Source organism: Schistocerca nitens, chromosome 5 (genome assembly GCF_023898315.1).
Source record: "Schistocerca nitens isolate TAMUIC-IGC-003100 chromosome 5, iqSchNite1.1, whole genome shotgun sequence".
Lineage (NCBI taxonomy): Eukaryota > Metazoa > Arthropoda > Insecta > Orthoptera > Acrididae > Schistocerca > Schistocerca nitens.
In genome coordinates this window covers 34,452,168-34,740,525 of record NC_064618.1, presented here as the reverse complement: position 1 = coordinate 34,740,525, position 288,358 = coordinate 34,452,168, and positions in this window count along the sequence as shown.

The following is a 288,358-nucleotide window of genomic DNA, read 5'->3' as shown; positions in this document are numbered from 1 at the left end:
CTTTGAGCGGCTCCTGGGAGACCAGTATTAGATTCCGATGCACCAGTACAGGTTTACTGTATCCCTTGGACCTTCACATTGACGGTGAAACACAGAAATCGCATCGGAATTGAATATAAGAGGCACAATGCCGACTTAAGTACACGAAGAGTGAATCTTCTAAGAGTTTGTGCTGTGAGCGGTTCCTGGGAGACCAGTATTAGATTCCGATGCACCAGTGCAGGTTTACTGTATCCCTTGGACCTTCACATTGACGATGAAACACAGAAATCGCATCGGAATTGAATATAAAAGGCACAATGCGGACATAAGTACAAGAAGAGTGAATCTTCTTAGAGTTTGTGCTTTGAGCGGCTTCTGGGAGACCAGTATTAGTTTCCGATGCACCAGTGCAGGTTTACTGTATCCCTTGGACCTTCACATTGACGATGAAACACAGAAATCGCATTGGAATTGAATATAAGAGGCACAATGCCGACTTAAGTACAAGAAGAGTGAATCTTCTAAGAGTTTCTGCTTTGAGCGGCTCCTGGGAGACCAGGATTGGATTCCGATGCACCGGTGCAGGTTTACTGTATCCCTTGGACCTTTACATTGACGATGAGACACAGAAATCTCATCGGAATTGAATATAAAAGACACAATGCCGATATAAGTACAAGAAGAAAGAATCTTCTAAGAGTTTGTGCTTTGAGCGGCTCCTGGGAGACCAGTATTAGATTCCGATGCACCAGTGCACGTTTACTGTATCCCTTGGACCTTCACATTGACGATGAAACACAGATATCGCATCGGAATTGAATATAAAAGGCACAATGCCGACTTAAGTAGAAGAAGAGTAAATCTTCTAAGAGTTTGTGCTTAGAGCGGCTCCTGGGAGACCAGTATTAGATTCCGATGCACCAGTGCACGTTTACTGTATCCCTTGGACCTTCACATTGACGATGAAACATAGAAATCGCATCGGATTAGAATATGAAAGGCACAATGCCGACTTAAGTACAAGAAGAGTGAATCTTCTAAGAGTTTATAGTTTGAGCGGCTCCTGGGAGACCAGTATTAGATTCCGATGCACCAGTGCAGGTTTACTGTATCCCTTGGACCTTCACATTGACGGTGAAACACAGAATTCGCATCTGAATTGAATATAAGAGGCACAATGCCGACTTAAGTACAAGAAGAGTGAATCTTCTAAGAGTTTGTGCTTTGAGCGGCTCCTGGGAGACCAGTATTAGATTCCGATGCACCAGTGCAGGTTTACTGTATCCCTTGGACCTTCACATTGACGATGAAGCACAGAAATCGCTTTGGAATTAAATATAAATGGCACAATGCCGACTTAAGTAGAAGAAGAGTGAATCTTCTAAGAGTTTGTGCTTTGAGCGGCTCCTGGGAGACCAGTATTGGATTCCGATGCACCAGTGCAGGTTTACTGTATCCCTTGGACCTTCACATTGACGATGAGACACAGAAATCGCATTGGAATTAAATATAAATGGCACAATGCCGACTTAAGTAGAAGAAGAGTGAATCTTCTAAGAGTTTGTGCTTTGCGCGGCTCCTGGGAGACCAGTATTGGATTCCGATGCACCAGTGCAGGTTTACTGTATCCCTTGGACCTTCACATTGACGATGAAACACAGAAATCGCATCGGAATTGAATATAAATGGCACAATGCCGACTTAAGTACAAGAAGAGTGAATCTTCTAACAGTTTGTGGATTGAGCGGTTCCTGGGAGACCAGTATTAGATTCCGATGCACCAGTGCAGGTTTACTGTATCCCTTGGACCTTCACATTGACGATGAAACACAGAAATCGCATCGGAGTTGAATATAAATGGCACAATGCCGACTTAAGTACAAGAAGAGTGAATCTTCTAAGAGTTTGTGCTGTGAGCGGTTCCTGGGAGACCAGTATTAGATTCCGATGCACCAGAGCCGGTTTACTGTATCCCTTGGACCTTCACATTGACGATGAAACACAGAAATCGCATCGGAATTGAATATAAATGGCACAATGCCGACTTAAGTACAAGAAGAGTGAATCTTCTAAGAGTTTGTGGATTGAGCGGTTCCTGGGAGACCAGTATTAGATTCCGATGCACCAGTGCAGGTTTACTGTATCCCTTGGACCTTCACATTGACGATGAAACACAGAAATCGCATCGGAATTGAATATAAATGGCACAATGCCGACTTAAGTACAAGAAGAGTGAATCTTCTAAGTGTCTGTGGATTGAGCGGTTCCTGGGAGACCAGTATTAGATTCCGATGCACCAGCGCAGGTTTACTGTATCCCTTGGACCTTCACATTGACGATGAAACACAGAAATCGCATCGGAATTGAATATAAATGGCACAATCCCGACTTAAGTACAAGAAGAGTGAATCTTCTAAGAGTTTGTGGATTGAGCGGTTCCTGGGAGACCAGTATTAGATTCCGATGCACCAGTGCAGGTTTACTGTATCCCTTGGACCTTCACATTGACGATAAAACACAGAAATCGCATCGGAATTGAATATAAAAGGCACAATGCCGACTTAAGTACAAGAAGAGTGAATCTTCTAAGAGTTTGTGCTTTGAGCGGCTCCTGGGAGACCAGTATTGGATTCCGATGCACGAGTGCAGGTGTACTGTTTCCCTTGGACCTTGACATTGACGATGAAACACAGAAATCGCATTGGAATTGAATATAAATGGCACAATGCCGACTTAAGTACAAGAAGAGTGAATATTCTAAGAGTTTGTGGATTGAGCGGTTCCTGGGAGACCAGTATTAGATTCCGATGCACCAGTGCAGGTTTACTGTATCCCTTGGACCTTCACATTGACGATGAAACACAGAAATCGCATTGGAAATGAATATAAATGGCACAATGCCGACTTAAGTACAAGAAGAGTGAATCTTCTAAGAGTTTGTGCTGTGAGCGGTTCCTGGGGGACCAGTATTAGATTCCGATGCACCAGAGCCGGTTTACTGTATCCCTGGGACCTTCACATTGACGATGAAACACAGAAATCGCATCGGAATTGAATATAAATGGCACAATGCCGACTTAAGTACAAGAAGAGTGAATCTTCTAAGAGTTTGTGGATTGAGCTGTTCCTGGGAGACCAGTATTAGATTCCGATGCACCAGTGCAGGTTTACTGTATCCCTTGGACCTTCACATTGACGATGAAACACAGAAATCGCATTGGAATTGAATATAAATGGCACAATGCCGACTTAAGTACAAGAAGAGTGAATCTTCTAAGAGTTTGTGCTGTGAGCGGTTCCTGGGAGACCAGTATTAGATTCCGATGCACCAGTGCAGGTTTACAATATCCCTTGGACCTTCACATTGACGGTGAAACACAGAAATCGCATCGGAATTGAATATAAATGGCACAATGCCGACTTAAGTACAAGAAGAGTGAATCTTCTAAGAGTTTGTGCTGTGAGCGGTTACTGGGAGACCAGTATTAGATTCCGATGCACCAGAGCCGGTTTACTGTATCCCTTGGACCTTCACATTGACGATGAAACACAGAAATCGCATTGGAATTGAATATAAATGGCACAATGCCGACTTAAGTAGAAGAAGAGTGAATCTTCTAAGAGTTTGTGCTTTGAGCGGCTCCTGGGAGACCAGTATTGGATTCCGATGCACGAGTGCAGGTGTACTGTTTCCCTTGGACCTTGACATTGACGATGAATCACAGAAATCGCATCGGAATTGAATATAAGAGGCACAATGCCGACTTAAGTAGAAGAAGAGTGAATCTTCTAAGAGTTTGTGCTTTGAGCGGCTCCTGGGAGACCAGTATTAGATTCCGATGCACCAGTGCAGGTTTACTGTATCCCTAGGACCATCACATTGACGGTGAAACACAGAAATCGCATCGGAATTGAATATAAGAGGCACAATGCCGACTTAAGTAGAAGAAGTGTGAATCTTCTAAGAGTTTGTGCTTTGAGCGGCTCCTGGGAGACCAGTATTAGATTCCGATGCACCAGTGCAGGTTTACTGTATCCCTTGGACCTTCATATTGACGGTGAAACACAGAAATCGCATCGGAATTGAATATAAGAGGCACAATGCCGACTTAAGTACAAGAAGAGTGAATCTTCTAAGAGTTTGTGCTGTGAGCGGTTCCTGAGAGACCAGTATTAGATTCCGATGCACCAGTGCAGGTTTACTGTATCCCTTGGACCTTCACATTGACGATGAAACACAGAAATCGCATCGGAATTGAATATAAAAAGCACAATACCAACTTAAGTACAAGAAGAGTGAATCTTCTAAGAGTTTGTGCTTTGAGCGGCTCCTGGGAGACCAGTATTGGATTCCGATGCACCAGTGCAGGTTTACTGTATCCCTTGGACCATCACATTGACGGTGAAACACAGAAATCGCATCGGAATTGAATATAAGAGGCACAATGCCGACTTAAGTAGAAGAAGTGTGAATCTTCTAAGAGTTTGTGCTTTGAGCGGCTCCTGGGAGACCAGTATTAGATTCCGATGCACCAGTACAGGTTTACTGTATCCCTTGGACCTTCACATTGACGGTGAAACACAGAAATCGCATCGGAATTGAATATAAGAGGCACAATGCCGACTTAAGTACAAGAAGAGTGAATCTTCTAAGAGTTTGTGCTGTGAGCGGTTCCTGGGAGACCAGTATTAGATTCCGATGCACCAGTGCAGGTTTACTGTATCCCTTGGACCTTCACATTGACGATGAAACACAGAAATCCCATCGGAATTGAATATAAAAGGCACAATGCGGACATAAGTACAAGAAGAGTGAATCTTCTTAGAGTTTGTGCTTTGAGCGGCTTTGGGAGACCAGTATTAGTTTCCGATGCACCAGTGCAGGTTTACTGTATCCCTTGGACCTTCACATTGACGATGAAACACAGAAATCGCATTGGAATTGAATATAAGAGGCACAATGCCGACTTAAGTACAAGAAGAGTGAATCTTCTAAGAGTTTCTGCTTTGAGCGGCTCCTGGGAGACCAGGATTGGATTCCGATGCACCGGTGCAGGTTTACTGTATCCCTTGGACCTTTACATTGACGATGAGACACAGAAATCTCATCGGAATTGAATATAAAAGACACAATGCCGATATAAGTACAAGAAGAAAGAATCTTCTAAGAGTTTGTGCTTTGAGCGGCTCCTGGGAGACCAGTATTAGATTCCGATGCACCAGTGCACGTTTACTGTATCCCTTGGACCTTCACATTGACGATGAAACACAGATATCGCATCGGAATTGAATATAAAAGGCACAATGCCGACTTAAGTAGAAGAAGAGTAAATCTTCTAAGAGTTTGTGCTTAGAGCGGCTCCTGGGAGACCAGTATTAGATTCCGATGCACCAGTGCACGTTTACTGTATTCCTTGGACCTTCACATTGACGGTGAAACACAGAATTCGCATCTGAATTGAATATAAGAGGCACAATGCCGACTTAAGTACAAGAAGAGTGAATCTTCTAAGAGTTTGTGCTTTGAGCGGCTCCTGGGAGACCAGTATTAGATTCCGATGCACCAGTGCAGGTTTACTGTATCCCTTGGACCTTCACATTGACGATGAAGCACAGAAATCGCTTTGGAATTAAATATAAATGGCACAATGCCGACTTAAGTAGAAGAAGAGTGAATCTTCTAAGAGTTTGTGCTTTGAGCGGCTCCTGGGAGACCAGTATTGGATTCCGATGCACCAGTGCAGGTTTACTGTATCCCTTGGACCTTCACATTGACGATGAGACACAGAAATCGCATTGGAATTAAATATAAATGGCACAATGCCGACTTAAGTAGAAGAAGAGTGAATCTTCTAAGAGTTTGTGCTTTGCGCGGCTCCTGGGAGACCAGTATTGGATTCCGATGCACCAGTGCAGGTTTACTGTATCCCTTGGACCTTCACATTGACGATGAAACATAGAATTCGCATCGGATTATAATATGAAAGGCACAATGCCGACTTAAGTACAAGAAGAGTGAATCTTCTAAGAGTTTCTGCTTTGAGCGGCTCCTGGGAGTCCAGTATTGGATTCCGATGCACCAGTGCGGGTTTACTGTATCCCTTGGACCTTCACATTGACGATGAAACACAGAAATCGCATCGGAATTGAATATAAAAGGCACAATGCTGACTTAAGTACAAGAAGAGTGAATCTTCTACGAGTTTGTGCTTTGAGCGGCTCCTGGGAGACCAGTATTGGATTCCGATGCACGAGTGCAGGTGTACTGTTTCTCTTGGACCTTGACATTGACGATGAAACTCAGAAATCGCATCGGAATTGAATATAAAGGGCACAATGCTGATTTAAGTACAAGAAGAGTGAATCTTCCAAGAGTTTTTGGTTTGAGCCGCTCCTGGGAGTCCAGTATTAGTTTCCGATGCACCAGTGCAGGTTTACTGTATCCTTTGAACCTTCACATTAACGATGAAACACAGAAATCGCTTTGGAATTGAATATAAAAGGCACAATGCCGACTTAAGTACAAGAAGAGTGAATCTTCTAAGAGTTTCTGCTTTGAGCGGCTCCTGGGAGACCAGTATTAGATTCCGATGCACCAGTACAGGTTTACTGTATCCCTTGGACCTTCACATTGACGGTGAAACACAGAAATCGCATCGGAATTGAATATAAGAGGCACAATGCCGACTTAAGTACAAGAAGAGTGAATCTTCTAAGAGTTTGTGCTGTGAGCGGTTCCTGGGAGACCAGTATTAGATTCCGATGCACCAGTGCAGGTTTACTGTATCCCTTGGACCTTCACATTGACGATGAAACACAGAAATCGCATCGGAGTTGAATATAAATGGCACAATGCCGACTTAAGTACAAGAAGAGTGAATCTTCTAAGAGTTTGTGCTGTGAGCGGTTCCTGGGAGACCAGTATTAGATTCCGATGCACCAGAGCCGGTTTACTGTATCCCTTGGACCTTCACATTGACGATGAAACACAGAAATCGCATCGGAATTGAATATAAATGGCACAATGCCGACTTAAGTACAAGAAGAGTGAATCTTCTAAGAGTTTGTGGATTGAGCGGTTCCTGGGAGACCAGTATTAGATTCCGATGCACCAGTGCAGGTTTACTGTATCCCTTGGACCTTCACATTGACGATGAAACACAGAAATCGCATCGGAATTGAATATAAATGGCACAATGCCGACTTAAGTACAAGAAGAGTGAATCTTCTAAGTGTCTGTGGATTGAGCGGTTCCTGGGAGACCAGTATTAGATTCCGATGCACCAGCGCAGGTTTACTGTATCCCTTGGACCTTCACATTGACGATGAAACACAGAAATCGCATCGGAATTGAATATAAATGGCACAATCCCGACTTAAGTACAAGAAGAGTGAATCTTCTAAGAGTTTGTGGATTGAGCGGTTCCTGGGAGACCAGTATTAGATTCCGATGCACCAGTGCAGGTTTACTGTATCCCTTGGACCTTCACATTGACGATAAAACACAGAAATCGCATCGGAATTGAATATAAAAGGCACAATGCCGACTTAAGTACAAGAAGAGTGAATCTTCTAAGAGTTTGTGCTTTGAGCGGCTCCTGGGAGACCAGTATTGGATTCCGATGCACGAGTGCAGGTGTACTGTTTCCCTTGGACCTTGACATTGACGATGAAACACAGAAATCGCATTGGAATTGAATATAAATGGCACAATGCCGACTTAAGTACAAGAAGAGTGAATATTCTAAGAGTTTGTGGATTGAGCGGTTCCTGGGAGACCAGTATTAGATTCCGATGCACCAGTGCAGGTTTACTGTATCCCTTGGACCTTCACATTGACGATGAAACACAGAAATCGCATTGGAAATGAATATAAATGGCACAATGCCGACTTAAGTACAAGAAGAGTGAATCTTCTAAGAGTTTGTGCTGTGAGCGGTTCCTGGGGGACCAGTATTAGATTCCGATGCACCAGAGCCGGTTTACTGTATCCCTGGGACCTTCACATTGACGATGAAACACAGAAATCGCATCGGAATTGAATATAAATGGCACAATGCCGACTTAAGTACAAGAAGAGTGAATCTTCTAAGAGTTTGTGGATTGAGCTGTTCCTGGGAGACCAGTATTAGATTCCGATGCACCAGTGCAGGTTTACTGTATCCCTTGGACCTTCACATTGACGATGAAACACAGAAATCGCATTGGAATTGAATATAAATGGCACAATGCCGACTTAAGTACAAGAAGAGTGAATCTTCTAAGAGTTTGTGCTGTGAGCGGTTCCTGGGAGACCAGTATTAGATTCCGATGCACCAGTGCAGGTTTACAATATCCCTTGGACCTTCACATTGACGGTGAAACACAGAAATCGCATCGGAATTGAATATAAATGGCACAATGCCGACTTAAGTACAAGAAGAGTGAATCTTCTAAGAGTTTGTGCTGTGAGCGGTTACTGGGAGACCAGTATTAGATTCCGATGCACCAGAGCCGGTTTACTGTATCCCTTGGACCTTCACATTGACGATGAAACACAGAAATCGCATTGGAATTGAATATAAATGGCACAATGCCGACTTAAGTAGAAGAAGAGTGAATCTTCTAAGAGTTTGTGCTTTGAGCGGCTCCTGGGAGACCAGTATTGGATTCCGATGCACGAGTGCAGGTGTACTGTTTCCCTTGGACCTTGACATTGACGATGAATCACAGAAATCGCATCGGAATTGAATATAAGAGGCACAATGCCGACTTAAGTAGAAGAAGAGTGAATCTTCTAAGAGTTTGTGCTTTGAGCGGCTCCTGGGAGACCAGTATTAGATTCCGATGCACCAGTGCAGGTTTACTGTATCCCTAGGACCATCACATTGACGGTGAAACACAGAAATCGCATCGGAATTGAATATAAGAGGCACAATGCCGACTTAAGTAGAAGAAGTGTGAATCTTCTAAGAGTTTGTGCTTTGAGCGGCTCCTGGGAGACCAGTATTAGATTCCGATGCACCAGTGCAGGTTTACTGTATCCCTTGGACCTTCATATTGACGGTGAAACACAGAAATCGCATCGGAATTGAATATAAGAGGCACAATGCCGACTTAAGTACAAGAAGAGTGAATCTTCTAAGAGTTTGTGCTGTGAGCGGTTCCTGAGAGACCAGTATTAGATTCCGATGCACCAGTGCAGGTTTACTGTATCCCTTGGACCTTCACATTGACGATGAAACACAGAAATCGCATCGGAATTGAATATAAAAAGCACAATACCAACTTAAGTACAAGAAGAGTGAATCTTCTAAGAGTTTGTGCTTTGAGCGGCTCCTGGGAGACCAGTATTGGATTCCGATGCACCAGTGCAGGTTTACTGTATCCCTTGGACCATCACATTGACGGTGAAACACAGAAATCGCATCGGAATTGAATATAAGAGGCACAATGCCGACTTAAGTAGAAGAAGTGTGAATCTTCTAAGAGTTTGTGCTTTGAGCGGCTCCTGGGAGACCAGTATTAGATTCCGATGCACCAGTACAGGTTTACTGTATCCCTTGGACCTTCACATTGACGGTGAAACACAGAAATCGCATCGGAATTGAATATAAGAGGCACAATGCCGACTTAAGTACAAGAAGAGTGAATCTTCTAAGAGTTTGTGCTGTGAGCGGTTCCTGGGAGACCAGTATTAGATTCCGATGCACCAGTGCAGGTTTACTGTATCCCTTGGACCTTCACATTGACGATGAAACACAGAAATCCCATCGGAATTGAATATAAAAGGCACAATGCGGACATAAGTACAAGAAGAGTGAATCTTCTTAGAGTTTGTGCTTTGAGCGGCTTTGGGAGACCAGTATTAGTTTCCGATGCACCAGTGCAGGTTTACTGTATCCCTTGGACCTTCACATTGACGATGAAACACAGAAATCGCATTGGAATTGAATATAAGAGGCACAATGCCGACTTAAGTACAAGAAGAGTGAATCTTCTAAGAGTTTCTGCTTTGAGCGGCTCCTGGGAGACCAGGATTGGATTCCGATGCACCGGTGCAGGTTTACTGTATCCCTTGGACCTTTACATTGACGATGAGACACAGAAATCTCATCGGAATTGAATATAAAAGACACAATGCCGATATAAGTACAAGAAGAAAGAATCTTCTAAGAGTTTGTGCTTTGAGCGGCTCCTGGGAGACCAGTATTAGATTCCGATGCACCAGTGCACGTTTACTGTATCCCTTGGACCTTCACATTGACGATGAAACACAGATATCGCATCGGAATTGAATATAAAAGGCACAATGCCGACTTAAGTAGAAGAAGAGTAAATCTTCTAAGAGTTTGTGCTTAGAGCGGCTCCTGGGAGACCAGTATTAGATTCCGATGCACCAGTGCACGTTTACTGTATTCCTTGGACCTTCACATTGACGGTGAAACACAGAATTCGCATCTGAATTGAATATAAGAGGCACAATGCCGACTTAAGTACAAGAAGAGTGAATCTTCTAAGAGTTTGTGCTTTGAGCGGCTCCTGGGAGACCAGTATTAGATTCCGATGCACCAGTGCAGGTTTACTGTATCCCTTGGACCTTCACATTGACGATGAAGCACAGAAATCGCTTTGGAATTAAATATAAATGGCACAATGCCGACTTAAGTAGAAGAAGAGTGAATCTTCTAAGAGTTTGTGCTTTGAGCGGCTCCTGGGAGACCAGTATTGGATTCCGATGCACCAGTGCAGGTTTACTGTATCCCTTGGACCTTCACATTGACGATGAGACACAGAAATCGCATTGGAATTAAATATAAATGGCACAATGCCGACTTAAGTAGAAGAAGAGTGAATCTTCTAAGAGTTTGTGCTTTGCGCGGCTCCTGGGAGACCAGTATTGGATTCCGATGCACCAGTGCAGGTTTACTGTATCCCTTGGACCTTCACATTGACGATGAAACATAGAATTCGCATCGGATTATAATATGAAAGGCACAATGCCGACTTAAGTACAAGAAGAGTGAATCTTCTAAGAGTTTCTGCTTTGAGCGGCTCCTGGGAGTCCAGTATTGGATTCCGATGCACCAGTGCGGGTTTACTGTATCCCTTGGACCTTCACATTGACGATGAAACACAGAAATCGCATCGGAATTGAATATAAAAGGCACAATGCTGACTTAAGTACAAGAAGAGTGAATCTTCTACGAGTTTGTGCTTTGAGCGGCTCCTGGGAGACCAGTATTGGATTCCGATGCACGAGTGCAGGTGTACTGTTTCTCTTGGACCTTGACATTGACGATGAAACTCAGAAATCGCATCGGAATTGAATATAAAGGGCACAATGCTGATTTAAGTACAAGAAGAGTGAATCTTCCAAGAGTTAATTATTTGAGCCGCTCCTGGGAGTCCAGTATTAGTTTCCGATGCACCAGTGCAGGTTTACTGTATCCTTTGAACCTTCACATTAACGATGAAACACAGAAATCGCTTTGGAATTGAATATAAAAGGCACAATGCCGACTTAAGTACAAGAAGAGTGAATCTTCTAAGAGTTTCTGCTTTGAGCGGCTCCTGGGAGTCCAGTATTGGATTCCGATGCACCAGTGCGGGTTTACTGTATCCCTTGGACCTTCACATTGACGATGAAACACAGAAATCGCATCGGAATTGAATATAAAAGGCACAATGCTGACTTAAGTACAAGAAGAGTGAATCTTCTACGAGTTTGTGCTTTGAGCGGCTCCTGGGAGACCAGTATTGGATTCCGATGCACGAGTGCAGGTGTACTGTTTCTCTTGGACCTTGACATTGACGATGAAACTCAGAAATCGCATCGGAATTGAATATAAAGGGCACAATGCTGATTTAAGTACAAGAAGAGTGAATCTTCCAAGAGTTTTTGGTTTGAGCCGCTCCTGGGAGTCCACTATTAGTTTCCGATGCACCAGTGCAGGTTTACTGTATCCTTTGAACCTTCACATTGACGATGAAACACAGAAATCGCTTTCGAATTGAATATAAAAGGCACAATGCCGACTTAAGTACAAGAAGAGTGAATCTTCTAAGAGTTTCTGCTTTGAGCGGCTCCTGGGAGTCCAGTATTGGATTCCGATGCACCAGTGCGGGTTTACTGTATCCCTTGGACCTTCACATTGACGATGAAACACAGAAATCGCATCGGAATTGAATATAAAAGGCACAATGCTGACTTAAGTACAAGAAGAGTGAATCTTCTACGAGTTTGTGCTTTGAGCGGCTCCTGGGAGACCAGTATTGGATTCTGATGCACGAGTGCAGGTGTACTGTTTCTCTTGGACCTTGACATTGACGATGAAACTCAGAAATCGCATCGGAATTGAATATAAAGGGCACAATGCCGATTTAAGTACAAGAAGAGTGAATCTTCCAAGAGTTTTTGGTTTGAGCCGCTCCTGGGAGTCCAGTATTAGTTTCCGATGCACCACTGCACATTTACTGTATCCCTAGCCTTCACATTGACGATGAAACATAGAAATCGCATCGGATTAGAATATAAAAGGCACAATGCCGACTTAAGTACAAGAAGAGTGAATCTTCTAAGAGTTTATATTTTGAGCGGCTCCTGGGAGACCAGTATTAGATTCCGATGCACCAGTGCAGGTTTACTGTATCCCTTGGACCTTCACATTGACGGTGAAACACAGAATTCGCATCTGAATTGAATATAAGAGGCACAATGCCGACTTAAGTACAAGAAGAGTGAATCTTCTAAGAGTTTGTGCTGTGAGCGGCTCCTGGGAGACGAGTATTAGATTCCGATGCACCAGTGCAGGTTTACTGTATCCCTTGGACCTTCACATTGACGATGAAACACAGAAATCGAATTGGAATTAAATATAAATGGCACAATGCCGACTTAAGTAGAAGAAGAGTGAATCTTCTAAGAGTTTGTGCTTCGAGCGGCTCCTGGGAGACCAGTATTGGATTCAGATGCACCAGTGCAGGTTTACTGTATCCATTGGCCATTCACATTGTGGATGAAAGACAGAAATCGCATCGGAATGGAATATAAAAAGCACAATACCAACTTAAGTACAAGAAGGGTGAATCTTCTAATAGTTTGTGCTTCGAGCGGCTCCTGGGAGACCAGTATTGGATTCCGGTGCACCATTGCAGGTTTACTGTATCCTTTGAACCTTCACATTGACGATGAAACACAGAAATCGCATCGGAATTGAAGATAAAAGGCACAATGCCGACTTAAGTACAAGAAGAGTGAATCTTCTAAGAGTTTGTGCTTTGAGCGGCTCCTGGGAGACCAGTATTGGATTCAGATGCACCAGTGCAGGTTTACTGTATCCCTTGGCCCTTCACATTGACGATGAAACATAGAAATCGCATTGGAATTGAATATAAATGGCACAATGCCGACCTAAGTAGAAGAAGAGTGAATCTTCTAAGAGTTTGTGCTTTGAGCGGCTCCTGGGAGACCAGTATTAGATTCCGATGCACCAGTGCAGGTTTACTGTATCCCTTGGACCTTCACATTGACGGTGAAACACAGAAATCGCATCGGAATTGAATATAAGAGGCACAATGCCGACTTAAGTACAAGAAGAGTGAATCTTCTAAGAGTTTGTGCTTTGAGCGGCTCCTGGGAGACCAGTATTAGATTCCGATGCACCAGTGCAGGTTTACTGTATCCCTTGGACCTTCACATTGACGGTGAAACACAGAAATCGCATCGGAATTGAATATAAGAGGCACAATGCCGACTTAAGTACAAGAAGAGTGAATCTTCTATGACTTTGTGCTGTGAGCGGTTCCTGGGAGACCAGTATTAGATTCCGATGCACCAGTGCAGGTTTACTGTATCCCTTGGACCTTCACATTGACGATGAAACACAGAAATCGCATCGGAATTGAATATAAAAAGCACAATACCAACTTAAGCACAAGAAGAGTGAATCTTCTAAGAGTTTGTATTTCGAGCGGCTCCTGGGAGACCAGTATTGGATTCCGGTGCACCATTGCAGGTTTACTGTATCCCTTGGACCTTCACATTGACGATGAAACACAGAAATCGCATCGGAATTGAATATAGAATGCACAATGCCGACTTAAGTACAAGAAGAGTGAATCTTCTAAGAGTTTGTGGATTGAGCGGTTCCTGGGAGACCAGTATTAGATTCCGATGCACCAGTGCAGGTTTACTGTATCCCTTGGACCTTCACATTGACGATGAAACACAGAAATCGCATTGGAATTGAATATAAAAGGCACAATGCCGAGTTAAGTAGAAGAAGAGTGAATCTTCTAAGAGTTTGTGGATTGAGCGGTTCCTGGGAGACCAGTATTAGATTCCGATGCACCAGAGCCGGTTTACTGTATCCCTTGGACCTTCACATTGACGATGAAACACAGAAATCGCATCGGAATTGAATATAAATGGCACAATGCCGACTTAAGTACAAGAAGAGTGAATCTTCTAAGAGTTTGTGGATTGAGCGGTTCCTGGGAGACCAGTATTAGATTCCGATGCACCAGTGCAGGTTTACTGTATCCCTCGGACCTTCACATTGACGATGAAACACAGAAATCGCATCGGAATTGAATATAAATGGCACAATGCCGACTTAAGTACAAGAAGAGTGTATCTTCTAAGAGTTTGTGGATTGAGCGGTTCCTGGGAGACCAGTATTAGATTCCGATGCACCAGTGCAGGTTTACTGTATCCCTTGGACCTTCACATTGACGATGAAACACAGAAATCGCATCGGAATTGAATATAAAAGGCACAATGCCGACTTAAGTACAAGAAGAGTGAATCTTCTAAGAGTTTGTGCTTTGAGCGGCTCCTGGGAGACCAGTATTGGATTCCGATGCACGAGTGCAGGTGTACTGTTTCCCTTGGACCTTGACATTGACGATGAAACACAGAAATCGCATCGGAATTGAATATAAGAGGCACAATGCCGACTTAAGTAGAAGAAGAGTGAATCTTCTAAGAGTTTGTGCTTTGAGCGGCTCCTGGGAGACCAGTATTAGATTCCGATGCACCAGTGCAGGTTTACTGTATCCCTAGGACCATCACATTGACGGTGAAACACAGAAATCGCTTTGGAATTGAATATAAAAGGCACAATGCCGACTTAAGTAGAAGAAGTGTGAATCTTCTAAGAGTTTGTGCTTTGAGCGGCTCCTGGGAGACCAGTATTAGATTCCGATGCACCAGTGCAGGTTTACTGTATCCCTTGGACCTTCACATTGACGGTGAAACACAGAAATCGCATCGGAATTGAATATAAGAGGCACAATGCCGACTTAAGTACAAGAAGAGTGAATCTTCTAAGAGTTTGTGTTGTGAGCGGTTCCTGAGAGACCAGTATTAGATTCCGATGCACCAGTGCAGGTTTACTGTATCCCTTGGACCTTCACATTGACGATGAAACACAGAAATCGCATCGGAATTGAATATAATAAGCACAATACCAACTTAAGTACAAGAAGAGTGAATCTTCTAAGAGTTTGTGCTTTGAGCGGCTCCTGGGAGACCAGTATTGGATTCCGATGCACCAGTGCAGGTTTACTGTATCCCTTGGACCATCACATTGACGGTGAAACACAGAAATCGCATCGGAATGGAATATAAGAGGCACAATGCCGACTTAAGTAGAAGAAGTGTGAATCTTCTAAGAGTTTGTGCTTTGAGCGGCTCCTGGGAGACCAGTATTAGATTCCGATGCACCAGTACAGGTTTACTGTATCCCTTGGACCTTCACATTGACGGTGAAACACAGAAATCGCATCGGAATTGAATATAAGAGGCACAATGCCGACTTAAGTACAAGAAGAGTGAATCTTCTAAGAGTTTGTGCTGTGAGCGGTTCCTGGGAGACCAGTATTAGATTCCGATGCACCAGTGCAGGTTTACTGTATCCCTTGGACCTTCACATTGACGATGAAACACAGAAATCGCATCGGAATTGAATATAAAAAGCACAATACCAACTTAAGTAGAAGAAGAGTGAATCTTCTAAGAGTTTGTGCTGTGAGCGGTTCCTGGGAGACCAGTATTAGATTCCGATGCACCAGTGCAGGTTTACTGTATCCCTTGGACCTTCACATTGACGATGAAACACAGAAATCGCATCGGAATTGAATATAAAAAGCACAATACCAACTTAAGTACAAGAAGAGTGAATCTTCTAAGAGTTTGTGCTTTGAGCGGCTCCTGGGAGACCAGCATTAGATTCCGATCCACCAGTGCACTTTTACTGTATCCCATTGGACCTTCACATTGACGATGAAACACAGAAATCGCATCGGAATTGAATATAAAAGGCACAATGCGGACATAAGTACAAGAAGAGTGAATCTTCTTAGAGTTTGTGCTTTGAGCGGCTTCTGGGAGACCAGTATTAGATTCCGATGCACCAGTGCAGGTTTACTGTATCCCTTGGACCTTCACATTGACGATGAAACACAGAAATCGCATTGGAATTGAATATAAGAGGCACAATGCCGACTTAAGTACAAGAAGAGTGAATCTTCTAAGAGTTTCTGCTTTGAGCGGCTCCTGGGAGACCAGGATTGGATTCCGATGCACCGGTGCAGGTTTACTGTATCCCTTGGACCTTTACATTGACGATGAGACACAGAAATCTCATCGGAATTGAATATAAAAAACACAATGCCGATATAAGTACAAGAAGAAAGAATCTTCTAAGAGTTTGTGCTTTGAGCGGCTCCTGGGAGACCAGTATTAGATTCCGATGCACCAGTGCACGTTTGCTGTATCCCTTGGACCTTCACATTGACGATGAAACACAGATATCGCATCGGAATTGAATATAAAAGGCACAATGCCGACTTAAGTAGAAGAAGAGTAAATCTTCTAAGAGTTTGTGCTTAGAGCGGCTCCTGGGAGACCAGTATTAGATTCCGATGCACCAGTGCACGTTTACTGTATCCCTTGGACCTTCACATTGACGATGAAACATAGAAATCGCATCGGATTAGAATATAAAAGGCACAATGCCGACTTAAGTACAAGAAGAGTGAATCTTCTAAGAGTTTATAGTTTGAGCGGCTCCTGGGAGACCAGTATTAGATTCCGATGCACCAGTGCAGGTTTACTGTATCCCTTGGACATTCACATTGACGGTGAAACACAGAATTCGCATCTGAATTGAATATAAGAGGCACAATGCCGACTTAAGTACAAGAAGAGTGAATCTTCTAAGAGTTTGTGCTTTGAGCGGCTCCTGGGAGACCAGTATTAGATTCCGATGCACCAGTGCAGGTTTACTGTATCCCTTGGACCTTCACATTGACGATGAAGCACAGAAATCGCATTGGAATTAAATATAAATGGCACAATGCCGACTTAAGTAGAAGAAGAGTGAATCTTCTAAGAGTTTGTGCTTTGAGCGGCTCCTGGGAGACCAGTATTGGATTCCGATGCACCAGTGCAGGTTTACTGTATCCCTTGGACCTTCACATTGACGATGAGACACAGAAATCGCATTGGAATTAAATATAAATGGCACAATGCCGACTGAAGTAGAAGAAGAGTGAATCTTCTAAGAGTTTGTGCTTTGAGCGGCTCCTGGGAAACCAGTATTGGATTCCGATGCACCAGTGCAGGTTTACTGTATCCCTTGGACCTTCACATTGACGATGAAACATAGAATTCGCATCGGATTAGAATATGAAAGGCACAATGCCGACTTAAGTACAAGAAGAGTGAATCTTCTAAGAGTTTCTGCTTTGAGCGGCTCCTGGGAGTCCAGTATTGGATTCCGATGCACCAGTGCGGGTTTACTGTATCCCTTCGAACTTCACATTGACGATGAAACACAGAAATCGCATCGGAATTGAATATAAAAGGCACAATGCTGACTTAAGTACAAGAAGAGTGAATCTTGTACGAGTTTGTGCTTTGAGCGGCTCCTGGGAGACCAGTATTGGATTCCGATGCACGAGTGCAGGTGTACTGTTTCTCTTGGACCTTGACATTGACGATGAAACACAGAAATCGCATCGGAATTGAAGGGCACAATGCTGATTTAAGTACAAGAAGAGTGAATCTTCCAAGAGTTTTTGGTTTGAGCCGCTCCTGGGAGTCCAGTATTAGTTTCCGATGCACCAGCGCAGGTTTACTGTATCCCTTGGACCTTCACATTGACAATGAAAGACAGAAATCGCTTTGGAATTGAATATAAAAGGCACAATGCCGACTTAAGTACAATATGAGTGAATCTTCTTAGAGTTTGTGGTTTGAGCGGCTCTTGGGAGACCAGGATTGGATTCCGATGCACCGGTGCAGGTTTACTGTATCCCTTGGACCTTTACATTGACGATGAAACACAGAAATCGCATCGGAATTGAATATAAAAGACACAATGCCGATATAAGTACAAGAAGAAAGAATCTTCTAAGAGTTTGTGCTTTGAGCGGCTCCTGGGAGACCAGTATTAGATTCCGATGCACCAGTGCAGGTTTACTGTATCCCTTGGACCTTCACATTGACGGTGAAACACAGAAATCGCATCGGAATTGAATATAAGAGGCACAATGCCGACTTAAGTACAAGAAGAGTGAATCTTCTAAGAGTTTGTGCTTTGAGCGGCTCCTGGGAGACCAGTATTAGATTCCGATGCACCAGTGCAGGTTTACTGTATCCCTTGGACCTTCACATTGACGGTGAAACACAGAAATCGCATCGGAATTGAATATAAGAGGCACAATGCCGACTTAAGTACAAGAACTGTGAATCTTCTATGACTTTGTGCTGTGAGCGGTTCCTGGGAGACCAGTATTAGATTCCGATGCACCAGTGCAGGTTTACTGTATCCCTTGGACCTTCACATTGACGATTAAACACAGAAATCGCATCGGAATTGAATATAAAAAGCACAATACCAACTTAAGCACAAGAAGAGTGAATCTTCTAAGAGTTTGTATTTCGAGCGGCTCCTGGGAGACCAGTATTGGATTCCGGTGCACCATTGCAGGTTTACTGTATCCCTTGGACCTTCACATTGACGATGAAACACAGAAATCGCATCGGAATTGAATATAGAATGCACAATGCCGACTTAAGTACAAGAAGAGTGAATCTTCTAAGAGTTTGTGGATTGAGCGGTTCCTGGGAGACCAGTATTAGATTCCGATGCACCAGTGCAGGTTTACTGTATCCCTTGGACCTTCACATTGACGATGAAACACAGAAATCGCATTGGAATTGAATATAAAAGGCACAATGCCGACTTAAGTAGAAGAAGAGTGAATCTTCTAAGAGTTTGTGGATTGAGCGGTTCCTGGGAGACCAGTATTAGATTCCGATGCACCAGAGCCGGTTTACTGTATCCCTTGGACCTTCACATTGACGATGAAACACAGAAATCGCATCGGAATTGAATATAAATGGCACAATGCCGACTTAAGTACAAGAAGAGTGAATCTTCTAAGAGTTTGTGGATTGAGCGGTTCCTGGGAGACCAGTATTAGATTCCGATGCACCAGTGCAGGTTTACTGTATCCCTTGGACCTTCACATTGACGATGAAACACAGAAATCGCATCGGAATTGAATATAAATGGCACAATGCCGACTTAAGTACAAGAAGAGTGTATCTTCTAAGAGTTTGTGGATTGAGCGGTTCCTGGGAGACCAGTATTAGATTCCGATGCACCAGTGCAGGTTTACTGTATCCCTTGGACCTTCACATTGACGATGAAACACAGAAATCGCATCGGAATTGAATATAAAAGGCACAATGCCGACTTAAGTACAAGAAGAGTGAATCTTCTAAGAGTTTGTGCTGTGAGCGGTTCCTGGGAGACCAGTATTAGATTCCGATGCACCAGAGCCGGTTTACTGTATCCCTTGAACCTTCACATTGACGATGAAACACAGAAATCGCATCGGAATTGAATATAAATGGCACAATGCCGACTTAAGTACTAGAAGAGTGAATCTTCTAAGAGTTTGTGGATTGAGCGGTTCCTGGGAGACCAGTATTAGATTCCGATGCACCAGTGCAGGTTTACTGTATCCCTTGGACCTTCACATTGACGATGAAACTCAGAAATCGCATCGGAATTGAATATAAATGGCACAATGCCGACTTAAGTACAAGAAGAGTGATTGTTCTAAGAGTTTGTGGATTGAGCGGTTCCTGGGAGACCAGTATTAGATTCCGATGCACCAGTGCAGGTTTACTGTATCCCTTGGACCTTCACATTGACGATGAAACACAGAAATCGCATCGGAATTGAATATAAATGGCACAATGCCGACTTAAGTACAAGAAGAGTGAATCTTCTAAGAGTTTGTGGATTGAGCGGTTCCTGGGAGACCAGTATTAGATTCCGATGCACCAGAGCCGGTTTATTGTATCCCTTGGACCTTCACATTGACGATGAAACACAGAAATCGCATCGGAATTGAATATAAATGGCACAATGCCGACTTAAGTACAAGAAGAGTGAATCTTCTAAGAGTTTGTGGATTGAGCGGTTCCTGGGAGACCAGTATTAGATTCCGATGCACCAGTGCACATTTACTGTATCCCTTGGACCTTCACATTGGCGATGAAACACAGAAATCGCATCGGAATTGAATATAAATGGCACAATGCCGACTTAAGTACAAGAAGAGTGAATCTTCTAAGAGTTTGTGCTGTGAGCGGTTCCTGGGAGACCAGTATTAGATTCCGATGCACCAGAGCCGGTTTACTGTATCCCTTGGACCTTCACATTGACGATGAAACACAGAAATCGCATCGGAATTGAATATAAATGGCACAATGCCGACTTAAGTACAAGAAGAGTGAATCTTCTAAGAGTTTGTGGATTGAGCGGTTCCTGGGAGACCAGTATTAGATTCCGATGCACCAGTGCAGGTTTACTGTATCCCTTGGACCTTCACATTGTCGATGAAACACAGAAATCGCATCGGAATTGAATATAAATGGCACAATGCCGACTTAAGTACAAGTAGAGTGAATCTTCTAAGAGTCTGTGGATTGAGCGGTTCCTGGGAGACCAGTATTAGATTCCGATGCACCAGTGCAGGTTTACTGTATCCCTTGGACCTTCACATTGACGATGAAACACAGAAATCGCATCGGAATTGAATATAAATGGCACAATGCCGACTTAAGTACAAGAAGAGTGAATCATCTAAGAGTTTGTGGATTGAGCGGTTCCTGGGAGACCAGTATTAGATTCCCATGCACCAGTGCAGGTTTACTGAATCCCTTGGACCTTCACATTGACTATGAAACACAGAAATCGCATCGGAATTGAATATAAAAGGCACAATGCCGACTTAAGTACAAGAAGAGTGAATCTTCTAAGAGTTTGTGCTTTGAGCGGCTCCTGGGAGACCAGTATTGGATTCCGATGCACGAGTGCAGGTGTACTGTTTCCCTTGGACCTTCACATTGACGATGAAACACAGAAATCGCATTGGAATTGAATATAAATGGCACAATGCCGACTTAAGTACAAGAAGAGTGAATCTTCTAAGAGTTTGTGGATTGAGCGGTTCCTGGGAGACCAGTATTAGATTCCGATGCACCAGTGCAGGTTTACTGTATCCCTTGGACCTTCACATTGACGATGAATCACAGAAATCGCATTGGAATTGAATATAAATGGCACAATGCCGACTTAAGTACAAGAAGAGTGAATCTTCTAAGAGTTTGTGCTGTGAGCGGTTCCTGGGGGACCAGTATTAGATTCCGATGCACCAGAGCCGGTTTACTGTATCCCTTGGACCTTCACATTGACGATGAAACACAGAAATCGCATCGGAATTGAATATAAATGGCACAATGCCGACTTAAGTACAAGAAGAGTGAATCTTCTAAGAGTTTGTGGATTGAGCTGTTCCTGGGAGACCAGTATTAGATTCCGATGCACCAGTGCAGGTTTACTGTATCCCTTGGACCTTCACATTGACGATGAAACACAGAAATCGCATTGGAATTGAATATAAATGGCACAATGCCGACTTAAGTACAAGAAGAGTGAATCTTCTAAGAGTTTGTGCTGTGAGCGGTTCCTGGGAGACCAGTATTAGATTCCGATGCACCAGTGCAGATTTACAATATTCCTTGGACCTTCACATTGACGGTGAAACACAGAAATCGCATCGGAATTGAATATAAATGGCACAATGCCGACTTAAGTACAAGAAGAGTGAATCTTCTAAGAGTTTGTGCTGTGAGCGTTTCCTGGGAGACCAGTATTAGATTCCGATGCACCAGAGCCGGTTTACTGTATCCCTTGGATCTTCACATTGACGATGAAACACAGAAATCGAATTGGAATTGAATATAAATGGCACAATGCCGACTTAAGTAGAACAAGAGTGAATCTTCTAAGAGTTTGTGCTTTGAGCGGCTCCTGGGAGACCAGTATTGGATTCCGATGCACGAGTGCAGGTGTACTGTTTCCCTTGGACCTTGACATTGACGATGAAACACAGAAATCGCATCGGAATTGAATATAAGAGGCACAATGCCGACTTAAGTAGAAGAAGAGTGAATCTTCTAAGAGTTTGTGCTTTGAGCGGCTCCTGGGAGACCAGTATTAGATTCCGATGCACCAGTGCAGGTTTACTGTATCCCTAGGACCATCACATTGACGGTGAAACACAGAAATCGCATCGGAATTGAATATAAGAGGCACAATGCCGACTTAAGTAGAAGAAGTGTGAATCTTCTAAGAGTTTGTGCTTTGAGCGGCTCCTGGGAGACCAGTATTAGATTCCGATGCACCAGTGCAGGTTTACTGTATCCCTTGGACCTTCACATTGACGGTGAAACACAGAAATCGCATCGGAATTGAATATAAGAGGCACAATGCCGACTTAAGTACAAGAAGAGTGAATCTTCTAAGAGTTTGTGGTTTGAGCGGTTCCTGGGAGACCAGTATTAGATTCCGATGCACCAGTGCAGGTTTACTGTATCCCTTGGACCTTCACATTGACGATGAAACACAGAAATCGCATCGGAATTGAATATAAAAAGCACAATACCAACTTAAGTACAAGAAGAGTGAATCTTCTAAGAGTTTGTGCTTTGAGCGGCTCCTGGGAGACCAGTATTGGATTCCGATGCACGAGTGCAGGTGTACTGTTTCCCTTGGACCTTGACATTGACGATGAAACACAGAAATCGCATCGGAATTGAATATAAATGGCACAATGCCGACTTAAGTACAAGAAGAGTGAATGTTCTAAGAGTTTGTGGATTGAGCGGTTCCTGGGAGACCAGTATTAGATTCCGATGCACCAGTGCAGGTTTACTGTATCCCTTGGACCTTCACATTGACGATGAAACACAGAAATCGCATCGGATTTGAATATAAATGGCACAATGCCGACTTAAGTACAAGAAGAGTGAATCTTCTAAGAGTTTGTGCTGTGAGCGGTTCCTGGGAGACCAGTATTAGATTCCGATGCACCAGAGCCGGTTTACTGTATCCCTTGGACCTTCACATTGACGATGAAACACAGAAATCGCATCGGAATTGAATATAAATGGCACAATGCCGACTTAAGTACAAGAAGAGTGAATCTTCTAAGAGTTTGTGGATTGAGCGGTTCCTGGGAGACCAGTATTAGATTCCGATGCACCAGTGCACATTTACTGTATCCCTTGGACCTTCACATTGACGATGAAACACAGAAATCGCATCGGAATTGAATATAAATGGCACAATGCCGACTTAAGTACAAGAAGAGTGAATCTTCTAAGAGTTTGTGCTGTGAGCGGTTCCTGGGAGACCAGTATTAGATTCCGATGCACCAGAGCCGGTTTACTGTATCCCTTGGACCTTCACATTGACGATGAAACACAGAAATCGCATCGGAATTGAATATAAATGGCACAATGCCGACTTAAGTACAAGAAGAGTGAATCTACTAAGAGTTTGTGGATTGAGCGGTTCCTGGGAGACCAGTATTAGATTCCGATGCACCAGTGCAGGTTTACTGTATCCCTTGGACCTTCACATTGTCGATGAAACACAGAAATCGCATCGGAATTGAATATAAATGGCACAATGCCGACTTAAGTACAAGAAGAGTGAATCTTCTAAGAGTCTGTGGATTGAGCGGTTCCTGGGAGACCAGTATTAGATTCCGATGCACCAGTGCAGGTTTACTGTATCCCTTGGACCTTCACATTGACGATGAAACACAGAAATCGCATCGGAATTGAATATAAATGGCACAATGCCGACTTAAGTACAAGAAGAGTGAATCTTCTAAGAGTTTGTGGATTGAGCGGTTCCTGGGATACCAGTATTAGATTCCGATGCACCAGTGCAGGTTTACTGTATCCCTTGGACCTTCACATTGACTATGAAACACAGAAATCGCATCGGAATTGAATATAAAAGGCACAATGCCGACTTAAGTACAAGAAGAGTGAATCTTCTAAGAGTTTGTGCTTTGAGCGGCTCCTGGGAGACCAGTATTGGATTCCGATGCACGAGTGCAGGTGTACTGTTTCCCTTGGACCTTGACATTGACGATGAAACAAGAAATCGCATTGGAATTGAATATAAATGGCACAATGCCGACTTAAGTGCAAGAAGAGTGAATCTTCTAAGAGTTTGTGGATTGAGCGGTTCCTGGGAGACCAGTATTAGATTCCGATGCACCAGTGCAGGTTTACTGTATCCCTTGGACCTTCATATTGACGATGAAACACAGAAATCGCATTGGAATTGAATATAAATGGCACAATGCCGACTTAAGTACAAGAAGAGTGAATCTTCTAAGAGTTTGTGCTGTGAGCGGTTCCTGGGGGACCAGTATTAGATTCCGATGCACCAGAGCCAGTTTACTGTATCCCTTGGACCTTCACATTGACGATGAAACACAGAAATCGCATCGGAATTGAATATAAATGGCACAATGCCGACTTAAGTACAAGAAGAGTGAATCTTCTAAGAGTTTGTGGATTGAGCTGTTCCTGGGAGACCAGTATTAGATTCCGATGCACCAGTGCAGGTTTACTGTATCCCTTGGACCTTCACATTGACGATGAAACACAGAAATCGCATTGGAATTGAATATAAATGGCACAATGCCGACTTAAGTACGAGAAGAGTGAATCTTCTAAGAGTTTGTGCTGTGAGCGGTTCCTGGGAGACCAGTATTAGATTCCGATGCACCAGTGCAGATTTACAATATTCCTTGGACCTTCACATTGACGGTGAAACACAGAAATCGCATCGGAATTGAATATAAATGGCACAATGCCGACTTAAGTACAAGAAGAGTGAATCTTCTAAGAGTTTGTGCTGTGAGCGGTTCCTGGGAGACCAGTATTAGATTCCGATGCACCAGAGCCGGTTTACTGTATCCCTTGGACCTTCACATTGACGATGAAACACAGAAATCGAATTGGAATTGAATATAAATGGCACAATGCCGACTTAAGTAGAAGAAGAGTGAATCTTCTAAGAGTTTGTGCTTTGAGCGGCTCCTGGGAGACCAGTATTGGATTCCGATGCACGAGTGCAGGTGTACTGTTTCCCTTGGACCTTGACATTGACGATGAAACACAGAAATCGCATCGGAATTGAATATAAGAGGCACAATGCCGACTTAAGTAGAAGAAGAGTGAATCTTCTAAGAGTTTGTGCTTTGAGCGGCTCCTGGGAGACCAGTATTAGATTCCGATGCACCAGTGCAGGTTTACTGTATCCCTAGGACCATCACATTGACGGTGAAACACAGAAATCGCATCGGAATTGAATATAAGAGGCACAATGCCGACTTAAGTAGAAGAAGTGTGAATCTTCTAAGAGTTTGTGCTTTGAGCGGCTCCTGGGAGACCAGTATTAGATTCCGATGCACCAGTGCAGGTTTACTGTATCCCTTGGACCTTCACATTGACGGTGAAACACAGAAATCGCATCGGAATTGAATATAAGAGGCACAATGCCGACTTAAGTACAAGAAGAGTGAATCTTCTAAGAGTTTGTGGTTTGAGCGGTTCCTGGGAGACCAGTATTAGATTCCGATGCACCAGTGCAGGTTTACTGTATCCCTTGGACCTTCACATTGACGATGAAACACAGAAATCGCATCGGAATTGAATATAAAAAGCACAATACCAACTTAAGTACAAGGAGAGTGAATCTTCTAAGAGTTTGTGCTTTGAGCGGCTCCTGGGAGACCAGTATTGGATTCCGATGCACGAGTGCAGGTGTACTGTTTCCCTTGGACCTTGACATTGACGATGAAACACAGAAATCGCATCGGAATTGAATATAAGAGGCACAATGCCGACTTAAGTAGAAGAAGAGTGAATCTTCTAAGAGTTTGTGCTTTGAGCGGCTCCTGGGAGACCAGTATTAGATTCCGATGCACCAGTGCAGGTTTACTGTATCCCTTGGACCATCACATTGACGGTGAAACACAGAAATCGCATCGGAATTGAATATAAGAGGCACAATGCCGACTTAAGTAGAAGAAGTGTGAATCTTCTAAGAGTTTGTGCTTTGAGCGGCTCCTGGGAGACCAGTATTAGATTCCGATGCACCAGTACAGGTTTACTGTATCCCTTGGACCTTCACATTGACGATGAAACACAGAAATCGCATCGGAATTGAATATAAATGGCACAATGCCGACTTAAGTACAAGAAGAGTGAATCTTCTAAGAGTTTGTGCTGTGAGCGGTTCCTGGGAGACCAGTATTAGATTCCGATGCACCAGAGCCGGTTTACTGTATCCCTTGGCCCTTCACATTGACGATGAAACACAGAAATCGCATCGGAATTGAATATAAATGGCACAATGCCGACTTAAGTACAAGAAGAGTGAATCTTCTAAGAGTTTGTGGATTGAGCGGTTCCTGGGAGACCAGTATTAGATTCCGATGCACCAGTGCAGGTTTACTGTATCCCTTGGACCTTCACATTGTCGATGAAACACAGAAATCGCATCGGAATTGAATATAAATGGCACAATGCCGACTTAAGTACAAGAAGAGTGAATCTTCTAAGAGTCTGTGGATTGAGCGGTTCCTGGGAGACCAGTATTAGATTCCGATGCACCAGTGCAGGTTTACTGTATCCCTTGGACCTTCACATTGACGATGAAACACAGAAATCGCATCGGAATTGAATATAAATGGCACAATGCCGACTTAAGTACAAGAAGAGTGAATCTTCTAAGAGTTTGTGGATTGAGCGGTTCCTGGGATACCAGTATTAGATTCCGATGCACCAGTGCAGGTTTACTGTATCCCTTGGACCTTCACATTGACTATGAAACACAGAAATCGCATCGGAATTGAATATAAAAGGCACAATGCCGACTTAAGTACAAGAAGAGTGAATCTTCTAAGAGTTTGTGCTTTGAGCGGCTCCTGGGAGACCAGTATTGGATTCCGATGCACGAGTGCAGGTGTACTGTTTCCCTTGGACCTTGACATTGACGATGAAACACAGAAATCGCATTGGAATTGAATATAAATGGCACAATGCCGACTTAAGTGCAAGAAGAGTGAATCTTCTAAGAGTTTGTGGATTGAGCGGTTCCTGGGAGACCAGTATTAGATTCCGATGCACCAGTGCAGGTTTACTGTATCCCTTGGACCTTCACATTGACGATGAAACACAGAAATCGCATTGGAATTGAATATAAATGGCACAATGCCGACTTAAGTACAAGAAGAGTGAATCTTCTAAGAGTTTGTGCTGTGAGCGGTTCCTGGGGGACCAGTATTAGATTCCGATGCACCAGAGCCAGTTTACTGTATCCCTTGGACCTTCACATTGACGATGAAACACAGAAATCGCATCGGAATTGAATATAAATGGCACAATGCCGACTTAAGTACAAGAAGAGTGAATCTTCTAAGAGTTTGTGGATTGAGCTGTTCCTGGGAGACCAGTATTAGATTCCGATGCACCAGTGCAGGTTTACTGTATCCCTTGGACCTTCACATTGACGATGAAACACAGAAATCGCATTGGAATTGAATATAAATGGCACAATGCCGACTTAAGTACGAGAAGAGTGAATCTTCTAAGAGTTTGTGCTGTGAGCGGTTCCTGGGAGACCAGTATTAGATTCCGATGCACCAGTGCAGATTTACAATATTCCTTGGACCTTCACATTGACGGTGAAACACAGAAATCGCATCGGAATTGAATATAAATGGCACAATGCCGACTTAAGTACAAGAAGAGTGAATCTTCTAAGAGTTTGTGCTGTGAGCGGTTCCTGGGAGACCAGTATTAGATTCCGATGCACCAGAGCCGGTTTACTGTATCCCTTGGACCTTCACATTGACGATGAAACACAGAAATCGAATTGGAATTGAATATAAATGGCACAATGCCGACTTAAGTAGAAGAAGAGTGAATCTTCTAAGAGTTTGTGCTTTGAGCGGCTCCTGGGAGACCAGTATTGGATTCCGATGCACGAGTGCAGGTGTACTGTTTCCCTTGGACCTTGACATTGACGATGAAACACAGAAATCGCATCGGAATTGAATATAAGAGGCACAATGCCGACTTAAGTAGAAGAAGAGTGAATCTTCTAAGAGTTTGTGCTTTGAGCGGCTCCTGGGAGACCAGTATTAGATTCCGATGCACCAGTGCAGGTTTACTGTATCCCTAGGACCATCACATTGACGGTGAAACACAGAAATCGCATCGGAATTGAATATAAGAGGCACAATGCCGACTTAAGTAGAAGAAGTGTGAATCTTCTAAGAGTTTGTGCTTTGAGCGGCTCCTGGGAGACCAGTATTAGATTCCGATGCACCAGTGCAGGTTTACTGTATCCCTTGGACCTTCACATTGACGGTGAAACACAGAAATCGCATCGGAATTGAATATAAGAGGCACAATGCCGACTTAAGTACAAGAAGAGTGAATCTTCTAAGAGTTTGTGGTTTGAGCGGTTCCTGGGAGACCAGTATTAGATTCCGATGCACCAGTGCAGGTTTACTGTATCCCTTGGACCTTCACATTGACGATGAAACACAGAAATCGCATCGGAATTGAATATAAAAAGCACAATACCAACTTAAGTACAAGGAGAGTGAATCTTCTAAGAGTTTGTGCTTTGAGCGGCTCCTGGGAGACCAGTATTGGATTCCGATGCACGAGTGCAGGTGTACTGTTTCCCTTGGACCTTGACATTGACGATGAAACACAGAAATCGCATCGGAATTGAATATAAGAGGCACAATGCCGACTTAAGTAGAAGAAGAGTGAATCTTCTAAGAGTTTGTGCTTTGAGCGGCTCCTGGGAGACCAGTATTAGATTCCGATGCACCAGTGCAGGTTTACTGTATCCCTTGGACCATCACATTGACGGTGAAACACAGAAATCGCATCGGAATTGAATATAAGAGGCACAATGCCGACTTAAGTAGAAGAAGTGTGAATCTTCTAAGAGTTTGTGCTTTGAGCGGCTCCTGGGAGACCAGTATTAGATTCCGATGCACCAGTACAGGTTTACTGTATCCCTTGGACCTTCACATTGACGGTGAAACACAGAAATCGCATCGGAATTGAATATAAGAGGCACAATGCCGACTTAAGTACAAGAAGAGTGAATCTTCTAAGAGTTTGTGCTGTGAGCGGTACCTGGGAGACCAGTATTAGATTCCGATGCACCAGTGCAGGTTTACTGTATCCCTTGGACCTTTACATTGACGATGAAACACAGAAATCTCAACGGAATTGATAATAAAAGACACAATGCCGATATAAGTACAAGAAGAAAGAATCTTCTAAGAGTTTGTGCTTTGAGCGGCTCCTGGGAGACCAGTATTAGATTCCGATGCACCAGTGCACGTTTACTGTATCCCTTGGACCTTCACATTGACGATGAAACACAGATATCGCATCGGAATTGAATATAAAAGGCACAATGCCGACTTAAGTAGAAGAAGAGTAAATCTTCTAAGAGTTTGTGCTTAGAGCGGCTCCTGGGAGACCAGTATTAGATTCCGATGCACCAGTGCACGTTTACTGTATCCCTTGGACTTTCACATTGACGATGAAACATAGAAATCGCATCGGATTAGAATATAAAAGGCACAATGCCGACTTAAGTACAAGAAGAGTGAATCTTCTAAGAGTTTATAGTTTGAGCGGCTCCTGGGAGACCAGTATTAGATTCCGATGCACCAGTGCAGGTTTACTGTATCCCTTGGACCTTCACATTGACGATGAAACACAGATATCGCATCGAAATTGAATATAAAAGGCACAATGCCGACTTAAGTACAAGAAGAGTGAATCTTCTAAGAGTTTCTGCTTTGAGCGGCTCCTGGAAGACCAGTATTAGATTCCGATGCACCAGTGCTGGTTTACTGTATCCCTTGGACCTTCACATTGACGATGAAACATAGAATTCGCATCGGATTAGAATGTGAAAGGCACAAAGCCGACTTAAGTACAAGAAGAGTGAATCTTCTAAGAGTTTCTGCTTTGAGCGGCTCCTGGGAGTCCAGTATTGGATTCCGATGCACCAGTGCGGGTTTACAGTATCCCTTGGACCTTCACATTGACGATGAAACACAGATATCGCATCGGAATTGAATATAAAAGGCACAATGCCGACTTAAGTACAAGAAGAGTGAATCTGCTACGAGTTTGTGCTTTGAGCGGCTCCTGGGAGACCAGTATTGGATTCCGAAGCACCAGTGCAGGTTTACTGTATCCCTTGGACCTTCACATTGACGATGAAACATAGAATTCGCATCGGATTAGAATGTGAAAGGCACAAAGCCGACTTAAGTACAAGAAGAGTGAATCTTCTACGAGTTTGTGCTTTGAGCGGCTCCTGGGAGACCAGTATTGGATTCCGATGCACGAGTGCAGGTGTACTGTTTCTCTTGGACCTTGACATTGACGATGAAACACAGAAATCGCATCGGAATTGAATATAAAGGGCACAATGCTGATTTAAGTACAAGAAGAGTGAATCTTCCAAGAGTTTTTGGTTTGAGCCGCTCCTGGGAGTCCAGTATTAGATTCCGATGCACCAGTGCAGGTTTACTGTATCCCTTGGACCTTCACATTGACAATGAAACACAGAAATCGCATTGGAATTGAATATAAAAGGCACAATGCCGACTTAAGTACAATATGAGTGAATCTTCTAAGAGTTTGTGGTTTGAGCGGCTCCTGGGAGACCAGGATTGGATTCCGATGCACCGGTGCAGGTTTACTGTATCCCTTGGACCTTTACATTGACGATGAGACACAGAAATCGCATCGGAATTGAATATAAAAGACACAATGCCGATATAAGTACAAGAAGAAAGAATCTTCTAAGAGTTTGTGCTTTGAGCGGCTCCTGGGAGACCAGTATTAGATTCCGATGCACCAGTGCACATTTACTGTATCCCTAGACCTTCACATTGACGATGAAACATAGAAATCGCATCGGATTAGAATATAAAAGGCACAATGCCGACTTAAGTACAAGAAGAGTGAATCTTCTAAGAGTTTATATTTTGAGCGGCTCCTGGGAGACCAGTATTAGATTCCGATGCACCAGTGCAGGTTTACTGTATCCCTTGTACCTTCACATTGACGGTGAAACACAGAATTCGCATCTGAATTGAATATAAGAGGCACAATGCCGACTTAAGTACAAGAAGAGTGAATCTTCTAAGAGTTTGTGCTGTGAGCGGCTCCTGGGAGACGAGTATTAGATTCCGATGCACCAGTGCAGGTTTACTGTATCCCTTGGACCTTCATATTGACGATGAAACACAGAAATCGAATTGGAATTAAATATAAATGGCACAATGCCGACTTAAGTAGAAGAAGAGTGAATCTTCTAAGAATTTGTGCTTTGAGCGGCTCCTGGGAGACCAGTATTGGATTCAGATGCACCAGTGCAGGTTTACTGTATCCCTTGGCCATTCACATTGTGGATGAAAGAATGAAATCGCATCGGAATGGAATATAAAAAGCACAATACCAACTTAAGTACAAGAAGGGTGAATCTTCTAATAGTTTGTGCTTCGAGCGGCTCCTGGGAGACCAGTATTGGATTCCGGTGCACCATTGCAGGTTTACTGTATCCTTTGAACCTTCACATTGACGATGAAACACAGAAATCGCATCGGAATTGAATATAAAAGGCACAATGCCGACTTAAGTACAAGAAGAGTGAATCTTCTAAGAGATTGTGCTTTGAGCGGCTCCTGGGAGACCAGTATTGGATTCAGATGCACCAGTGCAGGTTTACTGTATCCCTTGGCCCTTCACATTGACGATGAAACACAGAAATCGCATTGGAATTGAATATAAATGGCACAATGCCGACTTAAGTAGAAGAAGAGTGAATCTTCTAAGAGTTTGTGCTTTGAGCGGCTCCTGGGAGACCAGTATTAGATTCCGATGCACCAGTGCACGTTTACTGTATCCCTTGGACCTTCACATTGACGATGAAACATAGAAATCGCATCGGATTAGAATATAAAAGGCACAATGCCGACTTAAGTACAAGAAGAGTGAATCTTCTAGGAGTTTATAGTTTGAGCGGCTCCTGGGAGACCAGTATTAGATTCCGATGCACCAGTGCAGGTTTACTGTATCCCTTGGACCTTCACATTGACGGTGAAACACAGAATTCGCATCTGAATTGAATATAAGAGGCACAATGCCGACTTAAGTACAAGAAGAGTGAATCTTCTAAGAGTTTGTGCTTTGAGCGGCTCCTGGGAGACCAGTATTAAATTCCGATGCACCAGTGCAGGTTTACTGTATCCCTTGGACCTTCACATTGACGATGAAGCACAGAAATCGCATTGGAATTAAATATAAATGGCACAATGCCGACTTAAGTAGAAGAAGAGTGAATCTTCTAAGAGTTTGTGCGTTGAGCGGCTAATGGGAGACCAGTATTGGATTCCGATGCACCAGTGCAGGTTTACTGTATCCCTTGGACCTTCACATTGACGATGAGACACAGAAATCGCATTGGAATTAAATATAAATGGCACAATGCCGACTTAAGTAGAAGAAGAGTGAATCTTCTAAGAGTTTGTGCTTTGAGCGGCTCCTGGGAGACCAGTATTGGATTCCGATGCACCAGTGCAGGTTTACTGTATCCATTGGACCTTCACATTGACGATGAAACATAGAATTCGCATCGGATTAGAATATGAAAGGCACAATGCCGACTTAAGTACAAGAAGAGTGAATCTTCTAGGAGTTTATAGTTTGAGCGGCTCCTGGGAGACCAGTATTAGATTCCGATGCACCAGTGCAGGTTTACTGTATCCCTTGGACCTTCACATTGACGGTGAAACAGAGAATTCGCATCTGAATTGAATATAAGAGGCACAATGCCGACTTAAGTACAAGAAGAGTGAATCTTCTAAGAGTTTGTGCTTTGAGCGGCTCCTGGGAGACCAGTATTAGATTCCGATGCACCAGTGCAGGTTTACTGTATCCCTTGGACCTTCACATTGACGATGAAGCACAGAAATCGCATTGGAATTAAATATAAATGGCACAATGCCGACTTAAGTAGAAGAAGAGTGAATCTTCTAAGAGTTTGTGCGTTGAGCGGCTCCTGGGAGACCAGAATTAGATTCCGATGCACCAGTGCAGGTTTACTGTATCCCTTGGACCTTTACATTGACGGTGAAACACAGAAATCGCATCGGAATTGAATATAAAAAGCACAATACCAACTTAAGTACAAGAAGAGTGAATCTTCTAAGAGTTTGTAATTCGAGCGGCTCCTGGGAGACCAGTATTGGATTCCGGTGCACCATTGCAGGTTTACTGTATCCCTTGGACCTTCACATTGACGATGAAACGCAGAAATCGCATTGGAATTGAATATAAATGGCACAATGCCGACTTAAGTAGAAGAAGAGTGAATCTTCTAAGAGTTTGTGCTTTGAGCGGCTCCTGGGAGACCAGTGTTAGATTCCGATGCACCAGTGCAGGTTTACTGTATCCCTTGGACCTTCACATTGACGGTGAAACACAGAAATCGCATCGGAATTGAATATAAGAGGCACAATGCCGACTTAAGTACAAGAAGAGTGAATCTTCTAAGAGTTTGTGGTTTGAGCGGCTCCTGGGAGACCAGAATTAGATTCCGATGCACCAGTGCAGGTTTACTGTATCCCTTGGACCTTTACATTGACGGTGAAACACAGAAATCGCATCGGAATTGAATATAAAAAGCACAATACCAACTTAAGTACAAGAAGAGTGAATCTTCTAAGAGTTTGTAATTCGAGCGGCTCCTGGGAGACCAGTATTGGATTCCGGTGCACCATTGCAGGTTTACTATATCCCTTGGACCTTCACATTGACGATGAAACGCAGAAATCGCATCGGAATTGAATATAAAAGGCACAATGCCGACTTAAGTACAAGAAGAGTGAATCTTCTAAGAGTTTGTGGATTGAGCGGTTCCTGGGAGACCAGTATTAGATTCCGATGCACCAGTGCAGGTTTACTGTATCCCTTGGAACTTCACATTGACGATGAAACGCAGAAATCGCATCGGAATTGAATATAAAAGGCACAATGCCGACTTAAGTACAAGAAGAGTGAATCTTCTAAGAGTTTGTGGATTGAGCGGTTCCTGGGAGACCAGTATTAGATTCCGATGCACCAGTGCAGGTTTACTGTATCCCTTGGACCTTCACATTGACGATGAAACACAGAAATCGCATCGGAATTGAATATAAGAGGCACAATGCCGACATAAGTAGAAGAAGAGTGAATCTTCTAAGAGTTTGTGCTTTGGGCGGTTCCTGGGAGACCAGTATTAGATTCCGATGCACCAGTGCAGGTTTACTGTATCCCTTGGACCTTCACATTGACGATGAAACAGAGAAATCGCATCGGAATTGAATATAAAAAGCACAATACCAACTTAAGTACAAGAAGAGTGAATCTTCTAAGAGTTTGTATTTCGAGCGGCTCCTGGGAGACCAGCATTGGATTCCGGTGCACCATTGCAGGTTTACTGTATCCCTTGGACCTTCACATTGACGATGAAACGCAGAAATCGCATCGGAATTGAATATAAAAGGCACAATGCCGACTTAAGTACAAGAAGTGTAAATCTTCTAAGAGTTTGTGGATTGAGCGGTTCCTGGGAGACCAGTATTAGATTCCAATGCACCAGTGCAGGTTTACTGTATCCCTTGGACCTTCACATTGACGATGAAACACAGAAATCGCATTGGAATTGAATATAAAGGCACAATGCCGACTTAAGTAGAAGGAGAGTGAATCTTCTAAGAGTCTGTGCTTTGAGCGGCTCCTGGGAGACCAGTATTAGATTCCGATGCACCAGTGCAGGTTTACTGTATCCCTTGGACCATCACATTGACGGTGAAACACAGAAATCGCATCGGAATTGAATATAAGAGGCACAATGCCGACTTAAGTACAAGAAGAGTGAATCTTCTAAGAGTTTGTGGTTTGAGCGGCTCCTGGGAGACCAGAATTAGATTCCGATGCACCAGTGCAGGTTTACTTTATCCCTTGGACCTTCACATTGACGGTGAAACACAGAAATCGCATTGGAATTGAATATAAAAAGCACAATACCAACTTAAGTACAAGAAGAGTGAATCTTCTAAGAGTTTGTGCTTTGAGCGGCTCCTGGGAGACCAGTATTAGATTCCGATGCACCAGTGCAGGTTTACTGTATACCTTGGACCTTCACATTGACGGTGAAACACAGAAATCGCATTGGAATTGAATATAAATGGCACAATGCCGACTTAAGTAGAAGGAGAGTGAATCTTCTAAGAGTCTGTGCTTTGAGCGGCTCCTGGGAGACCAGAATTAGATTCCGATGCACCAGTGCAGGTTTACTGTATCCCTTGGACCTTCACATTGACGGTGAAACACAGAAATCGCATCGGAATTGAATATAAAAAGCACAATACCAACTTAAGTACAAGAAGAGTGAATCTTCTAAGAGTTTGTATTTCGAGCGGCTCCTGGGAGACCAGTATTGGATTCCGGTGCACCATTGGAGATTTACTGTATCCCTTGGACCTTCACATTGACGATGAAACGCAGAAATCGCATCGGAATTGAATATAAAAGGCACAATGCCGACTTAAGTACAAGAAGAGTGAATCTTCTAAGAGTTTGTGGATTGAGCGGTTCCTGGGAGACCAGTATTAGATTCCGATGCACCAGTGCAGGTTTACTGTATCCCTTGGACCTGCACATTGACGATGAAACACAGAAATCGCATCGGAATTGAATATAAGAGGCACAATGCCGACTTAAGTACAAGAAGAGTGAATCTTCTAAGAGTTTGTGGATTGAGCGGTTCCTGGGAGACCAGTATTAGATTCCGATGCACCAGAGCAGGTTTACTGTATCCCTTGGACCTTCACATTGACGATGAAACACAGAAATCGCATCGGAATTGAATATAAAAAGCACAATACCAACTTAAGTACAAGAAGAGTGAATCTTCTAAGATTTGTATTTCGAGCGGCTCCTGGGAGACCAGTATTGGATTCCGGTGCACCATTGCAGGTTTACTGTATCCCTTGGACCTTCAAATTGACGATGAAACGCAGAAATCGCATCGGAATTGAATATAAAAGGCACAATGCCGACTTAAGTACAAGAAGAGTGAATCTTCTAAGAGTTTGTGGATTGAGCGGTTCCTGGGAGACCAGTATTAGATTCCGATGCACCAGTGCAGGTTTACTGTATCCCTTGGACCTTCACATTGACGGTGAAACACAGAAATCGCATCGGAATTGAATATAAGAGGCACAATGCCGACTTAAGTACAAGAAGAGTGAATCTTCTAAGAGTTTGTGCTTTGAGCGGTTCCTGGGAGACCAGTATTAGATTCCGATGCACCAGAGCAGGTTTACTGTATCCCTTGGACCTTCACATTGACGATGAAACACAGAAATCGCATCGGAATTGAATATAAGAGGCACAATGCCGACTTAAGTACAAGAAGAGTGAATCTTCTAAGAGTTTGTGCTGTGAGCGGTTCCTGGGAGACCAGTATTAGATTCCGATGCACCAGAGCAGGTTTACTGTATCCCTTGGACCTTCACATTGACGATGAAACACAGAAATCGCATCGGAATTGAATATAAAAAGCACAATACCAACTTAAGTACAAGAAGAGTGAATCTTCTAAGAGTTTGTGCGTTGAGCGGCTAATGGGAGACCAGTATTGGATTCCGATGCACCAGTGCAGGTTTACTGTATCCCTTGGACCTTCACATTGACGATGAGACACAGAAATCGCATTGGAATTAAATATAAATGGCACAATGCCGACTTAAGTAGAAGAAGAGTGAATCTTCTAAGAGTTTGTGCTTTGAGCGGCTCCTGGGAGACCAGTATTGGATTCCGATGCACCAGTGCAGGTTTACTGTATCCATTGGACCTTCACATTGACGATGAAACATAGAATTCGCATCGGATTAGAATATGAAAGGCACAATGCCGACTTAAGTACAAGAAGAGTGAATCTTCTAGGAGTTTATAGTTTGAGCGGCTCCTGGGAGACCAGTATTAGATTCCGATGCACCAGTGCAGGTTTACTGTATCCCTTGGACCTTCACATTGACGGTGAAACACAGAATTCGCATCTGAATTGAATATAAGAGGCACAATGCCGACTTAAGTACAAGAAGAGTGAATCTTCTAAGAGTTTGTGCTTTGAGCGGCTCCTGGGAGACCAGTATTAGATTCCGATGCACCAGTGCAGGTTTACTGTATCCCTTGGACCTTCACATTGACGATGAAGCACAGAAATCGCATTGGAATTAAATATAAATGGCACAATGCCGACTTAAGTAGAAGAAGAGTGAATCTTCTAAGAGTTTGTGCGTTGAGCGGCTCCTGGGAGACCAGAATTAGATTCCGATGCACCAGTGCAGGTTTACTGTATCCCTTGGACCTTTACATTGACGGTGAAACACAGAAATCGCATCGGAATTGAATATAAAAAGCACAATACCAACTTAAGTACAAGAAGAGTGAATCTTCTAAGAGTTTGTAATTCGAGCGGCTCCTGGGAGACCAGTATTGGATTCCGGTGCACCATTGCAGGTTTACTGTATCCCTTGGACCTTCACATTGACGATGAAACGCAGAAATCGCATTGGAATTGAATATAAATGGCACAATGCCGACTTAAGTAGAAGAAGAGTGAATCTTCTAAGAGTTTGTGCTTTGAGCGGCTCCTGGGAGACCAGTGTTAGATTCCGATGCACCAGTGCAGGTTTACTGTATCCCTTGGACCTTCACATTGACGGTGAAACACAGAAATCGCATCGGAATTGAATATAAGAGGCACAATGCCGACTTAAGTACAAGAAGAGTGAATCTTCTAAGAGTTTGTGGTTTGAGCGGCTCCTGGGAGACCAGAATTAGATTCCGATGCACCAGTGCAGGTTTACTGTATCCCTTGGACCTTTACATTAACGGTGAAACACAGAAATCGCATCGGAATTGAATATAAAAAGCACAATACCAACTTAAGTACAAGAAGAGTGAATCTTCTAAGAGTTTGTAATTCGAGCGGCTCCTGGGAGACCAGTATTGGATTCCGGTGCACCATTGCAGGTTTACTGTATCCCTTGGACCTTCACATTGACGATGAAACGCAGAAATCGCATCGGAATTGAATATAAAAGGCACAATGCCGACTTAAGTACAAGAAGAGTGAATCTTCTAAGAGTTTGTGGATTGAGCGGTTCCTGGGAGACCAGTATTAGATTCCGATGCACCAGTGCAGGTTTACTGTATCCCTTGGAACTTCACATTGACGATGAAACGCAGAAATCGCATCGGAATTGAATATAAAAGGCACAATGCCGACTTAAGTACAAGAAGAGTGAATCTTCTAAGAGTTTGTGGATTGAGCGGTTCCTGGGAGACCAGTATTAGATTCCGATGCACCAGTGCAGGTTTACTGTATCCCTTGGACCTTCACATTGACGATGAAACACAGAAATCGCATCGGAATTGAATATAAGAGGCACAATGCCGACATAAGTAGAAGAAGAGTGAATCTTCTAAGAGTTTGTGCTTTGGGCGGTTCCTGGGAGACCATTATTAGATTCCGATGCACCAGTGCAGGTTTACTGTATCCCTTGGACCTTCACATTGACGATGAAACAGAGAAATCGCATCGGAATTGAATATAAAAAGCACAATACCAACTTAAGTACAAGAAGAGTGAATCTTCTAAGAGTTTGTATTTCGAGCGGCTCCTGGGAGACCAGCATTGGATTCCGGTGCACCATTGCAGGTTTACTGTATCCCTTGGACCTTCACATTGACGATGAAACGCAGAAATCGCATCGGAATTGAATATAAAAGGCACAATGCCGACTTAAGTACAAGAAGTGTGAATCTTCTAAGAGTTTGTGGATTGAGCGGTTCCTGGGAGACCAGTATTAGATTCCAATGCACCAGTGCAGGTTTACTGTATCCCTTGGACCTTCACATTGACGATGAAACACAGAAATCGCATTGGAATTGAATATAAATGGCACAATGCCGACTTAAGTAGAAGGAGAGTGAATCTTCTAAGAGTCTGTGCTTTGAGCGGCTCCTGGGAGACCAGTATTAGATTCCGATGCACCAGTGCAGGTTTACTGTATCCCTTGGACCTTCACATTGACGGTGAAACACAGAATTCGCATCTGAATTGAATATAAGAGGCACAATGCCGACTTAAGTACAAGAAGAGTGAATCTTCTAAGAGTTTGTGCTTTGAGCGGCTCCTGGGAGACCAGTATTAGATTCCGATGCACCAGTGCAGGTTTACTGTATCCCTTGGACCTTCACATTGACGATGAAGCACAGAAATCGCATTGGAATTAAATATAAATGGCACAATGCCGACTTAAGTAGAAGAAGAGTGAATCTTCTAAGAGTTTGTGCGTTGAGCGGCTCCTGGGAGACCAGAATTAGATTCCGATGCACCAGTGCAGGTTTACTGTATCCCTTGGACCTTTACATTGACGGTGAAACACAGAAATCGCTTCGGAATTGAATATAAAAAGCACAATACCAACTTAAGTACAAGAAGAGTGAATCTTCTAAGAGTTTGTAATTCGAGCGGCTCCTGGGAGACCAGTATTGGATTCCGGTGCACCATTGCAGGTTTACTGTATCCCTTGGACCTTCACATTGACGATGAAACGCAGAAATCGCATTGGAATTGAATATAAATGGCACAATGCCGACTTAAGTAGAAGAAGAGTGAATCTTCTAAGAGTTTGTGCTTTGAGCGGCTCCTGGGATACCAGTGTTAGATTCCGATGCACCAGTGCAGGTTTACTGTATCCCTTGGACCTTCACATTGACGGTGAAACACAGAAATCGCATCGGAATTGAATATAAGAGGCACAATGCCGACTTAAGTACAAGAAGAGTGAATCTTCTAATAGTTTGTGCTTTGAGCGGCTCCTGGGAGACCAGAATTAGATTCCGATGCACCAGTGCAGGTTTACTGTATCCCTTGGACCTTTACATTGACGGTGAAACACAGAAATCGCATCGGAATTGAATATAAAAAGCACAATACCAACTTAAGTACAAGAAGAGTGAATCTTCTAAGAGTTTGTAATTCGAGCGGCTCCTGGGAGACCAGTATTGGATTCCGGTGCACCATTGCAGGTTTACTGTATCCCTTGGACCTTCACATTGACGATGAAACGCAGAAATCGCATCGGAATTGAATATAAAAGGCACAATGCCGACTTAAGTACAAGATGAGTGAATCTTCTAAGAGTTTGTGGATTGAGCGGTTCCTGGGAGACCAGTATTAGATTCCGATGCACCAGTGCAGGTTTACTGTATCCCTTGGAACTTCACATTGACGATGAAACGCAGAAATCGCATCGGAATTGAATATAAAAGGCACAATGCCGACTTAAGTACAAGAAGAGTGAATCTTCTAAGAGTTTGTGGATTGAGCGGTTCCTGGGAGACCAGTATTAGATTCCGATGCACCAGTGCAGGTTTACTGTATCCCTTGGACCTTCACATTGACGATGAAACACAGAAATCGCATCGGAATTGAATATAAGAGGCACAATGCCGACATAAGTAGAAGAAGAGTGAATCTTCTAAGAGTTTGTGCTTTGGGCGGTTCCTGGGAGACCAGTATTAGATTCCGATGCACCAGTGCAGGTTTACTGTATCCCTTGGACCTTCACATTGACGATGAAACAGAGAAATCGCATCGGAATTGAATATAAAAAGCACAATACCAACTTAAGTACAAGAAGAGTGAATCTTCTAAGAGTTTGTATTTCGAGCGGCTCCTGGGAGACCAGCATTGGATTCCGGTGCACCATTGCAGGTTTACTGTATCCCTTGGACCTTCACATTGACGATGAAACGCAGAAATCGCATCGGAATTGAATATAAAAGGCACAATGCCGACTTAAGTACAAGAAGTGTGAATCTTCTAAGAGTTTGTGGATTGAGCGGTTCCTGGGAGACCAGTATTAGATTCCAATGCACCAGTGCAGGTTTACTGTATCCCTTGGACCTTCACATTGACGATGAAACACAGAAATCGCATTGGAATTGAATATAAATGGCACAATGCCGACTTAAGTAGAAGGAGAGTGAATCTTCTAAGAGTCTGTGCTTTGAGCGGCTCCTGGGAGACCAGTATTAGATTCCGATGCACCAGTGCAGGTTTACTGTATCCCTTGGACCATCACATTGACGGTGAAACACAGAAATCGCATCGGAATTGAATATAAGAGGCACAATGCCGACTTAAGTACAAGAAGAGTGAATCTTCTAAGAGTTTGTGGTTTGAGCGGCTCCTGGGAGACCAGAATTAGATTCCGATGCACCAGTGCAGGTTTACTTTATCCCTTGGACCTTCACATTGACGGTGAAACACAGAAATCGCATCGGAATTGAATATAAAAAGCACAATACCAACTTAAGTACAAGAAGAGTGAATCTTCTAAGAGTTTGTGCTTTGAGCGGCTCCTGGGAGACCAGTATTAGATTCCGATGCACCAGTGCAGGTTTACTGTATACCTTGGACCTTCACATTGACGGTGAAACACAGAAATCGCATCGGAATTGAATATAAGAGGCACAATGCCGACTTAAGTACAAGAAGAGTGAATCTTCTAAGAGTTTGTGGTTTGAGCGGCTCCTGGGAGACCAGAATTAGATTCCGATGCACCAGTGCAGGTTTACTGTATCCCTTGGACCTTCACATTGACGGTGAAACACAGAAATCGCATCGGAATTGAATATAAAAAGCACAATACCAACTTAAGTACAAGAAGAGTGAATCTTCTAAGAGTTTGTATTTCGAGCGGCTCCTGGGAGACCAGTATTGGATTCCGGTGCACCATTGGAGATTTACTGTATCCCTTGGACCTTCACATTGACGATGAAACGCAGAAATCGCATCGGAATTGAATATAAAAGGCACAATGCCGACTTAAGTACAAGAAGAGTGAATCTTCTAAGAGTTTGTGGATTGAGCGGTTCCTGGGAGACCAGTATTAGATTCCGATGCACCAGTGCAGGTTTACTGTATCCCTTGGACCTGCACATTGACGATGAAACACAGAAATCGCATCGGAATTGAATATAAGAGGCACAATGCCGACTTAAGTACAAGAAGAGTGAATCTTCTAAGAGTTTGTGGATTGAGCGGTTCCTGGGAGACCAGTATTAGATTCCGATGCACCAGAGCAGGTTTACTGTATCCCTTGGACCTTCACATTGACGATGAAACACAGAAATCGCATCGGAATTGAATATAAAAAGCACAATACCAACTTAAGTACAAGAAGAGTGAATCTTCTAAGATTTGTATTTCGAGCGGCTCCTGGGAGACCAGTATTGGATTCCGGTGCACCATTGCAGGTTTACTGTATCCCTTGGACCTTCACATTGACGATGAAACGCAGAAATCGCATCGGAATTGAATATAAAAGGCACAATGCCGACTTAAGTACAAGAAGAGTGAATCTTCTAAGAGTTTGTGGATTGAGCGGTTCCTGGGAGACCAGTATTAGATTCCGATGCACCAGTGCAGGTTTACTGTATCCCTTGGACCTTCACATTGACGGTGAAACACAGAAATCGCATCGGAATTGAATATAAGAGGCACAATGCCGACTTAAGTACAAGAAGAGTGAATCTTCTAAGAGTTTGTGCTTTGAGCGGTTCCTGGGAGACCAGTATTAGATTCCGATGCACCAGAGCAGGTTTACTGTATCCCTTGGACCTTCACATTGACGATGAAACACAGAAATCGCATCGGAATTGAATATAAGAGGCACAATGCCGACTTAAGTACAAGAAGAGTGAATCTTCTAAGAGTTTGTGCTGTGAGCGGTTCCTGGGAGACCAGTATTAGATTCCGATGCACCAGAGCAGGTTTACTGTATCCCTTGGACCTTCACATTGACGATGAAACACAGAAATCGCATCGGAATTGAATATAAAAAGCACAATACCAACTTAAGTACAAGAAGAGTGAATCTTCTAAGAGTTTGTATTTCGAGCGGCTCCTGGGAGACCAGTATTGGATTCCGGTGCACCATTGCAGGTTTACTGTATCCCTTCGACCTTCACATTGACGATGAAACGCAGAAATCGCATCGGAATTGAATATAAAAGGCACAATGCCGACTTAAGTACAAGAAGAGTGAATCTTCTAAGAGTTTGTGGATTGAGCGGTTCCTGGGAGACCAGTATTAGATTCCGATGCACCAGTGCAGGTTTACTGTATCCCTTGGACCGTCACATTGACGATGAAACACAGAAATCGCATCGGAATTGAATATAAGAGGCACAATGCCGAATTAAGTAGAAGAAGAGTGAATCTTCTAAGGGTTTGTGCTTTGAGCGGTTCCTGGGAGACCAGTATTAGATTCCGATGCACCAGTGCAGGTTTACTGTATCCCTTGGACCTTCACATTGACGATGAAACACAGAAATCGCATCGGAATTGAATATAAAAAGCACAATACCAACTTAAGTACAAGAAGAGTGAATCTTCAAAGAGTTTGTGCTTCGAGCGGCTCCTGGGAGACCAGTATTGGATTCCGGTGCACCATTGCAGGTTTACTGTATCCCTTGGACCTTCACATTGACGATGAAACGCAGAAATCGCATCGGAATTGAAAATAAAAGGCACAATGCCGACTTAAGTACAAGAAGAGTGAATCTTCTAAGAGTTTGTGGATTGAGCGGTTCCTGGGAGACCAGTATTAGATTCCGATGCACCAGTGCAGGTTTACTGTATCCCTTGGACCTTCACATTGACGATGAAACACAGAAATCGCATTGGAATTGAGTATAAATGGCACAATGCCGACTTAAGTAGAAGAAGAGTGAATCTTCTAAGAGTTTGTGCTTTGAGCGGCTCCTGGGAGACCAGTATTAGATTCCGATGCACCAGTGCAGGTTTACTGTATCCCTTGGACCTTCACATTGACTGTGAAACACAGAAATCGCATCGGAATTGAATATAAGAGGCACAATGCCGACTTAAGTACAAGAAGAGTGAATGTTCTAAGAGTTTGTGCTGTGAGCGGTTCCTGGGAGACCAGTATTAGATTCCGATGCACCAGAGCAGGTTTACTGTATCCCTTGGACCTTCACATTGACGATGAAACACAGAAATCGCATTGGAATTGAATATAAATGGCACAATGCCGACTTAAGTAGAAGAAGAGTGAATCTTCTAAGAGTTTGTGCTTTGAGCGGCTCCTGGGAGACCAGTATTGGATTCCGATGCACGAGTGCAGGTGTACTGTTTCCCTTGGACCTTGACATTGACGATGAAACACAGAAATCGCATCGGAATTGAATATAAGAGGCACAATGCCGACTTAAGTAGAAGAAGAGTGAATCTTCTAAGAGTTTGTGCTTTGAGCGGCTCCTGGGAGACCAGTATTAGATTCCGATGCACCAGTGCAGGTTTACTGTATCCCTTGGACCTTCACATTGACGGTGAAACACAGAAATCGCATCGGAATTGAATATAAGAGGCACAATGCCGACTTAAGTAGAAGAAGAGTGAATCTTCTAAGAGTTTGTGCTTTGAGCGGCTCCTCGGAGACCAGTATTAGATTCCGATGCACCAGAGCAGGTTTACTGTATCCCTTGGACCTTCACATTGACGATGAAACACAGAAATCGCATTGGAATTGAATATAAGAGGCACAATGCCAACTTAAGTACAAGAAGAGTGAATCTTCTAAGAGTTTGTGCTTTGTGCCGTTCCTGGGAGACCAGTATTAGATTCCGATGCACCAGAGCAGGTTTACTGTATCCCTTGGACCTTCACATTGACGATGAAACACAGAAATCGCATCGGAATTGAATATAAGAGGCACAATGCCGACTTAAGTACAAGAAGAGTGAATCTTCTAAGAGTTTGTGCTGTGAGCGGTTCCTGGGAGACCAGTATTAGATTCCGATGCACCAGAGCAGGTTTACTGTATCCCTTGGACCTTCACATTGACGATGAAACACAGAAATCGCATCGGAATTGAATATAAAAAGCACAATACCAACTTAAGTACAAGAAGAGTGAATCTTCTAAGAGTTTGTATTTCGAGCGGCTCCTGGGAGACCAGTATTGGATTCCGGTGCACCATTGCAGGTTTACTGTATCCCTTGGACCTTCACATTGACGATGAAACACAGAAATCGCATTGGAATTGAGTATAAATGGCACAATGCCGACTTAAGTAGAAGAAGAGTGAATCTTCTAAGAGTTTGTGCTTTGAGCGGCTCCTGGGAGACCAGTATTAGATTCCGATGCACCAGTGCAGGTTTACTGTATCCCTTGGACCTTCACATTGACTGTGAAACACAGAAATCGCATCGGAATTGAATATAAGAGGCACAATGCCGACTTAAGTACAAGAAGAGTGAATGTTCTAAGAGTTTGTGCTGTGAGCGGTTCCTGGGAGACCAGTATTAGATTCCGATGCACCAGAGCAGGTTTACTGTATCCCTTGGACCTTCACATTGACGATGAAACACAGAAATCGCATTGGAATTGAATATAAATGGCACAATGCCGACTTAAGTAGAAGAAGAGTGAATCTTCTAAGAGTTTGTGCTTTGAGCGGCTCCTGGGAGACCAGTATTGGATTCCGATGCACGAGTGCAGGTGTACTGTTTCCCTTGGACCTTGACATTGACGATGAAACACAGAAATCGCATCGGAATTGAATATAAGAGGCACAATGCCGACTTAAGTAGAAGAAGAGTGAATCTTCTAAGAGTTTGTGCTTTGAGCGGCTCCTCGGAGACCAGTATTAGATTCCGATGCACCAGAGCAGGTTTACTGTATCCCTTGGACCTTCACATTGACGATGAAACACAGAAATCGCATTGGAATTGAATATAAATGGCACAATGCCGACTTAAGTAGAAGAAGAGTGAATCTTCTAAGAGTTTGTGCTTTGAGCGGCTCCTCGGAGACCAGTATTGGATTCCGATGCACGAGTGCAGGTGTACTGTTTCCCTTGGACCTTGACATTGACGATGAAACACAGAAATCGCATCGGAATTGAATATAAGAGGCACAATGCCGACTTAAGTACAAGAAGAGTGAATCTTCTAAGAGTTTGTGCTTTGAGCGGCTCCTCGGAGACCAGTATTAGATTCCGATGCACCAGAGCAGGTTTACTGTATCCCTTGGACCTTCACACTGACGATGAAACACAGAAATCGCATCGGAATTGAATATAAGAGGCACAATGCCGACTGAAGTAGAAGAAGAGTGAATCTTCTAAGAGTTTGTGCTTTGAGCGGCTCCTGGGAGACCAGTATTAGATTCCCATGCACCAGAGCAGGTTTACTGTATCCCTTGGACCTTCACATTGACGATGAAACACAGAAATCGCATTGGAATTGAATATAAATGGCACAATGCCGACTTAAGTAGAAGAAGAGTGAATCTTCTAAGAGTTTGTGCTTTGAGCGGCTCCTCGGAGACCAGTATTGGATTCCGATGCACGAGTGCAGGTGTACTGTTTCCCTTGGACCTTGACATTGACGATGAAACACAGAAATCGCATCGGAATTGAATATAAAAGGCACAATGCCGACTTAAGTACAAGAAGAGTGAATCTTCTAAGAGTTTGTGCTTTGAGCGGCTCCAGGGAGACCAGTATTGGATTCCGATACACCAGTGGAGGTTTATTGTATCCCCTGGATCTTCACATTGACGATGAAACACAGAATCGCATCGGAATTGAATATAAAAGGCACAATGCCGACTTAAGTACAAGAAGAGTGAATCTTCTAAGAGTTTGTGGTTTGAGCGGCTCCTGGGAGACCAGAATTAGATTCCGATGCACCAGTGCAGGTTTACTGTATCCGTTGGACCTTCACATTGACGATGAAACACAGAAATCGCATCGGAATTGAATATAAAAGGCACAATGCCGACTTAAGTAGAAGAAGAGTGAATATTGTAAGGGTTTGTGTTTTGAGCGGCTCCTGGGAGACCAGTATTAGATTCCGATGCACCAGTGCAGGTTTACTGTATCCCTTGGACCTTCACATTGAGGATGAAACACAGAAATCGCATCGGAATTGAATATAAAAGGCACAATGCCGACTTAAGTACTAGAAGAGTGAATCTTCTAAGAGTTTGTGCTTTGAGCGGCTCCTGGGAGACCAGTATTAGATTCCGATGCACCAGAGCAGGTTTACTGTATCCCTTGGACCTTCACATTGACGATGAAACACAGAAATCGCATTGGAATTGAATATAAATGGCACAATGCCGACTTAAGTAGAAGAAGAGTGAATCTTCTAAGAGTTTGTGCTTTGAGCGGCTCCTCGGAGACCAGTATTGGATTCCGATGCACGAGTGCAGGTGTACTGTTTCCCTTGGACCTTGACATTGACGATGAAACACAGAAATCGCATCGGAATTGAATATAAGAGGCACAATGCCGACTTAAGTAGAAGAAGAGTGAATCTTCTAAGAGTTTGTGCTTTGAGCGGCTCCTGGGAGACCAGTATTAGATTCCTATGCACCAGTGCAGGTTTACTGTATCCCTTGGACCTTCACATTGACGGTGAAACACAGAAATCGCATCGAAATTGAATATAAGAGGCACAATGCCGACTTAAGTACAAGAAGAGTGAATCTTCTAAGAGTTTGTGTTGTGAGCGGTTCCTGGGAGACCAGTATTAGATTCCGATGCACCAGAGCAGGTTTACTGTATCCCTTGGACCTTCACATTGACGATGAAACACAGAAAACGCATTGGAATTGAATATAAATAGCACAATGCCGACTTAAGTAGAAGAAGAGTGAATCTTCTAAGAGTTTGTGCTTTGAGCGGCTCCTCGGAGACCAGTATTGGATTCCGATGCACGAGTGCAGGTGTACTGTTTCCCTTGGACCTTGACATTGACGATGAAACACAGAAATCGCATCGGAATTGAATATAAGAGGCACAATGCCGACTTAAGTAGAAGAAGAGTGAATCTTCTAAGAGTTTGTGCTTTGAGCGGCTCCTGGGAGACCAGTATTAGATTCCGATGCACCAGTGCAGGTTTACTGTATCCCTTGGACCTTCACATTGACGGTGAAACACAGAAATCGCAACGAAATTGAATATAAGAGGCACAATGCCGACTTAAGTACAAGAAGAGTGAATCTTCTAAGAGTTTGTGCTGTGAGCGGTTCCTGGGAGACCAGTATTAGATTCCGATGCACCAGAGCAGGTTTACTGTATCCCTTGGACCTTCACATTGACGATGAAACACAGAAATCGCATTGGAATTGAATATAAATGGCACAATGCCGACTGAAGTAGAAGAAGAGTGAATCTTCTAAGAGTTTGTGCTTTGAGCGGCTCCTGGGAGACCAGTATTGGATTCCGATGCACGAGTGCAGGTGTACTGTTTCCCTTGGACCTTGACATTGACGATGAAACACAGAAATCGCATCGGAATTGAATATAAGAGGCACAATGCCGACTTAAGTAGAAGAAGAGTGAATCTTCTAAGAGTTTGTGCTTTGAGCGGCTCCTGGGAGACCAGTATTAGATTCCGATGCACCAGTGCAGGTTTACTTGTATCCCTTGGACCTTCACATTGACGGTGAAACACAGAAATCGCATCGGAATTGAATATAAGAGGCACAATGCCGACTTAAGTAGAAGAAGAGTGAATCTTCTAAGAGTTTGTGCTTTGAGCGGCTCCTGGGAGACCAGTATTAGATTCCGATGCACCAGTGCAGGTTTACTGTATCCTTTGGACCTTCACATTGACGATGAAACACAGAAATCGCATCGGAATTGAATATAAAAGGCACAATGCCGACTTAAGTACAAGAAGAGTGAATCTTCTAAGAATTTGTGCTTTGAGCGGCTCCAGGGAGACCAGTATTGGATTCCGATACACCAGTGCAGGTTTATTGTATCCCCTGGATCTTCACATTGACGATGAAACACAGAATCGCATCGGAATTGAATATAAAAGGCACAATGCCGACTTAAGTACAAGAAGAGTGAATCTTCTAAGAGTTTGTGGCTTGAGCGGCTCCTGGGAGACCAGAATTAGATTCCGATGCACCAGTGCAAGTTTACTGTATCCGCTGGACCCTCACATTGACGATGAAACACAGAAATCGCATCGGAATTGAATATAAAAGGCACAATGCCGACTTAAGTAGAAGAAGAGTGAATATTGTAAGGGTTTGTGTTTTGAGCGGCTCCTGGGAGACCAGTATTAGATTCCGATGCACCAGTGCAGGTTTACTGTATCCCTTGGACCTTCACATTGAGGATGATACACAGAAATCGCATCGGAATTGAATATAAAAGGCACAATGCCGACTTAAGTACTAGAAGAGTGAATCTTCTAAGAGTTTGTGCTTTGAGCGGCTCCTGGGAGACCAGTATTAGATTCCGATGCACCAGAGCAGGTTTACTGTATCCCTTGGACCTTCACATTGACGCTTAAACACAGAAATCGCATTGGAATTGAATATAAGAGGCACAATGCCGACTTAAGTAGAAGAAGAGTGAATCTTCTAAGAGTTTGTGCTTTGAGCGGCTCCTCGGAGACCAGTATTGGATTCCGATGCACGAGTGCAGGTGTACTGTTTCCCTTGGACCTTGACATTGACGATGAAACACAGAAATCGCATCGGAATTGAATATAAGAGGCACAATGCCGACTTAAGTAGAAGAAGAGTGAATCTTCTAAGAGTTTGTGCTTTGAGCGGCTCCTGGGAGACCAGTATTAGATTCCGATGCACCAGTGCAGGTTTACTGTATCCCTTGGACCTTCACATTGACGGTGAAACACAGAAATCGCATCGAAATTGAATATAAGAGGCACAATGCCGACTTAAGTACAAGAAGAGTGAATCTTCTAAGAGTTTGTGCTGTGAGCGGTTCCTGGGAGACCAGTATTAGATTCCGATGCACCAGAGCAGGTTTACTGTATCCCTTGGACCTTCACATTGACGATGAAACACAGAAATCGCATTGGAATTGAATATAAATGGCACAATGCCGACTTAAGTAGAAGAAGAGTGAATCTTCTAAGAGTTTGTGCTTTGAGCGGCTCCTGGGAGACCAGTATTGGATTCCGATGCACGAGTGCAGGTGTACTGTTTCCCTTGGACTTTGACATTGACGATGAAACACAGAAATCGCATCGGAATTGAATATAAGAGGCACAATGCCGACTTAAGTAGAAGAAGAGTGAATCTTCTAAGAGTTTGTGCTTTGAGCGGCTCCTGGGAGACCAGTATTAGATTCCGATGCACCAGTGCAGGTTTACTGTATCCCTTGGACCTTCACATTGACGGTGAAACACAGAAATCGCATCGGAATTGAATATAAGAGGCACAATGCCGACTTAAGTAGAAGAAGAGTGAATCTTCTAAGAGTTTGTGCTTTGAGCGGCTCCTGGGAGACCAGTATTAGATTCCGATGCACCAGTGCAGGTTTACTGTATCCTTTGGACCTTCACATTGACGATGAAACACAGAAATCGCATCGGAATTGAATATAAAAGGCACAATGCCGACATAAGTACAAGAAGAGTGAATCTTCTAAGAGTTTGTGCTTTGAGCGGCTCCAGGGAGACCAGTATTGGATTCCGATACACCATTGCAGGTTTATTGTATCCCCTGGATCTTCACATTGACGATGAAACACAGAATCGCATCGGAATTGAATATAAAAGGCACAATGCCGACTTAAGTACAAGAAGAGTGAATCTTCTAAGAGTTTGTGGTTTGAGCGGCTCCTGGGAGACCAGAATTAGATTCCGATGCACCAGTGCAGGTTTACTGTATCCGTTGGACCTTCACATTGACGATGAAACACAGAAATCGCATCGGAATTGAATATAAAAGGCACAATGCCGACTTAAGTAGAAGAAGAGTGAATATTGTAAGGGTTTGTGTTTTGAGCGGCTCCTGGGAGACCAGTATTAGATTCCGATGCACCAGTGCAGGTTTACTGTATCCCTTGGACCTTCACATTGAGGATGAAACACAGAAATCGCATCGGAATTGAATATAAAAGGCACAATGCCGACTTAAGTACTAGAAGAGTGAATCTTCTAAGAGTTTGTGGCTTGAGCGGCTCCTGGGAGACCAGTATTAGATTCCGATGCACCAGTGCAGGTTTACTGTATCCCTTGGACCTTCACATTGACGGTGAAACACAGAAATCGCATTGGAATTGAATATAAGAGGCACAATGCCGACTTAAGTACAAGAAGAGTGAATCTTCTAAGAGTTTGTGCTGTGAGCGGCTCCTGGGAGACCAGTATTAGATTCCGATGCACCAGTGCAGGTTTACTGTATCCCTTGGACCTTCACATTGACGATGAAACACAGAAATCGCATTGGAATTGAATATAAATGGCACAACGCCGACTTCAGTAGAAGAAGAGTGAATCTTCTAAGTGTTTGTGCTTTGAGCGGCTCCTGGGAGACTAGTATTGGATTCCGATGCACCAGTGCAGGTTTACTGTATCCCTTGGACCTTCACATTGAGGATGAAACACAGAAATCGCATCGGATTTGAATATAAAAGGCACAATGCCGACTTAAGTACTAGAAGAGTGAATCTTCTAAGAGTTTGTGCTTTGAGCGGCTAATGGGAGCCTAGTATTAGATTCCGATGCACCAGTGCAGGTGTACTGTATCCCTTGGACCTTCACATTGACGATGAAACACAGAAATCGCATTGGAATTGAATATAAATGGCACAATGCCGACTTAAGTAGAAGAAGAGTGAATCTCCTAAGAGTTTGTACTTTGAGCGGCTCCTGGGAGACCAGTATTGGATTCCGATGCACGAGTGCAGGTGTACTATTTCCCTTGGACCTTGACATTGACGATGAAACACAGAAATCGCATCGGAATTGAATATAAGAGGCACAATGCCGACTTAAGTAGAAGAAGAGTGAATCTTCTAAGAGTTTGTGCTTTGAGCGGCTCCTGGGAGACCAGTAATAGATTCCGATGCACCAGTGCAGGTTTACTGTATCCCTTGGACCTTCACATTGACGGTGAAACACAGAAATCGCATCGGAATTGAATATAAGAGGCACAATGCCGACTTAAGTAGAAGAAGAGTGAATCTTCTAAGAGTTTGTGTTTTGAGCGGCTCCTGGGAGACCAGTATTAGATTCCGATGCACCAGTGCAGGTTTACTTTATCCCTTGGACCTTCACATTGACGGTGAAACACAGAAATCGCATCGGAATTGAATATAAGAGGCACAATGCCGACTTAAGTACAAGAAGAGTGAATCTTCTAAGAGTTTGTGCTGTGAGCGGTTCCTGGGAGACCAGTATTAGATTCCGATGCACCAGTGCAGGTTTACTGTATCCCTTGGACCTTCACATTGACGATGAAACACAGAAATCGCACCGGAATTGAATATAAAAAGCACAACACCAACTTAAGTACAAGAAGAGTGAATCTTCTAAGAGTTTGTGCTTCGAGCGGCTCCTGGGAGACCAGTATTGGATTCCGGTGCACCATTGCAGGTTTACTGTATCCCTTGGACCTTCACATTGACGATGAAACACAGAAATCGCATCGGAATTGAATATAAAAGGCACAATGCCGATTTAAGTACAAGAAGAGTGAATCTTCTAAGAGTTTGTGGTTTGAGCGGCTCCTGGGAGACCAGAATTAGATTCCGATGCACCAGTGCAGGTTTACTGTATCCTTTGGACCTTCACATTGACGATGAAACACAGAAATCGCATCGGAATTGAATATAAAAGGCACAATGCCGACTTAAGTAGAAGAAGAGTGAATATTGTAAGGGTTTGTGCTTTGAGCGGTTCCTGGGAGACCAGTATTAGATTCCGATGCACCAGAGCAGGTTTACTGTATCCCTTGGACCTTCACATTGACGATGAAACACAGAAATCGCATTGGAATTGAATATAAATGGCACAATGCCGACTGAAGTAGAAGAAGAGTGAATCTTCTAAGAGTTTGTGCTTTGAGCGGCTCCTGGGAGACCAGTATTGGATTCCGATGCACGAGTGCAGGTGTACTGTTTCCCTTGGACATTGACATTGACGATGAAACACAGAAATCGCATCGGAATTGAATATAAGAGGCACAATGCCGACTTAAGTAGAAGAAGAGTGAATCTTCTAAGAGTTTGTGCTTTGAGCGGCTCCTGGGAGACCAGTAATAGATTCCGATGCACCAGTGCAGGTTTACTGTATCCCTTGGACCTTCACATTGACGGTGAAACACAGAAATCGCATCGGAATTGAATATAAGAGGCACAATGCCGACTTAAGTAGAAGAAGAGTGAATCTTCTAAGAGTTTGTGTTTTGAGCGGCTCCTGGGAGACCAGTATTAGATTCCGATGCACCAGTGCAGGTTTACTTTATCCCTTGGACCTTCACATTGACGGTGAAACACAGAAATCGCATCGAAATTGAATATAAGAGGCACAATGCCGACTTAAGTACAAGAAGAGTGAATCTTCTAAGAGTTTGTGCTGTGAGCGGTTCCTGGGAGACCAGTATTAGATTCCGATGCACCAGAGCAGGTTTACTGTATCCCTTGGACCTTCACATTGACGATGAAACACAGAAAACGCATTGGAATTGAATATAAATGGTACAATGCCGACTTAAGTAGAAGAAGAGTGAATCTTCTAAGAGTTTGTGCTTTGAGCGGCTCCTCGGAGACCAGTATTGGATTCCGATGCACGAGTGCAGGTGTACTGTTTCCCTTGGACCTTGACGTTGACGATGAAACACAGAAATCGCATCGGAATTGAATATAAGAGGCACAATGCCGACTTAAGTAGAAGAAGAGTGAATCTTCTAAGAGTTTGTGCTTTGAGCGGCTCCTGGGAGACCAGTATTAGATTCCGATGCACCAGTGCAGGTTTACTGTATCCCTTGGACCTTCACATTGACGGTGAAACACAGAAATCGCATCGAAATTGAATATAAGAGGCACAATGCCGACTTAAGTACAAGAAGAGTGAATCTTCTAAGAGTTTGTGCTGTGAGCGGTTCCTGGGAGACCAGTATTAGATTCCGATGCACCAGAGCAGGTTTACTGTATCCCTTGGACCTTCACATTGACGATGAAACACAGAAATCGCATTGGAATTGAATATAAATGGCACAATGCCGACTTAAGTAGAAGAAGAGTGAATCTTCTAAGAGTTTGTGCTTTGAGCGGCTCCTGGGAGACCAGTATTGGATTCCGATGCACGAGTGCAGGTGTACTGTTTCCCTTGGACTTTGACATTGACGATGAAACACAGAAATCGCATCGGAATTGAATATAAGAGGCACAATGCCGACTTAAGTAGAAGAAGAGTGAATCTTCTAAGAGTTTGTGCTTTGAGCGGCTCCTGGGAGACCAGTATTAGATTCCGATGCACCAGTGCAGGTTTACTGTATCCCTTGGACCTTCACATTGACGGTGAAACACAGAAATCGCATCGGAATTGAATATAAGAGGCACAATGCCGACTTAAGTAGAAGAAGAGTGAATCTTCTAAGAGTTTGTGCTTTGAGCGGCTCCTGGGAGACCAGTATTAGATTCCGATGCACCAGTGCAGGTTTACTGTATCCTTTGGACCTTCACATTGACGATGAAACACAGAAATCGCATCGGAATTGAATATAAAAGGCACAATGCCGACATAAGTACAAGAAGAGTGAATCTTCTAAGAGTTTGTGCTTTGAGCGGCTCCAGGGAGACCAGTATTGGATTCCGATACACCATTGCAGGTTTATTGTATCCCCTGGATCTTCACATTGACGATGAAACACAGAATCGCATCGGAATTGAATATAAAAGGCACAATGCCGACTTAAGTACAAGAAGAGTGAATCTTCTAAGAGTTTGTGGTTTGAGCGGCTCCTGGGAGACCAGAATTAGATTCCGATGCACCAGTGCAGGTTTACTGTATCCGTTGGACCTTCACATTGACGATGAAACACAGAAATCGCATCGGAATTGAATATAAAAGGCACAATGCCGACTTAAGTAGAGGAAGAGTGAATATTGTAAGGGTTTGTGTTTTGAGCGGCTCCTGGGAGACCAGTATTAGATTCCGATGCACCAGTGCAGGTTTACTGTATCCCTTGGACCTTCACATTGAGGATGATACACAGAAATCGCATCGGAATTGAATATAAAAGGCACAATGCCGACTTAAGTACTAGAAGAGTGAATCTTCTAAGAGTTTGTGCTTTGAGCGGCTCCTGGGAGACCAGTATTAGATTCCGATGCACCAGAGCAGGTTTACTGTATCCCTTGGACCTTCACATTGACGCTTAAACACAGAAATCGCATTGGAATTGAATATAAGAGGCACAATGCCGACTTAAGTAGAAGAAGAGTGAATCTTCTAAGAGTTTGTGCTTTGAGCGGCTCCTCGGAGACCAGTATTGGATTCCGATGCACGAGTGCAGGTGTACTGTTTCCCTTGGACCTTGACATTGACGATGAAACACAGAAATCGCATCGGAATTGAATATAAGAGGCACAATGCCGACTTAAGTAGAAGAAGAGTGAATCTTCTAAGAGTTTGTGCTTTGAGCGGCTCCTGGGAGACCAGTATTAGATTCCGATGCACCAGTGCAGGTTTACTGTATCCCTTGGACCTTCACATTGACGGTGAAACACAGAAATCGCATCGAAATTGAATATAAGAGGCACAATGCCGACTTAAGTACAAGAAGAGTGAATCTTCTAAGAGTTTGTGCTGTGAGCGGTTCCTGGGAGACCAGTATTAGATTCCGATGCACCAGAGCAGGTTTACTGTATCCCTTGGACCTTCACATTGACGATGAAACACAGAAATCGCATTGGAATTGAATATAAATGGCACAATGCCGACTTAAGTAGAAGAAGAGTGAATCTTCTAAGAGTTTGTGCTTTGAGCGGCTCCTGGGAGACCAGTATTGGATTCCGATGCACGAGTGCAGGTGTACTGTTTCCCTTGGACTTTGACATTGACGATGAAACACAGAAATCGCATCGGAATTGAATATAAGAGGCACAATGCCGACTTAAGTAGAAGAAGAGTGAATCTTCTAAGAGTTTGTGCTTTGAGCGGCTCCTGGGAGACCAGTATTAGATTCCGATGCACCAGTGCAGGTTTACTGTATCCCTTGGACCTTCACATTGACGGTGAAACACAGAAATCGCATCGGAATTGAATATAAGAGGCACAATGCCGACTTAAGTAGAAGAAGAGTGAATCTTCTAAGAGTTTGTGCTTTGAGCGGCTCCTGGGAGACCAGTATTAGATTCCGATGCACCAGTGCAGGTTTACTGTATCCTTTGGACCTTCACATTGACGATGAAACACAGAAATCGCATCGGAATTGAATATAAAAGGCACAATGCCGACATAAGTACAAGAAGAGTGAATCTTCTAAGAGTTTGTGCTTTGAGCGGCTCCAGGGAGACCAGTATTGGATTCCGATACACCATTGCAGGTTTATTGTATCCCCTGGATCTTCACATTGACGATGAAACACAGAATCGCATCGGAATTGAATATAAAAGGCACAATGCCGACTTAAGTACAAGAAGAGTGAATCTTCTAAGAGTTTGTGGTTTGAGCGGCTCCTGGGAGACCAGAATTAGATTCCGATGCACCAGTGCAGGTTTACTGTATCCGTTGGACCTTCACATTGACGATGAAACACAGAAATCGCATCGGAATTGAATATAAAAGGCACAATGCCGACTTAAGTAGAAGAAGAGTGAATATTGTAAGGGTTTGTGTTTTGAGCGGCTCCTGGGAGACCAGTATTAGATTCCGATGCACCAGTGCAGGTTTACTGTATCCCTTGGACCTTCACATTGAGGATGAAACACAGAAATCGCATCGGAATTGAATATAAAAGGCACAATGCCGACTTAAGTACTAGAAGAGTGAATCTTCTAAGAGTTTGTGGCTTGAGCGGCTCCTGGGAGACCAGTATTAGATTCCGATGCACCAGTGCAGGTTTACTGTATCCCTTGGACCTTCACATTGACGGTGAAACACAGAAATCGCATTGGAATTGAATATAAGAGGCACAATGCCGACTTAAGTACAAGAAGAGTGAATCTTCTAAGAGTTTGTGCTGTGAGCGGCTCCTGGGAGACCAGTATTAGATTCCGATGCACCAGTGCAGGTTTACTGTATCCCTTGGACCTTCACATTGACGATGAAACACAGAAATCGCATTGGAATTGAATATAAATGGCACAACGCCGACTTCAGTAGAAGAAGAGTGAATCTTCTAAGTGTTTGTGCTTTGAGCGGCTCCTGGGAGACTAGTATTGGATTCCGATGCACCAGTGCAGGTTTACTGTATCCCTTGGACCTTCACATTGAGGATGAAACACAGAAATCGCATCGGATTTGAATATAAAAGGCACAATGCCGACTTAAGTACTAGAAGAGTGAATCTTCTAAGAGTTTGTGCTTTGAGCGGCTAATGGGAGCCTAGTATTAGATTCCGATGCACCAGTGCAGGTGTACTGTATCCCTTGGACCTTCACATTGACGATGAAACACAGAAATCGCATTGGAATTGAATATAAATGGCACAATGCCGACTTAAGTAGAAGAAGAGTGAATCTCCTAAGAGTTTGTACTTTGAGCGGCTCCTGGGAGACCAGTATTGGATTCCGATGCACGAGTGCAGGTGTACTATTTCCCTTGGACCTTGACATTGACGATGAAACACAGAAATCGCATCGGAATTGAATATAAGAGGCACAATGCCGACTTAAGTAGAAGAAGAGTGAATCTTCTAAGAGTTTGTGCTTTGAGCGGCTCCTGGGAGACCAGTAATAGATTCCGATGCACCAGTGCAGGTTTACTGTATCCCTTGGACCTTCACATTGACGGTGAAACACAGAAATCGCATCGGAATTGAATATAAGAGGCACAATGCCGACTTAAGTAGAAGAAGAGTGAATCTTCTAAGAGTTTGTGTTTTGAGCGGCTCCTGGGAGACCAGTATTAGATTCCGATGCACCAGTGCAGGTTTACTTTATCCCTTGGACCTTCACATTGACGGTGAAACACAGAAATCGCATCGGAATTGAATATAAGAGGCACAATGCCGACTTAAGTACAAGAAGAGTGAATCTTCTAAGAGTTTGTGCTGTGAGCGGTTCCTGGGAGACCAGTATTAGATTCCGATGCACCAGTGCAGGTTTACTGTATCCCTTGGACCTTCACATTGACGATGAAACACAGAAATCGCACCGGAATTGAATATAAAAAGCACAACACCAACTTAAGTACAAGAAGAGTGAATCTTCTAAGAGTTTGTGCTTCGAGCGGCTCCTGGGAGACCAGTATTGGATTCCGGTGCACCATTGCAGGTTTACTGTATCCCTTGGACCTTCACATTGACGATGAAACACAGAAATCGCATCGGAATTGAATATAAAAGGCACAATGCCGATTTAAGTACAAGAAGAGTGAATCTTCTAAGAGTTTGTGGTTTGAGCGGCTCCTGGGAGACCAGAATTAGATTCCGATGCACCAGTGCAGGTTTACTGTATCCTTTGGACCTTCACATTGACGATGAAACACAGAAATCGCATCGGAATTGAATATAAAAGGCACAATGCCGACTTAAGTAGAAGAAGAGTGAATATTGTAAGGGTTTGTGCTTTGAGCGGTTCCTGGGAGACCAGTATTAGATTCCGATGCACCAGAGCAGGTTTACTGTATCCCTTGGACCTTCACATTGACGATGAAACACAGAAATCGCATTGGAATTGAATATAAATGGCACAATGCCGACTGAAGTAGAAGAAGAGTGAATCTTCTAAGAGTTTGTGCTTTGAGCGGCTCCTGGGAGACCAGTATTGGATTCCGATGCACGAGTGCAGGTGTACTGTTTCCCTTGGACATTGACATTGACGATGAAACACAGAAATCGCATCGGAATTGAATATAAGAGGCACAATGCCGACTTAAGTAGAAGAAGAGTGAATCTTCTAAGAGTTTGTGCTTTGAGCGGCTCCTGGGAGACCAGTAATAGATTCCGATGCACCAGTGCAGGTTTACTGTATCCCTTGGACCTTCACATTGACGGTGAAACACAGAAATCGCATCGGAATTGAATATAAGAGGCACAATGCCGACTTAAGTAGAAGAAGAGTGAATCTTCTAAGAGTTTGTGTTTTGAGCGGCTCCTGGGAGACCAGTATTAGATTCCGATGCACCAGTGCAGGTTTACTTTATCCCTTGGACCTTCACATTGACGGTGAAACACAGAAATCGCATCGAAATTGAATATAAGAGGCACAATGCCGACTTAAGTACAAGAAGAGTGAATCTTCTAAGAGTTTGTGCTGTGAGCGGTTCCTGGGAGACCAGTATTAGATTCCGATGCACCAGAGCAGGTTTACTGTATCCCTTGGACCTTCACATTGACGATGAAACACAGAAAACGCATTGGAATTGAATATAAATGGTACAATGCCGACTTAAGTAGAAGAAGAGTGAATCTTCTAAGAGTTTGTGCTTTGAGCGGCTCCTCGGAGACCAGTATTGGATTCCGATGCACGAGTGCAGGTGTACTGTTTCCCTTGGACCTTGACGTTGACGATGAAACACAGAAATCGCATCGGAATTGAATATAAGAGGCACAATGCCGACTTAAGTAGAAGAAGAGTGAATCTTCTAAGAGTTTGTGCTTTGAGCGGCTCCTGGGAGACCAGTATTAGATTCCGATGCACCAGTGCAGGTTTACTGTATCCCTTGGACCTTCACATTGACGGTGAAACACAGAAATCGCATCGAAATTGAATATAAGAGGCACAATGCCGACTTAAGTACAAGAAGAGTGAATCTTCTAAGAGTTTGTGCTGTGAGCGGTTCCTGGGAGACCAGTATTAGATTCCGATGCACCAGAGCAGGTTTACTGTATCCCTTGGACCTTCACATTGACGATGAAACACAGAAATCGCATTGGAATTGAATATAAATGGCACAATGCCGACTGAAGTAGAAGAAGAGTGAATCTTCTAAGAGTTTGTGCTTTGAGCGGCTCCTGGGAGACCAGTATTGGATTCCGATGCACGAGTGCAGGTGTACTGTTTCCCTTGGACCTTGACATTGACGATGAAACACAGAAATCGCATCGGAATTGAATATAAGAGGCACAATGCCGACTTAAGTACAAGAAGAGTGAATCTTCTAAGAGTTTGTGCTTTGAGCGGCTCCTGGGAGACCAGTATTAGATTCCGATGCACCAGTGCAGGTTTACTGTATCCCTTGGACCTTCACATTGACGGTGAAACACAGAAATCGCATCGGAATTGAATATAAGAGGCACAATGCCGACTTAAGTAGAAGAAGAGTGAATCTTCTAAGAGTTTGTGCTTTGAGCGGCTCCTGGGAGACCAGTATTAGATTCCGATGCACCAGTGCAGGTTTACTGTATCCTTTGGACCTTCACATTGACGATGAAACACAGAAATCGCATCGGAATTGAATATAAAAGCCACAATGCCGACTTAAGTACAAGAAGAGTGAATCTTCTAAGAGTTTGTGCTTTGAGCGGCTCCAGGGAGACCAGTATTGGATTCCGATACACCAGTGCAGGGTTATTGTATCCCCTGGATCTTCACATTGACGATGAAACACAGAATCGCATCGGAATTGAATATAAAAGGCACAATGCCGACTTAAGTACAAGAAGAGTGAATCTTCTAAGAGTTTGTGGTTTGAGCGGCTCCTGGGAGACCAGAATTAGATTCCGATGCACCAGTGCAGGTTTACTGTATCCGTTGGACCCTCACATTGACGATGAAACACAGAAATCGCATCGGAATTGAATATAAAAGGCACAATGCCGACTTAAGTAGAAGAAGAGTGAATATTGTAAGGGTTTGTGTTTTGAGCGGCTCCTGGGAGACCAGTATTAGATTCCGATGCACCAGTGCAGGTTTACTGTATCCCTTGGACCTTCACATTGATGATGAAACACAGAAATCGCATCGGAATTGAATATAAAAGGCACAATGCCGACTTAAGTACTAGAAGAGTGAATCTTCTAAGAGTTTGTGCTTTGAGCGGCTCCTGGGAGACCAGTATTAGATTCCGATGCACCAGAGCAGGTTTACTGTATCCCTTGGACCTTCACATTGACGCTGAAACACAGAAATCGCATTGGAATTGAATATAAATGGCACAATGCCGACTTAAGTAGAAGAAGAGTGAATCTTCTAAGAGTTTGTGCTTTGAGCGGCTCCTCGGAGACCAGTATTGGATTCCGATGCACGAGTGCAGGTGTACTGTTTCCCTTGGACCTTGACATTGACGATGAAACACAGAAATCGCATCGGAATTGAATATAAGAGGCACAATGCCGACTTAAGTAGAAGAAGAGTGAATCTTCTAAGAGTTTGTGCTTTGAGCGGCTCCTGGGAGACCAGTATTAGATTCCGATGCACCAGTGCAGGTTTACTGTATCCCTTGGACCTTCACATTGACGGTGAAACACAGAAATCGCATCGGAATTGAATATAAGAGGCACAATGCCGACTTAAGTAGAAGAAGAGTGAATCTTCTAAGAGTTTGTGCTTTGAGCGGCTCCTGGGAGACCAGTATTAGATTCCCATGCACCAGTGCAGGTTTACTGTATCCTTTGGACCTTCACATTGACGATGAAACACAGAAATCGCATCGGAATTGAATATAAAAGGCACAATGCCGACTTAAGTACAAGAAGAGTGAATCTTCTAAGAGTTTGTGCTTTGAGCGGCTCCAGGGAGACCAGTATTGGATTCCGATACACCATTGCAGGTTTATTGTATCCCCTGGATCTTCACATTGACGATGAAACACAGAATCGCATTGGAATTGCATATAAAAGGCACAATGCCGACTTAAGTACAAGAAGAGTGAATCTTCTAAGAGTTTGTGGTTTGAGCGGCTCCTGGGAGACCAGAATTAGATTCCGATGCACCAGTGCAGGTTTACTGTATCCGTTGGACCTTCACATTGACGATGAAACACAGAAATCGCATCGGAATTGAATATAAAAGGCACAATGCCGACTTAAGTAGAAGAAGAGTGAATATTGTAAGGGTTTGTGTTTTGAGCGGCTCCTGGGAGACCAGTATTAGATTCCGATGCACCAGTGCAGGTTTACTGTATCCCTTGGACCTTCACATTGAGGATGAAACACAGAAATCGCATCGGAATTGAATATAAAAGGCACAATGCCGACTTAAGTACTAGAAGAGTGAATCTTCTAAGAGTTTGTGGCTTGAGCGGCTCCTGGGAGACCAGTATTAGATTCCGATGCACCAGTGCAGGTTTACTGTATCCCGTGGACCTTCACATTGACGGTGAAACACAGAAATCGCATTGGAATTGAATATAAGAGGCACAATGCCGACTTAAGTACAAGAAGAGTGAATCTTCTAAGAGTTTGTGCTGTGAGCGGCTCCTGGGAGACCAGTATTAGATTCCGATGCACCAGTGCAGGTTTACTGTATCCCTTGGACCTTCACATTGACGATGAAACACAGAAATCGCATTGGAATTGAATATAATTGGCACAACGCCGACTTCAGTAGAAGAAGAGTGAATCTTCTAAGAGTTTGTGCTTTGAGCGGCTCCTGGGAGACTAGTATTGGATTCCGATGCACCAGTGCAGGTTTACTGTATCCCTTGGACCTTCACATTGAGGATGAAACACAGAAATCGCATCGGATTTGAATATAAAAGGCACAATGCCGACTTAAGTACTAGAAGAGTGAATCTTCTAAGAGTTTGTGCTATGAGCGGCTAATGGGAGCCTAGTATTAGATTCCGATGCACCAGTGCAGGTGTACTGTATCCCTTGGACCTTCACATTGACGATGAAACACAGAAATCGCATTGGAATTGAATATAAATGGCACAATGCCGACTTAAGTAGAAGAAGAGTGAATCTTCTAAGAGTTTGTACTTTGAGCGGCTCCTGGGAGACCAGTATTGGATTCCGATGCACGAGTGCAGGTGTACTGTTTCCCTTGGACCTTGACATTGACGATGAAACACAGAAATCGCATCGGAATTGAATATAAAAGGCACAATGCCGACTTAAGTAGAAGAAGAGTGAATCTTCTAAGAGTTTGTGCTTTGAGCGGCTCCTGGGAGACCAGTAATAGATTCCGATGCACCAGTGCAGGTTTACTGTATCCCTTGGACCTTCACATTGACGGTGAAACACAGAAATCGCATCGGAATTGAATATAAGAGGCACAATGCCGACTTAAGTAGAAGAAGAGTGAATCTTCTAAGAGTTTGTGTTTTGAGCGGCTCCTGGGAGACCAGTATTAGATTCCGATGCACCAGTGCAGGTTTACTTTATCCCTTGGACCTTCACATTGACGGTGAAACACAGAAATCGCATCGGAATTGAATATAAGAGGCACAATGCCGACTTAAGTACAAGAAGAGTGAATCTTCTAAGAGTTTGTGCTGTGAGCGGTTCCTGGGAGACCAGTATTAGATTCCGATGCACCAGTGCAGGTTTACTGTATCCCTTGGACCTTCACATTGACGATGAAACACAGAAATCGCATCGGAATTGAATATAAAAGGCACAATGCCGACTTAAGTAGAAGAAGAGTGAATATTGTAAGGGTTTGTGCTTTGAGCGGTTCCTGGGAGACCAGTATTAGATTCCGATGCACCAGTGCAGGTTTACTGTATCCCTTGGACCTTCACATTGACGATGAAACATAGAAATCGAATCGGATTAGAATATAAAAGGCACAATGCCGACTTAAGTACAAGAAAAGTGAATCTTCTAAGAGTTTTTGGTTTGAGCGGCTCCTGGGAGACCAGTATTAGATTCCGATGCACCAGTGCAGGTTTACTGTATCCCTTGGACCTTCACATTGACGATGAAACACAGAAATCGCATTGGAATTGAATATAAATGGCACAATGCCGACTTAAGTAGAAGAAGAGTGAATCTTCTAAGAGTCTGTGCTTTGAGCGGCTCCTGGGAGACCAGTATTAGATTCCGATGTACCAGTGCAGGTTTACTGTATCCTTTGGACCTTCACATTGACGATGAAACACAGAAATCGCATCGGAATTGAATATAAAAGGCACAATGCCGACTTAAGTAGAAGAAGAGTGAATAAATTAAGGGTTTGTGTTTTGAGCGGCTCCTGGGAGACCAGTATTAGATTCCGATGCACCAGTGCAGGTTTACTGTATCCCTTGGACCTTCACATTGAGGATGAAACACAGAAATCGCATCGGAATTGAATATAAAAGGCACAATGCCGACTTAAGTACTAGAAGAGTGAATCTTCTAAGAGTTTGTGCTTTGAGCGGCTCCTGGGAGACCAGTATTAGATTCCGATGCACCAGAGCAGGTTTACTGTATCCCTTGGACCTTCACATTGACGCTGAAACACAGAAATCGCATTGGAATTGAATATAAATGGCACAATGCCGACTTAAGTAGAAGAAGAGTGAATCTTCTAAGAGTTTGTGCTTTGAGCGGCTCCTCGGAGACCAGTATTGGATTCCGATGCACGAGTGCAGGTGTACTGTTTCCCTTGGACCTTGACATTGACGATGAAACACAGAAATCGCATCGGAATTGAATATAAGAGGCACAATGCCGACTTAAGTAGAAGAAGAGTGAATCTTCTAAGAGTTTGTGCTTTGAGCGGCTCCTGGGAGACCAGTATTAGATTCCGATGCACCAGTGCAGGTTTACTGTATCCCTTGGACCTTCACATTGACGGTGAAACACAGAAATCGCATCGAAATTGAATATAAGAGGCACAATGCCGACTTAAGTACAAGAAGAGTGAATCTTCTAAGAGTTTGTGCTGTGAGCGGTTCCTGGGAGACCAGTATTAGATTCCGATGCACCAGAGCAGGTTTACTGTATCCCTTGGACCTTCACATTGACGATGAAACACAGAAATCGCATTGGAATTGAATATAAATGGCACAATGCCGACTTAAGTACAAGAAGAGTGAATCTTCTAAGAGTTTGTGCTTTGAGCGGCTCCTGGGAGACCAGTATTGGATTCCGATGCACGAGTGCAGGTGTACTGTTTCCCTTGGACCTTGACATTGACGATGAAACACAGAAATCGCATCGGAATTGAATATAAGAGGCACAATGCCGACTTAAGTAGAAGAAGAGTGAATCTTCTAAGAGTTTGTGCTTTGAGCGGCTCCTGGGAGACCAGTATTAGATTCCGATGCACCAGTGCAGGTTTACTGTATCCCTTGGACCTTCACATTGACGGTGAAACACAGAAATCGCATCGGAATTGAATATAAGAGGCACAATGCCGACTTAAGTAGAAGAAGAGTGAATCTTCTAAGAGTTTGTGCTTTTGAGCGGCTCCTGGGAGACCAGTATTAGATTCCGATGCACCAGTGCAGGTTTACTGTATCCTTTGGACCTTCACATTGACGATGAAACACAGAAATCGCATCGGAATTGAATATAAAAGGCACAATGCCGACTTAAGTACAAGAAGAGTGAATCTTCTAAGAGTTTGTGCTTTGAGCGGCTCCAGGGAGACCAGTATTGGATTCCGATACACCAGTGCAGGTTTATTGTATCCCCTGGATCTTCACATTGACGATGAAACACAGAATCGCATCGGAATTGAATATAAAGGGCACAATGCCGACTTAAGTACAAGAAGAGTGAATCTTCTAAGAGTTTGTGGTTTGAGCGGCTCCTGGGAGACCAGAATTAGATTCCGATGCACCAGTGCAGGTTTACTGTATCCGTTGGACCTTCACATTGACGATGAAACACAGAAATCGCATCGGAATTGAATATAAAAGGCACAATGCCGACTTAAGTAGAAGAAGAGTGAATATTGTAAGGGTTTGTGTTTTGAGCGGCTCCTGGGAGACCAGTATTAGATTCCGATGCACCAGTGCAGGTTTACTGTATCCCTTGGACCTTCACATTGAGGATGAAACACAGAAATCGCATCGGAATTGAATATAAAAGGCACAATGCCGACTTAAGTACTAGAAGAGTGAATCTTCTAAGAGTTTGTGGCTTGAGCGGCTCCTGGGAGACCAGTATTAGATTCCGATGCACCAGTGCAGGTTTACTGTATCCCTTGGACCTTCACATTGACGGTGAAACACAGAAATCGCATTGGAATTGAATATAAGAGGCACAATGCCGACTTAAGTACAAGAAGAGTGAATCTTCTAAGAGTTTGTGCTGTGAGCGGCTCCTGGGAGACCAGTATTAGATTCCGATGCACCAGTGCAGGTTTACTGTATCCCTTGGACCTTCACATTGACGATGAAACACAGAAATCGCATTGGAATTAAATATAAATGGCACAACGCCGACTTCAGTAGAAGAAGAGTGAATCTTCTAAGAGTTTGTGCTTTGAGCGGCTCCTGGGAGACTAGTATTGGATTCCGATGCACCAGTGCAGGTTTACTGTATCCCTTGGACCTTCACATTGAGGATGAAACACAGAAATCGCATCGGATTTGAATATAAAAGGCACAATGCCGACTTAAGTACTAGAAGAGTGAATCTTCTAAGAGTTTGTGCTTTGAGCGGCTAATGGGAGCCTAGTATTAGATTCCGATGCACCAGTGCAGGTGTACTGTATCCCTTGGACCTTCACATTGACGATGAAACACAGAAATCGCATTGGAATTGAATATAAATGGCACAATGCCGACTTAAGTAGAAGAAGAGTGAATCTTCTAAGAGTTTGTACTTTGAGCGGCTCCTGGGAGACCAGTATTGGATTCCGATGCACGAGTGCAGGTGTAATGTTTCCCTTGGACCTTGACATTGACGATGAAACACAGAAATCGCATCGGAATTGAATATTAGAGGCACAATGCCGACTTAAGTAGAAGAAGAGTGAATCTTCTAAGAGTTTGTGCTTTGAGCGGCTCCTGGGAGACCAGTAATAGATTCCGATGCACCAGTGCAGGTTTACTGTATCCCTTGGACCTTCACATTGACGGTGAAACACAGAAATCGCATCGGAATTGAATATAAGAGGCACAATGCCGACTTAAGTAGAAGAAGAGTGAATCTTCTAAGAGTTTGTGTTTTGAGCGGCTCCTGGGAGACCAGTATTAGATTCCGATGCACCAGTGCAGGTTTACTTTATCCCTTGGACCTTCACATTGACGGTGAAACACAGAAATCGCATCGGAATTGAATATAAGAGGCACAATGCCGACTTAAGTACAAGAAGAGTGAATCTTCTAAGAGTTTGTGCTGTGAGCGGTTCCTGGGAGACCAGTATTAGATTCCGATGCACCAGTGCAGGTTTACTGTATCCCTTGGACCTTCACATTGACGATGAAACACAGAAATCGCATCGGAATTGAATATAAAAGGCACAATGCCGATTTAAGTACAAGAAGAGTGAATCTTCTAAGAGTTTGTGGTTTGAGCGGCTCCTGGGAGACCAGAATTAGATTTCGATGCACCAGTGCAGGTTTACTGTATCCTTTGGACCTTCACATTGACGATGAAACACAGAAATCGCATCGGAATTGAATATAAAAGGCACAATGCCGACTTAAGTAGAAGAAGAGTGAATATTGTAAGGGTTTGTGCTTTGAGCGGTTCCTGGGAGACCAGTATTAGATTCCGATGCACCAGTGCAGGTTTACTGTATCCCTTGGACCTTCACATTGACGATGAAACATAGAAATCGCATCGGATTAGAATATAAAAGGCACAATGCCGACTTAAGTACAAGAAAAGTGAATCTTCTAAGAGTTTGTGGTTTCAGCGGCTCCTGGGAGACCAGTATTAGATTCCGATGCACCAGTGCAGGTTTACTGTATCCCTTGGACCTTCACATTGACGATGAAACACAGAAATCGCATTGGAATTGAATATAAATGGCACAATGCGACTTAAGTAGAAGAAGAGTGAATCTTCTAAGAGTTTGTGCTTTGAGCGGCTCCTGGGAGACCAGTATTAGATTCCGATGCACCAGTGCAGGTTTACTGTATCCCTTGGACCTTCACATTGACTGTGAAACACAGAAATCGCATCGGAATTGAATATAAGAGGCACAATGCCGACTTAAGTACAAGAAGAGTGAATGTTCTAAGAGTTTGTGCTGTGAGCGGTTCCTGGGAGACCAGTATTAGATTCCGATGCACCAGAGCAGGTTTACTGTATCCCTTGGACCTTCACATTGACGATGAAACACAGAAATCGCATTGGAATTGAATATACATGGCACAATGCCGACTTAAGTAGAAGAAGAGTGAATCTTCTAAGAGTTTGTGCTTTGAGCGGCTCCTGGGAGACCAGTATTGGATTCCGATGCACGAGTGCAGGTGTACTGTTTCCCTTGGACCTTGACATTGACGATGAAACACAGAAATCGCATCGGAATTGAATATAAGAGGCACAATGCCGACTTAAGTAGAAGAAGAGTGAATCTTCTAAGAGTTTGTGCTTTGAGCGGCTCCTGGGAGACCAGTATTAGATTCCGATGCACCAGTGCAGGTTTACTGTATCCCTTGGACCTTCACATTGACGGTGAAACACAGAAATCGCATCGGAATTGAATATAAGAGGCACAATGCCGACTTAAGTAGAAGAAGAGTGAATCTTCTAAGAGTTTGTGCTTTGAGCGGCTCCTCGGAGACCAGTATTAGATTCCGATGCACCAGAGCAGGTTTACTGTATCCCTTGGACCTTCACATTGACGATGAAACACAGAAATCGCATTGGAATTGAATATAAATGGCACAATGCCGACTTAAGGAGAAGAAGAGTGAATCTTCTAAGAGTTTGTGCTTTGAGCGGCTCCTCGGAGACCAGTATTGGATTCCGATGCACGAGTGCAGGTGTACTGTTTCCCTTGGACCTTGACATTGACGATGAAACACAGAAATCGCATCGGAATTGAATATAAGAGGCACAATGCCGACATAAGTAGAACAAGAGTGAATCTTCTAAGAGTTTGTGCTTTGAGCGGCTCCTGGGAGACCAGTATTAGATTCCGATGCACCAGTGCAGGTTTACTGTATCCCTTGGACCTTCACATTGAGGATGAAACACAGAAATCGCATCGGAATTGAATATAAAAGGCACAATGCCGACTTAAGTACTAGAAGAGTGAATCTTCTAAGAGTTTGTGCCTTGAGCGGCTCCTGGGAGACCAGTATTAGATTCCGATGCACCAGTGCAGGTTTACTGTATCCCTTGGACCTTCACATTGACGGTGAAACACAGAAATCGCATTGGAATTGAATATAAGAGGCACAATGCCGACTTAAGTACAAGAAGAGTGAATCTTCTAAGAGTTTGTGCTGTGAGCGGCTCCTGGGAGACCAGTATTAGATTCCGATGCACCAGTGCAGGTTTACTGTATCCCTTGGACCTTCACATTGACGATGAAACACAGAAATCGCATTGGAATTGAATATAAATGGCACAACGCCGACTTCAGTAGAAGAAGAGTGAATCTTCTAAGAGTTTGTGCTTTGAGCGGCTCCTGGGAGACTAGTATTGGATTCCGATGCACCAGTGCAGGTTTACTGTATCCCTTGGACCTTCACATTGAGGATGAAACACAGAAATCGCATCGGATTTGAATATAAAAGGCACAATGCCGACTTAAGTACTAGAAGAGTGAATCTTCTAAGAGTTTGTGCTTTGAGCGGCTAATGGGAGCCTAGTATTAGATTCCGATGCACCAGTGCAGGTGTACTGTATCCCTTGGACCTTCACATTGACGATGAAACACAGAAATCGCATTGGAATTGAATATAAATGGCACAATGCCGACTTAAGTAGAAGAAGAGTGAATCTTCTAAGAGTTTGTACTTTGAGCGGCTCCTGGGAGACCAGTATTGGATTCCGATGCACGAGTGCAGGTGTAATGTTTCCCTTGGACCTTGACATTGACGATGAAACACAGAAATCGCATCGGAATTGAATATTAGAGGCACAATGCCGACTTAAGTAGAAGAAGAGTGAATCTTCTAAGAGTTTGTGCTTTGAGCGGCTCCTGGGAGACCAGTAATAGATTCCGATGCACCAGTGCAGGTTTACTGTATCCCTTGGACCTTCACATTGACGGTGAAACACAGAAATCGCATCGGAATTGAATATAAGAGGCACAATGCCGACTTAAGTAGAAGAAGAGTGAATCTTCTAAGAGTTTGTGTTTTGAGCGGCTCCTGGGAGACCAGTATTAGATTCCGATGCACCAGTGCAGGTTTACTTTATCCCTTGGACCTTCACATTGACGGTGAAACACAGAAATCGCATCGGAATTGAATATAAGAGGCACAATGCCGACTTAAGTACAAGAAGAGTGAATCTTCTAAGAGTTTGTGCTGTGAGCGGTTCCTGGGAGACCAGTATTAGATTCCGACGCACCAGTGCAGGTTTACTGTATCCCTTGGACCTTCACATTGACGATGAAACACAGAAATCGCATCGGAATTGAATATAAAAGGCACAATGCCGATTTAAGTACAAGAAGAGTGAATCTTCTAAGAGTTTGTGGTTTGAGCGGCTCCTGGGAGACCAGAATTAGATTCCGATGCACCAGTGCAGGTTTACTGTATCCTTTGGACCTTCACATTGACGATGAAACACAGAAATCGCATCGGAATTGAATATAAAAGGCACAATGCCGACTTAAGTAGAAGAAGAGTGAATATTGTAAGGGTTTGTGCTTTGAGCGGTTCCTGGGAGACCAGTATTAGATTCCGATGCACCAGTGCAGGTTTACTGTATCCCTTGGACCTTCACATTGACGATGAAACATAGAAATCGCATCGGATTAGAATATAAAAGGCACAATGCCGACTTAAGTACAAGAAAAGTGAATCTTCTAAGAGTGTGTGGTTTGAGCGGCTCCTGGGAGACCAGTATTAGATTCCGATGCACCAGTGCAGGTTTACTGTATCCCTTGGACCTTCACATTGACGATGAAACACAGAAATCGCATTGGAATTGAATATAAATGGCACAATGCCGACTTAAGTAGAAGAAGAGTGAATCTTCTAAGAGTTTGTGCTTTGAGCGGCTCCTGGGAGACCAGTATTAGATTCCGATGCACCAGTGCAGGTTTACTGTATCCCTTGGACCTTCACATTGACTGTGAAACACAGAAATCGCATCGGAATTGAATATAAGAGGCACAATGCCGACTTAAGTACAAGAAGAGTGAATGTTCTAAGAATTTGTGCTGTGAGCGGTTCCTGGGAGACCAGTATTAGATTCCGATGCACCAGAGCAGGTTTACTGTATCCCTTGGACCTTCACATTGACGATGAAACACAGAAATCGCATTGGAATTGAATATACATGGCACAATGCCGACTTAAGTAGAAGAAGAGTGAATCTTCTAAGAGTTTGTGCTTTGAGCGGCTCCTGGGAGACCAGTATTGGATTCCGATGCACGAGTGCAGGTGTACTGTTTCCCTTGGACCTTCACATTGACGATGAAACACAGAAATCGCATTGGAATTGAATATAAATGGCACAATGCCGACTTAAGTAGAAGAAGAGTGAATCTTCTAAGAGTTTGTGCTTTGAGCGGCTCCTCGGAGACCAGTATTGGATTCCGATGCACGAGTGCAGGTGTACTGTTTCCCTTGGACCTTGACATTGACGATGAAACACAGAAATCGCATCGGAATTGAATATAAGAGGCACAATGCCGACATAAGTAGAAGAAGAGTGAATCTTCTAAGAGTTTGTGCTTTGAGCGGCTCCTGGGAGACCAGTATTAGATTCCGATGCACCAGAGCAGGTTTACTGTATCCCTTGGACCTTCACATTGACGATGAAACACAGAAATCGCATTGGAATTGAATATAAATGGCACAATGCCGACTTAAGTTAAAGAAGAGTGAATCTTCTAAGAGTTTGTGCTTTGAGCGGCTCCTCGGAGACCAGTATTAGATTCCGATGCACCAGAGCAGGTTTACTGTATCCCTTGGACCTGCACATTGACGATGAAACACAGAAATCGCATCGGAATTGAATATAAGAGGCACAATGCCGACTTAAGTAGAAGAAGAGTGAATCTTCTAAGAGTTTGTGCTTTGAGCGGCTCCTGGGAGACCAGTATTAGATTCCGATGCACCAGAGCAGGTTTACTGTATCCCTTGGACCTTCACATTGACGATGAAACACAGAAATCGCATTGGAATTGAATATAGATGGCACAATGCCGACTTAAGTAGAAGAAGAGTGAATCTTCTAAGAGTTTGTGCTTTGAGCGGCTCCTCGGTGACCAGTATTGGATTCCGATGCACGAGTGCAGGTGTACTGTTTCCCTTGGACCTTGACATTGACGATGAAACACAGAAATCGCATCGGAATTGAATATAAGAGGCACAATGCCGACTTAAGTAGAAGAAGAGTGAATCTTCTAAGAGTTTGTGCTTTGAGCGGCTCCTGGGAGACCAGTATTAGATTCCGATGCACCAGTGCAGGTTTACTGTATCCCTTGGACCTTCACATTGACGGTGAAACACAGAAATCGCATCGAAATTGAATATAAGAGGCACAATGCCGACTTAAGTACAAGAAGAGTGAATCTTCTAAGAGTTTGTGCTGTGAGCGGTTCCTGGGAGACCAGTATTAGATTCCGATGCACCAGAGCAGGTTTACTGTATCCCTTGGACCTTCACATTGACGATGAAACACAGAAATCGCATCGGAATTGAATATAAGAGGCACAATGCCTACTTAAGTAGAAGAAGAGTGAATCTTCTAAGAGTTTGTGCTTTGAGCGGCTCCTGGGAGACCAGTATTAGATTCCGATGCACCAGTGCAGGATTACTGTATCCCTTGGACCTTCACATTGACGGTGAAACACAGAAATCGCATCGGAATTGAATATAAGAGGCACAATGCCGAATTAAGTAGAAGAAGAGTGAATCTTCTAAGAGTTTGTGCTTTGAGCGGCTCCCGGGAGACCAGTATTAGATTCCGATGCAGCAGTGCAGGTTTACTGTATCCTTTGGACCTTCACATTGACGGTGAAACACAGAAATCGCATCGGAATTGAATATAAGAGGCACAATGCCGACTTAAGTACAAGAAGAGTGAATCTTCTAAGAGTTTGTGCTGTGAGCGGTTCCTGGAAGACCAGTAATAGATTCCGATGCACCAGTGCAGGTTTACTGTATCCCTTGGACCTTCACATTGACGATGAAACACAGAAATCGCATCGGAATTGAATATAAAATGCACAATACCAACTTAAGTACAAGAAGAGTGAATCTTCAAAGAGTTTGTGCTTCGAGCGGCTCCTGGGAGACAAATCGCATCGGAATTGAATAAAAAAGGCACAATGCCGACTTAAGTACAAGAAGAGTGAATCTTCTAAGGGTTTGTGCTTTGAGCGGCTCCAGGGAGGCCAGTATTGGATTCCGATACACCAGTGCAGGTTTATTGTATCCCCGGGATCTTCACATTGACGGTGAAACACAGAAATCGCATCGGAATTGAATATAAGAGGCACAATGCCGACTTAAGTAGAAGAAGAGTGAATCTTCTAAGAGTTTGTGTTTTGAGCGGCTCCTGGGAGACCAGTATTAGATTCCGATGCACCAGTGCAGGTTTACTTTATCCCTTGGACCTTCACATTGACGGTGAAACACAGAAATCGCATCGGAATTGAATATAAGAGGCACAATGCCGACTTAAGTGGAAGAAGAGTGAATCTTCTAAGAGTTTGTGCTTTGAGCGGCTCCTGGGAGACCAGTAATAGATTCCGATGCACCAGTGCAGGTTTACTGTATCCCTTGGACCTTCACATTGACGGTGAAACACAGAAATCGCATCGGAATTGAATATAAGAGGCACAATGCCGACTTAAGTAGAAGAAGAGTGAATCTTCTAAGAGTTTGTGTTTTGAGCGGCTCCTGGGAGACCAGTATTAGATTCCGATGCACAAGTGCAGGTTTACTTTATCCCTTGGACCTTCACATTGACGGTGAAACACAGAAATCGCATCGGAATTGAATATAAGAGGCACAATGCCGACTTAAGTACAAGAAGAGTGAATCTTCTAAGAGTTTGTGCTGTGAGCGGTTCCTGGGAGACCAGTATTAGATTCCGATGCACCAGTGCAGGTTTACTGTATCCCTTGGACCTTCACATTGACGATGAAACACAGAAATCGCATCGGAATTGAATATAAAAGGCCCATTGCCGATTTAAGTACAAGAAGAGTGAATCTTCTAAGAGTTTGTGGTTTGAGCGGCTTCTGGGAGACCAGAATTAGATTCCGATGCACCAGTGCAGGTTTACTGTATCCTTTGGACCTTCACATTGACGATGAAACACAGAAATCGCATCGGAATTGAATATAAAAGGCACAATGCCGACTTAAGTAGAAGAAGAGTGAATATTGTAAGGGTTTGTGCTTTGAGCGGTTCCTGGGAGACCAGTATTAGATTCCGATGCACCAGTGCAGGTTTACTGTATCCCTTGGACCTTCACATTGACGATGAAACATAGAAATCGCATCGGATTAGAATATAAAAGGCACAATGCCGACTTAAGTACAAGAAAAGTGAATCTTCTAAGAGTTTGTGGTTTGAGCGGCTCCTGGGAGACCAGTATTAGATTCCGATGCACCAGTGCAGGTTTACTGTATCCCTTGGACCTTCACATTGACGATGAAACACAGAAATCGCATTGGAATTGAATATAAATGGCACAATGCCGACTTAAGTAGAAGAAGAGTGAATCTTCTAAGAGTTTGTGCTTTGAGCGGCTCCTGGGAGACCAGTATTAGATTCCGATGCACCAGTGCAGGTTTACTGTATCCCTTGGACCTTCACATTGACTGTGAAACACAGAAATCGCATCGGAATTGAATATAAGAGGCACAATGCCGACTTAAGTACAAGAAGAGTGAATGTTCTAAGAGTTTGTGCTGTGAGCGGTTCCTGGGAGACCAGTATTAGATTCCGATGCACCAGAGCAGGTTTACTGTATCCCTTGGACCTTCACATTGACGATGAAACACAGAAATCGCATTGGAATTGAATATACATGGCACAATGCCGACTTAAGTAGAAGAAGAGTGAATCTTCTAAGAGTTTGTGCTTTGAGCGGCTCCTGGGAGACCAGTATTGGATTCCGATGCACGAGTGCAGGTGTACTGTTTCCCTTGGACCTTGACATTGACGATGAAACACAGAAATCGCATCGGAATTGAATATAAGAGGCACAATGCCGACTTAAGTAGAAGAAGAGTGAATCTTCTAAGAGTTTGTGCTTTGAGCGGCTCCTGGGAGACCAGTATTAGATTCCGATGCACCAGTGCAGGTTTACTGTATCCCTTGGACCTTCACATTGACGGTGAAACACAGAAATCGCATCGGAATTGAATATAAGAGGCACAATGCCGACTTAAGTAGAAGAAGAGTGAATCTTCTAAGAGTTTGTGCTTTGAGCGGCTCCTCGGAGACCAGTATTAGATTCCGATGCACCAGTGCAGGTGTACTGTTTCCCTTGGACCTTGACATTGACGATGAAACACAGAAATCGCATCGGAATTGAATATAAGAGGCACAATGCCGACATAAGTAGAAGAAGAGTGAATCTTCTAAGAGTTTGTGCTTTGAGCGGCTCCTGGGAGACCAGTATTAGATTCCGATGCACCAGAGCAGGTTTACTGTATCCCTTGGACCTTCACATTGACGATGAAACACAGAAATCGCATTGGAATTGAATATAAATGGCACAATGCCGACTAAAGTTAAAGAAGAGTGAATCTTCTAAGAGTTTGTGCTTTGAGCGGCTCCTGGGAGACCAGTATTAGATTCCGATGCACCAGAGCAGGTTTACTGTATCCCTTGGACCTGCACATTGACGATGAAACACAGAAATCGCATCGGAATTGAATATAAGAGGCACAATGCCGACTTAAGTAGAAGAAGAGTGAATCATCTAAGAGTTTGTGCTTTGAGCGGCTCCTGGGAGACCAGTATTAGATTCCGATGCACCAGAGCAGGTTTACTGTATCCCTTGGACCTTCACATTGACGATGAAACATAGAAATCGCATTGGAATTGAATATAAATGGCACAATGCCGACTTAAGTAGAAGAAGAGTGAATCTTCTAAGAGTTTGTGCTTTGAGCGGCTCCTCCGTGACCAGTATTGGATTCCGATGCACGGGTGCTGGTGCACTGTTTCCCTTGGACCTTGACATTGACGATGAAACACAGAAATCGCATCGGAATTGAATATAAGAGGCACAATGCCGACTTAAGTAGAAGAAGAGTGAATCTTCTAAGAGTTTGTGCTTTGAGCGGCTCCTGGGAGACTAGTATTAGATTCCGATGCACCAGTGCAGGTTTACTGTATCCCTTGGACCTTCACATTGACGGTGAAACACAGAAATCGCATCGAAATTGAATATAAGAGGCACAATGCCGACTTAAGTACAAGAAGATTGAATCTTCTAAGAGTTTGTGCTGTGAGCGGTTCCTGGGAGACCAGTATTAGATTCCGATGCACCAGAGCAGGTTTACTGTATCCCTTGGACCTTCGCATTGACGATGAAACACAGAAATCGCATCGGAATTGAATATAAGAGGCACAATGCCTACTTAAGTAGAAGAAGAGTGAATCTTCTAAGAGTTTGTGCTTTGAGCGGCTCCTGGGAGACCAGTATTAGATTCCGATGCACCAGTGCAGGTTTACTGTATCCCTTGGACCTTCACATTGACGGTGAAACACAGAAATCGCATCGGAATTGAATATAAGAGGCACAATGCCGAATTAAGTAGAAGAAGAGTGAATCTTCTAAGAGTTTGTGCTTTGAGCGGCTCCCGGGAGACCAGTATTAGATTCCGATGCACCAGTGCAGGTTTACTGTATCCTTTGGACCTTCACATTGACGGTGAAACACAGAAATCGCATCGGAATTGAATATAAGAGGCACAATGCCGACTTAAGTACAAGAAGAGTGAATCTTCTAAGAGTTTGTGCTGTGAGCGGTTCCTGGAAGACCAGTATTAGATTCCGATGCACCAGTGCAGGTTTACTGTATCCCTTGGACCTTCACATTGACGATGAAACACAGAAATCGCATCGGAATTGAATATAAAAAGCACAATACCAACTTAAGTACAAGAAGAGTGAATCTTCAAAGAGTTTGTGCTTCGAGCGGCTCCTGGGAGACAAATCGCATCGGAATTGAATATAAAAGAAACAATGCCGACTTAAGTACAAGAAGAGTGAATCTTCTAAGGGTTTGTGCTTTGAGCGGCTCCAGGGAGACCAGTATTGGATTCCGATACACCAGTGCAGGTTTATTGTATCCCCTGGATCTTCACATTTACGATGAAACACAGAATCGCATCGGAATTGAATATAAAAGGCACAATGCCGACTTAAGTACAAGAAGAGTGAATCTTCTAAGAGTTTGTGGTTTGAGCGGCTCCTGGGAGACCAGAATTAGATTCCGATGAACCAGTGCAGGTTTACTGTATCCGTTGGACCTTCACATTGACGATGAAACACAGAAATCGCATCGGAATTGAATATAAAAGGCACAATGCCGACTTAAGTAGAAGAAGAGTGAATATTGTAAGGGTTTGTGCTTTGAGCGGCTCCTGGGAGACCAGTATTAGATTCCGATGCACCAGTGCAGGTTTACTGTATCCCTTGGAACTTCACATTGAGGATGAAACACAGAAATCGCATCGGAATTGAATATAAAAGGCACAATGCCGACTTAAGTACAAGAAGAGTGAATCTTCTAAGAGTTTGTGGTTTGAGCGGCTCCTGGGAGACCAGTATTAGATTCCGATGCACCAGTGCAGGTTTACTGTATCCCTTGGACCTTCACATTGACGGTGAAACACAGAAATCGCATTGGAATTGAATATAAGAGGCACAATGCCGACTTAAGTAGAAGAAGAGTGAATCTTCTAAGAGTTTGTGCTGTGAGCGGCTCCTGGGAGACCAGTATTAGATTCCGATGCACCAGTGCAGGTTTACTGTATCCCTTGGACCTTCACATTGACGATGAAACACAGAAATCGCATTGGAATTGAATATAAATGGCACAACGCCGACTTCAGTAGATGAAGAGTGAATCTTCTAAGAGTTTGTGCTTTGAGCGGCTCCTGGGAGACTAGTATTGGATTCCGATGCACCAGTGCAGGTTTACTGTATCCCTTGGACCTTCACATTGAGGATGAAACACAGAAATCGCATCGGAATTGAATATAAAAGGCACAATGCCGACTTAAGTACTAGAAGAGTGAATCTTCTAAGAGTTTGTGCTTTGAGCGGCTAATGGGAGCCTAGTATTAGATTCCGATGCACCAGTGCAGGTGTACTGTATCCCTTGGACCTTCACATTGACGATGAAACACAGAAATCGCATCGGAATTGAATATAAGAGGCACAATGCCGACTTAAGTAGAAGAAGAGTGAATCTTCTAAGAGTTTGTGCTTTGAGCGGCTCCTGGGAGACCAGTATTAGATTCCGATGCACCAGTGCAGGTTTACTGTATCCCTTGGACCTTCACATTGACGGTGAAACACAGAAATCGCATCGGAATTGAATATAAGAGGCACAATGCCGACTTAAGTAGAAGAAGAGTGAATCTTCTAAGAGTTTGTGTTTTGAGCGGCTCCTGGGAGACCAGTATTAGATTCCGATGCACCAGTGCAGGTTTACTTTATCCCTTGGACCTTCACATTGACGGTGAAACACAGAAATCGCATCGGAATTGAATATAAGAGGCACAATGCCGACTTAAGTACAAGAAGAGTGAATCTTCTAAGAGTTTGTGCTGTGAGCGGTTCCTGGGAGACCAGTATTAGATTCCGATGCACCAGTGCAGGTTTACTGTATCCCTTGGACCTTCACATTGACGATGAAACACAGAAATCGCATCGGAATTGAATATAAAAAGCACAACACCAACTGAAGTACAAGAAGAGTGAATCTTCTAAGAGTTTGTGCTTCGAGCGGCTCCTGGGAGACCAGTATTGGATTCCGGTGCACCATTGCAGGTTTACTGTATCCCTTGGACCTTCACATTGACGATGAAACACAGAAATCGCATCGGAATTGAATATAAAAGGCACAATGCCGACTTCAGTACAAGAAGAGTGAATCTTCTAAGAGTTTGTGGTTTGAGCGGCTCCTGGGAGACCAGAATTAGATTCCGATGCACCAGTGCAGGTTTACTGTATCCCTTGGACCTTCACATTGACGATGAAACACAGAAATCGCATCGGAATTGAATATAAAAGGCACAATGCCGACTTAAGTAGAAGAAGAGTGAATATTGTAAGGGTTTGTGCTTTGAGCGGCTCCTGGGAGACCAGTATTAGATTCCGATGCACCAGTGCAGGTTTACTGTATCCCTTGGACCTTCACATTGACGATGAAACATAGAAATCGCATCGGATTAGAATATAAAAGGCACAATGCCGACTTACGTACAAGAAAAGTGAATCTTCTAAGAGTTTGTGGTTTGAGCGGCTCCTGGGAGACCAGTATTAGATTCCGATGCACCAGTGCAGGTTTACTGTATCCCTTGGACCTTCACATTGACGGTGAAACACAGAAATCGCATTGGAATTGAATATTAGAGGCACAATGCCGACTTAAGTACAAGAAGAGTGAATCTTCTAAGAGTTTGTGCTGTGAGCGGCTCCTGGGAGACCAGTATTAGATTCCGATGCACCAGTGCAGGTTTACTGTATCCCTTGGACCTTCACATTGACGATGAGACACAGAAATCGCATTGGAATTGAATATAATTGGCACAACGCCGACTTAAGTAGAAGAAGAGTGAATATTGTAAGGGTTTGTGCTTTGAGCGGCTCCTGGGAGACCAGTATTAGATTCCGATGCACCAGTGCAGGTTTACTGTATCCCTTGGACCTTCACATTGACGATGAAACATAGAAATCGCATCGGATTAGAATATAAAAGGCACAATGCCGACTTAAGTACAAGAAAAGTGAATCTTCTAAGAGTTTGTGGTTTGAGCGGCTCCTGGGAGACCAGTATTAGATTCCGATGCACCAGTGCAGGTTTACTGTATCCCTTGGACCTTCACATTGACGGTGAAACACAGAAATCGCATTGGAATTGAATATTAGAGGCACAATGCCGACTTAAGTAGAAGAAGAGTGAATCTTCTAAGAGTTTGTGCTTTGAGCGGCTCCTGGGAGACCAGTATTGGATTCCGATGCACCAGTGCAGGTTTACTGTATCCCTTGGACCTTCACATTGAGGATGAAACACAGAAATCGCATCGGAATTGAATATAAAAGGCACAATGTCGACTTAAGTACAAGAAGAGTGAATCTTCCAAGAGTTTTTGCTATGAGGGGCTCCTGGGAGACCAGTATTAGATTCCATTGCACCAGTGCAGGTTTACTGTATCCCTTGGACCTTCACATTGACGATGAAACACAGAAATCGCATCGGAATTCAATATAAAAGGAACAATGCCGACTTCAGTACAAGAAGAGTGAATCTTCTAATAGTTTGTGCTTTGAGCGGCTCCTGGGAGACCAGTATTGGATTCCGATGCACCAGTGCAGGTTTACTGAATCCCTTGGCCCTTCACATTGACGATGAAACACAGAATCGCATCGGAATTTAATATAAATGGCACAATGCCGACTGAAGTACAAAAAGAGTGAATCTTTTAAGAGTTTGTGGTTTGAGCGGCTCCTGGGAGACCAGTATTAGATTCCGATGCACCAGTGCAGGTTTACTGTATCCCTTGGACCTTCACATTGACGATGAAACACAGAAATCGCATCGGAATTGAATATAAAACGCACAATGCCGACTTAAGTTCAAGAAGAGTGAATCTTCTAAGAGATTGTGCTTTGAGCGGCTCCTGGGAGACCAGTATTAGATTCTGATGCACCAGTGCACTTTTACTGTATCCCATTGGACCTTCACATTGACGATGAAACACAGAAATCGCATCGGAATTGAATATAAAATGCACAATGCGGACATAAGTACAAGAAGAGTGAATCTTCTATGAGTTTGTGCTTTGAGCGGCTCCTGGGAGACCAGTATTAGATTCCGATGCACCAGTGCAGATGTACTGTATCCCTTGGACCTTCACATTGACGATGAAACACAGAAATCGTTCGGAATTGAATATAAAAGGCACAATGCCGACTTAAGTACAAGAAGAGTGAATCTTCTAAGAGTTTATATTTTGAGCGGCTCCTGGGAGACCAGTATTAGATTCCGATGTACCAGTGCAGGTTTACTGTATCCCTTGGATCTTCAGATTGACGATGAAACACAGAAATCGCATCGGAATTGAATATAAAAGGCACAATGCCGACCTAAGTACAAGAAGAGTGAATCTTCTAAGAGTTTGTGGTTTGAGCGGCTCCTGGGAGACCAGTATTAGATTCCGATGCACCAGTGCAGGTTTACTGTATCCCTTGGACCTTCACATTGACGATGAAACACAGAAATCGCATCGGAATTGAATATAAAAGGCACAATGCCGACTTAAGTACAAGAAGAGTGAATCTTCTAAGAGTTTGTGCTGTGAGCGACTCCTGGGAGACCAGTATTAGATTCCGATGCACCAGTGCAGGTTTACTGTATCCCTTGGACCTTCACATTGACGATGAAACACAGAAATCGCATTGGAATTGAATATAAGAGGCACAATGCCGACTGAAGTACAAGAAGAGTGAATCTTCTAAGAGTTTGTGCTGTGAGCGGCTCCTGGGAGACCAGTATTAGATTCCGATGCACCAGTGCAGATTTACTGTATCCCGTGGACCTTCACATTGACGATGAAACACAGAAATCGTTCGGAATTGAATATAAAAGGCACAATGCCGACTTAAGTACAAGAAGAGTGAATCTTCTAAGAGTTTGTGCTGTGAGCGGCTCCTGGGAGACCAGTATTAGATTCCGATGCACCAGTGCAGGTTTACTGTATCCCTTGGACCTACACATTGACGATGAAACACAGAAGTCGCATCGGATTTGAATATAAAAGGCACAATGCCGACTTAAGTACAAGAAGAGTGAATCTACTAAGAGTTTGTGGTTTGAGCGGCTCCTGGGAGACCAGTATTAGATTCCGATGCACCAGTGCAGGTTTACTGTATCCCTTGGATCTTCAGATTGACGATGAAACACAGAAATCGCATCGGAATTGAATATAAAAGGCACAATGCCGACCTAAGTACAAGAAGAGTGAATCTTCTAAGTTTGTTGTTTGAGCGGCTTCTGGGAGACCAGTATTAGATTCCGATGCACCAGTGCAGGTTTACTGTATCCCTTGGACCTTCACATTGACGATGAAACACAGAAATCGCATCGGAATTGAATATAAAAGGCACAATGCCGACTTAAGTACAAGAAGAGTGAATCTTCTAAGAGTTTGTGCTGTGAGCGGCTACTGGGAGACCAGTATTAGATTCCGATGCACCAGTGCAGATTTACTGTATCCCTTGGACCTTCACATTGACGATGAAACACAGAAATCGTTCGGAATTGAATATAAAAGGCACAATGCCGACTTAAGTAGAAGAAGAGTGAATCTTCTAAGAGTTTGTGGTTTGAGCGGCTCCTGGGAGACCAGTATTAGATTCCGATGCACCAGTGCAGGTTTACTGTATCCCTTGGATCTTCATATTGACGATGAAACACAGAAATCGCATCGGAATTGAATATAAGAGGCACAATGCCGACTTAAGTACAAGAAGAGTGAATCTTCTAAGAGTTTGTGGTTTGAGCGGCTTCTGGGAGACCAGTATTAGATTCCGATGCACCAGTGCAGGTTTACTGTATCCCTTGGACCTTCACATTGACGGTGAAACACAGAAATCGCATCGGAATTGAATATAAGAGGCACAATGCCGACTTAAGTACAAGAAGAGTGAATCTTCTAAGAGTTTGTGCTGTGAGCGGTTCCTGGGAGACCAGTATTAGATTCCGATGCACCAGTGCAGGTTTACTGTATCCCTTGGACCTTCACATTGACGATGAAACACAGAAATCGCATCGGAATTGAATATAAAAAGCACAATACCAACTTAAGTACAAGAAGAGTGAATCTTCTAAGAGTTTGTGCTTCGAGCGGCTCCTGGGAGACCAGTATTGGATTCCGGTGCACCATTGCAGGTTTACTGTATCCCTTGGACTTTCACATTGACGATGAAACACAGAAATCGCATCGGAATTGAATATAAAAGGCACAATGCCGACTTAAGTACAAGAAGAGTGGATCTTCTAAGAGTTTGTGCTGTGAGCGGCTCCTGGGAGACCAGTATTAGATTCCGATGCACCAGTGCAGGTTTACTGTATCCCTTGGACCTTCACATTGCCGGTGAAACACAGAAATCGCATCGGAATTGAATATAAGAGGCACAATGCCGACTTAAGTACAAGAAGAGTGAATCTTCTAAGAGTTTGTGCTGTGAGCGGCTCCTGGGAGACCAGTATTAGATTCCGATGCACCAGTGCAGATTTGCTGTATCCCGTGGACCTTCACATTGACGATGAAACACTGAAATCGTTCGGAATTGAATATAAAAGGCACAATGCCGACTTAAGTACAAGAAGAGTGAATCTTCTAAGAGTTTGTGCTGTGAGCGGCTCCTGGGAGACCAGTATTAGATTCCGATGCACCAGTGCAGGTTTACTGTATCCCTTGGACCTACACATTGACGATGAAACACAGAAATCGCATCGGATTTGAATATAAAAGGCACAATGCCGACTTAAGTACAAGAAGAGTGAATCTACTAAGAGTTTGTGGTTTGAGCGGCTCCTGGGAGACCAGTATTAGATTCCGATGCACCAGTGCAGGTTTACTGTATCCCTTGGATCTTCAGATTGACGATGAAACACAGAAATCGCATCGGAATTGAATATAAAAGGCACAATGCCGACCTAAGTACAAGAAGAGTGAATCTTCTAAGAGTTTGTTGTTTGAGCGGCTTCTGGGAGACCAGTATTAGATTCCGATGCACCAGTGCAGGTTTACTGTATCCCTTGGACCTTCACATTGACGATGAAACACAGAAATCGCATCGGAATTGAATATAAAAGGCACAATGCCGACTTAAGTACAAGAAGAGTGAATCTTCTAAGAGTTTGTGCTGTGAGCGGCTACTGGGAGACCAGTATTAGATTCCGATGCACCAGTGCAGATTTACTGTATCCCTTGGACCTTCACATTGACGATGAAACACAGAAATCGTTCGGAATTGAATATAAAAGGCACAATGCCGACTTAAGTAGAAGAAGAGTGAATCTTCTAAGAGTTTGTGGTTTGAGCGGCTCCTGGGAGACCAGTATTAGATTCCGATGCACCAGTGCAGGTTTACTGTATCCCTTGGATCTTCAGATTGACGATGAAACACAGAAATCGCATCGGAATTGAATATAAGAGGCACAATGCCGACTTAAGTACAAGAAGAGTGAATCTTCTAAGAGTTTGTGGTTTGAGCGGCTTCTGGGAGACCAGTATTAGATTCCGATGCACCAGTGCAGGTTTACTGTATCCCTTGGCCCTTCACATTGACGGTGAAACACAGAAATCGCATCGGAATTGAATATAAGAGGCACAATGCCGACTTAAGTACAAGAAGAGTGAATCTTCTAAGAGTTTGTGCTGTGAGCGGTTCCTGGGAGACCAGTATTAGATTCCGATCCACCAGTGCAGGTTTACTGTATCCCTTGGACCTTCACATTGACGATGAAACACAGAAATCGCATCGGAATTGAATATAAAAAGCACAATACCAACTTAAGTACAAGAAGAGTGAATCTTCTAAGAGTTTGTGCTTCGAGCGGCTCCTGGGAGACCAGTATTGGATTCCGGTGCACCATTGCAGGTTTACTGTATCCCTTGGACTTTCACATTGACGATGAAACACAGAAATCGCATCGGAATTGAATATAAAAGGCACAATGCCGACTTAAGTACAAGAAGAGTGGATCTTCTAAGAGTTTGTGCTGTGAGCGGCTCCTGGGAGACCAGTATTAGATTCCGATGCACCAGTGCAGGTTTACTGTATCCCTTGGACCTTCACATTGCCGGTGAAACACAGAAATCGCATCGGAATTGAATATAAGAGGCACAATGCCGACTTAAGTACAAGAAGAGTGAATCTTCTAAGAGTTTGTGCTGTGAGCGGCTCCTGGGAGACCAGTATTAGATTCCGATGCACCAGTGCAGATTTGCTGTATCCCGTGGACCTTCACATTGACGATGAAACACTGAAATCGTTCGGAATTGAATATAAAAGGCACAATGCCGACTTAAGTACAAGAAGAGTGAATCTTCTAAGAGTTTGTGCTGTGAGAGGCTCCAGGGAGACCAGTATTAGATTCCGATGCACCAGTGCAGGTTTACTGTATCCCTTGGACCTACACATTGACTATGAAACACAGAAATCGCATCGGAATTGAATATAAAAGGCACAATGCCGACTTAAGTACAAGAAGAGTGAATCTTCTAAGAGTTTTTGGTTTGAGCGGCTCCTGGGAGACCAGTATTAGATTCCGATGCACCAGTGCAGGTTTACTGTATCCCTTGGATCTTCAGATTGACGATGAAACACAGAAATCGCATCGGAATTGAATATAAAAGGCACAATGCCGACCTAAGTACAAGAAGAGTGAATGTTCTAAGAGTTTGTGGTTTGAGCGGCTTCTGGGAGACCAGTATTAGATTCCGATGCACCAGTGCAGGTTTACTGTATCCCTTGGACCTTCACATTGACGATGAAACACAGAAATCGCATCGGAATTGAATATAAAAGGCACAATGCCGACTTAAGTACAAGAAGAGTGAATTTTCTAAGAGTTTGTGCTGTGAGCGGCTCCTGGGAGACCAGTATTAGATTCCGATGCACCAGTGCAGATTTACTGTATCCCTTGGACCTTCACATTGACGATGAAACACAGAAATCGTTCGGAATTGAATATAAAAGGCACAATGCCGACTTAAGTTAAAGAAGAGTGAATCTTCTAAGAGTTTGTGGTTTGAGCGGCTCCTGGGAGACCAGTATTAGATTCCGATGCACCAGTGCAGGTTTACTGTATCCCTTGGACCTTCACATTGACGATGAAACACAGAAATCGCATCGGAATTGAATATAAGAGGCACAATGGCGACTTAAGTACAAGAAGAGTGAATCTTCTAAGAGTTTGTGCTGTGAGCGGCTCCTGGGAGACCAGTATTAGATTCCGATGCACCAGTGCAGATTTACTGTATCCCTTGGACCTTCACATTGACGATGAAACACAGAAATCGTTCGGAATTGAATATAAAAGGCACAATGCCGACTTAAGTTAAAGAAGAGTGAATCTTCTAAGAGTTTGTGGTTTGAGCGGCTCCTGGGAGACCAGTATTAGATTCCGATGCACCAGTGCAGGTTTACTGTATCCCTTGGATCTTCATATTGACGATGAAACACAGAAATCGCATCGGAATTGAATATAAGAGGCACAATGGCGACTTAAGTACAAGAAGAGTGAATCTTCTAAGAGTTTGTGCTTTGAGCGGTTCCTGGGAGACCAGTATTTGATTCCGGTGCACCAGTGCAGGTCTACTGTATCCCTTGGACCTTCACATTGACGGTGAAACACAGAAATCGCATCGGAATTGAATATAAGAGGCACAATGCTGACTTAAGTACAAGAAGAGTGAATCTTCTAAGAGTTTGTGCTGTGAGCGGTTCCTGGGAGACCAGTATTGGATTCCGGTGCACCATTGCAGGTTTACTGTATCCCTTGGACTTTCACATTGACGATGAAACACAGAAATCGCATCGGAATTGAATATAAAAGGCACAATACCGACTTAAGTACAAGAAGAGTGGATCTTCTAAGAGTTTGTGCTGTGAGCGGCTCCTGGGAGACCAGTATTAGATTCCGATGCACCAGTGCAGGTTTACTGTATCCCTTGGACCTTCACATTGCCGGTGAAACACAGAAATCGCATCGGAATTGAATATAAGAGGCACAATGCCGACTTAAGTACAAGAAGAGTGAATCTTCTAAGAGTTTGTGCTGTGAGCGGCTCCTGGGAGACCAGTATTAGATTCCGATGCACCAGTGCAGATTTGCTGTATCCCGTGGACCTTCACATTGACGATGAAACACTGAAATCGTTCGGAATTGAATATAAAAGGCACAATGCCGACTTAAGTACAAGAAGAGTGAATCTTCTAAGAGTTTGTGCTGTGAGAGGCTCCAGGGAGACCAGTATTAGATTCCGATGCACCAGTGCAGGTTTACTGTATCCCTTGGACCTACACACTGACGATGAAACACAGAAATCGCATCGGAATTGAATATAAAAGGCACAATGCCGACTTAAGTACAAGAAGAGTGAATCTTCTAAGAGTTTTTGGTTTGAGCGGCTCCTGGGAGACCAGTATTAGATTCCGATGCACCAGTGCAGGTTTACTGTATCCCTTGGATCTTCAGATTGACGATGAAACACAGAAATCGCATCGGAATTGAATATAAAAGGCACAATGCCGACCTAAGTACAAGAAGAGTGAATGTTCTAAGAGTTTGTGGTTTGAGCGGCTTCTGGGAGACCAGTATTAGATTCCGATGCACCAGTGCAGGTTTACTGTATCCCTTGGACCTTCACATTGACGATGAAACACAGAAATCGCATCGGAATTGAATATAAAAGGCACAATGCCGACTTAAGTACAAGAAGAGTGAATTTTCTAAGAGTTTGTGCTGTGAGCGGCTCCTGGGAGACCAGTATTAGATTCCGATGCACCAGTGCAGATTTACTGTATCCCTTGGACCTTCACATTGACGATGAAACACAGAAATCGTTCGGAATTGAATATAAAAGGCACAATGCCGACTTAAGTTAAAGAAGAGTGAATCTTCTAAGAGTTTGTGGTTTGAGCGGCTCCTGGGAGACCAGTATTAGATTCCGATGCACCAGTGCAGGTTTACTGTATCCCTTGGATCTTCATATTGACGATGAAACACAGAAATCGCATCGGAATTGAATATAAGAGGCACAATGGCGACTTAAGTACAAGAAGAGTGAATCTTCTAAGAGTTTGTGCTTTGAGCGGTTCCTGGGAGACCAGTATTTGATTCCGGTGCACCAGTGCAGGTCTACTGTATCCCTTGGACCTTCACATTGACGGTGAAACACAGAAATCGCATCGGAATTGAATATAAGAGGCACAATGCTGACTTAAGTACAAGAAGAGTGAATCTTCTAAGAGTTTGTGCTGTGAGCGGTTCCTGGGAGACCAGTATTAGATTCCGATGCACCAGTGCAGGTTTACTGTATCCCTTGGACCTTCACATTGACGATGAAACACAGAAATCGCATCGGAATTGAATATAAAAAGCACAATACCAACTTAAGTACAAGAAGAGTGAATCTTCTAAGAGTTTGTGCTTCGAGCGGCTCCTGGGAGACCAGTATTGGATTCCGGTGCACCATTGCAGGTTTACTGTATCCCTTGGACCTTCACATTGACGATGAAACACAGAAATCGCATCGGAATTGAATATAAAAGGCACAATGCCGACTTAAGTACAAGAAGAGTGGATCTTCTAAGAGTTTGTGCTGTGAGCGGCTCCTGGGAGACCAGTATTAGATTCCGATGCACCAGTGCAGATTTACTGTATCCCTTGGACCTTCACATTGACGATGAAACACAGAAATCGCATCGGAATTGAATATAAAAGGCACAATGCCGACCTAAGTACAAGAAGAGTGAATCTTCTAAGAGTTTGTGCTGAGAGCGGTTCCTGGGAGACCAGTATTGGATTCCGGTGCACCATTGCAGGTTTACTGTATCCCTTGGACCTTCACATTGACGATGAAACACAGAAATCGCATCGGAATTGAATATAAAAGCACAATGCCGACCTAAGTACAAGAAGAGTGAATCTTCTAAGAGTTTGTGGTTTGAGCGGCTTCTGGGAGACCAGTATTAGATTCCGATGCACCAGTGCAGGTTTACTGTATCCCTTGGACCTTCACATTGACGATGAAACACAGAAATCGCATCGGAATTGAATATAAAAGGCACAATGCCGACTTAAGTACAAGAAGAGTGAATCTTCTAAGAGTTTGTGCTGTGAGCGGCTCCTGGGAGACCAGTATTAGATTCCGATGCACCAGTGCAGATTTACTGTATCCCTTGGACCTTCACATTGACGATGAAACACAGAAATCGTTCGGAATTGAATATAAAAGGCACAATGCCGACTTAAGTTAAAGAAGAGTGAATCTTCTAAGAGTTTGTGGTTTGAGCGGCTCCTGGGAGACCAGTATTAGATTCCGATGCACCAGTGCAGGTTTACTGTATCAGTTGGATCTTCACATTGACGATGAAACACAGAAATCGCATCGGAATTGAATATAAGAGGCACAATGCCGACTTAAGTACAAGAAGAGTGAATCTTCTAAGAGTTTGTGCTTTGAGCGGTTCCTGGGAGACCAGTATTAGATTCCGGTGCACCAGTGGAGGTTTACTGTATCCCTTGGATCTTGATATTGACGATTAAACACAGAAATCGCATCGGAATTGAATATAAGAGGCACAATGCTGACTTAAGTACAAGAAGAGTGAATCTTCTAAGAGTTTGTGCTGTGAGCGGTTCCTGGGAGACCAGTATTAGATTCCGATGCACCAGTGCAGGTTTACTGTATCCCTTGGACCTTCAAATTGACGATGAAACACAGAAATCGCATCGGAATTGAATATAAAAATCACAATACCAACTTAAGTACAAGAAGAGTGAATCTTCTAAGAGTTTGTGCTTCGAGCGGCTCCTGGGAGACCAGTATTGGATTCCGGTGCACCATTGCAGGTTTACTGTATCCCTTGGACCTTCACATTGACGATGAAACACAGAAATCGCATCGGAAGTGAATATAAAAGGCACAATGCCGACTTAAGTACAAGAAGAGTGGATCTTCTAAGAGTTTGTGCTGTGAGCGGCTCCTGGGAGACCAGTATTAGATTCCGATGCACCAGTGCAGGTTTACTGTATCCCTTGGACCTTCACATTGACGGTGATACACAGAAATCGCATCGGAATTGAATATAAAAAGCACAATGCCGACTTAAGTACAAGAAGAGTGAATCTTCTAAGAGTTTGTGGTTTGAGCGGTTCCTGGGAGACCAGTATTAGATTCCGGTGCACCAGTGCAGGTTTACTGTATCCCTTGGACCTTCACATTGACGGTGAAACACAGAAATCGCATCGGAATTGAATATAAGAGGCACAATGCCGACTTAAGTACAAGAAGAGTGAATCTTCTAAGAGTTTGTGCTGTGAGCGGTTCCTGGGAGACCAGTATTAGATTCCGATGCACCAGTGCAGGTTTACTGTATCCCTTGGACCTTCACATTGACGATGAAACACAGAAATCGCATCGGAATTGAATATAAAAAGCACAATACCAACTTAAGTACAAGAAGAGTGAATCTTCTAAGAGTTTGTGCTTCGAGCGGCTCCTGGGAGACCAGTATTGGATTCCGGTACACCATTGCAGGTTTACTGTATCCCTTGGACCTTCACATTGACAATGAAACACAGAAATCGCATCGGAATTGAATATAAAAGGCACAATGCCGACTTAAGTACAAGAAGAGTGGATCTTCTAAGAGTTTGTGCTGTGAGCGGCTCCTGGGAGACCAGTATTAGGTTCCGATGCACCAGTGCAGGTTTACTGTATCCCTTGGACCTTCACATTGACGGTGAAACACAGAAATCGCATTGGAATTGAATATAAAAAGCACAATACCAACTTAAGTACAAGAAGAGTGAATCTTCTAAGAGTTTGTGCTGTGAGCGGCTCCTGGGAGACCAGTATTGGATTCCGGTGCACCATTGCAGGTTTACTGTATCCCTTGGACCTTCACATTGACGATGAAACACAGAAATCGCATCGGAATTGAATATAAAAGCACAATGCCGACTTAAGTACAAGAAGAGTGAATCTTCTAAGAGTTTTTGGTTTGAGCGGCTCCTGGGAGACCAGTATTAGATTCCGATGCACCAGTGCAGGTTTACTGTATCCCTTGGATCTTCAGATTGACGATGAAACACAGAAATCGCATCGGAATTGAATATAAAAGGCACAATGCCGACCTAAGTACAAGAAGAGTGAATGTTCTAAGAGTTTGTGGTTTGAGCGGCTTCTGGGAGACCAGTATTAGATTCCGATGCACCAGTGCAGGTTTACTGTATCCCTTGGACCTTCACATTGACGATGAAACACAGAAATCGCATCGGAATTGAATATAAAAGGCACAATGCCGACTTAAGTACAAGAAGAGTGAATTTTCTAAGAGTTTGTGCTGTGAGCGGCTCCTGGGAGACCAGTATTAGATTCCGATGCACCAGTGCAGATTTACTGTATCCCTTGGACCTTCACATTGACGATGAAACACAGAAATCGTTCGGAATTGAATATAAAAGGCACAATGCCGACTTAAGTTAAAGAAGAGTGAATCTTCTAAGAGTTTGTGGTTTGAGCGGCTCCTGGGAGACCAGTATTAGATTCCGATGCACCAGTGCAGGTTTACTGTATCCCTTGGATCTTCATATTGACGATGAAACACAGAAATCGCATCGGAATTGAATATAAGAGGCACAATGGCGACTTAAGTACAAGAAGAGTGAATCTTCTAAGAGTTTGTGCTTTGAGCGGTTCCTGGGAGACCAGTATTTGATTCCGGTGCACCAGTGCAGGTCTACTGTATCCCTTGGACCTTCACATTGACGGTGAAACACAGAAATCGCATCGGAATTGAATATAAGAGGCACAATGCTGACTTAAGTACAAGAAGAGTGAATCTTCTAAGAGTTTGTGCTGTGAGCGGCTCCTGGGAGACCAGTATTAGATTCCGATGCACCAGTGCAGATTTACTGTATCCCTTGGACCTTCACATTGACGATGAAACACAGAAATCGCATCGGAATTGAATATAAAAGGCACAATGCCGACCTAAGTACAAGAAGAGTGAATCTTCTAAGAGTTTGTGCTGAGAGCGGTTCCTGGGAGACCAGTATTGGATTCCGGTGCACCATTGCAGGTTTACTGTATCCCTTGGACCTTCACATTGACGATGAAACACAGAAATCGCATCGGAATTGAATATAAAAGCACAATGCCGACCTAAGTACAAGAAGAGTGAATCTTCTAAGAGTTTGTGGTTTGAGCGGCTTCTGGGAGACCAGTATTAGATTCCGATGCACCAGTGCAGGTTTACTGTATCCCTTGGACCTTCACATTGACGATGAAACACAGAAATCGCATCGGAATTGAATATAAAAGGCACAATGCCGACTTAAGTACAAGAAGAGTGAATCTTCTAAGAGTTTGTGCTGTGAGCGGCTCCTGGGAGACCAGTATTAGATTCCGATGCACCAGTGCAGATTTACTGTATCCCTTGGACCTTCACATTGACGATGAAACACAGAAATCGTTCGGAATTGAATATAAAAGGCACAATGCCGACTTAAGGTAAAGAAGAGTGAATCTTCTAAGAGTTTGTGGTTTGAGCGGCTCCTGGGAGACCAGTATTAGATTCCGATGCACCAGTGCAGGTTTACTGTATCCCTTGGATCTTCACATTGACGATGAAACACAGAAATCGCATCGGAATTGAATATAAGAGGCACAATGCCGACTTAAGTACAAGAAGAGTGAATCTTCTAAGAGTTTGTGCTTTGAGCGGTTCCTGGGAGACCAGTATTAGATTCCGGTGCACCAGTGGAGGTTTACTGTATCCCTTGGATCTTCATATTGACGATTAAACACAGAAATCGCATCGGAATTGAATATAAGAGGCACAATGCTGACTTAAGTACAAGAAGAGTGAATCTTCTAAGAGTTTGGGCTGTGAGCGGTTCCTGGGAGACCAGTATTAGATTCCGATGCACCAGTGCAGGTTTACTGTATCCCTTGGACCTTCACATTGACGATGAAACACAGAAATCGCATCGGAATTGAATATAAAAATCACAATACCAACTTAAGTACAAGAAGAGTGAATCTTCTAAGAGTTTGTGCTTCGAGCGGCTCCTGGGAGACCAGTATTGGATTCCGGTGCACCATTGCAGGTTTACTGTATCCCTTGGACCTTCACATTGACGATGAAACACAGAAATCGCATCGGAAGTGAATATAAAAGGCACAATGCCGACTTAAGTACAAGAAGAGTGGATCTTCTAAGAGTTTGTGCTGTGAGCGGCTCCTGGGAGACCAGTATTAGATTCCGATGCACCAGTGCAGGTTTACTGTATCCCTTGGACCTTCACATTGACGGTGATACACAGAAATCGCATCGGAATTGAATATAAAAAGCACAATGCCGACTTAAGTACAAGAAGAGTGAATCTTCTAAGAGTTTGTGCTTTGAGCGGTTCCTGGGAGACCAGTATTAGATTCCGGTGCACCAGTGCAGGTTTACTGTATCCCTTGGACCTTCACATTGACGGTGAAACACAGAAATCGCATCGGAATTGAATATAAGAGGCACAATGCCGACTTAAGTACAAGAAGAGTGAATCTTCTAAGAGTTTGTGCTGTGAGCGGTTCCTGGGAGACCAGTATTAGATTCCGATGCACCAGTGCAGGTTTACTGTATCCCTTGGACCTTCACATTGACGATGAAACACAGAAATCGCATCGGAATTGAATATAAAAAGCACAATACCAACTTAAGTACAAGAAGAGTGAATCTTCTAAGAGTTTGTGCTTCGAGCGGCTCCTGGGAGACCAGTATTGGATTCCGGTACACCATTGCAGGTTTACTGTATCCCTTGGACCTTCACATTGACAATGAAACACAGAAATCGCATCGGAATTGAATATAAAAGGCACAATGCCGACTTAAGTACAAGAAGAGTGGATCTTCTAAGAGTTTGTGCTGTGAGCGGCTCCTGGGAGACCAGTATTAGATTCCGATGCACCAGTGCAGGTTTACTGTATCCCTTGGACCTTCACATTGACGGTGAAACACAGAAATCGCATTGGAATTGAATATAAAAAGCACAATACCAACTTAAGTACAAGAAGAGTGAATCTTCTAAGAGTTTGTGCTGTGAGCGGCTCCTGGGAGACCAGTATTGGATTCCGGTGCACCATTGCAGGTTTACTGTATCCCTTGGACCTTCACATTGACGATGAAACACAGAAATCGCATCGGAATTGAATATAAAAGCACAATGCCGACCTAAGTACAAGAAGAGTGAATCTTCTAAGAGTTTGTGGTTTGAGCGGCTTCTGGGAGACCAGTATTAGATTCCGATGCACCAGTGCAGGTTTACTGTATCCCTTGGACCTTCACATTGACGTTGAAACACAGAAATCGCATCGGAATTGAATATAAAAGGCACAATGCCGACTTAAGTACAAGAAGAGTGAATCTTCTAAGAGTTTGTGCTGTGAGCGGCTCCTGGGAGACCAGTATCAGATTCCGATGCACCAGTGCAGATTTACTGTATCCCTTGGACCTTCACATTGACGATGAAACACAGATATCGCATCGGAATTGAATATAAAAGGCACAATGCCGACCTAAGTACAAGAAGAGTGAATCTTCTAAGAGTTTGTGCTGTGAGCGGTTCCTGGGAGACCAGTATTAGATTCCGATGCACCAGTGCAGGTTTACTGTATCCCTTGGACCTTCACATTGACGATGAAACACAGAAATCGCATCGGAATTGAATATAAAAAGCACAATACCAACTTAAGTACAAGAAGAGTGAATCTTCTAAGAGTTTGTGCTTTGAGCGGCTCCTGGGAGACCAGTATTGGATTCCGGTGCACCATTGCAGGTTTACTGTATCCCTTGGACCTTCACATTGACGATGAAACACAGAAATCGCATCGGAATTGAATATAAAAGGCACAATGCCGACTTAAGTACAAGAAGAGTGGATCTTCTAAGAGTTTGTGCTTCGAGCGGCTCCTGGGAGACCAGTATTGGATTCCGGTGCACCAGTGCAGGTTTACTGTATCCCTTGGATCTTCATATTGACGATGAAACACAGAAATCGCATCGGAATTGAATATAAGAGGCACAATGCTGACTTAAGTACAAGAAGAGTGAATCTTCTAAGAGTTTGTGCTGTGAGCGGTTCCTGGGAGACCAGTATTAGATTCCGATGCACCAGTGCAGGTTTACTGTATCCCTTGGACCTACACATTGACGATGAAACACAGAAATCGCATCGGAATTGAATATAAAAAGCACAATACCAACTTAAGTACAAGAAGAGTGAATCTTCTAAGAGTTTGTGCTTCGAGCGGCTCCTGGGAGACCAGTATTGGATTCCGGTGCACCATTGCAGGTTTACTGTATCCCTTGGACCTTCACATTGACGATGAAACACAGAAATCGCATCGGAATTGAATATAAAAGGCACAATGCCGACTTAAGTACAAGAAGAGTGGATCTTCTAAGAGTTTGTGCTCGAGCGGCTCCTGAGAGACCAGTATTGGATTCCGGTGCACCAGTGCAGGTTTACTGTATCCCTTGGATCTTCATATTGACGATGAAACACAGAAATCGCATCGGAATTGAATATAAGAGGCACAATGCTGACTTAAGTACAAGAAGAGTGAATCTTCTAAGAGTTTGTGCTGTGAGCGGTTCCTGGGAGACCAGTATTAGATTCCGATGCACCAGTGCAGGTTTACTGTATCCCTTGGACCTTCACATTGACGATGAAACACAGAAATCGCATCGGAATTGAATATAAAAAGCACAATACCAACTTAAGTACAAGAAGAGTGAATCTTCTAAGAGTTTGTGCTTCGAGCGGCTCCTGGGAGACCAGTATTGGATTCCGGTGCACCATTGCAGGTTTACTGTATCCCTTGGACCTTCACATTGACGATGAAACACAGAAATCGCATCGGAATTGAATATAAAAGGCACAATGCCGACTTAAGTACAAGAAGAGTGGATCTTCTAAGAGTTTGTGCTTCGAGCGGCTCCTGGGAGACCAGTATTGGATTCCGGTGCACCAGTGCAGGTTTACTGTATCCCTTGGATCTTCATATTGACGATGAAACACAGAAATCGCATCGGAATTGAATATAAGAGGCACAATGCTGACTTAAGTACAAGAAGAGTGAATCTTCTAAGAGTTTGTGCTGTGAGCGGTTCCTGGGAGACCAGTATTAGATTCCGATGCACCAGTGCAGGTTTACTGTATCCCTTGGACCTTGACATTGACGATGAAACACAGAAATCGCATCGGAATGAATATAAAAAGCACAATACCAACTTAAGTACAAGAAGAGTGAATCTTCTAAGAGTTTGTGCTTCGAGCGGCTCCTGGGAGACCAGTATTGGATTCCGGTGCACCATTCCAGGTTTACTGTATCCCTTGGACCTTCACATTGACGATGAAACACAGAAATCGCATCGGAATTGAATATAAAAGGCACAATGCCGACTTAAGTACAAGAAGAGTGGATCTTCTAAGAGTTTGTGCTTCGAGCGGCTCCTGGGAGACCAGTATTGGATTCCGGTGCACCATTGCAGGTTTACTGTATCCCTTGGACCTTCACATTGACGATGAAACACAGAATTCGCATCGGAATTGAATATAAAAGGCACAATGCCGACTTAAGTACAAGAAGAGTGGATCTTCTAAGAGTTTGTGCTTTGAGCGGCTCCTGGGAGACCAGTATTAGATTCCGATGCACCAGTGCAGGTTTACTGTATCCCTTGGATCTTCATATTGACGATGAAACACAGAAATCGCATCGGAATTGAATATAAGAGGCACAATGCTGTCTTAAGTACAAGAAGAGTGAATCTTCTAAGAGTTTGTGCTGTGAGCGGTTCCTGGGAGACCAGTATTAGATTCCGATGCACCAGTGCAGGTTTACTGTATCCCTTGGACCTTCCCATTGACGATGAAACACAGAAATCGCATCGGAATTGAATATAAAAAGCACAATACCAACTTAAGTACAGGAAGAGTGAATCTTCTAAGAGTTTGTGCTTCGAGCGGCTCCTGGGAGACCAGTATTGGATTCCGGTGCACCAGTGCAGGTTTACTGTATCCCTTGGATCTTCATATTGACGATGAAACACAGAAATCGCATCGGAATTGAATATAAGAGGCACAATGCTGACTTAAGTACAAGAAGAGTGAATCTTCTAAGAGTTTGTGCTGTGAGCGGTTCCTGGGAGACCAGTATTAGATTCCGATGCACCAGTGCAGGTTTACTGTATCCCTTGGACCTTCACATTGACGATGAAACACAGAAATGGCATCGGAATTGAATATAAAAGGCACAATGCCGACCTAAGTACAAGAAGAGTGAATCTTCTAAGAGTTTGTGCTGTGAGCGGTTCCTGGGAGACCAGTTTTAGATTCCGATGCACCAGTGCAGGTTTACTGTATCCCTTGGACCTTCACATTGACGGTGAAACACAGAAATCGCATCGGAATTGAATATTAAAAGCACAATACCAACTTAAGTACAAGTGGAGAGTGAATCTTCTAAGAGTTTGTGCTTCGAGCGGCTCCTGGGAGACCAGTATTGGATTCCGGTGCACCATTGCAGGTTTGCTGTATCCCTTGGACCTTCACATTGACGATGAAACACAGAAATCGCATCGGAATTGAATATAAAAGGCACAATGCCGACCTAAGTACAAGAAGAGTGAATCTTCTAAGAGTTTGTGGTTTGAGCGGCTTCTGGGAGACCAGTATTAGATTCCGATGCACCAGTGCAGGTTTACTGTATCCCTTGGACCTTCACATTGACGATGAAACACAGAAATCGCATCGGAATTGAATATAAGAGGCACAATGCCGACTTAAGTACAAGAAGAGTGAATCTTCTAAGAGTTTGTGCTTTGAGCGGTTCCTGGGAGACCAGTATTAGATTCCGGTGCACCAGTGCAGGTTTACTGTATCCCTTGGATCTTCATATTGACGATGAAACACAGAAATCGAATCGGAATTGAATATAAGAGGCACAATGCTGACTTAAGTACAAGAAGAGTGAATCTTCTAAGAGTTTGTGCTGTGAGCGGTTCCTGGGAGACCAGTATTAGATTCCGATGCACCAGTGCAGGTTTACTGTATCCCTTGGACCTTCACATTGACGATGAAACACAGAAATCGCATCGGAATTGAATATAAAAAGCACAATACCAACTTAAGTACTAGAAGAGTGAATCTTCTAAGAGTTTGTGCTTCGAGCGGCTCCTGGGAGACCAGTATTGGATTCCGGTGCAGCATTGCAGGTTTACTGTATCCCTTGGACCTTCACATTGACGATGAAACACAGAAATCGCATCGGAATTGAATATAAATGGCACAATGCCGACTTAAGTACAAGAAGAGTGGATCTTCTAAGAGTTTGTGCTGTGAGCGGCTCCTGGGAGACCAGTATTAGATTCCGGTGCACCAGTGCAGGTTTACTGTATCCCTTGGATCTTCATATTGACGATGAAACACAGAAATCGCATCGGAATTGAATATAAAAAGCACAATACCAACTTAAGTACAAGAAGAGTGAATCTTCTAAGAGTTTGTGCTTCGAGCGGCTCCTGGGAGACCAGTATTGGATTCCGGTGCACCATTGTAGGTTTACTGTATCCCTTGGACCTCCACATTGACGATGAAACACAGAAATCGCATCGGAATTGAATATAAAAGGCACAATGCCGAGCTAAGTACAAGAACAGTGAATCTTCTAAGAGTTTGTGCTGTGAGCGGCTCCTGGGACACCAGTATTGGATTCCGGTGCACCATTGCAGGTTTACTGTATCCCTTGGACCTTCACATTGACGATGAAACACAGAAATCGCATTGGAATTGAATATAAAAAGCACAATACCAACTTAAGTACAAGAAGAGTGAATCTTCTAAGAGTTTGTGCTTCGAGCGGCTCCTGGGAGACCAGTATTGTATTCCGGTGCACCATTGCAGGTTTACTGTATCCCTTGGACCTTCACATTGACGATGAAACACAGAAATCGCATCGGAATTGAATATAAAAGGCACAATGCCGACTTAAGTACAAGAAGAGTGGATCTTCTAAGAGTTTGTGCTGTGAGCGGCTCCTGGGAGACCAGTATTAGATTCCGATGCACCAGTGCAGATTTACTGTATCCCTCGGACCTTCACATTGGCGATGAAACACAGAAATCGCATCGGAATTGAATATAAAAGGCACAATGCCGACCTAAGTACAAGAAGAGTGAATCTTCTAAGAGTTTGTGCTGTGAGCGGTTCCTGGGAGACCAGTATTAGATTCCGATGCACCAGTGCAGGTTTACTGAATCCCTTGGACCTTCACATTGACGGTGAAACACAGAAATCGCATCGGAATTGAATATAAAAAGCACAATACCAACTTAAGTACAAGAAGAGTGAATCTTCTAAGAGTTTGTGCTTCGAGCGGCTCCTGGGAGACCAGTATTGGATTCCGGTGCACCATTGCAGGTTTACTGTATCCCTTGGACCTTCACATTGACGATGAAACACAGAAATCGCATCGGAATTGAATATAAAAGGCACAATGCCGACCTAAGTGTAAGAAGAGTGAATCTTCTAAGAGTTTGTGGTTTGAGCGGCTTCTGGGAGACCAGTATTAGATTCCGATGCACCAGTGCAGGTTTACTGTATCCCTTGGATCTTCATATTGACGATGAAACACAGAAATCGCATCGGAATTGAATATAAAAAGCACAATACCAACTTAAGTACAAGAAGAGTGAATCTTCTAAGAGTTTGTGCTTCAAGCGGCTCCTGGGAGACCAGTATTGGATTCCGGTGCACCATTGTAGATTTACTGTATCCCTTGGACCTTCACATTGACGATGAAACACAGAAATCGCATCGGAATTGAATATAAAAGGCACAATGCCGACTTAAGTACAAGAAGAGTGGATCTTCTAAGAGTTTGTGCTGTGAGCGGCTCCTGGGAGACCAGTATTAGATTCCGATGCACCAGTGCAGTTTTACTGTATCCCTTGGACCTTCGCATTGACGATGAAACACAGAAATCGCATCGAAATTGAATATAAAATGCACAATGCCGACCTAAGTACAAGAAGAGTGAATCTTCTAAGAGTTTGTGCTGTGAGCGGTTCCTGGGAGACCAGTATTAGATTCCGATGCACCAGTGCAGGTTTACTGTATCCCTTGGACCTTCACATTGACGGTGAAACACAGAAATCGCATCGGAATTGAATATAAAAAGCACAATACCAACTTAAGTACAAGAAGAGTGAATCTTCTAAGAGTTTGTGCTTCGAGCGGCTCCTGGGAGACCAGTATTGGATTCCGGTGCACCATTGCAGGTTTACTGTATCCCTTGGACCTTCACATTGACGATGAAACACAGAAATCGCATCGGAATTGAATATAAAAGGCACAATGCCGACCTAAGTACAAGAAGAGTGAATCTTCTAAGAGTTTGTGGTTTGAGCGGCTTCTGGGAGACCAGTATTAGATTCCGATGCACCAGTGCAGGTTTACTGTATCCCTTGGACCTTCACATTGACGATGAAACACAGAAATCGCATCGGAATTGAATATAAAAGGCACAATGCCGACTTAAGTACAAGAAGAGTGAATCTTCTAATAGTTTGTGCTTTGAGCGGCTCCTGGGAGACCAGTATTAGATTCCGATGCACCAGTGCAGATTTACTGTATCCCTTGGACCTTCACATTGACGATGAAACACAGAAATCGTTCGGAATTGAATATAAAAGGCACAATGCCGACTTAAGTTAAAGAAGAGTGAATCTTCTAAGAGTTTGTGGTTTGGGCGGCTCCTGGGAGCCCAGTATTAGATTCCGATCCACCAGTGCAGGTTTACTGTATCCCTTGGATCTTCATATTGACGATGAAACACAGAAATCGCATCGGAATTGAATATAAGAGGCACAATGCCGACTTAAGTACAAGAAGAGTGAATCTTCTAAGAGTTTGTGCTTTGAGTGGTTCCTGGGAGACCAGTATTAGATTCCGGTGCACCAGTGCAGGTTTACTGTATCCCTTGTATCTTCATATTGACGATGAAACACAGAAATCGCATCGGAATTGAATATAAGAGGCACAATGCTGACTTAAGTACAAGAAGAGTGAATCTTCTAAGAGTTTGTGCTGTGAGCGGTTCCTGGGAGACCAGTATTAGATTCCGATGCACCAGTGCAGGTTTACTGTATCCCTTGGACCTTCACATTGACGATGAAACACAGAAATCGCATCGGAATTGAATATAAAAAGCACAATACCAACTTAAGTACAAGAAGAGTGAATCTTCTAAGAGTTTGTGCTTCGAGCGGCTCCTGGGAGACCAGTATTGGATTCCGGTGCACCATTGCAGGTTTACTGTATCCCTTGGACCTTCACATTGACGATGAAACACAGAAATCGCATCGGAATTGAATATAAATGGCACAATGCCGACTTAAGTACAAGAAGAGTGGATCTTCTAAGAGTTTGTGCTGTGAGCGGCTCCTGGGAGACCAGTATTAGATTCCGGTGCACCAGTGCAGGTTTACTGTATCCCTTGGATCTTCATATTGACGATGAAACACAGAAATCGCATCGGAATTGAATATAAAAAGCACAATACCAACTTAAGTACAAGAAGAGTGAATCTTCTAAGAGTTTGTGCTTCAAGCGGCTCCTGGGAGACCAGTATTGGATTCCGGTGCACCATTGTAGGTTTACTGTATCCCTTGGACCTTCACATTGACGATGAAACACAGAAATCGCATCGGAATTGAATATAAAAGGCACAATGCCGACCTAAGTACAAGAAGAGTGAATCTTCTAAGAGTCTGTGGATTGAGCGGCTCCTGGGAGACCAGTATTGGATTCCGGTGCACCATTGCAGGTTTACTGTATCCCTTGGACCTTCACATTGACGATGAAACACAGAAATCGCATCGGAATTGAATATAAAAAGCACAATACCAACTTAAGTACAAGAAGAGTGAATCTTCTAAGAGTTTGTGCTTCGAGCGGCTCCTGGGAGACCAGTATTGGATTCCGGTGCTCCATTGCAGGTTTACTGTATCCCTTGGACCTTCACATTGACGATGAAACACAGAAATCGCATCGGAATTGAATATAAAAGGCACAATGCCGACCTAAGTACAAGAAGAGTGAATCTTCTAAGAGTTTGTGGTTTGAGCAGCTTCTGGGAGACCAGTATTAGATTCCGTTGCACCAGTGCAGGTTTACTGTATCCCTTGGACCTTCACATTGACGATGAAACACAGAAACCGCATTGGAATTGAATATAAACGGCACAATGCGGACTTGAGTAGAAGAAGAGTGAATCTTCTAAGAGTTTGTGCTTTGAGCGGCTCCTGGGAGACCAGTATTGGATTCCGATGCACGAGTGCAGGTGTACTGTTTCCCTTGGGCCTTGACATTGACGATGAAACACAGAAATCGCATCGGAATTGAATATAAAGGGCACAATGCCGATTTAAGTACAAGAAGAGTGAATCTTCTAAGAGTTTGTGCTTTGAGCGGCTCCTGGGAGACCAGTATTAGATTCCGATGCACCAGTGCAGGTTTACTGTATCCCTTGGACCTTCACATTGACGATGAAACACAGAAATCGCATCGGAATTGAATATAAAGGGCACAATGCCGACTTAAGTACAAGAAGAGTGAATCTTCTAAGAGTTTGTGCTTTGAGCGGCTCCTGGGAGACCAGTATTAGATTCCGATGGACCAGTGCAGGTTTACTGTTTCCCTTGGACCTTGACATTGACGATGAAACCCAGAAATCGCATTGGAATTGAATATAAAGGGCACAATGCCGACTTAAGTACAAGAAGAGTGAATCTTCTAAGAGTTTGTGCTTTGAGCGGCTCCTGGGAGACCAGTATTAGATTCCGATGCACCAGTGCAGGTTTACTGTATCCCTTGGACCTTGACATTGACGATGAAACACAGAAATCGCATTGGAATTGAATATAAAGGGCACAACGACGACTTAAGTACAAGAAGAGTGAATCTTCTAAGAGTTTGTGCTTTGAGCGGCTCCTGGGAGACCTGTATTAGATTCCGATGCACCAGTGCAGGTTTACTGTATCCCTTGGACCTTGACATTGACGATGAAACACAGAAATCGCATTGGAATTGAATATAAAGGGCACAATGCCGACTTAAGTACAAGAAGAGTGAATCTTCTAAGAGTTTGTGCTTTGAGCGGCTCCTGGGAGACCAGTATTAGATTCCGATGCACCAGTGCAGGTTTACTGTATCCCTTGGACCTTGACATTGACGATGAAACACAGAAATCGCATTGGAATTGAATATAAAGGGCACAATGCCGACTTAAGTACAAGAAGAGTGAATCTTCTAAGAGTTTGTGCTTTTAGCGGCTCCTGGGTGTCCAGTATTAGATTCCGATGCACCAGTGCAGGTTTACTGTATCCCTTGGACCTTGACATTGACGATGAAACACAGATATCGCATTGGAATTGAATATAAAGGGCACAATGCCGACTTAAGTACAAGAAGAGTGAATCTTCTAAGAGTTTGTGCTTTGAGCGGCTCCTGGGAGACCAGTATTAGATTCCGATGCACCAGTGCAGGTTTACTGTATCCCTTGGACCTTGACATTGACGATGAAACACAGAAATCGCATTGGAATTGAATATAAAGGGCACAATGCCGACTTAAGTACAAGAAGAGTGAATCTTCTAAGAGTTTGTGCTTTGAGCGGCTCCTGGGTGTCCAGTATTAGATTCCGATGCACCAGTGCAGGTTTACTGTATCCCTTGGACCTTCACATTGACGGTGAAACACAGAAATCGCATTGGAATTGAATATAAATGGCACAATGCCGACTTAAGTACAAGAAGAGTGAATCTTCTAAGAGTTTGTGCTTTGAGCGGCTCCTGGGAGACCAGTATTAGATTACGATGCACCAGTGCAGGTTTACTGTATCCCTTGGACCTTTACATTGACGATGAAACACAGAAATCGCATTGGAATTGAATATAAAGGGCACAATGCCGACTTAAGTACAAGAAGAGTGAATCTTCTAAGAGTTTGTGCTGTGAGCGGTTCCTGGGAGACCAGTATTGGATTCCGATGCACCAGTGCAGGTTTACTGTATCCCCTGGACCTTCACATTGACGATGAAACACAGAAATCGCATTGGAATTGAATATAAATGGCACAATGCCGACTTGAGTAGAAGAAGAGTGAATCTTCTAAGAGTTTGTGCTTTGAGCGGCTCCTGGGAGACCAGTATTGGATTCCGATGCACGAGTGCAGGTGTACTGTTACCCTTGGACCTTGACATTGACGATGAAACACAGAAATCGCATCGGAATTGAATATAAAGGGCACAATGCCGACTTAAGTACAAGAAGAGTGAATCTTCTAAGAGTTTGTGCTGTGAGCGGTTCCTGGGAGACCAGTATTAGATTCCGATGCACCAGTGCAGGTTTACTGTATCCCTTGGACCTTCAGATTGACGATGAAACACAGAAATCGCATTGGCATTGAATATAAATGGCACAATGCCGACTTGAGTAGAAGAAGAGTGAATCTTCTAAGAGTTTGTGTTTTGAGCGGCTCCTGGGAGACCAGTATTGGATTCCGATGCACGAGTGCAGGTGTACTGTTTCCCTTGGACCTTCACATTGACGATGAAACACAGAAATCGCATTTGAATTGAATATAAAGGGCACAATGCCGACTTAAGTACAAGAAGAGTGAATCTTCTAAGAGTTTGTGCTGTGAGCGGTTCCTGGGAGACCAGTATTAGATTCCGATGCACCAGTGCAGGTTTACTGTATCCCTTGGACCTTCACATTGACGATGAAACACAGAAATCGCATTGGAATTGAATATAAATGGCACAATGCCGACTTGAGTAGAAGAAGAGTGAATCTTCTAAGAGTTTGTGCTTCGAGCGGCTCCTGGGAGACCAGTATTGGATTCCGATGCACGAGTGCAGGTGTCCTGTTTCCCTTGGACCTTCACATTGACGATGAAACACAGAAATCGCATCGGAATTGAATATAAATGGCACAATGCCGACTTAAGTACAAGAAGAGTGAATCTTCTAAGAGTTTGTGCTGTGAGCGGTTCCTGGGAGACCAGTATTAGATTCCGATGCACCAGTGCAGGTTTACTGTATCCCTTGGACCTTCACATTGACGATGAAACACAGAAATCGCATTGGAATTGAATATAAATGGCACAATGCCGACTTGAGTAGAAGAAGAGTGAATCTTCTAAGAGTTTGTGCTTTGAGCGGCTCCTGGGAGACCAGTATTGGATTCCGATGCACGAGTGCAGGTGTACTGTTTCCCTTGGACCTTGACATTGACGATGAAACACAGAAATCGCATCGGAATTGAATATAAAGGGCACAATGCCGACTTAAGTACAAGAAGAGTGAATCTTCTAAGAAATTGTGTTGTGAGCGGTTCCTGGGAGACCAGTATTAGATTCCGATGCACCAGTGCAGGTTTACTGTATCCCTTGGACCTTCACATTGACGGTGAAACACAGAAATCGCATCGGAATTGAATGTAAGAGGCACAATGCCGACTTAAGTAGATGAAGAGTGAATCTTCTAAGAGTTTGTGCTTTGAGCGGCTCCTGGGAGACCAGTATTAGTTTCCGATGCACCAGTGCAGGTTTACTGTATCCCTTGGACCTTCAGATTGACGGTGAAACACAGAAATCGCATTGGAATTGAATATAAATGGCACAATGCCGACTTGAGTAGAAGAAGAGTGAATCTTCTAAGAGTTTGTGCTTTGAGCGGCTCCTGGGAGACCAGTATTGGATTCCGATGCACGAGTGCAGGTGTACTGTTTCCCTTGGACCTTGACATTGACGATGAAACACAGAAATCGCATCGGAATTGAATATAAAGGGCACAATGCCGACTTAAGTACAAGAAGAGTGAATCTTCTAAAAATTTGTGCTGTGAGCGGTTCCTGGGAGACCAGTATTAGATTCCGATGCACCAGTGCAGGTTTACTGTATCCCTTGGACCTTCACATTGACGATGAAACACAGAAATCGCATTGGAATTGAATATAAATGGCACAATGCCGACTTGAGTAGAAGAAGAGTGAATCCTCTAAGAGTTTGTGCTTTGAGCGGCTCCTGGGAGACCAGTATTGGATTCCGATGCACGAGTGCAGGTTTACTGTATCCCTTGGACCTTCAGATTGACGGTGAAACACAGAAATCGCATTGGAATTGAATATAAATGGCACAATGCCGACTTGAGTAGAAGAAGAGTGAATCTTCTAAGAGTTTGTGCTTTGAGCGGCTCCTGGGAGACCAGTATTGGATTCCGATGCACCAGTGCAGGTTTACTGTTTCCCTTGGACCTTGACATTGACGATGAAACACAGAAATCGCATCGGAATTGAATATAAAGGGCACAATGCCGACTTAAGTACAAGAAGAGTGAATCTTCTAAGAGTTTGTGCTGTGAGCGGTTCCTGGGAGACCAGTATTAGATTCCGATGCACCAGTGCAGGTTTACTGTATCCCTTGGACCTTCACATTGACGATGAAACACAGAAATCGCATTGGAATTGAATATAAATGGCACAATGCCGACTTGAGTAGAAGAAGAGTGAATCTTCTAAGAGTTTGTGCTTTGAGCGGCTCCTGGGAGACCAGTATTGGATTCCGATGCACGAGTGCAGGTGTACTGTTTCCCTTGGACCTTGACATTGACGATGAAACACAGAAATCGCATCGGAATTGAATATAAAGGGCACAATGCCGACTTAAGTACAAGAAGAGTGAATCTTCTAAGAATTTGTGCTGTGGGCGGTTCCTGGGAGACCAGTATTAGATTCCGATGCACCAGTGCAGGTTTACTGTATCCCTTGGACCTTCACATTGACGTTGAAACACAGAAATCGCATTGGAATTGAATATAAATGGCACAATGCCGACTTGAGTAGAAGAAGAGTGAATCCTCTAAGAGTTTGTGCTTTGAGCGGCTCGTGGGAGACCAGTATTGGATTCCGATGCACGAGTGCAGGAGAACTGTTTCCCTTGGGCCTTGACATTGACGGTGAAACACAGAAATCGCATCGGAATTGAATATAAAGGGCACAATGCCGACTTAAGTACAAGAAGAGTGAATCTTCTAAGAGTTTGTGCTGTGAGCGGTTCCTGGGAGACCAGTATTAGATTCCGATGCACCAGTGCAGGTTTACTGTATCCCTTGGACCTTCACATTGACGGTGAAACACAGAAATCGCATCGGAATTGAATGTAAGAGGCACAATGCCGACTTAAGTGGATGAAGAGTGAATCTTCTAAGAGTTTGTGCTTTGAGCGGCTCCTGGGAGACCAGTATTAGTTTCCGATGCACCAGTGCAGGTTTACTGTATCCCATGGACCTTCAGATTGACGGTGAAACACAGAAATCGCATTGGAATTGAATATAAATGGCACAATGCCGACTTGAGTAGAAGAAGAGTGAATCTTCTAAGAGTTTGTGCTTTGAGCGGCTCCTGGGAGACCAGTATTGGATTCCGATGCACGAGTGCAGGTGTACTGTTTCCCTTGGACCTTGACATTGACGATGAAACACAGAAATCGCATCGGAATTGAATATAAAGGGCACAATGCCGACTTAAGTACAAGAAGAGTGAATCTTCTAAAAATTTGTGCTGTGAGCGGTTCCTGGGAGACCAGTATTAGATTCCGATGCACCAGTGCAGGTTTACTGTATCCCTTGGACCTTCACATTGACGATGAAACACAGAAATCGCATTGGAATTGAATATAAATGGCACAATGCCGACTTGAGTAGAAGAAGAGTGAATCCTCTAAGAGTTTGTGCTTTGAGCGGCTCCTGGGAGACCAGTATTGGATTCCGATGCACGAGTGCAGGTTTACTGTATCCCTTGGACCTTCAGATTGACGGTGAAACACAGAAATCGCATTGGAATTGAATATAAATGGCACAATGCCGACTTGAGTAGAAGAAGAGTGAATCTTCTAAGAGTTTGTGCTTTGAGCGGCTCCTGGGAGACCAGTATTGGATTCCGATGCACCAGTGCAGGTTTACTGTTTCCCTTGGACCTTGACATTGACGATGAAACACAGAAATCGCATCGGAATTGAATATAAAGGGCACAATGCCGACTTAAGTACAAGAAGAGTGAATCTTCTAAGAGTTTGTGCTGTGAGCGGCTCCTGGGAGACCAGTATTGGATTCCGATGCACGAGTGCAGGTGTACTGTTTCCCTTGGGCCTTGACATTGACGGTGAAACACAGAAATCGCATCGGAATTGAATATAAAGGGCACAATGCCGACTTAAGTACAAGAAGAGTGAATCTTCTAAGAATTTGTGCTGTGAGCGGTTCCTGGGAGACCAGTATTAGATTCCGATGCACCAGTGCAGGTTTACTGTATCCCATGGACCTTCACATTGACGGTGAAACACAGAAATCGCATCGGAATTGAATGTAAGAGGCACAATGCCGACTTAAGTAGATGAAGAGTGAATCTTCTAAGAGTTTGTGCTTTGAGCGGCTCCTGGGAGACCAGTATTAGTTTCCGATGCACCAGTGCAGGTTTACTGTATCCCTTGGACCTTCAGATTGACGGTGAAACACAAAAATCGCATTGGAATTGAATATAAATGGCACAATGCCGACTTGAGTAGAAGAAGAGTGAATCTTCTAAGAGTTTGTGCTTTGAGCGGCTCCTGGGAGACCAGTATTGGATTCCGATGCACGAGTGCAGGTGTCCTGTTTCCCTTGGACCTTGACATTGACGATGAAACACAGAAATCGCATCGGAATTGAATATAAAGGGCACAATGCCGACTTAAGTACAAGAAGAGTGAATCTTCTAAGAATTTGTGCTGTGAGCGGTTCCTGGGAGACCAGTATTAGATTCCGAGGCACCAGTGCAGGTTTACTGTATCCCTTGGACCTTCACATTGACGATGAAACACAGAAAACGCATTGGAATTGAATATAAATGGCACTATGCCGACTTGAGTACAAGAAGAGTGAATCTCCTAAGAGTTTGTGCTTTGAGCGGCCCCTGGGAGACCAGTATTGGATTCCGATGCACGAGTGCAGGTGTACTGTTTCCCTTGAACCTTGACATTGACGATGAAACACAGAAATCGCATCGGAATTGAATATAAAGGGCACAATGCCGACTTAAGTACAAGAAGAGTGAATCTTCTAAGAATTTGTGCTGTGAGCGGTTCCTGGGAGACCAGTATTAGATTCCGATGCCCCAGTGCAGGTTTACTGTATCCCTTGGACCTTCACATTGAGGATGAAACACAGAAATCGCATTGGAATTGAATATAAATGGCACAATGCCGACTTGAGTAGAAGAAGAGTGAATCTTCTAAGAGTTTGTGTTTTGAGCGGCTCCTGGGAGACCAGTATTGGATTCCGATGCACGAGTGCAGGTGTACTGTTTCCCTTGGACCTTGACATTGACGATGAAACACAGAAATCGCATTGGAATTGAATATAAAGGGCACAATGCCGACTTAAGTACAAGAAGAGTGAATCTTCTAAGAGTTTGTGCTGTGAGCGGTTCCTGGGAGACCAGTATTAGATTCCGATGCACCAGTGCAGGTTTACTGTATCCCTTGGACCTTCACATTGACGATGAAACACAGAAATCGCATTGGAATTGAATATAAATGGCACAATGCCGACTTGAGTAGAAGAAGAGTGAATCTTCTAAGAGTTTGTGCTTTGAGCGGCTCCTGGGAGACCAGTATTGGATTCCGATGCACGAGTGCAGGTGTACTGTTTCCCTTGGACCTTGACATTGACGATGAAACACAGAAATCGCATCGGAATTGAATATAAAGGGCACAATGCCGACTTAAGTACAAGAAGAGTGAATCTTCTAAGAATTTGTGCTGTGAGCGGTTCCTGGGAGACCAGTATTAGATTCCGATGCACCAGTGCAGGTTTACTGTATCCCTTGGACCTTCACATTGACGATGAAACACAGAAATCGCATTGGAATTGAATATAAATGGCACAATGCCGACTTGAGTAGAAGAAGAGTGAATCCTCTAAGAGTTTGTGCTTTGAGCGGCTCCTGGGAGACCAGTATTGGATTCCGATGCACGAGTGCAGGTGTACTGTTTCCCTTGGGCCTTGACATTGACGGTGAAACACAGAAATCGCATCGGAATTGAATATAAAGGGCACAATGCCGACTTAAGTACAAGAAGAGTGAATCTTCTAAGAATTTGTGCTGTGAGCGGTTCCTGGGAGACCAGTATTAGATTCCGATGCACCAGTGCAGGTTTACTGTATCCCTTGGACCTTCACATTGACGGTGAAACACAGAAATCGCATCGGAATTGAATGTAAGAGGCACAAAGCCGACTTAAGTGGATGAAGAGTGAATCTTCTAAGAGTTTGTGCTTTGAGCGGCTCCTGGGAGACCAGTATTAGTTTCCGATGCACCAGTGCAGGTTTACTGTATCCCTTGGACCTTCACATTGACGGTGAAACACAGAAATCGCATTGGAATTGAATATAAATGGCACAATGCCGATTTGAGTAGAAGAAGAGTGAATCTTCTAAGAGTTTGTGCTTTGAGCGGCTCCTGGGAGACCAGTATTGGATTCCGATGCACGAGTGCAGGTGTACTGTTTCCCTTGGACCTTGACATTGACGATGAAACACAGAAATCGCATCGGAATTGAATATAAAGGGCACAATGCCGACTTAAGTACAAGAAGAGTGAATCTTCTAAGAGTTTGTGCTGTGAGCGGTTCCTGGGAGACCAGTATTAGATTCCGATGCACCAGTGCAGGTTTACTGTATCCCTTGGACCTTCACATTGACGATGAAACACAGAAATCGCATTGGAATTGAATATAAATGGCACAATGCCGACTTGAGTAGAAGAAGAGTGAATCCTCTAAGATTTTGTGCTTTGAGCGGCTCCTGGGAGACCAGTATTGGATTCCGATGCACGAGTGCAGGTTTACTGTATCCCTAGGACCTTCAGATTGACGGTGAAACACAGAAATCGCATTAGAATTGAATATAAATGGCACAATGCCGACTTGAGTAGAAGAAGAGTGAATCTTCTAAGAGTTTGTGCTTTGAGCGGCTCCTGGGAGACCAGTATTGGATTCCGATGCACGAGTGCAGGTGTACTGTTTCCCTTGGACCTTGACATTGACGATGAAACACAGAAATCGCATCGGAATTGAATATAAAGGGCACAATGCCGACTTAAGTACAAGAAGAGTGAATCTTCTAAGAGTTTGTGCTGTGAGCGGCTCCTGGGAGACCAGTATTGGATTCCGATGCACGAGTGCAGGTGTACTGTTTCCCTTGGGCCTTGACATTGACGGTGAAACACAGAAATCGCATCGGAATTGAATATAAAGGGCACAATGCCGACTTAAGTACAAGAAGAGTGAATCTTCTAAGAATTTGTGCTGTGAGCGGTTCCTGGGAGACCAGTATTAGATTCCGATGCACCAGTGCAGGTTTACTGTATCCCTTGGACCTTCACATTGACGATGAAACACAGAAATCGCATTGGAATTGAATATAAATGGCACAATGCCGACTTGAGCAGAAGAAGAGTGATTCCTCTAAGAGTTTGTGCTTTGAGCGGCTCCTGGGAGACCAGTATTGGATTCCGATGCACGAGTGCAGGTGTACTGTTTCCCTTGGGCCTTGACATTGACGGTGAAACACAGAAATCGCATCGGAATTGAATATAAAGGGCACAATGCCGACTTAAGTACAAGAAGAGTGAATCTTCTAAGAATTTGTGCTGTGAGCGGTTCCTGGGAGACCAGTATTAGATTCCGATGCACCAGTGCAGGTTTACTGTATCCCTTGGACCTTCACATTGACGGTGAAACACAGAAATCGCATCGGAATTGAAAGTAAGAGGCACAATAACGACTTAAGTAGATGAGGAGTGAATCTTCTAAGAGTTTGTGATTTGAGCGGCTCCTGGGAGACCAGTATTAGTTTCCGATGCACCAGTGCAGGTTTACTGTATCCCTTGGACCTTCACATTGACGGTGAAACACAGAAATCGCATTGGAATTGAATATAAATGGCACAATGCCGACTTGAGTACAAGAAGAGTGAATCTTCTAAGAATTTGTGATGTGAGCGGTTCCTGGGAGACCAGTATTAGATTCCGATGCACCAGTGCAGGTTTACTGTATCCCTTGGACCTTGACATTGACGATGAAACACAGAAATCGCATTGGAATTGAATATAAAGGGCACAATGCCGACTTAAGTACAAGAAGAGTGAATCTTCTAAGAATTTGTGCTGTGAGCGGTTCCTGGGAGACCAGTATTAGATTCCGATGCACCAGTGCAGGTTTACTGTATCCCTTGGACCTTCACATTGACGATGAAACACAGAAATCGCATTGGAATTGAATATAAATGGCACAATGCCGACTTGAGTAGAAGAAGAGTGAATCCTCTAAGAGTTTGTGCTTTGAGCGGCTCCTGGGAGACCAGTATTGGATTCCGATGCACGAGTGCAGGTGTACTGTTTCCCTTGGACCTTGACATTGACGATGAAACACAGAAATCGCATCGGAATTGAATATAAAGGGCACAATGCCGACTTAAGTACAAGAAGAGTGAATCTTCTAAGAATTTGTGCTGTGAGCGGTTCCTGGGAGACCAGTATTAGATTCCGATGCACCAGTTCAGGTTTACTGTATCCCTTGGACCTTCACATTGACGGTGAAACACAGAAATCGCATCGGAATTGAATGTAAGAGGCACAATGCCGACTTAAGTAGATGAAGAGTGAATCTTCTAAGAGTTTGTGCTTTGAGCGGCTCCTGGGAGACCAGTATTAGTTTCCGATGCACCAGTGCAGGTTTACTGTATCCCTTGGACCTTCACATTGACGGTGAAACACAGAAATCGCATCGGAATTGAATATAAGAGGCACAATGCCGACTTAAGTACAAGAAGAGTGAATCTTCTAAGAGTTTGTGCTGTGAGCGGTTCCTGGGAGACCAGTATTAGATTCCGATGCACCAGTGCAGGTTTACTGTATCCCTTGGACCTTCACATTGACGGTGAAACACAGAAATCGCATCGGAATTGAATATAAAGGGCACAATGCCGACTTAAGTACAAGAAGAGTGAATCTTCTAAGAATTTGTGCTGTGAGCGGTTCCTGGGAGACCAGTATTAGATTCCGAGGCACCAGTGCAGGTTTACTGTATCCCTTGGACCTTCACATTGACGATGAAACACAGAAAACGCATTGGAATTGAATATAAATGGCACAATGCCGACTTGAGTACAAGAAGAGTGAATCTTCTAAGAGTTTGTGCTTTGAGCGGCCCCTGGGAGACCAGTATTGGATTCCGATGCACGAGTGCAGGTGTACTGTTTCCCTTGGACCTTGACATTGACGATGAAACACAGAAATCGCATCGGAATTGAATATAAAGGGCACAATGCCGACTTAAGTACAAGAAGAGTGAATCTTCTAAGAATTTGTGCTGTGAGCGGTTCCTGGGAGACCAGTATTAGATTCCGATGCCCCAGTGCAGGTTTACTGTATCCCTTGGACCTTCACATTGACGATGAAACACAGAAATCGCATTGGAATTGAATATAAATGGCACAATGCCGACTTGAGTAGAAGAAGAGTGAATCTTCTAAGAGTTTGTGTTTTGAGCGGCTCCTGGGAGACCAGTATTGGATTCCGATGCACGAGTGCAGGTGTACTGTTTCCCTTGGACCTTGACATTGACGATGAAACACAGAAATCGCATTGGAATTGAATATAAAGGGCACAATGCCGACTTAAGTACAAGAAGAGTGAATCTTCTAAGAGTTTGTGCTGTGAGCGGTTCCTGGGAGACCAGTATTAGATTCCGATGCACCAGTGCAGGTTTACTGTATCCCTTGGACCTTCACATTGACGATGAAACACAGAAATCGCATTGGAATTGAATATAAATGGCACAATGCCGACTTGAGTAGAAGAAGAGTGAATCTTCTAAGAGTTTGTGCTTTGAGCGGCTCCTGGGAGACCAGTATTGGATTCCGATGCACGAGTGCAGGTGTACTGTTTCCCTTGGGCCTTGACATTGACGGTGAAACACAGAAATCGCATCGGAATTGAATATAAAGGGCACAATGCCGACTTAAGTACAAGAAGAGTGAATCTTCTAAGAATTTGTGCTGTGAGCGGTTCCTGGGAGACCAGTATTAGATTCCGATGCACCAGTGCAGGTTTACTGTATCCCTTGGACCTTCACATTGACGGTGAAACACAGAAATCGCATCGGAATTGAATGTAAGAGGCACAAAGCCGACTTAAGTAGATGAAGAGTGAATCTTCTAAGAGTTTGTGCTTTGAGCGGCTCCTGGGAGACCAGTATTAGTTTCCGATGCACCAGTGCAGGTTTACTGTATCCCTTGGACCTTCACATTGACGGTGAAACACAGAAATCGCATTGGAATTGAATATAAATGGCACAATGCCGATTTGAGTAGAAGAAGAGTGATTCCTCTAAGAGTTTGTGCTTTGAGCGGCTCCTGGGAGACCAGTATTGGATTCCGATGCACGAGTGCAGGTGTACTGTTTCCCTTGGGCCTTGACATTGACGGTGAAACACAGAAATCGCATCGGAATTGAATATAAAGGGCACAATGCCGACTTAAGTACAAGAAGAGTGAATCTTCTAAGAATTTGTGCTGTGAGCGGTTCCTGGGAGACCAGTATTAGATTCCGATGCACCAGTGCAGGTTTACTGTATCCCTTGGACCTTCACATTGACGGTGAAACACAGAAATCGCATCGGAATTGAAAGTAAGAGGCACAATGCCGACTTAAGTAGATGAAGAGTGAATCTTCTAAGAGTTTGTGATTTGAGCGGCTCCTGGGAGACCAGTATTAGTTTCCGATGCACCAGTGCAGGTTTACTGTATCCCTTGGACCTTCACATTGACGGTGAAACACAGAAATCGCATTGGAATTGAATATAAATGGCACAATGCCGACTTGAGTACAAGAAGAGTGAATCTTCTAAGAATTTGTGATGTGAGCGGTTCCTGGGAGACCAGTATTAGATTCCGATGCACCAGTGCAGGTTTACTGTATCCCTTGGACCTTGACATTGACGATGAAACACAGAAATCGCATTGGAATTGAATATAAAGGGCACAATGCCGACTTAAGTACAAGAAGAGTGAATCTTCTAAGAATTTGTGCTGTGAGCGGTTCCTGGGAGACCAGTATTAGATTCCGATGCACCAGTGCAGGTTTACTGTATCCCTTGGACCTTCACATTGACGATGAAACACAGAAATCGCATTGGAATTGAATATAAATGGCACAATGCCGACTTGAGTAGAAGAAGAGTGAATCCTCTAAGAGTTTGTGCTTTGAGCGGCTCCTGGGAGACCAGTATTGGATTCCGATGCACGAGTGCAGGTGTACTGTTTCCCTTGGACCTTGACATTGACGATGAAACACAGAAATCGCATCGGAATTGAATATAAAGGGCACAATGCCGACTTAAGTACAAGAAGAGTGAATCTTCTAAGAATTTGTGCTGTGAGCGGTTCCTGGGAGACCAGTATTAGATTCCGATGCACCAGTTCAGGTTTACTGTATCCCTTGGACCTTCACATTGACGGTGAAACACAGAAATCGCATCGGAATTGAATGTAAGAGGCACAATGCCGACTTAAGTAGATGAAGAGTGAATCTTCTAAGAGTTTGTGCTTTGAGCGGCTCCTGGGAGACCAGTATTAGTTTCCGATGCACCAGTGCAGGTTTACTGTATCCCTTGGACCTTCACATTGACGGTGAAACACAGAAATCGCATCGGAATTGAATATAAGAGGCACAATGCCGACTTAAGTACAAGAAGAGTGAATCTTCTAAGAGTTTGTGCTGTGAGCGGTTCCTGGGAGACCAGTATTAGATTCCGATGCACCAGTGCAGGTTTACTGTATCCCTTGGACCTTCACATTGACGGTGAAACACAGAAATCGCATCGGAATTGAATATAAAGGGCACAATGCCGACTTAAGTACAAGAAGAGTGAATCTTCTAAGAGTTTGTGCTGTGAGCGGTTCCTGGGAGACCAGTATTAGATTCCGATGCACCAGTGCAGGTTTACTGTATCCCTTGGACCTTCACATTGACGATGAAACACAGAAATCGCATTGGAATTGAATATAAATGGCACAATGCCGACTTGAGTAGAAGAAGAGTGAATCTTCTAAGAGTTTGTGCTTTGAGCGGCTCCTGGGAGACCAGTATTGGATTCCGATGCACGAGTGCAGGTGTACTGTTTCCCTTGGGCCTTGACATTGACGGTGAAACACAGAAATCGCATCGGAATTGAATATAAAGGGCACAATGCCGACTTAAGTACAAGAAGAGTGAATCTTCTAAGAATTTGTGCTGTGAGCGGTTCCTGGGAGACCAGTATTAGATTCCGATGCACCAGTGCAGGTTTACTGTATCCCTTGGACCTTCACATTGACGGTGAAACACAGAAATCGCATCGGAATTGAATGTAAGAGGCACAAAGCCGACTTAAGTAGATGAAGAGTGAATCTTCTAAGAGTTTGTGCTTTGAGCGGCTCCTGGGAGACCAGTATTAGTTTCCGATGCACCAGTGCAGGTTTACTGTATCCCTTGGACCTTCACATTGACGGTGAAACACAGAAATCGCATTGGAATTGAATATAAATGGCACAATGCCGATTTGAGTAGAAGAAGAGTGATTCCTCTAAGAGTTTGTGCTTTGAGCGGCTCCTGGGAGACCAGTATTGGATTCCGATGCACGAGTGCAGGTGTACTGTTTCCCTTGGGCCTTGACATTGACGGTGAAACACAGAAATCGCATCGGAATTGAATATAAAGGGCACAATGCCGACTTAAGTACAAGAAGAGTGAATCTTCTAAGAATTTGTGCTGTGAGCGGTTCCTGGGAGACCAGTATTAGATTCCGATGCACCAGTGCAGGTTTACTGTATCCCTTGGACCTTCACATTGACGGTGAAACACAGAAATCGCATCGGAATTGAAAGTAAGAGGCACAATGCCGACTTAAGTAGATGAAGAGTGAATCTTCTAAGAGTTTGTGATTTGAGCGGCTCCTGGGAGACCAGTATTAGTTTCCGATGCACCAGTGCAGGTTTACTGTATCCCTTGGACCTTCACATTGACGGTGAAACACAGAAATCGCATTGGAATTGAATATAAATGGCACAATGCCGACTTGAGTACAAGAAGAGTGAATCTTCTAAGAATTTGTGATGTGAGCGGTTCCTGGGAGACCAGTATTAGATTCCGATGCACCAGTGCAGGTTTACTGTATCCCTTGGACCTTGACATTGACGATGAAACACAGAAATCGCATTGGAATTGAATATAAAGGGCACAATGCCGACTTAAGTACAAGAAGAGTGAATCTTCTAAGAATTTGTGCTGTGAGCGGTTCCTGGGAGACCAGTATTAGATTCCGATGCACCAGTGCAGGTTTACTGTATCCCTTGGACCTTCACATTGACGATGAAACACAGAAATCGCATTGGAATTGAATATAAATGGCACAATGCCGACTTGAGTAGAAGAAGAGTGAATCCTCTAAGAGTTTGTGCTTTGAGCGGCTCCTGGGAGACCAGTATTGGATTCCGATGCACGAGTGCAGGTGTACTGTTTCCCTTGGACCTTGACATTGACGATGAAACACAGAAATCGCATCGGAATTGAATATAAAGGGCACAATGCCGACTTAAGTACAAGAAGAGTGAATCTTCTAAGAATTTGTGCTGTGAGCGGTTCCTGGGAGACCAGTATTAGATTCCGATGCACCAGTTCAGGTTTACTGTATCCCTTGGACCTTCACATTGACGGTGAAACACAGAAATCGCATCGGAATTGAATGTAAGAGGCACAATGCCGACTTAAGTAGATGAAGAGTGAATCTTCTAAGAGTTTGTGCTTTGAGCGGCTCCTGGGAGACCAGTATTAGTTTCCGATGCACCAGTGCAGGTTTACTGTATCCCTTGGACCTTCACATTGACGGTGAAACACAGAAATCGCATCGGAATTGAATATAAGAGGCACAATGCCGACTTAAGTACAAGAAGAGTGAATCTTCTAAGAGTTTGTGCTGTGAGCGGTTCCTGGGAGACCAGTATTAGATTCCGATGCACCAGTGCAGGTTTACTGTATCCCTTGGACCTTCACATTGACGGTGAAACACAGAAATCGCATCGGAATTGAATATAAAGGGCACAATGCCGACTTAAGTACAAGAAGAGTGAATCTTCTAAGAATTTGTGCTGTGAGCGGTTCCTGGGAGACCAGTATTAGATTCCGAGGCACCAGTGCAGGTTTACTGTATCCCTTGGACCTTCACATTGACGATGAAACACAGAAAACGCATTGGAATTGAATATAAATGGCACAATGCCGACTTGAGTACAAGAAGAGTGAATCTTCTAAGAGTTTGTGCTTTGAGCGGCCCCTGGGAGACCAGTATTGGATTCCGATGCACGAGTGCAGGTGTACTGTTTCCCTTGGACCTTGACATTGACGATGAAACACAGAAATCGCATCGGAATTGAATATAAAGGGCACAATGCCGACTTAAGTACAAGAAGAGTGAATCTTCTAAGAATTTGTGCTGTGAGCGGTTCCTGGGAGACCAGTATTAGATTCCGATGCCCCAGTGCAGGTTTACTGTATCCCTTGGACCTTCACATTGACGATGAAACACAGAAATCGCATTGGAATTGAATATAAATGGCACAATGCCGACTTGAGTAGAAGAAGAGTGAATCTTCTAAGAGTTTGTGTTTTGAGCGGCTCCTGGGAGACCAGTATTGGATTCCGATGCACGAGTGCAGGTGTACTGTTTCCCTTGGACCTTGACATTGACGATGAAACACAGAAATCGCATTGGAATTGAATATAAAGGGCACAATGCCGACTTAAGTACAAGAAGAGTGAATCTTCTAAGAGTTTGTGCTGTGAGCGGTTCCTGGGAGACCAGTATTAGATTCCGATGCACCAGTGCAGGTTTACTGTATCCCTTGGACCTTCACATTGACGATGAAACACAGAAATCGCATTGGAATTGAATATAAATGGCACAATGCCGACTTGAGTAGAAGAAGAGTGAATCTTCTAAGAGTTTGTGCTTTGAGCGGCTCCTGGGAGACCAGTATTGGATTCCGATGCACGAGTGCAGGTGTACTGTTTCCCTTGGACCTTGACATTGACGATGAAACACAGAAATCGCATCGGAATTGAATATAAAGGGCACAATGCCGACTTAAGTACAAGAAGAGTGAATCTTCTAAGAATTTGTGCTGTGAGCGGTTCCTGGGAGACCAGTATTAGATTCCGATGCACCAGTGCAGGTTTACTGTATCCCTTGGACCTTCACATTGACGATGAAACACAGAAATCGCATTGGAATTGAATATAAATGGCACAATGCCGACTTGAGTAGAAGAAGAGTGAATCCTCTAAGAGTTTGTGCTTTGAGCGGCTCCTGGGAGACCAGTATTGGATTCCGATGCACGAGTGCAGGTGTACTGTTTCCCTTGGGCCTTGACATTGACGGTGAAACACAGAAATCGCATCGGAATTGAATATAAAGGGCACAATGCCGACTTAAGTACAAGAAGAGTGAATCTTCTAAGAATTTGTGCTGTGAGCGGTTCCTGGGAGACCAGTATTAGATTCCGATGCACCAGTGCAGGTTTACTGTATCCCTTGGACCTTCACATTGACGGTGAAACACAGAAATCGCATCGGAATTGAATGTAAGAGGCACAAAGCCGACTTAAGTAGATGAAGAGTGAATCTTCTAAGAGTTTGTGCTTTGATCGGCTCCTGGGAGACCAGTATTAGTTTGCGATGCACCAGTGCAGGTTTACTGTATCCCTTGGACCTTCACATTGACGGTGAAACACAGAAATCGCATTGGAATTGAATATAAATGGCACAATGCCGATTTGAGTAGAAGAAGAGTGAATCTTCTAAGAGTTTGTGCTTTGAGCGGCTCCTGGGAGACCAGTATTGGATTCCGATGCACGAGTGCAGGTGTACTGTTTCCCTTGGACCTTGACATTGACGATGAAACACAGAAATCGCATCGGAATTGAATATAAAGGGCACAATGCCGACTTAAGTACAAGAAGAGTGAATCTTCTAAAAATTTGTGCTGTGAGCGGTTCCTGGGAGACCAGTATTAGATTCCGATGCACCAGTGCAGGTTTACTGTATCCCTTGGACCTTCACATTGACGATGAAACACAGAAATCGCATTGGAATTGAATATAAATGGCACAATGCTGACTTGAGTAGAAGAAGAGTGAATCCTCTAAGAGTTTGTGCTTTGAGCGGCTCCTGGGAGACCAGTATTGGATTCCGATGCACGAGTGCAGGTGTCCTGTTTCCCTTGGACCTTGACATTGACGATGAAACACAGAAATCGCATCGGAATTGAATATAAAGGGCACAATGCCGACTTAAGTACAAGAAGAGTGAATCTTCTAAGAATTTGTGCTGTGAGCGGTTCCTGGGAGACCAGTATTAGATTCCGAGGCACCAGTGCAGGTTTACTGTATCCCTTGGACCTTCACATTGACGATGAAACACAGAAAACGCATTGGAATTGAATATAAAAGGCACAATGCCGACTTGAGTACAAGAAGAGTGAATCTTCTAAGAGTTTGTGCTTTGAGCGGCCCCTGGGAGACCAGTATTGGATTCCGATGCACGAGTGCAGGTGTACTGTTTCCCTTGGACCTTGACATTGACGATGAAACACAGAAATCGCATCGGAATTGAATATAAAGGGCACAATGCCGACTTAAGTACAAGAAGAGTGAATCTTCTAAGAATTTGTGCTGTGAGCGGTTCCTGGGAGACCAGTATTAGATTCCGATGCCCCAGTGCAGGTTTACTGTATCCCTTGGACCTTCACATTGACGATGAAACACAGAAATCGCATTGGAATTGAATATAAATGGCACAATGCCGACTTGAGTAGAAGAAGAGTGAATCTTCTAAGAGTTTGTGTTTTGAGCGGCTCCTGGGAGACCAGTATTGGATTCCGATGCACGAGTGCAGGTGTACTGTTTCCCTTGGACCTTGACATTGACGATGAAACACAGAAATCGCATTGGAATTGAATATAAAGGGCACAATGCCGACTTAAGTACAAGAAGAGTGAATCTTCTAAGAGTTTGTGCTGTGAGCGGTTCCTGGGAGACCAGTATTAGATTCCGATGCACCAGTGCAGGTTTACTGTATCCCTTGGACCTTCACATTGACGATGAAACACAGAAATCGCATTGGAATTGAATATAAATGGCACAATGCCGACTTGAGTAGAAGAAGAGTGAATCTTCTAAGAGTTTGTGCTTTGAGCGGCTCCTGGGAGACCAGTATTGGATTCCGATGCACGAGTGCAGGTGTACTGTTTCCCTTGGACCTTGACATTGACGATGAAACACAGAAATCGCATCGGAATTGAATATAAAGGGCACAATGCCGACTTAAGTACAAGAAGAGTGAATCTTCTAAGAATTTGTGCTGTGAGCGGTTCCTGGGAGACCAGTATTAGATTCCGATGCACCAGTGCAGGTTTACTGTATCCCTTGGACCTTCACATTGACGATGAAACACAGAAATCGCATTGGAATTGAATATAAATGGCACAATGCCGACTTGAGTAGAAGAAGAGTGAATCCTCTAAGAGTTTGTGCTTTGAGCGGCTCCTGGGAGACCAGTATTGGATTCCGATGCACGAGTGCAGGTGTACTGTTTCCCTTGGGCCTTGACATTGACGGTGAAACACAGAAATCGCATCGGAATTGAATATAAAGGGCACAATGCCGACTTAAGTACAAGAAGAGTGAATCTTCTAAGAATTTGTGCTGTGAGCGGTTCCTGGGAGACCAGTATTAGATTCCGATGCACCAGTGCAGGTTTACTGTATCCCTTGGACCTTCACATTGACGGTGAAACACAGAAATCGCATCGGAATTGAATGTAAGAGGCACAAAGCCGACTTAGGTAGATGAAGAGTGAATCTTCTAAGAGTTTGTGCTTTGAGCGGCTCCTGGGAGACCAGTATTAGTTTCCGATGCACCAGTGCAGGTTTACTGTATCCCTTGGACCTTCACATTGACGGTGAAACACAGAAATCGCATTGGAATTGAATATAAATGGCACAATGCCGATTTGAGTAGAAGAAGAGTGAATCTTCTAAGAGTTTGTGCTTTGAGCGGCTCCTGGGAGACCAGTATTGGATTCCGATGCACGAGTGCAGGTGTACTGTTTCCCTTGGACCTTGACATTGACGATGAAACACAGAAATCGCATCGGAATTGAATATAAAGGGCACAATGCCGACTTAAGTACAAGAAGAGTGAATCTTCTAAAAATTTGTGCTGTGAGCGGTTCCTGGGAGACCAGTATTAGATTCCGATGCACCAGTGCAGGTTTACTGTATCCCTTGGACCTTCACATTGACGATGAAACACAGAAATCGCATTGGAATTGAATATAAATGGCACAATGCCGACTTGAGTAGAAGAAGAGTGAATCCTCTAAGAGTTTGTGCTTTGAGCGGCTCCTGGGAGACCAGTATTGGATTCCGATGCACGAGTGCAGGTTTACTGTATCCCTAGGACCTTCAGATTGACGGTGAAACACAGAAATCGCATTGGAATTGAATATAAATGGCACAATGCCGACTTGAGTGGAAGAAGAGTGAATCTTCTAAGAGTTTGTGCTTTGAGCGGCTCCTGGGAGACCAGTATTGGATTCCGATGCACGAGTGCAGGTGTACTGTTTCCCTTGGACCTTGACATTGACGATGAAACACAGAAATCGCATCGGAATTGAATATAAAGGGCACAATGCCGACTTAAGTACAAGAAGAGTGAATCTTCTAAGAGTTTGTGCTGTGAGCGGCTCCTGGGAGACCAGTATTGGATTCCGATGCACGAGTGCAGGTGTACTGTTTCCCTTGGGCCTTGACGGTGAAACACAGAAATCGCATCGGAATTGAATATAAAGGGCACAATGCCGACTTAAGTACAAGAAGAGTGAATCTTCTAAGAATTTGTGCTGTGAGCGGTTCCTGGGAGACCAGTATTAGATTCCGATGCACCAGTGCAGGTTTACTGTATCCCTTGGACCTTCACATTGACGATGAAACACAGAAATCGCATTGGAATTGAATATAAATGGCACAATGCCGACTTGAGCAGAAGAAGAGTGATTCCTCTAAGAGTTTGTGCTTTGAGCGGCTCCTGGGAGACCAGTATTGGATTCCGATGCACGAGTGCAGGTGTACTGTTTCCTTTGGGCCTTGACATTGACGGTGAAACACAGAAATCGCATCGGAATTGAATATAAAGGGCACAATGCCGACTTAAGTACAAGAAGAGTGAATCTTCTAAGAATTTGTGCTGTGAGCGGTTCCTGGGAGACCAGTATTAGATTCCGATGCACCAGTGCAGGTTTACTGTATCCCTTGGACCTTCACATTGACGGTGAAACACAGAAATCGCATCGGAATTGAAAGTAAGAGGCACAATGCCGACTTAAGTAGATGAGGAGTGAATCTTCTAAGAGTTTGTGATTTGAGCGGCTCCTGGGAGACCAGTATTAGTTTCCGATGCACCAGTGCAGGTTTACTGTATCCCTTGGACCTTCACATTGACGGTGAAACACAGAAATCGCATTGGAATTGAATATAAATGGCACAATGCCGACTTGAGTACAAGAAGAGTGAATCTTCTAAGAATTTGTGATGTGAGCGGTTCCTGGGAGACCAGTATTAGATTCCGATGCACCAGTGCAGGTTTACTGTATCCCTTGGACCTTGACATTGACGATGAAACACAGAAATCGCATTGGAATTGAATATAAAGGGCACAATGCCGACTTAAGTACAAGAAGAGTGAATCTTCTAAGAATTTGTGCTGTGAGCGGTTCCTGGGAGACCAGTATTAGATTCCGATGCACCAGTGCAGGTTTACTGTATCCCTTGGACCTTCACATTGACGATGAAACACAGAAATCGCATTGGAATTGAATATAAATGGCACAATGCCGACTTGAGTAGAAGAAGAGTGAATCCTCTAAGAGTTTGTGCTTTGAGCGGCTCCTGGGAGACCAGTATTGGATTCCGATGCACGAGTGCAGGTGTACTGTTTCCCTTGGACCTTGACATTGACGATGAAACACAGAAATCGCATCGGAATTGAATATAAAGGGCACAATGCCGACTTAAGTACAAGAAGAGTGAATCTTCTAAGAATTTGTGCTGTGAGCGGTTCCTGGGAGACCAGTATTAGATTCCGATGCACCAGTTCAGGTTTACTGTATCCCTTGGACCTTCACATTGACGGTGAAACACAGAAATCGCATCGGAATTGAATGTAAGAGGCACAATGCCGACTTAAGTAGATGAAGAGTGAATCTTCTAAGAGTTTGTGCTTTGAGCGGCTCCTGGGAGACCAGTATTAGTTTCCGATGCACCAGTGCAGGTTTACTGTATCCCTTGGACCTTCACATTGACGGTGAAACACAGAAATCGCATCGGAATTGAATATAAGAGGCACAATGCCGACTTAAGTACAAGAAGAGTGAATCTTCTAAGAGTTTGTGCTGTGAGCGGTTCCTGGGAGACCAGTATTAGATTCCGATGCACCAGTGCAGGTTTACTGTATCCCTTGGACCTTCACATTGACGGTGAAACACAGAAATCGCATCGGAATTGAATATAAAGGGCACAATGCCGACTTAAGTACAAGAAGAGTGAATCTTCTAAGAATTTGTGCTGTGAGCGGTTCCTGGGAGACCAGTATTAGATTCCGAGGCACCAGTGCAGGTTTACTGTATCCCTTGGACCTTCACATTGACGATGAAACACAGAAAACGCATTGGAATTGAATATAAATGGCACAATGCCGACTTGAGTACAAGAAGAGTGAATCTTCTAAGAGTTTGTGCTTTGAGCGGCCCCTGGGAGACCAGTATTGGATTCCGATGCACGAGTGCAGGTGTACTGTTTCCCTTGGACCTTGACATTGACGATGAAACACAGAAATCGCATCGGAATTGAATATAAAGGGCACAATGCCGACTTAAGTACAAGAAGAGTGAATCTTCTAAGAATTTGTGCTGTGAGCGGTTCCTGGGAGACCAGTATTAGATTCCGATGCCCCAGTGCAGGTTTACTGTATCCCTTGGACCTTCACATTGACGATGAAACACAGAAATCGCATTGGAATTGAATATAAATGGCACAATGCCGACTTGAGTAGAAGAAGAGTGAATCTTCTAAGAGTTTGTGTTTTGAGCGGCTCCTGGGAGACCAGTATTGGATTCCGATGCACGAGTGCAGGTGTACTGTTTCCCTTGGGCCTTGACATTGACGGTGAAACACAGAAATCGCATCGGAATTGAATATAAAGGGCACAATGCCGACTTAAGTACAAGAAGAGTGAATCTTCTAAGAATTTGTGCTGTGAGCGGTTCCTGGGAGACCAGTATTAGATTCCGATGCACCAGTGCAGGTTTACTGTATCCCTTGGACCTTCACATTGACGATGAAACACAGAAATCGCATTGGAATTGAATATAAATGGCACAATGCCGACTTGAGTAGAAGAAGAGTGAATCCTCTAAGAGTTTGTGCTTTGAGCGGCTCCTGGGAGACCAGTATTGGATTCCGATGCACGAGTGCAGGTGTACTGTTTCCCTTGGGCCTTGACATTGACGGTGAAACACAGAAATCGCATCGGAATTGAATATAAAGGGCACAATGCCGACTTAAGTACAAGAAGAGTGAATCTTCTAAGAATTTGTGCTGTGAGCGGTTCCTGGGAGACCAGTATTAGATTCCGATGCACCAGTGCAGGTTTACTGTATCCCTTGGACCTTCACATTGACGGTGAAACACAGAAATCGCATCGGAATTGAATGTAAGAGGCACAAAGCCGACTTAAGTAGATGAAGAGTGAATCTTCTAAGAGTTTGTGCTTTGAGCGGCTCCTGGGAGACCAGTATTAGTTTCCGATGCACCAGTGCAGGTTTACTGTATCCCTTGGACCTTCACATTGACGGTGAAACACAGAAATCGCATTGGAATTGAATATAAATGGCACAATGCCGATTTGAGTAGAAGAAGAGTGATTCCTCTAAGAGTTTGTGCTTTGAGCGGCTCCTGGGAGACCAGTATTGGATTCCGATGCACGAGTGCAGGTGTACTGTTTCCCTTGGGCCTTGACATTGACGGTGAAACACAGAAATCGCATCGGAATTGAATATAAAGGGCACAATGCCGACTTAAGTACAAGAAGAGTGAATCTTCTAAGAATTTGTGCTGTGAGCGGTTCCTGGGAGACCAGTATTAGATTCCGATGCACCAGTGCAGGTTTACTGTATCCCTTGGACCTTCACATTGACGGTGAAACACAGAAATCGCATCGGAATTGAAAGTAAGAGGCACAATGCCGACTTAAGTAGATGAAGAGTGAATCTTCTAAGAGTTTGTGATTTGAGCGGCTCCTGGGAGACCAGTATTAGTTTCCGATGCACCAGTGCAGGTTTACTGTATCCCTTGGACCTTCACATTGACGGTGAAACACAGAAATCGCATTGGAATTGAATATAAATGGCACAATGCCGACTTGAGTACAAGAAGAGTGAATCTTCTAAGAATTTGTGATGTGAGCGGTTCCTGGGAGACCAGTATTAGATTCCGATGCACCAGTGCAGGTTTACTGTATCCCTTGGACCTTGACATTGACGATGAAACACAGAAATCGCATTGGAATTGAATATAAAGGGCACAATGCCGACTTAAGTACAAGAAGAGTGAATCTTCTAAGAATTTGTGCTGTGAGCGGTTCCTGGGAGACCAGTATTAGATTCCGATGCACCAGTGCAGGTTTACTGTATCCCTTGGACCTTCACATTGACGATGAAACACAGAAATCGCATTGGAATTGAATATAAATGGCACAATGCCGACTTGAGTAGAAGAAGAGTGAATCCTCTAAGAGTTTGTGCTTTGAGCGGCTCCTGGGAGACCAGTATTGGATTCCGATGCACGAGTGCAGGTGTACTGTTTCCCTTGGACCTTGACATTGACGATGAAACACAGAAATCGCATCGGAATTGAATATAAAGGGCACAATGCCGACTTAAGTACAAGAAGAGTGAATCTTCTAAGAATTTGTGCTGTGAGCGGTTCCTGGGAGACCAGTATTAGATTCCGATGCACCAGTTCAGGTTTACTGTATCCCTTGGACCTTCACATTGACGGTGAAACACAGAAATCGCATCGGAATTGAATGTAAGAGGCACAATGCCGACTTAAGTAGATGAAGAGTGAATCTTCTAAGAGTTTGTGCTTTGAGCGGCTCCTGGGAGACCAGTATTAGTTTCCGATGCACCAGTGCAGGTTTTTTGTATCCCTTGGACCTTCACATTGACGGTGAAACACAGAAATCGCATCGGAATTGAATATAAGAGGCACAATGCCGACTTAAGTACAAGAAGAGTGAATCTTCTAAGAGTTTGTGCTGTGAGCGGTTCCTGGGAGACCAGTATTAGATTCCGATGCACCAGTGCAGGTTTACTGTATCCCTTGGACCTTCACATTGACGGTGAAACACAGAAATCGCATCGGAATTGAATATAAAGGGCACAATGCCGACTTAAGTACAAGAAGAGTGAATCTTCTAAGAATTTGTGCTGTGAGCGGTTCCTGGGAGACCAGTATTAGATTCCGAGGCACCAGTGCAGGTTTACTGTATCCCTTGGACCTTCACATTGACGATGAAACACAGAAAACGCATTGGAATTGAATATAAATGGCACAATGCCGACTTGAGTACAAGAAGAGTGAATCTTCTAAGAGTTTGTGCTTTGAGCGGCCCCTGGGAGACCAGTATTGGATTCCGATGCACGAGTGCAGGTGTACTGTTTCCCTTGGACCTTGACATTGACGATGAAACACAGAAATCGCATCGGAATTGAATATAAAGGGCACAATGCCGACTTAAGTACAAGAAGAGTGAATCTTCTAAGAATTTGTGCTGTGAGCGGTTCCTGGGAGACCAGTATTAGATTCCGAAGCCCCAGTGCAGGTTTACTGTATCCCTTGGACCTTCACATTGACGATGAAACACAGAAATCGCATTGGAATTGAATATAAAGGGCACAATGCCGACTTGAGTAGAAGAAGAGTGAATCTTCTAAGAGTTTGTGTTTTGAGCGGCTCCTGGGAGACCAGTATTGGATTCCGATGCACGAGTGCAGGTGTACTGTTTCCCTTGGACCTTGACATTGACGATGAAACACAGAAATCGCATTGGAATTGAATATAAAGGGCACAATGCCGACTTAAGTACAAGAAGAGTGAATCTTCTAAGAGTTTGTGCTGTGAGCGGTTCCTGGGAGACCAGTATTAGATTCCGATGCACCAGTGCAGGTTTACTGTATCCCTTGGACCTTCACATTGACGATGAAACACAGAAATCGCATTGGAATTGAATATAAATGGCACAATGCCGACTTGAGTAGAAGAAGAGTGAATCTTCTAAGAGTTTGTGCTTTGAGCGGCTCCTGGGAGACCAGTATTGGATTCCGATGCACGAGTGCAGGTGTACTGTTTCCCTTGGACCTTGACATTGACGATGAAACACAGAAATCGCATCGGAATTGAATATAAAGGGCACAATGCCGACTTAAGTACAAGAAGAGTGAATCTTCTAAGAATTTGTGCTGTGAGCGGTTCCTGGGAGACCAGTATTAGATTCCGATGCACCAGTGCAGGTTTACTGTATCCCTTGGACCTTCACATTGACGATGAAACACAGAAATCGCATTGGAATTGAATATAAATGGCACAATGCCGACTTGAGTAGAAGAAGAGTGAATCCTCTAAGAGTTTGTGCTTTGAGCGGCTCCTGGGAGACCAGTATTGGATTCCGATGCACGAGTGCAGGTGTACTGTTTCCCTTGGGCCTTGACATTGACGGTGAAACACAGAAATCGCATCGGAATTGAATATAAAGGGCACAATGCCGACTTAAGTACAAGAAGAGTGAATCTTCTAAGAATTTGTGCTGTGAGCGGTTCCTGGGAGACCAGTATTAGATTCCGATGCACCAGTGCAGGTTTACTGTATCCCTTGGACCTTCACATTGACGGTGAAACACAGAAATCGCATCGGAATTGAATGTAAGAGGCACAAAGCCGACTTAAGTAGATGAAGAGTGAATCTTCTAAGAGTTTGTGCTTTGAGCGGCTCCTGGGAGACCAGTATTAGTTTGCGATGCACCAGTGCAGGTTTACTGTATCCCTTGGACCTTCACATTGACGGTGAAACAAAGAAATCGCATTGGAATTGAATATAAATGGCACAATGCCGATTTGAGTAGAAGAAGAGTGAATCTTCTAAGAGTTTGTGCTTTGAGCGGCTCCTGGGAGACCAGTATTGGATTCCGATGCACGAGTGCAGGTGTACTGTTTCCCTTGGACCTTGACATTGACGATGAAACACAGAAATCGCATCGGAATTGAATATAAAGGGCACAATGCCGACTTAAGTACAAGAAGAGTGAATCTTCTAAAAATTTGTGCTGTGAGCGGTTCCTGGGAGACCAGTATTAGATTCCGATGCACCAGTGCAGGTTTACTGTATCCCTTGGACCTTCACATTGACGATGAAACACAGAAATCGCATTGGAATTGAATATAAATGGCACAATGCCGACTTGAGTAGAAGAAGAGTGAATCCTCTAAGAGTTTGTGTTTTGAGCGGCTCCTGGGAGACCAGTATTGGATTCCGATGCACGAGTGCAGGTTTACTGTATCCCTAGGACCTTCAGATTGACGGTGAAACACAGAAATCGCATTGGAATTGAATATAAATGGCACAATGCCGACTTGAGTAGAAGAAGAGTGAATCTTCTAAGAGTTTGTGCTTTGAGCGGCTCCTGGGAGACCAGTATTGGATTCCGATGCACGAGTGCAGGTGTACTGTTTCCCTTGGACCTTGACATTGACGATGAAACACAGAAATCGCATCGGAATTGAATATAAAGGGCACAATGCCGACTTAAGTACAAGAAGAGTGAATCTTCTAAGAGTTTGTGCTGTGAGCGGCTCCTGGGAGACCAGTATTGGATTCCGATGCACGAGTGCAGGTGTACTGTTTCCCTTGGGCCTTGACATTGACGGTGAAACACAGAAATCGCATCGGAATTGAATATAAAGGGCACAATGCCGACTTAAGTACAAGAAGAGTGAATCTTCTAAGAATTTGTGCTGTGAGCGGTTCCTGGGAGACCAGTATTAGATTCCGATGCACCAGTGCAGGTTTACTGTATCCCTTGGACCTTCACATTGACGATGAAACACAGAAATCGCATTGGAATTGAATATAAATGGCACAATGCCGACTTGAGTAGAAGAAGAGTGAATCTTCTAAGAGTTTGTGCTTTGAGCGGCTCCTGGGAGACCAGTATTGGATTCCGATGCACGAGTGCAGGTGTACTGTTTCCCTTGGACCTTGACATTGACGATGAAACACAGAAATCGCATCGGAATTGAATATAAAGGGCACAATGCCGACTTAAGTACAAGAAGAGTGAATCTTCTAAGAGTTTGTGCTGTGAGCGGCTCCTGGGAGACCAGTATTGGATTCCGATGCACGAGTGCAGGTGTACTGTTTCCCTTGGGCCTTGACATTGACGGTGAAACACAGAAATCGCATCGGAATTGAATATAAAGGGCACAATGCCGACTTAAGTACAAGAAGAGTGAATCTTCTAAGAATTTGTGCTGTGAGCGGTTCCTGGGAGACCAGTATTAGATTCCGATGCACCAGTGCAGGTTTACTGTATCCCTTGGACCTTCACATTGACGATGAAACACAGAAATCGCATTGGAATTGAATATAAATGGCACAATGCCGACTTGAGCAGAAGAAGAGTGATTCCTCTAAGAGTTTGTGCTTTGAGCGGCTCCTGGGAGACCAGTATTGGATTCCGATGCACGAGTGCAGGTGTACTGTATCCCTTGGGCCTTGACATTGACGGTGAAACACAGAAATCGCATCGGAATTGAATATAAAGGGCACAATGCCGACTTAAGTACAAGAAGAGTGAATCTTCTAAGAATTTGTGCTGTGAGCGGTTCCTGGGAGACCAGTATTAGATTCCGATGCACCAGTGCAGGTTTACTGTATCCCTTGGACCTTCACATTGACGGTGAAACACAGAAATCGCATCGGAATTGAAAGTAAGAGGCACAATGCCGACTTAAGTAGATGAAGAGTGAATCTTCTAAGAGTTTGTGATTTGAGCGGCTCCTGGGAGACCAGTATTAGTTTCCGATGCACCAGTGCAGGTTTACTGTATCCCTTGGACCTTCACATTGACGGTGAAACACAGAAATCGCATTGGAATTGAATATAAATGGCACAATGCCGACTTCAGTACAAGAAGAGTGAATCTTCTAAGAATTTGTGATGTGAGCGGTTCCTGGGAGACCAGTATTAGATTCCGATGCACCAGTGCAGGTTTACTGTATCCCTTGGACCTTGACATTGACGATGAAACACAGAAATCGCATTGGAATTGAATATAAAGGGCACAATGCCGACTTAAGTACAAGAAGAGTGAATCTTCTAAGAATTTGTGCTGTGAGCGGTTCCTGGGAGACCAGTATTAGATTCCGATGCACCAGTGCAGGTTTACTGTATCCCTTGGACCTTCACATTGACGATGAAACACAGAAATCGCATTGGAATTGAATATAAATGGCACAATGCCGACTTGAGTAGAAGAAGAGTGAATCCTCTAAGAGTTTGTGCTTTGAGCGGCTCCTGGGAGACCAGTATTGGATTCCGATGCACGAGTGCAGGTGTACTGTTTCCCTTGGACCTTGACATTGACGATGAAACACAGAAATCGCATCGGAATTGAATATAAAAGTCACAATGCCGACTTAAGTACAAGAAGAGTGAATCTTCTAAGAATTTGTGCTGTGAGCGGTTCCTGGGAGACCAGTATTAGATTCCGATGCACCAGTTCAGGTTTACTGTATCACTTGGACCTTCACATTGACGGTGAAACACAGAAATCGCATCGGAATTGAATGTAAGAGGCACAATGCCGACTTAAGTAGATGAAGAGTGAATCTTCTAAGAATTTGTGCTTTGAGCGGCTCCTGGGAGACCAGTATTAGTTTCCGATGCACCAGTGCAGGTTTACTGTATCCCTTGGACCTTCACATTGACGGTGAAACACAGAAATCGCATCGGAATTGAATATAAGAGGCACAATGCCGACTTAAGTACAAGAAGAGTGAATCTTCTAAGAGTTTGTGCTGTGAGCGGTTCCTGGGAGACCAGTATTAGATTCCGATGCACCAGTGCAGGTTTACTGTATCCCTTGGACCTTCACATTGACGGTGAAACACAGAAATCGCATCGGAATTGAATATAAGAGGCACAATGCCGACTTAAGTACAAGAAGAGTGAATCTTCTAAGAGTTTGTGCTGTGAGCGGTTCCTGGGAGACCAGTATTAGATTCCGATGCACCAGTGCAGGTTTACTGTATCCCTTGGACCTTCACATTGACGGTGAAACACAGAAATCGCATCGGAATTGAATATAAGAGGCACAATGCCGACTTAAGTACAAGAAGAGTGAATCTTCTAAGAGTTTGTGCTGTGAGCGGTTCCTGGGAGACCAGTATTAGATTCCAATGCACCAGTGCAGGTTTACTGTATCCCTTGGACCTTCACATTGACGGTGAAACACAGAAATCGCATCGGAATTGAATATAAGAGGCACAATGCCGACATAAGTACAAGAAGAGTGAATCTTCTAAGAGTTTGTGCTGTGAGCGGTTCCTGGGAGTCCAGTATTAGATTCCGATGCACCAGTGCAGGTTTACTGTATCCCTTGGACCTTCACATTGACGGTGAAACACAGAAATCGCATCGGAATTGAATGTAAGAGGCACAATGCCGACTTAAGTAGATGAAGAGTGAATCTTCTTAGAGTTTGTGCTTTGAGCGGCTCCTGGGAGACCAGTATTAGTTTCCGATGCACCAGTGCAGGTTTACTGTATCCCTTGGACCTTCACATTGACGATGAAACACAGAAATCGCATTGGAATTGAATATAAATGGCACAATGCCGACTTAAGTACAAGAAGAGTGAATCTTCTAAGAGTTTGTGCTTTGAGCGGCTCCTGGGAGACCAGTATTAGATTCCGATGCACCAGTGCAGGTTTACTGTATCCCTTGGACCTTGACATTGACGATGAAACACAGAAATCGCATTGGAATTGAATATAAAGGGCACAATGCCGACTTAAGTACAAGAAGAGTGAATCTTCTAAGAGTTTGTGCTGTGAGCGGTTCCTGGGAGACCAGTATTGGATTCCGATGCACGAGTGCAGGTTTACTGTATCCCTTGGACCTTCACATTGACGATGAAACACAGAAATCGCATCGGAATTGAATATAAAGGGCACAATGCCGACTTAAGTACAAGAAGAGTGAATCTTCTAAGAGTTTGTGCTGTGAGCGGTTCCTGGGAGACCAGTATTAGATTCCGATGCACCAGTGCAGGTTTACTGTATCCCTTGGACCTTCACATTGACGATGAAACACAGAAACCGCATTGGAATTGAATATAAACGGCACAATGCGGACTTGAGTAGAAGAAGAGTGAATCTTCTAAGAGTTTGTGCTTTGAGCGGCTCCTGGGAGACCAGTATTGGATTCCGATGCACGAGTGCAGGTGTACTGTTTCCCTTGGGCCTTGACTTTGACGATGAAACACAGAAATCGCATCGGAATTGAATATAAAGGGCACAATGCCGATTTAAGTACAAGAAGAGTGAATCTTCTAAGAGTTTGTGCTTTGAGCGGCTCCTGGGAGACCAGTATTAGATTCCGATGCACCAGTGCAGGTTTACTGTATCCCTTGGACCTTGACATTGACGATGAAACACAGAAATCGCATTGGAATTGAATATAAAGGGCACAATGCCGACTTAAGTACAAGAAGAGTGAATCTTCTAAGAGTTTGTGCTTTGAGCGGCTCCTGGGAGACCAGTATTAGATTCCGATGCACCAGTGCAGGTTTACTGTATCCCTTGGACCTTGACATTGACGATGAAACCCAGAAATCGCATTGGAATTGAATATAAAGGGCACAATGCCGACTTAAGTACAAGAAGAGTGAATCTTCTAAGAGTTTGTGCTTTGAGCGGCTCCTGGGAGACCAGTATTAGATTCCGATGCACCAGTGCAGGTTTACTGTATCCCTTGGACCTTGACATTGACGATGAAACACAGAAATCGCATTGGAATTGAATATAAAGGGCACAATGCCGACTTAAGTACAAGAAGAGTGAATCTTCTAAGAGTTTGTGCTTTGAGCGGCTCCTGGGAGACCAGTATTAGATTCCGATGCACCAGTGCAGGTTTACTGTATCCCTTGGACCTTGACATTGACGATGAAACACAGAAATCGCATTGGAATTGAATATAAAGGGCACAATGCCGACTTAAGTACAAGAAGAGTGAATCTTCTAAGAGTTTGTGCTTTGAGCGGCTCCTGGGAGACCAGTATTAGATTCCGATGCACCAGTGCAGGTTTACTGTATCCCTTGGACCTTGACATTGACGATGAAACACAGAAATCGCATTGGAATTGAATATAAAGGGCACAATGCCGACTTAAGTACAAGAAGAGTGAATCTTCTAAGAGTTTGTGCTTTGAGCGGCTCCTGGGTGTCCAGTATTAGATTCCGATGCACCAGTGCAGGTTTACTGTATCCCTTGGACCTTGACATTGACGATGAAACACAGAAATCGCATTGGAATTGAATATAAAGGGCACAATGCCGACTTAAGTACAAGAAGAGTGAATCTTCTAAGAGTTTGTGGTTTGAGCGGCTCCTGGGAGACCAGTATTAGATTCCGATGCACCAGTGCAGGTTTACTGTATCCCTTGGACCTTGACATTGACGATGAAACACAGAAATCGCATCGGAATTGAATATAAAGGGCACAATGCCGACTTAAGTACAAGAAGAGTGAATCTTCTAAGAGTTTGTGCTTTGAGCGGCTCCTGGGTGTCCAGTATTAGATTCCGATGCACCAGTGCAGGTTTACTGTATCCCTTGGACCTTCACATTGACGGTGAAACACAGAAATCGCATTGGAATTGAATATAAATGGCACAATGCCGACTTAAGTACAAGAAGAGTGAATCTTCTAAGAGTTTGTGCTTTGAGCGGCTCCTGGGAGACCAGTATTAGATTACGATGCACCAGTGCAGGTTTACTGTATCCCTTGGACCTTTACATTGACGATGAAACACAGAAATCGCATTGGAATTGAATATAAAGGGCACAATGCCGACTTAAGTACAAGAAGAGTGAATCTTCTAAGAGTTTGTGCTGTGAGCGGTTCCTGGGAGACCAGTATTGGATTCCGATGCACCAGTGCAGGTTTACTGTATCCCCTGGACCTTCACATTGACGATGAAACACAGAAATCGCATTGGAATTGAATATAAATGGCACAATGCCGACTTGAGTAGAAGAAGAGTGAATCTTCTAAGAGTTTGTGCTTTGAGCGGCTCCTGGGAGACCAGTATTGGATTCCGATGCACGAGTGCAGGTGTACTGTTACCCTTGGACCTTGACATTGACGATGAAACACAGAAATCGCATCGGAATTGAATATAAAGGGCACAATGCCGACTTAAGTACAAGAAGAGTGAATCTTCTAAGAGTTTGTGCTGTGAGCGGTTCCTGGGAGACCAGTATTAGATTCCGATGCACCAGTGCAGGTTTACTGTATCCCTTGGACCTTCAGATTGACGATGAAACACAGAAATCGCATTGGCAATGAATATAAATGGCACAATGCCGACTTGAGTAGAAGAAGAGTGAATCTTCTAAGAGTTTGTGTTTTGAGCGGCTCCTGGGTGACCAGTATTGGATTCCGATGCACGAGTGCAGGTGTACTGTTTCCCTTGGACCTTCACATTGACGATGAAACACAGAAATCGCATTGGAATTGAATATAAAGGGCACAATGCCGACTTAAGTACAGGAAGAGTGAATCTTCGAAGAGTTTGTGCTGTGAGCGGTTCCTGGGAGACCAGTATTAGATTCCGATGCACCAGTGCAGGTTTACTGTATCCCTTGGACCTTCACATTGACGATGAAACACAGAAATCGCATTGGAATTGAATATAAATGGCACAATGCCGACTTGAGTAGAAGAAGAGTGAATCTTCTAAGAGTTTGTGCTTCGAGCGGCTCCTGGGAGACCAGTATTGGATTCCGATGCACGAGTGCAGGTGTCCTGTTTCCCTTGGACCTTCACATTGACGATGAAACACAGAAATCGCATCGGAATTGAATATAAATGGCACAATGCCGACTTAAGTACAAGAAGAGTGAATCTTCTAAGAGTTTGTGCTGTGAGCGGTTCCTGGGAGACCAGTATTAGATTCCGATGCAACAGTGCAGGTTTACTGTATCCCTTGGACCTTCACATTGACGATGAAACACAGAAATCGCATTGGAATTGAATATAAATGGCACAATGCCGACTTGAGTAGAAGAAGAGTGAATCTTCTAAGAGTTTGTGCTTTGAGCGGCTCCTGGGAGACCAGTATTGGATTCCGATGCACGAGTGCAGGTGTACTGTTTCCCTTGGACCTTAACATTGACGATGAAACACAGAAATCGCATCGGAATTGAATATAAAGGGCACAATGCCGACTTAAGTACAAGAAGAGTGAATCTTCTAAGAATTTGTGCTGTGAGCGGTTCCTGGGAGACCAGTATTAGATTCCGATGCACCAGTGCAGGTTTACTGTATCCCTTGGACCTTCACATTGACGTTGAAACACAGAAATCGCATTGGAATTGAATATAAATGGCACAATGCCGACTTGAGTAGAAGAAGAGTGAATCCTCTAAGAGTTTGTGCTTTGAGCGGCTCGTGGGAGACCAGTATTGGATTCCGATGCACGAGTGCAGGAGTACTGTTTCCCTTGTGCCTTGACATTGACGGTGAAACACAGAAATCGCATCGGAATTGAATATAAAGGGCACAATGCCGACTTAAGTACAAGAAGAGTGAATCTTCTAAGAAATTGTGTTGTGAGCGGTTCCTGGGAGACCAGTATTAGATTCCGATGCACCAGTGCAGGTTTACTGTATCCCTTGGACCTTGACATTGACGGTGAAACACAGAAATCGCATCGGAATTGAATGTAAGAGGCACAATGCCGACTCAAGTAGATGAAGAGTGAATCTTATAAGAGTTTGTGCTTTGAGCGGCTCCTGGGAGACCAGTATTAGTTTCCGATGCACCAGTGCAGGTTTACTGTATCCCTTGGACCTTCAGATTGACGGTGAAACACAGAAATCGCATTGGAATTGAATATAAATGGCACAATGCCGACTTGAGTAGAAGAAGAGTGAATCTTCTAAGAGTTTGTGCTTTGAGCGGCTCCTGGGAGACCAGTATTAGTTTTCGATGCACCAGTGCAGGTTTACTGTATCCCTTGGACCTTCACATTGACGGTGAAACACAGAAATCGCATTGGAATTGAATATAAATGGCACAATGCCGACTTGAGTACAAGAAGAGTGAATCTTCTAAGAATTTGTGATGTGAGCGGTTCCTGGGAGACCAGTATTAGATTCCGATGCACCAGTGCAGGTTTACTGTATCCCTTGGACCTTGACATTTACGATGAAACACAGAAATCGCATTGGAATTGAATATAAAGGGCACAATGCCGACTTAAGTACAAGAAGAGTGAATCTTCTAAGAATTTGTGCTGTGAGCGGTTCCTGGGAGACCAGTATTAGATTCCGATGCACCAGTGCAGGTTTACTGTATCCCTTGGACCTTCACATTGACGATGAAACACAGAAATCGCATTGGAATTGAATATAAATGGCACAATGCCGACTTGAGTAGAAGAAGAGTGAATCCTCTAAGAGTTTGTGCTTTGAGCGGCTCCTGGGAGACCAGTATTGGATTCCGATGCACGAGTGCAGGTGTACTGTTTCCCTTGGACCTTGACATTGACGATGAAACACAGAAATCGCATCGGAATTGAATATAAAGGGCACAATGCCGACTTAAGTACAAGAAGAGTGAATCTTCTAAGAATTTGTGCTGTGAGCGGTTCCTGGGAGACCAGTATTAGATTCCGATGCACCAGTTCAGGTTTACTGTATCCCTTGGACCTTCACATTGACGGTGAAACACAGAAATCGCATCGGAATTGAATGTAAGAGGCACAATGCCGACTTAAGTAGATGAAGAGTGAATCTTCTAAGAGTTTGTGCTTTGAGCGGCTCCTGGGAGACCAGTATTAGTTTCCGATGCACCAGTGCAGGTTTACTGTATCCCTTGGACCTTCACATTGACGGTGAAACACAGAAATCGCATCGGAATTGAATATAAGAGGCACAATGCCGACTTAAGTACAAGAAGAGTGAATCTTCTAAGAGATTGTGCTGTGAGCGGTTCCTGGGAGACCAGTATTAGATTCCGATGCACCAGTGCAGGTTTACTGTATCCCTTGGACCTTCACATTGACGGTGAAACACAGAAATCGCATCGGAATTGAATATAAGAGGCACAATGCCGACTTAAGTACAAGAAGAGTGAATCTTCTAAGAGTTTGTGCTGTGAGCGGTTCCTGGGAGACCAGTATTAGATTCCGATGCACCAGTGCAGGTTTACTGTATCCCTTGGACCTTCACATTGACGGTGAAACACAGAAATCGCATCGGAATTGAATATAAGAGGCACAATGCCGACTTAAGTACAAGAAGAGTGAATCTTCTAAGAGTTTGTGCTGTGAGCGGTTCCTGGGAGACCAGTATTAGATTCCGATGCACCAGTGCAGGTTTACTGTATCCGTTGGACCTTCACATTGACGGTGAAACACAGAAATCGCATCGGAATTGAATATAAGAGGCACAATGCCGACTTAAGTACAAGAAGAGTGAATCTTCTAAGAGTTTGTGCTGTGAGCGGTTCCTGGGAGTCCAGTATTAGATTCCGATGCACCAGTGCAGGTTTACTGTATCCCTTGGACCTTCACATTGACGGTGAAACACAGAAATCGCATCGGAATTGAATGTAAGAGGCACAATGCCGACTTAAGTAGATGAAGAGTGAATCTTCTAAGAGTTTGTGCTTTGAGCGGCTCCTGGGAGACCAGTATAAGATTACGATGCACCAGTGCAGGTTTACTGTATCCCTTGGACCTTCACATTGACGATGAAACACAGAAATCGCATTGGAATTGAATATAAATGGCACAATGCCGACTTAAGTACAAGAAGAGTGAATCTTCTAAGAGTTTGTGCTTTGAGCGGCTCCTGGGAGACCAGTATTAGATTCCGATGCACCAGTGCAGGTTTACTGTATCCCTTGGACCTTGACATTGACGATGAAACACAGAAATCGCATTGGAATTGAATATAAAGGGCACAATGCCGACTTAAGTACAAGAAGAGTGAATCTTCTAAGAGTTTGTGCTGTGAGCGGTTCCTGGGAGACCAGTATTGGATTCCGATGCACGAGTGCAGGTTTACTGTATCCCTTGGACCTTCACATTGACGATGAAACACAGAAATCGCATCGGAATTGAATATAAAGGGCACAATGCCGACTTAAGTACAAGAAGAGTGAATCTTCTAAGAGTTTGTGCTGTGAGCGGTTCCTGGGAGACCAGTATTAGATTCCGATGCACCAGTGCAGGTTTACTGTATCCCTTGGACCTTCACATTGACGATGAAACACAGAAACCGCATTGGAATTGAATATAAACGGCACAATGCGGACTTGAGTAGAAGAAGAGTGAATCTTCTAAGAGTTTGTGCTTTGAGCGGCTCCTGGGAGACCAGTATTGGATTCCGATGCACGAGTGCAGGTGTACTGTTTCCCTTGGGCCTTGACATTGACGATGAAACACAGAAATCTCATCGGAATTGAATATAAAGGGCACAATGCCGATTTAAGTACAAGAAGAGTGAATCTTCTAAGAGTTTGTGCTTTGAGCGGCTCCTGGGAGACCAGTATTAGATTCCGATGCACCAGTGCAGGTTTACTGTATCCCTTGGACCTTCACATTGACGATGAAACACAGAAATCGCATCGGAATTGAATATAAAGGGCACAATGCCGACTTAAGTACAAGAAGAGTGAATCTTCTAAGAGTTTGTGCTTTGAGCGGCTCCTGGGAGACCAGTATTAGATTCCGATGCACCAGTGCAGGTTTACTGTATCCCTTGGACCTTCACATTGACGATGAAACACAGAAATCGCATTGGAATTGAATATAAAGGGCACAATGCCGACTTAAGTACAAGAAGAGTGAATCTTCTAAGAGTTTGTGCTTTGAGCGGCTCCTGGGAGACCAGTATTAGATTCCGATGCACCAGTGCAGGTTTACTGTATCCCTTGGACCTTGACATTGACGATGAAACACAGAAATCGCATTGGAATTGAATATAAAGGGCACAATGCCGACTTAAGTACAAGAAGAGTGAATCTTCTATGAGTTTGTGCTTTGAGCGGCTCCTGGGAGACCAGTATTAGATTCCGATGCACCAGTGCAGGTTTACTGTATCCCTTGGACCTTGACATTGACGATGAAACACAGAAATCGCATTGGAATTGAATATAAAGGGCACAATGCCGACTTAAGTACAAGAAGAGTGAATCTTCTAAGAGTTTGTGCTTTGAGCGGCTCCTGGGAGACCAGTATTAGATTCCGATGCACCAGTGCAGGTTTACTGTATCCCTTGGACCTTGACATTGACGATGAAACACAGAAATCGCATTGGAATTGAATATAAAGGGCACAATGCCGACTTAAGTACAAGAAGAGTGAATCTTCTAAGAGTTTGTGCTTTGAGCGGCTCCTGGGTGTCCAGTATTAGATTCCGATGCACCAGTGCAGGTTTACTGTATCCCTTGGACCTTGACATTGACGATGAAACACAGAAATCGCATTGGAATTGAATATAAAGGGCACAATGCCGACTTAAGTACAAGAAGAGTGAATCTTCTAAGAGTTTGTGCTTTGAGCGGCTCCTGGGAGACCAGTATTAGATTCCGATGCACCAGTGCAGGTTTACTGTATCCCTTGGACCTTGACATTGACGATGAAACACAGAAATCGCATTGGAATTGAATATAAAGGGCACAATGCCGACTTAAGTACAAGAAGAGTGAATCTTCTAAGAGTTTGTGCTTTGAGCGGCTCCTGGGAGACCAGTATTAGATTCCGATGCACCAGTGCAGGTTTACTGTATCCCTTGGACCTTCACATTGACGGTGAAACACAGAAATCGCATTGGAATTGAATATAAATGGCACAATGCCGACTTAAGTACAAGAAGAGTGAATCTTCTAAGAGTTTGTGCTTTGAGCGGCTCCTGGGAGACCAGTATTAGATTACGATGCACCAGTGCAGGTTTACTGTATCCCTTGGACCTTTATATTGACGATGAAACACAGAAATCGCATTGGAATTGAATATAAAGGGCACAATGCCGACTTAAGTACAAGAAGAGTGAATCTTCTAAGAGTTTGTGCTGTGAGCGGTTCCTGGGAGACCAGTATTGGATTCCGATGCACCAGTGCAGGTTTACTGTATCCCCTGGACCTTCACATTGACGATGAAACACAGAAATCGCATTGGAATTGAATATAAATGGCACAATGCCGACTTGAGTAGAAGAAGAGTGAATCTTCTAAGAGTTTGTGCTTTGAGCGGCTCCTGGGAGACCAGTATTGGATTCCGAATCACGAGTGCAGGTGTACTGTTACCCTTGGACCTTGACATTGACGATGAAACATAGAAATCGCATCGGAATTGAATATAAAGGGCACAATGCCGACTTAAGTACAAGAAGAGTGAATCTTCTAAGAGTTTGTGCTGTGAGCGGTTCCTGGGAGACCAGTATTAGATTCCGATGCACCAGTGCAGGTTTACTGTATCCCTTGGACCTTCAGATTGACGATGAAACACAGAAATCGCATTGGCATTGAATATAAATGGCACAATGCCGACTTGAGTAGAAGAAGAGTGAATCTTTTAAGAGTTTGTGTTTTGAGCGGCTCCTGGGAGACCAGTATTGGATTCCGATGCACGAGTGCAGGTGTACTGTTTCCCTTGGACCTTCACATTGACGATGAAACACAGAAATCGCATTGGAATTGAATATAAAGGGCACAATGCCGACTTAAGTACAAGAAGAGTGAATCTTCTAAGAGTTTGTGCTGTGAGCGGTTCCTGGGAGACCAGTATTAGATTCCGATGCACCAGTGCAGGTTTACTGTATCCCTTGGACCTTCACATTGACGATGAAACACAGAAATCGCATTGGAATTGAATATAAAGGGCACAATGCCGACTTAAGTACAAGAAGAGTGAATCTTCTAAGAGTTTGTGCTTTGAGCGGCTCCTGGGTGTCTAGTATTAGATTCCGATGCACCAGTGCAGGTTTACTGTATCCCTTGGACCTTCACATTGACGGTGAAACACAGAAATCGCATTGGAATTGAATATAAATGGCACAATGCCGAATTAAGTACAAGAAGAGTGAATCTTCTAAGAGTTTGTGCTTTGAGCGGCTCCTGGGAGACCAGTATTAGATTACGATGCACCAGTGCAGGTTTACTGTATCCCTTGGACCTTTACATTGACGATGAAACACAGAAATCGCATTGGAATTGAATATAAAGGGCACAATGCCGACTTAAGTACAAGAAGAGTGAATCTTCTAAGAGTTTGTGCTGTGAGCGGTTCCTGGGAGACCAGTATTGGATTCCGATGCACCAGTGCAGGTTTACTGTATCCCCTGGACCTTCACATTGACGATGAAACACAGAAATCGCATTGGAATTGAATATAAATGGCACAATGCCGACTTGAGTAGAAGAAGAGTGAATCTTCTAAGAGTTTGTGCTTTGAGCGGCTCCTGACAGACCAGTATTGGATTCCGATGCACGAGTGCAGGTGTACTGTTACCCTTGGACCTTGACATTGACGATGAAACACAGAAATCGCATCGGAATTGAATATAAAGGGCACAATGCCGACTTAAGTACAAGAAGAGTGAATCTTCTAAGAGTTTGTGCTGTGAGCGGTTCCTGGGAGACCAGTATTAGATTCCGATGCACCAGTGCAGGTTTACTGTATCCCTTGGACCTTCAGATTGACGATGAAACACAGAAATCGCATTGGCATTGAATATAAATGGCACAATGCCGACTTGAGTAGAAGAAGAGTGAATCTTCTAAGAGTTTGTGTTTTGAGCGGCTCCTGGGAGACCAGTATTGGATTCCGATGCACGAGTGCAGGTGTACTGTTTCCCTTGGACCTTCACATTGACGATGAAACACAGAAATCGCGTTGGAATTGAATATAAAGGGCACAATGCCGACTTAAGTACAAGAAGAGTGAATCTTCTAAGAGTTTGTGCTGTGAGCGGTTCCTGGGAGACCAGTATTAGATTCCGATGCACCAGTGCAGGTTTACTGTATCCCTTGGACCTTCACATTGACGATGAAACACAGAAATCGCATTGGAATTGAATATAAATGGCACAATGCCGACTTGAGTAGAAGAAGAGTGAATCTTCTAAGAGTTTGTGCTTCGAGCGGCTCCTGGGAGACCAGTATTGGATTCCGATGCACGAGTGCAGGTGTCCTGTTTCCCTTGGACCTTCACATTGACGATGAAACACAGAAATCGCATCGGAATTGAATATAAATGGCACAATGCCGACTTAAGTACAAGAAGAGTGAATCTTCTAAGAGTTTGTGCTGTGAGCGGTTCCTGGGAGACCAGTATTAGATTCCGATGCACCAGTGCAGGTTTACTGTATCCCTTGGACCTTCACATTGACGATGAAACACAGAAATCGCATTGGAATTGAATATAAATGGCACAATGCCGACTTGAGTAGAAGAAGAGTGAATCTTCTAAGAGTTTGTGCTTTGAGCGGCTCCTGGGCGACCAGTATTGGATTCCGATGCACGAGTGCAGGTGTACTGTTTCCCTTGGACCTTGACATTGACGATGAAACACAGAAATCGCATCGGAATTGAATATAAAGGGCACAATGCCGACTTAAGTACAAGAAGAGTGAATCTTCTAAGAATTTGTGCTGTGAGCGGTTCCTGGGAGACCAGTATTAGATTCCGATGCACCAGTGCAGGTTTACTGTATCCCTTGGACCTTCACATTGACGTTGAAACACAGAAATCGCATTGGAATTGAATATAAATGGCACAATGCCGACTTGAGTAGAAGAAGAGTGAATCCTCTAAGAGTTTGTGCTTTGAGCGGCTCGTGGGAGACCAGTATTGGATTCCGATGCACGAGTGCAGGAGTACTGTTTCCCTTGGGCCTTGACATTGACGGTGAAACACAGAAATCGCATCGGAATTGAATATAAAGGGCACAATGCCGACTTAAGTACAAGAAGAGTGAATCTTCTAAGAAATTGTGTTGTGAGCGGTTCCTGGGAGACCAGTATTAGATTCCGATGCACCAGTGCAGGTTTACTGTATCCCTTGGACCTTCACATTGACGGTGAAACACAGAAATCGCATCGGAATTGAATGTAAGAGGCACAATGCCGACTTCAGTAGATGAAGAGTGAATCTTCTAAGAGTTTGTGCTTTGAGCGGCTCCTGGGAGACCAGTATTAGTTTCCGATGCACCAGTGCAGGTTTACTGTATGCCTTGGACCTTCAGATTGACGGTGAAACACAGAAATCGCATTGGAATTGAATATAAATGGCACAATGCCGACTTGAGTAGAAGAAGAGTGAATCTTCTAAGAGTTTGTGCTTTGAGCGGCTCCTGGGAGACCAGTATTGGATTCCGATGCACGAGTGCGTGTGTACTGTTTCCCTTGGACCTTGACATTGACGATGAAACACAGAAATCGCATCGGAATTGAATATAAAGGGCACAATGCCGACTTAAGTACAAGAAGAGTGAATCTTCTAAAAATTTGTGCTGTGAGCGGTTCCTGGGAGACCAGTATTAGATTCCGATGCACCAGTGCAGGTTTACTGTATCCCTTGGACCTTCACATTGACGATGAAACACAGAAATCGCATTGGAATTGAATATAAATGGCACAATGCCGACTTGAGTAGAAGAAGAGTGAATCCTCTAAGAGTTTGTGCTTTGAGCGGCTCCTGGGAGACCAGTATTGGATTCCGATGCACGAGTGCAGGTTTACTGTATCCCTTGGACCTTCAGATTGACGGTGAAACACAGAAATCGCATTGGAATTGAATATAAATGGCACAATGCCGACTTGAGTAGAAGAAGAGTGAATCTTCTAAGAGTTTGTGCTTTGAGCGGCTCCTGGGAGACCAGTATTGGATTCCGATGCACCAGTGCAGGTTTACTGTTTCCCTTGGACCTTGACATTGACGATGAAACACAGAAATCGCATCGGAATTGAATATAAAGGGCACAATGCCGACTTAAGTACAAGAAGAGTGAATCTTCTAAGAGTTTGTGCTGTGAGCGGCTCCTGGGAGACCAGTATTGGATTCCGATGCACGAGTGCAGGTGTACTGTTTCCCTTGGGCCTTGACATTGACGGTGAAACACAGAAATCGCATCGGAATTGAATATAAAGGGCACAATGCCGACTTAAGTACAAGAAGAGTGAATCTTCTAAGAATTTGTGCTGTGAGCGGTTCCTGGGAGACCAGTATTAGATTCCGATGCACCAGTGCAGGTTTACTGTATCCCTTGGACCTTCACATTGACGGTGAAACACAGAAATCGCATCGGAATTGAATGTAAGGGGCACAATGCCGACTTAAGTAGATGAAGAGTGAATCTTCTAAGAGTTTGTGCTTTGAGCGGCTCCTGGGAGACCAGTATTAGTTTCCGATGCACCAGTGCAGGTTTACTGTATCCCTTGGACCTTCAGATTGATGGTGAAACACAGAAATCGCATTGGAATTGAATATAAATGGCACAATGCCGACTTGAGTAGAAGAAGAGTGAATCTTCTAAGAGTTTGTGCTTTGAGCGGCTCCTGGGAGACCAGTATTGGATTCCGATGCACGAGTGCAGGTGTACTGTTTCCCTTGGACCTTGACATTGACGATGAAACACAGAAATCGCATCGGAATTGAATATAAAGGGCACAATGCCGACTTAAGTACAAGAAGAGTGAATCTTCTAAGAATTTGTGCTGTGAGCGGTTCCTGGGAGACCAGTATTAGATTCCGAGGCACCAGTGCAGGTTTACTGTATCCCTTGGACCTTCACATTGACGATGAAACACAGAAAACGCATTGGAATTGAATATAAATGGCACAATGCCGACTTGAGTAGAAGAAGAGTGAGTCTTCTAAGAGTTTGTGCTTTGAGCGGCCCCTGGGAGACCAGTATTGGATTCCGATGCACGAGTGCAGGTGTACTGTTTCCCTTGGACCTTGACATTGACGATGAAACACAGAAATCGCATCGGAATTGAATATAAAGGGCACAATGCCGACTTAAGTACAAGAAGAGTGAATCTTCTAAGAATTTGTGCTGTGAGCGGTTCCTGGGAGACCAGTATTAGATTCCGATGCCCCAATGCAGGTTTACTGTATCCCTTGGACCTTCACATTGACGATGAAACACAGAAATCGCATTGGAATTGAATATAAATGGCACAATGCCGACTTGAGTAGAAGAAGAGTGAATCTTCTAAGAGTTTGTGTTTTGAGCGGCTCCTGGGAGACCAGTATTGGATTCCGATGCACGAGTGCAGGTGTACTGTTTCCCTTGGACCTTGCCATTGACGATGAAACACAGAAATCGCATTGGAATTGAATATAAAGGGCACAATGCCGACTTAAGTACAAGAAGAGTGAATCTTCTAAGAGTTTGTGCTGTGAGCGGTTCCTGGGAGACCAGTATTAGATTCCGATGCACCAGTGCAGGTTTACTGTATCCCTTGGACCTTCACATTGACGATGAAACACAGAAATCGCATTGGAATTGAATATAAATGGCACAATGCCGACTTGAGTAGAAGAAGAGTGAATCTTCTAAGAGTTTGTGCTTCGAGCGGCTCCTGGGAGACCAGTATTGGATTCCGATGCACGAGTGCAGGTGTCCTGTTTCCCTTGGACCTACACATTGACGATGAAACACAGAAATCGCATCGGAATTGAATATAAATGGCACAATGCCGACTTAAGTACAAGAAGAGTGAATCTTCTAAGAGTTTGTGCTGTGAGCGGTTCCTGGGAGACCAGTATTAGATTCCGATGCACCAGTGCAGGTTTACTGTATCCCTTGGACCTTCACATTGACGATGAAACACAGAAATCGCATTGGAATTGAATATAAATGGCACAATGCCGACTTGAGTAGAAGAAGAGTGAATCTTCTAAGAGTTTGTGCTTTGAGCGGCTCCTGGGAGACCAGTATTGGATTCCGATGCACGAGTGCAGGTGTACTGTTTCCCTTGGACCTTGACATTGACGATGAAACACAGAAATCGCATCGGAATTGAATATAAAGGGCACAATGCCGACTTAAGTACAAGAAGAGTGAATCTTCTAAGAATTTGTGCTGTGAGCGGTTCCTGGGAGACCAGTATTAGATTCCGATGCACCAGTGCAGGTTTACTGTATCCCTTGGACCTTCACATTGACGATGAAACACAGAAATCGCATTGGAATTGAATATAAATGGCACAATGCCGACTTGAGTAGAAGAAGAGTGAATCCTCTAAGAGTTTGTGCTTTGAGCGGCTCCTGGGAGACCAGTATTGGATTCCGATGCACGAGTGCAGGTGTACTGTTTCCCTTGGGCCTTGACATTGACGGTGAAACACAGAAATCGCATCGGAATTGAATATAAAGGGCACAATGCCGACTTAAGTACAAGAAGAGTGAATCTTCTAAGAATTTGTGCTGTGAGCGGTTCCTGGGAGACCAGTATTAGATTCCGATGCACCAGTGCAGGTTTACTGTATCCCTTGGACCTTCACATTGACGGTGAAACACAGAAATCGCATCGGAATTGAATGTAAGAGGCACAATGCCGACTTAAGTAGATGAAGAGTGAATCTTCTAAGAGTTTGTGCTTTGAGCGGCTCCTGGGAGACCAGTATTAGTTTCCGATGCACCAGTGCAGGTTTACTGTATCCCTTGGACCTTCACATTGACGGTGAAACACAGAAATCGCATTGGAATTGAATATAAATGGCACAATGCCGATTTGAGTAGAAGAAGAGTGAATCTTCTAAGAGTTTATGCTTTGAGCGGCTCCTGGGAGACCAGTATTGGATTCCGATGCACGAGTGCAGGTGTACTGTTTCCCGTGGACCTTGACATTGACGATGAAACACAGAAATCGCATCGGAATTGAATATAAAGGGCACAATGCCGACTTAAGTACAAGAAGAGTGAATCTTCTAAAAATTTGTGCTGTGAGCGGTTCCTGGGAGACCAGTATTAGATTCCGATGCACCAGTGCAGGTTTACTGTATCCCTTGGACCTTCACATTGACGATGAAACACAGAAATCGCATTGGAATTGAATATAAATGGCACAATGCCGACTTGAGTAGAAGAAGAGTGAATCCTCTAAGAGTTTGTGCTTTGAGCGGCTCCTGGGAGACCAGTATTGGATTCCGATGCACGAGTGCAGGTTTACTGTATCCCTAGGACCTTCAGATTGACGGTGAAACACAGAAATCGCATTGGAATTGAATATAAATGGCACAATGCCGACTTGAGTAGAAGAAGAGTGAATCTTCTAAGAGTTTGTGCTTTGAGCGGCTCCTGGGAGACCAGTATTGGATTCCGATGCACGAGTGCAGGTGTACTGTTTCCCTTGGACCTTGACATTGACGATGAAACACAGAAATCGCATCGGAATTGAATATAAAGGGCACAATGCCGACTTAAGTACAAGAAGAGTGAATCTTCTAAGAGTTTGTGCTGTGAGCGGCTCCTGGGAGACCAGTATTGGATTCCGATGCACGAGTGCAGGTGTACTGTTTCCCTTGGGCCTTGACATTGACGGTGAAACACAGAAATCGCATCGGAATTGAATATAAAGGGCACAATGCCGACTTAAGTACAAGAAGAGTGAATCTTCTAAGAATTTGTGCTGTGAGCGGTTCCTGGGAGACCAGTATTAGATTCCGATGCACCAGTGCAGGTTTACTGTATCCCTTGGACCTTCACATTGACGATGAAACACAGAAATCGCATTGGAATTGAATATAAATGGCACAATGCCGACTTGAGTAGAAGAAGAGTGAATCCTCTAAGAGTTTGTGCTTTGAGCGGCTCCTGGGAGACCAGTATTAGATTCCGATGCACCAGTGCAGGTTTACTGTATCCCTTGGACCTTCACATTGACGGTGAAACACAGAAATCGCATCGGAATTGAAAGTAAGAGGCACAATGCCGACTTAAGTAGATGAAGAGTGAATCTTCTAAGAGTTTGTGATTTGAGCGGCTCCTGGGAGACCAGTATTAGTTTCCGATGCACCAGTGCAGGTTTACTGTATCCCTTGGACCTTCACATTGACGGTGAAACACAGAAATCGCATTGGAATTGAATATAAATGGCACAATGCCGACTTGAGTACAAGAAGAGTGAATCTTCTAAGAATTTGTGATGTGAGCGGTTCCTGGGAGACCAGTATTAGATTCCGATGCACCAGTGCAGGTTTACTGTATCCCTTGGACCTTGACATTGACGATGAAACACAGAAATCGCATTGGAATTGAATATAAAGGGCACAATGCCGACTTAAGTACAAGAAGAGTGAATCTTCTAAGAATTTGTGCTGTGAGCGGTTCCTGGGAGACCAGTATTAGATTCCGATGCACCAGTGCAGGTTTACTGTATCCCTTGGACCTTCACATTGACGATGAAACACAGAAATCGCATTGGAATTGAATATAAATGGCACAATGCCGACTTGAGTAGAAGAAGAGTGAATCCTCTAAGAGTTTGTGCTTTGAGCGGCTCCTGGGAGACCAGTATTGGATTCCGATGCACGAGTGCAGGTGTACTGTTTCCCTTGGACCTTGACATTGACGATGAAACACAGAAATCGCATCGGAATTGAATATAAAGGGCACAATGCCGACTTAAGTACAAGAAGAGTGAATCTTCTAAGAATTTGTGCTGTGAGCGGTTCCTGGGAGACCAGTATTAGATTCCGATGCACCAGTTCAGGTTTACTGTATCCCTTGGACCTTCACATTGACGGTGAAACACAGAAATCGCATCGGAATTGAATGTAAGAGGCACAATGCCGACTTAAGTAGATGAAGAGTGAATCTTCTAAGAGTTTGTGCTTTGAGCGGCTCCTGGGAGACCAGTATTAGTTTCCGATGCACCAGTGCAGGTTTACTGTATCCCTTGGACCTTCACATTGACGGTGAAACACAGAAATCGCATCGGAATTGAATATAAGAGGCACAATGCCGACTTAAGTACAAGAAGAGTGAATCTTCTAAGAGTTTGTGCTGTGAGCGGTTCCTGGGAGACCAGTATTAGATTCCGATGCACCAGTGCAGGTTTACTGTATCCCTTGGACCTTCACATTGACGGTGAAACACAGAAATCGCATCGGAATTGAATATAAGAGGCACAATGCCGACTTAAGTACAAGAAGAGTGAATCTTCTAAGAGTTTGTGCTGTGAGCGGTTCCTGGGAGACCAGTATTAGATTCCGATGCACCAGTGCAGGTTTACTGTATCCCTTGGACCTTCACATTGACGGTGAAACACAGAAATCGCATCGGAATTGAATATAAGAGGCACAATGCCGACTTAAGTACAAGAAGAGTGAATCTTCTAAGAGTTTGTGCTGTGAGCGGTTCCTGGGAGACCAGTATTAGATTCCGATGCACCAGTGCAGGTTTACTGTATCCCTTGGACCTTCACATTGACGGTGAAACACAGAAATCGCATCGGAATTGAATATAAGAGGCACAATGCCGACTTAAGTACAAGAAGAGTGAATCTTCTAAGAGTTTGTGCTGTGAGCGGTTCCTGGGAGTCCAGTATTAGATTCCGATGCACCAGTGCAGGTTTACTGTATCCCTTGGACCTTCACATTGACGGTGAAACACAGAAATCGCATCGGAATTGAATGTAAGAGGCACAATGCCGACTTAAGTAGATGAAGAGTGAATCTTCTAAGAGTTTGTGCTTTGAGCGGCTCCTGGGAGACCAGTATTAGTTTCCGATGCACCAGTGCAGGTTTACTGTATCCCTTGGACCTTGACATTGACGATGAAACACAGAAATCGCATCGGAATTGAATATAAAGGGCACAATGCCGATTTAAGTACAAGAAGAGTGAATCTTCCTAGAGTTTTTGGTTTGAGCCGCTCCTGGGTGTCCAGTATTAGATTCCGATGCACCAGTGCAGGTTTACTGTATCCCTTGGACCTTCACATTGACGGTGAAACACAGAAATCGCATCGGAATTGAATGTAAGAGGCACAATGCCGACTTAAGTAGATGAAGAGTGAATCTTCTAAGAGTTTGTGCTTTGAGCGGCTCCTGGGAGACCAGTATTAGTTTCCGATGCACCAGTGCAGGTTTACTGTATCCCTTGGACCTTCACATTGACGGTGAAACACAGAAATCTCATCGGAATTGAATATAAGAGGCACAATGCCGACTTAAGTACAAGATGAGTGAATCTTCTAAGAGTTTGTGCTGTGAGCGGTTCCTGGGCGACCAGTATTAGTTTCCGATGCACCAGTGCAGGTTTACTGTATCCCTTGGACCTTCACATTGACGATGAAACACAGAAATCGCATCGGAATTGAATGTAAGAGGCACAATGCCGACTTAAGTAGATGAAGAGTGAATCTTCTAAGAGTTTGTGCTTTGAGCGGCTCCTGGGAGACCAGTATTAGTTTCCGATGCACCAGTGCAGGTTTACTCTATCCCTTGGACCTTCACATTGACGATGAAACACAGAAATCGCATCGGAATTGAATATAAAAGCACAATACCAACTTCAGTACAAGAAGAGTGAATCTTCTAAGAGTTTGTGCTTCGAGCGGCTCCTGGGAGACCAGTATTGGATTCCGGTGCACCATTGCAGGTTTACTGTATCCCTTGGACCTTCACATTCACGGTGAAACACAGAAATCGCATCGGAATTGAATGTAAGAGGCACAATGCCGACTTAAGTAGATGAAGAGTGAATCTTCTAAGAGTTTGTGCTTTGAGGGGCTCCTGGGAGACCAGTATTAGTTTCCGATGCACCAGTGCAGGTTTACTGTATCCCTTGGACCTTCACATTGACGATGAAACACAGAAATCGCATCGGAATTGAATATAAAAGCACAATACCAACTTCAGTACAAGAAGAGTGAATCTTCTAAGAGTTTGTGCTTCGAGCGGCTCCTGGGAGACCAGTATTGGATTCCGGTGCACCATTGCAGGTTTACTGTATCCCTTGGACCTTGACATTGACGATGAAACACAGAAATCGCATCGGAATTGAATATAAAAGGCACAATGCCGACTTAAGTACAAGAAGAGTGAATCTTCTAAGAGTTTGTGCTTTGAGCGGCTCCTGGGAGTCCAGTATTGGATTCCGATACACCAGTGCAGGTTTATTGTATCCCATGGACCTTCACATTGACGATGAAACACAGAATCGCATCGGAATTGAATATAAAAGGCACAATGCCGACTGAAGTACAAGAAGAGTGAATCTTCTAAGAGTTTGTGCTTTGAGCGGCTCCTGGGAGACCAGTATTGGATTCCGATGCACCAGTGCAGGTTTACTGTATCCCTTGGACCTTCACATTGACGATGAAACACAGAAATCGCATCGGAATTGAATATAAAACGCACAATGCCGACTTACGTACAAGAAGAGTGAATCTTCTAAGAGTTTGTGCTTTGAGCGGCTCCTGGGAGACCAGTATTAGATTCCGATGCACCAGTGCACTTTTACTGTATCCCATTGGACCTTCACATTGACAATGAAACACAGAAATCGCATCGGAATTGAATATAAAATGCACAATGCGGACTTAAGTACAAGAAGAGTGAATCTTCTATGAGTTTTTGCTTTGAGCGGCTCCTGGGAGACCAGTATTAGATTCCGATGCACCAGTGCAGATTTACTGTATACCTTGGACCTTCACATTGACGATGAAACACAGAAATCGTTCGGAATTGAATATAAAAGGCACAATGCCGACTTAAGTACAAGAAGAGTGAATCTTCTAAGAGTTTGTGGTTTGAGCGGCTCCTGGGAGACCAGTATTAGATTCCGATGCACCAGTGCAGGTTTACTGTATCCCTTGGATCTTCAGATTGACGATGAAACACAGAAATCGCATCGGAATTGAATATAGAAGGCACAATGCCGACTGAAGTACAAGAAGAGTGAATCTTCTAAGAGTTTGTGGTTTGAGCGGCTCCTGGGAGACCAGTATTAGATTCCGATGCACCAGAGCAGGTTTACTGTATTCCTTGGACCTTCACATTGACGATGAAACACAGAAATCGCATCGGAATTGGATATAAAAGGCACAATGCCTACTTAAGTACAAGAAGAGTGAAGCTTCTAAGAGTTTGCGCTTTGAGCGGCTCCTGGGAGACAATTATTAGATTCCGATGCACCAGTGCAGGTTTACTGTATCCTTTGGACCTTCACATTGACGATGAAACACAGAAATAGCATCGGGATTGAATATAAAAGACACAATGCCAACTCAAGTATAAGAAGAGTGATTCTTCTATGAGTTTGTGTTTGAGCGGCTCCTGGGAGACCAGTATTAGATTCCATTGCACCAGTGCAGGTTTACTGTATCCCTTGGACCTTCACATTGACGATGAAACACAGAAATCGCATCGGAATTGAATATAAAAGGCACAATGCCGACTTAAGTACAAGAAGAGTGAATCTTCTAAGAGTTTGTGGTTTGAGCGGCTCCTGGGAGACCAGTATTAGATTCCGATGCACCAGTGCAGGTTTACTGTATCCCTTGGACCTTCACATTGACGATGAAACACAGAAATCGCATCGGAATTGAATATAAAAGGCACAATGCCGACTTAAGTACAACAAGGGTGAAACTTCTAAGAGTTTGTGCTTTGAGCGGCTCCTGGGAGACCAGTATTAGATTCCGATGCACCAGTGCAGGTTTACTGTATCCCTTGGACCTTCACATTGACGATGAAACACAGAAATCGCATTGGAATTGAATATAAATGGCACAATGCCGACTTAAGTAGAAGAAGAGTGAATCTTCTAAGAATTTGTGCTTTGAGCGGCTCCTGGGAGACCAGTATTGGATTTCGATGCACCAGTGCAGGTTTTCTGTATCCCTTGGACCTTCACATTGAGGATGAAACACAGAAATCGCATCGGAATTGAATTTACAAGGCACAATGCCGACTTAAGTACAAGAAGAATGAATCTTCTAAGAGTTTGAGCTGTGAGCGGCTAATGGGAGACCAGTATTAGATTCCGATGCACCAGTGCAGGTTTACTGTATGCCTTGGACCTTCACATTGACGATGAAACACAGAAATCGCATCGGAATTGAATATAAAAGGCACAATGCCGACTTAAGTACAAGAAGAGTGAATCTTCTAAGAGTTTGTGCTGTGAGCGGCAAATGGGAGACCAGTATTAGATTCCGATGCACCAGTGCAGGTTTACAGTATCCCTTGGACCTTCATATTGACGATGAAACACAGAAATCTCATCGGAATTGAATATAAAAGGCACAATGCCGACTTAAGTACAAGAAGAGTGAATCTTCTAAGAGTTTGTGGTTTGAGCGGCTCCTGCTAGACCAGTATTAGATTCCGATGCACCAGTGTACGTTTACTGCATCCCTTGGACCTTCACATTTACGATGAAACACAGAAATCGCATCGGAATTGAATATAAAAGACACAATGCCGACTTAAGTATAAGAAGAGTGAATCTTCTATGAGTTTGTGCTTTGAGCGGCTCCTGGCAGACCAGTATTAGATTCCGATGCACCAGTGCAGGTTTACTGTATCCCTTGGACCTTCACATTGACGATGAAACACAGAAATCGCATCGGAATTGAATATAAAAGGCACAATGCCGACTTAAGTAGAAGAAGAGTGAATCCTGTAAGAGTTTGTGCCTTGAGCGGCTCCTGGGAGACCAGTATTAGATTCCGATGCACCAGTGCACGTTTACTGTATCCCTTGGACCTTCACATTGACGATGAAACATAGAAATCGCATCGGATTAGAATATAAAAGGCACAATGCCGACTTAAGTACAAGAAGAGTGATTCTTCTAAGAGTTTGTGGTTTGAGCGGCTCCTGGGAGACCAGTATTGGATTTCGATGCACCAGTGCAGGTTTTCTGTATCTCTTGGACCTTCACATTGAGGATGAAACACAGAAATCGCATCGGAATTGAATATAAAAGGCACAATGCCGACTTAAGTACAAGAAGAATGAATCTTCTAAGAGTTTGTGCTTTGAGCGGCTCCTGGGAGACCAGTATTGGATTCCGATGCACCAGTGCAGGTTTACTGTATCCCTTGGACCTTCACATTGACGATGAAAGACAGAAATCGCATCGGAATTGAATATAAAACGCACAATGCCGACTTAAGTACAAGAAGAGTGAATCTTCTAAGAGTTTGTGCTTTTGAGCGGATCCTGGGAGACCAGTATTAGATTCCGATCCACCAGTGCACTTTTACTGTATCCCATTGGACCTTCACATTCACGATGAAACACAGAAATCGCATCGGAATTGAATATAAAGGGACAATGCGGACATAAGTACAAGAAGAGTGAGTCTTCTAAGAGTTTGTGCTTTGAGCGGCTCCTGGGAGACCAGTATAGGATTCCGATGCACCAGTGCAGGTTTACTGTATCCCTTGGACCTTCACATTGACGATGAAACACAGAAATCGCATCGGAATTGAATATAAAAGGCACAATGCCGACTTAAGTACAAGAAGAGCGAAGCTTCAAAGAGTTTGTGGTTTGAGCGTCTCCTGGGAGACCAGTATTAGATTCCGATGCACCAGTGCAGGTTTACTGTATCCCTTGGACCTTCACATTGACGATGAAACACAGAAATCGCATCGGAATTGAATATAAAAGGCACAATGCCGACTTAAGTACAACAAGGGTGAATCTTCTAAGAGTTTGTGCTTTGAGCGGCTCCTGGGAGACCAGTATTAGATTCCGATGCACCAGTGCAGGTTTACTGTATCCCTTGGACCTTCACATTGACGATGAAACACAGAAATCGCATTGGAATTGAATATAAATGGCACAATGCCGACTTAAGTAGAAGAAGAGTGAATCTTCTAAGAGTTTGTGCTTTGAGCGGCTCCTGGGAGACCAGTATTGGATTTCGATGCTCCAGTGCAGGTTTTCTGTATCTCTTGGACCTTCACATTGAGGATGAAACACAGAAATCGCATCGGAATTGAATATAAAAGGCACAATGCCGACTTAAGTACAAGAAGAATGAATCTTCTAAGAGTTTGAGCTGTGAGCGGCTAATGGGAGACCAGTATTAGATTCCGATGCACCAGTGCAGGTTTACTGTATGCCTTGGACCTTCACATTGACGATGAAACACAGAAATCGCATCGGAATTGAATATAAAAGGCACAATGCCGACTTAAGTACAAGAAGAGTGAATCTTCTAAGAGTTTGTGCTGTGAGCGGCAAATGGGAGACCAGTATTAGATTCCGATGCACCAGTGCAGGTTTACAGTATCCCTTGGACCTTCACATTGACGATGAAACACAGAAATCTCATCGGAATTGAATATAAAAGGCACAATGCCGACTTAAGTACAAGAAGAGTGAATCTTCTAAGAGTTTGTGGTTTGAGCGGCTCCTGCTAGACCAGTATTAGATTCCGATGCACCAGTGTACGTTTACTGCATCCCTTGGACCTTCACATTTACGATGAAACACAGAAATCGCATCGGAATTGAATATAAAAGACACAATGCCGACTTAAGTATAAGAAGAGTGAATCTTCTATGAGTTTGTGCTTTGAGCGGCTCCTGGCAGACCTGTATTAGATTCCGATGCACCAGTGCAGGTTTACTGTATCCCTTGGACCTTCACATTGACGATGAAACACAGAAATCGCATCGGAATTGAATATAAAAGGCACAATGCCGACTTAAGTAGAAGAAGAGTGAATCCTGTAAGAGTTTGTGCCTTGAGCGGCTCCTGGGAGACCAGTATTAGATTCCGATGCACCAGTGCACGTTTACTGTATCCCTTGGACCTTCACATTGACGATGAAACATAGAAATCGCATCGGATTAGAATATAAAAGGCACAATGCCGACTTAAGTACAAGAAGAGTGATTCTTCTAAGAGTTTGTGGTTTGAGCGGCTCCTGGGAGACCAGTATTAGATTCTGATGCACCAGTGCAGGTTTACTGTATCCCTGGGACCTTCACAGTGACGGTGAAACACAGAAATCGCGTCGGAATTCAATATAAGAGGCACAATGCCGACTTAAGTACAGGAAGAGTGAATCTTCTAAGAGTTTGTGCTGTGAGCGGCTCCTGGGAGACCAGTATTAGATTCCGATGCACCAGTGCAGGTTTACTGTATCCCTTGGACCTTCACATTGACGATGAAACACAGAAATCGCATTGGAATTGAATATAAATGGCACAATGCCTACTTAAGTAGAAGAAGAGTGAATCTTGTAAGAGTTTGTGCTTTGAGCGGCTCCTGGGAGACCAGTATTGGATTCCGATGCACCAGTGCAGGTTTACTGTATCCCTTGGACCTTCACATTGAGGATGAAACACAGAAATCGCATCGGAATTGAATATAAAAGGCACAATGCCGACTTAAGTACAAGAAGAGTGAATCTTCTAAGAATTTGTGGTTTGAGCGGCTCCTGGGAGACCAGTATTAGATTCCGATGCACCAGTGCACGTTTACTGCATCCCTTGGACCTTCACATTGACGATGAAACACAGAAATCGCATCGGAATTGAATATAAAAAGGACAATACCAACTTAAGTACAAGAAGAGTGAATCTTCTAAGAGTTTGTGCTTTGAGCGGCTCCTGGGAGACCAGTATTGGATTCCGATGCACCAGTGCACGTTTACTGTATCCCTTGGACCTTCACATTGACGATGAAAGACAGAAATCGCATCGGAATTGAATATAAAACGCACAATGCCGACTTAAGTACAAGAAGAGTGAATCTTCTAAGAGTTTGTGCTTTTGAGCGGATCCTGGGAGACCAGTATTAGATTCCGATCCACCAGTGCACTTTTACTGCATCCCATTGGACCTTCACATTCACGATGAAACACAGAAATCGCATCGGAATTGAATATAAAGGGACAATGCGGACATAAGTACAAGAAGAGTGAATCTTCTAAGAATTTGTGGTTTGAGCGGCTCCTGGGAGACCAGTATTAGATTCCGATGCACCAGTGCACGTTTACTGCATCCCTTGGACCTTCACATTGACGATGAAACACAGAAATCGCATCGGAATTGAATATAAAAAGGACAATACCAACTTAAGTACAAGAAGAGTGAATCTTCTAAGAGTTTGTGCTTTGAGCGGCTCCTGGGAGACCAGTATTGGATTCCGATGCACCAGTGCACGTTTACTGTATCCCTTGGACCTTCACATTGACGATGAAAGACAGAAATCGCATCGGAATTGAATATAAACGCACAATGCCGACTTAAGTACAAGAAGAGTGAATCTTCTAAGAGTTTGTGCTTTTGAGCGGATCCTGGGAGACCAGTATTAGATTCCGATCCACCAGTGCACTTTTACTGCATCCCATTGGACCTTCACATTCACGATGAAACACAGAAATCGCATCGGAATTGAATATAAAGGGACAATGCGGACATAAGTACAAGAAGAGTGAATCTTCTAAGAGTTTGTGCTTTGAGCGGCTCCTGGGAGACCAGTATAGGATTCCGATGCACCAGTGCAGGTTTACTGTATCCCTTGGACCTTCACATTGACGATGAAACACAGAAATCGCATCGGAATTGAATATAAAAGGCACAATGCCGACTTAAGTACAAGAAGCGTGAATCTTCTAAGAGTTTGTGCTTTGAGCGGCTCCTGGGAGACCAGTATTGGATTCCGATGCACCTGTGCAGGTTTACTGTATCCCTTGGTCCTTTACATTGACGATGAGACACAGAAATCGCTTCGGAATTGAATATAAAAGACACAATGCCGACATAAGTACAAGAAGAAAGAATCTTCTAAGAGTTTGTGCTTTGAGCGTCTCCTGGGAGACCAGTATTAGCTTCCGATGCACCAGTGCACGTTTACTGTATCCCTTGGACCTTCACATTGACGATGAAACACAGAAATCGCATCGGAATTGAATATAAAAGACACAATGCCGACTTAAGTACAAGAAGAGTGAATCTTCTAAGAGTTTGTGCTTTGAGCGGCTAATGGGAGACCTGTATTAGATTGCGATGCACCAGTGCAGGTGTACTGTATCCTTTGGACCTTGACATTGACGATGTAACACAGAAATCGCATCGGAATTGAATATAAAGGGCACAATGCCGATTTAAGTACAAGAAGAGTGAATCTTCTAAGAGTTTGTGCTTTGAGCGGCTCCTGGGAGACCAGTATTAGATTCCGATGCACCAGTGCAGGCTTACAGTATCCCTTGGACCTTCACATTGACGATGAAACACAGAATCGCATCGGAATTGAATATAAAAGGCACAATGCCGACTTAAGTAGAAGAAGAGTGAATCTTCTAAGAGTTTGTGCTTTGAGCCGCTCTTGGGAGACCAGTAATAGATTCCGATGCACCAGTGCAGGTTTTCTGTATCCCTTGGTCCTTCACATTGGCGATGAAACACAGAAATCGCATCGGAATTTAATATAAAAGGCACAAAGCCGACTTAAGTACAAGAAGAGTGAATCTTCTAAGAGTTTGTGCTTCGAGCGGCTCCTGGGAGACCAGTATTGGATTCCGATGCACCAGTGCAGGTTTACTGTATCCCTTGGACCTTCACATTGAGAATGAAACACAGAAATCGCATCGGAATTGAATATAAAAGGCACAATGCCGACTTAAGTACTAGAAGACAGAATCTTCTAAGAGTTTGTGCTTTGAGCGGCTAATGGGAGACTAGTATTAGATTGCGATGCACCAGTGCAGGTGTTCTGTATCCTTTGGACCTTGACATTGACGATGAAACACAGAAATCGCATCGGAATTGAATATAAAGGGCACAATGCCGATTTAAGTACAAGAAGAGTGAATCTTCTAAGAGTTTGTGCTTTGAGCGGCTCCTAGGAGACCAGTATTAGATTCCGATGCACCAGTGCAGGCTTACTGTATCCCTTGGACCTTCACATTGACGATGAAACACAGAATCGCATCGGATTTGAAAATAAAAGGCACAATGCCGACTTAAGTAGAAGAAGAGTGAATCTTCTAAGAGTTTGTGCTGTGAGCGGCTCCTGGGAGACCAGTATTAGATTCCGATGCACCAGTGCAGGTTAACTGTATCCCTTGGACCTTCACATTGACGATGAATCACAGAAATCGCATCGTAATTGAATATAAAATGCACAATGCCGACTTAAGTACAAGAAGAGTGAATCTTCTAAGAGTTTGTGCTTTGAGCGGCTCCTGGAAGACCAGTATTAGATTCCGATGCACCAGTGCAGGTTTACTGTATCCCTTGGACCTTCACATTGACGATGAAACACAGAAATGGCATCGGAATTGAATATAAGAGGCACAATGCCGTTTTAAGTACAAGAAGAGTGAATCTTCTAAGAGTTTGTGGTTTGAGCGGCTCCTGGGAGACCAGTATTAGATTCCGATGCACCAGTGCAGGTTCACTGTATCCCTTGGACCTTCACATTGACGATGAAACACAGAAATCGCATCGGAATTGAATATAAAAGGCACAATGCCGACTTAAGTACAAGAAGAGCGAAGCTTCTAAGAGTTTGTGGTTTGAGCGGCTCCTGGGAGACCAGTATTAGATTCCGATGCACCAGTGCAGGTTTACTGTATCCCTTGGACCTTCACATTGACGATGAAACACAAAAATCGCATCGAAATTGAATATAAAAGGCACAATGCCGACTTAAGTACAACAAGGGTGAATCTTCTAAGAGTTTGTGCTTTGAGCGGCTCCTGGGAGACCAGTATTAGATTCCGATGCACCAGTGCAGGTTTACTGTATCCCTTGGACCTTCACATTGACGATGAAACACAGAAATCGCATTGGAATTGAATATAAATGGCACAATGCCGACTTAAGTAGAAGAAGAGTGAATCTTCTAAGAGTTTGTGCTTTGAGCGGCTCCTGGGAGACCAGTATTGGATTCCGATGCACCAGTGCAGGTTTTCTGTATCCCTTGGACCTTCACATTGAGGATGAAACACAGAAATCGCATCGGAATTGAATATAAAAGGCACAATGCCGACTTAAGTACAAGAAGAATGAATCTTCTAAGAGTTTGAGCTGTGAGCGGCTAATGGGAGACCAGTATTAGATTCCGATGCACCAGTGCAGGTTTACTGTATGCCTTGGACCTTCACATTGACGATGAAACACAGAAATCGCATCGGAATTGAATATAAAAGGCACAATGCCGACTTAAGTACAAGAAGAGTGAATCTTCTAAGAGTTTGTGCTGTGAGCGGCAAATGGGAGACCAGTATTAGATTCCGATGCACCAGTGCAGGTTTACAGTATCCCTTGGACCTTCACATTGACGATGAAACACAGAAATCGCATCGGAATTGAATATAAAAGGCACAATGCCGACTTAAGTACAAGAAGAGTGAATCTTCTAAGAGTTTGTGGTTTGAGCGGCTCCTGCAAGACCAGTATTAGATTCCGATGCACCAGTGTACGTTTACTGCATCCCTTGGACCTTCACATTTACGATGAAACACAGAAATCGCATCGGAATTGAATATAAAAGACACAATGCCGACTTAAGTATAAGAAGAGTGAATCTTCTATGAGTTTGTGCTTTGAGCGGCTCCTGGCAGACCAGTATTAGATTCCGATGCACCAGTGCAGGTTTACTGTATCCCTTGGACCTTCACATTGACGATGAAACACAGAAATCGCATCGGAATTGAATATAAAAGGCACAATGCCGACTTAAGTAGAAGAAGAGTGAATCCTGTAAGAGTTTGTGCCTTGAGCGGCTCCTGGGATACCAGTATTAGATTCCGATGCACCAGTGCACGTTTACTGTATCCCTTGGACCTTCACATTGACGATGAAACATAGAAATCGCATCGGATTAGAATATAAAAAGCACAATGCCGACTTAAGTACAAGAAGAGTGAATCTTCTAAGAGTTTGTGGTTTGAGCGGCTCCTGGGAGACCAGTATTAGATTCCGATGCACCAGTGCAGGTTTACTGTATCCCTGGGACCTTCACAGTGACGGTGAAACACAGAAATCGCGTCGGAATTCAATATAAGAGGCACAATGCCGACTTAAGTACAGGAAGAGTGAATCTTCTAAGTGTTTGTGCTGTGAGCGGCTCCTGGGAGACCAGTATTAGATTCCGATGCACCAGTGCAGGTTTACTGTATCCCTTGGACCTTCACATTGACGATGAAAAACAGAAATCGCATTGGAATTGAATATAAATGGCACAATGCCTACTTAAGTAGAAGAAGAGTGAACCTTGTAAGAGTTTGTGCTTTGAGCGGCTCCTGGGAGACCAGTATTGGATTCCGATGCACCAGTGCAGGTTTACTGTATCCCTTGGACCTTCACATTGAGGATGAAACACAGAAATCGCATCGGAATTGAATATAAAAGGCACAATGCCGACTTAAGTACAAGAAGAGTGAATCTTCTAAGAATTTGTGGTTTGAGCGGCTCCTGGGAGACCAGTATTAGATTCCGATGCACCAGTGCACGTTTACTGCATCCCTTGGACCTTCACATTGACGATGAAACACAGAAATCGCATCGGAATTGAATATAAAAAGGACAATACCAACTTAAGTACAAGAAGAGTGAATCTTCTAAGAGTTTGTGCTTTGAGCGGCTCCTGGGAGACCAGTATTGGATTCCGATGCACCAGTGCAGGTTTACTGTATCCCTTGGACCTTCACATTGACGATGAAAGACAGAAATCGCATCGGAATTGAATATAAAACGCACAATGCCGACTTAAGTACAAGAAGAGTGAATCTTCTAAGAGTTTGTGCTTTTGAGCGGATCCTGGGAGACCAGTATTAGATTCCGATCCACCAGTGCACTTTTACTGTATCCCATTGGACCTTCACATTCACGATGAAACACAGAAATCGCATCGGAATTGAATATAAAAGGGACAATGCGGACATAAGTACAAGAAGAGTGAATCTTCTAAGAGTTTGTGCTTTGAGCGGCTCCTGGGAGACCAGTATAGGATTCCGATGCACCAGTGCAGGTTTACTGTATCCCTTGGACCTTCACATTGACGATGAAACACAGAATTCGCATCGGAATTGAATATAAAAGGCACAATGCCGACTTAAGTACAAGAAGAGTGAATCTTCTAAGAGTTTGTGCTGTGAGCGGCAAATGGGAGACCAGTATTAGATTGCGATGCACCAGTGCAGGTTTACTGTATCGCTTGGACCTTCACATTGACGATGAAACACAGAAATCGCATCGGAATTGAATATAAAAGGCACAATGCCGACATAAGTACAAGAAGCGTGAATCTTCTAAGAGTTTGTGCTTTGAGCGGCTCCTGGGAGACCAGTATTGGATTCCGATGCACCAGTGCAGGTTTACTGTATCCCTTGGACCTTTACATTGACGATGAGACACAGAAATCGCATCGGAGTTGAATATAAAAGACACAATGCCGACATAAGTACAAGAAGAAAGAATCTTCTAAGAGTTTGTGCTTTGAGCGTCTCCTGGGAGACCAGTATTAGATTCCGATGCACCAGTGCACGTTTACTGTATCCCTTGGACCTTCACATTGACGATGAAACACAGAAATCGCATCGGAATTGAATATAAAAGACACAATGCCGACTTAAGTATAAAAAGAGTGAATCTTCTATGAGTTTGTGCTTTGAGCGGCTCCTGGGAGACCAGTATTAGATTCCGATGCACCAGTGCAGGTTTACTGTATCCCTTGGACCTTCACATTGACCATGAAACACAGAAATCGCATCGGAATTGAATATAAAAGGCACAATGCCGACTTAAGTAGAAGAAGAGTGAATCTTCTAAGAGTTTGTGCTTTGAGCGGCTCCTGGGAGACCAGTGTTGGATTCCGATGCACCAGTGCAGGTTTACTGTATCCCTTGGACCTTCACATTGAGGATGAAACACAGAAATCGCATCGGAATTGAATATAAAAGGCACAATGCCGACATAAGTACTAGAAGACAGAATCTTCTAAGAGTTTGTGCTTTGAGCGGCTAATGGGAGACTAGTATTAGATTGCGATGCACCAGTGCAGGTGTACTGTATCCTTTGGACCTTGACATTGACGATGTAACACAGAAATCGCATCGGAATTGAATATAAAGGGCACAATGCCGATTTAAGTACAAGAAGAGTGAATCTTCTAAGAGTTTGTGCTTTGAGCGGCTCCTGGGAGACCAGTATTAGATTCCGATGCACCAGTGCAGGCTTACAGTATCCCTTGGACCTTCACATTGACGATGAAACACAGAATCGCATCGGAATTGAATATAAAAGGCACAATGCCGACGTAAGTAGAAGAAGAGTGAATCTTCTAAGAGTTTGTGCTTTGAGCCGCTCCTGGGAGACCAGTATTAGATTCCGATGCACCAGTGCAGGTTTTCTGTATCCCTTGGACCTTCACATTGGCGATGAGACACAGAAATCGCATCGGAATTTAATATAAAAGGCACAAAGCCGACTTAAGTACAAGAAGAGTGAATCTCTAGGAGTTTGTGCTGCGAGCGGCTCCTGGGAGACCAGTATTGGATTCCGATGCACCAGTGCAGGCTTACTGTATCCCTTGGACCTTCACATTGACGATGAAAAACAGAATCGCATCGGATTTGAATATAAAAGGCACAATGCCGACTTAAGTAGAAGAAGAGTGAATCTTCTAAGAGTTTGTGCTTTGAGCGGCTCCTGGGAGACCAGTATTAGATTCCGATGCACCAGTGCAGGTTTACTGTATCCCTTGGACCTTCACATTGACGATGACACATAGAAATCGCATCGGATTAGAATATAAAAGGCACAATGCCGACTTAAGTACAAGAAGAGTGAATCTTCTAAGAGTTTGTGGTTTGAGCGGCTCCTGCAAGACCAGTATTAGATTCCGATGCACCAGTGTACGTTTACTGCATCCCTTGGACCTTCACATTTACGATGAAACACAGAAATCGCATCGGAATTGAATATAAAAGACACAATGCCGACTTAAGTATAAGAAGAGTGAATCTTCTATGAGTTTGTGCTTTGAGCGGCTCCTGGCAGACCAGTATTAGATTCCGATGCACCAGTGCAGGTTTACTGTATCCCTTGGACCTTCACATTGACGATGAAACACAGAAATCGCATCGGAATTGAATATAAAAGGCACAATGCCGACTTAAGTAGAAGAAGAGTGAATCCTGTAAGAGTTTGTGCCTTGAGCGGCTCCTGGGATACCAGTATTAGATTCCGATGCACCAGTGCACGTTTACTGTATCCCTTGGACCTTCACATTGACGATGAAACATAGAAATCGCATCGGATTAGAATATAAAAGGCACAATGCCGACTTAAGTACAAGAAGAGTGAATCTTCTAAGAGTTTGTGGTTTGAGCGGCTCCTGGGAGACCAGTATTAGATTCCGATGCACCAGTGCAGGTTTACTGTATCCCTGGGACCTTCACAGTGACGGTGAAACACAGAAATCGCGTCGGAATTCAATATAAGAGGCACAATGCCGACTTAAGTACAGGAAGAGTGAATCTTCTAAGTGTTTGTGCTGTGAGCGGCTCCTGGGAGACCAGTATTAGATTCCGATGCACCAGTGCAGGTTTACTGTATCCCTTGGACCTTCACATTGACGATGAAAAACAGAAATCGCATTGGAATTGAATATAAATGGCACAATGCCTACTTAAGTAGAAGAAGAGTGAACCTTGTAAGAGTTTGTTCTTTGAGCGGCTCCTGGGAGACCAGTATTGGATTCCGATGCACCAGTGCAGGTTTACTGTATCCCTTGGACCTTCACATTGAGGATGAAACACAGAAATCGCATCGGAATTGAATATAAAAGGCACAATGCCGACTTAAGTACAAGAAGAGTGAATCTTCTAAGAATTTGTGGTTTGAGCGGCTCCTGGGAGACCAGTATTAGATTCCGATGCACCAGTGCACGTTTACTGCATCCCTTGGACCTTCACATTGACGATGAAACACAGAAATCGCATCGGAATTGAATATAAAAAGGACAATACCAACTTAAGTACAAGAAGAGTGAATCTTCTAAGAGTTTGTGCTTTGAGCGGCTCCTGGGAGACCAGTATTGGATTCCGATGCACCAGTGCAGGTTTACTGTATCCCTTGGACCTTCACATTGACGATGAAAGACAGAAATCGCATCGGAATTGAATATAAAACGCACAATGCCGACTTAAGTACAAGAAGAGTGAATCTTCTAAGAGTTTGTGCTTTTGAGCGGATCCTGGGAGACCAGTATTAGATTCCGATCCACCAGTGCACTTTTACTGTATCCCATTGGACCTTCACATTCACGATGAAACACAGAAATCGCATCGGAATTGAATATAAAAGGGACAATGCGGACATAAGTACAAGAAGAGTGAATCTTCTAAGAGTTTGTGCTTTGAGCGGCTCCTGGGAGACCAGTATAGGATTCCGATGCACCAGTGCAGGTTTACTGTATCCCTTGGACCTTCACATTGACGATGAAACACAGAATTCCCATCGGAATTGAATATAAAAGGCACAATGCCGACTTAAGTACAAGAAGAGTGAATCTTCTAAGAGTTTGTGCTGTGAGCGGCAAATGGGAGACCAGTATTAGATTGCGATGCACCAGTGCAGGTTTACTGTATCGCTTGGACCTTCACATTGACGATGAAACACAGAAATCGCATCGGAATTGAATATAAAAGGCACAATGCCGACATAAGTACAAGAAGCGTGAATCTTCTAAGAGTTTGTGCTTTGAGCGGCTCCTGGGAGACCAGTATTGGATTCCGATGCACCAGTGCAGGTTTACTGTATCCCTTGGACCTTTACATTGACGATGAGACACAGAAATCGCATCGGAGTTGAATATAAAAGACACAATGCCGACATAAGTACAAGAAGAAAGAATCTTCTAAGAGTTTGTGCTTTGAGCGTCTCCTGGGAGACCAGTATTAGATTCCGATGCACCAGTGCACGTTTACTGTATCCCTTGGACCTTCACATTGACGATGAAACACAGAAATCGCATCGGAATTGAATATAAAAGACACAATGCCGACTTAAGTATAAAAAGAGTGAATCTTCTATGAGTTTGTGCTTTGAGCGGCTCCTGGGAGACCAGTATTAGATTCCGATGCACCAGTGCAGGTTTACTGTATCCCTTGGACCTTCACATTGACCATGAAACACAGAAATCGCATCGGAATTGAATATAAAAGGCACAATGCCGACTTAAGTAGAAGAAGAGTGAATCTTCTAAGAGTTTGTGCTTTGAGCGGCTCCTGGGAGACCAGTGTTGGATTCCGATGCACCAGTGCAGGTTTACTGTATCCCTTGGACCTTCACATTGAGGATGAAACACAGAAATCGCATCGGAATTGAATATAAAAGGCACAATGCCGACATAAGTACTAGAAGACAGAATCTTCTAAGAGTTTGTGCTTTGAGCGGCTAATGGGAGACTAGTATGAGATTGCGATGCACCAGTGCAGGTGTACTGTATCCTTTGGACCTTGACATTGACGATGTAACACAGAAATCGCATCGGAATTGAATATAAAGGGCACAATGCCGATTTAAGTACAAGAAGAGTGAATCTTCTAAGAGTTTGTGCTTTGAGCGGCTCCTGGGAGACCAGTATTAGATTCCGATGCACCAGTGCAGGCTTACAGTATCCCTTGGACCTTCACATTGACGATGAAAAACAGAATCGCATCGGATTTGAATATAAAAGGCACAATGCCGACTTAAGTAGAAGAAGAGTGAATCTTCTAAGAGTTTGTGCTTTGAGCGGCTCCTGGGAGACCAGTATTAGATTCCGATGCACCAGTGCAGGTTTACTGTATCCCTTGGACCTTCACATTGACGATGACACATAGAAATCGCATCGGATTAGAATATAAAAGGCACAATGCCGACTTAAGTACAAGAAGAGTGAATTTTCTAGGAGTTTGTGCTTCGAGCGGCTCCTGGGAGACCAGTATTGGATTCCTATGCACCAGTGCAGGCTTACTGTATCCCTTGGACCTTCACACTGACGATGAAAAACAGAATCGCATCGGATTTGAATATAAAAGGCACAATGCCGACTTAAGTAGAAGAAGAGTGAATCTTCTAAGAGTTTGTGCTTTGAGCGGCTCCTGGGAGACCAGTATTAGATTCCGATGCACCAGTGCAGGTTTACTGTATCCCTTGGACCTTCACATTGACGATGACACATAGAAATCGCATCGGAATTGAATATAAAAGGCACAATGCCGACTTAAGTACAAGAAGAGTGAATCTTCTAAGAGTTTGTGGTTTGAGCGGCTCCTGGGAGACCAGTATTAGATTCCGATGCACCAGTGCAGGTTTACTGTATCCCTTGGACCTTCACATTGACGGTGAAACACAGAAATCGCATCGGAATTGAATATAAGAGGCACAATGCCGACTTAAGTACAAGAAGAGTGAATCTTCTAAGAGTTTGTGCTGTGAGCGGCTCCTGGGAGACCAGTATTAGATTCCGATGCACCAGTGCAGGTTTACTGTATCCCTTGGACCTTCACATTGACGATGAAACACAGAAATCGCATTGGAATTGAATATAAATGGCACAATGCCGACTTAAGTAGAAGAAGAGTGAATCTTCTAAGAGTTTGTGCTTTGAGCGGCTCCTGGGAGACCAGTATTGGATTCCAATGCACCAGTGCAGGTTTACTGTATCCCTTGGACCTTCACATTCAGCATGAAACACAGAAATCGCATCGGAATTGAATATAAAGGCACAATGCCGACTTAAGTACTAGAAGAGTGAATCTTCTAAGAGTTTGTGCTTTGAACGGCTAATGGGAGACTAGTATTAGATTCCGATGCACCAGTGCAGGTGTACTGTATCCCTTGGACCTTCACATTGACGATGAAACACAGAAATCGCATCGGAATTGAATATAAAAGGCACAATGCCGACATAAGTACAAGAAGAGTGAATCTTCCAAGAGTTTGTGCTTTGAGCGGCTCGTGGGAGACCAGTATTAGATTCCATTGCACCAGTGCAGGTTTACTGTATCCCTTGGACCTTCACATTGACAATGAAACACAGAAATCGCATCGGAATTGAATATAAAAAGCACAATACCAACTTAAGTACAAGAAGAGTGAATCTTCTAAGAGTTTGTGCTTTGAGCGGCTCCTGGGAGACCAGTACTGGATTCCGGTGCACCATTGCAGGTTTACTGTATCCCTTGGACCTTCACATTGACGATGAAACACAGAAATCGCATCGGAATTGAATATAAAAGGCACAATGCCGACTTAAGTACAAGAAGAGTGAATCTTCTAAGAGTTTGTGCTTTGAGCGGCTCCTGGGAGACCAGTATTGGATTCCGATGCACCAGTGCAGGTTTACTGTATCCCTTGGACCTTCACATTGACGATGAAACACAGAAATCGCACCGGAAATGGATATAAAAGGCACAATGCCTACTTAAGTACAAGAAGAGTGAATCTTCTAAGAGTTTGCGCTTTGAGCGGCTCCTGGGAGACAAGTATTAGATTCCGATGCACCAGTGCAGGTTTACTGTATCCCTTGGACCTTCACATTGACGATGAAACACAGAAATCGCATAGGAATTGAATATAAAAGACACAATGCCGACTCAAGTATAAGAAGAGTGATTCTTCTATGAGAATGTGCTTTGAGCGGCTCCTGGGAGACCAGTATTAGATTCCGATGCACCAGTGCAGGTTTACTGTATCCCTTGGACCTTCACATTGACGATGAAACACAGAAATCGCATCGTAATTGAATATAAAAGGCACAATGCCGACTTAAGTACAAGAAGAGAGAATCTTCTAAGGGTTTGTGCTTTGAGCGGCTCCTGGGAGACCAGTATTAGATTCCGATGCACCAGTGCACGTTTACTGTATCCCTTGGACCTTCACATTGACAATGACACATAGAAATCGCATCGGATTAGAATATAAAAGGCACAATGCCGACTTAAGTACAAGAAGAGTGAATCTTCTAAGAGTTTGTGGTTTGAGCGGCTCCTGGGGGACCAGTATTAGATTCCGATGCACCAGTGCAGGTTTACTGTATCCCTTGGCCCTTCACATTGACGGTGAAACACAGAAATCGCATCGGAATTGAATATAAGAGACACAATGCCGACTTAAGTTCAAGAAGAGTGAATCTTCTAAGAGTTTGTGCTGTGAGCGGCTCCTGGGAGACCAGTATTAGATTCCGATGCACCAGTGCAGGTTTACTGTATCCTTTGGACCTTCTCATTGACGATGAAACAAAGAAATCGCATTGGAATTGAATATAAATGGCACAATGCCGACTTAAGTAGAAGAAGAGTGAATCTTCTAAGAGTTTGTGCTTTGAGCGGCTCCTGGGAGACCAGTATTGGATTCCGATGCACCAGTGTATGTTTACTGTATCCCTCGGACCTTCACATTGAGGATTAAACACAGAAATCCCATCGGAATTGAATATAAAAGGCACAATGCCGACTTAAGTACTAGAAGAGTGAATCTTCTAAGAGTTTGTGCTTTGAACGGCTAATGGGAGTCTAGTATTAGATTCCGATGCACCAGTGCAGGTGTACTGTATCCCTTGGACATTCACATTGACGATGAAACACTGAAATCGCATCGGAATTGAATATAAAAGGCACAATGCCGACTTAAGTACAAGAAGAGTGAATCTTCCAAGAGTTTGTGCTTTGAGCGGCTCCTGGGAGACCAGTATTGGATTCCGGTGCACCATTGCAGGTTTACTGTATCCCTTGGACCTTCACATTGACGATGAAACACAGAAATCGCATCGGAATTGAATATAAAAAGCACAATAACAACTTAAGTACAAGAAGAGTGTATCTTCTAAGAGTTTGTGCTTTGAGCGGCTCCTGGGAGACCAGTATTGGATTCCGGTGCACCATTGCAGGTTTACTGTATCCCTTGGACCTTCACATTGACGATGAAACACAGAAATCGCATCGGAATTGAGTATAAAAGGCACAATGCCGACTTAAGTACAAGAAGAGTGAATCTTCTAAGAGTTTGTGCTTTGAGCGGCTCCTGGGAGACCAGTATTGGATTCCGATGCACCAGTGCAGGTTTACTGTATCCCTTGGACCTTCACATTGACGATGAAACACAGAATCGCATCGGAATTGAATATAAATGGCACAATGCCGACTTAAGTACAAGACGAGTGAATCTTCTAAGAGTTTGTGGTTTGAGCGGCTCCTGGGAGACCAGTATTAGATTCCGATGCACCAGTGCAGGTTTACTGTATCCCTTGGACCTTCACATTGACGATGAAACACAGAAATCGCATCGGAATTGAATATAAGAGGCACAATGCCGTCTTAAGTACAAGAAGAGTGAATCTTCTAAGAGTTTGTGGTTTGAGCGGCTCTTGGGAGACCAGTATTAGATTCCGATGCACCAGTGCAGGTTTACTGTATCCCTTGGACCTTCAGATTGACGATGAAACACAGGAATCGCATCGGAATTGAATATAAAAGGCACAATGCCGACCTAAGTACAAGAAGAGTGAATCTTCTAAGAATTTGTGGTTTGAGGGGCTCCTGGGAGACCAGTATTAGATTCCGATGCACCAGTGCAGGTTTACTGTATCCCTTGGACCTTCACATTGACGATGAAACACAGAAATCGCATCGGAAATGGATATAAAAGGCACAATGCCTACTTAAGTACAAGAAGAGTGAATCTTCTAAGAGTTTGCGCTTTGAGCGGCTCCTGGGAGACAATTATTAGATTCCGATGCACCAGTGCAGGTTTACTGTATCCCTTGGACCTTCACATTGACGATAAAACACAGAAATCGCATCGGAATTTAATATAAAAGACACAACGCCGACTCAAGTATAAGAAGAGTGATTCTTCTATGAGAATGTACTTTGAGCGGCTCTTGGGAGACAATTATTAGATTCCGATGCACCAGTGCAGGTTTACTGTGTCCCTTGGACCGTCACATTGACGATGAAACACAGAATTCGCATCGGAATTGAATATAAATGCACAATGCCGACTTAAGTACAAGAAGAGTGAATCTTCTAAGAGTTTGTGCTTTGAGCGGCTCCTGGGAGACCAGTATTGGATTCCGATGCACCAGTGCAGGTTTACTGTATCCCTTAGACCTTCACATTGACGATGAAACACAGAATCGCATCGGAATTGAATATAAATGGCACAATGCCGACTTAAGTACAAGAAGAGTGAATCTTCTAAGAGTTTGTGGTTTGAGCGGCTCCTGGGAGACCAGTATTAGATTCCGATGCACCAGTGCAGGTTTACTGTATCCCTTGGAGCTTCACATTGACGCTGAAACACAGAAATCGCATCGGAATTGAATATAAAACGCACAATGCCGACTTAAGTACAAGACGAGTGAATCTTCTAAGAGTTTGTGGTTTGAGCGGCTCCTGGGAGACCAGTATTAGATTCCGATGCACCAGTGCAGGTTTACTGTATCCCTTGGACCTTCAGATTGACGATGAAACACAGGAATCGCATCGGAATTGAATATAAAAGGCACAATGCCGACCTAAGTACAAGAAGAGTGAATCTTCTAAGAATTTGTGGTTTGAGCGGCTCCTGGGAGACCAGTATTAGATTCCGATGCACCAGTGCAGGTTTACTGTATCCCTTGGACCTTCACATTGACGATGAAACACAGAAATCGCATCGGAAATGGATATAAAAGGCACAATGCCTACTTAAGTACAAGAAGAGTGAATCTTCTAAGAGTTTGCGCTTTGAGCGGCTCCTGGGAGACAATTATTAGATTCCGATGCACCAGTGCAGGTTTACTGTATCCCTTGGACCTTCACATTGACGATGAAACACAGAAATCGCATCGGAATTTAATATAAAAGACACAACGCCGACTCAAGTATAAGAAGAGTGATTCTTCTATGAGAATGTACTTTGAGCGGCTCTTGGGAGACAATTATTAGATTCCGATGCACCAGTGCAGGTTTACAGTATCCCTTGGACCGTCACATTGACGATGAAACACAGAATTCGCATCGGAATTGAATATAAATGCACAATGCCGACTTAAGTACAAGAAGAGTGAATCTTCTAAGAGTTTGTGCTTTGAGCGGCTCCTGGGAGACCAGTATTGGATTCCGATGCACCAGTGCAGGTTTACTGTATCCCTTAGACCTTCACATTGACGATGAAACACAGAATCGCATCGGAATTGAATATAAATGGCACAATGCCGACTTAAGTACAAGAAGAGTGAATCTTCTAAGAGTTTGTGGTTTGAGCGGCTCCTGGGAGACCAGTATTAGATTCCGATGCACCAGTGCAGGTTTACTGTATCCCTTGGAGCTTCACATTGACGATGAAACACAGAAATCGCATCGGAATTGAATATAAAACGCACAATGCCGACTTAAGTACAAGAAGAGTGAATCTTCTGAGTTTGTGGTTTGAGTGGCTCCTGGGAGACCAGTATTAGATTCCGATGCACCAGTGCAGGTTTACTGTATCCCTTGGACCTTCAGATTGACGATGGAACACAGGAATCGCATCGGAATTGAATATAAAAGGCACAATGCCGACCTAAGTACAAGAAGAGTGAATCTTCTAAGAATTTGTGGTTTGAGCGGCTCCTGGGAGACCAGTATTAGATTCCGATGCACCAGTGCAGGTTTACTGTATCCCTTGGACCTTCACATTGACGATGAAACACAGAAATCGCATCGGAAATGGATATAAAAGGCACAATGCATACTTAAGTACAAGAAGAGTGAATCTCCTAAGAGTTTGCGCTTTGAGCGGCTCCTGGGAGACAATTATTAGATTCCGATGCACCAGTGCAGGTTTACTGTATCCCTTGGACCTTCACATTGACGATGAAACACAGAAATCGCATCGGAATTTAATATAAAAGACACAATGCCGACTCAAGTATAAAAAGAGTGATTCTTCTATGAGAATGTGCTTTGAGCGGCTCCTGGGAGACCAGTATTAGATTCCGGTGCACCAGTGCAGGTTTACTGTATCCCTTGGACCTTCACATTGACGATGAAACACAGAATTCGCATCGGAATTGAATATAAATGCACAATGCCGACTTAAGTACAAGAAGAGTGAATCTTCTAACAGATTGTGCTTTGAGCGGCTCCTGGGAGACCAGTATTAGATTCCGATGCACCTGTGCAGGTTTACTGTATCCCTTGGACCTTCACATTGACGATGAAACACAGAAATCGAATCGTAATTGAATATAAAAGGCACAATGCCGACTTAAGTACAAGAAGAGAGAATCTTCTAAGAGTTTGTGCTTTGAGCGGCTCCTGGGAGACCAGTATTAGATTCCGATGCACCAGTGCACGTTTACTGTATCCCTTGGACCTTCACATTGACGATGACACATAGAAATCGCATCGGATTAGAATATAAAAGGCACAATGCCGACTTAAGTACAAGAAGAGTGAATCTTCTAAGAGTTTGTGGTTTGAGCGGCTCCTGGGAGACCAGTATTAGATTCCGATGCACCAGTGCAGGTTTACTGTATCCCTTGGCCCTTCACATTGACAGTGAAACACAGAAATCGCATCGGAATTGAATATAAGAGGCACAATGCCGACTTAAGTACAAGAAGAGTGAATCTTCTAAGAGTTTGTGCTGTGAGCGGCTCCTGGGAGACCAGTATTTGATTCCGATGCACCAGTGCAGGTTTACTGTATCCCTTGGACCTTCACATTGACGATGAAACAAAGAAATCGCATTGGAATTGAATATAAATGGCACAATGCCGACTTAAGTAGAAGAAGAGTGAATCTTCTAAGAGTTTGTGCTTTGAGCGGCTCCTGGGAGACCAGTATTGGATTACGATGCACCAGTGCAGGTTTACTGTATCCCTTGGACCTTCACATTGAGGATGGAACACAGAAATCGCATCGGAATTGAATATAAAAGGCACAATGCCGACTTAAGTACTAGAAGAGTGAATCTTCTAAGAGTTTGTGCTTTGAACGGCTAATGGGAGACTAGTATTGGATTCCGATGCACCAGTGCAGGTGTACTGTATCCCTTGGACCTTCACTTTGACGATGAAACACTGAAATCGCATCGGAATTGAATATAAAAGGCACAATGCCGACTTAAGTACAAGAAGAGTGAATCTTCCAAGAGTTTGTGCTTTGAGCGGCTCCTGGGAGACCAGTATTAGATTCCATTGCACCAGTGCAGGTTTACTGTATCCCTTGGACCTTCACATTGACGATGAAGCACAGAAATCGAATCGGAATTGAATATAAAATGCACAATACCAACTTAAGTACAAGAAGAGTGAATCTTCTAAGAGTTTGTGCTTTGAGCGGCTCCTGGGAGACCAGTATTGGATTCCGGTGCACCATTGCAGGTTTACTGTATCCCTTGGACCTTCACATTGACGATGAAACACAGAAATCGCATCGGAATTGAATATAAAAGCCACAATGCCGACTATTGTACAAGAAGAGTGAATCTTCTAAGAGAATGTGCTTTGAGCGGCTCCTGGGAGACCAGTATTGGATTCCGATGCACCAGTGCCGGTTTACTGTATCCCTTGGACCTTCACATTGACGATGAAACACAGAACCGCATCGGAATTGAATATAAATGGTACAATGCCGACTTCAGTACAAGAAGAGTGAATCTTCTAAGAGTTTGTGGTTTGAGCGGCTCCTGGGAGACCAGTATTAGATTCCGATGCACCAGTGCAGGTTTACTGTATCCCTTGGACCTTCACATTGACGATGAAACACAGAAATCGCATCGGATTTGAATATAAAACGCACAATGCCGACTTAAGTACAAGAAGAGTGAATCTTCTAAGAGTTTGTGCTTTGAGCGGCTCCTGGGAGACCAGTATTAGATTCCGATGCACCAGTGCACTTTTACTGTATCCCATTGGACCTTCACATTGACGATGAAACACAGAAATCGCATCGGAATTGAATATAAAATGCACAATGCGGACATAAGTACAAGAAGAGAGAATCTTCTAAGAGTTTGTGCTTTGAGCGGCTCCTGGGAGACCAGTATTAGATTCCGATGCACCAGTGCAGATTTACTGTATCCCTTGGACATTCACATTGACGATGAAACACAGAAATCGCATCGGAATCGAATATAAAAGGCACAATGATGACTTAAGTACAAGAAGAGTGAATCTTCTAAGAGGTTGTGGTTTCAGCGGCTCCTGGGAGACCAGTATTAGATTACGATGCACCAGTGCACTTTTACTGTATCCCTTGGACCTTTATATTGACGATGAAACAAAGAAATCGAATCCGAATTGAATATAAAAGGCACAATGCCGACTTAAGTACAAGAAGAGTGAAGCTTCTAAGAGTTTGTTGTTTGAGCGGCTCCTGGGAGACCAGTATTAGATTCCGATGCACCAGTGCAGGTTTACTGTATCCCTTGGACCTTCACATTGACGATGAAACACTGAAATCGCATCGGAATTGAATATAAAAGGCACAATGCCGACTTAAGTACAACAAGAGTGAATCTTCTAAGAGTTTGTGCTTTGAGCGGCTCCTGGGAGACCAGTATTAGATTCCGATGCACCAGTGAAGGTTTACTGTATCGCTTGGACCTTCACATTGACGATGAAACACAGAAATCGCATTGGAATTGAATATAAATGGCACAATGCCGACTTAAGTAGAAGAAGAGTGAATCTTCTAAGAGTTTGTGCTTTGAGCGGCTCCTGGGAGACCAGTATTGAATTCCGATGCACCAGTGCAGGTTTTCTGTATCCCTTGGACCTTCACATTGACGATGAAACACAGATATCGCATCGGAATTGAATAGAAAAGGCACAATGCCGACTTAAGTACAAGGAGAATGAATCTTCTAAGAGTTTGTGCTGTGAGCGGCTAATGGAAGACCAGTATTAGATTCCGATGCACCAGTGCAGGTTTACTGTATCCCTTGGACCTTCACATTGACGATGAAACACAGAAATCGAATCGGAATTGAATATAAAAGGCACAATACCGACTTAAGTACAAGAAGAGTGAATCTTCTAAGAGTTTGTGCTTTGAGCGGCTCCTGGGAGACCAGTATTGCATTCCGATGCACCAGTGCAGGTTTACTGTATCCCTTGGCCCTTTAAATTGACGATGAGACACAGAAATCGCATCGGAATTGAATATAAAAGACACAATGCCGCCATAAGTACAAGAAGAAAGAATCTTCTAAGAGTTTGTGCTTTGAGCGGCTCCTGGGAGACCAGTATTAGATTCCGATGCACCAGTGCAGGTTTACTGTATCCCTTGGACCTTCACATTGACGATGAAACACAGAAATCGAATCGGAATTGAATATAAAAGGCACAATGCCGACTTAAGTACAAGAAGAGAGAATCTTCTAAGAGTTTGTGCTTTGAGCGGCTCCTGGAAACCAGTATTAGATTCCGATGCACCAGTGCAGGTTTACTGTATCCCTTGGACCTTCACATTGACGATGAAACACAGAAATCGCATCGGAATTGAATATAAGAGGCACAATGCCGACTTAAGTACAAGAAGAGTGAATCTCGTAAGAGTGTGTGCTTTGAACGGCTCCTGGGAGACCAGTATTAGATTCCGATGCACCAGTGCAGGTTTACTGTATCCCTTGGACCTTCACATTGACAATGAAACATAGTAATCGGATCGGATTTGAATATAAAAGGCACAATGCCGACTTAAGTAGAAGAAGAGTGAATCTTCTAAGAATTTGTGATTTGAGCGGCTCCTGGGAGACCAGTATTGGATTCCGATGCACCAGTGCAGGTCTTCTGTATCGCTTGGACCTTCACATTGACGATGAAACATAGAAATCGCATCGGATTTTAATATAAAAGGCACAATGCCGACTTAAGTACAAGAAGAGTGAATCTTCTAAGAGTTTCAGCTTTGAGCGGCTCCTGGGAGACCAGTATTAGATTCCGATGCACCAGTGCAGGTTTACTGTATCCCTTGGACCTTCACATTGACGATGAAACACAGAAATCGCATCGGAATTGAATTTAAAAGGCACAATGCCGACTTAAGTACAAGAAGAGTGAATCTTCTAAGAGTTTGTGCTTTGAGCGGCTCCTGGGAGACCAGTATTAGATTCCGATGCACCAGTGCAGGTTTACTGTATCCCTTGGACCTTCACATTGACGATGAAACACAGAAATCGCATCGGAATTGAATATAAAAGGCACAATGCCGACTTAAGTACAAGAAGAGTGAGTCTTCTAAGAGTTTGTGCTTTGAGCGGCTCCTGGGAGACCAGTATTGGATTCCGATGCACCAGTGCAGGTTTACTGTATCCCTTGGACCTTCACATTGAGGATGAAGCACAGAAATCGCATCGGAATTGAATATAAAGGGCACAATGCCGACTTAAGTACTAGAAGAGTGAATCTTCTAAGAGTTTGTGCTTTGAACGGCTAATGGGAGACTAGTATTAGATTCCGATGCAGCAGTGCAGGTGTACTGTATCCCTTGGACCTTCACTTTGACGATGAAAAACTGAAATCGCATCGGAATTGAATATAAAAGGCACAATGCCGACTTAAGTACAAGAAGAGTGAATCTTCCAAGAGTTTGTGCTTTGAGCGGCTCCTAAGAGACCAGTATTAGATTCCATTGCACCAGTGCAGGTTTACTGTATCCCTTGGACCTTCACATTGACGATGAAACACAGAAATCGCATCGGAATTGAATATATGAGGCACAATGCCCACTTAAGTACAAGAAGTGTGAATCTTCTAAGAGTTTGTGGTTTTAGCGGCTCCTGGGAGACCAGTATTGGTTTCCGATGCACCAGTGCAGGTTTACTGTATCCCTTGGACCTTCACATTGTGGATGAAATACAGAAATCGCATCGGAATTGAATATAAAAGGATCATTGCCTACTTAAGTACAAGAAGAGTGTGTCTTCTATCAGTTTGTAGTTTAGCGGCTCCAGGGAGACGAGTAATAGATTCCGATGCACCAGTGCAGGTTTACTGTATCCCTTGGACCTTCACATTGACAATGAAACACAGAAATCGCATCGGAATTGAATATAAAGTGCACAATGCCGACTTAAGTACAAGAAGAGTGAGTGTTCTAACAGTTTGTGCTTTGAGCGGCTCCTGGGAGACCAGTATTGGATTCCGATGCACCAGTGCAGGTTTACTGTATCCCTTGGACCTTCACATTGAGGATGAAACACAGAAATTGCATCGGAATTGAATATAAAAGGCACAATGCCGACTTAAGTACAAGAAGAGTGAGTCTTCTAACAGTTTGTGGTTTGAGCGGCTCCTTGGAGACTGGTATTAGATTCCGATGCACCAGTGCAGGTTTATTGTATCCCTTGGACCTTCGCATTGACGATGAAACACAGAAATCGCATCGGAATTGAATATAAAAGGCACAATGCCGACTTAGGTACAAGAAGAGTGAATCTTCTAAGAGGTTGTGGTTTGAGCGGCTCCTGGGAGACCAATATTAGATTCCGATGCACCAGTGCAGGTTTACTGTATCCCTTGGACCTTCACATTGACGATGAAACACAGAAATCGCATCGGAATTGAATATAAAAGGCACAATGCCGACTTAAGTACAAGAAGAGTGAATCTTCTAAGAGTTTGTGCTTTGAGCGGCTCCTGGGAGACCAGTATTGAATTCCGATGCACCAGTGCAGGTTTTCTGTATCCCTTGGACCTTCACATTGACGATGAAACACAGATATCGCATCGGAATTGAATAGAAAAGGCACAATGCCGACTTAAGTACAAGGAGAATGAATCTTCTAAGAGTTTGTGCTGTGAGCGGCTAATGGAAGACCAGTATTAGATTCCGATGCACCAGTGCAGGTTTACTGTATCCCTTGGACCTTCACATTGACGATGAAACACAGAAATCGAATCGGAATTGAATATAAAAGGCACAATACCGACTTAAGTACAAGAAGAGTGAATCTTCTAAGAGTTTGTGCTTTGAGCGGCTCCTGGGAGACCAGTATTGCATTCCGATGCACCAGTGCAGGTTTACTGTATCCCTTGGACCTTTAAATTGACGATGAGACACAGAAATCGCATCGGAATTGAATATAAAAGACACAATGCCGCCATAAGTACAAGAAGAAAGAATCTTCTAAGAGTTTGTGCTTTGAGCGGCTCCTGGGAGACCAGTATTAGATTCCGATGCACCAGTGCAGGTTTACTGTATCCCTTGGACCTTCACATTGACGATGAAACACAGAAATCGAATCGGAATTGAATATAAAAGGCACAATGCCGACTTAAGTACAAGAAGAGAGAATCTTCTAAGAATTTGTGCTTTGAGCGGCTCCTGGAAACCAGTATTAGATTCCGATGCACCAGTGCAGGTTTACTGTACCCCTTGGACCTTCACATTGACGATGAAACACAGAAATCGCATCGGAATTGAATATAAGAGGCACAATGCCGACTTAAGTACAAGAAGAGTGAATCTCGTAAGAGTGTGTGCTTTGAACGGCTCCTGGGAGACCAGTATTAGATTCCGATGCACCAGTGCAGGTTTACTGTATCCCTTGGACCTTCACATTGACGATGAAACATAGTAATCGGATCGGATTTGAATATAAAAGGCACAATGCCGACTTAAGTAGAAGAAGAGTGAATCTTCTAAGAATTTGTGATTTGAGCGGCTCCTGGGAGACCAGTATTGGATTCCGATGCACCAGTGCAGGTCTTCTGTATCGCTTGGACCTTCACATTGACGATGAAACATAGAAATCGCATCGGATTTTAATATAAAAGACACAATGCCGACTTAAGTACAAGAAGAGTTAATCTTCTTAGAGTTTCTGCTTTGAGCGGCTCCTGGGAGACCAGTATTAGATTCCGATGCACCAGTGCAGGTTTACTGTATCCCTTGGACCTTCACATTGACGATGAAACACAGAAATCGCATTGGAATTGAATATAAATGGCACAATGCCGACTTAAGTAGAAGAAGAGTGAATCTTCTAAGAGTTTGTGCCTTGAGCTTCTCCTGGGAGAACAGTATTGGATTCCGATGCACCAGTGCAGGTTTACTGTATCCCTTGGACCTTCACATTGACGATGAAACACAGAAATCGCATCGGAATTGAATTTAAAAGGCACAATGCCGACTTAAGTACAAGAAGAGTGAATCTTCTAAGAGTTTGTGCTTTGAGCGGCTCCTGGGAGACCAGTATTAGATTCCGATGCACCAGTGCAGGTTTACTGTATCCCTTGGACCTTCACATTGACGATGAAACACAGAAATCGCATCGGAATTGAATATAAAAGGCACAATGCCGACTTAAGTACAAGAAGAGTGAGTCTTCTAAGAGTTTGTGCTTTGAGCGGCTCCTGGGAGACCAGTATTGGATTCCGATGCACCAGTGCAGGTTTACTGTATCCCTTGGACCTTCACATTGAGGATGAAGCACAGAAATCGCATCGGAATTGAATATAAAGGGCACAATGCCGACTTAAGTACTAGAAGAGTGAATCTTCTAAGAGTTTGTGCTTTGAACGGCTAATGGGAGACTAGTATTAGATTCCGATGCAGCAGTGCAGGTGTACTGTATCCCTTGGACCTTCACTTTGACGATGAAAAACTGAAATCGCATCGGAATTGAATATAAAAGGCACAATGCCGACTTAAGTACAAGAAGAGTGAATCTTCCAAGAGTTTGTGCTTTGAGCGGCTCCTAAGAGACCAGTATTAGATTCCATTGCACCAGTGCAGGTTTACTGTATCCCTTGGACCTTCACATTGACGATGAAACACAGAAATCGCATCGGAATTGAATATATAAGGCACAATGCCCACTTAAGTACAAGAAGTGTGAATCTTCTAAGAGTTTGTGGTTTTAGCGGCTCCTGGGAGACCAGTATTGGTTTCCGATGCACCAGTGCAGGTTTACTGTATCCCTTGGACCTTCACATTGTGGATGAAATACAGAAATCGCATCGGAATTGAATATAAAAGGATCATTGCCTACTTAAGTACAAGAAGAGTGTGTCTTCTATCAGTTTGTAGTTTAGCGGCTCCAGGGAGACGAGTAATAGATTCCGATGCACCAGTGCAGGTTTACTGTATCCCTTGGACCTTCACATTGACAATGAAACACAGAAATCGCATCGGAATTGAATATAAAGTGCACAATGCCGACTTAAGTACAAGAAGAGTGAGTGTTCTAACAGTTTGTGCTTTGAGCGGCTCCTGGGAGACCAGTATTGGATTCCGATGCACCAGTGCAGGTTTACTGTATCCCTTGGACCTTCACATTGAGGATGAAACACAGAAATTGCATCGGAATTGAATATAAAAGGCACAATGCCGACTTAAGTACAAGAAGAGTGAGTCTTCTAACAGTTTGTGGTTTGAGCGGCTCCTGGGAGACTGGTATTAGATTCCGATGCACCAGTGCAGGTTTATTGTATCCCTTGGACCTTCGCATTGACGATGAAACACAGAAATCGCATCGGAATTGAATATAAAAGGCACAATGCCGACTTAGGTACAAGAAGAGTGAATCTTCTAAGAGGTTGTGGTTTGAGCGGCTCCTGGGAGACCAATATTAGATTCCGATGCACCAGTGCAGGTTTACTGTATCCCTTGGACCTTCACATTGACGATGAAACACAGAAATCGCATCGGAATTGAATATAAAAGGCACAATGCCGACTTAAGTACAAGAAGAGTGAATCTTCTAAGAGTTTGTGCTTTGAGCGGCTCCTGGGAGACCAGTATTGCATTCCGATGCACCAGTGCAGGTTTACTGTATCCCTTGGACCTTCACATTGACGATGAAACACAGAAATCGCATCGGAATTGAATATAAAAGGCACAATGCCGACTTAAGAACAAGAAGAGTGAGTCTTCTAACAGTTTGTGCTTTGAGCGGCACCTGGGAGACCAGTATTGGATTCCGATGCACCAGTGCAGGTTTACTGTATCCCATGAACCTACACATTGACGATGAAACACAGAAATCGCATCGGAATTGAATATAAAAGGCACAATACCGACTTAACTACAAGAAGAGTGAATCTTCTAAGAGTTTGTGCTTTGAGCGGCTCCTGGGAGACCAGTTATGGATTCCGATGCACCAGTGCTGGTTGACTGTATCCCTTGGACCTTCACATTGACGATGAAACACAGATATCGCATCGGAATTGAATATAAAAGGCACAATGCCGACTTAAGTACAAGAAGAGTGAAGCTTCTAAGAGTTTGTGGTTTGAGCGGCTCCTGGGAGACCAGTATTGCATTCCGATGCACCAGTGCAGGTTTACTGTATCCCTTGGACCTTCCCATTGACGATGAATCACAGTAATCACATCGGAATTGAATGTAATAGGCACAATGCAGACTTAACTACAAGAAGAGTGAATCTTCTAAGAGTTTGTGCTTTGAGCGGCTCCTGGGAGACCAGTATTGAATTCCGATGCACCAGTGCAGGTTTACTGTATCCCATGAACCTACACATTGACGATGAAACACAGAAATCGCATCGGAATTGAATATAAAAGGCACAATACCGACTTAACTACAAGAAGAGGGAACCTTCTAAGAGTTTGTGCTTTGCGCTGTTCCTGGGAGACCAGTATTAGATTCCGATGCACCAGTGTAGGTTTACTGTATCCCTTGGACCTTCACATTGAGGATGAAACACAGAAATCGCATCGGAACTGAATATAAAAGGCACAATGCTGACTTAAGTACATGAAGAATGAATCTTCTAAGAGTTTATAGTTTGAGCGGCTCCTGGGAGACCAGTATTGGATTCCGATGCACCAGTGCAGGTTTACTGTATCCCTCGGACCTTCACATTGACGATGAAACACAGAAATCGCATCGGAATTGAATATAAAAGGCACAATGCCGACTTAAGTACAAGAAGAGTGAATCTTCTAAGAGTTTATAGTTTGAGCGGCTCCTGGGAGACCAGTATTAGATTCCGCTGCACCAGTGCAGGTTTACTGTATCCCTTGGACTTTCACATTGATGATGAAACACAGAAATCGCATCGGAATTGAATATAAAGGGCACAATGTTGACTTAAGTACAAGAAGAGTGAATCTCATAAGAGTTTGTGGTTTGAGGGTCTCCTGGGAGACCAGTTTTGGATTCCGATGCACCAATGCAGGTTTACTGTATCCCTTGGACCTTCACATTGACGATGAAACACAGATATCGCATCGGAATTGAATATAAAAGGCACAATGCCGACTTAAGAACAAAAAGAGTGAGTCTTCTAACAGTTTGTGCTTTGAACGGTTCCTGGGAGACCAGTATTGGATTTCGATGCACCAGTGCAGGTTTACTGTATCGCTTGGACCTTCACATTGACGATGAAACACAGAGATCGCATCGGAATTGAATATTACAGGATCAATGCCGACTTAAGTACAAGAAGAGTGTGTCTTCTAACAGTTTGTGGTTGAGCGGCTCCTGGGAGACCAGTATTAGATTCCGATGCACCAGTGCAGGTTTACTGTATCCCTTGGACTTTCACATTGACGATGAAACACAGAAATCGAATCCGAATTGAATATAAAAGGCACAATGCCGACTTAAGTACAAGAAGAGTGAAGCTTCTAAGAGTTTGTTGTTTGAGCGGCTCCTGGGAGACCAGTATTAGATTCCGATGCACCAGTGCAGGTTTACTGTATCCCTCGGACCTTCACATTGACATTGAAACACTGAAATCGCATCGGAATTGAATATAAAAGGCACAATGCTGACTTAAGTACAACAAGAGTGAATCTTCTAAGAGTTTGTGCTTTGAGCGGCTCCTGGGAGACCAGTATTAGATTCCGATGCACCAGTGAAGGTTTACTGTATCGCTTGGACCTTCACATTGACGATGAAACACAGAAATCGCATGGGATTTGAATATAAATGGCACAATGCCGACTTAAGTAGAAGAAGAGTGAATCTTCTAAGAGTTTGTGCTATGAGCGGCTCCTGGGAGACCAGTATTGAATTCCGATGCACCAGTGCAGGTTTTCTGTATCCCTTGGACCTTCACATTGACGATGAAACACAGAAATCGCATCGGAATTGAATAGAAAAGGCACAATGCCGACTTAAGTACAAGGAGAATGAATCTTCTAAGAGTCTGTGCTGTGAGCGGCTAATGGAAGACCAGTATTAGATTCCGATGCACCAGTGCAGGTTTACTGTATCCCTTGGACCTTCACATTGACGATGAAACACAGAAATCGAATCGGAATTGAATATAAAAGGCACAATACCGACTTAAGTACAAGAAGAGTGAATCTTCTAAGAGTTTGTGCTTTGAGCGGCTCCTGGGAGACCAGTATTGCATTCCGATGCACTAGTGCAGGTTTACTGTATCCATTGGACCTTTAAATTGACGATGAGACACAGAAATCGCATCGGAATTGAATATAAAAGACACAATGCCGACATAAGTACAAGATGAAAGAATCTTCTAAGAGTTTGTGCTTTGAGCGGCTCCTGGGAGACCAGTATTAGATTCCGATGCACCAGTGCAGGTTTACTGTATCCCTTGGACCTTCACATTGACGATGAAACACAGAAATCGCATCGGAATTGAATATAAAAGGCACAATGGCGACTTAAGTACAAGAAGAGAGAATCTTCTAAGAGTTTGTGCTTTGAGCGGCTCCTGGAAACCAGTATTAGATTCCGATGCACCAGTGCAGGTTTACTGTATCCCTTGGACCTTCACATTGACGATGAAACACAGAAATCGCATCGGAATTGAATATAAGAGGCACAATGCCGACTTAAGTACAAGAGGAGTGAATCTCGTAAGAGTGTGTGCTTTGAACGGCTCCTGGGAGACCTGTATTAGATTCCGATGCACCAGTGCAGGTTTACTGTATCCCTTGGACCTTCACATTGACGATGAAACATAGTAATCGGATCGGATTTGAATATAAAAGGCACAATGCCGACTTAAGTAGAAGAAGAGTGAATCTTCTAAGAATTTGTGATTTGAGCGGCTCCTGGGAGACCAGTATTGGATTCCGATGCACTAGTGCAGGTCTTCTGTACCGCTTGGACCTTCACATTGACGATGAAACATAGAAATCGCATCGGATTTTAATATAAAACGCACAATGCCGACTTAAGTACAAGAAGAGTGAATCTTCTAAGAGTTTCTGCTTTGAGCGGCTCCTGGGAGACCAGTATTAGATTCCGATGCACCAGTGCAGGTTTACTGTATCCCTTGGACCTTCACATTGACGATGAAACACAGAAATCGCATTGGAATTGAATATAAATGGCACAATGCCGACTTAAGTAGAAGAAGAGTGAATCTTCTAAGAGTTTGTGCCTTGAGCTTCTCCTGGGAGAACAGTATTGGATTCCGATGCACCAGTGCAGGTTTACTGTATCCCTTGGACCTTCACATTGACGATGAAACACAGAAATCGCATCGGAATTGAATTTAAAAGGCACAATGCCGACTTAAGTACAAGAAGAGTGAATCTTCTAAGAGTTTGTGCTTTGAGCGGCTCCTGGGAGACCAGTATTAGATTCCGATGCACCAGTGCAGGTTTACTGTATCCCTTGGACCTTCACATTGACGATGAAACACAGAAATCGCATCGGAATTGAATATAAAAGGCACAATGCCGACTTAAGTACAAGAAGAGTGAGTCTTCTAAGAGTTTGTGCTTTGAGCGGCTCCTGGGAGACCAGTATTGGATTCCGATGCACCAGTGCAGGTTTACTGTATCCCTTGGACCTTCACATTGAGGATGAAGCACAGAAATCGCATCGGAATTGAATATAAAGGGCACAATGCCGACTTAAGTACTAGAAGAGTGAATCTTCTAAGAGTTTGTGCTTTGAACGGCTAATGGGAGACTAGTATTAGATTCCGATGCAGCAGTGCAGGTGTACTGTATCCCTTGGACCTTCACTTTGACGATGAAACACTGAAATCGCATCGGAATTGAATATAAAAGGCACAATGCCGACTTAAGTAGAAGAAGAGTGAATCTTCCAAGAGTTTGTGCTTTGAGCGGCTCCTAAGAGACCAGTATTAGATTCCATTGCACCAGTGCAGGTTTACTGTATCCCTTGGACCTTCACATTGACGATGAAACACAGAAATCGCATCGGAATTGAATATATAAGGCACAATGCCGACTTAAGTACAAGAAGTGTGAATCTTCTAAGAGTTTGTGGTTTTAGCGGCTCCTGGGAGACCAGTATTGGTTTCCGATGCACCAGTGCAGGTTTACTGTATCCCTTGGACCTTCACATTGTGGATGAAATACAGAAATCGCATCGGAATTGAATATAAAAGGATCATTGCCTACTTAAGTACAAGAAGAGTGTGTCTTCTATCAGTTTGTAGTTTAGCGGCTCCAGGGAGACGAGTAATAGATTCCGATGCACCAGTGCAGGTTTACTGTATCCCTTGGACCTTCACATTGACAATGAAACACAGATATCGCATCGGAATTGAATATAAAAGCCACAATGCCGACATAAGTACAAGAAGAGTGAGTCTTCTAACAGTTTGTGGTTTGAGCGGCTCCTGTTTGACCAGTATTAGATTCCAATGCACCAGTGAAGGTTTACTGTATCCCTTGGACCTTCACCTTGACGATGAAACACAGATATCGCATCGGATTTGAATTTAAAAGGCACAATGCCGACTTAAGTACAAGAAGAGTGAGTCTTCTAAGAGTTTGTGGTTTTAGCGGCTCCTGGGAGATCAGTATTGGATTGCGATGCACCAGTGCAGGTTTACTGTATCCCTTGGACCTTCATATTGACGATGAAACACAGAAATCGCATCGGAATTGAATATAAAGTGCACAATGCCGACTTAAGTACAAGAAGAGTGAGTGTTCTAACAGTTTGTGCTTTGAGCGGCTCCTGGGAGACCAGTATTGGATTCCGATGCACCAGTGCAGGTTTACTGTATCCCTTGGACCTTCACATTGAGGATGAAACACAGAAATTGCATCGGAATTGAATATAAAAGGCACAATGCCGACTTAAGTACAAGAAGAGTGAGTCTTCTAACAGTTTGTGGTTTGAGCGGCTCCTGGGAGACTGGTATTAGATTCCGATGCACCAGTGCAGGTTTATTGTATCCCTTGGACCTTCGCATTGACGATGAAACACAGAAATCGCATCGGAATTGAATATAAAAGGCACAATGCCGACTTAGGTACAAGAAGAGTGAATCTTCTAAGAGGTTGTGGTTTGAGCGGCTGCTGGGAGACCAATATTAGATTCCGATGCACCAGTGCAGGTTTACTGTATCCCTTGGACCTTCACATTGACGATGAAACACAGAAATCGCATCGGAATTGAATATAAAAGGCACAATGCCGACTTAAGTACAAGAAGAGTGAATCTTCTAAGAGTTTGTCCTTTGAGCGGCTCCTGGGAGACCAGTATTGCATTCCGATGCACCAGTGCAGGTTTACTGTATCCCTTGGACCTTCACATTGACGATGAAACACAGAAATCACATCGGAATTGAATATAAAAGGCACAATGCCGACTTAAGAACAAGAAGAGTGAGTCTTCTAACAGTTTGTGCTTTGAGCGGCACCTGGGAGACCAGTATTGGATTCCGATGCACCAGTGCAGGTTTACTGTATCCCATGAACCTACACATTGACGATGAAACACAGAAATCGCATCGGAATTGAATATAAAAGGCACAATACCGACTTAACTACAAGAAGAGTGAATCTTCTAAGAGTTTGTGCTTTGAGCGGCTCCTGGGAGACCAGTTATGGATTCCGATGCACCAGTGCTGGTTGACTGTATCCCTTGGACCTTCACATTGACGATGAAACACAGATATCGCATCGGAATTGAATATAAAAGGCACAATGCCGACTTAAGTACAAGAAGAGTGAAGCTTCTAAGAGTTTGTGGTTTGAGCGGCTCCTGGGAGACCAGTATTGCATTCCGATGCACCAGTGCAGGTTTACTGTATCCCTTGGACCTTCCCATTGACGATGAATCACAGTAATCACATCGGAATTGAATGTAATAGGCACAATGCAGACTTAACTACAAGAAGAGTGAATCTTCTAAGAGTTTGTGCTTTGAGCGGCTCCTGGGAGACCAGTATTGAATTCCGATGCACCAGTGCAGGTTTACTGTATCCCATGAACCTACACATTGACGATGAAACACAGAAATCGCATCGGAATTGAATATAAAAGGCACAATACCGACTTAACTACAAGAAGAGGGAACCTTCTAAGAGTTTGTGCTTTGCGCTGTTCCTGGGAGACCAGTATTAGATTCCGATGCACCAGTGTAGGTTTACTGTATCCCTTGGACCTTCACATTGAGGATGAAACACAGAAATCGCATCGGAACTGAATATAAAAGGCACAATGCTGACTTAAGTACATGAAGAATGAATCTTCTAAAAGTTTGTGCTTTGAGCGGCTCCTGGGAGACCAGTATTAGATTCCGATGCACCAGTGCAGGTTTACTGTATCGCTTGGTCCTTCACATTGACGATGAAACACAGAAATCGCATCGGAATTGAATATAAAAGGCACAATGCCGACTTAAGTACAAGAAGAGTGAATCTTCTAAGAGTTTATAGTTTGAGCGGCTCCTGGGAGACCAGTATTGGATTCCGATGCACCAGTGCAGGTTTACTGTATCCCTCGGACCTTCACATTGACGATGAAACACAGAAATCGCATCGGAATTGAATATAAAAGGCACAATGCCGACTTAAGTACAAGAAGAGTGAATCTTCTAAGAGTTTATAGTTTGAGCGGCTCCTGGGAGACCAGTATTCGATTCCGCTGCACCAGTGCAGGTTTACTGTATCCCTTGGACTTTCACATTGATGATGAAACACAGAAATCGCATCGGAATTGAATATAAAGGGCACAATGTTGACTTAAGTACAAGAAGAGTGAATCTCATAAGAGTTTGTGGTTTGAGGGGCTCCTGGGAGACCAGTTTTGGATTCCGATGCACCAATGCAGGTTTACTGTATCCCTTGGACCTTCACATTGACGATGAAACACAGATATCGCATCGAAATTGAATATAAAAGGCACAATGCCGACTTAAGAACAAGAAGAGTGAGTCTTCTAACAGTTTGTGCTTTGAACGGTTCCTGGGAGACCAGTATTGGATTTCGATGCACCAGTGCAGGTTTACTGTATCGCTTGGACCTTCACATTGACGATGAAACGCAGAGATCGCATCGGAATTGAATATTACAGGATCAATGCCGACTTAAGTACAAGAAGAGTGTGTCCTCTAACAGTTTGTGGTTGAGCGGCTCCTGGGAGACCAGTATTAGATTCCGATGCACCAGTGCAGGTTTACTGTATCCCTTGGACTTTCACATTGACGATGAAACACAGAAATCGAATCCGAATTGAATATAAAAGGCACAATGCCGACTTAAGTACAAGAAGAGTGAAGCTTCTAAGAGTTTGTTGTTTGAGCGGCTCCTGGGAGACCAGTATTAGATTCCGATGCACCAGTGAAGGTTTACTGTATCGCTTGGACCTTCACATTGACGATGAAACACAGAAATCGCATGGGATTTGAATATAAATGGCACAATGCCGACTTAAGTAGAAGAAGAGTGAATCTTCTAAGAGTTTGTGCTATGAGCGGCTCCTGGGAGACCAGTATTGAATTCCGATGCACCAGTGCAGGTTTTCTGTATCCCTTGGACCTTCACATTGACGATGAAACACAGAAATCGCATCGGAATTGAATAGAAAAGGCACAATGCCGACTTAAGTACAAGGAGAATGAATCTTCTAAGAGTTTGTGCTGTGAGCGGCTAATGGAAGACCAGTATTAGATTCCGATGCACCAGTGCAGGTTTACTGTATCCCTTGGACCTTCACATTGACGATGAAACACAGAAATCGAATCGGAATTGAATATAAAAGGCACAATACCGACTTAAGTACAAGAAGAGTGAATCTTCTAAGAGTTTGTGCTTTGAGCGGCTCCTGGGAGACCAGTATTGCATTCCGATGCACCAGTGCAGGTTTACTGTATCCATTGGACCTTTAAATTGACGATGAGACACAGAAATCGCATCGGAATTGAATATAAAAGACACAATGCCGACATAAGTACAAGAAGAAAGAATCTTCTAAGAGTTTGTGCTTTGAGCGGCTCCTGTGAGACCAGTATTAGATTCCGATGCACCAGTGCAGGTTTACTGTATCCCTTGGACCTTCACATTGACGATGAAACACAGAAATCGCATCGGAATTGAATATAAAAGGCACAATGGCGACTTAAGTACAAGAAGAGAGAATCTTCTAAGAGTTTGTGCTTTGAGCGGCTCCTGGAAACCAGTATTAGATTCCGATGCACCAGTGCAGGTTTACTGTATCCCTTGGACCTTCACATTGACGATGAAACACAGAAATCGCATCGGAATTGAATATAAGAGGCACAATGCCGACTTAAGTACAAGAGGAGTGAATCTCGTAAGAGTGTGTGCTTTGAACGGCTCCTGGGAGACCTGTATTAGATTCCGATGCACCAGTGCAGGTTTACTGTATCCCTTGGACCTTCACATTGACGATGAAACATAGTAATCGTATCGGAATTGAATATAAAAGGCACAATGCCGACTTAAGTAGAAGAAGAGTGAATCTTCTAAGAATTTGTGATTTGAGCGGCTCCTGGGAGACCAGTATTTGATTCCGATGCACCAGTGCAGGTCTTCTGTATCGCTTGGACCTTCACATTGACGATGAAACATAGAAATCGCATCGAATTTTAATATAAAAGGCACAATGCCGACTTAAGTAGAAGAAGAGTGAATCTTCTAAGAGTTTGTGATTTGAGCGGCTCCTGGGAGACCAGTATTAGATTCCGATGCACCAGTGCAGGTTTACTGTATCCCTTGGACCTTCACATTGACGATGAAACATAGAAATCGCATCGGATTTTAATATAAAAGGCACAATGCCGACTTAAGTACAAGAAGAGTGAATCCTCTAAGAGTTTGTGCTTTGAGCGGCTCCTGGGAGACCAGTATTAGATTCCGATGCACCAGTGCAGGTTTACTGTATCCCTTGCACCTTCACATTGAGGATGAAACACAGAAATTGCATCGGAATTAAATATAAAAGGCACAATGCCGACTTAAGTACAAGAAGAGTGAGTCTTCTAACAGTTTGCGGTTTGAGCGGCTCCTGGGAGACTGGTATTAGATTCCGATGCACCAGTGCAGGTTTATTGTATCCCTTGGACCTTCGCATTGACCATGAAACACAGAAATCGCATCGGAATTGAATATAAAAGGCACAATGCCGACTTAGGTACAAGAAGAGTGAATCTTCTAAGAGGTTGTGGTTTGAGCGGCTCCTGGGAGACCAATATTAGATTCCGATGCACCAGTGCAGGTTTACTGTATCCCTTGGACCTTCACATTGACGATGAAACACAGAAATCGCATCGGAATTGAATATAAAAGGCACAATGCCGACTTAAGTATAAGAAGAGTGAATCTTCTAAGAGTTTGTGGTTTGAGCGGCTTCTGGGAGACCAGTATTGGATTCCAATGCACCAGTGCGGGTTTACTGTATCCCTTGGACCTTCACATTGACGATGAAACACAGAAATCGCATCGGAATTGAATAGAAAAGGCACAATGCCGACTTAAGTACAAGGAGAATGAATCTTCTAAGAGTTTGTGCTGTGAGCGGCTAATGGAAGACCAGTATTAGATTCCGATGCACCAGTGCAGGTTTACTGTATCCCTTGGACCTTCACATTGACGATGAAACACAGAAATCGAATCGGAATTGAATATAAAAGGCACAATACCGACTTAAGTACAAGAAGAGTGAATCTTCCTAGAGTTTGTGCTTTGAGCGGCTCCTGGGAGACCAGTATTGCATTCCGATGCACCAGTGCAGGTTTACTGTATCCCTTGGACCTTTAAATTGACGATGAGACACAGAAATCGCATCGGAATTGAATATAAAGACACAATGCCGACATAAGTACAAGAAGAAAGAATCTTCTAAGAGTTTGTGCTTTGAGCGGCTCCTGGGAGACCAGTATTAGATTCCGATGCACCAGTGCAGGTTTACTGTATCCCTTGGACCTTCACATTGACGATGAAACACAGAAATCGCATCGGAATTGAATATAAAAGGCACAATGGCGACTTAAGTACAAGAAGAGAGAATCTTTTAAGAGTTTGTGCTTTGAGCGGCTCCTGGAAACCAGTATTAGATTCCGATGCACCAGTGCAGGTTTACTGTATCCCTTGGACCTTCACATTGACGATGAAACACAGAAATCGCATCGGAATTGAATATAAGAGGCACAATGCCGACTTAAGTACAAGAAGAGTGAATCTCGTAAGAGTGTGTGATTTGAACGGCTCCTGGGAGACCAGTATTAGATTCCGATGCACCAGTGCAGGTTTACTGTATCCCTTGGACCTTCACATTGACGATTAAACATAGTAATCGGATCGGATTTGAATATAAAAGGCACAATGCCGACTTAAGTAGAAGAAGAGTGAATCTTCTAAGAATTTGTGATTTGAGCGGCTCCTGGGAGACCAGTATTAGATTCCGATGCACCAGTGCAGGTTTACTGTATCCCTTGGACCTTCACATTGACGATGAAACACAGAAATCGCATTGGAATTGAATATAAATGGCACAATGCCGACTTAAGTAGAAGAAGAGTGAATTTTCTAAGAATTTGTGCCTTGAGCTTCTCCTGGGAGAACAGTATTGGATTCCGATGCACCAGTGCAGGTTTACTGTATCCCTTGGACCTTCACATTGACGATGAAACACAGAAATCGCATCGGAATTGAATTTAAAAGGCACAATGCCGACTTAAGTACAAGAAGAGTGAATCTTCTAAGAGTTTGTGCTTTGAGCGGCTCCTGGGAGACCAGTATTAGATTCCGATGCACCAGTGCAGGTTTACTGTATCCCTTGGACCTTCACATTGACGATGAAACACAGAAATCGCATCGGAATTGAATATAAAAGGCACAATGCCGACTTAAGTACAAGAAGAGTGAGTCTTCTAACAGTTTGTGCTTTGAGCGGCTCCTGGGAGACCAGTATTAGATTCCGATGCACCAGTGCAGGTTTACTGTAACCCTTGGACCTTCACATTGACGATGAAACCCAGAAATCGCATCGGAATTGGATATAAAAGGCACAATGCCGACTTAAGTACAAGAAGAGTGAGTCTTCTAACAGTTTGTGGTTTGAGCGGCTGCTGGGAGACCAGTATTAGATTCCGATGCACCAGTGCAGGTTTACTGTATCCCTTGGACCTTCACATTGACGATGAAACACAGAAATCGCATCGGAATTGAATATATAAGGCACAATGCCGACTTAAGTACAAGAAGTGTGAATCTTCTAAGAGTTTGTGGTTTTAGCGGCTCCTGGGAGACCAGTATTGGTTTCCGATGCACCAGTGCAGGTTTACTGTATCCCTTGGACCTTCACATTGTGGATGAAATACAGAAATCGCATCGGAATTGAATATAAAAGGATCATTGCCTACTTAAGTACAAGAAGAGTGTGTCTTCTATCAGTTTGTAGTTTAGCGGCTCCAGGGAGACGAGTAATAGATTCCGATGCACCAGTGCAGGTTTACTGTATCCCTTGGACCTTCACATTGACAATGAAACACAGATATCGCATCGGAATTGAATATAAAAGCCACAATGCCGACATAAGTACAAGAAGAGGGAGTCTTCTAACAGTTTGTGGTTTGAGCGGCTCCTGGGTGACCAGTATTAGATTCCAATGCACCAGTGAAGGTTTACTGTATCCCTTGGACCTTCACCTTGACGATGAAACACAGATATCGCATCGGATTTGAATTTAAAAGGCACAATGCCGACTTAAGTACAAGAAGCGTGAGTCTTCTAAGAGTTTGTGGTTTTAGCGGCTCCTGGGAGATCAGTATTGGATTCCGATGCACCAGTGCAGGTTTACTGTATCCCTTGGACCTTCATATTGACGATGAAACACAGAAATCGCATCGGAATTGAATATAAAGGGCACAATGCCGACATAAGTACAAGAAGAGTGAGTGTTCTAACAGTTTGTGCTTTGAGCGGCTCCTGGGAGACCAGTATTGGATTCCGATGCACCAGTGCAGGTTTACTGTATCCCTTGGACCTTCACATTGAGGATGAAACACAGAAATTGCATCGGAATTGAATATAAAAGGCACAATGCCGACTTAAGAACAAGAAGAGTGAGTCTTCTAACAGTTTGTGCTTTGAGCGGCACCTGGGAGACCAGTATTGGATTCCGATGCACCAGTGCAGGTTTACTGTATCCCATGAACCTACACATTGACGATGAAACACAGAAATCGCATCGGAATTGAATATAAAAGGCACAATACCGACTTAACTACAAGAAGAGTGAATCTTCTAAGAGTTTGTGCTTTGCGCTGTTCCTGGGAGACCAGTATTGGATTCCGATGCACCAGTGTATGTTTACTGTATCCCTTGGACCTTCACATTGACGATGAAACACATAAATCGCATCGGAATTGAATATAAAAGGCAGAATGCCGACTTAACTACAAGAAGAGTGAATCTTCTAAGAGTTTGTGCTTTGAGCGGCTCCTGGGAGACCAGTTATGGATTCCGATGCACCAGTGCTGGTTGACTGTATCCCTTGGACCTTCACATTGACGATGAAACACAGATATCGCATCGGAATTGAATATAAAAGGCACAATGCCGACTTAAGTACAAGAAGAGTGAAGCTTCTAAGAGTTTGTGGTTTGAGCGGCTCCTGGGAGACCAGTATTGCATTCCGATGCACCAGTGCAGGTTTACTGTATCCCTTGGACCTTCCCTTTGACGATGAATCACAGTAATCACATCGGAATTGAATGTAATAGGCACAATGCAGACTTAACTACAAGAAGAGTGAATCTTCTAAGAGTTTGTGCTTTGAGCGGCTCCTGGGAGACCAGTATTGAATTCCGATGCACCAGTGCAGGTTTACTGTATCCCATGAACCTACACATTGACGATGAAACACAGAAATCGCATCGGAATTGAATATAAAAGGCACAATACCGACTTAACTACAAGAAGAGGGAACCTTCTAAGAGTTTGTGCTTTGCGCTGTTCCTGGGAGACCAGTATTAGATTCCGATGCACCAGTGTAGGTTTACTGTATCCCTTGGACCTTCACATTGAGGCTGAAACACAGAAATCGCATCGGAACTGAATATAAAAGGCACAATGCTGACTTAAGTACATGAAGAATGAATCTTCTAAAAGTTTGTGCTTTGAGCGGCTCCTGGGAGACCAGTATTAGATTCCGATGCACCAGTGCAGGTTTACTGTATCGCTTGGTCCTTCACATTGACGATGAAACACAGAAATCGCATCGGAATTGAATATAAAAGGCACAATGCCGACTTAAGTACAAGAAGAGTGAATCTTCTAAGAGTTTATAGTTTGAGCGGCTCCTGGGAGACCAGTATTGGATTCCGATGCACCAGTGCAGGTTTACTGTATCCCTTGGACCTTCACATTGACGATGAAACACAGAAATCGCATCGGAATTGAATATAAAAGGCACAATGCCGACTTAAGTACAAGAAGAGTGGATCTTCTAAGAGTTTGTGCTATGAGCGGCTCCTGGGAGACCAGTATTGGATTCCGATGCACCAGTGCAGGTTTACTGTATCCCTTGGACCTTCACATTGACGATGAAACACAGAAATCACATCGGAATTGAATATAAAAGGCACAATGCCGACTTAAGTACAAGAAGAGTGAGTCTTCTAAGAGTTTGTGCTTTGAGCGGCTCCTGCGAGACCAGTATTAGATTCCGCTGCACCAGTGCAGGTTTACTGTATCCCTTGGACTTTCACATTGATGATGAAACACAGAAATCGCATCGGAATTGAATATAAACTGCACAATGCCGACTTAAGTACAAGAAGAGTGAATCTCATACGAGTTTGTGGTTTGAGGGGCTCCTGGGAGACCAGTTTTGGATTCCGATGCACCAATGCCGGTTTACTGTATCCCTTGGACTTTCACATTGACGATGAAACACAGATATCGCATCGGAATTGAATATAAAAGGCACAATGCCGACTTAAGAACAAGAAGAATGAGTCTTCTAACAGTTTCTGCTTTGAACGGTTCCTGGGAGACCAGTATTGGATTCCGATGCACCAGTGCAGGTTTACTGTATCGCTTGGACCTTCACATTGACGATGAAACACAGAGATCGCATCGGAATTGAATATTACAGGATCAGTGCCTACTTAAGTACAAGAAGAGTGTGTCTTCTAACAGTTTGTGGTTGAGCGGCTCCTGGGAGACCAGTATTAGATTCCGATGCACCAGTGCAGGTTTACTGTATCCCTTGGACTTTCGCATTGACGATGAAACACAGAAATCGAATCCGAATTGAATATAAAAGGCACAATGCCGACTTAAGTACAAGAAGAGTGAAGCTTCTAAGAGTTTGTTGTTTGAGCGGCTCCTGGGAGACCAGTATTAGATTCCGATGCACCAGTGCAGGTTTACTGTATCCCTCGGACCTTCACATTGACGATGAAACACTGAAATCGCATCGGAATTGAATATAAAAGGCACAATGCTGACTTAAGTACAACAAGAGTGAATCTTCTAAGAGTTTGTGCTTTGAGCGGCTCCTGGGAGACCAGTATTACATTCCGATGCACCAGTGAAGGTTTACTGTATCGCTTGGACCTTCACATTGACGATGAAACACAGAAATCGCATGGGAATTGAATATAAATGGCACAATGCCGACTTAAGTAGAAGAAGAGTGAATCTTCTAAGAGTTTGTGCTTTGAGCGGCTCCTGGGAGACCAGTATTGAATTCCGATGCACCAGTGCAGGTTTTCTGTATCCCTTGGACCTTCACATTGACGATGAAACACAGAAATCGCATCGGAATTGAATAGAAAAGGCACAATGCCGACTTAAGTACAAGGAGAATGAATCTTCTAAGAGTTTGTGCTGTGAGCGGCTAATGGAAGACCAGTATTAGATTCCGATGCACCACTGCAGGTTTACTGTATCCCTTGGACCTTCACATTGACGATGAAACACAGAAATCGAATCGGAATTGAATATAAAAGGCACAATACCGACTTAAGTACAAGAAGAGTGAATCTTCTAAGAGTTTGTGCTTTGAGCGGCTCCTGGAAACCAGTGTTGGATTCCGATGCACCAGTGCAGGTTTACTGTATCCCTTGGACCTTCACATTGACGATGAAACACAGAAATCGCATCGGAATTGAATATAAGAGGCACAATGCCGACTTAAGTACAAGAGGAGTGAATCTCGTAAGAGTGTGTGCTTTGAACGGCTCCTGGGAGACCAGTATTAGATTCCGATGCACCAGTGCAGGTTTACTGTATCCCTTGGACCTTCACATTGACGATGAAACATAGTAATCGGATCGGATTTGAATATAAAAGGCACAATGCCGACTTAAGTAGAAGAAGAGTGAAACTTCTAAGAATTTGTGATTTGAGCGGCTCCTGGGAGACCAGTATTTGATTCCGATGCACCAGTGCAGGTCTTCTGTATCGCTTGGACCTTCACATTGACGATGAAACATAGAAATCGCATCGAATTTTAATATAAAAGGCACAATGCCGACTTAAGTAGAAGAAGAGTGAATCTTGTAAGAGTTTGTGATTTGAGCGGCTCCTGGGAGACCAGTATTAGATTCCGATGCACCAGTGCAGGTTTACTGTATCCCTTGGACCTTCACATTGACGATGAAACATAGAAATCGCATCGGATTTTAATATAAAAGGCACAATGCCGACTTAAGTACAAGAAGAGTGAATCTTCTAAGAGTTTCTGCTTTGAGCGGCTCCTGGGAGACCAGTATTAGATTCCGATGCACCAGTGCAGGTTTACTGTATCCCTTGGACCTTCACATTGACGATGAAACACAGAAATCGCATTGGAATTGAATATAAATGGCACAATGCCGACTTAAGTAGAAGAAGAGTGAATCTTCTAAGAGTTTGTGCCTTGAGCTTCTCCTGGGAGAACAGTATTGGATTCCGATGCACCAGTGCAGGTTTACTGTATCCCTTGGACCTTCACATTGACGATGAAACACAGAAATCGCATCGGAATTGAGTTTAAAAGGCACAATGCCGACTTAAGTACAAGAAGAGTGAATCTTCTAAGAGTTTGTGCTTTGAGCGGCTCCTGGGAGACCAGTATTAGATTCCGATGCGCCAGTGCAAGTGTACTGTATTCCTTGCACCTTCACATTGAGGATGAAACACAGAAATTGCATCGGAATTAAATATAAAAGGCACAATGCCGACTTAAGTACAAGAAGAGTGAGTCTTCTAACAGTTTGCGGTTTGAGCGGCTCCTGGGAGACTATTATTAGATTCCGATGCACCAGTGCAGGTTTATTGTATCCCTTGGACCTTCGCATTGACGATGAAACACAGAAATCGCATCGGAATTGAATATAAAAGGCACAATGCCGACTTAGGTACAAGAAGAGTGAATCTTCTAAGAGGTTGTGGTTTGAGGGGCTCCTGGGAGACCAATATTAGATTCCGATGCACCAGTGCAGGTTTACTGTATCCCTTGGACCTTCATGTTGACGATGAAACACAGAAATCGCATCGGAATTGAATATAAAGGGCACAAAGCCGACTTAAGTACAAGAAGAGTGAGTGTTCTAACAGTGTGTGCTTTGAGCGGCTCCTGGGAGACCAGTATTGGATTCCGATGCACCAGTGCTGGTTTACTGTATCCCTTGGACCTTCACATTGAGGATGAAACACAGAAATTGCATCGGAATTGAATATAAAAGGCACAATGCCGACTTAAGTACAAGAAGAGTGAGTCTTCTAACAGTTTGTGGTTTGAGCAGCACCTGGGAGACCAGTATTGGATTCCGATGCACCAGTGCAGGTTTACTGTATCCCATGAACCTACACATTGACGATGAAACACAGAAATCGCATCGGAATTGAATATAAAAGGCACAATACCGACTTAACGACAAGAAGAGTGAATCTTCTAAGAGTTTGTGCTTTGCGCTGTTCCTGGGAGACCAGTATTGGATTCCGATGCACCAGTGTATGTTTACTGTATCCCTTGGACCTTCACATTGACGATGAAACACATAAATCGCATCGGAATTGAATATAAAAGGCAGAATGCCGACTTAAGTACAAGAAGAGTGAATCTTCTAAGAGTTTGTGCTTTGAGCGGCTCCTGGGAGACCAGTTATGGATTCCGATGCACCAGTGCAGGTTTACTGTATCCCTAGGACCTTCACATTGACGATGAAACACAGATATCGCATCGGAATTGAATATAAAAGGCACAATGCCGACTTAAGTACAAGAAGAGTGAATCTTCTAAGAGTTTGTGGTTTGAGCGGCTCCTGGGAGACCAGTATTAGATTCCAATGCACCAGTGAAGGTTTACTGTTTCCCTTGGACCTTCACCTTGACGATGAAACACAGATATCGCATCGGATTTGAATTTAAAAGGCACAATGCCGACTTAAGTACAAGAAGAGTGAGTCTTCTAAGTGTTTGTGGTTTTAGCGGCTCCTGGGAGACCAGTATTGGATTCCGATACACCAGTGCAGGTTTACTGTATCCCTTGGACCTTCATATTGACGATGAAACACAGAAATCGCATCGGAATTGAATATAAAGGGCACAATGCCGACTTAAGTACAAGAAGAGTGAGTGTTCTAACAGTTTGTGCTTTGAGCGGCTCCTGGGAGACCAGTATTGGATTCCGATGCACCAGTGCTGGTTTACTGTATCCCTTGGACCTTCACATTGAGGATGAAACACAGAAATTGCATCGGAATTGAATATAAAAGGCACAATGCCGACTTAAGTACAAGAAGAGTGAGTCTTCTAACAGTTTGTGGTTTGAGCGGCTCCTGGGAGACTGCTATTAGATTCCGATGCACCAGTGCAGGTTTATTGTATCCCTTGGACCTTCGCATTGACGATGAAACACAGAAATCGCATCGGAATTGAATATAAAAGGCACAATGCCGACTTAGGTACAAGAAGAGTGAATCTTCTAAGAGGTTGTGGTTTGAGCGGCTCCTGGGAGACCAATATTAGATTCCGATGCACCAGTGCAGGTTTACTGTATCCCTTGGACCTTCACATTGACGATGAAACACAGAAATCGCATCGGAATTGAATATAAAAGGCACAATGCCGACTTAAGTATAAGAAGAGTGAATCTTCTAAGAGTTTGTGGTTTGAGCGGCTCCTGGGAGACCAGTATTGGATTCCGATGCACCAGTGCAGGTTTACTGTATCCCTTGGACCTTCACATTGACGATGAAACACAGAAATCGCATCGGAATTGAATATAAAAGGCACAATGCCGACTTAAGAACAAGAAGAGTGAGTCTTCTAACAGTTTGTGCTTTGAGCGGCACCTGGGAGACCAGTATTGGATTCCGATGCACCAGTGCAGGTTTACTGTATCCCATGAACCTACACATTGACGATGAAACACAGAAATCGCATCGGAATTGAATATAAAAGGCACAATACCGACTTAACTACAAGAAGAGTGAATCTTCTAAGAGTTTGTGCTTTGCGCTGTTCCTGGGAGACCAGTATTGGATTCCGATGCACCAGTGTATGTTTACTGTATCCCTTGGACCTTCACATTGACGATGAAACACATAAATCGCATCGGAATTGAATATAAAAGGCAGAATGCCGACTTAACTACAAGAAGAGTGAATCTTCTAAGAGTTTGTGCTTTGAGCGGCTCCTGGGAGACCAGTTATGGATTCCGATGCACCAGTGCCGACTTAAGTACAAGAAGAGTGAAGCTTCTAAGAGTTTGTGGTTTGAGCGGCTCCTGGGAGACCAGTATTGCATTCCGATGCACCAGTGCAGGTTTACTGTATCCCTTGGACCTTCCCATTGACGATGAATCACAGTAATCACATCGGAATTGAATGTAATAGGCACAATGCAGACTTAACTACAAGAAGAGTGAATCTTCTAAGAGTTTGTGCTTTGAGCGGCTCCTGGGAGACCAGTATTGAATTCCGATGCACCAGTGCAGGTTTACTGTATCCCATGAACCTACACATTGACGATGAAACACAGAAATCGCATCGGAATTGAATATAAAAGGCACAATACCGACTTAACTACAAGAAGAGGGAACCTTCTAAGAGTTTGTGCTTTGCGCTGTTCCTGGGAGACCAGTATTAGATTCCGATGCACCAGTGTAGGTTTACTGTATCCCTTGGACCTTCACATTGAGGATGAAACACAGAAATCGCATCGGAACTGAATATAAAAGGCACAATGCTGACTTAAGTACATGAAGAATAAATCTTCTAAAAGTTTGTGCTTTGAGCGGCTCCTGGGAGACCAGTATTAGATTCCGATGCACCAGTGCAGGTTTACTGTATCGCTTGGTCCTTCACATTGACGATGAAACACAGAAATCGCATCGGAATTGAATATAAAATGCACAATGCCGACTTAAGTACAAGAAGAGTGAATCTTCTAAGAGTTTATAGTTTGTGCGGCTCCTGGGAGACCAGTATTGGATTCCGATGCACCAGTGCAGGTTTACTGTATCCCTTGGACCTTCACATTGACGATGAAACACAGAAATCGCATCGGAATTGAATATAAAAGGCAGAATGCCGACTTAAGTACAAGAAGAGTGGATCTTCTAAGAGTTTGTGCTTTGAGCGGCTCCTGGGAGACCAGTATTGGATTCCGATGCACCAGTGCAGGTTTACTGTATCCCTTGGACCTTCACATTGACGATGAAACACAGAAATCACATCGGAATTGAATATAAAAGGCACAATGCCGACTTAAGTACAAGAAGAGTGAGTCTTCTAAGAGTTTGTGCTTTGAGCGGCTCCTGGGAGACCAGTATTAGATTCCGCTGCACCAGTGCAGGTTTACTGTATCCCTTGGACTTTCACATTGATGATGAAACACAGAAATCGCATCGGAATTGAATATAAAGGGCACAATGCCGACTTAAGTACAAGAAGAGTGAATCTCATAAGAGTTTGTGGTTTGAGGGGCTCCTGGGAGACCAGTTTTGGATTCCGATGCACCAATGCAGGTTTACTGTATCCCTTGGACCTTCACATTGACGATGAAACACAGATATCGCATCGGAATTGAATATAAATGGCACAATGCCGACTTAAGAACAAGAAGAGTGAGTCTTCTAACAGTTTGTGCTTTGAACGGTTCCTGGGAGACCAGTATTGGATTCCGATGCACCAGTGCAGGTTTACTGTATCGCTTGGACCTTCACATTGACGATGAAACACAGAGATCGCATCGGAATTGAATATAACAGGATCAATGCCGACTTAAGTACAAGAAGAGTGTGTCTTCTAACAGTTTGTGGTTGAGCGGCTCCTGGGAGACCAGTATTAGATTCCGATGCACCAGTGCAGGTTTACTGTATCCCTTGGACTTTCACATTGACGATGAAACACAGAAATCGAATCCGAATTGAATATAAAAGGCACAATGCCGACTTAAGTACAAGAAGAGTGAAGCTTCTAAGAGTTTGTTGTTTGAGCGGCTCCTGGGAGACCAGTATTAGATTCCGATGGACCAGTGCAGGTTTACTGTATCCCTTGGACCTTCACATTGACGATGAAACACTGAAATCGCATCGGAATTGAATATAAAAGGCACAATGCCGACTTAAGTACAACAAGAGTGAATCTTCTAAGAGTTTGTGCTTTGAGCGGCTCCTGGGAGACCAGTATTAGATTCCGATGCACCAGTGAAGGTTTACTGTATCGCTTGGACCTTCACATTGACGATGAAACACAGAAATCGCATTGGAATTGAATATAAATGGCACAATGCCGACTTAAGTAGAAGGAGAGTGAATCTTCTAAGAGTTTGTGCTTTGAGCGACTCCTGGGAGACCAGTATTGAATTCCGATGCACCAGTGCAGGTTTTCTGTATCCCTTGGACCTTCACATTGACGATGAAACACAGAAATCGCATCGGAATTGAATAGAAAAGGCACAATGCCGACTTAAGTACAAGGAGAATGAATCTTCTAAGAGTTTGTGCTGTGAGCGGCTAATGGAAGACCAGTATTCGATTCCGATGCACCAGTGCAGGTTTACTGTATCCCTTGGACCTTCACATTGACGATGAAACACAGAAATCGAATCGGAATTGAATATAAAAGGCACAATACCGACTTAAGTACAAGAAGAGTGAATCTTCTAAGAGTTTGTGCTTTGAGCGGCTCCTGGGAGACCAGTATTGCATTCCGATGCACCAGTGCAGGTTTACTGTATCCCTTGGACCTTTAAATTGACGATGAGACACAGAAATCGCATCGGAATTGAATATAAAAGACACAATGCCGACATAAGTACAAGAAGAAAGAATCTTCTAAGAGTTTGTGCTTTGAGCGGCTCCTGGGAGACCAGTATTTGATTCCGATGCACCAGTGCAGGTTGTCTGTATCCCTTGGACCTTCACATTGACGATGAAACACAGAAATCGCATCGGAATTGAATATAAGAGGCACAATGCCGACTTAAGTACAAGAAGAGTGAATCTCGTAAGAGTGTGTGCTTTGAGCGGCTCCTGGGAGACTGGTATTAGATTCCGATGCACCAGTGCAGGTTTACTGTATCCCTTGGACCTTCACATTGACGATGAAACATAGTAATCGGATCGGATTTGAATATAAAAGGCACAATGCCGACTTAAGTAGAAGAAGAGTGAATCTTCTAAGAATTTGTGATTTGAGCGGCTCCTGGGAGACCAGTATTTGATTCCGATGCACCAGTGCAGGTCTTCTGTATCGCTTGGACCTTCACATTGACGATGAAACATAGAAATCGCATCGAATTTCAATATAAAAGGCACAATGCCGACTTAAGTAGAAGAAGAGTGAATCTTCTAAGAGTTTGTGATTTGAGCGGCTCCTGGGAGACCAGTATTAGATTCCGATGCACCAGTGCAGGTTTACTGTATCGCTTGGTCCTTCACATTGACGATGAAACACAGAAATCGCATCGGAATTGAATATAAAAGGCACAATGCCGACTTAAGTACAAGAAGAGTGAATCTTCTAAGAGTTAATAGTTTGAGCGGCTCCTGGGAGACCAGTATTGGATTCCGATGCACCAGTGCAGGTTTACTGTATCACTTGGACCTTCACATTGACGATGAAACACAGAAATCGCATCGGAATTGAATATAAAAGGCACAATGCCGACTAATGTACAAGAAGAGTGGATCTTCTAAGAGTTTGTGCTTTGAGCGGCTCCTGGGAGACCAGTATTGGATTCCGATGCACCAGTGCAGGTTTACTGTATCCCTTGGACTTTTCACATTGACGATGAAACACAGAAATCGAATCCGAATTGAATATAAAAGGCACAATGCCGACTTAAGTACAAGAAGAGTGAAGCTTCTAAGAGTTTGTTGTTTGAGCGGCTCCTGGGAGACCAGTATTAGATTCCGATGTACCAGTGCAGGTTTACTGTATCCCTTGGACCTTCACATTGACGATGAAACACTTAAATCGCATCGGAATTGAATATAAAAGGCACAATGCCGACTTAAGTACAACAAGAGTGAATCTTCTAAGAGTTTGTGCTTTGAGCGGCTCCTGGGAGACCAGTATTAGATTCCGATGCACCAGTGAAGGTTTACTGTATCGCTTGGACCTTCACATTGACGATGAAACACAGAAATCGCATTGGAATTGAATATAAATGGCACAATGCCGACTTAAGTAGAAGAAGAGTGAATCTTCTAAGAGTTTGTGCTTTGAGCGGCTCCTGGGAGACCAGTATTGAATTCCGATGCACCAGTGCAGGTTTTCTGTATCCCTTGGACCTTCACATTGACGATGAAACACAGAAATCGCATCGGAATTGAATAGAAAAGGCACAATGCCGACTTAAGTACAAGGAGAATGAATCTTCTAAGAGTTTGTGCTGTGAGCGGCTAACGGAAGACCAGTATTAGATTCCGATGCACCAGTGCAGGTTTACTGTATCCCTTGGACCTTCACATTGACGATGAAACACAGAAATCGAATCGGAATTGAATATAAAAGGCACAATACCGACTTAAGCACAAGAAGAGTGAATCTTATAAGAGTTTGTGCTTTGAGCGGCTCCTGGGAGACCAGTATTGCATTCCGATGCACCAGTGCAGGTTTACTGTATCCCTTGGACCTTTAAATTGACGATGAGACACAGAAATCGCATCGGAATTGAATATAAAAGACACAATGCTGACATAAGTACAAGAAGAAAGAATCTTCTAAGAGTTTGTGCTTTGAGCGGCTCCTGGGAGACCAGTATTAGATTCCGATGCACCAGTGCAGGTTTACTGTATCCCTTGGACCTTCACATTGACGATGAAACACAGAAATCGCATCGGAATTGAATATAAAAGGCACAATGGCGACTTAAGTACAAGAAGAGAGAATCTTCTAAGAGTTTGTGCTTTGAGCGGCTCCTGGAAACCAGTATTAGATTCCGATGCACCAGTGCAGGTTTACTGTATCCCTTGGACCTTCACATTGACGATGAAACACAGAAATCGCATCGGAATTGAATATAAGAGGCACAATGCCGACTTAAGTACAAGAAGAGTGAATCTCGTTAGAGTGTGTGCTTTGAGCGGCTCCTGGGAGACTGGTATTAGATTCCGATGCACCAGTGCAGGTTTACTGTATCTCTTGGACCTTCACATTGACGATGAAACATAGTAATCGGATCGGATTTGAATATAAAAGGCACAATGCCGACTTAAGTAGAAGAAGAGTGAATCTTCTAAGAATTTGTGATTTGAGCGGCTCCTGGGAGACCAGTATTTGATTCCGATGCACCAGTGCAGGTCTTCTGTATCGCTTGGACCTTCACATTGACGATGAAACATAGAAATCGCATCGAATTTTAATATGAAAGGCACAATGCCGACTTAAGTACAAGAAGAGTGAGTCTTCTAAGAGTTTGTGGTTTTAGCGGCTCCTGGGAGACCAGTATTGGATTCCGATGCACCAGTGCAGGTTTACTGTATCCCTTGGACCTTCATATTGACGATGAAACACAGAAATCGCATCGGAATTGAATATAAAGGGCACAATGCCGACTTAAGTACAAGAAGAGTGAGTGTTCTAACAGTTTGTGCTTTGAGCGGCTCCTGGGAGACCAGTATTGGATTCCGATGCACCAGTGCTGGTTTACTGTATCCCTTGGACCTTCACATTGAGGATGAAACACAGAAATTGCATCGGAATTGAATATAAAAGGCACAATGCCGACTTAAGTACAAGAAGAGTGAGTCTTCTAACAGTTTGTGGTTTGAGCGGCACCTGGGAGACCAGTATTGGATTCCGATGCACCAGTGCAGGTTTACTGTATCCCATGAACCTACACATTGACGATGAAACACAGAAATCGCATCGGAATTGAATATAAAAGGCACAATACCGACTTAACTACAAGAAGAGTGAATCTTCTAAGAGTTTGTGCTTTGCGCTGTTCCTGGGAGACCAGTATTAGATTCCGATGCTCCAGTGCAGGTTTACTGTATCCCTTGGACCTTCACATTGACGATGAAACACAGAAATCGCATCGGAATTGAATATAAAAGGCACAATGGCGACTTAAGTACAAGAAGAGAGAATCTTCTAAGAGTTTGTGCTTTGAGCGGCTCCTGGAAACCAGTATTAGATTCCGATGCACCAGTACAGGTTTACTGTATCCCTTGGACCTTCACATTGACGATGAAACATAGTAATCGGATCGGATTTGAATATAAAAGTCACAATGCCGACTTAAGTAGAAGAAGAGTGAATCTTCTAAGAATTTGTGATTTGAGCGGCTCCTGGGAGACCACTATTTGATTCCGATGCACCAGTGCAGGTCTTCTGTATCGCTTGGACCTTCACATTGACGATGAAACATAGAAATCGCATCGAATTTTAATATAAAAGGCACAATGCCGACTTAAGTAGAAGAAGAGTGAATCTTCTAAGAGTTTGTGATTTGAGCGGCTCCTGGGAGACCAGTATTAGATTCCGATGCACCAGTGCAGGTTTACTGTATCCCTTGGACCTTCACATTGACGATGAAACATAGAAATCGCATCGGATTTTAATATAAAAGGCACAATGCCGACTTAAGTACAAGAAGAGTGAATCTCCTAAGAGTTTCTGCTTTGAGCGGCTCCTGGGAGACCAGTATTAGATTCCGATGCACCAGTGCAGGTTTACTGTATCCCTTGGACCTTCACATTGACGATGAAACACAGAAATCGCATTGGAATTGAATATAAATGGCACACTGCCGACTTAAGTAGAAGAAGAGTGAATCTTCTAAGAGTTTGTGCCTTGAGCTTCTCCTGGGAGAACAGTATTGGATTCCGATGCACCAGTGCAGGTTTACTGTATCCCTTGGACCTTCACATTGACGATGAAACACAGAAATCGCATCGGAATTGAATTTAAAAGGCACAATGCCGACTTAAGTACAAGAAGAGTGAATCTTCTAAGAGTTTGTGCTTTGAGCGGCTCCTGGGAGACCAGTATTAGATTCCGATGCACCAGTGCAGGTTTACTGTATCCCTTGGACCTTCCCATTGAGGATGAAACACAGAAATTGCATCGGAATTGAATATAAAAGGCACAATGCCGACTTAAGTACAAGAAGAGTGAGTCTTATAACAGTTTGCGGTTTGAGCGGCTCCTGGGAGACTGGTATTAGATTCCGATGCACCAGTGCAGGTTTATTGTATCCCTTGGACCTTCGCATTGACGATGAAACACAGAAATCGCATCGGAATTGAATATAAAAGGCACAATGCCGACTTAGGTACAAGAAGAGTGAATCTTCTAAGAGGTTGTGGTTTGAGCGGCTCCTGGGAGACCAATATTAGATTCCGATGCACCAGTGCAGGTTTACTGTATCCCTTGGACCTTCACATTGACGATGAAACACAGAAATCGCATCGGAATTGAATATAAAAGGCACAATGCCGACTTAAGTATAAGAAGAGTGAATCTTCTAAGAGTTTGTGGTTTGAGCGGCTCCTGGGAGACCAGTATTGGATTCCGATGCACCAGTGCAGGTTTACTGTATCCCTTGGACCTTCACATTGACGATGAAACACAGAAATCGCATCGGAATTGAATATAAAAGGCACAATGCCGACTTAAGAACAAGAAGAATGAGTCTTCTAACAGTTTGTGCTTTGAGCGGCACCTGGGAGACCAGTATTGGATTCCGATGCACCAGTGCAGGTTTACTGTATCCCATGAACCTACACATTGACGATGAAACACAGAAATCGCATCGGAATTGAATATAAAAGGCACAATACCGACTTAACTACAAGAAGAGTGAATCTTCCAAGAGTTTGTGCTTTGCGCTGTTCCTGGGAGACCATTATTGGATTCCGATGCACCAGTGTATGTTTACTGTATCCCTTGGACCTTCACATTGACGATGAAACACATAAATCGCATCGGAATTGAATATAAAAGGCAGAATGCCGACTTAACTACAAGAAGAGTGAATCTTCTAAGAGTTTGTGCTTTGAGCGGCTCCTGGGAGACCAGTTATGGATTCCGATGCACCAGTGCAGGTTTACTGTATCCCTTGGACCTTCACATTGACGATGAAACACAGATATCGCATCGGAATTGAATATAAAAGGCACAATGCCGACTTAAGTACAAGAAGAGTGAAGCTTCTAAGAGTTTGTGGTTTGAGCGGCTCCTGGGAGACCAGTATTAGATTCCAATGCACCAGTGAAGGTTTACTGTATCCCTTGGACCATCACCTTGACGATGAAACACAGATATCGCATCGGATTTGAATCTAAAAGGCACAATGCCGACTTAAGTACAAGAAGAGTGAGTCTTCTAAGAGTTTGTGGTTTTAGCGGCTCCTGGGAGACCAGTATTGGATTCCGAAGCACCAGTGCAGGTTTACTGTATCCCTTGGACCTTCATATTGACGATGAAACACAGAAATCGCATCGGAATTGAATATAAAGGGCACAATGCCGACTTAAGTACAAGAAGAGTGAGTGTTCTAACAGTTTGTGCTTTGAGCGGCTCCTGGGAGACCAGTATTGGATTCCGATGCACCAGTGCTGGTTTACTGTATCCCTTGGACCTTCACATTGAGGATGAAACACAGAAATTGCATCGGAATTGAATATAAAAGGCACAATGCCGACTTAAGTACAAGAAGAGTGAGTCTGCTAACAGTTTGTGGTTTGAGCGGCTCCTGGGAGACTGGTATTAGATTCTGATGCACCAGTGCAGGTTTATTGTATCCCTTGGACCTTCGCATTGACGATGAAACACAGAAATCGCATCGGAATTGAATATGAAAGGCACAATACCGACTAAAGTACAAGAAGAGTGAATCTTCTAAGAGTTTGTGCTTTGAGCGGCTCCTGGGAGACCAGTATTGCATTCCGATGCACCAGTGCAGGTTTACTGTATCCCTTGGACCTTTAAATTGACGATGAGACACAGAAATCGCATCGGAATTGAATATAAAAGACACAATGCCGACATAAGTACAAGAAGAAAGAATCTTCTAAGAGTTTGTGCTTTGAGCGGCTCCTGGGAGACCAGTATTAGATTCTGATGCACCAGTGCAGGTTTACTGTATTCCTTGGACCTTCACATTGACGATGAAACACAGAAATCGCATCGGAATTGAGTATAAAAGGCACAATGGCGACTTAAGTGCAAGAAGAGACAATCTTTTAAGAGTTTGTGCTTTGAGCGGCTCCTGGAAACCAGTATTAGATTCCGATGCACCAGTGCAGGTTTACTGTATCCCATGAACCTACACATTGACGATGAAACACAGAAATCGCATCGGAATTGAATATAAAAGGCACAATACCGACTTAACTACAAGAAGAGTGAATCTTCTAAGAGTTTGTGCTTTGCGCTGTTCCTGGGAGACCAGTATTGGATTCCGATGCACCAGTGTATGTTTACTGTATCCCTTGGACCTTCACATTGACGATGAAACACATAAATCGCATCGGAATTGAATATAAAAGGCAGAATGCCGACTTAACTACAAGAAGAGTGAATCTTCTAATAGTTTGTGCTTTGAGCGGCTCCTGGGAGACCAGTTATGGATTCCGATGCACCAGTGCCGACTTAAGTACAAGAAGAGTGAAGCTTCTAAGAGTTTGTGGTTTGAGCGGCTCCTGGGAGACCAGTATTGCATTCCGATGCACCAGTGCAGGTTTACTGTATCCCTTGGACCTTCCCATTGACGATGAATCACAGTAATCACATCGGAATTGAATGTAATAGGCACAATGCAGACTTAACTACAAGAAGAGTGAATCTTCTAAGAGTTTGTGCTTTGAGCGGCTCCTGGGAGACCAGTATTGAATTCCGATGCACCAGTGCAGGTTTACTGTATCCCATGAACCTACACATTGACGATGAAACACAGAAATCGCATCGGAATTGAATATAAAAGGCACAATACCGACTTAACTACAAGAAGAGGGAACCTTCTAAGAGTTTGTGCTTTGCGCTGTTCCTGGGAGACCAGTATTAGATTCCGATGTACCAGTGTAGGTTTACTGTATCCCTTGGACCTTCACATTGAGGATGAAACACAGAAATCGCATCGGAACTGAATATAAAAGGCACAATGCTGACTTAAGTACATGAAGAATGAATCTCATAAAAGTTTGTGCTTTGAGCGGCTCCTGGGAGACCAGTATTAGATTCCGATGCACCAGTGCAGGTTTACTGTATCGCTTGGTCCTTCACATTGACGATGAAACACAGAAATCGCATCGGAATTGAAAATGCACAATGCCGACTTAAGTACAAGAAGAGTGAATCTTCTAAGAGTTTATAGTTTGAGCGGCTCCTGGGAGACCAGTATTGGATTCCGATGCACCAGTGCAGGTTTACTGTATCCCTTGGACCTTCACATTGACGATGAAACACAGAAATCGTATCGGAATTGAATATAAAAGGCACAATGCCGACTTAAGTACAAGAAGAGTGGATCTTCTAAGAGTTTGTGCTTTGAGCGGCTCCTGGGAGACCAGTATTGGATTCCGATGCACCAGTGCAGGTTTACTGTATCCCTTGGACCTTCACATTGACGATGAAACACAGAAATCACATCGGAATTGAATATAAAAGGCACAATGCCGACTTAAGTACAAGAAGACTGAGTCTTCCAAGAGTTTGTGCTTTGAGCGGCTCCTGGGAGACCAGTATTAGATTCCGCTGCACCAGTGCAGGTTTACTGTATCCCTTGGACTTTCACATTGATGATGAAACACAGAAATCGCATCGGAATTGAATATAAAGGGCACAATGCCGACTTAAGTACAAGAAGAGTGAATCTCATAAGAGTTTGTGGTTTGAGGGGCTCCTGGGAGACCAGTTTTGGATTCCGATGCACCAATGCAGGTTTACTGTATCCCTTGGACCTTCACATTGACGATGAAACACAGATATCGCATCGGAATTGAATATAAATGGCACAATGCCGACTTAAGCACAAGAAGAGTGAGTCTTCTAACAGTTTGTGCTTTGAACGGTTCCTGGGAGACCAGTATTGGATTCCGATGCACCAGTGCAGGTTTACTGTATCGCTTGGACCTTCACATTGACGATGAAACACAGAGATCGCATCGGAATTGAATATTACAGGATCAATGCCGACTTAAGTACAAGAAGAGTGTGTCTTCTAACAGTTTGTGGTTGAGCGGCTCCTGGGAGACCAGTATTAGATTCCGATGCACCAGTGCAGGTTTACTGTATCCCTTGGACTTTCACATTGACGATGAAACACAGAAATCGAATCCGAATTGAATATAAAAGGCACAATGCCGACTTAAGTACAAGAAGAGTGAAGCTTCTAAGAGTTTGTTGTTTGAGCGGCTCCTGGGAGACCAGTATTAGATTCCGATGGACCAGTGCAGGTTTACTGTATCCCTTGGACCTTCACATTGACGATGAAACACTGAAATCGCATCGGAATTGAATATAAAAGGCACAATGCCGACTTAAGTACAACAAGAGTGAATCTTCTAAGAGTTTGTGCTTTGAGCGGCTCCTGGGAGACCAGTATTAGATTCCGATGCACCAGTGAAGGTTTACTGTATCGCTTGGACCTTCACATTGACGATGAAACACAGAAATCGCATTGGAATTGAATATAAATGGCACAATGCCGACTTAAGTAGAAGGAGAGTGAATCTTCTAAGAGTTTGTGCTTTGAGCGTCTCCTGGAAACCAGTATTAGATTCCGATGCACCAGTGCAGGTTGTCTGTATCCCTTGGACCTTCACATTGACGATGAAACACAGAAATCGCATCGGAATTGAATATAAGAGGCACAATGCCGACTTAAGTACAAGAAGAGTGAATCTCGTAAGAGTGTGTGCTTTGAGCGGCTCCTGGGAGACTGGTATTAGATTCCGATGCACCAGTGCAGGTTTACTGTATCCCTTGGACCTTCACATTGACGATGAAACATAGTAATCGGATCGGATTTGAATATAAAAGGCACAATGCCGACTTAAGTAGAAGAAGAGTGAATCTTCTAAGAATTTGTGATTTGAGCGGCTCCTGGGAGACCAGTATTTGATTCCGATGCACCAGTGCAGGTCTTCTGTATCGCTTGGACCTTCACATTGACGATGAAACATAGAAATCGCATCGAATTTCAATATAAAAGGCACAATGCCGACTTAAGTAGAAGAAGAGTGAATCTTCTAAGAGTTTGTGATTTGAGCGGCTCCTGGGAGACCAGTATTAGATTCCGATGCACCAGTGCAGGTTTACTGTATCGCTTGGTCCTTCACATTGACGATGAAACACAGAAATCGCATCGGAATTGAATATAAAAGGCACAATGCCGACTTAAGTACAAGAAGAGTGAATCTTCTAAGAGTTTATAGTTTGAGCGGCTCCTGGGAGACCAGTATTGGATTCCGATGCACCAGTGCAGGTTTACGGTATCCCTTGGACCTTCACATTGACGATGAAACACAGAAATCGCATCGGAATTGAATATAAAAGGCACAATGCCGACTAATGTACAAGAAGAGTGGATCTTCTAAGAGTTTGTGCTTTGAGCGGCTCCTGGGAGACCAGTATTGGATTCCGATGCACCAGTGCAGGTTTACTGTATCCCTTGGACTTTTCACATTGACGATGAAACACAGAAATCGAATCCGAATTGAATATAAAAGGCACAATGCCGACTTAAGTACAAGAAGAGTGAAGCTTCTAAGAGTTTGTTGTTTGAGCGGCTCCTGGGAGACCAGTATTAGATTCCGATGTACCAGTGCAGGTTTACTGTATCCCTTGGACCTTCACATTGACGATGAAACACTGAAATCGCATCGGAATTGAATATAAAAGGCACAATGCCGACTTAAGTACAACAAGAGTGAATCTTCTAAGAGTTTGTGCTTTGAGCGGCTCCTGGGAGACCAGTATTAGATTCCGATGCACCAGTGAAGGTTTACTGTATCGCTTGGACCTTCACATTGACGATGAAACACAGAAATCGCATTGGAATTGAATATAAATGGCACAATGCCGACTTAAGTAGAAGAAGAGTGAATCTTCTAAGAGTTTGTGCTTTGAGCGGCTCCTGGGAGACCAGTATTGCATTCCGATGCACCAGTGCAGGTTTACTGTATCCCTTGGACCTTTAAATTGACGATGAGACACAGAAATCGCATCGGAATTGAATATAAAAGACACAATGCCGACATAAGTACAAGAAGAAAGAATCTTCTAAGAGTTTGTGCTTTGAGCGGCTCCTGGGAGACCAGTATTAGATTCCGATGCACCAGTGCAGGTTTACTGTATCCCATGGACCTTCACATTGACGATGAAACACAGAAATCGCATCGGAATTGAATATAAAAGGCACAATGGCGACTTAAGTACAAGAAGAGAGAATCTTCTAAGAGTTTGTGCTTTGAGCGGCTCCTGGAAACCAGTATTAGATTCCGATGCACCAGTGCAGGTTTACTGTATCCCTTGGACCTTCACATTGACGATGAAACACAGAAATCGCATCGGAATTGAATATAAGAGGCACAATGCCGACTTAAGTACAAGAAGAGTGAATCTCGTTAGAGTGTGTGCTTTGAGCGGCTCCTGGGAGACAGGTATTAGATTCCGATGCACCAGTGCAGGTTTACTGTATCTCTTGGACCTTCACATTGACGATGAAACATAGTAATCGGATCGGATTTGAATATAAAAGGCACAATGCCGACTTAAGTAGAAGAAGAGTGAATCTTCTAAGAATTTGTGATTTGAGCGGCTCCTGGGAGACCAGTATATGATTCCGATGCACCAGTGCAGGTCTTCTGTATCGCTTGGACCTTCACATTGACGATGAAACATAGAAATCGCATCGAATTTTAATATAAAAGGCACAATGCCGACTTAAGTAGAAGAAGAGTGAATCTTCTTAGAGTTTGTGATTTGAGCGGCTCCTGGGAGACCAGTATTAGATTCCGATGCACCAGTGCAGGTTTACTGTATCCCTTGGACCTTCATATTGACGATGAAACATAGAAATCGCATCGGATTTTAATATAAAAGGCACAATGCCGACTTAAGTACAAGAAGAGTGAATCTTCTAAGAGTTTCTGCGTTGAGCGGCTCCTGGGAGACCAGTATTAGATTCCGATGCACCAGTGCAGGTTTACTGTATCCCTTGGACCTTCACATTGACGATGTAACACAGAAATCGCATTGGAATTGAATATAAATGGCACAATGCCGACTTAAGTAGAAGAGAGTGAATCTTCTAAGAGTTTGTGCCTTGAGCTTCTCCTGGGAGAACAGTATTGGATTCCGATGCACCAGTGCAGGTTTACTATATCCCTTGGACCTTCACATTGACGATGAAACACAGAAATCGCATCGGAATTGAATTTAAAAGGCACAATGCCGACTTAAGTACAAGAAGAGTGAATCTTCTAAGAGTTTGTGCTTTGAGCGGCTCTTGGGAGACCAGTATTAGATTCCGATGAACCAGTGCACGTTTACTGTATCCCTTGGACCTTCACATTGACGATGAAACACAGAAATCGCATCGGAATTGAATATAAAAGGCACAATGCCGACTTAAGTACAAGAAGAGTGAGTCTTCTAACAGTTTGTGCTTTGAGCGGCTCCTGGGAGACCAGTATTAGATTCCGATGCACCAGTGCAGGTTTACTGTAACCCTTGGACCTTCACATTGACGATGAAACCCAGAAATCGCATCGGCATTGGATATAAAAGGCACAATGCCGACTTAAGTACAAGAAGAGTGAATCTTCTAAGAGTTTGTGGTTTGATAGGCTCCTGGGAGACCAGTATTGGATTCCGATGCACCAGTGCAGGTTTACTGTATCCCTTGGACCTTCACATTGACGATGAAACACAGAAATCGCATCGGAATTGAATATAAAAGGCACAATGCCGACTTAAGAACAAGAAGAGTGAGTCTTCTAACAGTTTGTGCTTTGAGCGGCACCTGGGAGACCGGTATTGGATTCCGATGCACCAGTGCAGGTTTACTGTATCCCATGAAGCTACACATTGACGATGAAACACAGAAATCGCATCGGAATTGAATATAAAAGGCACAATACCGACTTAACTACAAGAAGAGTGAATCTTCTAAGAGTTTGTGCTTTGCGCTGTTCCTGGGAGACCAGTATTGGATTCCGATGCACCAGTGTATGTTTACTGTATCCCTTGGACCTTCACATTGACGATGAAACACATAAATCGCATCGGAATTGAATATAAAAGGCAGAATGCCGACTTAAGTAGAAGAAGAGTGAATCTTCTAAGAGTTTGTGCCTTGAGCTTCTCCTGGGAGAACAGTATTGGATTCCGATGCACCAGTGCATGTTTACTGTATCCCTTGGACCTTCACATTGACGATGAAACACAGAAATCGCATCGGAATTGAATTTAAAAGGCACAATGCCGACTTAAGTACAAGAAGAGTGAATCTTCTAAGAGTTTGTGCTTTGAGCGGCTCCTGGGAGACCAGTATTAGATTCCGATGCACCAGTGCAGGTTTACTGTATCCCTTGGACCTTCACATTGACGATGAAACACAGAAATCGCATCGGAATTGAATATAAAAGGCACAATGGCGACTTAAGTACAAGAAGAGAGAATCTTCTAAGAGTTTGTGCTTTGAGCGGCTCCTGGAAACCAGTATTAGATTCCGATGCACCAGTGCAGGTTTACTGTATCCCTTGGACCTTCACATTGACGATGAAACATAGTAATCGGATCGGATTTGAATATAAAGGGCACAATGCCGACTTAAGTAGAAGAAGAGTGAATCTTCTAAGAATTTGTGATTTGAGCGGCTCCTGGGAGACCAGTATTTGATTCCGATGCACCAGTGCAGGTCTTCTGTATCGCTTGGACCTTCACATTGACGATGAAACATAGAAATCGCATCGAATTTTAATATAAAAGGCACAATGCCGACTTAAGTAGAAGAAGAGTGAATCTTCTAAGAGTTTGTGATTTGAGCGGCTCCTGGGAGACCAGTATTAGATTCCGATGCACCAGTGCAGCTTTACTGTATCCCTTGGACCTTCACATTGACGATGAAACATAGAAATCGCATCGGATTTTAATATAAAAGGCACAATGCCGACTTAAGTACAAGAAGAGTGAATCTTCTAAGAGTTTCTGTTTTGAGCGGCTCCTGGGAGACCAGTATTAGATTCCGATGCACCAGTGCACGTTTACTGTATCCCTTGGACCTTCACATTGACGATGAAACACAGAAATCGCATTGGAATTGAATATAAATGGCACAATGCCGACTTAAGTAGAAGAAGAGTGAATCTTCTAAGAGTTTGTGCCTTGAGCTTCTCCTGGGAGAACAGTATTGGATTCCGATGCACCAGTGCAGGTTTACTGTATCCCTTGGACCTTCACATTGACGATGAAACACAGAAATTGCATCGGAATTGAATATAAAAGGCACAATGCCGACTTAAGTACAAGAAGAGTGAGTCTTCTAACAGTTTGCGGTTTGAGCGGCTCCTGGGAGACTGGTATTAGATTCCGATGCACCAGTGCAGGTTTATTGTATCCCTTGGACCTTCGCATTGACGATGAAACACAGAAATCGCATCGGAATTGAATATAAAAGGCACAATGCCGACTTAGGTACAAGAAGAGTGAATCTTCTAAGAGGTTGTGGTTTGAGCGGCTCCTGGGAGACCAATATTAGATTCCGATGCACCAGTGCAGGTTTACTGTATACCTTGGACCTTCACATTGACGATGAAACACAGAAATCGCATCGGAATTGAATATAAAAGGCACAATGCCGACTTAAGTATAAGAAGAGTGAATCTTCTAAGAGTTTGTGGTTTGAGCGGCTCCTGGGAGACCAGTATTGGATTCCGATGCACCAGTGCAGGTTTACTGTATCCCTTGGACCTTCACATTGACGATGAAACACAGAAATCGTATCGGAATTGAATATAAAAGGCACAATGCCGACTTAAGAACAAGAAGAGTGAGTCTTCTAACAGTTTGTGCTTTGAGCGGCACCTGGGAGACCAGTATTGGATTCCGATGCACCAGTGCAGGTTTACTGTATCCCATGAACCTACACATTGACGATGAAACACAGAAATCGCATCGGAATTGAATGTAAAAGGCACAATACCGACTTAAATACAAGAAGAGTGAATCTTCCAAGAGTTTGTGCTTTGGGCTGTTCCTGGGAGACCATTATTGGATTCCGATGCACCAGTGTATGTTTACTGTATCCCTTGGACCTTCACATTGACGATGAAACACATAAATCGCATCGGAATTGAATATAAAAGGCAGAATGCCGACTTAACTACAAGAAGAGTGAACCTTCTAAGAGTTTGTGCTTTGAGCGGCTCCTGGGAGACCAGTTATGGATTCCGATGCACCAGTGCAGGTTTACTGTATCCCTTGGACCTTCACATTGACGATGAAACACAGATATCGCATCGGAATTGAATATAAAAGGCACAATGCCGACTTAAGTACAAGAAGAGTGAAGCTTCTAAGAGTTTGTGGTTTGAGCGGCTCCTGGGAGACCAGTATTAGATTCCAATGCACCAGTGAAGGTTTACTGTATCCCTTGGACCTTCACCTTGACGATGAAACACAGATATCGCATCGGATTTGAATCTAAAAGGCACAATGCCGACTTAAGTACAAGAAGAGTGAGTCTTCTAAGAGTTTGTGGTTTTAGCGGCTCCTGGGAGACCAGTATTGGATTCCGATGCACCAGTGCAGGTTTACTGTATCCCTTGGACCTTCATATTGACGATGAAACACAGAAATCGCATCGGAATTGAATATAAAGGGCACAATGCCGACTTAAGTACAAGAAGAGTGAGTGTTCTAACAGTTTGTGCTTTGAGCGGCTCCTGGGAGACCAGTATTGGATTCCGATGCACCAGTGCTGGTTTACTGTATCCCTTGGACCTTCACAATGAGGATGAAACACAGAAATTGCATCGGAATTGAATATAAAAGGCACAATGCCGACTTAAGTACAAGGAGAGTGAGTCTGCTAACAGTTTGTGGTTTGAGCGGCTCCTGGGAGACTGGTATTAGATTCTGATGCACCAGTGCAGGTTTATTGTATCCCTTGGACCTTCGCATTGACGATGAAACACAGAAATCGCATCGGAATTGAATTTAAAAGGCACAATGCCGACTTAAGTACAAGAAGAGTGAATCTTCTAAGAGTTTGTGCTTTGAGCGGCTCCTGGGAGACCAGTATTAGATTCCGATGCAGCAGTGCAGGTTTACTGTATCCCTTGGACCTTCACATTGACGATGAAACACAGAAATCGCATCGGAATTGAATATAAAAGGCACAATGGCGACTTAAGTACAAGAAGAGAGAATCTTCTAAGAGTTTGTGCTTTGAGCGGCTCCTGGAAACCAGTATTAGATTCCGATGCACCAGTGCAGGTTTATTGTATCCCTTGGACCTTCGCATTGACGATGAAACACAGAAATCGCATCGGAATTGAATATAAAAGGCACAATGCCGACTTAGGTACAAGAAGAGTGAATCTTCTAAGAGGTTGTGGTTTGAGCGGCTCCTGGGAGACCAATATTAGATTCCGATGCACCAGTGCAGGTTTACTGTATACCTTGGACCTTCACATTGACGATGAAACACAGAAATCGCATCGGAATTGAAAATAAAAGGCACAATGCCGACTTAAGTATAAGAAGAGTGAATCTTCTAAGAGTTTGTGGTTTGAGCGGCTCCTGGGAGACCAGTATTGGATTCCGATGCACCAGTGAAGGTTTACTGTATCCCTTGGACCTTCACATTGACGATGAAACACAGAAATCGCATCGGAATTGAATATAAAAGGCACAATGCCGACTTAAGAACAAGAAGAGTGAGTCTTCTAACAGTTTGTGCTTTGAGCGGCACCTGGGAGACCAGTATTGGATTCCGATGCACCAGTGCAGGTTTACTGTATCCCATGAACCTACACATTGACGATGAAACACAGAAATCGCATCGGAATTGAATGTAAAAGGCACAATACCGACTTAACTACAAGAAGAGTGAATCTTCCAAGAGTTTGTGCTTTGGGCTGTTCCTGGGAGACCATTATTGGATTCCGATGCACCAGTGTATGTTTACTGTATCCCTTGGACCTTCACATTGACGATGAAACACATAAATCGCATCGGAATTGAATATAAAAGGCAGAATGCCGACTTAACTACAAGAAGAGTGAATCTTCTAAGAGTTTGTGCTTTGAGCGGCTCCTGGGAGACCAGTTATGGATTCCGATGCACCAGTGCAGGTTTACTGTATCCCTTGGACCTTCACATTGACGATGAAACACAGATATCGCATCGGAATTGAATATAAAAGGCACAATGCCGACTTAAGTACAAGAAGAGTGAAGCTTCTAAGAGTTTGTGGTTTGAGCGGCTCCTGGGAGACCAGTATTAGATTCCAATGCACCAGTGAAGGTTTACTGTATCCCTTGGACCTTCACCTTGACGATGAAACACAGATATCGCATCGGATTTGAATCTAAAAGGCACAATGCCGACTTAAGTACAAGAAGAGTGAGTCTTCTAAGAGTTTGTGGTTTTAGCGGCTCCTGGGAGACCAGTATTGGATTCCGATGCACCAGTGCAGGTTTACTGTATCCCTTGGACCTTCATATTGACGATGAAACACAGAAATCGCATCGGAATTGAATATAAAGGGCACAATGCCGACTTAAGTACAAGAAGAGTGAGTGTTCTAACAGTTTGTGCTTTGAGCGGCTCCTGGGAGACCAGTATTGGATTCCGATGCACCAGTGCTGGTTTACTGTATCCCTTGGACCTTCACATTGAGGATGAAACACAGAAATTGCATCGGAATTGAATATAAAAGGCACAATGCCGACTTAAGTACAAGAAGAGTGAGTCTGCTAACAGTTTGTGGTTTGAGCGGCTCCTGGGAGACTGGTATTAGATTCTGATGCACCAGTGCAGGTTTATTGTATCCCTTGGACCTTCGCATTGACGATGAAACACAGAAATCGCATCGGAATTGAATATAAAAGGCACAATGCCGACTTAGGTACAAGAAGAGTGAATCTTCTAAGAGGTTGTGGTTTGAGCGGCTCCTGGGAGACCAATATTAGATTCCGATGCACCAGTGCAGGTTTACTGTATCCCTTGGACCTTCACATTGACGATGAAACACAGAAATCGCATCGGAATTGAATATAAAAGGCACAATGCCGACTTAAGTATAAGAAGAGTGAATCTTCTAAGAGTTTGTGGATGGAGCGGCTCCTGGGAGACCAGTATTGGATTCCGATGCACCAGTGCAGGTTTACTGTATCCCTTGGACCTTCACATTGACGATGAAACACAGAAATCGCATCGGAATTGAATATAAAAGGCACAATGCCGACTTAAGAACAAGAAGAGTGAGTCTTCTAACAGTTTGTGCTTTGAGCGGCACCTGGGAGACCAGTATTGGATTCCGATGCACCAGTGCAGGTTTACTGTATCCCATGAACCTACACACTGACGATGAAACACAGAAATCGCATCGGAATTGAATATAAAAGGCACAATACCGACTTAACTACAAGAAGAGTGAATCTTCTAAGAGTTTGTGCTTTGCGCTGTTCCTGGGAGACCAGTATTGGATTCCGATGCACCAGTGTATGTTTACTGTATCCCTTGGACCTTCACATTGACGATGAAACACATAAATCGCATCGGAATTGAATATAAAAGGCAGAATGCCGACTTAACTACAAGAAGAGTGAATCTTCTAAGAGATTGTGCTTTGAGCGGCTCCTGGGAGACCAGTTATGGATTCCGATGCACCAGTGCCGACTTAAGTACAAGAAGAGTGAAGCTTCTAAGAGTTTGTGGTTTGAGCGGCTCCTGGGAGACCACTATTGCATTCCGATGCACCAGTGCAGGTTTACTGTATCCCTTGGACCTTCCCATTGACGATGAATCACAGTAATCACATCGGAATTGAATGTAATAGGCACAATGCAGACTTAACTACAAGAAGAGTGAATCTTCTAAGAGTTTGTGCTTTGAGCGGCTCCTGGGAGACCAGTATTGAATTCCGATGCACCAGTGCAGGTTTACTGTATCCCATGAACCTACACATTGACGATGAAACACAGAAATCGCATCGGAATTGAATATAAAAGGCACAATACCGACTTAACTACAAGAAGAGTGAACCTTCTAAGAGTTTGTGCTTTGCGCTGTTCCTGGGAGACCAGTATTAGATTCCGATGCATCAGTGCAGGTTTACTGTATCGCTTGGTCCTTCACATTGACGATGAAACACAGAAATCGCATCGGAATTGAATATAAAAGGCACAATGCCGACTTAAGTACAAGAAGAGTGAATCTTCTAAGAGTTTATAGTTTGAGCGGCTCCTGGGAGACCAGTATTGGATTCCGATGCACCAGTGCAGGTTTACTGTATCCCTTGGACCTTCACATTGACGATGAAACACAGAAATCGCATCGGAATTGAATATAAAAGGCACAATGCCGACTTAAGTACAAGAAGAGTGGATCCTCTAAGAGTTTGTGCTTTGAGCGGCTCCTGGGAGACCAGTATTGGATTCCGATGCACCAGTGCAGGTTTACTGTATCCCTTGGACCTTCACATTGACGATGAAACACAGAAATCGAATCGGAATTGAATACAAAAGGCACAATGCCGACTTAAGTACAAGAAGAGTGAGTCTTCTAAGAGTTTGTGCTTTGAGCGGCTCCTGGGAGACCAGTATTAGATTCCGCTGCACCAGTGCAGGTTTACTGTATCCCTTGGACTTTCACATTGATGATGAAACACAGAAATCGCATCGGAATTGAATATAAAGGGCACAATGCCGACTTAAGTACAAGAAGAGTGAATCTCATAAGAGTTTGTGGTTTGAGGGGCTCCTGGGAGACCAGTTTTGGATTCCGATGCACCAATGCAGGTTTACTGTATCCCTTGGACCTTCACATTGACGATGAAACACAGAAATCGCATCGGAATTGAATATAAAAGGCACAATGCCGACTTAAGTACAAGAAGAGTGAATCTTCTAAGAGTTTGTGCTTTGAGCGGCTCCTGGGAGACCAGTATTAGATTCCGATGCAGCAGTGCAGGTTTACTGTATCCCTTGGACCTTCACATTGACGATGAAACACAGAAATCGCATCGGAATTGAATATAAAAGGCACAATGGCGACTTAAGTACAAGAAGAGAGAATCTTCTAAGAGTTTGTGCTTTGAGCGGCTCCTGGAAACCAGTATTAGATTCCGATGCACCAGTGCAGGTTTATTGTATCCCTTGGACCTTCGCATTGACGATGAAACACAGAAATCGCATCGGAATTGAATATAAAAGGCACAATGCCGACTTAGGTACAAGAAGAGTGAATCTTCTAAGAGGTTGTGGTTTGAGCGGCTCCTGGGAGACCAATATTAGATTCCGATGCACCAGTGCAGGTTTACTGTATACCTTGGACCTTCACATTGACGATGAAACACAGAAATCGCATCGGAATTGAAAATAAAAGGCACAATGCCGACTTAAGTATAAGAAGAGTGAATCTTCTAAGAGTTTGTGGTTTGAGCGGCTCCTGGGAGACCAGTATTGGATTCCGATGCACCAGTGAAGGTTTACTGTATCCCTTGGACCTTCACATTGACGATGAAACACAGAAATCGCATCGGAATTGAATATAAAAGGCACAATGCCGACTTAAGAACAAGAAGAGTGAGTCTTCTAACAGTTTGTGCTTTGAGCGGCACCTGGGAGACCAGTATTGGATTCCGATGCACCAGTGCAGGTTTACTGTATCCCATGAACCTACACATTGACGATGAAACACAGAAATCGCATCGGAATTGAATGTAAAAGGCACAATACCGACTTAACTACAAGAAGAGTGAATCTTCCAAGAGTTTGTGCTTTGGGCTGTTCCTGGGAGACCATTATTGGATTCCGATGCACCAGTGTATGTTTACTGTATCCCTTGGACCTTCACATTGACGATGAAACACATAAATCGCATCGGAATTGAATATAAAAGGCAGAATGCCGACTTAACTACAAGAAGAGTGAATCTTCTAAGAGTTTGTGCTTTGAGCGGCTCCTGGGAGACCAGTTATGGATTCCGATGCACCAGTGCAGGTTTACTGTATCCCTTGGACCTTCACATTGACGATGAAACACAGATATCGCATCGGAATTGAATATAAAAGGCACAATGCCGACTTAAGTACAAGAAGAGTGAAGCTTCTAAGAGTTTGTGGTTTGAGCGGCTCCTGGGAGACCAGTATTAGATTCCAATGCACCAGTGAAGGTTTACTGTATCCCTTGGACCTTCACCTTGACGATGAAACACAGATATCGCATCGGATTTGAATCTAAAAGGCACAATGCCGACTTAAGTACAAGAAGAGTGAGTCTTCTAAGAGTTTGTGGTTTTAGCGGCTCCTGGGAGACCAGTATTGGATTCCGATGCACCAGTGCAGGTTTACTGTATCCCTTGGACCTTCATATTGACGATGAAACACAGAAATCGCATCGGAATTGAATATAAAGGGCACAATGCCGACTTAAGTACAAGAAGAGTGAGTGTTCTAACAGTTTGTGCTTTGAGCGGCTCCTGGGAGACCAGTATTGGATTCCGATGCACCAGTGCTGGTTTACTGTATCCCTTGGACCTTCACATTGAGGATGAAACACAGAAATTGCATCGGAATTGAATATAAAAGGCACAATGCCGACTTAAGTACAAGAAGAGTGAGTCTGCTAACAGTTTGTGGTTTGAGCGGCTCCTGGGAGACTGGTATTAGATTCTGATGCACCAGTGCAGGTTTATTGTATCCCTTGGACCTTCGCATTGACGATGAAACACAGAAATCGCATCGGAATTGAATATAAAAGGCACAATGCCGACTTAGGTACAAGAAGAGTGAATCTTCTAAGAGGTTGTGGTTTGAGCGGCTCCTGGGAGACCAATATTAGATTCCGATGCACCAGTGCAGGTTTACTGTATCCCTTGGACCTTCACATTGACGATGAAACACAGAAATCGCATCGGAATTGAATATAAAAGGCACAATGCCGACTTAAGTATAAGAAGAGTGAATCTTCTAAGAGTTTGTGGATGGAGCGGCTCCTGGGAGACCAGTATTGGATTCCGATGCACCAGTGCAGGTTTACTGTATCCCTTGGACCTTCACATTGACGATGAAACACAGAAATCGCATCGGAATTGAATATAAAAGGCACAATGCCGACTTAAGAACAAGAAGAGTGAGTCTTCTAACAGTTTGTGCTTTGAGCGGCACCTGGGAGACCAGTATTGGATTCCGATGCACCAGTGCAGGTTTACTGTATCCCATGAACCTACACACTGACGATGAAACACAGAAATCGCATCGGAATTGAATATAAAAGGCACAATACCGACTTAACTACAAGAAGAGTGAATCTTCTAAGAGTTTGTGCTTTGCGCTGTTCCTGGGAGACCAGTATTGGATTCCGATGCACCAGTGTATGTTTACTGTATCCCTTGGACCTTCACATTGACGATGAAACACATAAATCGCATCGGAATTGAATATAAAAGGCAGAATGCCGACTTAACTACAAGAAGAGTGAATCTTCTAAGAGATTGTGCTTTGAGCGGCTCCTGGGAGACCAGTTATGGATTCCGATGCACCAGTGCCGACTTAAGTACAAGAAGAGTGAAGCTTCTAAGAGTTTGTGGTTTGAGCGGCTCCTGGGAGACCAGTATTGCATTCCGATGCACCAGTGCAGGTTTACTGTATCCCTTGGACCTTCCCATTGACGATGAATCACAGTAATCACATCGGAATTGAATGTAATAGGCACAATGCAGACTTAACTACAAGAAGAGTGAATCTTCTAAGAGTTTGTGCTTTGAGCGGCTCCTGGGAGACCAGTATTGAATTCCGATGCACCAGTGCAGGTTTACTGTATCCCATGAACCTACACATTGACGATGAAACACAGAAATCGCATCGGAATTGAATATAAAAGGCACAATACCGACTTAACTACAAGAAGAGTGAACCTTCTAAGAGTTTGTGCTTTGCGCTGTTCCTGGGAGACCAGTATTAGATTCCGATGCATCAGTGCAGGTTTACTGTATCGCTTGGTCCTTCACATTGACGATGAAACACAGAAATCGCATCGGAATTGAATATAAAAGGCACAATGCCGACTTAAGTACAAGAAGAGTGAATCTTCTAAGAGTTTATAGTTTGAGCGGCTCCTGGGAGACCAGTATTGGATTCCGATGCACCAGTGCAGGTTTACTGTATCCCTTGGACCTTCACATTGACGATGAAACACAGAAATCGCATCGGAATTGAATATAAAAGGCACAATGCCGACTTAAGTACAAGAAGAGTGGATCCTCTAAGAGTTTGTGCTTTGAGCGGCTCCTGGGAGACCAGTATTGGATTCCGATGCACCAGTGCAGGTTTACTGTATCCCTTGGACCTTCACATTGACGATGAAACACAGAAATCGAATCGGAATTGAATACAAAAGGCACAATGCCGACTTAAGTACAAGAAGAGTGAGTCTTCTAAGAGTTTGTGCTTTGAGCGGCTCCTGGGAGACCAGTATTAGATTCCGCTGCACCAGTGCAGGTTTACTGTATCCCTTGGACTTTCACATTGATGATGAAACACAGAAATCGCATCGGAATTGAATATAAAGGGCACAATGCCGACTTAAGTACAAGAAGAGTGAATCTCATAAGAGTTTGTGGTTTGAGGGGCTCCTGGGAGACCAGTTTTGGATTCCGATGCACCAATGCAGGTTTACTGTATCCCTTGGACCTTCACATTGACGATGAAACACAGATATCGCATCGGAATTGAATATAAAAGGCACAATGCCGACTTAAGAACAAGAAGAGTGAGTCTTCTAACAGTTTGTGCTTTGAACGGTTCCTGGGAGACCAGTATTGGATTCCGATGCACCAGTGCAGGTTTACTGTCTCGCTTGGACCTTCACATTGACGATGAAACACAGAGATCGCATCGGAATTGAATATAAGAGGATCAATGCCGACTTAAGTACAAGAAGAGTGTGTCTTCTAACAGTTTGTGGTTGAGCGGCTCCTGGGAGACCAGTATTAGATTCCGATGCACCAGTGCAGGTTTACTGTATCCCTTGGACCTTCACATTGACGATGAAACACAGAAATCGAATCGGAATTGAATATAAAAGCCACAATACCGACTTAAGTACAAGAAGAGTGAATCTTCTAAGAGTTTGTGCTTTGAGCGGCTCCTGGGAGACCAGTATTGCATTCCGATGCACCAGTGCAGGTTTACTGTATCCCTTGGACCTTTAAATTGACGATGAGACACAGAAATCGCGTCGGAATTGAATATAAAATACACAATGCCGACATAAGTACAAGAAGAAAGAATCTTCTAAGAGTTTGTGCTTTGAGCGGCTCCTGGAAACCAGTATTAGATTCCGATGCACCAGTGCAGGTTTATTGTATCCCTTGGACCTTCGCATTGACGATGAAACACAGAAATCGCATCGGAATTGAATATAAAAGGCACAATGCCGACTTAGGTACAAGAAGAGTGAATCTTCTAAGAGGTTGTGGTTTGAGCGGCTCCTGGGAGACCAATATTAAATTCCGATGCACCAGTGCAGGTTTACTGTATACCTTGGACCTTCACATTGACGATGAAACACAGAAATCGCATCGGAATTGAATATAAAAGGCACAATGCCGACTTAAGTATAAGAAGAGTGAATCTTCTAAGAGTTTGTGGTTTGAGCGGCTCCTGGGAGACCAGTATTGGATTCCGATGCACCAGTGCAGGTTTACTGTATCCCTTGGACCTTCACATTGACGATGAAACACAGAAATCGCATCGGAATTGAATATAAAAGGCACAATGCCGACTTAAGAACAAGAAGAGTGAGTCTTCTAACAGTTTGTGCTTTGAGCGGCACCTGGGAGACCAGTATTGGATTCCGATGCACCAGTGCAGGTTTACTGTATCCCATGAACCTACACATTGACGATGAAACACAGAAATTGCATCGGAATTGAATGTAAAAGGCACAATACCGACTTAACTACAAGAAGAGTGAATCTTCCAAGAGTTTGTGCTTTGGGCTGTTCCTGGGAGACCATTACTGGATTCCGATGCACCAGTGTATGTTTACTGTATCCCTTGGACCTTCACATTGACGATGAAACACATAAATCGCATCGGAATTGAATATAAAAGGCAGAATGCCGACTTAACTACAAGAAGAGTGAATCTTCTAAGAGTTTGTGCTTTGAGCGGCTCCTGGGAGACCAGTTATGGATTCCGATGCACCAGTGCAGGTTTACTGTATCCCTTGGACCTTCACATTGAGGATGAAACACAGAAATTGCATCGGAATTGAATATAAAAGGCACAATGCCGACTTAAGTACAAGAAGAGTGAGTCTGCTAACAGTTTGTGGTTTGAGCGGCTCCTGGGAGACTGGTATTAGATTCTGATGCACCAGTGCAGGTTTATTGTATCCCTTGGACCTTCGCATTGACGATGAAACACAGAAATCGCATCGGAATTGAATATAAAAGGCACAATGCCGACTTAGGTACAAGAAGAGTGAATCTTCTAAGAGGTTGTGGTTTGAGCGGCTCCTGGGAGACCAATATTAGATTCCGATGCACCAGTGCAGGTTTACTGTATCCCTTGGACCTTCACATTGACGATGAAACACAGAAATCGCATCGGAATTGAATATAAAAGGCACAATGCCGACTTAAGTATAAGAAGAGTGAATCTTCTAAGAGTTTGTGGTTTGAGCGGCTCCTGGGAGACCAGTATTGGATTCCGATGCACCAGTGCAGGTTTACTGTATCCCTTGGACCTTCACATTGACGATGAAACACAGAAATCGCATCGGAATTGAATATAAAAGGCACAATGCCGACTTAAGAACAAGAAGAGTGAGTCTTCTAACAGTTTGTGCTTTGAGCGGCACCTGGGAGACCAGTATTGGATTCCGATGCACCAGTGCAGGTTTACTGTATCCCATGAACCTACACACTGACGTTGAAACACAGAAATCGCATCGGAATTGAATATAAAAGGCACAATACCGACTTAACTACAAGAAGAGTGAATCTTCTAAGAGTTTGTGCTTTGCGCTGTTCCTGGGAGACCAGTATTGGATTCCGATGCACCAGTGTATGTTTACTGTATCCCTTGGACCTTCACATTGACGATGAAACACATAAATCGCATCGGAATTGAATATAAAAGGCAGAATGCCGACTTAACTACAAGAAGAGTGAATCTTCTAAGAGATTGTGCTTTGAGCGGCTCCTGGGAGACCAGTTATGGATTCCGATGCACCAGTGCCGACTTAAGTACAAGAAGAGTGAAGCTTCTAAGAGTTTGTGGTTTGAGCGGCTCCTGGGAGACCAGTATTGCATTCCGATGCACCAGTGCAGGTTTACTGTATCCCTTGGACCTTCCCATTGACGATGAATCACAGTAATCACATCGGAATTGAATGTAATAGGCACAATGCAGACTTAACTACAAGAAGAGTGAATCTTCTAAGAGTTTGTGCTTTGAGCGGCTCCTGGGAGACCAGTATTGAATTCCGATGCACCAGTGCAGGTTTACTGTATCCCATGAACCTACACATTGACGATGAAACACAGAAATCGCATCGGAATTGAATATAAAAGGCACAATACCGACTTAACTACAAGAAGAGTGAACCTTCTAAGAGTTTGTGCTTTGCGCTGTTCCTGGGAGACCAGTATTAGATTCCGATGCACCAGTGTAGGTTTACTGTATCCCTTGGACCTTCACGTTGAGGATGAAACACAGAAATCGCATCGGAACTGAATATAAAAGGCACAATGCTGACTTAAGTACATGAAGAATGAATCTTCTAAAAGTTTGTGCTTTGAGCGGCTCCTGGGAGACCAGTATTAGATTCCGATGCACCAGTGCAGGTTTACTGTATCGCTTGGTCCTTCACATTGACGATGAAACACAGAAATCGCATCGGAATTGAATATAAAAGGCACAATGCCGACTTAAGTACAAGAAGAGTGAATCTTCTAAGAGTTTATAGTTTGAGCGGCTCCTGGGAGACCAGTATTGGATTCCGATGCACCAGTGCAGGTTTACTGTATCCCTTGGACCTTCACATTGACGATGAAACACAGAAATCGCATCGGAATTGAATATAAAAGGCACAATGCCGACTTAAGTACAAGAAGAGTGGATCCTCTAAGAGTTTGTGCTTTGAGCGGCTCCTGGGAGACCAGTATTGGATTCCGATGCACCAGTGCAGGTTTACTGTATCCCTTGGACCTTCACATTGACGATGAAACACAGAAATCGAATCGGAATTGAATACAAAAGGCACAATGCCGACTTAAGTACAAGAAGAGTGAGTCTTCTAAGAGTTTGTGCTTTGAGCGGCTCCTGGGAGACCAGTATTAGATTCCGCTGCACCAGTGCAGGTTTACTGTATCCCTTGGACTTTCACATTGATGATGAAACACAGAAATCGCATCGGAATTGAATATAAAGGGCACAATGCCGACTTAAGTACAAGAAGAGTGAATCTCATAAGAGTTTGTGGTTTGAGGGGCTCCTGGGAGACCAGTTTTGGATTCCGATGCACCAATGCAGGTTTACTGTATCCCTTGGACCTTCACATTGACGATGAAACACAGATATCGCATCGGAATTGAATATAAAAGGCACAATGCCGACTTAAGAACAAGAAGAGTGAGTCTTCTAACAGTTTGTGCTTTGAACGGTTCCTGGGAGACCAGTATTGGATTCCGATGCACCAGTGCAGGTTTACTGTCTCGCTTGGACCTTCACATTGACGATGAAACACAGAGATCGCATCGGAATTGAATATAAGAGGATCAATGCCGACTTAAGTACAAGAAGAGTGTGTCTTCTAACAGTTTGTGGTTGAGCGGCTCCTGGGAGACCAGTATTAGATTCCGATGCACCAGTGCAGGTTTACTGTATCCCTTGGACTTTCACATTGACGATGAAACACAGAAATCGAATCCGAATTGAATATAAAAGGCACAATGCCGACTTAAGTACAAGAAGAGTGAAGCTTCTAAGAGTTTGTTGTTTGAGCGGCTCCTGGGAGACCAGTATTAGATTCCGATGCACCAGTGCAGGTTTACTGTATCCCTTGGACCTTCACATTGACGATGAAACACTGAAATCGCATCGGAATTGAATATAAAAGGCACAATGCCGACTTAAGTACAACAAGAGTGAATCTTCTAAGAGTTTGTGCTTTGAGCGGCTCCTGGGAGACCAGTATTAGATTCCGATGCACCAGTGAAGGTTTACTGTATCGCTTGGACCTTCACATTGACGATGAAACACAGAAATCGCATTGGAATGGAATATAAATGGCACAATGCTGACTTAAGTAGAAGGAGAGTGAATCTTCTAAGAGTTTGTGCTTTGAGCGGCTCCTGGGAGATCAGTATTGAATTCCGATGCACCAGTGCAGGTTTTCTGTATCCCTTGGACCTTCACATTGACGATGAAACACAGAAATCGCATCGGAATTGAATAGAAAAGGCACAATGCCGACTTAAGTACAAGGAGAATGAATCTTCTAAGAGTTTGTGCTGTGAGCGGCTAATGGAAGACCAGTATTCGATTCCGATGCACCAGTGCAGGTTTACTGTATCCCTTGGACCTTCACATTGACGATGAAACACAGAAATCGAATCGGAATTGAATATAAAAGGCACAATACCGACTTAAGTACAAGAAGAGTGAATCTTCTAAGAGTTTGTGCTTTGAGCGGCTCCTGGGAGACCAGTATTGCATTCCGATGCACCAGTGCAGGTTTACTGTATCCCTTGGACCTTTAAATTGACGATGAGACACAGAAATCGCATCGGAATTGAATATAAAAGACACAATGCCGACATAAGTACAAGAAGAAAGAATCTTCTAAGAGTTTGTGCTTTGAGCGGCTCCTGGGAGACCAGTATTAGATTCCGATGCACCAGTGCAGGTTTACTGTATTCCTTGGACCTTCACATTGACGATGAAACACAGAAATCGCATCGGAATTGAGTATAAAAGGCACAATGGCGACTCAAGTACAAGAAGAGGGAATCTTCTAAGAGTTTGTGCTTTGAGCGGCTCCTGGAAACCAGTATTAGATTCCGATGCACCAGTGCAGGTTTACTGTATCCCTTGGACCTTCACATTGACGATGAAACACAGAAATCGCATCGGAATTGAATATAAGAGGCACAATGCCGACTTAAGTACAAGAAGAGTGAATCTCGTAAGAGTGTGTGCTTTGAGCGGCTCCTGGGAGACTGGTATTAGATTCCGATGCACCAGTGCAGGTTTACTGTATCCCTTGGACCTTCACATTGACGATGAAACATAGTAATCGGATCGGATTTGAATATAAAAGGCACAATGCCGACTTAAGTAGAAGAAGAGTGAATCTTCTAAGAATTTGTGATTTGAGCGGCTCCTGGGCGACCAGTATTTGATTCCGATGCACCAGTGCAGGTCTTCTGTATCGCTTGGACCTTCACATTGACGATGATACATAGAAATCGCATCGAATTTAAATATAAAAGGCACAATGCCGACTTAAGTAGAAGAAGAGTGAATCTTCTAAGAGTTTGTGATTTGAGCGGCTCCTGGGAGACCAGTATTAGATTCCGATGCACCAGTGCAGGTTTACTGTATCCCTTGGACCTTCACATTGACGATGAAACATAGAAATCGCATCGGATTTTAATATAAAAGGCACAATGCCGACTTAAGTACAAGAAGAGTGAATCTTCTAAGAGTTTCTGCTTTGAGCGGCTCCTGGGAGACCAGTATTAGATTCCGATGCACCAGTGCAGGTTTACTGTATCCCTTGGACCTTCACATTGACGATGAAACACAGAAATCGCATTGGAATTGAATATAAATGGCACAATGCCGACTTAAGTAGAAGAAGAGTGAATCTTCTAAGAGTTTGTGCCTTGAGATTCTCCTGGGAGAACAGTATTGGATTCCGATGCACCAGTGCAGGTTTACAGTATCCCTTGGACCTTCACATTGACGATGAAACACAGAAATCGCATCGGAATTGAATTTAAAAGGCACAATGCCGACTTAAGTACAAGAAGAGTGAATCATCTAAGAGTTTGTGCTTTGAGCGGCTCCTGGGAGACCAGTATTAGATTCCGATGCACCAGTGCAGGTTTACTGTATCCCTTGGACCTTCACATTGACGATGAAACACAGAAATCGCATCGGAATTAATATAAAAGGCACAATGCCGACTTAAGTACAAGATGAGTGAGTCTTCTAACAGTTTGTGCTTTGAGCGGCTCCTGGGAGACCAGTATTAGATTCCGATGCACCAGTGCAGGTTTACTGTAACCCTTGGACCTTCACATTGACGATGAAGTCCAGAAATCGCATCGGAATTGGATATAAAAGGCACAATGCCGACTTAAGTACAAGAAGAGTGAGTCTTCTAACAGTTTGTGGTTTGAGCGGCTGCTGGGAGACCAGTATTAGATTCCGATGCACCAGTGCAGGTTTACTGTATCCCTTGGACCTTCACATTGACGATGAAACACAGAAATCGCATCGGAATTGAATATATAAGGCACAATGCCGACTTAAGTACAAGAAGTGTGAATCTTCTAAGAGTTTGTGGTTTTAGCGGCTCCTGGGAGACCAGTATTGGTTTCCGATGCACCAGTGCAGGTTTACTGTATCCCTTGGACCTTCACATTGTGGATGAAATACAGAAATCGCATCGGAATTGAATATAAAAGGATCATTGCCTACTTAAGTACAAGAAGAGTGTGTCTTCTATCAGTTTGTAGTTTAGCGGCTCCAGGGAGACGAGTAATAGATTCCGAGGCACCAGTGCAGGTTTACTGTATCCCTTGGACCTTCACATTGACAATGAAACACAGATATCGCATCGGAATTGAATATAAAAGCCACAATGCCGACATAAGTACAAGAAGAGTGAGTCTTCTAACAGTTTGTGGTTTGAGCGGCTCCTGGGAGACCAGTATTAGATTCCAATGCACCAGTGAAGGTTTACTGTATCCCCTGGACCTTCACATTGACGATGAAACACAGAAATCGCATCGGAATTGAATATAAAGGGCACAATGCCGACTTAAGTACAAGAAGAGTGAGTGTTCTAACAGTTTGTGCTTTGAGCGGCTCCTGGGAGACCAGTATTGGATTCCGATGCACCAGTGCAGGTTTACTGTATCCGTTGGACCTTCACATTGAGGATGAAACACAGAAATTGCATCGGAATTGAATATAAAAGGCACAATGCCGACTTAAGTACAAGAAGAGTGAGTCTTCTAACAGTTTGTGGTTTGAGCGGCTCCTGGGAGACTGGTATTAAATTCCGATGCACCAGTGCAGGTTTATTGTATCCCTTGGACCTTCGCATTGACGATGAAACACAGAAATCGCATCGGAATTGAATATAAAAGGCACAATGCCGACTTAGGTACAAGAAGAGTGAATCTTCTAAGAGGTTGTGGTTTGAGCGGCTCCTGGGAGAACAATATTAGATTCCGATGCACCAGTGCAGGTTTACTGTATCCCTTGGACCTTCACATTGACGATGAAACACAGAAATCGCATCGGAATTGAATATAAAAGGCACAATGCCGACTTAAGTATAAGAAGAGTGAATCTTCTAAGAGTTTGTGGTTTGAGCGGCTCCTGGGAGACCAGTATTGGATTCCGATGCACCAGTGCAGGTTTACTGTATCCCTTGGACCTTCACATTGACGATGAAACACAGAAATCGCATCGGAATTGAATATAAAAGGCACAATGCCGACTTAAGAACAAGAAGAGTGAGTCTTCTAACAGTTTGTGCTTTGAGCGGCACCTGGGAGACCAGTATTGGATTCCGATGATCCAGTGCAGGTTTACTGTATCCCATGAACCTACACATTGACGATGAAACACAGAATTCGCATCGGAATTGAATATAAAAGGCACAATACCGACTTAACTACAAGAAGAGTGAATCTTCTAAGAGTTTGTGCTTTGCGCTGTTCCTGGGAGACCAGTATTGGATTCCGATGCACCAGTGTATGTTTACTGTATCCCTTGGACCTTCACATTGACGATGAAACACATAAATCGCATCGGAATTGAATATAAAAGGCAGAATGCCGACTTAACTACAAGAAGAGTGAATCTTCTAAGAGTTTGTGCTTTGAGCGGCTCCTGGGAGACCAGTTATGGATTCCGATGCACCAGTGCAGGTTTACTGTATCCCTTGGACCTTCACATTGACGATGAAACACAGATATCGCATCGGAATTGAATATAAAAGGCACAATGCCGACTTAAGTACAAGAAGAGTGAAGCTTCTAATAGTTTGTGGTTTGAGCGGCTCCTGGGAGACCGGTATTGCATTCCGATGCACCAGTGCAGGTTTACTGTATCCCTTGGACCTTCCCATTGACGATGAATCACAGTAATCACATCGGAATTGAATGTAATAGGCACAATGCAGACTTAACTACAAGAAGAGTGAATCTTCTAAGAGTTTGTGCTTTGAGCGGCTCCTGGGAGACCAGTATTGAATTCCGATGCACCAGTGCAGGTTTACTGTATCCCATGAACCTACACATTGACGATGAAACACAGAAATCGCATCGGAATTGAATATAAAAGGCACAATACCGACTTAACTACAAGAAGAGTGAACCTTCTAAGAGTTTGTGCTTTGCGCTGTTCCTGGGAGACCAGTATTAGATTCCGATGCACCAGTGTAGGTTTACTGTATCCCTTGGACCTTCACATTGAGGATGAAACACAGAAATCGCATCGGAATTGAATATAAAAGGCACAATGCCGACTTAAGTACAAGAAGAGTGGATCTTCTAAGAGTTTGTGCTTTGAGCGGCTCCTGGGAGACCAGTATTGGATTCCGATGCACCAGTGCAGGTTTACTGTATCCCTTGGACCTTCACATTGACGATGAAACACAGAAATCGCATCGGAATTGAATATAAAACGCACAATGCCGACTTAAGTACAAGAAGAGTGGATCTTCTAAGAGTTTGTGCTTTGAGCGGCTCCTGGGAGACCAGTATTGGATTCCGATGCACCAGTGCAGGTTTACTGTATCCCTTGGACCTTCACATTGACGATGAAACACAGAAATCACATCGGAATTGAATATAAAAGGCACAATGCCGACTTAAGTACAAGAAGAGTGAGTCTTCTAAGAGTTTGTGCTTTGAGCGGCTCCTGGGAGACCAGTATTAGATTCCGCTGCACCAGTGCAGGTTTACTGTATCCCTTGGACTTTCACATTGATGTTGAAACACAGAAATCGCATCGGAATTGAATATAAAGGGCACAATGCCGACTTAAGTACAAGAAGAGTAAATCTTCTAAGAGTTTGTGCTTTGCGCTGTTCCTGGGAGACCAGTATTGGATTCCTATGCACTAGTGCAGGTTTACTGTATCCCTTGGACCTTCACATTGACGATGAAACACAGAAATCGCATAGGAATTGAATATCAAAAGGCACAATGCCGACTTAAGTACAAGAAGAGTGAATCTTCTAAGAGTTTGTGCTTTGAATGGCTCCTGGGTGACCAGTTTTGGATTCCGATGCACCAGTGCAGGTTTACTGTATCCCTTAGACCTTCACATTGACGATGAAACACAGAAATCGCTTCGGAATTGAATATAAAAGGCACAAAGCCGACTCAAGTACAAGGGGAGTGAATCTTCTAAGAGTTTGTACTTTGAGCGGCTCCTGGGAGAACAGTATTACATTCCGATGCACTAGTGCAGGTTTACTGTATCCCTTGGACCTTCACATTGACGATGAAGCACAGAAATCGCATCGGAATTGAATATAAAAGGCACAATGCCGACTTAAGTACAAGAAGAGTGTATCTTCTAAGAGTTTGTGCTTTGCGCTGTTCCTGGGTGACCAGTATTTAACTCCGATGCACCAGTGCAGGTTTACTGTATCCCTTGGACCTTCACATTGACGATGAAACACAGAAATCGCATCGGAATTGAATATAAAATGCACAATGCCGACTTAAGTACAAGAAGAGTGAGTCTTCTAACAGTTTGTGCTTTGAGCGGCTCCTGGGAGACCAGTATTAGATTCCGATGCACCAGTGCCGTTTTCCTGTATCCCTTGGAGCTTTACATTGACGATGAAACACAGAAATCGCATCGGAATTGAATATAAAAGGCACAATGCCGACTTAACTACAAGAAGAATGAATCTTCTAAGAGTTTGTGCTTTGCGCTGTTCCTGGGAGACCAGTATTGGACTCCGATGGACCAGTGCAGGTTTACTGTATCCCTTGGACCTTCACATTGACGATGAAACACAGAAATCGCATCGGAATTGAATATAAGAGGCACAATGCCGATTTAACTACAAGAAGAGTAAATCTTCTGAGAGTTTGTACTATGAGCGGCTCCTGGGAGACCAGTATTGGTTTCCGATGCACCATTGCAGGTTTACTGTCTCTTTTGGACCTTCACATTGACGATGAAACACAGTAATCACATCGGACTTGAATATAAAAGGCACAATGCCGACTTAAGTACAAGAAGAGTGAGTCTTCTAACAGTTTGTGCTTTGAGCGGCTCCTGGGAGTCCAGTATTGGATTCCGATGCCCCAGTGCAGGTTTACTGTATCCCTTGGTCCTTCACATTGAGGATGAAACACAGAAATTGCATGGGAATTGAATATAAAAGGCACAATGCCGGCTTAAGTACAAGAAGAGTGAGTCTTCTAACAGTTTGTGCTTTGAGCGGCTCCTGGGAGACCAGTATTAGATTCCGATGCACCAGTGCAGATTTACTGTATCCCTTGGTCCTTCACATTGACGATGAAACACAGAAATCGCATCGGAATTGAATTTAAAAAGCACAATGCCGACTTAAGTACATGAAGAGTGAATCTTCTAAGAGTTTGTGGTTTGAGCGGCTCCTGGGAGACCAGTATTAGATTCCGATGCACCAGTGCAGGTTTACTATTTCCTTTGGACCTTCACATTGACGATGAAACACATAAATCGCATCGGAATTGTATATAAAAGGCACAATGCCGACTTAACTACAAGAAGAGTGAATCTTCTAAGAGTTTGTGCTTTGCGCTGTTCCTGGGATACCAGTATTGGATTCCGATGCACCAGTGCAGGTTTACTGTATGCCATGAACCTACACATTGACGATGAAACACAGAAATCGCATCGGAATTGAATATAAAAGGCACAATGCCGACTTAACTACAAGAAAGTGAATCTTCTGAGAGTTTGTTCTTTGCGCTGTTCCTGGGAAACCAGTATTGGATTCCGATGCACCAGTGGAGGTTTACTGTATCCCTTGGCCCTTCACATTGACGATGAAACACAGAAATCGCATCGGAATTGAATATAAAAGGCACAATGCCGACTTAAGTACAAGAAGAGTGAATCTTCTAAGAGTTTGTGCTATGAGCGGCTCCTGGGAGACCAGTATTGGTTTCTGATGCACCAGTGCAGGTTTACTGCCTCTTTTGGACCTTCACATTGACGATGAAACACAGAAATCGCATCGGAATTGAATATAAAAGGCACAATGCCGACTTAAGTACAAGAAGAGTGAGTCTTCTAACAGTTTGTGCTTTGAGCGGCTCCTGGGAGTCCAGTATTGGATTCCAATGCACCAGTGCAGGTTTACTGTATCCCTTGGACCTTCACATTGAGGATGAAACACAGAAATTGCATCGGAATTGAATATAAAATGCACAATGCCGACGTAAGTACAAGAAGAGTGAGTCTTCTAACAGTTTGTGCTTTGAGCGGGTCCTGGGAGACCAGTACTTGATTCCGATGCACCAGTGCTGGTTTACTGTATCCCTTCGACCTTCACATTGACGATGAAACACAGATATCGCATCGGAATTGAATATAAAAGGCACAATGCCGACTGAAGTACAAGAAGAGTGAATCTTCTAAGAGTTTGTGCTTTGAGCGGCTCCTGGGAGACCAGGATTAGATTCCGATGCACCAGTGCAGGTTTACTGTATCCCTTGGACCTTCACATTGACGATGAAACACAGATATCGCATCGGAATCGAATATAAAAGGCACAATGCCGACTAAAGTACAAGAAGAGTGAATCTTCTAACAGTTTGTGCTTTGAGCGGCTCCTGGGAGACTAGTATAGGATTCCGATGCACCAGTGCAGGTTTACTCTATCCCTTGGACCTTCACATTGACGATGAAACACAGAAATCGCATCGGAATTGAATATAAAAGGCACAAAGCCGACTGAAGAACAAGAAGAGTGAATCTTCTAAGAGTTTGTGCTTTGAGCGGCTCCTGGGAGACCAGTATTAGATTCCGATGCACCAGTGCAGGTTTACTGTATATCTTGGAGCTTCACATTGACGATGAAACACAGAAATCGCATCGGAATTGAATATAAAAGGCACAATGCCGACTTATGTACAAAAAGAGGGAAGCTTCTAAGAGTTTGTGGTTTGAGCGGCTCCTGGGAGACAAATATTGGATTCCTATGCACCAGTGCAGGTTTACTGTATCCCTTGGTCCTTCCCATAGACGATGAAATACAGAAATCACATCGGAATTGAATATAAAAGGCACAATGCCGATTTAAGTACAAGAAGAGTGAATCTTCTTAGAGCTTGTGGTTTGAGCGGCTCCTGGGAGACCAGTATTGGATTCCGATGCACCAGTGCAGGTTCACTGTATCCCATGGACCGACACAATGACGATGAAACACAGAAATCGCATCGGAATTGAATATAAAAGGCACAATGCCGACTTAACTACAAGAAGAGTGAATCTTCTAAGGGTTTGTGCTTTGCGCTGTTCCTGGGAGACCAGTATTGGACTCCGATGCACCAGTGCAGGTTTACTGTATCCCTTGGACCTTCACATTGACGATGAAACACAGAAATCGCATCGGAATTGAATATAGAAGGCAGAATGCCGACTTAACTACAAGAAGAGTGAATCTTCTAAGAGTTTGTGCTTTGAGCGGGTCCTGGGAGACCAGTATTGGATTCCGATGCACCAGTGCAGGTTTACTGTATCCCTTGGACCTTCACATTGACGATGAAACACAGAAATCGCATCGGAATTGAATATAAAAGGCACAATGCCGACTTATCTACAAGAAGAGTGAATCTTCTAAGAGTTTGTGCTTTGCGCTGTTCCTGGGAGACCAGTATTAGATTCCGATTCTCGAGTGTAGGTTTACTGTATCCCTTGGACCTTCACATTGACGATGAAACACAGAAATCGCATCGGAATTGAATATAAACGGCACAATGCCGACTTAAGTACAAGAAGAGTGAATCTTCTAAGACTTTGTGCTTTGAGCGGCTCCTGGGAGACCAGTATTAGATTGCGATGCACCAGTGCAGGTTTACTGTATCCCTTGGACCTTCACATTGACGATGAAACACAGAAATCGCATCGGAATTAAATATAAAAAGCACAATGCCGACTTAAGTACAAGAAGAGTTAATCTTCTAAGAGTTTGCGCTTTGAGTGGCTCCTGGGAGACCAGTATTGGATTCCGATGCACCAGTGCAGGTTTACTGTATCCCTTGGACCTTCACATTGACGATGAAACACAGAAATCGCATCGCAATTGAATATAAAAGGCACAATGCCGACTTAAGTACAAGAAGAGTGAATCTTCTAAGACTTTGTGCTTTGAGCGGCTCCTGGGAGACCAGTATTGGATTCCGATGCACCAGTGCAGTTTTACTGTATCCCTTGGACATTCACATTGACGCTGAAACACAGAAATCGCATTGGAATTGAATATAAAAGGCACATGCCGACTTAAGTATAAGAAGAGTGAATCTTCTAAGACTTCGTGCTTTGAGCGGCTCCTGGGAGACCAGTATTGGATTCCGATGCACCAGTGCAGGTTTACTGTATCCCTTGGACCTTGAAATTGACGATGAAACACAGAAATCGCATCGGAATTGAATATAAAAGGCACAATGCCGACTTAAGTACAAGAAGAGTAAATCTTCTAAGAGTTTGTGGATTGAGCGGCTCCTGGGAGACCAGTATTGGATTCCGATGCACCAGTGCAAGTTTACTGTATCCCTTGGACCTTCACATTGACGATGAAACGCACAAATCGCATCGGAATTGAATATAAAAGGCAAAATGCCGACTTAGATACAAGAAGAGTGAATCTTCTAAGAGTTTGTGGTTTGAGCGGCTCCTGGGAGACCAGTAATAGATTCCGATGCACCAGTGCAGTTTTACTGTATCCCTTGGACCTTCACATTGACGATGAAACACAGAAATCGCATTGGAATTGAATATAAAAGTCACAATGCCGACTTAAGTACAAGAAGAGTGAATCTTCTAAGAGTTTGTGTTTTGAGCGGTTCCTGGGAGACCAGTATTGGATTCCGATGCACCAGTGCAGTTTTACTGTATCCCTTGGACCTTTACATTGACGATGAAACACAGAAATCGCATTGGAATTGAATATAAAAGGCACATGCCGACTTAAGTATAAGAAGAGTGAATCTTCTAAGACTTCGTGCTTTGAGCGGCTCCTGGGAGACCAGTATTGGATTCCGATGCACCAGTGCAGGTTTACTGTATCCCTTGGACCTTGAAATTGACGATGAAACACAGAAATCGCATCGGAATTGAATATAAAAGGCACAATGCCGACTTAAGTACAAGAAGAGTAAATCTTCTAAGAGTTTGTGCTTTGAGCGGCTCCTGGGAGACCAGTATTATATTCCGATGCACCAGTGCAGGTTTACAGTATCCCTTGGACATTCACATTGACGATGAAACACAGATATCGCATCGGGATTGAATATAAAAGGGCACAATGCCGACTTAAGTACAAGAAGAGTGAATCTTCTAAGAGTTTGTGCTTTGAGCGGCTCCTGGGAGACCAGTATTAGATTCCGATGCACCAGTGCAGGTTTACTGTATCCCTTGGACCTTCACATTGACGCTGAAACACAGAATTCGCATCGGAATTCAATATAAAAGGCACAATGCCGACTTATGTACAAGAAGAGTGAATCCTCTAAGAGTTTGTGCTTTGAGCGGCTCCTGGGAGACCAGTATTGGATTCCGATGCAGCAGTGTCGGTTGACTGTATCCCTTGGACCTTCACATTGACGATGAAACACAGAAATCGCATCGGCAGTGAATATAAAAGGCACAATGCCGACTTAAGTACAAGAAGAGTGAATCTTCTTGGAGTTTGTGTTTTGAGCGGCTCCTGGGAGACCAGTATCAGATTCCGATGCACGAGTGTAGGTTTACTATATCCCTTGGACCTTCACATTGACGATGAAACACAGAAATCGCATCGGAATTGAATATAAAAGTCACAATGCCGACTTAAGTACAAGAAGAGTGAATCTTCTAAGACTTTGTGCTTTGAGCGGCTCCTGGGAGACCAGTATTGGATTCCGATGCATCAGTGCAGTTTTACTGTATCCCTTGGACCTTTAAATTGTCGATGAAACACAGAAATCGCATCGGAATTGAATATAAAATGCACAATGCCGACTTAAGTACAAGAAGAGTGCATCTTCTAAGAGTTTGTGGTTTGAGCGGCTCCTGGGAGACCAGTATTAGATTCCGATGCACCAGTGCAGGTTTACAGTATCCTTTGGACATTCACCCTGACGATGAAACACCGATATCGCATCGGAATTGAATATAAAAGATCACAATGCCGACTAAAGTACAAGAAGAGTGAATCTTCTAACAGTTTGTGCTTTGAGCGGCTCCTGGGAGACCAGTATTGGATTCCGATGCACCAGTGCAGGTTTACTGTATCCCTTGGACCTTCACATTGACGATGAAACACAAAAATCGCATCGGAATTGAATATAAAATGCACAATGCCGACTTAAGTACAAGAAGTGTGAATCTTCTAAGTGTTTGTGATTCGAGCGGCACCTGGGAGACAAGTATTGTTTTCCGATGCACCAGTGCAGGTTTACTGTCTCTTTTGGACCTTCACATTGACGATGAAACACAGAAATCGCATCGGAATTGAATATAAAAGGCACAATGCCGACTTAAGTACAAGAAGGGTGAGTCTTCTAACAGTTTGTGCTTTGAGCGGGTCCTGGGAGTCCAGTATTGGATTCCGATGCACCAGTGCAGGTTTACTGTATCCCTTGGACCTTCACATTGACGATGAAACACAGAAATTGCATCGTAATTGAATATAAAATGCACAATGCCGACTTAAGTACAAGAAGAGTGAGTCTTCTAACAGTTTGTGCTTTGAGCGGCTCCTGGGAGACCAGTATTAGATTCCGATGCACCAGTGCAGGTTTACTGTATCCCTTGGACCTTCACATTGACGATGAAACACAGATATCGCATCGGAATCGAATATAAAAGGCACAATGCCGACTAAAGTACAAGAAGAGTGAATCTTCTAACAGTTTGTGCTTTGAGCGGCTCCTGGGAGACTAGTATAGGATTCCGATGCACCAGTGCAGGTTTACTCTATCCCTTGGACCTTCACATTGACGATGAAACACAGAAATCGCATCGGAATTGAATATAAAAGGCACAAAGCCGACTGAAGAACAAGAAGAGTGAATCTTCTAAGAGTTTGTGCTTTGAGCGGTTCCTGGGAGACCAGTATTAGATTCCGATGCACCAGTGCAGGTTTACTGTATATCTTGGAGCTTCACATTGACGATGAAACACAGAAATCGCATCGGAATTGAATATAAAAGGCAGAATGCCGACTTATGTACAAAAAGAGGGAAGCTTCTAAGAGTTTGTGGTTTGAGCGGCTCCTGGGAGACAAATATTGGATTCCTATGCACCAGTGCAGGTTTACTGTATCCCTTGGTCCTTCCCATAGACGATGAAATACAGAAATCACATCGGAATTGAATATAAAAGGCACAATGCCGATTTAAGTACAAGAAGAGTGAATCTTCTTAGAGCTTGTGGTTTGAGCGGCTCCTGGGAGACCAGTATTGGATTCCGATGCACCAGTGCAGGTTTACTGTATCCCATGGACCGACACAATGACGATGAAACACAGAAATCGCATCGGAATTGAATATAAAAGGCACAATGCCGACTTAACTACAAGAAGAGTGAATCTTCTAAGGGTTTGTGCTTTGCGCTGTTCCTGGGAGACCAGTATTGGACTCCGATGCACCAGTGCAGGTTTACTGTATCCCTTGGACCTTCACATTGACGATGAAACACAGAAATCGCATCGGAATTGAATATAAAAGGCAGAATGCCGACTTGACTACAAGAAGAGTGAATTTTCTAAGAGTTTGTGCTTTGAGCGGGTCCTGGGAGACCAGTATTGGATTCCGATGCACCAGTGCAGGTTTACTGTATCCCTTGGACCTTCACATTGACGATGAAACACAGAAATCGCATCGGAATTGAATATAAAAGGCACAATGCCGACTTATCTACAAGAAGAGTGAATCTTCTAAGAGTTTGTGCTTTGCGCTGTTCCTGGGAGACCAGTATTAGATTCCGATTCTCGAGTGTAGGTTTACTGTATCCCTTGGACCTTCACATTGACGATGAAACACAGAAATCGCATCGGAATTGAATATAAACGGCACAATGCCGACTTAAGTACAAGAAGAGTGAATCATCTAAGACTTTGTGCTTTGAGCGGCTCCTGGGAGACCAGTATTAGATTGCGATGCACCAGTGCAGGTTTACTGTATCCCTTGGACCTTCACATTGACGATGAAACACAGAAATCGCATCGGAATTAAATATAAAAAGCACAATGCCGACTTAAGTACAAGAAGAGTTAATCTTCTAAGAGTTTGCGCTTTGAGTGGCTCCTGGGAGACCAGTATTGGATTCCGATGCACCAGTGCAGTTTTACTGTATCCCTTGGACATTCACATTGACGCTGAAACACAGAAATCGCATTGGAATTGAATATAAAAGGCACATGCCGACTTAAGTATAAGAAGAGTGAATCCTCTAAGACTTTGTGCTTTGAGCGGCTCCTGGGAGACCAGTATTGGATTCCGATGCACCAGTGCAGGTTTACTGTATCCCTTGGACCTTCAAATTGACGATGAAACACAGAAATCGCATCGGAATTGAATATAAAAGGCACAATGCCGACTTAAGTACAAGAAGAGTGAATCTTCTAAGAGTTTGTGGATTGAGCGGCTCCTGGGAGACCAGTATTGGATTCCGATGCACCAGTGCAAGTTTACTGTATCCCTTGGACCTTCACATTGACGATGAAACGCACAAATCGCATCGGAATTGAATATAAAAGGCAAAATGCCGACTTAAATACAAGAAGAGTGAATCTTCTAAGAGTTTGTGGTTTGAGCGGCTCCTGGGAGACCAGTAATAGATTCCGATGCACCAGTGCAGTTTTACTGTATCCCTTGGACCTTCACATTGACGATGAAACACAGAAATCGCATTGGAATTGAATATAAAAGTCACAATGCCGACTTAAGTACACGAAGAGTGAATCTTCTAAGAGTTTGTGTTTTGAGCGGTTCCTGGGAGACCAGTATTGGATTCCGATGCACCAGTGCAGTTTTACTGTATCCCTTGGACCTTTACATTGACGATGAAACACAGAAATCGCATCGAAATTGAATATAAAATGCACAATGCCGACTTAAGTACAAGAAGAGTGAATCTTCTAAGAGTTTGTGGTTTGAGCGGCTCCTGGGAGACCAGTATTAGATTCCGATGCACCAGTGCAGGTTTACAGTATCCCTTGGACATTCACATTGACGATGAAACACAGATGTCGCATCGGGATTGAATATAAAAGGGCACAATGCCGACTTAAGTACAAGAAGAATGAATCTTCTAAGAGTTTGTGCTTTGAGCGGCTCCTGGGAGACCAGTATTAGATTCCGATGCACCAGTGCAGGTTTACTGTATCCCTTGGACCTTCACATTGACGCTGAAACACAGAATTCGCATCGGAATTCAATATAAAAGGCACAATGCCGACTTATGTACAAGAAGAGTGAATCCTCTAAGAGTTTGTGCTTTGAGCGGCTCCTGGGAGACCAGTATTGGATTCCGATGCAGCAGTGTCGGTTGACTGTATCCCTTGGACCTTCACATTGACGATGAAACACAGAAATCGCATCGGCAGTGAATATAAAAGGCACAATGCCGACTTAAGTACAAGAAGAGTGAATCTTCTTGGAGTTTGTGTTTTGAGCGGCTCCTGGGAGACCAGTATCAGATTCCGATGCACGAGTGTAGGTTTACTATATCCCTTGGACCTTCACATTGACGATGAAACACAGAAATCGCATCGGAATTGAATATAAAAGTCACAATGCCGACTTAAGTACAAGAAGAGTAAATCTTCTAAGACTTTGTGCTTTGAGCGGCTCCTGGGAGACCAGTATTGGATTCCGATGCATCAGTGCAGTTTTACTGTATCCCTTGGACCTTTAAAATGTCGATGAAACACAGAAATCGCATCGGAATTGAATATAAAATGCACAATGCCGACTTAAGTACAAGAAGAGTGCATCTTCTAAGAGTTTGTGGTTTGAGCGGATCCTGGGAGACCAGTATTAGATTCCGATGCACCAGTGCAGGTTTACAGTATCCTTTGGACATTCACCCTGACGATGAAACACCGATATCGCATCGGAATTGAATATAAAAGTTCACAATGCCGACTAAAGTACAAGAAGAGTGAATCTTCTAACAGTTTGTGCTTTGAGCGGCTCCTGGGAGACCAGTATTGGATTCCGATGCACCAGTGCAGGTTTACTGTATCCCTTGGACCTTCACATTGACGATGAAACACAAAAATCGCATCGGAATTGAATATAAAATGCACAATGCCGACTTAAGTACAAGAAGTGTGAATCTTCTAAGTGTTTGTGATTCGAGCGGCACCTGGGAGACAAGTATTGTTTTCCGATGCACCAGTGCAGGTTTACTGTCTCTTTTGGACCTTCACATTGACGATGAAACACAGAAATCGCATCGGAATTGAATATAAAAGGCACAATGCCGACTTAAGTACAAGAAGGGTGAGTCTTCTAACAGTTTGTGCTTTGAGCGGGTCCTGGGAGTCCAGTATTGGATTCCGATGCACCAGTGCAGGTTTACTGTATCCCTTGGACCTTCACATTGACGATGAAACACAGAAATTGCATCGTAATTGAATATAAAATGCACAATGCCGACTTAAGTACAAGAAGAGTGAGTCTTCTAACAGTTTGTGCTTTGAGCGGCTCCTGGGAGACCAGTATTAGATTCCGATGAACCAGTGTTGGTTTACTGTATCCCTTGGACCTTCACATTGACGATGAACCACAGATATCGCATCGGAATTGAATATAAAAGGCACAATGCCGACTTAAGTACAAGAAGATTGAATCTTCTAACAGTTTGTGCTTTGTGCGGCTCCTGGGAGACCAGTATTGGATTCCGATGCACCAGTGCAGGTTTACTGTATCCCATGGACCGACACAATGACGATGAAACACAGAAATCGCATCGGAATTGAATATAAAAGGCACAATGCCGACTTAACTACAAGAAGAGTGAATCTTCTAAGGGTTTGTGATTTGCGCTGTTCCTGGGAGACCAGTATTGGACTGCGATGCACCAGTGCAGGTTTACTGTATCCCTTGGACATTCACATTGACGATGAAACACAGAAATCGCATCGGAATTGAATATAAACGGCACAATGCCGACTTAAGTACAAGAAGAGTGAATCTTCTAAGAGTTTGTGCTTTGAGCGGCTCCTGGGAGACCAGTATTAGATTGCGATGCACCAGTGCAGGTTTACTGTATCCCTTGGACCGTCACATTGACGATGAAACACAGAAATCGCATCGGAATTAAATATAAAAAGCACAATGCCGACTTAAGTACAAGAAGAGTTAATCTTCTAAGAGTTTGCGCTTTGAGCGGCTCCTGGGAGACCAGTATTGGATTCCGATGCACCAGTGCAGTTTTACTGTATCCCTTGGACCTTCACATTGACGATGAAACACGGAAATCGCATCGCAATTGAATATAAAAGGCACAATGCCGTCTTAAGTACAAGAAGAGTGAATCTTCTAAGACTTTGTGCTTTGAGCGGCTCCTGGGAGACCAGTATTGGATTCCGATGCACCAGTGCAGTTTTACTGTATCCCTTGGACCTTCACATTGACGCTGAAACACAGAAATCGCATTGGAATTGAATATAAAAGGCACATGCCGACTTAAGTATAAGAAGAGTGAATCTTCTAAGACTTTGTGCTTTGAGCGGCTCCTGGGAGACCAGTATTGGATTCCGATGCACCAGTGCAGGTTTACTGTATCCCTTGGACCTTCACATTGACGATGAAACACAGAAATCGCATCGGCAGTGAATATAAAAGGCACAATGCCGACTTAAGTACAAGAAGAGTGAATCTTCTTGGAGTTTGTGTTTTGAGCGGCTCCTGGGAGACCAGTATCAGATTCCGATACACGAGTGTAGGTTTACTATATCCCTTGGACCTTCACATTGACGATGAAACACAGAAATCGCATCGGAATTGAATATAAAAGTCACAATGCCGACTTAAGTACAAGAAGAGTGAATCTTCTAAGACTTTGTGCTTTGAGCGGCTCCTGGGAGACCAGTATTGGATTCCGATGCATCAGTGCAGTTTTACTGTATCCCTTGGACCTTTAAATTGTCGATGAAACACAGAAATCGCATCGGAATTGAATATAAAATGCACAATGCCGACTTAAGTACAAGAAGAGTGCATCTTCTAAGAGTTTGTGGTTTGAGCGGCTCCTGGGAGACCAGTATTAGATTCCGATGCACCAGTGCAGGTTTACAGTATCCTTTGGACATTCACCCTGACGATGAAACACCGATATCGCATCGGAATTGAATATAAAAGATCACAATGCCGACTAAAGTACAAGAAGAGTGAATCTTCTAACAGTTTGTGCTTTGAGCGGCTCCTGGGAGACCAGTATTGGATTCCGATGCACCAGTGCAGGTTTACTGTATCCCTTGGACCTTCACATTGACGATGAAACACAAAAATCGCATCGGAATTGAATATAAAATGCACAATGCCGACTTAAGTACAAGAAGTGTGAATCTTCTAAGTGTTTGTGATTCGAGCGGCACCTGGGAGACAAGTATTGTTTTCCGATGCACCAGTGCAGGTTTACTGTCTCTTTTGGACCTTCACATTGACGATGAAACACAGAAATCGCATCGGAATTGAATATAAAAGGCACAATGCCGACTTAAGTACAAGAAGGGTGAGTCTTCTAACAGTTTGTGCTTTGAGCGGGTCCTGGGAGTCCAGTATTGGATTCCGATGCACCAGTGCAGGTTTACTGTATCCCTTGGACCTTCACATTGACGATGAAACACAGAAATTGCATCGTAATTGAATATAAACGGCACAATGCCGACTTAAGTACAAGAAGAGTGAATCTTCTAAGAGTTTGTGCTTTGAGCGGCTCCTGGGAGACCAGTATTAGATTGCGATGCACCAGTGCAGGTTTACTGTATCCCTTGGACCTTCACATTGACGATGAAACACAGAAATCGCATCGGAATTAAATATAAAAAGCACAATGCCGACTTAAGTACAAGAAGAGTTAATCTTCTAAGAGTTTGCGCTTTGAGCGGCTCCTGGGAGACCAGTATTAGATTGCGATGCACCAGTGCAGGTTTACTGTATCCCTTGGACCTTCACATTGACGATGAAACACAGAAATCGCATCGGAATTAAATATAAAAAGCACAATGCCGACTTAAGTACAAGAAGAGTTAATCTTCTAAGAGTTTGCGCTTTGAGCGGCTCCTGGGAGACCAGTATTGGATTCCGATGCACCAGTGCAGGTTTACTGTATTCCTTGGACCTTCACATTGACGATGAAACACGGAAATCGCATCGCAATTGAATATAAAAGGCACAATGCCGACTTAAGTACAAGAAGAGTGAATCTTCTAAGACTTTGTGCTTTGAGCGGCTCCTGGGAGACCAGTATAGGATTCCGATGCACCAGTGCAGTTTTACTGTATCCCTTGGACCTTCACATTGACGCTGAAACACAGAAATCGCATTGGAATTGAATATAAAAGGCACATGCCGACTTAAGTATAATAAGAGTGAATCTTCTAAGACTTTGTGCTTTGAGCGGCTCCTGGGAGACCAGTATTGGATTCCGATGCACCAGTGCAGGTTTACTGTATCCCTTGGACCTTCACATTGACGATGAAACACAGAAATCGCATCGGAATTGTATATAAAAGGCACAATGCCGACTTAAGTACAAGAAGAGTGAATCTTCTAAGAGTTTGTGGATTGAGCGGCTCCTGGGAGACATGTATTGGATACCGATGCACAAGTGCAGGTTTACTGTATCCCTTGGACCTTCACATTGACGATGAAACACAGATATCGCATCGGAATTGAATATAAAAGGCACAATGCCGACTTAAGTACAAGAAGAGTGAATCTCATAAGAGTTTGTGGTTTGAGGGGCTCCTGGGAGACCAGTTTTGGATTCCGATGCACCAATGCAGGTTTACTGTATCCCTTGGACCTTCACATTGACGATGAAACACAGATATCGCATCGGAATTGAATATAAAAGGCACAATGCCGACTTAAGAACAAGAAGAGTGAGTCTTCTAACAGTTTGTGCTTTGAACGGTTCCTGGGAGACCAGTATTGGATTCCGATGCACCAGTGCAGGTTTACTGTATCGCTTGGACCTTCACATTGACGATGAAACACAGAGATCGCATCGGAATTGAATATAACAGGATCAATGCCGACTTAAGTACAAGAAGAGTGTGTCTTCTAACAGTTTGTGGTTGAGCGGCTCCTGGGAGACCAGTAATAGATTCCGATGCACCAGTGCAGGTTTACAGTATCCCTTGGACCTTCACATTGAGGATGAAACACAGAATTCGCATCGGAATTGAATATAAAAGGCACAATGCCGACTTAAGTACATGAAGAGTGAGTCTTCTAACAATTTGTGCTTTGAGCGGCTCGTGGGAGACCAGTATTGGATTCCGATGCACCAGTGCAGGTTTACTGTATCCCTTGGACCTTCCCATTGACGATGAATCACAGTAATCACATCGGAATTGAATGTAATAGGCACAATGCAGACTTAAGTACAAGAAGAGTAAATCTTCTAAGAGTTTGTGCTTTGCGCTGTTCCTGGGAGACCAGTATTGGACTCCGATGGACCAGTGCAGGTTTACTGTATCCCTTGGACCTTCACATTGACGATGAAACACAGAAATCGCATCGGAATTGAATATCAAAAGGCACAATGCCGACTTAAGTACAAGAAGAGTGAATCTTCTAACAGTTTGTGCTTTGAATGGCTCCTGGGTGACCAGTTTTGGATTCCGATGCACCAGTGCAGGTTTACAGTATCCCTTAGACCTTCACATTGACGATGAAACACAGAAATCGCTTCGGAATTGGATATAAAAGGCACAAAGCCGACTCAAGTACAAGAGGAGTGAATCTTCTAAGAGTTTGTACTTTGAGCGGCTCCTGGGAGACCAGTATTAGATTCCGATTCACTAGTGCAGGTTTACTGTATCCCTTGGACCTTCACATTGACGATGAAGCACAGAAATCGCATCGGAATTGAATATAAAAGGCACAATGCCGACTTAAGTACAAGAAGAGTGTATCTTCTAAGAGTTTGTGCTTTGCGCTGTTCCTGGGTGACCAGTATTTAACTCCGATGCACCAGTGCAGGTTTACTGTATCCCTTGGACCTTCACATTGACGATGAAACACAGAAATCGCATCGGAATTGAATATAAAATGCACAATGCCGACTTAAGTACAAGAAGAGTGAGTCTTCTAACAGTTTGTGCTTTGAGTGGCTCCTGGGAGACCAGTATTAGATTCCGATGCACCAGTGCAGTTTTCCTGTATCCCTTGGAGCTTTACATTGACGATAAAACACAGAAATCGCATCGGAATTGAATATAAAAGGCACAATGCCGACTTAACTACAAGAAGAATGAATCTTCTAAGAGTTTGTACTTTGAGCGGCTCCTGGGAGACCAGTATTAGATTCCGATTCACTAGTGCAGGTTTACTGTATCCCTTGGACCTTCACATTGACGATGAAGCACAGAAATCGCATCGGAATTGAATATAAAAGGCACAATGCCGATTTAACTACAAGAAGAGTGAATCTTCTAAGAGTTTGTACTATGAGCGGCTCCTGGGAGACCAGTATTGGTTTCCGATGCACCATTGCAGGTTTACTGTCTCTTTTGGACCTTCACATTGACGATGAAACACAGTAATCGCATCGGACTTGAATATAAAAGGCACAATGCCGACTTAAGTACAAGAAGAGTGAGTCTTCTAACAGTTTGTGCTTTGAGCGGCTCCTGGGAGTCCAGTATTGGATTCCGATGCCCCAGTGCAGGTTTACTGTATCCCTTGGTCCTTCACATTGAGGATGAAACACAGAAATTGCATCGGAATAGAATATAAAAGGCACAATGCCGACCTAAGTACAAGAAGAGTGAGTCTTCTAACAGTTTGTGCTTTGAGCGGCTCCTGGGAGACCAGTATTAGATTCCGATGCACCAGTGCAGATTTACTGTATCCCTTGGTCCTTCACATTGACGATGAAACACAGAAATCGCATCGGAATTGAATTTAAAAGGCACAATGCCGACTTAAGTACAAGAAGAGTGAATCTTCTAAGAGTTTGTGGTTTGAGCGGCTCCTGGGAGACCAGTACTAGATTCCGATGCACCAGTGCAGGTTTACTATTTCCCTTGGACCTTCACATTGACGATGAAACACATAAATCGCATCGGAATTGAATATAAAAGGCACAATGCCGACTTAACTACAAGAAGAGTGAATCTTCTAAGAGTTTGTGCTTTGCGCTGTTCCTGGGATACCAGTATTGGATTCCGATGCACCAGTGCAGGTTTACTGTATGCCATGAACCTACACATTGACGATGAAACACAGAAATCGCATCGGAATTGAATATAAAAGGCACAATGCCGACTTAACTACAAGAAAGTGAATCTTCTGAGAGTTTGTGCTTTGCGCTGTTCCTGGGAAACCAGTATTGGATTCCGATGCACCAGTGGAGGTTTACTGTATCCCTTGGCCCTTCACATTGACGATGAAACACAGAAATCGCATCGGAATTGAATATAAAAGGCACAATGCCGACTTAAGTACAAGAAGAGTGAATCTTCTAAGAGTTTGTGCTATGAGCGGCTCCTGGGAGACCAGTATTGGTTTCCGATGCACCAGTGCAGGTTTACTGCCTCCTTTGGACCTTCACATTGACGATGAAACACAGAAATCGCATCGGAATTGAATATAAAAGGCACAATGCCGACTTAAGTACAAGAAGAGTGAGTCTTCTAACAGTTTGTGCTTTGAGCGGCTCCTGGGAGTCCAGTATTGGATTCCAATGCACCAGTGCAGGTTTACTGTATCCCTTGGACCTTCACATTGAGGATGAAACACAGAAATTGCATCGGAATTGAATATAAAATGCACAATGCCGACGTAAGTACAAGAAGAGTGAGTCTTCTAACAGTTTGTGCTTTGAGCGGGTCCTGGGAGACCAGTACTTGATTCCGATGCACCAGTGCTGGTTTACTGTATCCCTTCGACCTTCACATTGACGATGAAACACAGATATCGCATCGGAATTGAATATAAAAGGCACAATGCCGACTGAAGTACAAGAAGAGTGAATCTTCTAAGAGTTTGTGCTTTGAGCGGCTCCTGGGAGACCAGTATTAGATTCCGATGCACCAGTGCAGGTTTACTGTATCCCTTGGACCTTCACATTGACGATGAAACACAGATATCGCATCGGAATCGAATATAAAAGGCACAATACCGACTAAAGTACAAGAAGAGTGAATCTTCTAAGAGTTTGTGCTTTGAGCGGCTCCTGGGAGACCAGTATTAGATTCCGATGCACCAGTGCAGGTTTACTGTATAAATTGGAGCTTCACATTGACGATGAAACACAGAAATCGCACCGGAATTGAATATAAAAGGCACAATGCCGACTTATGTACAAAAAGAGGGAAGCTTCTAAGAGTTTGTGGTTTGAGCGGCTCCTGGGAGACCAATATTCGATTCCTATGCACCAGTGCAGGTTTACTGTATCCCTTGGTCCTTCCCATAGACGATGAAATACAGAAATCACATCGGATTGAATATAAAAGGCACAATGCCGATTTAAGTACAAGAAGAGTGAATCTTCTTAGAGCTTGTGGTTTGAGCGTCTCCTGGGAGACCAGTATTGGATTCCGATGCACCAGTGCAGGTTTACTGTATCCCATGGACCGACACAATGACGATGAAACACAGAAATCGCATCGGAATTGAATATAAAAGGCACAATGCCGACTTAACTACAAGAAGAGTGAATCTTCTAAGGGTTTGTGCTTTGCGCTGTTCCTGGGAGACCAGTATTGGACTCCGATGCACCAGTGCAGGTTTACTGTATCCCTTGGACCTTCACATTGACGATGAAACACAGAAATCGCATCGGAATTGAATATAAAAGGCAGAATGCCGACTTAACTACAAGAAGAGTGAATCTTCTAAGAGTTTGTGCTTTGAGCGGGTCCTGGGAGACCAGTATTGGATTCCGATGCACCAGTGCAGGTTTACTGTATCCCTTGGACCTTCACATTGACGATGAAACACAGAAATCGCATCGGAATTGAATATAAAAGGCACAATGCCGACTTATCTACAAGAAGAGTGAATCTTCTAAGAGTTTGTGCTTTGCGCTGTTCCTGGGAGACCAGTATTAGATTCCGATTCTCGAGTGTAGGTTTACTGTATCCCTTGGACCTTCACATTGACGATGAAACACAGAAATCGCATCGGCAGTGAATATAAAAGGCACAATGCCGACTTAAGTACAAGAAGAGTGAATCTTCTTGGAGTTTGTGTTTTGAGCGGCTCCTGGGAGACCAGTATCAGATTCCGATGCACGAGTGTAGGTTTACTATATCCCTTGGACCTTCACATTGACGATGAAACACAGAAATCGCATCGGAATTGAATATAAAAGTCACAATGCCGACTAAAGTACAAGAAGAGTGAATCTTCTAACAGTTTGTGCTTTGAGCGGCTCCTGGGAGACCAGTATAGGATTCCGATGCACCAGTGCAGGTTTACTGTATCCCATGGTCCTTCCCATAGACGATGAAATACAGAAATCACATCGGATTGAATATAAAAGGCACAATGCCGATTTAAGTACAAGAAGAGTGAATCTTCTTAGAGCTTGTGGTTTGAGCGTCTCCTGGGAGACCAGTATTGGATTCCGATGCGCCAGTGCAGTTTTACTGTATCCCTTGGACCTTCACATTGACGCTGAAACACAGAAATCGCATTGGAATTGAATATAAAAGGCACATGCCGACTTAAGTATAAGAAGAGTGAATCTTCTAAGACTTTGTGCTTTGAGCGGCTCCTGGGAGACCAGTATTGGATTCCGATGCACCAGTGCAGGTTTACTGTATCCCTTGGACCTTCAAATTGACGATGAAACACAGAAATCGCATCGGAATTGAATATAAAAGGCACAATGCCGACTTAAGTACAAGAAGAGTGAATCTTCTAAGAGTTTGTGGATTGAGCGGCTCCTGGGAGACCAGTATTGGATTCCGATGCACCAGTGCAGGTTTACTGTATCCCTTGGACCTTCACATTGACGATGAAACACAGAAATCGCATTGGAATTGAATATAAACAGCCCAATGCCGACTTAAGTACAAGAAGTGTGAATCTTCTAAGAGTTTGTGCTTTGAGCGGCACCTGGGAGACCAGTATTGCATTCCGATGCACCAGTGCAAGTTTACTGTATCCCTTGGACCTTCACATTGACGATGAAACGCACAAATCGCATCGGAATTAAATATAAAAGGCAAAATGCCGACTTAAATACAAGAAGAGTGAATCTTCTAAGAGTTTGTGGTTTGAGCGGCTCCTGGGAGACCAGTAATAGATTCCGATGCACCAGTGCAGTTTTACTGTATCCCTTGGACCTTCACATTGACGATGAAACACAGAAATCGCATTGGAATTGAATATAAAAGTCACAATGCCGACTTAAGTACAAGAAGAGTGAATCTTCTAAGAGTTTGTGTTTTGAGCGGCTCCTGGGAGACCAGTATTGGATTCCGATGCACCAGTGCAGTTTTACTGTATCCCTTGGACCTTTACATTGACGATGAAACACAGAAATCGCATCGGAATTGAATATAAAATGCACAATGCCGACTTAAGTACAAGAAGAGTGAATCTTCTAAGAGTTTGTGGTTTGAGCGGCTCCTGGGAGACCAGTATTAGATTCCGATGCACCAGTGCAGGTTTACAGTATCCCTTGGACATTCACATTGACGATGAAACACAGATGTCGCATCGGGATTGAATATAAAAGGGCACAATGCCGACTTAAGTACAAGAAGAGTGAATCTTCTAAGAGTTTGTGCTTTGAGCGGCTCCTGGGAGACCAGTATTAGATTCCGATGCACTAGTGCAGGTTTACTGTATCCCTTGGACCTTCACATTGACGCTGAAACACAGAATTCGCATCGGAATTCAATATAAAAGGCACAATGCCGACTTATGTACAAGAAGAGTGAATCTTCTAAGAGTTTGTGCTTTGAGCGGCTCCTGGGAGACCAGTATTGGATTCCGATGCAGCAGTGTCGGTTTACTGTATCCCTTGGACCTTCACATTGACGATGAAACACAGAAATCGCATCGGCAGTGAATATAAAAGGCACAATGCCGACTTAAGTACAAGAAGAGTGAATCTTCTTGGAGTTTGTGTTTTGAGCGGCTCCTGGGAGACCAGTATCAGATTCCGATGCACGAGTGTAGGTTTACTATATCCCTTGGACCTTCACATTGACGATGAAACACAGAAATCGCATCGGAATTGAATATAAAAGTCACAATGCCGACTTAAGTACAAGAAGAGTGAATCTTCTAAGACTTTGTGCTTTGAGCGGCTCCTGGGAGACCAGTATTGGATTCCGATGCATCAGTGCAGTTTTACTGTATCCCTTGGACCTTTAAATTGTCGATGAAACACAGAAATCGCATCGGAATTGAATATAAAATGCACAATGCCGACTTAAGTACAAGAAGAGTGCATCTTCTAAGAGTTTGTGGTTTGAGCGGCTCCTGGGAGACCAGTATTAGATTCTGATGCACCAGTGCAGGTTTACAGTATCCTTTGGACATTCACCCTGACGATGAAACACCGATATCGCATCGGAATTGAATATAAAAGATCACAATGCCGACTAAAGTACAAGAAGAGTGAATCTTCTAACAGTTTGTGATTTGAGCGGCTCCTGGGAGACCAGTATTGGATTCCGATGCACCAGTGCAGGTTTACTGTATCCCTTGGACCTTCACATTGACGATGAAACACAAAAATCGCATCGGAATTGAATATAAAATGCACAATGCCGACTTAAGTACAAGAAGTGTGAATCTTCTAAGTGTTTGTGATTCGAGCGGCACCTGGGAGACAAGTATTGTTTTCCGATGCACCAGTGCAGATTTACTGTCTCTTTTGGACCTTCACATTGACGATGAAACACAGAAATCGCATCGGAATTGAATATAAAAGGCACAATGCCGACTTAAGTACAAGAAGGGTGAGTCTTCTAACAGTTTGTGCTTTGAGCGGGTCCTGGGAGTCCAGTATTGGATTCCAATGCACCAGTGAAGGTTTACTGTATCCCTTGGACCTTCACATTGACGATGAAACACAGAAATTGCATCGTAATTGAATATAAAATGCACAATGCCGACTTAAGTACAAGAAGATTGAGTCTTCTAACAGTTTGTGCTTTGAGTGGCTCCTGGGAGACCAGTATTAGATTCCGATGAACCAGTGTTGGTTTACTGTATCCCTTGGACCTTCACATTGACGATGAAACACAGATATCGCATCGGAATTGAATATAAAAGGCACAATGCCGACTTAAGTACAAGAAGATTGAATCTTCTAACAGTTTGTGCTTTGTGCGGCTCCTGGGAGACCAGTATTGGATTCCGATGCACCAGTGCAGGTTTACTGTATCCCTTGGACCTTCACATTGACGATGAAACACAGAAATCGCATCGGAATTGAATATAAAAGGCACAAAGCCGACGGAAGAACAAGAAGAGTGAATCTTCTAAGAGTTTGTGTTTTGAGCGGCTCCTGGGAGACCAGTATTAGATTCCGATGCACCAGTGCAAATTTACTGTATCCCTTGGAGCTTCACATTGACGATGAACCACAGAAATCGCATCGGAATTGAATATAAAAGGCACAATGCCGACTTTTGTACAAAAAGAGGGAAGCTTCTAAGCGTTTGTGGTTTGAGCGGCTCCTGGGAGACCATTATTGGATTCCTATGCACCAGTGCAGGTTTACTGTATCCCTTGGTCCTTCCCAATGACAATGAAATACAGAATTCACATCGGAATTGAATAAAAATGCACAATGCCGATTTAAGTACAAGAAGAGTGAATCTTCTTAGAGCTTGTGGTTTCAGCGGCTCCTGGGAGACCAGTATTGGATTCCGATGCACCAGTGCAGGTTTACTGTATCCCATGGACCGACACAATGACGATGAAACACAGAAATCGCATCGGAATTGAATATAAAAGGCACAATGCCGACTTAACTACAAGAAGAGTGAATCTTCTAAGGGTTTGTGATTTGCGCTGTTCCTGGCAGACCAGTATTGGACTGCGATGCACCAGTGCAGGTTTTCTGTATCCCTTGGACATTCACATTGACGATGAAACACAGAAATCGCATCGGAATTAAATATAAAAAGCACAATGCCTACTTAAGTACAAGAAGAGTTAATCTTCTAAGAGTTTGCGCTTTGAGCGGCTCCTGGGAGACCAGTATTGGATTCCGATGCACCAGTGCAGGTTTACTGTATCCCTTGGACCTTCACATTGACGATGAAACACGGAAATCGCATCGCATTTGAATATAAAAGGCACAATGCCGACTTAAGTACAAGAAGAGTGAATCTTCTAAGACTTTGTGCTTTGAGCGGCTCCTGGGAGACCAGTATTGGATTCCGATGCACCAGTGCAGTTTTACTGTATCCCTTGGACCTTCACATTGACGCTGAAACACAGAAATCGCATTGGAATTGAATATAAAAGGCACATGCCGACTTAAGTATAAGAAGAGTGAATCTTCTAAGACTTTGTGCTTTGAGCGGCTCCTGGGAGACCAGTATTGGATTCCGATGCACCAGTGCAGGTTTACTGTATCCCTTGGACCTTCACATTGACGATGAAACACAGAAATCGCATCGGAATTGAATATAAAAGGCACAATGCCGACTTAAGTACAAGAAGAGTGAATCTTCTAAGAGTTTGTGGATTGAGCGGCTCCTGGGAGACATGTATTGGATTCCGATGCACCAGTGCAGGTTTACTGTATCCCTTGGACCTTCACATTGACGATGAAACACAGAAATCGCATTGGAATTGAATATAAACAGCCCAATGCCGACTTAAGTACAAGAAGTGTGAATCTTCTAAGAATTTGTGCTTTGAGCGGCACCTGGGAGACCAGTATTGCATTCCGATGCACCAGTGCAAGTTTACTGTATCCCTTGGACCATCACATTGACGATGAAACGCACAAATCGCATCGGAATTGAATATAAAAGGCAAAATGCCGACTTAAATACAAGAAGAGTGAATCTTCTAAGAGTTTGTAGTTTGAGCGGCTCCTGGGAGACCAGTAATAGATTCCGATGCACCAGTGCAGGTTTACTGTATCCTTTGGACCTTCACATTGACGATGAAACACAGAAATCGCATTGGAATTGAATATAAAAGTCACAATGCCGACTTAAGTACAAGAAGAGTGAATCTTCTAAGAGTTTGTGTTTTGAGCGGCTCCTGGGAGACCAGTATTGGATTCCGATGCACCAGTGCAGTTTTACTGTATCCCTTGGACCTTTACATTGACGATGAAACACAGAAATCGCATCGGAATTGAATATAAAATGCACAATGCCGACTTAAGTACAAGAAGAGTGAATATTCTAAGAGTTTGTTGTTTGATTGGCTCCTGGGAGACCAGTTTTAGATTCCGATGCACCAGTGCAGGTTTACAGTATCCCTTGGACATTCACATTGACGATGAAACACAGATGTCGCATCGGGATTGAATATAAAAGGGCACAATGCCGACTTAAGTACAAGAAGAGTGAATCTTCTAAGAGTTTTTGCTTTGAGCGGCTCCTGGGAGACCAGTATTAGATTCCGATGCACCAGTGCAGGTTTACTGTATCCCTTGGACCTTCACATTGACGCTGAAACACAGAATTCGCATCGGAATTCAATATAAAAGGCACAATGCCGACTTATGTACAAGAAGAGTGAATCTTCTAAGACTTTGTGCTTTGAGCGGCCCCTGGGAGACCAGTATTGGATTCCGATGCACCAGTGCAGTTTTACTGTATCCCTTGGACCTTTAAATTGTCGATGAAACACAGAAATCGCATCGGAATTGAATATAAAATGCACAATGCCGACTTAAGTACAAGAAGAGTGCACCTTCTAAGAGTTTGTGGTTTGAGCGGCTCCTGGGAGACCAGTATTAGATTCCGATGCACCAGTGCAGGTTTACTGTATCCTTTGGACATTCACCCTGACGATGAAACACCGATATCGCATCGGAATTGAATATAAAAGATCACAATGCTGACTAAAGTAGAAGAAGAGTGAATCTTCTAACAGTTTGTGCTTTGAGCGGCTCCTGGGAGACCAGTATTGGATTCCGATGCACCAGTGCAGGTTTACTGTATCCCTTGGACCTTCACATTGACGATGAAACACAAAAATCGCATCGGAATTGAATATAAAATGCACAATGCCGACTTAAGTACAAGAAGTGTGAATCTTCTAAGTGTTTGTGATTCGAGCGGCACCTGGGAGACAAGTATTGTTTTCCGATGCACCAGTGCAGGTTTACTGTCTCTTTTGGACCTTCACATTGACGATGAAACACAGAAATCGCATCGGAATTGAATATAAAAGGCACAATGCCGACTTAAGTACAAGAAGGGTGAGTCTTCTAACATTTTGTGCTTTGAGCGGGTCCTGGGAGTCCAGTATTGGATTCCGATGCACCAGTGCAGGTTTACTGTATCCCTTGGACCTTCACATTGACGATGAAACACAGAAATTGCATCGGAATTGAATATAAAATGCACAATGCCGACTTAAGTACAAGAAGAGTGAGTCTTCTAACAGTTTGTGCTTTGAGCGGCTCCTGGGAGACCAGTATTAGATTCCGATGAACCAGTGCTGGTTTACTGTATCCCTTGGACCTTCACATTGACGATGAACCACAGATATCGCATCGGAATTGAATATGAAAGGCACAATGCCGACTTAAGTACAAGAAGAGTGAATCTTCTAACAGTTTGTGATTTGTGCGGCTCCTGGGAGACCAGTATTAGATTCCGATGCACCAGTGCAGGTTTACTGTATCCCTTGGACCTTCGCATTGACGATGAAACACAGAAATCGCATCGGAATTGAATATAAAAGGCACAAAGCCGACGGAAGAACAAGAAGAGTGAATCTTCTAAGAGTTTGTGCTTTGAGCGGCTCCTGGGAGACCAGTATTAGATTCCGATGCACCAGTACAGGTTTACTGTATCCCTTGGAGCTTCACATTGACGATGAAACACAGAAATCGCATCGGAATTGAATATAAAAGGCACAATGCCGACTTTTGTACAAAAAGAGGGAAGCTTCTAAGAGTTTGTGGTTTGAGCGGCTCCTGGGAGACCATTATTGGATTCCTATGCACCAGTGCAGGTTTACTGTATCCCTTGGTCCTTCCCAATGACGATGAAATACAGAAATCACATCGGAATTGAATATAAAATGAACAATGCCGATTTAAGTACAAGAAGAGTGAATCTTCTTAGAGCTTGTGGTTTGAGCGGCTCCTGGGAGACCAGTATTGGATTCCGATGCACCATTGCAGGTTTACTGTATCCCATGGACCGACACAATGACGATGAAACACAGAAATCGCATCGGAATTGAATATAAAAGGCAGAATGCCGCCTTAACTACAAGAAGAGTGAATCTTCTAAGAGTTTGTGCTTTGAGCGGCTCCTGGGAGACCAGTATTGGATTCCGATGCACCAGTGCAGGTTTACTGTATCCCTTGGACCTTCACATTGACGATGAAACACAGAAATCGCATCGGAATCGAATATAAAAGGCACAATGCCGACTTATCTACAAGAAGAGTGAATCTTCTAAGAGTTTGTGCTTTGCGCTGTTCCTGGGAGACCAGTATTGAATTCCGATGCACCAGTGCAGGTTTACTGTATCCCTTGGACCTTCACATTGACGATGAAACACAGAAATCGCATCGGAATTGAATATAAAATGCACAATGCCGACTTAACTACAAGAAGAGTGAATCTTCTAAGAGTTTGTGCTTTGAGCGGCTCCTGGGAGACCAGTATGGGATTCCGATGCACCAGTGCAGGTTTACTGTATCCCTTGGACCATCACATTGACGATGAAACACAGAAATCGCATCGGAATTGAATATAAAAGGCACAATGCCGACTTAAGTACAAGAAGAGTGAATCTTCTAAGAGTTTGTGCTATGAGCGTCTCCTGGGAGACCAGTATTGGATTCCGATGCACCAGTGCAGGTTTACTGTATCCCTTGGATCTTCACATTGACGATGAAACACAGAAATCGCATCGGAATTGAATATAAAAGTCACAATGCCGACTTAAGTACAAGAAGAGTGAATCTTCTAAGAGTTTGTGCTTTGAGCGGCTCCTGGGAGACCAGTATTAGTTTCCGATTCTCGAGTGTTGGTTTACTGACTCCCTTGGACCTTCACATTGACGATGAAACACAGAAATCGCATCGGAATTAAATATAAAAAGCACAATGCCGACTTAAGTACAAGAAGAGTTAATCTTCTAAGAGTTTGTGGTTTGAGCGGCTCCTGGGAGACCAGTAATAGATTCCGATGCACCAGTGCAGGTTTACTGTATCCCTTGGACCTTCACATTGACGATGAAACACGGAAATCGCATCGGAATTGAATATAAAAGAAAGAATGCCGACTTAACTACAAGAAGAGTGAATCTTCTAAGAGTTTGTGCTTTGAGCGGCTCCTGGGAGACCAGTATTGGATTCCGATGCACCAGTGCAGGTTTACTGTATCCCTTGGACCTTCACATTGACGATGAAACACAGAAATCGCATCGCAATTGAATATAAAATGCACAATGCCGACTTAAGTACAAGAAGAGCGAATCTTCTAAGAGTTTGTGGTTTGAGCGGTTCCTGGGAGACCAGTATTGGATTCCGATGCCCCAGTGCAGGTTTACAGTATTCCTTGGACATTCACATTGACGATGAAACACAGAAATCGCATCGGAATTGGATATAAAATGCCCAATGCCGACTTAAGTACAAGAAGAGTGAATCTTCTAAGACTTTGTGCTTTGAGCGGCTCCTGGGAGACCAGTATTTGATTCCGATGCACCAGTGCAAGTTTACGGTATCCCTTGGACCTGCACATTGACGATGAAACACAGAAATCGCATCGGAATTGAATGTAAAAGGCACAATGCCGACTTAAGTACAAGAAGAGTGAATCTTCTAAGAGTTTGTGCTTTGAGCGGCTCCTGGGAGACCAGTATTGGATTCCGATGCACCAGTGCAGGTTTACTGTATCCCTTGGACCTTCACATTGACGATGAAACACAGAAATCGCATTGGAATTGAATATAAACAGCCCAATGCCGACTTAAGTACAAGAAGTGTGAATATTCTAAGAATTTGTGCTTTGAGCGGCACCTGGGAGACCAGTATTGCATTCCGATGCACCAGTGCAGGTTTACTGTATCCCTTGGACCTTCACATTGACGATGAAACGCAGAAATCGCATCGGAATTGAATATAAAAGGCAAATTGCCGACTTAAATACAAGAAGAGTGAATCTTCTAAGAGTTTGTGGTTTGAGCGGCTCCTGGGAGACCAGTAATAGATTCCGATGCACCAGTGCAGGTTTACTGTATCCCTTGGACCTTCACATTGACGATGAAACACAGAAATCGCATCGGAATTGAATATAAAAGAAAGAATGCCGACTTAACTACAAGAAGAGTGAATCTTCTAAGAGTTTGTGCTTTGAGCGGCTCCTGGGAGACCAGTATTGGATTCCGATGCACGAGTGTCGGTTTACTGTATCCCTTGGACCTTCACATTGAAGATGAAACACAGAAATCGCATCGGAATTGAATATAAATGGCCCAATGCCGACTTAAGTAGAAGAAGAGTGAATCTTCTAAGAGTTTGTGATATGAGCGGCTCCTGGGAGGCCAGTATTAGATTCCGATGCACCAGTGCAGTCTTACTGTATCCCTTGGTCCTTCACATTCACGATGAAAAACAGAAATCGCATCGGAATTGAATATAAAAGTCACAATGCCGACTTATGTACAAGAAGAGTGTATCTTCTAAGAGTTTGTATTTTGAGCGGCTCCTGGGAAACCAGTATTGGATTCCGATGTACCAGTGCAGTTTTACTGTATCCCTTGGACCTTCACATTGACGATGAAACACAGAAATCGCATCGGAATTGAATATAAAATGCACAATGCCGACTTAAGTACAAGAAGAGTGAATCTTCTAAGAGTTTGTGCTGTGAGCGGCTCCTGGGAGACCAGTATTAGATTCCGATGCACCAGTGCAGGTTTACAGTATCCCTTGGACGTTCACATTGACGATGAAACACAGATATCGCATCGGGATTGAATATAAAAGGGCACAATGCCGACTTAAGTACAAGAAGAGTGAATCTTCTAAGAGTTTGTGCTTTGAGCGGCTCCTGGGAGACCAGTATTAGATTCCGATGCACCAGTGCAGGTTTACTGTATCCCTTGGACCTTCACATTGACGCTGAAACACAGAATTCGCATCGGAATTCAATATAAAAGGCACAATGCCGACTTATGTACAAGAAGAGTGAATCTTCTAAGAGTTTGTGCTTTGAGCGGCTCCTGGGAGACCAGTATTGGATTCCGATGCAGCAGTGTCGGTTTACTGTATCCCTTGGACCTTCACATTGTCGATGAAATACAAAATCGCATCGGAATTGTATATAAAAGGCACAATGCCGACTTAAGTACAAGAAGTGTGAATCTTCTAAGAGTTTGTGATTCGAGCGGCACCTGGGAGACAAGTATTGTTTTCCGATGCGACAGTGCAGGTTAACTGTCTCTTTTGGACCTTCACATTGACGATGAAACACAGAAATCGCATCGGAATTGAATATAAAAGGCACAATGCCGACTGAAGTACAAGAAGGGTGAGTCTTCTAACAGTTTGTGCTTTGAGCGGGTCCTGGGAGTCCAGTATTGGATTCCAATGCACCAGTGCAGGTTTACTGTATCCCTTGGACCTTCACATTGACGATGAAACACAGAAATTGCATCGGAATTGAATATAAAATGCACAATGCCGACTTAAGTACAAGAAGAGTGAGTCTTCTAACGGTTTGTGCTTTGAGCGGCTCCTGGGAGACCAGTATTAGATTCCGATGAACCAGTGCTGGTTTACTGTATCCCTTGGACCTTCACATTGACGATGAACCACAGATATCGCATCGGAATTGAATATAAAAGGCACAATGCCGACTTATGTACAAGAAGAGTTAGTCTTCTAACAGTTTGTGGTTTGAGCGGCTCCTGGGAGACCAGTATTAGATTCCGATGTACCAGTGCAGGTTTACTGCATCCCTTGGACCTTCACATTGACGATGAAACACAGATATCGCATCGGAATCGAATATAAAAGGCACAATGGCGACCAATGTACAAGAAGAGTGAATCTTCTAACAGTTTGTGCTTTGAGCGGCTCCTGGGAGACCAGTATTGGATTCCGATGCACCAGTGCAGGGTTACTGTATCCCTTGGACCTTCACATTGACGATGAAACACAGACATCGCATCGGAATTGAATATAAAAGGCAGAATGCCGACTTAACTACAAGAAGAGTGAATCTTCTAAGAGTTTGTGCTTTGAGCGGCTCCTGGGAGACCAGTATTGGATTCCGATGCACCAGTGCAGGTTTACTGTATCCCATGGACCTTCACATTGACGATGAAACACAGAAATCGCATCGGAATCGAATATAAAAGGCACAATGTCGACTTATCTACAAGAAGAGTGAATCTTCTAAGAGTTTGTGCTTTGCGCTGTTCCTGGGAGACCAGTATTGAATTCCGATGCACCAGTGCAGGTTTACTGTATCCCTTGGACCTTCACATTGACGATGTGAAACACAGAAATCGCATCGGAATTGAATATAAAAGGCACAATGCCGACTTAACTACAAGAAGAGTGAATCATCTAAGAGTTTGTGCTTTGAGCGGCTCCTGGGAGACCAGTATTGGATTCCGATGCACCAGTGCAGGTTTACTGTATCCCTTGGACCTTCACATTGACGATGAAACACAGATATCGCATCGGAATTGAAAATAAAAGGCACAATGCCGACTTTAGTACAAGAAGAGTGAATCTTCTAAGAGTTTGTGCTATGAGCGGCTCCTGGGAGACCAGTATTGGATTCCGATGCACCAGTGCAGGTTTACTGTAACCCTTGGATCTTCACATTGACGATGAAACACAGAAATCGCATAGGAATTGAATATAAAAGGCACAATGCCGACTTAAGTACAAGAAGAGTGAATCTTCTAAGAGTTTGTGCTTTGAGCGGCTCCTGGGAGACCAGTATTAGATTCCGATTCTCGAGTGTAGGTTTACTGTATCCCTTAGACCTTCACATTGACGATGAAACACAGAAATCGCATCGGAATTGAATATAAAAGGCACAATGCCGACTTAAGTACAAGAAGAGTGAATCTTCTAAGAGTTTGTGCTTTGAGCGGCTCCTGGGAGACCAGTATTGGATTCCGATGCCCCAGTGCAGGTTTACTGTATCCCTTGGACATTCACATTGACGATGAAACACAGAAATCGCATCGGAATTGAATATAAAATGCCCAATGCCGACTTACGTACAAGGAGAGTGAATCTTCTAAGACTTTGTGCTTTGAGCGGCTCCTGGGAGACCAGTATTGGATTCCGATGCACCAGTGCAAGTTTACTGTATCCCTTGGACCTGCACATTGACGATGAAACACAGAAATCGCATCGGAATTGAATATAAAAGGCACAATGCCGACTTAAGTACAAGAAGAGTGAATCTTCTAAGAGTTTGTGATTTGAGCGGCTACTGGGAGACCAGTATTGGATTCCGATGCACCAGTGCAGATTTACTGTATCCCTTGGACCTTCACATTGACGCTGAAACACATAAATCGCATTGGAATTGAATATACACAGCCCAATGCCGACTTAAGTACAAGAAGTGTGAATCTTCTAAGAGTTTGTGCTTTGAGCGGCACCTGGGAGACCAGTATTGCATTCCGATGCACCAGTGCAGGTTTACTGTATCCCTTGGACCTTCACATTGACGATGAAACGCAGAAATCGCATCGGAATTGAATATAAAAGGCAAAATGCCGACTTAAATACAAGAAGAGTGAATCTTCTAAGAGTTTGTGGTTTGAGCGGCTCCTGGGAGACCAGTAATAGATTCCGATGAACCAATGCAGGTTTACTGTATCCCTTGGACCTTCACATTGACGATGAAACACAGAAATCGCATCGGAATTGAATATAAAAGGCCCAATGCCGACTTAAGTACAAGAAGAGTGAATGTTCTAAGAGTTTGTGTTTTTAGCGGCTCCTGGGAGACCAGTATTGGAATCCGATGCACCAGTGTCGGTTTACTGTATCCCTTGGACCTTCACATTGACGATGAAACACAGAAATCGCATCGGAATTGAATATAAAAGGCACAATGCCGACTTAAGTACAAGAAGAGTGAATCTTCTAAGAGTTTGTGACTTGAGCGGCTCCTTGGAGAGCAGTATTGGATTCCGATGCATCAGTGCAGGTTTACAGTATCCCTTGGAAATTCACATTGACGATGAAACACAGAAATCGCATCGGAATTTAATACAAAAGGCACAATGCCGACTTAAGTACAAGAAGAGTGAATCTTCTAAGAGTTTGTGCTATGAGCGGCACCTGGGAGGCCAGTATTAGATTCCGATGCACCAGTGCAGTTTTACTGTATCCCTTGGTCCTTCACATTCACGATGAAAAACAGAAATCGCATCGGAATTGAATATAAAAGTCACAGTGCCGACTTATGTACAAGAAGAGTGAATGTTCTAAGACTTTGTGCTTTGAGCGGCTCCTGGGAGACCAGAATTGGATTCCGATGCACCAGTGCAAGTTTACGGTATCCCTTGGACCTGCACATTGACGATGAAACACAGAAATCGCATCGGAATTGAATATAAAAGGCACAATGCCGAATTAAGTACAAGAAGAGTGAATCTTCTAAGAGTTTGTGCTTTGAGCTGCTGCTGGGAGACCAGTATTGGATTCCGATGCACCAGTGCAGGTTTACTGTATCCCTTGGACCTTCACATTGACGATGAAACACAGAAATCGCATTGGAATTGAATATAAACAGCCCAATGCCGACTTAAGTACAAGAAGTGTGAATCTTCTAAGAATTTGTGCTTTGAGCGGCACCTGGGAGACCAGTATTGCATTCCGATGCACCAGTGCAGGTTTACTGTATCCCTTGGACCTTCACATTGACGATGAAACGCAGAAATCGCATCGGAATTGAATATAAAAGGCAAAATGCCGACTTAAATACAAGAAGAGTGAATCTTCTAAGAGTTTGTGGTTTGAGCGGCTCCTGGGAGACCAGTAATAGATTCCGATGCACCAGTGCAGGTTTACTGTATCCCTTGGACCTTCACATTGACGATGAAACACAGAAATCGCATCGGAATTGAATATAAATGGCACAATGCAGACTTAAGTACAAGAAGAGTGAATCTGCTAAGAGTTTGTGCCTTGAGCGGCTCCTTGGAGACCAGTATTGGATTCCGATGCATCAGTGCAGGTTTACAGTATCCCTTGGAAATTCACATTGACGATGAAACACAGAAATCGCATCGGAATTTAATATAAAAGGCACAATGCCGACTTAAGTACAAGAAGAGTGAATCTTCTAAGAGTTTGTGCTATGAGCGGCTCCTGGGAGGCCACTATTAGATTCCGATGCACCAGTGCAGTTTTACCGTATCCCTTGGACCTTCACATTCACGATGAAAAACAGAAATCGCATCGGAATTGAATATAAAATGCACAATGCCGACTTATGTACAAGAAGAGTGTATCTTCTAAGAGTTTGTGTTTTGAGCGGCTCCTGGGAGACCAGTATTGGATTCCGATGCACCAGTGCAGTTTTACTGTATCCCTTGGACCTTCACATTGACGATGAAACACAGAAATCGCATCGGAATTGAATATAAAATGCACAATGCCGACTTAAGTACAAGAAGAGTGAATCTTCTAAGAGTTTGTGCTGTGAGCGGCTCCTGGGAGACCAGTAATAGATTCCGATGCACCAGTTCAGGATTACTGTATCCCTTGGACCTTCACATTGACGATGAAACACAGAAATCGCATCGGAATTGAATATAAACGGCCAAACGCCGACTTAAGTACAAGAAGAGTGAATCTTCTAAGAGTTTGTACTTTGAGCGGCTCCTGGGAGACCAGTATTGGATTCCGATGCACGAGTGTCGGTTTACTGTATCCCTTGGACCTTCACATTGACGATGAAACACAGAAATCGCATCGGAATTGAATATAAATGGCACAATGCAGACTTAAGTACAAGAAGAGTGAATCTTCTAAGAGTTTGTGCCTTGAGCGGCTCCTTGGAGACCAGTATTGGATTCCGATGCACGAGTGTCGGTTTACTGTATCCCTTGGACCTTCACATTGACGATGAAACACAGAAATCGCATTGGAATTGAATATAAACAGCCCAATGCCGACTTATGTACAAGAAGAGTGTATCTTCTAAGAGTTTGTGTTCTGAGCGGCTCCTGGGAGACCAGTATTGGATTCCGATGCACCAGTGCAGTTTTACTGTATCCCTTGGACCTTCACATTGACGATGAAACACAGAAATCGCATCGGAATTTAATATAAAATGCACAATGCCGACTTAAGTACAAGAAGAGTGAATCTTCTAAGAGTTTGTGGTTTGTGCGGCTCCTGGGAGACCAGTAATAGATTCCGATGCACCAGTGCAGGTTTACTGTATCCCTTGGACCTTCACATTGACGATGAAACACAGAAATCGCATCGGAATTGAATATAAACGGCCCAATGCCGACTTAAGTACAAGAAGAGTGAATCTTCTAAGAGTTTGTGCTTTGAGCGGCTCCTGGGAGACCAGTATTGGATTCCGATGCACGAGTGTCGGTTTACTGTATCCCTTGGACCTTCACATTGACGATGAAACACAGAAATCGCATCGGAATTGATTATAAATGGCACAATGCAGACTTAAGTACAAGAAGAGTGAATCTTCTAAGAGTTTGTGCTTTGAGCGGCTCCTGGGAGACCAGTATTGGATTCCGATGCACGAGTGTCGGTTTACTGTATCCCTTGGACCTTCACATTGACGATGAAACACAGAAATCGCATTGGAATTGAATATAAACAGCCCAATGCCGACTTATGTACAAGAAGAGTGTATCTTCTAAGAGTTTGTGCTGTGAGCGGCTCCTGGGAGGCCAGTATTAGATTCCGATGCACCAGTGCAGTTTTACTGTATCCCTTGGACCTTCACATTCACGATGAAAAACAGAAATCGCATCGGAATTGAATATAAAATGCACAATGCCGACTTATGTACAAAAAGAGTGTATCTTCTAAGAGTTTGTGTTTTGAGCAGCTCCTGGGAGACCAGTATTGGATTCTGATGCACCAGTGCAGTTTTACTGTATCCCTTGGACCTTCACATTGACGATGAAACACAGAAATCGCATCGGAATTGAATATAAAATGCACAATGCCGACTTAAGTACAAGAAGAGTGAATCTTCTAAGAGTTTGTGGTTTGAGCGGCTCCTGGGAGACCAGTAATAGATTCCGATGCACCAGTGCAGGTTTACTGTATCCCTTGGACCTTCACATTGACGATGAAACACAGAAATCGCATCGGAATTGAATATAAACGGCCCAATGCCGACTTAAGTACAAGAAGAGTGAATCTTCTAAGACTTTGTGCTTTGAGCGGCTCCTGGGAGACCAGTATTGGATTCCGATGCACCAGTGCAAGTTTACTGTATCCCTTGGACCTGCACATTGACGATGAAACACAGAAATCGCATCGGAATTGAATATAAAAGGCACAATGCCGACTTAAGTACAAGAAGAGTGAATCTTCTAAGAGTTTGTGATTTGAGCGGCTACTGGGAGACCAGTATTGGATTCCGATGCACCAGTGCAGATTTACTGTATCCCTTGGACCTTCACATTGACGCTGAAACACATAAATCGCATTGGAATTGAATATACACAGCCCAATGCCGACTTAAGTACAAGAAGTGTGAATCTTCTAAGAGTTTGTGCTTTGAGCGGCACCTGGGAGACCAGTATTGCATTCCGATGCACCAGTGCAGGTTTACTGTATCCCTTGGACCTTCACATTGACGATGAAACGCAGAAATCGCATCGGAATTGAATATAAAAGGCAAAATGCCGACTTAAATATAAGAAGAGTGAATCTTCTAAGAGTTTGTGGTTTGAGCGGCTCCTGGGAGACCAGTAATAGATCCGATGCACCAGTGCAGGTTTACTGTATCCCTTGGACCTTCACATTGACGATGAAACACAGAAATCGCATCGGAATTGAATATAAAAGGCCCAATGCCGACTTAAGTACAAGAAGAGTGAATGTTCTAAGAGTTTGTGTTTTTAGCGGCTCCTGGGAGACCAGTATTGGAATCCGATGCACCAGTGTCGGTTTACTGTATCCCTTGGACCTTCACATTGACGATGAAACACAGAAATCGCATCGGAATTGAATATAAAAGGCACAATGCCGACTTAAGTACAAGAAGAGTGAATCTTCTAAGAGTTTGTGACTTGAGCGGCTCCTTGGAGAGCAGTATTGGATTCCGATGCATCAGTGCAGGTTTACAGTATCCCTTGGAAATTCACATTGACGATGAAACACAGAAATCGCATCGGAATTTAATACAAAAGGCACAATGCCGACTTAAGTACAAGAAGAGTGAATCTTCTAAGAGTTTGTGCTATGAGCGGCACCTGGGAGGCCAGTATTAGATTCCGATGCACCAGTGCAGTTTTACTGTATCCCTTGGTCCTTCACATTCACGATGAAAAACAGAAATCGCATCGGAATTGAATATAAAAGTCACAATGCCGACTTATGTACAAGAAGAGTGAATGTTCTAAGACTTTGTGCTTTGAGCGGCTCCTGGGAGACCAGAATTGGATTCCGATGCACCAGTGCAAGTTTACGGTATCCCTTGGACCTGCACATTGACGATGAAACACAGAAATCGCATCGGAATTGAATATAAAAGGCACAATGCCGACTTAAGTACAAGAAGAGTGAATCTTCTAAGAGTTTGTGCTTTGAGCTGCTGCTGGGAGACCAGTATTGGATTCCGATGCACCAGTGCAGGTTTACTGTATCCCTTGGACCTTCACATTGACGATGAAACACAGAAATCGCATTGGAATTGAATATAAACAGCCCAATGCCGACTTAAGTACAAGAAGTGTGAATCTTCTAAGAATTTGTGCTTTGAGCGGCACCTGGGAGACCAGTATTGCATTCCGATGCACCAGTGCAGGTTTACTGTATCCCTTGGACCTTCACATTGACGATGAAACGCAGAAATCGCATCGGAATTGAATATAAAAGGCAAAATGCCGACTTAAATACAAGAAGAGTGAATCTTCTAAGAGTTTGTGGTTTGAGCGGCTCCTGGGAGACCAGTAATAGATTCCGATGCACCAGTGCAGGTTTACTGTATCCCTTGGACCTTCACATTGACGATGAAACACAGAAATCGCATCGGAATTGAATATAAATGGCACAATGCAGACTTAAGTACAAGAAGAGTGAATCTGCTAAGAGTTTGTGCCTTGAGCGGCTCCTTGGAGACCAGTATTGGATTCCGATGCATCAGTGCAGGTTTACAGTATCCCTTGGAAATTCACATTGACGATGAAACACAGAAATCGCATCGGAATTTAATATAAAAGGCACAATGCCGACTTAAGTACAAGAAGAGTGTATCTTCTAAGAGTTTGTGCTATGAGCGGCTCCTGGGAGGCCACTATTAGATTCCGATGCACCAGTGCAGTTTTACCGTATCCCTTGGACCTTCACATTCACGATGAAAAACAGAAATCGCATCGGAATTGAATATAAAATGCACAATGCCGACTTATGTACAAGAAGAGTGTATCTTCTAAGAGTTTGTGTTTTGAGCGGCTCCTGGGAGACCAGTATTGGATTCCGATGCACCAGTGCAGTTTTACTGTATCCCTTGGACCTTCACATTGACGATGAAACACAGAAATCGCATCGGAATTGAATATAAAATGCACAATGCCGACTTAAGTACAAGAAGAGTGAATCTTCTAAGAGTTTGTGCTGTGAGCGGCTCCTGGGAGACCAGTAATAGATTCCGATGCACCAGTGCAGGATTACTGTATCCCTTGGACCTTCACATTGACGATGAAACACAGAAATCGCATCGGAATTGAATATAAACGGCCAAACGCCGACTTAAGTACAAGAAGAGTGAATCTTCTAAGAGTTTGTACTTTGAGCGGCTCCTGGGAGACCAGTATTGGATTCCGATGCACGAGTGTCGGTTTACTGTATCCCTTGGACCTTCACATTGACGATGAAACACAGAAATCGCATCGGAATTGAATATAAATGGCACAATGCAGACTTAAGTACAAGAAGAGTGAATCTTCTAAGAGTTTGTGCCTTGAGCGGCTCCTTGGAGACCAGTATTGGATTCCGATGCACGAGTGTCGGTTTACTGTATTCCTTGGACCTTCACATTGACGATGAAACACAGAAATCGCATTGGAATTGAATATAAACAGCCCAATGCCGACTTATGTACAAGAAGAGTGTATCTTCTAAGAATTTGTGTTCTGAGCGGCTCCTGGGAGACCAGTATTGGATTCCGATGCACCAGTGCAGTTTTACTGTATCCCTTGGACCTTCACATTGACGATGAAACACAGAAATCGCATCGGAATTTAATATAAAATGCACAATGCCGACTTAAGTACAAGAAGAGTGAATCTTCTAAGAGTTTGTGGTTTGTGCGGCTCCTGGGAGACCAGTAATAGATTCCGATGCACCAGTGCAGGTTTACTGTATCCCTTGGACCTTCACATTGACGATGAAACACAGAAATCGCATCGGAATTGAATATAAACGGCCCAATGCCGACTTAAGTACAAGAAGAGTGAATCTTCTAAGAGTTTGTGCTTTGAGCGGCTCCTGGGAGACCAGTATTGGATTCCGATGCACGAGTGTCGGTTTACTGTATCCCTTGGACCTTCACATTGACGATGAAACACAGAAATCGCATCGGAATTGATTATAAATGGCACAATGCAGACTTAAGTACAAGAAGAGTGAATCTTCTAAGAGTTTGTGCTTTGAGCGGCTCCTGGGAGACCAGTATTGGATTCCGATGCACGAGTGTCGGTTTACTGTATCCCTTGGACCTTCACATTGACGATGAAACACAGAAATCGCATTGGAATTGAATATAAACAGCCCAATGCCGACTTATGTACAAGAAGAGTGTATCTTCTAAGAGTTTGTGCTGTGAGCGGCTCCTGGGAGGCCAGTATTAGATTCCGATGCACCAGTGCAGTTTTACTGTATCCCTTGGACCTTCACATTCACGATGAAAAACAGAAATCGCATCGGAATTGAATATAAAATGCACAATGCCGACTTATGTACAAAAAGAGTGTATCTTCTAAGAGTTTGTGTTTTGAGCAGCTCCTGGGAGACCAGTATTGGATTCTGATGCACCAGTGCAGTTTTACTGTATCCCTTGGACCTTCACATTGACGATGAAACACAGAAATCGCATCGGAATTGAATATAAAATGCACAATGCCGACTTAAGTACAAGAAGAGTGAATCTTCTAAGAGTTTGTGGTTTGAGCGGCTCCTGGGAGACCAGTAATAGATTCCGATGCACCAGTGCAGGTTTACTGTATCCCTTGGACCTTCACATTGACGATGAAACACAGAAATCGCATCGGAATTGAATATAAACGGCCCAATGCCGACTTAAGTACAAGAAGAGTGAATCTTCTAAGAGTTTGTGCTTTGAGCGGCTCCTGGGAGACCAGTATTGGATTCCGATGCACGAGTGTCGGTTTACTGTATCCCTTGGACCTTCACATTGACGATGAAACACAGAAATCGCATCGGAAATGAATATAAATGGCACAATGCAGACTTAAGTACAAGAAGAGTGAATCTTCTAAGAGTTTGTGCCTTGAGCGGCTCCTTGGAGACCAGTATTGGATTCCGATTCATCAGTGCAGGTTTACTGTATCCCTTGGAAATTCACATTGACGATGAAACACAGAAATCGCATCGGAATTTAATATAAAAGGCACAATGCCGACTTAAGTACAAGAAGATTGTAGCTTCTAAGAGTTTGTGTTTTGAGCGGCTCCTGGGAGACCGGTATTGGATTCCGATGCACCAGTGCAGTTTTACTGTATCCCTTGGACCTTCACATTGACGATGAAACACAGAAATCGCATCGGAATTGAATATAAAATGCACAATGCCGACTTAAGTACAAGAAGAGTGAATCTTCTAAGAGTTTGTGGATTGAGCGGCTCCTGGGAGACCAGTAATAGATTCCGATGCACCAGTGCAGGTTTACTGTATCCCTTGGACCTTCACATTGACGGTGAAACACAGAAATCGCATTGGAATTGAATATAAACAGCCCAATGCCGACTTATGTACAAGAAGAGTGTATCTTCTAAGAGTTTGTGTTTTGAGCGGCTCCTGGGAGACCAGTATTGGATTCCGATGCACCAGTGCAGTTTTACTGTATCCCTTGGACCTTCACATTGACGATGAAACACAGAAATCGCATCGGAATTGAATATAAAATGCACAATGCCGACTTAAGTACAAGAAGAGTGAATCTTCTAAGAGTTTGTGGTTTGAGCGGCTCCTGGGAGACCAGTAATAGATTCCGATGCACCAGTGCAGGTTTACTGTATCCCTTGGACCTTCACATTGACGATGAAACAGAGAAATCGCATCGGAATTGAATATAAACGGCCCAATGCCGACTTAAGTACAAGAAGAGTGAATCTTCTAAGAGTTTGTGCTTTGAGCGGCTCCTGGGAGACCAGTATTGGATTCCGATGCACGAGTGTCGGTTTATTGTATCCCTTGGACCTTCACATTGACGATGAAACACAGAAATCGCATCGGAATTGAATATAAATGGCACAATGCAGACTTAAGTACAAGAAGAGTGAATCTTCTAAGAGTTTGTGCTTTGAGCGGCTCCTGGGAGACCAGTATTGGATTCCGATGCACGAGTGTCGGTTTACTGTATCCCTTGGACCTTCACATTGACGATGAAACACAGAAATCGCATTGGAATTGAATATAAACAGCCCAATGCCGACTTATGTACAAGAAGAGTGTATCTTCTAAGAGTTTGTGCTGTTAGCGGCTCCTGGGAGGCCAGTATTAGATTCCGATGCACCAGTGCAGTTTTACTGTATCCCTTGGACCTTCACATTCACGATGAAAAACAGAAATCGCATTGGAATTGAATATAAAATGCACAATGCCGACTTATGTACAAGAAGAGTGTATCTTCTAAGAGTTTATGTTTTGAGCGGCTCCTGGGAGACCAGTATTGGATTCCGATGCACCAGTGCAGTTTTACTGTATCCCTTGGACCTTCACATTGACGATGAAACACAGAAATCGCATCGGAATTGAATATAAAATGCACAATGCCGACTTAAGTACAAGAAGAGTGAATCTTATAAGAGTTTGTGGTTTGAGCGGCTCCTGGGAGACCAGTAATAGATTCCGATGCACCAGTGCAGGTTTACTGTATCCCTTGGACCTTCACATTGACGATGAAACACAGAAATCGCATCGGAATTGAATATAAACGGCCCAATGCCGACTTAAGTACAAGAAGAGTGAATCTTCTAAGAGTTTGTGCTTTGAGCGGCTCCTGGGAGACCAGTATTGGACTCCGATGCACGAGTGTCGGTTTACTGTATCCCTTGGACGTTCACATTGACGATGAAACACAGAAATCGCATCGGAAATGAATATAAATGGCACAATGCAGACTTAAGTACAAGAAGAGTGAATCTTCGAAGAGTTTGTGCCTTGAGCGGCTCCTTGGAGACCAGTATTGGATTCCGATGCATCAGTGCAGGTTTACAGTATCCCTTGGAAATTCACATTGGCGATGAAACACAGAAATCGCATCGGAATTTAACATAAAAGGCACAATGCCGACTTAAGTACAAGAAGTTGAATCTTCTAAGAATTTGTGCTTTGAGCGGCACCTGGGAGACCAGTATTGCATTCCGATGCACCAGTGCAGTTTTACTGTATCCCTTGGTCCTTCACATTCACGATGAAAAACAGAAATCGCATCGGAATTGAATATAAAGGTCACAATGCCGACTTATGTACAAGAAGAGTGTATCTTCTAAGAGTTTGTGTTTTGGGCGGCTCCTGGGAGACCAGTATTGGATTCCGATGCACCAGTGCAGTTTTACTGTATCCCTTGGACCTTCACATTGACGATGAAACACAGAAATCGCATCGGAATTGAATATAAAATGCACAATGCCGACTTAAGTACAAGAAGAGTGAATCTTCTAAGAGTTTGTGCTGTGAGCGGCTCCTGGGAGACCAGTATTAGATTCCGATGCACCAGTGCAGGTTTACAGTATCCCTTGGACATTCACATTGCCGATGAAACACAGATATCGCATCGGGATTGAATATAAAAGGGCACAATGCCGACTTAAGTACAAGAAGAGTGAATCTTCTAAGAGTTTGTGCTTTGAGCGGCTCCTGGGAGACCAGTATTAGATTCCGATGAACCAGTGCTGGTTTACTGTATCCCTTGGACCTTCACATTGACGCTGAAACACAGAATTCGCATCGGAATTGAATATAAAAGGCACAATGCCGACTTATGTACAAGAAGAGTTAGTCTTCTAACAGTTTGTGGTTTGAGCGGCCCCTGGGAGACCAGTATTAGATTCCGATGTACCAGTGCAGGTTTACTGCATCCCTTGGAGCTTCACATTGACGATGAAACACAGATATCGCATCGGAATCGAATATAAAAGGCACAATGCCGACTAATGTACAAGAAGAGTGAATCTTCTAACAGTTTGTGCTTTGAGCGGCTCCTGGGAGACCAGTATTGGATTCCGATGCACCAGTGCAGGGTTACTGTATCCCTTGGACCTTCACATTGACGATGAAACACAGAAATCGCATCGGAATTGAATATAAAAGGCAGAATGCCGACTTAACTACAAGAAGAGTGAATCTTCTAAGAGTTTGTGCTTTGCGCTGTTCCTGGGAGACCAGTATTGAATTCCGATGCACCAGTGCAGGTTTACTGTATCCCTTGGACCTTCACATTGACGATGAAACACAGAAATCGCATCGGAATTGAATATAAAAGGCACAATGCCGACTTAACTACAAGAAGAGTGAATCATCTAAGAGTTTGTGCTTTGAGCGGCTCCTGGGAGACCAGTATTGGATTCCGATGCACCAGTGCAGGTTTACTGTATCCCTTGGACCTTCACATTGACGATGAAACACAGATATCGCATCGGAATTGAATATAAAAGGCACAATGCCAACTTTAGTACAAGAAGAGTGAATCTTCTAAGAGTTTGTGCTATGAGCGGCTCCTGGGAGACCAGTATTGGATTCCGATGCACCAGTGCAGGTTTACTGTATCCCCTGGATCTTCACATTGACGATGAAACACAGAAATCGCATCGGAATTGAATATAAAAGGCACAATGCCGACTTAAGTACAAGAAGAGTGAATCTTCTAAGAGTTTGTGTTTGAGCGGCTCCTGGGAGACCAGTATTAGATTCCGATTCTCGAGTGTAGGTTTACTGTATCCCTTGGACCTTCACATTGACGATGAAACACAGAAATCGCATCGGAATTGAATATAAAAGGCACAATGCCGACTTAAGTACAAGAAGAGTGAATCTTCTAAGAGTTTGTGCTTTGAGCGGCTCCTGGGAGACCAGTATTGGATTCCGATGCCCCAGTGCAGGTTTACTGTATCCCTTGGACATTCACATTGACGATGAAACACAGAAATCGCATCGGAATTGAATATAAAATGCCCAATGCCGACCTACGTACAAGAAGAGTGAATCTTCTAAGACTTTGTGCTTTGAGCGGCTCCTGGGAGACCAGTATTGGATTCCGATGCACCAGTGCAAGTTTACTGTATCCCTTGGACCTGCACATTGATGATGAAACACAGAAATCGCATCGGAATTGAATATAAAAGGCACAATGCCGACTTAAGTACAAGAAGAGTGAATCTTCTAAGAGTTTGTGATTTGAGCGGCTCCTGGGAGACCAGTATTGGATTCCGATGCACCAGTGCAGATTTACTGTATCCCTTGGACCTTCACATTGACGATGAAACACAGAAATCGCATCGGAATTGAATATAAAAGGCACAATGCCGACTTAAGTACAAGAAGAGTGAATCTTCTAAGAGTTTGTGGATTGAGCGGCTCCTGGGAGACCAGTATTGGATTCCGATGCACCAGTGCAGGTTTACTGTATCCCTTGGACCTTCACATTGACGATGAAACACAGAAATCGCATTGGAATTGAATATACACAGCCCAATGCCGACTTAAGTACAAGAAGTGTGAATCTTCTAAGAGTTTGTGCTTTGAGCGGCACCTGGGAGACCAGTATTGAATTCTGATACACCAGTGCAGGTTTACTGTATCCCTTGGACCTTCACATTGACGATGAAACGCAGAAATCGCATCGGAATTGAATATAAAAGGCAAAATGCCGACTTAAATACAAGAAGAGTGAATCTTCTAAGAGTTTGTGGTTTGAGCGGCTCCTGGGAGACCAGTAATAGATTCCGATGCACCAGTGCAGGTTTACTGTATCCCTTGGACCTTCACATTGACGATGAAACACAGAAATCGCATCGGAATTGGATATAAAAGGCCCAATGCCGACTTAAGTACAAGAAGAGTGAATCTTCTAAGAGTTTGTGTTTTTAGCGGCTCCTGGGAGACCAGTATTGGATTCCGATGCACCAGTGTCGGTTTACTGTATCCCTTGGACCTTCACATTGACGATGAAACACAGAAATCGCATCGGAATTGAATTTAAAAGGCACAATGCCGACTTATGTACAAGAAGAGTGAATCTTCTAAGAGCTTGTGCTTTGAGCGGCTCCTGGGAGACCAGTATTGGATTCCGATGCAGCAGTGTCGGTTTACTGTATCCCTTGGCCTTCACATTGACGATGAAACACAGAAATCGCATTGGAATTGAATATAAAAGGGCACAATGCCGACTTAAGTACAAGATAGTGAATCTTCTAAGAGTTTGTGCTTTGAGCGGCTCCTGGGAGACCAGTATTAGATTCCGATGCACCAGTGCAGGTTTACTGTATCCCTTGGACCTTCACATTGACGCTGAAACACAGAATTCGCATCGGAATTCAATATGAAAGGCACAATGCCGACTTATGTACAAGAAGAGTGATTCTTTTAAGAGTTTGTGCTTTGAGCGGCTCCTGGGAGACCAGTATTAGATTCCGATGCAGCAGTGTCGGTTGCTGTATCCCTTGGACCTTCACATTGACGATGAAACACAGAAATCGCATCGGAATCGAATTTAAAAGGCACAATGCCGACTTAAGTACAAGAAGTGTGAATCTTCTAAGAGTTTGTGATTCGAGCGGCACCTGGGAGACAAGTATTGTTTTCCGATGCACCAGTGCAGGTTTACTGTCTCTTTTGGACCTTCACATTGACGATGAAACACAGAAATCGCATCGGAATTGAATATAAAAGGCACAATGCCGACTTAAGTACAAGAAGGGTAAGTCTTCTAACAGTTTGTGCTTTGACCGGTTCCTGGGAGTCCAGTATTGGATTCCGATGCACCAGTGCAGGTTTACTGTATCCCTTGGACCTTCACATTGACGATGAAACACAGAAATTGCATCGGAATTGAACATAAAATGCACAATGCCGACTTAAGTACAAGAAGAGTGAGTCTTCTAACAGTTTGTGCTCTGAGCGGCTCCTGGGAGACCAGTATTAGATTCCGATGAACCAGTGCTGGTTTACTGTATCCCTTGGACCTTCACTTTGACGATGAACCACAGATATCGCATCGGAATTGAATATAAAAGGCACAATGCCGACTTATGTACAAGAAGAGTTAGTCTTCTAAAAGTTTGTGGTTTGAGCGGCTCCTGGGAGACCAGTATTAGATTCCGATGTACCAGTGGAGGTTTACTGCATCCCTTGGACCTTCACATTGACGATGAAACACAGATATCGCATCGGAATCGAATATAAAAGGCACAATGCCGACTTAACTACAAGAAGAGTGAATCTTCTAACAGTTTGTGCTTTGAGCGGCTCCCGGGAGACCAGTATCGGATTCCGATGCACTAGTGCAGGGTTACTGTATCCCTTGGACCTTCACATTGACGATGAAACACAGAAATCGCATCGGAATTGAATATAAAAGGCAGAATGCCGACTTAACTACAAGAAGAGTTAATCTTTTAAGAGTTTGTGCTTTGTGCGGCTCCTGGGAGACCAGTATTGGATTCCGATGCACCAGTGCAGGTTTACTGTATCCCTTGGACCTTCACATTGACGATGAAACACAGAAATCGCATCGGAATCGAATATAAAAGGCACAATGCCGACTTATCTACAAGAAGAGTGAATCTTCTAAGAGTTTGTGCTTTGCGCTGTTCCTGGGAGACCAGTATTGAATTCCGATGCACCAGTGCAGGTTTACTGTATCCCTTGGACCTTCACATTGACGATGAAACACAGAAATCGCATCGGAATTGAATATAAAAGGCACAATGCCGACTTAACTACAAGAAGAGTGAATCTTCTAAGAGTTTGTGCTTTGAGCGGCTCCTGGGAGACCAGTATTGGATTCCGATGCACCAGTGCAGGTTTACTATATCCCTTGGACCTTCACATTGACGATGAAACACAGAAATGGCATCGGAATTGAATATAAAAAGCACAATGCCGACTTTAGTACAAGAAGAGTGAATCTTCTAAGAGTTTGTGCTATGAGCGGCTCCTGGGAGACCAGTATCGGATTCCGATGCACCAGTGCAGGTTTACTGTATCCCTTGGATCTTCACATTGACGATGAAACACAGAAATCGCATCGGAATTGAATATAAAAGGCACAATGCCGACTTAAGTACAAGAAGAGTGAATCTTCTAAGAGTTTGTGCTTTGAGCGGATCCTGGGAGACCAGTATTAGATTCCGATTCTCGAGTGTAGGTTTACTGTATCCCTTGGACCTTCACATTGACGATGAAACACAGAAATCGCATCGGAATTGAATATAAAAGGCACAATGCCGACTTAAGTACAAGAAGAGTGAATCTTCTAAGAGTTTGTGCTTTGAGCGGCTCCTGGGAGACCAGTATTGGATTCCGATGCCCCAGTACAGGTTTACTGTATCCCTTGGACATTCACATTGACGATGAAACACAGAAATCGCATCGGAATTGAATATAAAATGCCCAATGCCGACTTACGTACAAGAAGAGTGAATCTTCTAAGACTTTGTGCTTTGAGCGGCTCCTGGGAGACCAGTATTGGATTCCGATGCACCAGTGCAAGTTTACTGTATCCCTTGGACCTGCACATTGACGATGAAACACAGAAATCGCATCGGAATTGAATATAAAAGGCACAATGCCGACTTAAGTACAAGAAGAGTGAATCTTCTAAGAGTTTGTGGATTGAGCGGCTCCTGGGAGACCAGTATTGGATTCCGATGCACCAGTGCAGGTTTACTGTATCCCTTGGACCTTCACATTGACGATGAAACACAGAAATCGCATTGGAATTGAATATACACAGCCCAATGCCGACTTAAGTACAAGAAGTGTGAATCTTCTAAGAGTTTGTGCTTTGAGCGGCACCTGGGAGACCAGTATTGCATTCCGATGCACCAGTGCAGGTTTACTGTATCCCTTGGACCTTCACATTGACGATGAAACGCAGAAATCGCATCGGAATTGAATATAAAAGGCAAAATGCCGACTTAAATACAAGAAGAGTGAATCTTCTAAGAGTTTGTGGTTTGAGCGGCTCCTGGGAGACCAGTAATAGATTCCGATGCACCAGTGCAGGTTTACTGTATCCCTTGGACCTTCACATTGACGATGAAACACAGAAATCGCATCGGAATTGAATATAAAAGGCCCAATGCCGACTTAAGTACAAGAAGAGTGAATCTTCTAGGAGTTTGTGTTTTTAGCGGCTCCTGGAAGACCAGTATTGGATTCCGATGCACCAGTGTCGGTTTACTGTATCCCTTGGACCTTCACATTGACGATGAAACACAGAAATCGCATCGGAATTGAATATAAAAGGCACAATGCCGACTTAAGTACAAGAAGAGTGAATCTTCTAAGAGTTTGTGCCTTGAGCGGCTCCTTGGAGACCAGTATTGGATTCCGATGCATCAGTGCAGGTTTACAGAATCCCTTGGAAATTCACATTGACGATGAAACACAGAAATCGCATCGGAATTTAATATAAAAGGCACAATGCCGACTTAAGTACAAGAAGAGTGAATCTTCTAAGAGTTTGTGCTATGAGCGGCTCCTGGGAGGCCAGTATTAGATTCCGATGCACCAGTGCAGTTTTACTGTATCCCTTGGTCCTTCACATTCACGATGAAAAACAGAAATCGCATCGGAATTGAATATAAAAGTCACAATGCCGACTTATGTACAAGAAGAGTGAATCTTCTAAGAGTTTGTGCTTTGAGCGGCTCCTGGGACACCAGTATTGGATTCCGATGCAGCAGTGTCGGTTTACTGTATCCCTTGGACCTTCACATTGACGATGAAACACAGAAATCGCATTGGAATTGAATATAAAAGTCACAATGCCGACTTAAGTACAAGAAGAGTGAATCTTCTAAGAGTTTGTGGTTTGAGCGGCTCCTGGGAGACCAGTATTAGATTCCGATGCACCAGTGCAGGTTTACAGTATCCCTTGGACATTCACATTGACGATGAAACACAGATATCGCATCGGGTTTGAATATAAAAGGGCACAATGCCGACTTAAGTACAAGAAGAGTGAATCTTCTAAGAGTTTGTGCTTTGAGCGGCTCCTGGGACACCAGTATTACATTCCGATGCAGCAGTGTCGGTTGCTGTATCCCTTGGACCTTCACATTGACGATGAAACACAGAAATCGCATCGGAATCGAATTTAAAAGGCACAATGCCGACTTAAGTACAAGAAGTGTGAATCTTCTAAGAGTTTGTGATTCGAGCGGCACCTGGGAGACAAGTATTGTTTTCCGATGCACCAGTGCAGGTTTACTGTCTCTTTTGGACCTTCACATTGACGATGAAACACAGAAATCGCATCGGAATTGAATATAAAATCACAATGCCGACTTAAGTACAAGAAGGGTAAGTCTTCTAACAGTTTGTGCTTTGACCGGTTCCTCGGAGTCCAGTATTGGATTCCGATGCACCAGTGCAGGTTTACTGTATCCCTTGGACCTTCACATTGACGATGAAACACAGAAATTGCATCGGAATTGAACATAAAATGCACAATGCCGACTTAAGTACAAGAAGAGTGAGTCTTCTAACAGTTTGTGCTCTGAGCGGCTCCTGGGAGACCAGTATTAGATTCCGATGAACCAGTGCTGGTTTACTGTATCCCTTGGACCTTCACATTGACGATGAACCACAGATATCGCATCGGAATTGAATATAAAAGGCACAATGCCGACTTATGTACAAGAAGAGTTAGTCTTCTAAAAGTTTGTGGTTTGAGCGGCTCCTGGGAGACCAGTATTACATTCCGATGTACCAGTGGAGGTTTACTGCATCCCTTGGACCTTCACATTGACGATGAAACACAGATATCGCATCGGAATCGAATATAAAAGGCACAATGCCGACTTAACTACAAGAAGAGTGAATCTTCTAACAGTTTGTGCTTTGAGCGGCTCCCGGGAGACCAGTATCGGATTCCGATGCACTAGTGCAGGGTTACTGTATCCCTTGGACCTTCACATTGACGATGAAACACAGAAATCGCATCGGAATTGAATATAAAAGGCAGAATGCCGACTTAACTACAAGAAGAGTTAATCTTTTAAGAGTTTGTGCTTTGAGCGGCTCCTGGGAGACCAGTATTGGATTCCGATGCACCAGTGCAGGTTTACTGTATCCCTTGGACCTTCACATTGACGATGAAACACAGAAATCGCATCGGAATCGAATATAAAAGGCACAATGCCGACTTATCTACAAGAAGAGTGAATCTTCTAAGAGTTTGTGCTTTGCGCTGTTCCTGGGAGACCAGTATTGAATTCCGATGCACCAGTGCAGGTTTACTGTATCCCTTGGACCTTCACATTGACGATGAAACACAGAAATCGCATCGGAATTGAATATAAAAGGCACAATGCCGACTTAACTACAAGAAGAGTGAATCTTCTAAGAGTTTGTGCTTTGAGTGGCTCCTGGGAGACCAGTATTGGATTCCGATGCACCAGTGCAGGTTTACTATATCCCTTGGACCTTCACATTGACGATGAAACACAGAAATGGCATCGGAATTGAATATAAAAAGCACAACGCCGACTTTAGTACAAGAAGAGTGAATCTTCTAAGAGTTTGTGCTATGAGCGGCTCCTGGGAGACCGGTATCGGATTCCGATGCACCAGTGCAGGTTTACTGTATCCCTTGGATCTTCACATTGACGATGAAACACAGAAATCGCATCGGAATTGAATATAAAAGGCACAATGCCGACTTAAGTACAAGAAGAGTGAATCTTCTAAGAGTTTGTGCTTTGAGCGGATCCTGGGAGACCAGTATTAGATTCCGATTCTCGAGTGTAGGTTTACTGTATCCCTTGGACCTTCACATTGACGATGAAACACAGAAATCGCATCGGAATTGAATATAAAAGGCACAATGCCGACTTAAGTACAAGAAGAGTGAATCTTCTAAGAGTTTGTGCTTTGAGCGGCTCCTGGGAGACCAGTATTGGATTCCGATGCCCCAGTACAGGTTT